The sequence below is a fragment of the Accipiter gentilis genome, chromosome 4, assembly GCF_929443795.1.
Source record: "Accipiter gentilis chromosome 4, bAccGen1.1, whole genome shotgun sequence".
Classification (NCBI taxonomy): domain Eukaryota; kingdom Metazoa; phylum Chordata; class Aves; order Accipitriformes; family Accipitridae; genus Astur; species Astur gentilis.
The window spans coordinates 5314296-5602653 of NC_064883.1; the positions used below are offsets into that span (position 1 = coordinate 5314296).

Below are 288358 nucleotides of genomic sequence, written 5' to 3' on the forward strand. Positions count from 1 at the left end.
GCTCTTCTCCACAACCAAGATCAACACCTTGGTCTGCTCACCTCTTCAGAGTATGATGGATTTCATGCATTTGGCACTTTGGTGCTAGCAAAGCACTTAACACTGGCATGCTTTTACCTAGTAATGTCTTTGTTAGAGTATTTTAAGCCTGTTGCACAATGAAATCATCATTATGGTACTCTGGTTCCACACCACCACCCCCCTCAGGTGGCAACTCTGCACACTTTCCACTTTCTCTTCAAGCCCCTTGGAGACCACTTTTTGAACAGGTTTTTTTTTTAAACAGTATTTTGCACAGATTCCAGAATATTAACGGTGGGATTTTCTCACTCCCACACAATGCAAATATCCTTTTATTAGATACTAGAGCTACTGGATAACCTGGTGACAGTGTCTAACAAAGCTCTGCTGCTAGTTCAGTTAACAGACCCCATATTTACAGTCTTCAGTCTTGGATATATAAATAGGCTAAGGCTCGGGGAATAGAAGATTTCCCCCACCCTGTTGCTGCCGAAGAAAAATCGGTGAAGAAGTTGTCCAGGCAGAAGTGTGGGTGTGACGGTCCCCTCTCCGGCATCCCGGGCTCCGCTCCAGCGAGGAGCGCAGGCACCTCTCTGCTTGAGAGCTCCATGCAGCAGCCCTGCGGAGACGGGCGTCCATCCCATGGGATCACCCTCTGGGGACCACCTTTCACTTTTAATGGTAGAGGGAGATTTCAGTTTTAATTCCCTGGTCACTTTTTCCTCACAAGCTCAGGATAATGAGCTGTGACTCTTCAGCGAGAAAACCAATGCGTTTTAACATTTCTCTGAAAACATTCGGAGAAAGTCCCAAACCCATGGGGTTTTGTTTATAATTGCTGCCAGGCTGATAAATCCTGGAGGCAGAGGAGTCTATATAAACAAAAAGATTTCCAGTAGCACAGGAAAACTGTGCAATACCAAGCTATCATCACCTTCTGATAGACAAAACATTTATAGTTTATTGTCAGGAGGACTCTGGCTGAAAAGCATTTGCCTGAGCCAGAACGGACTGACCTTTTGCAGGAGGCACAATAAGGCAGCGAATACCGCTGAGCTGTCAGACCTTCTGCAATAAACCCAAATCCCTTTTGATAAGGGGAATCAAAAGCACACAGCTCCCCACCACCTCCTAATAATGCCCATGACCTCAATGGTGCCTTACAAATCTGCCACATAGTTTGAGAACTAGATGCAACACCTGCTTCCTGGCAGCAGGATTTTGATTTCCTCTGGATAGGTGCTTAGCGATTTCAAACCACGTTCCCCAAGTGCTGGCTTCAGAGCCACAAGATAGTTTTCATTTCCTATCATGCTATCCTAACGCGACCTGTCCAAGAAGCCTCATCAATATTACAGCAGCAAATAGCTTGTCAACTGCCTTGTAAATAACACACTCCCACTCTGCTTTGTGCTCTGCATTTAATACTGTACTGGATATTTTAGAAATACTGGGAATCTAGTTGAAAGCATGTAGTAATAAGATAAATGTTTTGCCCATCAAGAGTCAAAGTCCAGGTTGCTTACTCCTAGCACCTTGCGAGTCACTGCTTAATAAAGCAGCAACCCAGAGAAGTCTCCAAACAAGCCTGAAATGGGTACAATTACTTCTCCCTTCGTATTGTGTGTGTATATATATATGTATATGTAAATTAAAAAAACCAAAACACCCCCCCCTCCCCCCCATCACATAATGGAGTTTAGTATCTGTTCCTTTGTATTGGCTTTGTGTGGCAAGGTTTTGGTAGCAGGGGGGGTTACAGGGGTGGCTTCTGTGAGAAGCTGCTAGAAGCTTCTCCCATGTCCGACAGAGCCAATGCCAGCCGGCTCTAAGACGGACCCACTGCTGGCCAAGGCCGAGCCCATCAGCAACAGTGGTAGCGCCTCTGGGAGAACAGATAGATATAATAAGGAAAAAAAAGTTGCTGGGACAGACAGAAACGGCAGCCGGAGAGAGGAGTGAGAACATGTAAGAGAAACAGGCACTGAGTTCAGTGAAGAAGGAGGGGGAGGAGATGCTCCAGGCGCCGAAGCAGAGATTCCCCTGCAGCCCGTGGGGAAGACCCTGGTGAGGCAGGCTGTCCCCCTGCAGCCCAGGGAGGTCCACGGTGGAGCAGATCTCCACCTGCAGCCCGTGGAGGACTCCACGCCGGAGCAGGTGGGTGCCCAAAGGAGGCTGTGACCCCGTGGGAAGCCCACGCTGGAGCAGGCTCCTGGCAGGACCTACGGATCTGTGGAGAGGAGCCCACGGAGCGGGTTTTCTGGCAGGACTTGTGACCCCGTGGGGGACCCACGCTGGAGCAGTGTGCTCCTGAAGGACTGCACACCGTGGAAAGGACCCACGCTGGAACGGTTTGTGAAGAACTGCAGCCCGGGGAAAGGGCCCAAATTGGCGAAGTTCGTGGAGGACTGTCTCCCGTGGGTGGGACCCCACGCTGGAGCAGGGGAAGAGTGTGATGAGTTCTGACCCTGAGGAGGATGAAGCGGCAGAAATAACATGTGATGAACTGACCGTAAACCCCATTCCCTGTCCTCCTGCGCTGCTGCGGGGGCTAGGTAGAGAACCCAGGAGTGAAGCTGTGCCTGGGAAGAAGGGAGAGGTGGGGGGAAGGTGTTTTGAGATTTGGTTTTATTTCTCTTTACCCTAATCTGGTTGATTGGTAATAAATTGAGTTAATTTTCCCCAAGCTGAGTCTGTTTTGCCCGTGACAGCAATTGGTGAGTGATCCCTCCCTGTCCTTGTCTTAACCCATGAGCCCTTTGTTATATTTCCTCTCCCCTGTCCAGCTGAGGAGGGGGAGTAATAGAACGGCTTTGGTGGGCACCTGGCGTCCAGCCAGGGTCAACCCTCCACATCCTTGCACATACCTAGCCTACTGTAGCATCAAAAGCAGCAATCCATTCAAATCTCTTGCTTGATTTGCATTAAAAGGAAACAATTACTTTTATTTCATAAAGATTCATTGAAAGAGGGAAGGGAAACCCCCCAGAACTTAGGGGAAAAAATGAAACAAAGCCAAATGATGCCAGCCTGCTGGGAAGTCACCAGCCTTGGGTGGTGAACTTGAAATGCAAGTCCACATTCAGAACCAGGGTCTCAGCACCTAAGCCAGAGCATATGTGTTCAGGTATCAGCTCCGGGGGAATTTGAAATCAAAAGGAGCTTTAAGTTTTTTGAGTTTAACTGCTTTTTCAATTGGTTTAAACAGCTACTTAGATATTAGAGTTTCACAGACACTTAAAAGCCCCTCAGTGTTTAGTAGGTCAGGCTGCTCAGTGTCTTCCTTACACTCAAACCCCTTCCTGTGCTTCAGTCATTCCTTCACCGATGTGGGGGTCCTTTGCAAGGTCACCCTGAGCCCAAATAATTCCGTTGAATAACTGGATATGACTCCTCTCCTTACTGAATAAATACAAACTCTGGATCCAAAGAGGACGGGGGGTGGGGGGGTGGGGGGGTTCTTCCATGTGTCTTTGATTCAGGCATTGAAAACCAAAGTAGAACACAGGCCTCTCCATTTCACATTTTTTGCTGGCAAAGTAGGAAATTCTCCACTCAGCACGCAGATTTGCTGCAGTTTGCTTAGACACCAAACCTCCATCTGCTCTGTCAGGGTCATAAACCTTTTGCCTTGGGTCTGGGTTCTGCTAGTCCTCTGCCTCCCTTGCCTTTTCTTATCTGAGGATAAGAAACGAAGTGAGAATAATAGCATTTTATTGCTGCACAGCGGGACTGCAAAGGTAATTAAAGTTTCTGAGGTTGGAGTAAAAGGAGATGTACCTGTTCCCTGGATAGATTCATTTATTTTCATTTAAAAATGTAACCCCCAAAGATGACCGTAACAGTACGTTTCCCTCTTCCACCCCAAACAACTGAATCCATTTACCTGGAGTTTGATCAAGTTACAGCACAGCAAATCCTGTTTAAAAACAGGGCCCTCCTTTTTCTCTTTTTTACTCTCATTTTACTGCTTTACAAAGCAAAACTCCAAACACTTTGTGAGTCACATATCACTACCAAATAAGTAGCAGTCATTGAATGGTGCCTCATAAAGGAGGCAGGAAACAGGAAAAGCTCAAAATAAAGCTGTTTGTAAATTAAAGAACTAAGGGGAAGAATGGATAGGAAATGAGCCCCTTATTTTTTCTTCAAAATTATTCTGATTAATGAGGAGAAAGATCAATAGTCTATCTGCAGCTGCCATTGGGAAGACAGGGTGAAGAGTGAATCCAGACCCAAGTATCCCTGTGGTGCCAACACATCACATTCTGCACAAGCTCGATATAATGAGCTGCAGAGTGAGATCTCATGCAACTGCACTACTTACCTGTCTGTCCATTCCGTCCTTCATTATAGCTTGATGTGATCAGCTATAGGGTACCAAAAGGAGAAATGTATGGCATATATTTGTGAGCAGTCAGAAGAAGGATTGCTTTCATTCCCGCAACAACAGCTTTCCTCCTACTGTAACAAGAGCCCCAAATACTCTCAAATTTCTCTGTGCAATGCTGCTGCATGCAGCTCTGAAGTCATGTGCATCGTTTCCACAAGACGCAGCAACACCTGGGCCCATGGCCTGATGCAAAACATACTGAAAGCAGCAAAACATTCCCACTGACATTTTTGGATTTTGTTTTTCAATCAGCCCCTAAATGAAGTGCCTCAGATACTGCTGCTTCCTTTATTAATGTTTGGTTTGGGGACTTCATAATTATGTTTAGCAGCTTCTGTGGGCCAGCAGATTCCCAGGGAAAATGACCTGGCAGGCTGCTGAGGCCATTTCCACTGGTTTTGGAGCGCTGCATAAGGAGAGAATGACTGTTATTTGGATGGAGACCCTGGATGAAACAAGACAAGGCATCATGCTCCCATCCTCTTTGGCTTGCCCAGCGATGGGGAGAAAGTACCCAGCACTATTTCATTAAGGTCTTGGCATGTTCCTTAATCGCACTTGTCATAGTTACAGGCACAAAGGAAGCACTTATCCCCAGTCCCTTTTCCCATCTGCGGCCATTCATTTGCAGATCTGCCCAGAGATCAATCCACACTGGCAGGAGAGATAAGAGGGGACCCTGATGCTGGGCTTCAGAGATTACAGCAACCAGGCATGCTCCAAGGGCCAATGCAGAGCCACAGAAGGATATTGTATTTTTGAGCATCCCCTGGTACATGCAGCCCACTACCATGCAGCGACGCTATCGCTGTCGGCCTGCTCCAGGCTCTGCAAAGACCTGATGGACACCAGCACTCAGATGTGGTTAGGGTGCCATTCCTCCTTTCTACGGCAACTGGGAACATACAAAGCACCAGGCAGAGCAAGGCTAGTGGCAAAAAATATTACCGATACACATTTGTAAGAGAAAACTCTGCTTCCATTGCCAGCTCTCCAGAAGACACAGTCTTCTTTCTGGCATTACCCTGCTCCAAATGGGGAGGCAATCAAAGGGCTTTTAGCAGAAACCCATTAGCAAGAGGTACTGCTCCTGCAGCCACAGGAGTGACTAGCAGATAATGGGATACAGTTCTTAAAGACCTGCCTCCTTGGCTATATATACATACATACATACATAGGACATTGAAAAATGCTTCACGTGAGTATTTGTGAAATTAAGAAAAACAGATATACAATGCTCGTATTTAGACTTACTGAGGAAAATGCTTTCATTTGGTAGAGTACTTAACTGTATCCTTACACTTGGGCTTAAGCCGTCCCTAAAATTGGCTCAGGCGGCCACAAAACAACAGCTTAAACCAATTTAATTGCTGTCTGCTGCAATCCCACCCGCCTTCCCACCCCTGGTTGCACATTCCCTGTCTCCTTCCTTACGCCAGCTCTCAGTGCTCGGCTAACCCTGCTCTGAGCCATTTGTGAATGCAAGCCAGACGCACACCCGTGACACCCCAAACCCCATTCTTTTCTACCAATTTAGCATGCTGGAGTGACTCATCACCAGGTCAGATGCACACTAGAGCCAGTGTAAAGAAAGGGGTGGAATTGCTCAGTTGAGGCAGGGTGGGACCATCTGGCAGCTCATCGCTGTGGTCCTGCTCCCTCCACCTCCGCCCATGCCATTTAATCCCATCCCTTGCTGAATTATCCAAATTCGAATTGGTTTCTGCAAGGTCGGTAAATTGAATCAGCTCAGCAAGAGTCCTTGCCAGCATGGAAATGCATGACTGGAGGTGAGAAGGGCTGCTCCCTTTCAACACCATGGAGCCATTAGATCAGCTAAGTGGTGGTGTCAAGCCGTACCCTCAGGCTTCTGCATGCATTTGAGTCCCTGTAACCCTAAGGCCCAGACTACACAAGTGGAGACAAAGCTTTACACTGAAGAGGGCAAGGCACCTGCTACAGCGAGGAGCTGAGCAATAACCATGCTGCTGCAACCCTGGCTGCTCCTCCTTGTAGCAGCTGTCCTACCTGGTCATTCTAATAGCCCTGTTTTAAGATAAGGATACCAAGGACTAAGTCAGATCTTTCAGGAAGAGATGTAGGTTAATTTAAAGGAAATTCAAAGACACTGAAGTAGCCAGAACCTAATAAAAATAAATGAAAGGGGGAAAAAAAAAGAAGCAAAGCCCTACAGCAGGAAGGCAGCTGAAATTTCTGCCAGGTTACCCTTCACTCACTGTCGATTTACCAGTGTTTTGTGATGTAGACAGAATCTTAAATACGAGGATAAACGCTTGTCTGTAATGAAGTTTTCTGCATGCACTATGTAGCACTGTCTCTTCCACACTTCATATATAGCTGTCTGTACCTATAAATAGAAATGATGCCTCATGTGCATTATCATATATTACAACCTCTGACGATGTGGTAAAGGAGAGGAAATGAGCAAAGGAAGTGGTGTGCTCCGCCAGAGCATACGAACTTTGCAGGGCTTTGGTAAATCAGCTTTTGGGCAAACCAGTGCTGTGAAATAGCCCAAAAACATGTGGAAAAGCAAAATGATGATTGAAGAGACAGTAAACCGATGGGTTTATTGCATGACAGAACAAAAGACCAAGTAATCCTGTGGAGAGCCTAAAAGACCAAAAAAGAATCCTTGCACGCTTAAAACTGGAGTATTGCATGAAGTGGCATGGCAGAAGTAGGGAGAAGCAGAATAAACAGGCCAGAGCAGGCCTGCTGGGAGGAAGACGATGGACAGGGGATTCCTGCAATGCTGAGTCCAAAGCCAGAGTCGAGCCCCAAATCTGCAAGAGATGGGGGGGTTGGGGCTGGAACTGCTGATCTCTTCCCTTTTTCAAAATGTATCACCTTTGCATTGTTTGGGGTTTTTTTTTCCTTTTTGTTTTTTCTTCAAAAAAGAAGAAAATTATTCTTCATTCTCACACGTTTTATGCACTGATGAAATATCTTCAGGACATGTTCTCATCAGTTTTTTTCTTGTTTAGTATTTCAGACTGACCACTGTGCCTATGGGGCTAATGAGCTGTGACTGGCAATACAATTAAAGATAGATTCAATGGCATCCTAGCAGACAAAAGTGTTTTAATTAAATTGAAAGAAAATAGTTGTTTATCATAGAGTTAGCCAGGAACCCATACGAATAGAAAGAAGTAAGCCTTTTGATAGGAAAAATCAGTGCCACATCTAAGGGACAGGGAAACTGAAGTTTAATTCTTGTCTCTAGCAGATTTCCAGCAGGGCCTATTACTTTGGGCCAAGAGCGTGTTTTGACTTGCCTTTTGGAAGACGTGGACAGTTCAGTCTCAGCCTCCTGGGAACTTTCTGGCTATTTTTGCTAGGCAGGGCTGAGCAGAGCCCGAAGGAGGCTCTGCGCTGCTTAGCATCAGAGTCAATTCCTAGTTCTCCCCACAACTTCATTTAATAGTAAAACTCAGAGGTCAGTCATTAAAAGGCCAAGCTAGATTTGAGTTAGCCAGGGTTACACTGAAAACCACAAGATTTATAAAAAACAGCTCCCCCTCTCAACCTGGTAATGCTCAAACAAATAGCAAAATTTGCTTTGACTTTACCAAGAGTAAAGTAAAGCCTCCAGGTTTGCTATTTTAATCAACTTCAGTTAATTCTCATCAGCTTTGAAAGTATGGTTTTGAGCAATGCCTGATTCATTGTGGAAGCAGCATATGGAGAGAGAAAGACCGGTAATGAATCAGTTCCTCCAAGATAGAAATATCACATATAGGCATTTCAAGGCCAGGTAGGCAGCATCCCCTATTGAAGTTGTGCAACGCTTTTCATCTTAATACGACATCATCACTTGTTTCACTTTGTCAGCTTTTGCCACTTTGTCTGAAAGCTCTCACTGGATGGCACAAGTTCACTGAGAAGATGCTTCTTCTGGTTTTATGCAAAGCACTTCGGTTTTCTTTAGACTTGTCGGGGAGAAAAAAGAAGAAATACCTTTAATATTTTTATTAATACACCTCCACAGCTGTGTCGGTATACTTTATTTTCAGAGTCCAATAAAACAGGTATGACCTATATGAAAGAGATAAGAAAACTAAAGTTGTTACACAACTGACAGGGTAGCCCATCTGTTAATGAGTTCACCATAATTGAGTGGGAAGTGCCGAGACAGAGGATCATTTACACAAGAACTGGATTTGATTCAAGGCCACCATTATCTCCCGATGGTCATCTCTCTTTTAATTCAGATTCAAAAGTTGCGGCGCTTTACAGGTCTCTCACACTTTCCGGGGGTGTCTTTTAAGCGGCATGTAAATCCCTCCCATTTACCGTCAGCTTTCCCCTGAAACAGAAAAAAAACATCCTATGGTTTTATCGACTGAGGCACCTCCCGAGGCTTCAGTTGCTGCAACAAAACAGCTTTTTGTTTTGCAAAAAAAAAGGATCATTCGCAGCAATATTCGTAATCCTTTCTCTTTTTTTTTCCCCTCCACCACCTGGGAAGTCAGGTCTCCTCCCAGACAGAGTGCAGGAGGAGGCCAAGAGTGGGGCAAACCTGGCTGCCCCTCCCGTGGCCACCTCTCCGAGTGAAGACATCCCCGGCAGCAGTGGGCAGCTGCAGCATCTCCCGAGTGGCAGAAGGGCCCCCTCCTGCAGCACGGTACGCCCGCTGAGGCGGCCCGAGCCACGCAAGCCCACGACCTCTGGTGATGCTGTCGCCTAAGTGCGCATCACGAATGCACGGTTTTAACTGGAGCCGACTCGGGAAGGACAAGCACACGTTAAAGCTCTGAGAGCCAGGCGAAAGCAACTGAAAAAAAAGAATGAAAAAAAAAGAGCGTCTTTACCGCCGAATATCGACAAATAGAAAGGGAACCGTGCCATTAGGCAGCTCTCCTTAAGTAAAAGTCCTACTCACCCCGGCTCTAACTGTTGCTCCAGCACCCAACTTTTTTGGTAGTCTCCTATGCCTGACCTGGCCAGCACAGGATGCCTTCATCCCCTCCCCGCTCCCCCTCCAGCTCCCACCTCGGGGGCTGCTTGTGGTGGCCATCAGCCCTCGAGGACAGGCCACTGAAAATCTCTGCAGCTCACTCCTCTGATGCCAGGTTCTTTCCTCCTGGCAGAGGAGAGCTGCTCTGAGCACCAGAGCCAGGTTGAACTCAGCACATAGTAAATCAAAACCTCTCTTTGCTTATGCTACCGACGACACCTCAGATTACTAGCACTTAATTGAATTTACTTTTCAGTATGCTTTTTATGTTTTGTTTTTCTATCAGCTGAGACAATAAAAATCAATTCCTGTAGGGCAATTTCATTTAGGTTTATACGGTGTTTTTTATTCAGATTTTCAATGCTGCAACATTTGAGTGGCAAATCCGTGGAGGACTGTTTTTTAAGTACTTCTATGAAATTAAAGCAGACCCATATTGAAGGTAGGCACTTTAACGAGCAAAATACTTTAAAAATAAATAAGTATGAAGGAAAAACAACATCCTGGAGAAAAGTTATTTGGCCAACTGAGGCAGATTCATTAGAGAGATCTCATATACGTGCAAGAAATACAGTTACAGATATAAATATTTGGAGGATTGGTGACACAGATAAATAGTTATTTAATCATTCTTTTTTCTGTTGAGCTTTACATTAGATTTGATACAAGATACTGGAGAAATATTCCCCCTGGGCAAAACTACCTACCATATAAAAGGTCTTCGATTCTGAAAAAAGTCTTCACGTGCTCAGCTTTGTGGATCAAGGGCTGTTGTGCAGATCTACAGACTGTGCATAACTTGCAGTGCATGAATTTAACCATGGGACAGGTCAGCTGAGACTCTGCATGAGTCTTGTGGACCGTCCCTCCTGCTCAGGCAGGGTGGAGCAGTGCGAGAGCTGCTGTAGGGAGTAACGGAAGACATCTGAACCACCAGCTAGCACCTTACCACTTCCCTGGAAAATTATTGACATAAATATATTTTACTTTTCCCCAAAGGATTTAATAAAGATTTGGAAATACTTTTTTTTTCCCCCTTGCTGATGGGCTTTGCTGATTTCTGGGAGCAGAAATGCTTCTTTGGAGGAACAGGCCTTTAAAAGACAAGTATTTAGTGTTCAGGAGTTCAGCATGGGGAGTGATTTTCATTTAGCAGTTTTAAATATTTCGAATAATTTTAATAATTCTGATTAGGCTGTGTAATAACACGTATGAATTACCTGTCCATAGGCAACCAACGTTTTAATAGGTCTCCCCGCCACTGGAACAAGGCAAGTCCATAAATTTCAGGGCTGTGTACCATATGTCTAGTGAAAGTGGCTCATCCCTGTTTTGTCAAGGTGTAGTGCAACACTAGACAGGGAAAAGCTGCTCTGTACTTAGGGATCTTCATTTATGCCTGGAAAGTGACATTTTCATCCTTAATTCACCCATTTGGACAAGTTTATTTCTGCTAGACCTGCAGAAGGTTTCCAGTGACATTTGCCCCCTTTTTTTAATTACTAAGTGCCTCACCATCAGTTCCCGTTAGTGTTATTTTCTTTATTTTACCCAGTGCAGTGCTGGAACCACCCTCATGGGCGGCACCACGGGTCGCTGCGCTTCCACCCACCACCATGTTGTTGGGGGCACTTGGAGGTTGAACCAAACCCTCTTCGATCCTGGAGGTGCCAAGCTGGTGTCCAAAGCAGGCATGTGTATATGTATATAAAACATGCATCAATACACATATATCACACACACATATATATATATATATATATATATAATATACATGTATATATGCTCTCAGGTGGGCTGGGGAAGCACCAGGTTAAGCCGGGTCTTGCAATTGTGAGTTTTCTTCTCCTCGGCACCTCTGCCCTGGCCCTCTGTATTGCCTCTCCTCCAGCCCTGTGTTGCTCTGTGTATGTGTCCTGGAGGCAGTGGTGGGATGAAGAAGGGCCTGGGTGAGGGTCTCAGGGCTGTGGCCAGCAGCTGTCCCCTCTCTGGCCATCCCGAGCCTGGCTTAAAATAATATAGGAGAAGGATTTATAAATAAGAACACATGCAGTGCTACCCTTCAAAATACATTCATCCATTGGCTTGATATAACCTAAGAAAAGGCAGGGCCCGTCATCCACAAATACGGTCCAGCCATCTGGGTAAGCGTTGTGTTGCCTCAGCTCTGCACACATTTGGCAGGCTCTGGAGGGGAGAAACTTCCAGCTACTCAGTTTTTTTCTTGCTACTGATTACATCTTTCCCCATTTCTCAAAAAAAAAATAAAAATCACTTCTCGATCCACATGCAGGCGCCCAGGCTCAGCTCCCCTGGGCTCCTGGGGGCATGGCAGGGGAGAGGCAGGGAGGGTGGGAAGAGAAGAGGAAAGGACCCGTGCACAGAGACAGTGTGCACCAGGGGGCTGGGTTTTTTTAAAAGAGAAGAAAACCCTTTGCACGAAAAAACCCACAACGAGTTTCCTAATATTGCATCTCAAGGCTCGCGACTGCTGCAGCTGTGCCATGAACACGCCGACTTCCTGGGTTTACGCGTTCCCATTCACGACCGGGAGCCTGGTACCCAGGGTGGAGGGGTGACAGTCCTGTCCTTGCGTGGAGACCTCGCGTGTCCTTGCCTTGTATGGGAGAGCAGTACCTGCTGGCAGTTTTGGCCCTACGTGTGGCTTCTGAATCCTGGAAAAATCCTTTTGGTTCTGTGTTAGATTGAAGTTGAACATGCCAGAGGCATGGTGGTACCTCTCGGGGGTCTGAGCGGTGGCAGGGGGGCTGGATGCGAGGAGGGGAGGAGGGGCTGGTCCCCTCAGCCCTTGGGAGCAGGGGTTTCTGCACGGGGGACAAGCCAGGGGCTCTACCCTGAGCGAGCTGCAAGCTGGATTTAAAGCAGGTGCCAGGTGCCTCAGCTGCAGAGGGAGAACAGCATCACCTGGCAAGACACAGCCCCGTGTCCTCCTCCTGCTAGTTTTGCATCATTGCAGCACCACTGCTGCTGCCAAATTTGCCCGGGCAGGCTCAGGCCCAATAGCATCTTGATGAGTGGGGTCGGGAGGAGGAGAGGGAAGCCCCCTTGTTAGGGGGTTGCCCTCGTGGGACCAGGAGAAGGCACGAGTCCCTCGGCTTTGCCATTTAACACGCCGACTTCCCGGGTTTACGTGTTCCCGTTCACAGCTGGGAGCCTGGTGCCCAGCGAGAACAGCGTGAAGCTGTCGGCTCTGGATGAGTGCAGCAGTATGTTTGCTCCAACGGCTCGGCCTCCTGCAGCTAGCAGAGCGCGCTTTGACCCAAGGGGGATGCTGCAGCATGTGTACATCACGACACGAAATCTGTAGCGCGTGAGTGCCGTGTTTATTTCTGCAACTATTTTTCTTTTCATTTCTTCTTGGGGTTTGACTGCATCTCTTGTCCTTCTGCCTCCAGAGTTTCAGTGCCACTCTTTGAAAATTAGACAGAATTATTATGCCTAACAGCTCCAGCCAGCACATTAGCAGAGCTCAAGTGACTGCTGTCATTTTTTGTTTGCAGACTTTGCTCAATCTTTTTTACAAATTGAAAGAAAAAAGTTACAAATAGGATTATGTTTTTTAACACAGGTAAGTCCACACAGTACCACACTACTCAAGTTTAACAGAGTCTTCTTCTCCTCCCACTAGAAAACTATTGATTAAAGATATTCAAATCTGTATTTATTTTAAATAGATAAAATTGCAGATGTACCCAGTAATGAAATACAGTATTTAATGATGTATATTATGAAATAGAAGAGAATGAGATTATTTCTTTAAGCCTATCAATTATTAAATGATCATAAAAATGTATGTATATAAATACATAAATACATGAGCCTTTCTGATTAGATTACCTTGATATGACAGAGCATGTTTTGATTATTCTTTGATGCTTTGCAATAAGGATTTAAATTCTAAGTAGATTTCAGGAAGATTTTCCTTTAAAACTGCAGCAAGAACCTGTGGGTGGACAATAATAATGAAGCAGAACGGGAAACAGGAGAGACTTTTTAATTCACACAGTTATTTTCCTGTGTAAAAGATGATGAAGCTCCCACTGCACACAGATTTTTTGGAAAGTTGCATTCTATTTATTAGATACGTAACATTCAGGGCATTTAATACAAACCATTTTGCTACTACTTACAATACTCTTCCTAGAAGACCAACAGAGAGTGCTGTCATGAACTTTGATACCAGGAGACCTGCAGAGAGTATTTATGCCTTAGTGTAAGTGCTGAGCATCAGGAGCATTACGTGCTCTTTCACATAAAGGACAATAAAGCAGGTTTTCATCCCTCTTTTTGCAAAAATGGCAGCAATCTCAGGCGCTGGGGTGGGCTTTCCTTTCCTCGGTGAGATGTCAGCGCACTGTGGTGAGACAGCAATGGGCTGCGAGGAGCCTGGAGCACAGGTGACTTTGGTGTTTGGTGAGTCGGTGGGCTTAGCAAGGGGTTTGGGTCCCTGAAGCCTGAGTGAAGAAGCAGATTTAGGAACTGGAGAGCAGCAGAGAAGGAGCAAGGATAAAGGTCACAAGAAGGAAGCAGGATTTTTGCAGGTCCTTAGTGTTGAGGAGTGATTGCTAGCGAAAGGCTCTTCTAATTGAGAAGAAATGTCCCAGAAATGTAAACGGGAAGAGTTTGAAGATGGGCGAGAGCACAGTTAAGCTTTGCTACGAGCAAGGTGTTTCCAAAGTGCAATGGGCAAAAGCACTTTCTTTGCCTGGTTTATGACAAGTGGAGAAAGGAGCAAGGCTGTATTGAAATCTGCGTGGCTCCATTCATGTGAAGAGACTCCATTCAGGGTCTTACAAAGGGTATGAGTCAACTGCAAAGAAAGGAGGCATTTCACAGAAACCGAAGTGTGACCCTTTGTTTTTCCTGACCCCAAGGTCCTCAGTGACACAAAAGGGGATCCCAGCACTGATTCTGCAGCAACAAATGCCTGTTGTGAGTGAGTGTATTTGAGGAGCAGTGACAATAAGGAATGACCCGAGGTCCTTGTTTCCAGCCCTTGTTTCCTAAGGGATTGCCAAGGGGGGAGTCCTGCGGGCAGCCCAGCACGGAGGTGGAGATGAGGGTGCCAGGAAGCTCTTCCTAGTGGAAGCATTTCCCTAGAAAAGCTCTCTTGAAACGCATGATGTGACCATCCACATTTACTACCGGGACACCTGGATAGCGGGTTTTTTTGATTCAGTTCTGCAAAATCTATAGAAGTAAACACAGCTTTTATTTAGCCATTACGTGAAGTGGGATTTTTCTAATTCAGGACTGGCAAGGGATTAGGATGGTTTAGTAGCCTTGTCTTTATTTTAAACCGTCCGTTAGCCTGTGACTACTTTCTTTCACAACCAAAGTAGACATGAAAGGGATGTTTTGCTTTGCCCTTTTCATTATCCCGAAGTGCTGCAGGTCCCTATTAACGTTCATGATGGAATTAGGGTGCAGAATGATGGATTTAAAGGTATCATAAAAGTCTTCCTGGTAAATAGTAGTCCCCAAATATATTCCAGTTGTGACCTGAGAGAGGCTGCTGGAGGTGTCCCAAGCAGCCATGTGTTGGCTCTGCAGATCGTTTGAGCTGAGGAAATGCATTTGCATATGGATGTCATGCTAAGGAGGCAGGCCAGCCCGGATTTCATTACTGCTAATGACGTGTGTGGGAGAAGTGATTTAGTTTATAGCCAGTGCCAGGCGTGGCACAATGAGGAAGTACTTAATTCATACAAAGCTCTTGCTTGCTTCTAAGACCTAAAAATCAGGGGATTTCAGGAAGCTCCGGGAGGCCCAGTGTTATGTGACATGGTCTTGTTAACACCAAGGGAAGAACAGAGCCCTGACTGAGGTAAAGGAAAGGTGGAGAAGGAAGCTTCAGGATTTAGCATTGATGTTGTGGAGGAAAGGATAGGAGGAGAACCGAAAGGGAATGAAAAGGAGAAGAGAAGAAAGGGCAATTGAGGATGGAAAACCAGCAGGCAGCTCTGGCTCTGCAGGAATCATGGCTGCCCAGGCTGGACCGTCGGACTTTGGAAGCACCAGAATTTTTACTCTGAATCCTTGCTTTAGTCTGCCCAACTCAAAATGCAGGCAAGCGCATTCGGCCTGGGGCAAGATGTCCAACTTCAGAGACAAGAGAAGTTTCTGAGAACGGGCAAGGACAAAAGGGACCCCAGGATAACGCTGGGGGTAGAGTAACTGGGAGTTGCTGTGCTGTGAATCATTGTGTGGCATCTTCGTACTCCAGCGGAGCCGCCGCTGCTTTTCCTGCTGCAGTGGGTACTGCTTTAGGCAAAGGGGAGCAGAGAGGGGCCTGGGGGCCCATTCTGGGCGTGTACTTGGGGGGGGGACGGACAGAGATTACTATGCTCAGGCAACTTCAGGAAGAGCTATTTGAAATGGGATCAGTGTCTTGGGTGGCCTCTCAGCTGCGAGTAATGCATCAGTCAAGCAGAAGGAAGCAGCCAGAGAGAAGGAAAGGGTGAATGAGAAGTAGGAGTAAGTCAGAGGGATTAATGCTGGAGATAAGACAGCCAGCGAGAGGGAGCATGCTCCAACAGCAGCTCGGAGCATGCACGGCACCCAGAGCCTGCGTTGAGCCGGAATTTAAAAGGCTGAGAGGGCCTTGAAGAGAGGCCCAGTTTTGGGGTTTGTGGGGCCCAGCACCTCTGGTGTTTCATACTTACATGGTATGGTTGTACAGGGTAGCAGGGAAGAAGGGCCATGAGCTGCTGCCTATTGCCTGGGCATGGGATATGACTGTGTATCCATCTGCAGCTCACAATATGAAAACCTGAGGAAAGGTCTTTGAAGGGGAATTATTCCTGCCTTATTCATGGCACAGCAGCTGGTTTTAATGGATTTTAACTGTTTGGCTGCAATCACTCACAATGCATATAATCAAAAGGGTTATGAGCTGCTAAAACTCACTCCTGGAGCAGCCTGGAAATGCTGTCTCTGGAAATACAGTATGGGTTTGGGTACCGTAATTTAAGCTACATTGTTCTGCAGTTTTCTGGACAGGGAAATCAGCTGGTCAGTTGGACAGGGGGATATGAAGGACACTTCAATAATTCCTGTTTGGATAGTAATAACAGCTTGGAGAGTTCCCTGTTTTCAGCTTCATCTGAGTTGAACTCAAAGAGTATGGAACATAGAGCTGGGGTTACTGGAAATTAAATATTGTTTACCTGATATTGCAAGTGAATCCAGAAAAGCTGTAAGATGCCTTTAAAGAACAAAACCCAGTCTCAGCATTTGTGTGTCCCTGAGAAAATACAGAGATTTGCTGAAGTGATGGCCTTTACATGCTGTTTTAGGACAACTGTATGCTATTGAAGGTTTTACTATGTGCGAGTCATTTGAAAGACCTTCATACCCACTTGTAGAAGGGCAGCACGTGGGCTTCACCATCTAGAAGAAGTTAGAAAAATGGTTTGTCATAAAAGATGAAGCAGGAATCAGCTAAATTTGCATTGCATCTGAAGAGCAAAAGTGAGACAGAGTAACGTGCAATGTTTTCTAGATGTAGGAAAAAGAAAAGGAGAAAAAGAGGCTATGTCACTATATTGCTGTTCAGTGGGGCTCTGCTGGCAAACTGAATTCTCTTGGGGATGGCTCATTTCTCCTCAGTGACAACAGCAGGTTTCAAATAACGCTTCATATTTCCCAGGTTTAGCAGATGAAGAAAAAGAATTTCTTGGGAGGCAAGAAGAGCAGATTTGCAAATAGAAGAGAATGTTTTATGGCCAGACTTGCAAACATTTGGCTCCTGCAGATGCCAGAAGACTCTGCATCTGCTTTAATCAACATGGGTTGATCCTTTCTGATTATTTCTTTGAGATCCCCATGGTTCTTAAGGCAGTAGTTTTATATTATCTAGGACAAAGTGACTGTTCAGCTTCACACAGAGGGCAACTTACTTACCTGCAAATTCAAACTGCGCAGCTTTTGATTGGTAAGAAAGGCAAGTGAGAGCTGATGAACTGAGAATAGTAATTTATTAAGAATTCTGTGATTCCCCCTCCAAGGTACCGCAGCTGTCTTTCAGTTACGTCTTCATTAGAGATACCATAGGCTCTTCTGTTTATAATGTCTTCTTTAAATTTTGGAAAAAAAAAAAAAAAAAGTAGGAATTAAAGACTTCTTTTTCCAAGCAGGTTTAAAATATACCTGGGAAATTACTGCATTTTGCTCAGATGAGTGTAAATAAAGGCTGCAGAGTGGCAGACACTTAAAGTAATTCATAAGAAATCTAAAATTGCCCATTAATTGCTGTCTCAGGGGATACAGGTCTTTTATGGCAGCAATAGCTTCAGCAGATGGGGTAAGAGGAGAAGTAATGCAGTTACTGTACTGGGCAAGATGCAGTTGTTCTTTTTAATCCTTTTATCCCTTTGTTGTATTTTTACAGCAGGAAGGTTCCCTTCAGATGTGGAGGTACTTCGTGGCAAGTTGCATGGTGGAAGCAACTTCCAAGAGAAGCATGTATAACAGTTGTCCTGAGAAGGTGTTCTGGCTCAGAGAAATCTGGTTTTGGGGTTTTGTTTTGTTTTATTTTTGAACTGTTATTGTTCTTTCGCATTGGTATTTAGGATCTGTTGGCCTCAAAATCTTGTACGGCCAGGCTTGTAAACAGTTGGCTTCTGCAGACACCAAAAGACTCTGTTTGCTTTGATTGAAAGAGACTGACTATTTCTTTGAGATCCCTGTGGTTCTTGGGGCAGTAGTTATATATATACCACCTACAACAAAGTCATCGTTCAGCTTCTCTTCACACACAGAGGACAACTCACCAATAAATTCGAGCTGTACGTGTGTTCAGTTATTAGCAAATGGCTGAGAGAAAAACAAAACAGCCTGGAAACGCTGAGCAGCGCAGTGGTTGGTGTAGAGGCCCTGTGGTGTCACCTTGACTGCTTTAGTTTTCAGGATGGTTGGATTGGGTTGGAGTGTAATGGGATTGGGTGTCCCTGTATGTTTATACTGTCCCTATTGCAATGTATCTTCTTTAAGATAAGATCTTCTTTAAACGTAAGAGGCAAGGAGAGAGGGGAGAGGGCAGGCAAGCACTGTGTATAGCATCTGTAATGTTTAATTATATGAGACAGGGATTTTCCAATATGCCTTGCAACACAAAGAACATTCAGATATCAGCATCACACTATATATTTTCTAAATCACAACACCCACACATTTCCTTAGCCAAGTAGAAGTTCTCCTCCTATGGCTGTGTATCTAAAATTAGCCTGAAGGTCAAATCTGAATAGTAATACTCTTGCCATTGAACGTGCTGGGAATGATTGGTGCAATGGGCTCAATTTTCCCATCAAAAACCTTCATTTATTTTTTAAAATAACAAACAGTTGCTTTTACAATTAAAGAGCTTGGAGAAAGGCAAAATGAGGCCGGCTGTATAAAATCATCATCAATATTCTGCTTTCACTGCAAGGCTATTTTTATAGCCAACTATTTTACATGTAACAAGATGGATATAGTGAAGCCATAGTATAAAAGATGTAGCAAGAGGCTTCTGAATAGCTGACCTGAGCACCGGCATGTGAAATAAAGACCTTAAAATTTGGAAGATGTTTGTATATGAAAGATACACACAATGAAGAAGTCTAAGTTAAGAAACGCATTGCTGAGAAGAAATGAATAGTTTAGGTCTAAAAATAGTTGCTTAACCTGGAGTTATATTATGTGAGGACTATGCAGCCTATACTGCAAAAAGCACTGTCTTGCAAGAAGTGCATTTATCAGCCACAGTGTTTTATTGAGTGCTTTAATAATACAAGTGTACATCAACTGATCCACAGTCAAAAGTGGCAGGTCCCTAAGAAATTTACAAGCACTTTTTTTCTTTTAAGTAAATCAAAATACATATTAATTTGTTCAACGCAATAGCCTTTTGTGTGGGAAACAGAAGGCTAGTGATAAACACAGTCTTAGTAATGCACAGTGATTCTTGATTTTAAGCTTTTATACAAAACTTGTTCCCAGTAGCATGCACCCACCATTAAAGACTTCAGTACAAAAAAATAACCCTAAACACTACATTTAAGTAGAAACGAGATATAATTCTGAATTCATTTGTTTTCCCCAAAACCACATGAAAGAAAAAAAAACCCCACACATTAATACAAAGCTTTGTGACAAAGCTCTATACTATTACAGATCCAACATTCTTTGCACTGATAACCAAAATTCCCTGCCTACATCTGAGGGAAACAACTTTCAAGTTAACAGAACAAAAAACCCCAAAACAAATAAAAATAAAAATAAAACCAAAAGGAAAGGACAACCTTTTGTCACAAAATGGTTCAAAATTTAATAAAAAATAAGAATGAAGGGAAGGGCTATTGATGCACTTAGTGAATGTGCTTGCACAGGTCCAGCAAATCCTAGAGTAGGTGCCTATGTGGCGTATCGCTTGGTCCACTGTCTGGCCATTCTGTCGTGCTCTGCTCTGTTAGTCATATACTGAGTGGCAATACTTCCAACCAGGGGGTCAGCTGGAAAGGAAACACAAACCGTGAAATATTCGTCAGCCTTGGAAGGATGAAAAAGCTATTCTTAGATCCACAGTCATTCGGTTCTCTTAGGTTTAACTGTAAGAACAAGATGCCTACATATACTAGTCCCATTTTGAAAGCATACAGGCAGAAAGGAAGAAGAGGATGGGGAGAAGTTGGCCGGCAATTAGCTATACATTTCTGGTAAACATAAAACTAAAACCATTTTCTAAAATTCTGCATCACAAACAGATGTCCCAATAATTTTATTTTGAGTTAAAAGTCACATTCAGGTGATAAGAATAACCATACTATGCCATTTATTTATGGTATTAGACTCCCACAAATATCTATACTATCACCTAAGAAGGGGATGGGCTCTAACTATTATCAGGTTAATTTTTTTTTTTTTTTAAATACTTTTAGTTTTAACGCATAAAGAAAGATAAGGAATTAGGACAGTAAGTACTATTTTCAAAGCAACAAAAGTTAATTCCAAACTTTGGGAATTGGTATTTAATTTATGAGATGTTTTTGAGCATTCATATGGCCAGAATGCTGCATGATTTGGTCTGAATGTACAAATTACTTCACAAATAATTAATCAAAACCAATCAGCCCTCTAAGAAAAACAAACCAAGACAAAGCTTTCCCAGAATTGACTACATAATCAACATTTTTCTCTTTCAGACAACATTTTTCTCTTCTCAAAGAGATTTTCCCTTTTTCGGGGAAACCCATACTCTTGATATTTCTGCTGCAACAGTGAATTTCCTGAGGTTGTACCATGCAAGTTCAGCAGCACTGATACCATGTTTTTTCCTGACTTAGGACATATGAACATGAATTCTTCTGAAAGCCAATTAATAATCAGCTTTGTAGTTGACTGAAGATGGTGCCATTGAACAATATGAATCTCGGCTTCCCCAGTACAGTCGTAATCTCAGTGTGGCATTTGCATTATTAACCACTGAAATTCCTGGGACTAGATGTCAGGCCTTCCGCAAAGCAGAGTAAATCTGGGCTTGTTTGTTTGTTTGTTGATAAGTTTATGGTAGGAGAAATACATTGGTTTAGCCAAAAATCAACTGGTTGGCTTACTGCCAACATTACTGAATATTAGTGAATAACGTCTAACGAAAAAATCTTTTGCTTTGAAAGTATACCCTCTACTTTCAGGAAGAGCCTGTGATTCGAATCTTAATTTTGCACCTTCTAAATTAGTAAGGCAAGTTATCACTATGACTGTGGTGTACTAAGTCCCCGTAGTCTCAGTCCTGCAAACACTTACTGCATATGCTTACCTTTAATATCTTAATATATCCAGAGGAGGTCACCAAGGCCTGGACTTTGCTATTTTTACATGCATGAGTGTCAAAGAAGCATATCTGATCTAAGATCCATTTAAAAAGTTTCATACTAGAAAGTATATCACCTTTAACTCCTCAGCCAAGGAGAAGAACTATATAGGGGATTACCAGAAGGATTTTGTTCTGTGCAAATAGAAGGCTAACAGTCTATGGGTGTTGAAGCAGCGTTTAAGTTGTTCACGGCTGGAATGAGGTTTGAGAAGCGCTGCTGGGTAAATGGGGAACTTTGGGAATGGGAAAGGGCAAAATGTCTCTCAGCAAAAAATTTAGGGAGTAGCCACAGGGGAACCTTGTCATAGTGTAACGTAGCTTAGGGATGAATAAGCCTGACAGCACTGCTGTGAATTCCCACACCCTCCTTGGATGCAACACCACTGTGCGAAGAAACACTTTCACAGACGCATGGAGAAATGGAGACCAAGGGCTGAAGCTGGAAGGAATCCTTGCAGCAAAATTTGATGAATGCGCTGGTTTTCATGCTGTTGAGGAAGGTGGGGTTTGGCCTCTGAGGCATCTGGCTGTGATGGGTTGCAAGAATACCATGGCATTATCATCTGGAACGCAGCAAGTACTTAATGAGGTTTCGTGTGTATTTAAAGTGCTGCCGCTAAGATCTTTATAAACCCTTATGTGAGTCAGTGAAAAGTGATGTGCCGTAGTAAAGGTTTACCCAGTTCAAATCTGAAAGTCTTTTATGTGTGGGATGAATGTTTCTGTGAAAGCGTGTCTTTCACATTGAGAGCTGTAAATCAATTTCCTTGATATACTGAAAGGGTACTGAGGATCACATCATCATCACCAATCCTGGATGACAGATTACAATGTTTGGTTTCCTAGTGTGGGTTTCCATCTGTATCTCCTTTTGGGAGCAAGGAAGTATTTCAACAACGTACATCTTTGGAAGGATTTGGAAGGTACAAGCTCTTCCTCTCACCTCCTCCCAGCATGGGAGGGTATCTACTTTCTTTTGGGGTGGGGGAATCAGTGAGAGGAGTTCTTGATTAGGAAGTGGGGCAATCTGTTGAAGGCCGGTAATGTAGGGAACTGGGCTGTTTATTTTTCCATACGTTCAAGCCTTTGTCTTTGCCGTATTTTGTTTGGCAGTCGGGGAAAGAGTGGAGGTGACGGCCAGCAAGATGTCTGAGGTCTACATAGCTTTTGTCATAGGTGTGTAAATTCCCACCGAGAGAGTGACCTGTGAATCAACTATCATCTCGGGGTGCTTCCCTCAAGCCACTGCCTCCCTCCATCGGTGTCTGCCTACGCGAAGTAGGACTGCCGAAGCAAAGAGAGGTCCTTGCCTGCTGTAGCATGAGTAGGACCAGCTGCACCCGCAGCCAGCTGCCGAGCTGCCGCTACTAAAAGGTGCTCTCGGTAATAACAGGAGTAACATTGCTCTTTGCAATTTGGCTATACGTTTTATTGGTTATAACAATATTGAATAAAAGAACAAACCCATAGTTTGGCAAAACCACTTGCTCGTTTGAGAGTCCAAACTGAAGAAACCAAAAAACAGTTACTGCCAGAGAGGCCCAGCTATTTCACATCCCTGTCAGAGGGTCTGGAGGTGTGTTACCATTACATGTCATTATTTATGAGGACTTTAACAAGGACTCTTCAACAGGTGTTTGAAGAGCTGGCTTATTTTAGCAGTTCCTGTGAAGCCGTAAAACCATCAGAAGGCACAACTGCTTTGTTTGGGAAGTTGGGGCAGCTGGTGAGGAGGGAAATTTTAACTTCGGATCAGGGCCACCCAACCAGTGGCACACTGGCCAATTCGATGCAGCACACTGCATTTGTGCCGGAGGACATAAGGATGGCATGTCAGCTCCAGAAGTGCAAATGGTCCCTTTCTCCACCTGCATGGGCAGCTTCGAGCCCATGCCGTATTGTCCCCGGTGGAGGAGGGAGCCGGCTGGCAGGCCCAAGGAGACAGATCTCTCAACACTTAATGAGTCATGAATCACCATTGCCATGCAGTTCACGGGGATGGGCCATAAAATGGAGATTTCAAGATAAACTGAAGCACCTTCATTAAAACAATTAAAAGATTTAATTCCCAACATGCACGAGCCCTGGTCGTAGTGTCCAAGCCCTACAAAATATCAAATATGAGGAACAAACAATAGTTCCCATTTACCCACTAAACTAAGTAGCACATGGCTGAGCACCACCTGGTTCTCAGCCAGGCCGCACTATTTAAGGAGTATTGTGAAACCTCCATTATGGCCAAATGTCCAGTAGGGCCAAATACGTATTTATAAAACAACTGCTGTGTAAACTATCTAATTAAGAGATAAAAAGGAATACTGGATCTCAAAATCCATAACGGTACTCTTCCCATGTTTCCGTTTCTCATTACCGTAAAACTGTTTCTTATTTTACATTTGTATGTATCTGTGGTTTTATTCTCAACGTTAGAAATTTGTTTCCATAACTAGCAAACTGCTCTAGCTTTTTCTTTTATTTTTGTCTCAGAAGTAGCGTGATTCATCAGTGAATCAGGGTTCGTTTCAGAAATTCACTCCAAATGGGACTGTGTCCAAACGACAACGAAAACCAGGGGATCAGAATGTAAAGCTACAGCAGAAATGTGTAATCAGGGCAACCTAGTGAAAGAAATGAAAATAAAACCACAATAAATTAATAACAGTAACAACAGAACTCTGTAACTCCTAGCCTGCCAGGAGGTGTGTACTTTGGGACCTCTCACATCACCAGATCCACGCTGCGTAGCTTGAGACGCACGGGTACCCCATCCCTCAGGGCACTGGTGGCTGGAGAAGCTGGGATGAGGCAGAGTGACCGTGCGGGGCACTCGGCAGCACTGAAACCCGGAGGCAGCGTTGCGGGTGGTGCTGGCTGCGATAGCCACGCGTGGGGCGTCGTGCCATGGCGCGTGCTGTCAGCTCACCAGAGAAGCTGCGGCAACTCTGTGGACCTGGAAATCTTTAAAGTCTCATGATTTACTGTTCGTTCTAGTCCCAGACTCTCACTTCTAGAAGTCCGCTCCAGGATGCCTCTATAACCATTTTTATCCAATACTCTGATTAGTTCCATGTAAAATTGGAACACACCAGGAGTTACAGCATCAAATTTCATGTTAAAGGACAGCGCAAGAGTAATGAAGATATATAAAAAAAGCACCAAATTAAGCAAGCATGGACAGAAGCTAAGATTCAGTGAAGTAGCTTTTATGGAAAATGTCAATCAAGAGAACTAAAGTATGAAGAAAAGCTTCTGGATGATTTATAGGAGGACTGCAGCTGCTAAATCCCCCCTCACCTCACCATATGTAATCCTTATGTTATATCAGAATTCATGAAAGTACCCTGTATTTAAATGTGGTTTTGAAAGCTGGGCGAGCGGGAGCTTGTCCCTAGCTTAAAAAGGTCGTATGTGCTGCTCTACAATGCCTTGTCATCTTCTTTTGCAGCCACTTAATACGACTGTATAAGGAAGAACATTTGTGTCTCATGTCTGTTGTAAGGCTAATCAAATTTACAGCCCAATTCTAGGGAGTTAATGCTATTGGGGATTTGGATGAGCTGAGGTTTGGTCATTACAAAATTTCAGCTGTGTTTAATGCTAGTTATACTGCTTTATCATTCAGAAGACAGACTATAATTCTTCTTTAAAACTACTTTACCCCAAATAAATGAAAATATATTGCTATACTGTATTTTTCTCCGCTTGTATTTTTACAGCTATTTCTATGTCAGCAAATAGCAATTTCAGAGCAGAATTCATCTCCTGGGCTTTTCAATGCTCTTTTAAAAATACAGGAAACATACTCCAGTGAAATAAAAAATGGAGATGGTATGTTTAACAGCTTGATTCCAATGTGCCTTCTCCATCAGCCACATCATATGCAATGAAATTCCAATTGATAGTGCCAACATGGTTAAAGAGACACACATTTAGACTTAAAATGTACATTACGGGTGTTTGTATGCATTATATGTATATTTTTTATGAACATTTATAAACTAGAATTATACTTCTATGTGAGTATTTTACAGTTTTAATAGAGAACAGCTGATGGAGCCAGTTACTACACCATCACAAGTGGGTTCTCAGAAAGATTTCTGGAGCACCTTAAAAACTAAAAACCCACAGCCCTACAAAAATCTCACAGTTTCTTTAGCCAAATATTTACAATGTTTGGGTTATTTTTGGGTCCAGGTTTAGATTCAGCTCTGTATTAGGGGGAATTCGGAAGAGCTGGCCTCCAGCTGAAGAAGCAGAATTAAACTGGAAGAATTTCCAAAGGTTAGATGCAACTTGAAAGGTCTTATTTCATCTCCTGAGCTATAAATGACTCCTTTCTCATAGCTGTGAAAGGCATCCCATTGAGAGGCTCTATGGAACTACCTGTACTGAAACATCAGTCTCCAATAATTAAATCTGCTTCCTTTTCTTTGGACAGGCTGTGTGAAATGTAGAAGAAAACAACCAAGTAATTTTTTAGTTATTTGGACTTCAGTTACACATTTAGAAGAGTTTTTGGGTTATGGAATACTAATTGTTTTTTGTTAGGGCTGCCTCTCTTTCCAAATATTCTGCTCTATTTCTTTGTCAATTAAAAAATAGGGAGTGCTTGGGTTTTTGAGCCTTTTTTTAGGAAAAGTCCAGGTGCTCTGTATGTTGTCTCTAGGATAGCTGCCTTGGAGTCATCTTTATACAGCAGTAGAGGCAGGATTGGTTACCCCGAAATTAAACCTCCCCAAAAGGAAAGTTCATATTTTCAGTAGCTACATTTTGTTTGGTGATTTCAGTGCAAATAATAGCACTGTAGGACAGAATATATTCCCATATTGGCTTGTAGTGAAAGCCAAGTTTTCTGAATCCAATTTTTGTGGTTTTTAATATTGTACCAACCTTTAAGAAATAGGTCCCAAAAGGCAAACTAGAAAAAAAAATTAAGATTAGGGAAAAAGCAGAAAATAATAAATCACTGAAACATCAGTTTTCTTAACAGCAAATGCTGACAGCTTGATGCACAGCAAAAATATCCTTACACTTAATTTTAAAAAAATAATTTAATATCTAATTATATTTTCTTATGTTGTTTTCAGTGGCATCTGGGCTAGTGTTATGAGAAGACCAGTCAGTGAAAACTGCAGACAAAAGCAGTGTGAGACATGCTATACCAAATATGTCATAGAACAATTTAATACTCTGAGAGGAAGGGATTAAGAGAAGATTAATTGTTTGTAAGTAATTTTATTTATAGTGTCACTTTGCCTCAGGAAGTTTCCATAGTTAGCCACGTGTCACCTGTTTTAAACTTAATGAACTCCTAGAAGACGACGTCAAGGATACTGTGAATCTTGATGTGGAAAATGAGGTATGTGAAATGCATCATGGTATCCTTCAGTGATCTTACAGCAGCAGCATTGCTCTCTTTTGCTATTGCTAATAATAATGCACGGACTAAGCAATTCTTTGGAGGGAGAGACAGGTGAAGCACACTGACTTACTCCACTAACCTTGCAGCTTTGAAAAGAGTGCTCAAAATCAGGGCACAAGTGAAAATGAGTGCAGTGCAGCACTAATCCCTGTTTGTGCGGCAATAAAACTAGCCTCGCGGTTGGAAGTCTGATCAACACATGCATAGGAACTGGAACAACAGACTGATTCAAGTCAGAACAAAGGGCCGTAGCAGGGCTCTGAATTGTTTTACACACCCTACAAACTGAAATACAATTTATTTCTGACTTTCATAAAAATCACAGTTCCAACTATCCATATAGAATGTATTTAACCATCTACAAGGCTCTTTGAAAACTGTATGGATGAATGATAAAGTGATCAATAAACACTGTATAAAAAAAAGAGAATTAATAAAATTAATTGTTTCAGTAAAATAAAAAGGTAATCCTTAGAGGAGAAAGGAACAAATTCTAGAAAGGTCTAATGTCTACTAGGAAAAAAGTCAGTGAAGCTAATATCAATTTTAGCAATTATAGTTTACAGCAGAATTCATATGATATGGAGTATCATGAAGTCTGCTTCTCATTTCAGGAACTAGTTTTGCAGGTTTGGTTGGTGACATCTCAACACTCAATAGAAAAATTCTAATATATAGGCTACGTCAGTGTGCTAAAACCTCAAAATATTCCTGCTGAAATTGCCTTAGAGCTCATGTACCTCATTAGGCTGGCTACTATGGTTGACATGGCTTTGACAAATTGGACAACCATATGACCTTCAAGGGTTGTTCCCACCAAAGGGAAATAAGAAGAGATGCAGTAAGATATCCCTTGACATAGCATTCTTACATACAAGGGGATCCAGTGTGTTTGAGTTCAGAGAAACAAAGGCTGACTTTGTTATGACACTTCCCAGTTTCAGATAAAAGCCAGGATTGTCTTTCCAGGTATAATATGGGAAATAAGTAAATACAGGGAGATGCATGGGAACTTGAGACACAACCTTTGGAAACCGATCTGAATGTTTACACTAACCACCTCTGCATTTAGAGAACTAAGTGAAAACTGTGCTATACACTGCAGCTTAGAGACTGTGTAACTTGAAAGCCTAAGTTTGCCAAAAGCTTTTTTGTCCCAACATAGGAAAGCTGACTTAACCTAGTGATCACTGTGCTAACACAGCGCTAAAGGACTTGAAGTTTTGCACCAGGCTTCCTATGAAGCTGTGTTCACCGGTACATCCCACAGTCCTGTTCACTCAGTCATGCAGTCCTTGGCTACCTCTCTAGCTAGACACCTAAAGTCTTCTTCCTGGGAGAAATCAGAGCAGGTGCAGGAGGAGAAAGGGAGGGTGAGATAAAGCATGGAAGACCCTGAGGTTTCGTTCTGTTGTATAGCCAAGGTGTAGCCAGGGTGCACATATGGACAAGTAAGCAGCGAAGCGGTCATTTCATACTGTTTGCAAGAGATGAAACTCTAGAGCATGAAGACTTCTTGGTCTTCATGGTTTGCAAGTAGTCATGATGACTCCAAGAAAGTGAAGTGGTCTTACAGTAATGCCTTAGTTTCCCATCTCTAAAACTGGACTAATGCTTCTCTATCACCCAGGATATTCTGAGAACAAATATGCTAAAAATTGCGAGGTATCTGGATACTGTGGTAAATGCAGCTGTGTAGATGTTTATCGTAAAGACGCTGATATCCATGACTTGACTCTAAATTTTGAGCTCTGCAGAACTGTCAGAAACACCTTTGACTTCTATTAGTTTGTACAATGATTGAAGTTACACAAATATTAAGGCATGTTTGACTTGATTCCAATGTCCAAACTATTGTTTGGAGAAAAATGTTACCTATCTTCAAAAATAAAAGAGCTCTGCAAATCCAGTTTAGAACACATCCATTTACTAAAATACCCATTCTGGATACATAGAAGGAGAAATTCATTCCTCTCTCTGGACTTGCATTTGATTGCTGTCAGGCTACCTACCACAGATCTGTGTGAAATATGAGGCTGCCTAAGAAAAAGATGTTTCAGAAATAAGGAGTATTATCTGGCCCAATTTTATTAACAGGGCTCTTAAAGGAAAGCGTTGGCAGTGATTCATCTCTGTATCTTGCCAAGGGAAATCATTCTTGTTTAAAGAGTAAGGTTTTTTTCAGTCTTCAGTTTTTAGCAGGATTTCTGTAAACTTCACTGGCTGACTGGGAGTTAGCTGAAGCAATCATGGATCAACGAGGCACAGTGTACTGATCTTGAAGAGTTGTCTTTAATTAAGGAAGAACGTGCACCTATTAGAAGTGCCAGCATGCTGGAACAATTAAAGTTCTGAAATAACACACTTCACTTTGATGCTTGGATGCGTCTCAAAATTAAAAGCACAGATACATTAGCAATGTATCTGTTCATAATAATGAACTCAGCTGAGAAACAGTCATTGTTACTAGAAAAAAATTAATAAAAAGGTGTTAGTAAATAAGGACTTGATATGAAAGATATTACATGGCACGTGGCTTGATAACATTTGCAGAAAAAGTTACAGCAATATGCATTTACCTTGTGGGCGATGACTGTGAGTGGATAATAAGGAAATCACAGCACTCAGATCTCAAAATGCTGTCAAGCAACCAAAATGCTGAGATCCATAATGTAACTGGCATGTATCCACAGGGTCATAAATGTATTTTCAGAAAAACACCGGATGCTTTTTTTTTGTCTGAAGATTTACTAAGCAAAGAATAGCTATTCTATAGGAATTCCAGTGTACTTAGCATTTCTTTCACTGAAAGAAAAAATAACCAGTTTTCTTCTGGATTTCTTTCTTCTCACTTCCCACTAATCACCATCTCCAGGCAAAGGAGTGACCTATGGGTCTTACACATCCTGAACAAACAGTTTAATCCCAAAGGAACTGGGTGTAAAGGCATTCCCTGTGACCATGCAGTGCAGTGTTAGACATCCTATAATCACATGTACCGAAGGTAGATTACTCTGCAAGAAACCAGGAGGTCCAATACGATCCACTTAGCATGTGGATTCCTGGGGGGGGAGCAAGTGTTACTGCATGGTCTGGTCTTTGGTGGCATTTAGACACAGAGCAAAAGGAGTCCTAAAGGCATCTTCACTTTTAGTAGAGGGTTTCAATGTGAGCCATACCAAAATCTTCAACTTAAACACATCAGGATCATTTTAGGTCAGATGCAGGAGTCATCTGAATCCTGCTCTTGAATCTATCCCTTTGTTCCTTTATTGCAATTAATCCTTGGAGTAACTAGAAAAAGCCTACATACGTAATGAATGCTGCTTATTTTGGTTTAATCTGACTTTCTCCTTCTCGTCCTATTAAATCTCATTATTAATTTGACACATTTAAATCCAAAACTGTTATTAGGAAACCCATACAAAATGTCAAAAGAATACAAGAGGCTTTTATTTACCAAAGGGGGGGCTGGTGATGAATTTCATCCCTACTAAAGGCCAACAGGACTCTTTCTCATAGGCCAGGGCCTCAAACAGGAATAGGAACTTAGGTGTGCCTTGCATTAACGCACCTCTTGCTGTTACCCAATAATAACACAAAAAAATAGTCAGGCCTCTCCATTGCCTCTCTGTACTTCCCTTTCTCCCAGGGAACATGTGGAAGGAAGTCAGGCTGTATCTGGCTCCGACGTGTCTATATGTTTATACCTGCATCAAGAGGCAGTGGAAGGAAAATGCCTGGAAACGAATTTGTTCAGGATTTTTGTTGGTAGGGCCCAGATGCTCTCCTTGATCGGGCTGGCTTCTTAGGGCTTTTCTGGGCTGCAGGCATGGATCGTTTGAGCCAGGTTGTGTGATCACATGTTGGGACTGTGCCTCACATTGCCATCGGCATCTGTGGTCCATACTATCCTGGAGGAGGCGTCCCAAAATGTTACTGTGCTATAAATGTAGGAAATAGGTGCCATCTCAGCAGAGTATGGGGCAGGGACCTCTGAAGTCAGTCTCAGTTCTAACGTGTACCTTGACAGGTTTCTGAAAGTCCAGCATGGTGAACTCTGATCCCTTGAGTGCTGCAGAATTTGCAGCAATACTGCCCTACCAAAAGAGGCATCCAGTGAAGATGCTGGTACCAACACACTGTGGCTCAAGAAAGTATGAAAACCAGAGTGCCATCCCGCCCTGAAGATTGGTACAGGCCAGTTACGGCAATATTTCTGGAGGCTGATCACTGAGGTGACATGGGATATCATATGAAGGGAGCAGGGTGGTGTGAGCTCTGGCAATGACTGAGGAATCAGTGGGTGAGAAAGAAAATAACCTCATTTTAGTAACCACATGGACTATCCACTTCTAAATTAACTTCAGAACATGAATATAATTAGGCTTAATTACGAACAGGTTCTAATAGGACTAGAAGGAAAAACTGGTTAAAGTAAATAATTAGCATTCATCATGTAGGCAGCTTTAGCTCCTGGATTAGTTGCAATGAAGTTACACGGTAATGTTGAATAAAGATTGCATTTATGATACTTACAGCGATAATTTCATATTTATTAACAGGTAAAATAACTTTATTTGGAAATCCTATCTTTCCTGCGTGAGGGGTCACATTGACTCCATTGTCATGCCTGACTAAATGATAATCACTTTGCAAAATGATTTCAGGTGTTGGCATAAAAAGTCCTAAGACTGAGCCGTAGAAAAAAACTATACAAGGTAGAGATGGAAAAGACATGGAAGGTCATGAAGGCATTCCTTCTGCTAGTATAATATTGTGTCTTACAGTAACTTCTACTTTCATGCTGCTTTATCTAATTGGTATTATAAAGACCCAAGCAATGAGGATCCAGCCCTTGAGAATTTTCCAAAATCTAATGGGCCTTTTTCTAAGCCTTGTACAGATGGAAAATTCTACAAACAATTTACTAATCAGAGCTCTATTTCTGTATCCTATATGAATGTGAAATCTTACAGTACAGCCCATCCTCAAATTTGGGACAATTACACCACACATTTTGCTATTTAAGTAACTGTCTGCTACTCCAGTTAATGCACCTGAACTTAATTTGCTGTGAAAATAGGGATTCTGAAACACACACTGCATATAATTTGTTTTATTTGTTGCCTTTAACGGATCTGCAAAACTGTAAAAAACAAACAACCATTTCCTCCTCCCCTGCTGAATAATGTAGAAAATTAGCTATGCAAAATAAAAGAGACACGTCTTGCAGTAGTGTAGATCATCTCTGAAGGTAGAATCTTAACAACTCAGGAATACTAATTTCTGAAATCTTACTCAAGAAAGTGAGACACTAAATGATTTAATAGCTAACATACTTATATCCAGGATTATGAATTTTGCTTTTCAGGACTGACTCTACATTCTTATGAATCTGCTAGAGAACCAAATGTAGCAGGCTTCTTTTCAGGAGCTTAAAGATGGAGCAGTGCGATTTCTACAGTGAAACAAGAATAGTTGTATTTTAAGAACAGGAAGAAGCAGCCTTAAAAATAGTTGTGCTAATCAGTGTCCTGAAGGTGGTTCATAGGCAGTTAGAAACATATGGCAAGAAATTTGAAAAATCTGTCCTTGTCTTCATGTTATAAAAGGTACACAGGAAAAAAACCCAACTCCCCAAACCCCACTTAGTAAAATGGAACAAAGTCTAAATGAAAAATCTGGGGTACAAAAATTGAGCAGGACTGATGCCATTTTATTCCATCTTAGATTTGAGCTATTTGTACTAAACGGGAATAATGAATATTAGATTAAATTATCATGAGATTAGAGAACTAAGTGTAGGAATACAGGTAAAATGTGATGTCTACATTTATTGATTTTCTAGTTTTAATTATTTTTCCCTTGAATACATACAGTTCTATTAGTGAGAAAATATATCCAGTAGAATCCAGAAGTGTTGCATCTACTTCTTTCAAAAGATTCTAATGTAATTAAGGACATGTCTGTATTGGCTAGAGAAAACCTGCATAAACCAAAGAAAATACATGTAATGACTGTAAATGATTGGAGTATATTTTGAAAGTAAAAGGCAGTTTATTTTGTATCTTGGAATTAATTCGAATTAAGCTAGGATTCCTATTTTATACATGAGAAATAACTAACAGCTTTATTTAAATACTTCACATTGTTAAACATTTAACATTGATGGCTTATTTTAGTCTTGGTTCACACAAAGATTTATTATGTGTACGCACTAAATTACCTGTCTTCTCTCTGAGGTAATGGGCATAGGAAACCTCATAGCTGGTACTATTTTAAATTACACAAGTTTATTGGAAGGAAAATGAATTGTAACCTTTTGCATTTGTAGAATCCATCACTCATGCATTTTCTCAAGTACTTTTGATTTAATGACGGGTGAGGTATAGCTCATAGAAACCCTGTGTTTCTTGAGCAGAAATGCACAAACTTTTAAACCCCCTGTATGTATATTTATCATATAGCTTTTTATAAGCTTCACGTAAAAAACAAAAATATCAAAATGGCAGGTGTGTTTTCTTCCAGCTTTACTTCCATTTTGTGATAAGACTGAATTTTGTATGTTCTGGAAGCCCCTTTTGAGGAATAATACAAATTAGGAACAGTTGAGGGTAGTGACAAGACTCTTTTCTCTCATGAGTGCCAATTACATCCCTTTATATTTATTTCTTGACACAGATGTACAAAGCCTCTTTACTGATTTGGATCTTAGTCAATCTCTGATTTAATCAGATGACATTTAATAAACTGATGGTTGGGTATTATTATGTCTAAAGTTCAATTCTTCTCACCTTGTCTTAAATAAAAACAAAATAGAAGTAGATAACTTATTGAAAAGGACAAGAAATCATTAGCGGCACGATCAAACCTTTCCCATTTAGGGAATGGTTGAAATCTAAGCTTATTTCTTCTAGAAAAAAAAAGACAAAATAAGATGTGACAGGTAATTTTGTAAGGAAGATTATTTTAAAAAGTGGTCTTGCTTATCTTTTCCATAGTAAGAAAAGTACACAAACAAAACCCGAACATATTTAGCAAAAATTAAAAGGAAGTAGACGCTTCATACTCCAAATAGTTAAACACATCCAAGAATATAGTGTAGGAATATTAGAAGGCGATTTAGGAAAATTAAAAGAGAATTAGAAAACACACTACTCATGGCACCACCTAAGTTACCATTGCAAGGGCTATTACTGCTCATGCTTCAACACATAATCTGATTGTTAGCTGTGGTTAGGAGGGAATTTCCTCTCCAGTATATTACTGTATGACTAAAGTGCTTTGAGGGAATTTTACACTTTTCACTGAACCACTGAGCAATGAGTAGTTACAGACAACGTACCTGACTGAACCGAGTTCTACTGGTTTTCTGCTAGAGAATGACTATACTCCTAGTGATTATTCTTTGTAGAGTTACAGATACATCAGATAAAAAAAGAATAGGGTAAGTGTGTGTGTGACTGGTATCTGGAGCTATAGCTAGTGGCTGCTTTATGCCTTGGATACCACAAAATCCAGATTGCACATTTTATTTTTAAAAACTAATCTGTACCATTCACTTTCTAAATTACATAAACCCACTAGTATTCTTATGTAAATAACTGCAGACACTTTTCAGAGAAAAAATTACTCAGACTGTATAGTTCTGAAACCATAATGGGGGTTTTAAAACTAAATATTTCTAAACAACCTTACCTCTATAGTTGTGTTATCTTTTTAATGATGTCTTGTGAGCTCTGAATAGCCTAAATCTAAACACATGAAATGCCTCTATGCTCACGCACAACGCTCTTCTACCCATAAGGTGTTGTCAGTGTGCAACTGAAAAGCGCAAAGATTTAGGCCAACATAAATAGTAATCCTGATCCAAGCCTCCTCCCCCTGCACACATAATTAGGAGATATTCCAAGACATATTTTCCTGAGAACTACTAAAGGGATGACAGTTCACAAATGTTTTTCCTGCTGTTAAAATAATCCACACAGTCATGGGTTCATGTTGAGGGGACTTACTCAGTTGATAAGAACAAAATCTTGTAACATTTTCATCAGCTCTTTATGGCAAAGCAAATTAATTCTCTTTCGATGCTTATCTATGCATCATTTTCATAATGTGCTGCTGCACTGCTTGCATCTACATATGTATAATTTCATGTTTATAGATCACATCCACAGAGATTAAGACATATAGGTGTATGTGTCTGCAAATATTTGAAGACCAGACGTATAGAAAGTCTCTTCCTGGCAGTGCAGAGAGACTCCTAGCAGGACTTTGGATGCCTAAATCCCATGGGAAGTACTGAAAACCCTGCTGGCTGGCTGCCGGCATCTTTAAGTGCCTAAATGCCTTTAATATATTGGTACTGTGTGCCCAGCTCAGAATATGAGAAACTAGAGAAACTGTAGTATGGATAGTATAGTACACTACCTTTCAAAAGGAATGGAAAGAGAAACCACTGACAGACTATATCAATAATTTGTAAATATCAGCTCTAGAATATATGATACCATCAGTCTGAATATGTACCTATTACTTCAATAAATATATAGAAGGTTCTACAAAATTGGCAGGGGAACATAAGAGTAAAGATAAATAGGTACTTTCTGGGAAAAAGAACTTTGTTGCAACTGATGGGGTCATTTTGCTCATGTGAATGAAGTTGATGGTGATGGGTTTTTCCCAAAGCAATCCCACCTTTGATGCTGTTGTTCTGCACTCACTGAGAACAAAACAAAACTGATCAGTTTTATGATGCATTTTCCTTTCATGCTTCTTTAGGACAACTTCTTAAGATGGCCTTCATGTAAAACATCCATCCACTCTGCTCCCAGTCCAGCAGCACCAAGACAGCAGAGCAAGCACACACTATATTTTGTATTTGCTAAGCAAAAGCCTGCGGAGTGAGCTCATTTCATTTGGAGACAACCCAAGGCAGAGATTTAAAAAAGGGACAGAAAGGTTATGTTGCAACTTAGAACAAATCAAAAAAACATTACTACATGAATTGATTCCTTGCCACTGTAACTTTTTTACCATCTCTTACTTGCTGCCATGCTTCAGTGACACGGTGTAAAGTATTTTCCTGCTCCAGATACAAAGAGAGCATTTTCCATTGTGCTGAAACAGCCGAGAAACCTGCCCGTTTCCTGACAGAGCACAGTACATAAACTCTGAAGAAAAGGAAAAAACCAGCTCCAAGCTAAAGAATATAAATAATCTCAGACAACAGAGCAATTTCATTGTTTACACGACCCTCTGCTGCTTATAAAAAGGATATATGGCAAAACGAGATTATTTTGTTGTATGTCTGATAGTACTGTGCTGTGACATTGCACCTGGTGGCCTGTGGGTGCCAGGGAAGAATCAAAACAGCAGGGGTTAGCCAGCCTCATAAAATTGGACAAATTAAACATAATTTTGCCAATTTCTATGTATTTAATTCATTTTCCAGAATATTCATCACATTTGACAAATCTACTTAAATATGTTCTGGATTATTACAGAAGGAGTATTTATGATTTTCCTGTCTTCTATATGTCTTCACAAAAATGTTCTAAAAGGAAACAAAATTTCATTACAAACCAGCACAGAATACATTTGGGCACAGGACAGAGTAGGAGTCCTTTTTGATAAACTGAACAAAGCTGTTGAGCTCCTAAATGAGAAAGAAAAACATCAGATTGGATTCTGAAGCAAAGTTTCTGATAGTAGCAAAATGTGCAGATTATGGCTTTAAAGAAAAAAATTACAAGAATGAGGAAAATAAGAAGTGGCTCATCCCTTGAATTTGCTGTCATCCAGAGGTTCTAAATTCACTTCACGACCGGGGGTGAGGGGAAAAGAAGGAATGATAATTGGGAAGTCTAAAAAAATTGCAGAAGGAACATCTGACGTGAACTGGCACTGACAGAAAGCAGCCTCTGCTATGGAGAAGCACCAGATGAGGAGAAACATCATACATGCTTCCTGTTAGATCGAGATGTATAGAAGAACAGAGAGAAAAAAAGATACATCCAGTCTGCTGAGTGGCGAGGGGCAAGGACCTGTTCTTCATTACCCAGGGCTGGGTAGCTATTTTAAAAGTTTGAACATGGAAGCCAAACAGCAGAGCTGTGACCACAAGTCAGCCAAATCCTCACTTGGAGCCAAATGCTCCAGCATGGAACAGATTTTATTTTTACAGCTATATTACATTTTCCTTTATTAAGCTGCCTTAGATTTATTTTTAAACTTTTTTTTTTTTGGACAGGCTAGTGCTTTCAAATCTCTCAGTAATTCTGAAAATAGATCTTTTTCATTGATACAGTGGGCATCTATTAGTGTATTAAAATGCATGCTGGTATGGCTGGACCTTATCAGCTGAAAAAACAGAGCTATTCCTGTGGAATCTAACGTGTCGACACATGCTCGCTTTGCAAGTGGCCATGGCAATTTGGAAAGTTAACACCCCTGTACCAGAGATGATCAGTCCAAAGCAGAGTCAGGAGAATGGAGAGTGTCGGTGGGCATCACATTGAAGGCTGGCAGCCTTGCTCCGACTCCCAGTGGGAGATGGGTTTTCCTGAGAGGGTTCAAGGGCACCTACTTCCCTTTGTCTGGGGTGTGCAGAAGACAATTCCATGGGCTTTGCAGGGGGCAGGAGCTCCTGGCAGCATGGCAAGGGACTTCCTTAACTGGCTGATCTAGATTTACCTGTCAATACCTTACGCAAATTGGCAGAGATTAAGGAATTGCTACAAACAAGCATTTGGATGAAGCTTAAATTTCCCAAATACTAACACAAATTCAAAATGTGGAGGTGCTCAAAACTTTCTAAACACCAGATCTATCCATGTTGCCCTTGCGCCCGTACCCTGGGGCCTCCTGCTAAGCATGTGGGTACGCACCCCAGCCGGAGCGATTCCGACTCCGAGTGTCGGGGAAGGCTGCTGAAGGCAAACTTGCCAAGGGATGGGGCAGTGGCTTTGCAGCAGGACATCAGCTTCCCTCCAAAAACGTATACAGCTGGCTGAAAGGGAAACGGGCTGAGAAATCGAGATAGCATGCTAATTCAGTTCTTCCCCTCGCGGGTTGTCTGACTTAAGTCTCCCCACCTACCACTGTTTTGCAAAGGTCCTGGAAACAGACAGCAGCAATTCTAGCAGCTTAGTAGCAGGGCAAATACCGTTCAGGCTTTTAGAGCTTTTATGCTTATGTGGAAAAGTGACTCTCCAAAGTGCTGTTTCAGATCCCACTGAGGATCAAAGATATGCATTAAATTACACTATTGAATCCTTTTCTGCAAAGGATGACAGAACTGGGATTTTATACTCTCAGCAGTAAGAGTACAGAACCTTACAAACCTTTAGGAAAATATCAAGGACAAAATAAAAAAAAAAAAAAAAAAGAAAAAGGAAAAAAAATAGTGTAGTAACTGCATCTCTTCTCTAAAGTTTCCTAAACACCAGCAGCCTCATGCAGGTAAGTGTGTTAATACTCTTTTTGGCGGAAAATTTAGGCAAACCTAAATCATGCTAAAGCACATGGATAACTTGTAATTGCAATAGAAAAACAACAATAGTATGCTATCCAAAATTGCCAGTTTTATCTACTCTGTGATGAAAACAATGAATTTTCTGGGGAAGATAAAGGCAAAACACAAGAATGACTCATATAAAGAAAGCCTGAAAGCATGTCTTATGTCCCTTAGTGAGACAAGTAAAGATCCCCATAATCTTAGGATCTTGTTTGACTTTGTTTATCTATGCTTAGATGAATGTAAGTCATTAAAATGCAGAGCCACGTTACTTAATGTGGGTTAACAAAGTATGAAACCATCTAGTAAATACATGATTCATGGCAGTACTTGTGAAACACCAGCACATATACTTCTAACCGAGGCACATTATATTTGAAAACCACAATATGCATTGCAAAGTTTTTTAACATAAGCAGTGTACTTTTCAGACATGCTGAGCAACTCTAGCAGTCTCTGTCCAACTCATTTACTCTTATATTTACTGTGAGGACATGTAGACTTCAATCTCAAACTACGTTCACAGCAAACTTTACCTGTAACACTGAACAAACCATCTCACACTTTCTGGTGGGTTTAAAGGACAACAACAGACAAGCAGCTTTATGCTGCTGATATAACATGCCACTGAAGTGTCTGAGAGCAGAGTCAGACCAACTAACCTGGCTAGTGCTGACCCAGGTGAAGTGGGTACTGCTGTCAGTTATTTGTGCATTTCCTTTGCCAGAGGTTAATGCCCTTTTCTAAAAAAAAAAAAAAAAAAAAAGCTTTTTCTTTCTTTCACTCTTCCTTCCTTTTTTTCCTTTTCCCATCATTTCACTAGATTGGGTTGTAAAGCAGACAAAGAATGAAAATGACAGGACTAAGAAAGAAATAACCTTTGGCAGGGCTGCCAGTGAGATAGAGACATCCAACAGGGAGCAGTAAATATTTCGGTGATGAATTATGACGGTGATGATGAGCGGGGTTAGCCTGTCTAGCTGTACCTCATGCCCTGATGAACTCCACACGAGTCAGGCACATTCAGGGAGGATGACTGCAGTGCGATGCTGGGGCACGAGAGGGCTGCGAGGACGAGCAGGGGAATGGAACACCTCTCTTACAGAAGGAGGCCAATGGCCATGGATCTGGTTAGTGTGGAGCAAATAAAGACCAGGAGGGAAGAGGATGGTTCTTCATTAATACATCGGGAATGAAAAACAGGAAAACAGTCCCTCAAGCGATAGGTTAAGAGTTGCTTAAAAACAAGTGGGTGTAAAATTCCCGCGAGTCAGTTCAGGCTAGCGATCAGGCAGAGGTTTCTAAAGAGCAAAGCAAGCGGGGCTCTGTAGAGCCCCTCAGCAGTTACTTTGGTTACGGCTGCCAGCCAAGCATTCAGCCCAACTGGGCACATTTGTGGGAAAGCAGTGCCGTGGCTGCTCCCCGACTCAGGCTGTCCCTCTTACCCCCTGTCTGCACCACCGTGCACATCCCCATCGCCCGAGCTGGCAGCCGGGCACAGCCTGCTGCACGCAGGAGAGGGCCAGGAGCATCGCCGAAGCATTCGGTTTGGGAGCATCAATTGAGGGATAAAATCCCCACTGACTGTGGAACTTGTGTGTGGGAAAAACGGTAAGGAGCTAGAGGCGCAGGATAACACCAAAAGGGAAGAGGCTGGTGTGAGGGAGATGTAGCAGGCTTTGTTCTGATGTCCTAATCAAGGCTTAGCCGCGTGTTATTAAGCAGACACGATTTGACGTTAGACTGTTCAGACATTGGGGATAATGAGGCCAGCCAAGTTCAGACTTTGAACGTGTGAAGAAGGAGGCCACGTGAAGAAAAAGGTTGCAGTGCAGTCTCGTTGGTGTTTCAGTTTATTTTCTCTGAAGCATTTGCAAATGAGAATTTTCCTGGGGCTCGAGAACCTTTGGCAGGGCTGGGGTGGCAATGACCAACTGAGAACAGTAAGCATTTTAACCCAGATCAGCATCACCAGCTCTCTAAATATAAATTAATTTGTTTTTGTAATTCAAGCTCAGTAAAAACACAAAACCTCAGGGGCCATCCACACTTGAAAGCTCCTTTAGATTAAGGCAGTGTGGGAATTTACACTCCCTGGGCTCCGCTTGAATACTTACAAGTACAGTTGACTTTTACTCCAAGTAAGACAGTTTTTCGTGACTTGACTTAATACATTTTCAAAGAGGGGAGCGTCCACATATGGAGTTACTCTGGAATAACTACCCACATAGGCAAGCCTTAGAAGCTAGCACTGGAAGTAAGTATTTTCAGTGCTTGAGCACAGAGCCTATGAGCACTTACTCACATACTCAGTTTCATGCAGATGAATGTGTCTATCAGGTTTCACAGGGCTGCTCACGCACGTGCCAAAATATTTCCAGGATTGGGGCCCTGCTTTGTAGAAAGAGATGCGTGCTGTGCCCCAGAGTGCCACCTTAAAGAAAAATACGAACCCCTGGATTGAGTGCTAGTGTATCCCATCATCTCTCCCATCTCTCTGATACCATTCCAGTTGGCGCTCTCGCACTCCCAGATAATTCACACATGTTTACTCATACACAAATCCTATGGCACCCCTTCCCCCCATGAAAAAGTCAGCCAGCTGTTACAAAATTCAGACATTTCATTAACACAGTTTACTGGCTGATACTGCCAAGCAAAATAGAGACAATTAATAATAATCAGGACTGAAGGGTCTGAGACAGCTTATGAGTAAAGGATTGTATTAGTTGCTTAAAAAGGACAAACTCACTCCTGCCTGGAGTGATAGGGAACAAAGGGCGGTGATGTATAACCGGGGAGGAAAGAGACTCTCTCCGTGGCTTTTGTAGATTACTGTGTGAATGACAGGAGCGGCAGGAGCAAATACCTCTTTTCATTTGCTCAGCCTGCTGGAGAAGAATAGCAGCGCTTGCCAATGAAGCTGCAGCTGTGCTCCAGCTCCGTTTAATCACTGTGTATGACTGAGGGTTAATTAGCTGCCATTCTTACTTCTATTTGTTGTTCTAATGAAGATTTGCATAAATGTAAGACTAGGGGGTAACTGATACTTGATTTTTCCCTTCAGAGAGGCTGGGGGTGGAAAACTCGCCCATCCCGACTGTTTATGTTTGCGGGAGATTCAGTGTTGCCTTTCCATTTGACCTGATCTGCTTCTGGCTGATGAATGGTGAACAAAGAGTTCAAAGTTGCTTATCAAATCGAGACCCCTGTTGGGTTTCTGCCTTTAGAAAGGGGCAGACCAGTTAGATGAAGAGAGGATCGAGGGATTAGAAAACTACTCCCAGCTGACAGAGAGGAAAATACACGTATGCATGTTTCTGTATCCATATGCGTAGATATATATGTGATATATTTCAGTGATAGGTATCTCAGTGATATATATATATATATGTGATGTATATCTCTATTTATCTATCTATCTACCTATCTATCCATCATGTTCAATCTGAATGGCAAGGAACCAATCATTTGTTAATGATAAAATGTCATAAAAAAATAATGGGACAGGCAGTACAACCAGAACAAGCTGTAGCATATTAGGCAATATGCTGAAAAGTAAGAACTTGTAAGTTTTTACAGGCCTTCTGTTGTACGTCACTAACATTCAAAGTTCACTTTTTAATAAGAAAACTATCTAACACAAAACAGGCAATCTCAAAGGAAGTAAAAAATGACTCAGCAGTTCACAGCTACCTGCCATCAGCTCCTCGTAAGAGGGGAATTCACAATTCAAATCACAATTCAAAGCAAGAAATTGCACTCGTTCCTCCAAAAATTATAGAAAGATTTTAACATGAAGCAGGAACAAAATCCAAAACTACTCTGTAATTAAAGAGAACGTTTGAAAATGAAATTTCATAAAATTGTTTTATTTACTATGGTCATGAGAATGCTCACAGCTACTGAAAGGAACTGAAGAGAAGAATAACCTCCCATTTTTAGTATAACTTGTTGCATATGATAATATATTATGGGAAACTGTTTTCAGGGTTCCTCTTACACACTTGGCCAGCTAAAACTGCTGCTTGACAGCATCTGCAAAATAGTCTAAGGGAAAGAAGAAGATCGAGAGGGCAGAGGTAGTAAATTTCTAAATTTCAAATCACTACTGGAAAGTAGCCAGCTTTCAAGTTGACTGTATCCCTCCAAAGAGAGGTGACCACAAGTGAGCACATACTTATTGCCCATTTCTCAATCCCAACACAGCTTTGCAGTGTCTCTAGCTCTTTACCTGGTCTCTAAGACACATGAGCAAATATTAATTTGCTTTTCTTTACACTTCTGTCATCAATCCACGTGACTTCCTACAGGCACCTCTGCATATTTTGGGGTAGACACTACCAGAAGTCAATCTTTCTGAGACGTAAGCAGAGAGCATCCAACACACCTGAAATAAATGTGCCTGAAATGGTAACACAGGGCTCCTCTACCGCTCCAGCTCTTAGATGGAAGGAGCACCATGGGTTTTAATGCTATATACAGTAACAAACCCACATGAAAATAAAAGCAGTCAATTGCATTTTTGCCCACTTTCACCTTACTTTGAGCTTTGAAATAATTCAATCTTCTGTTACAGCTTTTGATTCAGCCCCCGATTACACAAGAATCTCACATTCTGCCCTTTGCAAAGCAATTTTTAGCCCTTTGGTTGCGGAGAAAAATTTAAAAACAGGAAACCTAAAGGTTTAAGAACTATATGGCAAATTAAAAAGATACTGAATTGTGCAATAAAAAAACAAACCAGCAACAACCCTCACGACATGTAAACAGATCACTTAAGTTTTCTTTAATGATTCTTCAGTAATTTCTATATACTACCATTTCCCAAGGCTACAGAGAGAATCATTCATTGGTAAATAGGGTAAGAAAAAGTGGAAATTACAGATCTAGTGGTCAATAGCAGAAAACAAATCTAAAAGAGCTGAGGGAAGAGGTTAAGTGCTATGCTAGTTAATAAGAATGACAGCTTGCTTTGAATACTCATACTGGCTGTCCAGGATATTGAATAAACCTCATTTAAATTAATTTTCATTATTTGTAGAGTCTGTGTTAGACATCTATCATTGCCAGCACTATTAATATTCTTTTCAGAGACCATATTATCAGCATATTTAAATGAAAGCTTTCCTTTTCAATATTTATTAATTCATTAATATTTCTTGCTACTAATATCCTGGTTGTAATACTCAAATTAGTGCCTACTACAAGGTATTTTCTACTGATTCAACTTTCTGAATTAGAAGATTTTTATTCTCAGGGACTAAAAATGCACTTGAGCTCCTGAAATTGTGCTTTCTTTCTATACTAGGTCTTAATTTAAATGAATGGCATCTCAAATTTACATTTTTGTCTTTTTTTGGTAGGTAGCAGTAAAACAGTGCACTGACCACATCCTAGTAGCTGACCAAATATGAACTGTGAATGAACGCAAACGTGAAATTTAATTCCTCTTACCCGGGTTGCAGTCTGTGAGGAGGGAGCAGATGGAGAGGAGAACTTTTGAAATGGTTAACGCTGGACTCCAGTTGTCTTTTAAAATGTCCAGGCAGATGACGCCTTGGCTGTTAATATTACAGTGGTAGATTCTTGTCCGAAATGTTACCTAGAAAAGACAGCGTGTCTAAGTACAATGGTGTTCAAGCCAATAATTACATGATTATTAAGCAATTAAAAAATTACACAAACTAACATTCTACTTTAGTGGTTGAAATGACAGTACCTCTGCTACTGTCAGTTAAAGACTGGGCAAGATAGGGACATTCAAAAGAAAATAAAGAAAATAAAGTCTGTCTCTTCCACTTGTGGCTAGCAGTGGAACTGGTTTGTGCAAGGCGAGAATGGGACATATTTCCTGAGCTTCCTCTTGCCTTGGTGTCATCAATCTCATTATTTTTGTATGGGGCCAAAAAAAACCTATTCCAGCCCCTGATGTGGACAACATTCATAACTCAGGCCCACAGCTACTTCACACTTTGAAGGGACGCAGAAGACAGATTCTTCTGCTGTCTTCATCAGTTCATCATTTGACCCAATAGATTAGGCTGGAAAAAAAAATGTGGAGGCATCACATCAGCGACTCCTGGAAAAAGAAATATCTTTGAGAAAGTGTGCTCAAATAAGATGTTTTTATTTTCACAATTTAAGTAAGTCACAGCTGAATCAGTAGAATTGCTTACAAATACTTTTTGGGGTTTTGTAGTTGATTTTGAGGATTTCTGTATCTATTTTATATTGTCTCATAGGTGATCCCATATGTAACAAACCAAGAAGGAGATCACTTCTTTTAGCCCAGAATGACATGCTTCTGCTTCATGTTGAAGATACAGGCCTTTTATTTTAAAAGATGGTCAGCTATGAAAGTCCACATCATAGTTCAAAATGAATACTGGGGCTACTGGATAGGAAGGGACAGTATAAAAACCCCACATCTCTTGGGGTCATCAAGGACTAATTTCTTCATCAGTTCTACCCAAATGACAAGTCAAACCAGAAGGTTTTAATGACCTGTTCATAACATCTAAAATTAAGATGCACAATTTCAGTGGTCTACACCAGCAATAACCCTGTCAACAGAGGGGCTGAGTAGGCAGGAGACAACAGCAGGCAAAGCACTCCCCAATTTAGGAAAGCCGTGCTCTTCACTAGAGTTGGAGAGTGCTAATAACTGGGAGTGCTTATGCACCTATCCCTGCTCTACCACACAGATAAACCTGCTTCTGGAGTGTAATGGAAACTGATGACGGACATGCTCCTGGTCTGATTTTATTCAATATCAGGAATCTCTGTGATTTCAGTGGGATTGAGATCAGGCCACTTATCAGAAGCAGAAGAGAGGATACAAGCAAAATAACACAGTACCTAGTTTACTTCTATTAACCCCCCCCCACCCCCCACCCCCATACTCTAACACACTGAAAAATTCTGTCCCTTTGGATTAAATCAAGCAGCTTTGACAAAAAAACGGAAAGAAAAGGTAGTGGATTTCTGGTATTAAAACACTACATTCATCAAGAAATACTTATTCTCATGAGTACTTTTGCACATAAATCTGGGAAAGCACTTTCAGAGCCCACTGTCATGCCCCAGTGAGTTTTGTCATCAAGATCCCAACAAAGCAAGTTCATCAGTTTTTAAACACATCTATGTCTAAAGGTATTGCCAATTAATAGGGTAATTTAATTGTTTGCCACTCCATACCCTACATATTTGTAGGTTCTTTCCTCCCCCCCCTATTGTTCGCCTATTGTTTTCCAGCCTAAGTGCTTCACTTCCGGAACTTTTATGAGAATTTAAAATATTTCTGGCACAATGAGCTCAATTCATCCAAACACTATAGACAGATGATCTATTTTTTCCCTCTCATTAGGAGTCCATGCACATTCAGCATTTGTAGTGAAGGAAGTGTTCTGCAAGATCAAGAAAATAGTATTTAGTGATAAAATGAAATGTTTGTCTACAAAGGGAAGCTATTTTGAACAATGAAGGTTACAAATCCACAAAAGTGGTACACTACCTTACACAAAGTGTAAGTGTCAGAAGTGTCCACAAGGGGAGGTGGTGTGGAGGAGCATCTTGAGAATTGTAGGTCAGTGCTCATTAAGCCCCCAGCTAGATTAACTCCAGGCACTCTTACCCTTGAGATATAAGCAAATCAGGGAATGCTTCCTAGCAGGATGTCCCATGACTCAGGCAAACAATTTAGCACCTACTTAATTTTAAGTACTGTACGCTCACTTCTCAGTACATTGTTGGAATAAAGTTTTTGCTTAATTCTTTTTCCTGAACAAAGGTGCTGCTTCCCTATGCTTCCATGATGAAAAATTTGAGGAGTTTATTCAGTGGTATCTGAATACACCGAGTAATAAGATACATGTGGTCTCACTGAATGCGGGGGAAACACGGAATCCATTGCACAGATTAAATTATACCCTCTAAATTATTTATAGACAGGTCAGTCTGAGCTTGTAACCTGCTTAAGAGAAGGCCATCAATTTGAGTCTGTATTTTAACATGTAACTGTTTTGCTGTCAGCTGAGAGGACAGACACTTTGCCACATGTTCCCCTGCCTTAGTTGCTTTTGAAGCATTGAAGCAAGGACACTGGGAATTTGGCAGGATTCAGAGAGCCACTGGGATGAATGGAGGTAGTTCATGTGTTTCCTAAACTGTTCAACGCTCCATTGCCACCTTCGGCTATATGGTGGATAGATGTAGGTAGGACTACACCCCTTTGTAGTTGGAAGGCTATTTTTAGCAAATACTTAGACCTGCAATGTAGCACATCTGTATGAGCACATCTTAAACCCTTGACACTGAAGAAGGCGCCCACTCACAAGATAAAGGCTTGCTGCTTATCACTGATAAGTATGTCACTCATCGCCAAACATGCCAGTGCACTTTAAAATGCCTGCCTAAGTACACTGACACATTTTAATGGCAAAAAAATCAAAGTTTTCAGAATTTCAAAAGAAGCTGTATTAATGACAGCCTTAATACGCTGGGAACTGCGGACTGACAGTGGCAGGTAACAGTGTTCTTATCCCAAAGCATCACAGAGTACAACTGGGATGACATACTGCTTTCCTCATCCAGGTATTGCCTCAAATTGCAGCTAGTGCTGGAAATGCTGACATGTAACTTTCTGGATGTTGTGTTTACCATACCCACATTTTAAAGTTATGCAGGGTCGTTCCTATTATATGTGTAGAGAGAAACTAAGTGATAATACCATTCCAGGGGAACTACATTTTCTTTATTATGGTCATATTTTTACCTCTGATGCCACTTAAATCGTTCCTATAAATGGTGCACTCTAATTCTATTTATCCCCTAATGAAAATACCTGAACAATCCCATGCAGGGGCTCAAGGGAGTGTGTGGGTGTATAGGAGAAGTTATCCTCAGACAATTGAATGGTGCAGGAGTAATTTATCTTTTTTTTGAATGATAAGTGTCCTCCATGGATTTACTCTCTTTGATTCTGCAGTTTTAAGAGGGTATCTCATTTTTGTTGAATAAAACTACAGGTCAGAAAAATGCAAATTACAGGAAACAGGTAAAAATGGGACTACCTCCAGAAAACTGTAGGAGTACTATAAAAAAATCTTTTGAAAGGTAAAGATAAGGAATTTATATTCAATCAGTTTTGGAAGTAAACAACAACAAACCCATCTGTTTATCGACTGCTGAATGCCAAACCATTCTGAATACTGTAAACCAGAATTAAACAAATAAAACCCCCCTTTATACAGTCTCTAAGAAGAAAATGAGGTTATCTATTCAAAAGCGGGAGAAAAAACGATTAGAAGGAAAAGAAGTACACGTAAAGCTATGGCTGGCTGTTACTGAATAAGCTTTAGGACTGAAAAAAGACTGTTTATAAAACCTGGGAAGAGTGAATTAAGATGTATTTCAGTTGAGTGATTGGAGGCACCTGGTTATAGGCAAGATAAATCACTCCTGGATCTCAGAGTGATTTGAAGACCAGTTTTCCAGCATGATGTAGTCCTAAAATCACTCACTATCTCTCTTTTGCACTGAATGTTCCCCCGTTAGGTCTAAACCCAAGTAGCCACTGCAGCGCTGGCATCCACGTGGGTGACTTGCTTAACCTTTGCTGTGAGATTGAGAGACAGGCGCGTAAAGGCACCACCAGCTCTGAAAGGGCTGGTCCCAGAAACACATCTCATGCACTTTCAGACTCCACTGAATTCAGACACAATTCTCTCCAAAAATGTTATCAGGAGGAAGAAATGATTCTCCAGTTTTGCATATTAGCATGCAAGGGGTTACAGTGCGCACTCAGGAATTGCTTTCTTCAGCCTGTTTGGGTTCAAACCCTCACCTCCCGTTCCTCATTCCTCCCACTGAAGCCTGGTGACTGTGCAAGGACAGATGAAAGATTCCCAGAGTCAACAGGAGAATAAACAAAACCTACCCCCTTTTTCTCGGCCAAGACTGGAAGCAGGTCTGAGAGGCCAGGGCTCTCATTCCCGCAGTTTTGGGAAGTTCCTTTCAAGCTCTTGCATTTCTTACAAGGATGCAATCCTGCATGCCTACCTGAGAGGAAACTTCTGTCTTCCTCAAATATTCCCCAGGAGTTCTGTTTTAATAAAACCGCGGTGGCACTACCTGAAGTGGAAGAAGTTGTACTGCATACAGAAAAGGTTATATATATATTAAAAAATATGATGCCCTTTATGATGATGTTCATGTTGCTCAGGAGGGAGTAAGTAGTTCCCATCTCAGTTTGTCAGACTTTATGAGCAATAGATTTGTCTGCTTGAATAGAGAGAATAATAAAAACAAGATCAGGCCTACACTCTTTTAGTCATATTAGAAAAATACTCCAAAACAACCTAAATGAAAAGTATCTATAGCTCTGAGTGACATGATGTTCATGCCACAACTTTTACACTAATTAGCATCCTTAAATTTGTTACAGAGTACACTTAATTTTACCTATACCCAGCACTGAGGCTGCCTTTCTAAGGCAGGGTGGTCCATCTCTGGTTTGTAAGTACAGATTTGCAGCATGCACATGAACAACTGCTGAGATACTTAGTGGATTATCACATAAAGTGCATAATAAATGACCAACCACATGATGCTCATTGTTAAAGAGCATGATTTAAATATGTGCCAAGAAATGAACTTCAGCCAGTTCTTAAAAAAACTTGCTCACACCTAATTTGAGTTGGTAAAGAACAGCTATAGTTTATTTTACTGAAGGAAAATATATGTCATCTGCTTGACTTACAGAGAAGTCTGATATGCAAACTACTCTGGATTTCTGTGGTAAAATGCACCATGTGAGACATAGCTAGCCAAAAGTACTAATAATTTAAAAGGGATATAATAGCATCCACGTGAGTTAACCTTTAATATTACTGAAAATGAAACAGTATGCCATATGAGTAATTATTAATTATGTTCATGGTAATTATGAAGCTGAGTAACTACTAACACTGTGTCATTGAACAGACTGTTGCAGGGAAAAAAATATTGAATAAGCACAGCAATACTAAACATCTACATTATATAAATGAACTCATTTTGCACACAGATTTAATAGCAGAAAAAGTAAAAAGGGACCTTGGTAATCTTTGATATACCTGAGAGGGCAAATAAAAAATTATTCTAAACTGTACAGTTTTCTGAAAATAAAGGAAGAGCAGGAGAGAACAAGGGAAATGGATTACTGTTTGGGTTAGGGACGCTCAGAATAGAAACAATATTGTAAGATGCAAAGCACCAAAAGCTTTCTCTGACAAAGTCAATATGAGTTTTTATAAAATGATTTTCATTTAATCAGCATAATCTTTCTTACAATTAGTAATTCCATATGGAAAGTCAGCAATAAAGTCCTTTTATAGAGAGGAACTTTTTTTAAGATTTACTGGCCATTTAATTTTTATAAAATAAATCCTCCCTTTCATAGTTGAAAGCATGCAGGCTGTACTGTCCTACACACGCACCTCTCTGAGCTTGCCAAAGCGCTCCTTCATGTTTGCTTTAATGCAATCCAACTCTCCTCACCTAAATGTCAGTAAGCCTAGCACATAGCAACTTTTTTATTCTACATGAAGACCATCGTATATCACCATGTGACAGACAATACCCGCTGTTTTACTGTTCTTCCTAACTCTGCTATGCTTCTGTAAGAAGGGAGCTCTGGGCTCTGCTGAGGGAATCGAGGCAGAGGCAAGCACTTCCACGTCCTAAATTTTCTTCTAAAAAACCTGGGCTTTTATTTTTTTTCGTCACCCAATTTTAATAAGCCTTTGGGTATTTAGGTGCTCCCTACATGAGAAACTCTAGGCAGGTTGACCTCGAAATCATAGTTTTCTGTCCTAATCACTTCATCTGCTCTTATTCTATAGTAACAATGTACATAAAATTTTTTCTCTCACATCTGTATATATATCTGTGGGTGTGAAAGAGGACAAGAAAGAACATCGATACGTGATGTATTTTTAGATCATGTGTGGATTTTATGCAGTAGTAAAATGTGCATGATATGGCATAATTACGTAGTTTCTGAAACATCCAATAGACACCAGAAGTCCTCTTTTGAAAATGTATTTGACAGGCAGTATGCAAACCACCGCTGTGAGGCAGAACATATTCCCCACAAGATGCCTCTACAGGCTCTTCTGAAGAGCTTTGTGTACTGGGTATTTATAGGAAATAGAAAGAAATTACGAACCACCTAAGTTTTGGAGAGGGAAAACAGGAGGATTTTAGTTGGATAGGGACATTTTCATCAAGACTAAATAAATCAATACAAACTACTGATATAAATTAGTATATTAAAAACAGAGTGAAAAAGGCTATTCATTAGAAGAAACGGCAATTCAGTTTGGCAATTACTAGAAGAGTTATCAGATAACCGAATTCAAAGGAAACCTCAGAGATTTACATGGTATTGTTCCCATCAGAAGTGACTTTTGTATTTATTCACAATAAAGGTAGTTATTGATCCTTTCCTCAGCCTGATATGTACCTGCTTGCACCTCTGTCCTCCACTTTACGACTCTGTGATTCTGTCATTTTGAGAGACGTTACAGTTTCTAAAGGAGCCACCTGCGTTTGACCTGTCCCGAGCCCTGCACCGCTGCGTGCTGCCCTGTAGGTTCAGTGTTACCTGAAGATACGGGACCTATGGAATGAAGAGTTTCGCTGTGGGTGGGAGCCACACGCTGCGGTTCGTGTGCCTGGGAAGAGTTGCTCTGAGGAGAGCGGGACTCGGGCTGATACCGCTAGCTCCAACACTGCTCCGCTGGTGGGAGGTTGTCCATTTCTCCCTCTCAAAGACTCCCGTGCATCTGATTTCTGCCTGCAGCCACCCAAAGTCTTCGCTCGCTGGGAAAGCCTGCCGGCTCCATTTATTGTCATAGATGGAAGGATCCACGGGCTGCTCTCAGCGAGAAGATGTAAATAGCAAGGCCGGGTGAAGAACAAGGGAGTGCGGGGGCACAGCGAAGGGTCCGGGGAAGGCAGCGGTGTGGGATTGCCCCAGGTGAGGGACCACCAGACAGTCCGTCAGGAGGAGGAGGATGGGGAGGGCAGGAGGCAGCTGAGAAAAGCTGTGAGCAGCACAGCACTGAGAGCTCATGTGATGTGACAGAGGCTACGAGAGAAGTATGAGGAGGCAAATGAACATAAGGGATGACAGGAGACCATCGCATTTGAAGGCTGGTCATACGATGGCAATATCTTGGGGGGGGGAGGGCAAGAGAAGGCAGATTGAAGCCCTACCTGCACCAGGGTTGCGGAGATGGTAAATAGCAATGATCAAATAGGCTTACTTAAGGTTATTCCAAGTTTGAGAGCTTCAAATGTAAATTGTGTTAATAGTGAGATATGCAAGTTAAAGTGTGGGTCTGCCTTGTAAGGTTCATTTTGACAATTTAGGTTAGAAATACCAGGGAATGCTTATTTTTTCTCATCTACTCTTGTAAGCACTGTTTTTCTATTACGCTGCAGATAATAGTGTCCTTAACGGCCAATCACATATAAAATAAGTATGAAAAAGTAGAGTAGAAGCTGGGAACAAAAAGAACTGCCCTTGTACATGAGGCAGAACTTACGAAACAGGTAGAAAGTTTCTACCGCAAGAGAAGGATTCCACATAATGACATTTAGTGCATAGAGATTAGTGCTATATGACAATTACCCATAAAAAAAATTGAAGAGATGCTTAATATTGCCATTAAGACCAGATTCTATAGACACTGCATTATATTTACAAAGGAAAAACACCCTCCCTGCAGTCCAACAGCTGATTTAAAACAGCTCAGCTTTCAAATGCTGAGAATAATTTTTCAGTCAGTTGATAGACATAGCAGATTTACAAAGAGGAAATGGAGTTTTCTGTTATTTTAATTTTGATTTAGGGCTGATTTAGCATGTTGCAGCTTTCAAGTCCTGCAAACCATTTTTCAGTCAGCTGAGATTAAAGTCCCTAGCAAGATTAATTGTAGAGTTGGGATTAAGAGATTTTATAAATCACTTGAATTCAAAAATAAAGCTAGCAGAGTACTAGGATAATGATAGATATATCCATATTGTATCAGCTACAGCTGAATTGAATTGACACTGTAATAGACTGAATGCAGTCAAATATGAGAGTAGAAGTTATTAATAAAGATTATTCTTTATGAAAATGCAGACGCCACCATAGTGACAATTCCTGAGGGGAAAGTTCTCCTGGAGAGCATTCATTTTTCTACAAACACCTGTATGAAAGACCCTGGTATGGCTTCCTGATTTGTCAAGGCTTCCTGCCCTGGAGGGACAGTATGCAGGATAATGAAATTACTCCCCTTCCTTCAATAATGATAGTGAACATAATGATGCAGTGTTAATTTGTTGTTATGGCTAAACTGTAAAGGATCTCAGATCAAAAGTTTGCATGCTTGGGTAACTCACCAATTTCTTGTGTGGACTGAGGACAGAAATTGAGCTGAAATTCTTTCTGTCAGACCAGGCTGACTAAAAGATGTGATACCTCCTAGTCATATACACGTGTATGTGTGTGTATATAAGTATATATACACATGTGCACCCACAGATTACCCCCCCCCCCCCTCCCCCAAGCCAAGAGACATCTATCTATGTGTAGCTATACATCCCATTCAATACCCCAAAGAAAGAGACAGAGCAAGAGAGAGAGCTTTCCTTTGTTAAAGCCAAGGGGCAAAGTGTCTGAATCCATTAAGGATGAAAGGAAGATAGTTAGCAGGAAAAAGAAATCTCAAAGGTATTTCTAAAAATGGTTGAGGGGTCACTGAGGCACTGGAGAAATGTAAGGTTATTTCCTTGGCAGGCCATCTAAGTATTTTTATTCATTTCTTTAAGTGGCTGCTCTGAACAGGGCACGGCTTTCTCTGTTCTTCAGCCCACTGCACCACAAGGGAGATGCTGTATTTTGGGGCTGAAGTGAAACCTCGCCTTGTGACCAAGACTGAAGCCTCAGCAGCATCTGGCCTTTAGCAGAAGGTGAGATCACATCCACATCTACGCCTCGCTTTGTCTGTTCCATACCTTCCTCCTGTCTGGCATCTCATAAAACCAACGTGACACTTAGGATGCAGCTGAAAAGAGCACGGCGATTCTGCAGGCTGCCCGCTTTCTTGCTGACTCAGCCAACTGGGTGCTCAGCTAATTTCCGCAGTGCTACAGAAGCTTCCTCACAGGGGAGGCGAGGAAGTATTTTTAATTGATTAGAGCCTCCCAGGAAGCCAAAGCTAATTTGTCAGTTCTCAGATGAGCTGTTCTAAAAATCACGTTCTCTGGTTGTAGAGATAAACTGGAGTTAGGCAGCGATGGCCCTCCATCACTCCTATTCAGGCTGCATCAGTCACACGTAGATAAACTTTTTTTGGGAAGAACAACTCCCTCCTCTGCATGAGCGTGCTGCAGTTGTGAGTGACGCCAAATGCCATTGATTTAAAAGGAAAGCAGAGCTGAAAGGGTCAGTAACCTCTGGCTCAGAAAATCTGGAGTCCAGTTTCAAGGCATAAGACAAAGTTCGAAAGACTGAAATAGAGTGACTTCAAAGGGGGAAAAAAATGAATATCACGACAGCAAATTATACTCTGACTTACCACATGGTATATTCCGTTTTGGTGAAGAATAACTTAGTTTGATATTACGCTTATGGCTTAACTTTAGAGAGACACTGACAGGTAAGGACAGACAAAAAGAACCAGACAGACAGACCTGTAGGGGAAAGACTGGTTGGTGCAGACTGGAAGGGAAACCTGATGGCAGTGATGCTTGGCTGTACAAAATGAGGAATGTGAACTGGACCACACGGTATAATTAGAGGATGTAAAGAATACAGATAAAACTTTAAAATCTTAAGGGGATGTGATGTTGAAGACTACAAAGGTGTAAAAACTGAAGAAATACATAAAAATGGAAGTTTTGGATAGATACTTTTTCTTTGTTTAAACAAAACCCGAATGAATGAGTGATTCAATTTCTTCCACGTGATAAGGTGGGAAAGCAGGTTAACGATCTAGAAGAAATGAAAATTACTTTATACATTCGTTAAAAAAACCCCAAATATAGGCCAAACATCTTTTCTTCACGTGCGAATGTGCTCTCAGATGTTTAATTTTATTTTAGTTAATGTTTTCCAATATGCAGCAAGGTACCAAATGATCAGAATAGGCATCAACATTGTTTATAGAAGGAATCTGGATCCTTTAGAAAACACAGAGAACTTTGTATAATACAAACCAAACAATGGTTACACCACAAATGTATTTTAATTATAACAATAAAAAGAAAAGATATTTATCCAGAATCCACTTTCAATATATTTTTCTTATTTAAAAATTATTTTACCCTTCCCAACATCCATGTGCAACATACACATGCACGATAACCGAGTCCATAACATCTGAGCATAGATAAGGAAAAGGGATTGTGGAAATCTTTCTGCAGATTTTAATACACTTTGGATTAGGCCCTTTAACAGTAACTATGTTAACTGATATGGGCATTTGCCTTTGGAACCTCAGGCTGGGTCAAGTAATTGCATCTGGGAAATATAGTTTCTGTTTCTTCCCAGGTCTTTTGCGGTCACATTTTTGGAAGATCAATTTTGACAGTACTCATGTAAATGTTTCCTTACTTCATAGTAAAAGAGGGATGAAAATGGCCCACAGAAATCTCAGGAGTAATGTATGAATTCAATCATAGCGAGAAATGTGAATTAGACCCTTTCTGCTATGTACTTACAGGGAGGTAATCTTGCCAACACTCAGGAATACATTTTATGTCTTTCTCAGTACATTCCACAGTCTTGTACTTTATCTCTAGATTTTTTAAGATGATAAGGAGTGGGACTATACTCAGAAAAAAATCTAGGGTGATCTATTCCCATAACCCTAGGACCCATGATTTTGAGAACAGCACCAAGTATCACAAATCTTGTGGTGAAGTAGAAGAGATGTCAACATGCAGTGACACAGCACCGTATTGTGAGGCCATATGTTACATTCCACATACTCACTACCTTTCTTTTGCTAGAAACAAGCGTGTGGAGAACATATTTAACCACCATTTTCCAACACTACCGACTGGCAGCAGCTTCCTTATGACAAGCAGTCATCTTCCCACGCTGCTTTATTCAAGGGATTTCCCAAACTATTTTACCTCTGAATCAGTTTCACAGGGTCTGGAAAATAGGTGTAATGAAATAGCAACCATTTGAGAGATCCTACAGCATGACTGAAAATAGGGGTCATTTACAACAGTGGACAAAGCAAATAGAATAAGAATCCATATGTACAAAATACGCCAGCAACATAGTTGGTCATATCTGACATTAGTCACCTGTGCACATGTACTCATTACTTTCTTTCAGATAACAATTTCCCTCATCATAAATACTGGCCTTTTAGTAATACAATATGGCACCATCAACTCTCTCATCCTTTATCAAGCAGTACATTTTCATGTGATTTATATGCACACATTTCTTACAATGACAACTGGCATCAAGATAAAGGCAGACAAAAAGATCTGTTACAAAGCAGGACAAGAACCACCTCTTTGCTTGATATTTCATTAATAAGCAATGCACAGCTGAATTACTGATATCTCAAAATAATGCAGTCACCAAACATAACTGAGTGTGGATTGAAAAAATCTTTACCTCGTGGTGAAACAGCAAACTGGACCTTCACCTTCTCTTTTAAAAGGATGCCTATTGCATATATTGCCTCAAGACTCAACAGATTCAACAGAGAGAATGACAAAAGACATCCCTCCAACTTGTATTTCACATCTAGTTCTTCACATATTAGGTTTGGATCTCTTAGAGAACTTCAAGCTCCATTTTATACTCAATAAATTCATTCAGTGGATATGCCAATATCCCCTAAGTAATATAATTTTAATTTGCTGGTGGATTGAATGTAACCATTGCATTACAGGTACTACAAAGAGACTAAGCCCAGCAAAGAAGCAAATAAAAGGGTCCTGTTAAGACGGACCTTGTATAGCAAGTAAAGTCTGGACTGGCCTGGGCTGGGCAGGAGGCAGGAAGACTAGGGCATCATCCAGCTCAGGTTGCCCAAAGCTTTAGCTAACTGAAGGAAAAGTTATAGAGTTTCAAATTCTTTCTTCACCGTGTAATCACAGTTACCTAATCAGAAAATGTGCAGTCAGCAAGGTGTACAACCCCTGTAAGACTTGTCATTGACCTCAAAGCTTCCCTAAACTGGAACAATAAAAGTGGGAAACAAAGTGAGACTACCTCTAATACTGCTATACTAACCCACCTTTAGATGACTGGCTGGGAAAGTCCAATTTACAGAATGACAAGTACTTTGCATTCACATCTCTCATTCTTTTATTAAAACTTTTCCTGATAATATCAATGTTAACTACTATAAACATTACTACTGTGGCATTAAAATTCTGTTTATAAAGACCTCTCTTTCAATAGTATACTCATGGTAATCAAATAGGAATCAGCTACTCTCTTTTTCTATTATAGACCAGTGAGGCATACCAACCCTTTCACAAATGTGTCAAAAAGAAGGTAAATATTTTTGCTCCCATAGCTCCTCCTGGGGAACTGTTCTAGACCCTCACTCTCCACACTGGCAAGGTGCACAATTCACCTCTTTTCACTTTGTTTCATAAAAGACAGGCATCAATTTACTTGATTCTATTAATAGCCCTGTGGGGTAAATTTTCCCAGTTTCTGTTCCTGTTAGCGAACACGTACGTTAAGAATTGCATTCAGTCTTCCAGATGAGGTCTTGCAAGTGTCTTTATATGACATTTGTAATTCCTTACCTCTACAGGTGATGCCAGAGGACACATCTTAGGAGTGTATTTGCCTTTTTTATAGATGCATTAGATGGGTGGTTTGTAATAATCCTGTGATCACCCAATAAAGCCTCATTTTGACACCCTCCCTCAATTACTGCTACTGGTTATCGATGCCACTCTGCACTACTGCAATTCATCCCTTTTCTGTTTTTCCAGTCTTAAGAATCACTAGATTTTTCCTGTTTGACATTCTGAGCCTATTCGACCATGGTAATGACTGGCCACCTTCGTGTTGTTAGTACAGTTCTACGTCTGTGGTTAGTGTCATTATTGACAGCATTAGAAAATGAATCTGTAAGGAATTCTGTAAATCTCTGTCTTTCACTCCAGTTTCTTGCCTTTGCTGCTGTATTTCCACATTCTTCCAGAAAACTGATGTAAAGCAATTACTTATAACTTCATGAACAATAGTGTAGCTTGCACCTGCAGAAGTAATTTATACAGGGTACTGCAAAAGGTGCATATTTTTGTCAGACTGCCACAGACCCCTGATGAATGATATGGGTCAATAGGAAAGATTAAATATCTCCAGCTGCTTATAAAGGGGTACAACTCCAATATAAATGCTTTCATATTAGAAACAAATCCAAATCAAACAAATAACTGCTGGAAATTATGCAACCATTTGCTAAATAAATCCGTATCCATCCAGCTATACCAGCAACATGCAGGCAAATTTTAGGCAGTTATTTAAATTCTTCACATCCAAATACTCAGTTTAAATATTCATTATTGCCTTGAAAGTTTTATAGTTCATCCTACAATGATATACCAACATACACATTAAAAAATATCACGAGGACTCCTATCAGACTTTTAATATCCTCCTACTAACCTTAGGTGGTTTAAAAGGATAATCCGGTGAAAAGGTAATGTCAAGGAAGAAAACTCCACCTTCATATACAGACCCTGGAGGCCCCAGTATAGTTGACCTCCATTCATAAATGTTGTCTCCTTTGGGTCCAGCACTAAAATAGAAAACAAAAATATAACATAATAACAACATACAATCAAGGATATACTGCATCAGTTACACTCTACTAGTAGTATCACTGGTTTTGCAGTAACACTACAAGTTAAAATTGTGTATCACATTCATTAAGTTAGTCCTGGATAAAACATGTAACTGGTGTCCTAAGCTCTGTCAGTGAAGTGATATATTCAGCCAGGATGAAGTATTAAAATCACATTATAAATTATTCAAATAAGCACAGAAAAATTCCCGACTGTCTTATGGCAAATATTTTAGTGGGCAGATGTGAAGTATTTACAGTGCAAGGATACAGAGCCTTTGCTGAGATGTCTTGTCACTGTCTTGCCTCACAAGCCATCCTATTTTCACTTATCTCCTCATCCACCTACCTCATCAGTCAGTAGCAGTATAATTACACACATTATTATACAGCACAGACTGTACTAAAGACTGAGCAGGGTACAAACGACCTTGCAGCTGCACTTTCTATGTTACTAACCCAAGGTCTCCAGTCACTAGTACAGAAGGCTGCTTTACTCTGCAATTGTTACCCTACCTTAAAAATATTATAAACAGGAAGTGGGTTAAACCGTTGGATTATGTTAATTCAAAGTCCTCGTTTAAAAACACAGTACTGAAACAATATTTAAAATGTACAAATCATAATCCTGTATGTGAAACAAGAAAAATCTCTCACCCACACAGTCAATTCCTGACAAAATCAAATTAAAAACTAATAAAAGTTCTTGGACATGACTCTTCCAAAAGCCACCACAGCCTCCTTTCATACAACATAATGCTTGTCCATAGAAATACATATTTTACTCAGGGTGGCCTCTTAAGGAATAGGAAGATTTCTTTTTTGGTTCATAGCCTGCTGATACCAGTCACTGATACAGGACCTGAATTTTAATTAGGATCAATTGGGATGGTGACTTCTAGATATCTGATTAATATTTTTCAGAGGAAGGCAGTGCTGGTAGATATTTCAAGTAAGTGACGTGGTATTGTCTTAAGGCATTTCTTGTGAAACAATTCTTGTTATGTTTGCAATAAAGATTTCCACAGCATGCAGGAGTTTGTGAAATAACCCTGTGTGTAGCACAGATGAAAGCTCTTGGCTATGCTCCATGCCTCACAATGTACCCAAGGCATACAATTATTATACGACATCATGTCATGTTCACTGCTCAACTATTCATTTTGTTCACTGAAAGTTAATAAAACCCTCTTTCACCTGAAATTCCTTGGGCTCCCTTCATTAAAACTTCTGACTGCATGATTCCCTGCATATAACTGCGTGACTTAGTACTGCACAGTGTACTTCATTAGTCATGGTACCTACATCAATTTTCTATAATAGCTGTTAATGCTTCTTGGCTTTCCAAACTACATGCTTTCTTAACAAAAATGGGTTGCAGAGACTATAACATTATGGAACATTCATTTTCTATCGGCCATAGTAACAAAACTAGCAATTGTTTTAAAGATAAAAATCTGGCTTTTTAAGTGTCACAATAGCAGAAGTGTTGCCATCCATATTTCACAGTGTCTACAATACATCAGGTTGCTAGCTGCCAAACAAATTTAATTTACCCAGTTCTCAGTTTGCATTAACCTTTGAATAATAAAGCACAGCTGAGACTGCTGTAAGAAACAAACCAGAGAATGAATAATTAAAAACATCTCCACTGCCTTTAGAAAGACCAATCCCGAGTCAACAGGGAAGGTTTAATTGTGACTGAACTAGGCATTAAGGGGCTAATTGAACTCTTTATAAGCCCAAATGAATGTAGTCCTACCTCAGTGCTATGGTATACAAGGTTCACAGAAAGTAAAACCCTTAAAAAAAATCATCAGACAATTAGTTCAAATGGAAAAGGGGCAGTCTAAAACGTACATGAAAAAAAGCCCATAATATGTGAAGGAAATCCTTTCCCATTTTCTGTAGAGAAATGTTCTAATGCTTGGAGAAGCAATGACTCAGGTGATGCCAGCAGGTTAAAATGGAAGTGATATAAACGTCGATCCCACAGAAATGGTTGGAAAAAGCAAGTAACAAAAGCAAGCCCTGTCTTTTTTTAGACCTTATTTAGCCAGGAGGGGATGGTTGGGCCCTTTCTGGGTTTGAGCGAGGCTCGCTTTTTTGATCAGAACTCTCTCTGATAGTGGCATTTTCACAACGTATATTATTTTTATTTGTTTTGCCTATTTATTTAATTGCATTAACATTTGAAATGAGCAGTCATTAATTAGAATAGTTGGAAAATGCTCCATCTGCCAGTTGAACTGTTTCGGCACGTCCAGCTACAAGCCCAGCCTGATCACATTCTGAGGATGCTGATTAACATTAATTGAAGGTTTTCTTTGCAAATGAGAGATGAAGCTTTATTAACTATTATTATTAATTTGAAGAATAGCTTGAATTGTAGGGAGTGTGGGAAGACTGCTGTTATCGATGCTGCCTGTTAGAGTGCTTGCTGGCAGCGAGGATGTTCAGCCGGTGTAAAATACCAATCCATGTGCACTGGCAACAGCTGGTATTAAGGGCAACAGCATGCACAAGCATAACGTTTTTTCACTTGCACATTAATAATACAGAAAGTTTGACAGGTGTATTATCTTTGTTTTCCTTCTTTCCTAATTGTTAAGCCTTTTATTTATCCACATTATTGGCAACAAGAACGACGACTCATCAGGCTTCACCAGAGAAAACTCCCATATGTGCAAGACCTCAGCCAGAGCCTTATTCTATAAGGTTTATAATGCGAGAGGATTTAATTGCCCTTCTCTCTACATGGATATCTGCCCGGCACACTGAAGCCCAAATGTTTTACATTCAGTATGATTTATATTCCAGCTCTATTAATGTTACTGGCAACCAAACCACAGATCTCAAAGAAAGCAAACCAAACATCTCAGTGCCTGAAGTTCTGTTATCTTTGGAAGGACAGATTCAGACGCGCACCCGCTCGGCAAAGGGCAGGCTAAATCTGTCTTGAACTCAACTGACCGAGGGCCGCAGCAGAGGCGCGCTGTCTGCTCCTAACCCACTGCTAAATCGGTCGGCTTCAGGGCAGAAGTTACCGGTGGCGGTGGCAGCTCCGCGTGGAAGTGGCTGAACAATAAGGATAAGGTGGTCAGGAGAAGGACAGGTCTGCTGGCAGACCAGCAGCACAGCCTCCCGGTTTGAGCCCTGGTGCTGAAACCCTAGTGAACCTGCCGGACGAGGCGATGACGGAGCCCAGCAAGAAGCACGCGGTGGGACTCTGGAGCTGGCACTCCCCACGCTGCCAGCATGATCGCCCGGGTGGAATTTGTAGCATGGGACCGAGGGGGTGCGGCTGAGCATAAAGGCCCTGGAGACTTGAAGTTATCAATGGCTTGTCAAGAGCTAGCTCTCTGCTGTCGCTATGCCCCTACAGCTGATGAGACGCCGCACAGAATATTGCCTGGTTTACCCGCTGCGGAGGCCTTGCTCACTGGAAGAGCTGGGGTGGATGGACACGGAGCCGGTCTTCTTCCTCTTCCAGAAGGTGACATCAGTATGGGTGTATGAAATTCAGGACAAAGGAGTCAAGACATGTAAAACCGTCTCCTTTGCATTTCACTCTCCTTTGCCTCTCCTTACGTATTTTAGTTCTGCCACTGCTTCCCACACACATACTTGCAGGTGAAATGTATGCACATCGGTTACAGTTAGTAGCAAAATACTTTAAATGCTACTATAACTGAATTCATTTTACTTTAAATATGCTTAACGCGCTGAGTACTTTCTACTCCCTCATCATGTTTTAGGCAGGCAGTCACTTGAAAGTAGCGCTGCTAAAAACTGCTTGGCCAGTACAATCCATTATAAATACCAAGCCTTCTCTGCATTTAGAATATCCTGAAATATTAAAATTTAAAATGATGTATTAGGAGAGTTGTGTGAGAACAACAGCATCTATGAGACATACTAGATGAAAACCTATCTGAAGAAGTTATGAAAGTACAGTTGATTTTTAGTTTTATCAGAGCTGCAATTTGTATAAAAATTTATTCAACTTCCAGAGAATAACCTAAAAAATAAAAATGCAGAAATTCAAAGAAATAATAGTATCCCATGTTTATCAATGTTTATTCATGTTTATATGGAATAAATTAGTCAAAATAATATTATTATTTTCTAATCTAACTTATGTTTCTTGATGAGGGATCCCCTACTTCCCCAGAGCCTGTAACTGGAGGTAGCATAACCTTATACTGTAGAAAATGAGGGCTAGTTCAATGTCTTCCCTCCCATTCTTGGTCTCTGAATCTTGCTGGTATCCACATTTAAAGTGTAACGGTACTCCCAAGGAAGTAAGAAAAGGAATTGTAACTCAAATTGCCTTCTAGTTCCGACACGCTAATGGTGTGTGTGGGGAAGCGATCAGGCCAAATAAAACAGGAAAGCGAGACAGCTGGGAGGCCTTCCCATTCCTCAGGACTCAGAAAGAAATGGAAAGATTCTTCTGGACTGGGTGAGTTTAAGTTAATTTTTATCCTCATCTTTTATTGCAGGTCAGAATAAAGCAGGACCAGGATATTATACAAACTTTGTCCAGGAAGTTACTTTCCATGGCATTGTCTATGGCAGTTCATTCTTATTACAGCATTACCTAATCTCAATTGCCTTAGCACGCAGAAAACCACATCAGAACTGGGGTACTCCTGCACTAGGTGCAGTCCATGGAGGATGTAGACCCTCTCAACTAACTTCAGTAACACATGACAGCAGAAAGCAGAGGGGTACACCCAAGTCTCTTCCTTTCCTTTTATTACAGAAAGCCTTGACTTTAACTATTTAAGAGATTACCCTCCGAGGAGAGAAGCTCACCGCAGAATTATCTCCATTTATAAGACATGCAACAGTTTTTCTTACAATCCTCTTTCTTGCACATCTAACAGTTATGCTGGAGAAGATCCTGCCTCTAGCTGCCCTCTGTGAATGCTTCTGGGAAGCCAGTTGCCCAGCCAGCAAAGTGGATACAAAAGTATTGGAAGATTGGCAAAATAATTTAAGAGCACAGCTGGTGAGGGAAGAGGATGGATGTGACAAAACAGAAGACTGCAGATTCAGTTTTCAGGAGATACGTCTCTTGAGAAGCTCATACGAATCTCATTAAAATAAACCCAGTACATACCTCCGCTCTCTGTTTTGAACATGGTGCCGGCACCGAAACTGGTCCTATGCAAAAGCATTGCTTTGGTCTGTACCACAGATGGGGGCTGTCCCCGTGCCTGGGGACAGCCGCGAGACCAGCAGTGGGGCTGTGCTGGCAAAGCGGTTGCTGGGTAATCTCAGACTGGAAGAAGTCAGTCAGCAGGAGCTCTGCAGACCCTAACATCACCCGGTGACTCAGACCCACCTGCGCGCCCAGCCCAGCCCTGTCCAACAAAATGCAACAACAGAGCCATGGAGGAGCACTGGCATCACAGCTCCATGAACAACCGGAGTTCTCAGCCCGCCTTTCCCACTGTTGTGTGCCAGTGGCTTTGGAACAGATACAGACAGTGTCAGCAGCACCGGTCATCTGCTGAATTTCTTCTGCTCTTCTCCCAGTTCTCTCCCCTCTCCAACCTGGAAGCCCACCTGATCCACCACCTCTTGAGCCTTCACCCTTTCTCTTCGCTTGTTACTGACAGTTCTTCTTTGTAGAACCTGTATTTTCTATCTTCTGCTTGAGAGTGGTTTCCCTCCCACCCCCTCTCCGTATGGTGATAATTCATTGCTCCTTCTTCACGGTGCACGGCGGATCCTTCCTCCCTTCAGGTACATGCAAAAACCCCTCCCCTCAACGTCCCCTTTCTTTTTCTCTCATCAACAGCCATCAACACGTCCTGCTATTTTTCACCTTTCTCCAGAAAGGAGGAGGGGGTGGAAAATAGTGCAGGGGGATTTTATTACAGTACAGCAGTTGCTCATTTTGTTTCTTTCCTTCCCTTCTGCCCTTCTTCTGAGACGTAGAAAATGAAGAGCAAGCAAGCAGAGCGGGTGCTGCAGCAACAGCGGCATAGGGAAGGGAAAGGGAGTCACAGCTGCCTACCCAGATGCTACAGTGATATCAGTAGGTACTTTTATAAATGTATGTAATAAACAGTTGCCACAGCAGCCAAAGGAATACATTTCTACAAAACAAAACCAAAGAGATAGTAGCTAGCAATGAGACTGCCTGTGGCAATGGGCACAGTTGTACGGTTAATAACACCTCTGCTATGAATAAAATTAGCAGGCTAGCCTCCAAGAAGTAAAATCAAAGAACAATTAAAGAAATAAACCCCTTCAGAATTAGAGATAAGTGCCTAGTTCAGCTATAATATCGATGACTTAAACTCTCATCAAGAAATAAACCCTCCCCAAATTTGTACCTTTGGAATGCATAACCTTTTCTTAATTTCCTTTTTTTCCTGAAGATCTGCTGAAAACTCCTAAAATCTTCTTTCCTTTTTTTTTTTTAACATTTATCCTCATCTCAATTCCTTCATCTAGATGGTGCAAAAAGTGCCATTATCAAAATACTGGAAGATGCTCATGGTTTTTACTTGTTATTATCTAGATCAAAGTTAGAAATTCTTCAGCATTAAATTTGAGGCCCAAGAAATCTGAATTACTCTAAGAAAATTAACAATATATATACATTTTTAAAGAGTTGCTCATTTTACTTTAACTAGACACTATATGTAGTGAAAAAGCCTGGCTTTCCATGATCTAACACTGAAATTTGCGTCTATGCTAGATCCAATATTTTTGGACACCCTGCAATATTACCGGGAATTTATGTTTTACATGTGTTGGAGTATCAGCATAATTAGATGAAATAATCACGATTTTTGGGTAGGTATCTTTCATTAGACTTAATTATTCATAATGGAAACCAGGGTGAAGCAACCGGGCCACTTGTAACCCAGAAAGGCTTTGGCAGAAACTTCAGAAAAATCCCTTACACCACTTAGTTTCCATTACAGTGAGAGAATACAGCTGAAAAATTTGGATCAGACTGTCTTCCAGTTTTCTGATTGAGACCATCTTTCCATAAGAAACTTTTTTAAAAAGAGTACTTTTAGGCAAGCGGTAAGGGAAGGAGGATATTAAGACATTTTTCTAACTCATGCTACAATTCTTTCAAAGTGGTTAAATCCTGCTTTTATCAAGTACTTTTTATTGAAGCCAGTTACCATTTTCATCTACACTTTGGAACCAATATATTTGCGGTAAATGTGATTGTAAAAATATCTAGGAAAACTGATCCCAATGAGCTGTCAAAGGAGCAGCAACATATTACAGGACAACACAAGATATTGCTTCTTATGCTTATTGAGAGCGACTGAATTCAATACGGTATGACATTTTTTCCCTGTGAATTTTCTCTAGTTTCAGCATGGTGTTTCTAGAGGTCCATTTATCACCCAAAGCGATATGCAGTTTAACTCTGGGACCTCTGCTGCTTCCTTGCAGCAAACCTGCAGCACACCAGGTCAGTGTGCTGAAATTCTGTATGAGCCAAATCCTTTTTTTCTTGTGATTAACTTTTTCTGCCCTCCTGTCACTGGAGCCATTAAAAATTATTGGCTGAAGCTGCTGAAGCTGTGTTGTGTTTAAAATGAGTAAGTTTTAGCCACAGTAAATATAACAAAAAGATTAAGACCAATGCAAATATCACTTCTTAGTTGATTTTATTATTCACTTCTAAATAATATCACCAAAAATTATTAAAAGTATCCTAGCACTTTAGCAGACTGGTATTATTCAAAAAGTACTTTGATGCTTTTCTTCTCTGAAGTCCTGTCTTCAGAGCATTCCTGAGATAGAAACCATCATGAAGAGAACTGCTTCTTAATGCACAAAACAGTTATTTATATTATAGTATCTACAGCAATTTATTCATTGCAAACACCATTACACAGTGTATGATCACAGCATGCTGAGTATTCACAATGAGATTTTAAAAATGGCAATTTTGTTAAGTATTCTTCACTTTGTTCAGCTGAACAAAATTACATAAAACCCTTCACAGAAAGCTTTCCTTGTTAAGCGCCGGAAACAATCATTTGCCTCCTATTACACATCTATGGGTTCGATTCCCTTTTGCCACATCTTTTTCTTTCTTTTTCTTTTAAAGTAATACCACTAACTGTAGTTCCAGCTCTTTTATACCACCAGAAATGGACTGTATGGTTTAAATAAGATAAAATATTTATCAGCCTGATTTGCCTCTATGGTAAATTATAGCAAGCATGATTTGTAGCCATATTTTAGCAAAAGAGGAAAACACAAGTAACTAGGAATGAAAAACCCTACCAAAAAAAAAAAAAAAAAAAAAAGAACAGATTGTCCTGGGACCTTGTAATATGACCTCCAACCTTGCAACCTGCCAAGTGATATTATTTCCATGTTACTCCTAATTTGCTTTTCCTTGTTATTTTTTCTTTCCCAGGATTGCCATTTATTTTTCAAAACGTAACTACTTTTTAATTTCACAACATTCCCCTTTACCCACAACAGCTGTAATTTACCATTCTATCTTTTCTGAGTTAAACAGAAAACATGACACGCAACAGTGGGGTGGCACCATCAGGTACTATATTTTTAAATTCTAAATCTAATTTAAAAGGATGAGGTGACTGAGTGCGGACAGATAGCACAGAAACCCCACAGCAGCTGGAAGATTTAAGAGGTGTAGTAGGGAAGAAAGCATGCTTTAAAACAGCATTGACTTTTTAGTTTCTGTGGAAACCTTAGAGGCAATGCAGGAGAGAGAGGTAGACAAGGCTAAAGCAGCCGAGCTCAAACAGACTAGAAAGACTTGTCATGAATGGGTGCAATCTACTTGAAAGCTTTAGATTTGAAAACCATTTGATATGTTGATTTGATCACTTATAAAAAAATGATTCCAAACTCCTGCTCTTCATCACAAATGATGAAAAATGGAAAAAAACCCAACCCAAAACAAAACATGCGCAAAGTATTAGCGATGAATGGATCAGCTGAACTTCAACTAACGTCTCTCTTTCTGATGATGGACTGATGATTTCATGTAAGAAATTTTTTGAAGTCTTACCCCAAAAAGATCTCTACAGTATCTTACTTTAAGAAATATTAGTGTAAAGATAACTCTGCAGTAGTCAGCCATTTCAGTAATTGAGAATGATTTATACAGGATTATTTCTAATATATGTACACACACACACTTTCTGATTATTATGAATACTATAAGCAAGGCAGTAATATTTTTCAATGACTGCATATTCTCTGTTCCTCACAAAGCTGGTTTTCTGTATAACCACTAGTCATTGTATCTTTCCCCGACTTGGAAATGATTTATCCAACTGCCTATAAAGAGGTTTGATTTGCTCAAAACTGTCATCTTTAATAATCCTGTCTAAAGGCAGTTGTCTAAATAGGAGCCTGGAAATTTTGAAACCTTATGCAAAAAGAATAATTTTGTAGCTTTTTTTTTCTGAAGGGGCCCAATTCTGAGATTTCCTTTTGTGACATTTTAGAGACTTTTGTTTCTACTCATAAGCTGCCTGTAAAACTGTCCCAAAATATTAATGAGGGAAAGCAATGAGAAGAAAAGTTAAAGAATTAGTATTTACAGAGAGACATATCTCAAACATACATTACAGCTGTGCAACCAACAAGCCTGCTCTTCTGTCCATCCCGTAAACAGAGGAAAAGGCTTGAATACAGACTCCCCTCATTTCAGTGGGAGATTCACACATGCTTACACGTGAAATGCTTGGTTACACAAGGAAACAACTCTGTATTATGGTACAGATTAACTAACATGATGTTAAACACATTATAAACCAAGTCATTTCCTCCTGAGTAAACAAGCCTATAAAGCCAACAGGCACAGAAAAAGGAAATTTGATTCTGAAATCCATATACTTCAAAAGCAGATTCCTTTTATTTAGTCAATTTAGTTAAGAGGCTGTCTTATTTCTCCAGATCTCTGGTAAACAGAAGAAAACACACTTGGAAATTACTGGCAAATGGACATGTTTTCACAACATTTGTTCTTAATTTGAAATTATTCTCTTCAAATATGGAAACCAGCCATAGGTCCAAGGTAAAAGAAACCTTAAAATGCCTCAACTTTTGATTGAGACTGATTGCCCCCATTGCAGCTCACATTCTGACTTACCAGAGGGAAAACACTATTTATAGACAATTTTCTTTGCAGTGTCTGTGAGGACTGAGCAATTTACACCACTTGACTGACTAGTTGAAATAAACGGGGATCTGGCAGATTCTTGGGGAGCGTTTATGTGAGACTAGGACCCTGTAATGTGGCTTCTTCTACTTCATTAGAATATCTTTAAGACTTTTTAATGTACTCCTTCCCTCGGGTGGGGGACTTATCTGGATCCATGACAGGGTGAACAGAAAATAAAATATACAGAAATTTCTCATTTTTCTATCATCAGGGTAATATTGTCCTAGGATCTTTTGGGAGAGTCTTTGGGGCTGAGGTTAGGAAGGGGCTTATGTAGGACTGAGCTTTCTGTACCGAGGTTGCTGGAAATCCTCTCAAAGTCAGACCTGGAGTTACCAAGTGAACTTGCTAAAACAGTCCTAGAAACTGGTTATGCCACAGACTTCACTATGAGAACGGGGTCATTCCAATGTGTTTTTCAGTAAAGGTGAGCTTATCTGCGACAACCGAGGCTACATTCTTCTCAGTACACAGACCTCCACTGTGTTCCCAGGATCAAGTCTTCTGATTAGAAACCCCTTCCCTATAAAACGGCTTAGTTTCATCCCTTGCTTTATTCAAAAGCATTAGGATGGAAAGATGGAAAGTGGTCCTGGGAAGGATGATGGCAAAATTGGTTCAAGAAAAGAAGGATGCTTACTTGTCATTTGAAAGCCGTAATGAACGCATATGGCTGGAAAGACAAGTGCTCAGCCTGTGTTCTCAGGATGGGAAGGCAAACAACCGGTGTGCAGGTACCTGCTTGTGAAAACAGTCTTCACCTTAGAGCTGGAGTTGGGGAACTCAGAGGTCCGTAAAATCCCTCTCAAAGTTTCAAGTGACACTTTCACTGCTGTATGCCTCACACATGATTCACTCTAGAAATGATGCCTTGTCTAATGAAGAATCAACATTTCTAATTAATAAGGGAGAACCAGCATTTTAATCTGTAAGTTGTAACCAAAAACTTTATCATAAAAGAATAAAACTTCACGTATGTAAGACCTGGGTTTTTTTATAACCACAGTGTATGTTCCCTATACCAAGATATAATACCAGCAACAGTTGAAATTGCCATTATAATTTCCTTGGCAGCGACAACTTGGAATCCTTACTCACACAGATGTTTTTTGCATGATAAAAATTACATTTGAGTTATTTTCTTTCCCATTTTCAGTTCCAGCTCATCTCCTTGGTTCAGCTGCCGGTGATACCTTCTCTCATCATTGTTTATTCACTCGTAGTATGACTGGTTGTGTGCATTAAGTGACAAATGACCAGTCTTTGACTCACAGCTACTACCACAAGGAGAACCACAGAACACTGCACTAGTCATCCTGAAATTCACAACACAAAAATAACATGTAGCTTAACCTACGAACACTAGAGTTATATTACTTATCTTTATCATGTGTTACTGCTTATCTTTATTATCCTAAACACACCTGTGTAAGACTTGTGTATTCAAAGCAAACAGCTGGAGCAAATGGCTATGAGCTACAGAAATGTTCATCTTGTGGTCTTTGGTTCGGCACTCGCCTAGATGGCTTCTGACCAAATTGTTCGTACTTGGAGGCTCTTTGGTGGTCTGCATCTATTGAATAAGTTTTTTACAAATTTATTTCTTAGTGGACCGATGTCCCAAGTCATAAGAATATCATTGCTGATTGCAGCCTCACTGGCAACTCTGAGTGGATGGAGGAGGAAATACTCTTTGGCTGCATGTACTAGCTCTTGGTTGAGGCCCTGAGAATGCTGCGGAAACACGTGCCAGACAGCTGCCTGTCTTTACTGGTTAGTCACAGGTTAATTAGGAATGTATCTGTACTAATCGCTGTAGCGGTCAGTTGTGTACTCTTCCCAAACATCGCATTGGGTGGAAAAGTTTTAACAGAAAAACTTTTTTTCTAACGCAGAGGGAAGGCATGGTGGAGATATTTCAGGTCATATTACTGTTTAAATAACTTGGGTATGATCAAGATCAGCAATGGTTCACCCGTACTGCTTGTGATAATTTAGCAGAAATCTAGCTGCCTGAGAAGGATTTAAATATACCACTTTATGTATTAAGAGGAAAAAGTGTTCCTCTGTCAGATCATATTGAATCACAACAGTGTGCATATGTATTCCTGTCACAGTTGCTGCACTTCTACTGGTTCTGACGCCTTCAAAAGAATCTTTTTTAAAATTAATGTACTTGCCAATTGTATGTTCTGGAAGGGAGAGCAGCTGTTTCCTCACAACTGTACACATAGCCTTTTGAAGAAATTTTGTTTATTAATGGTAATCTGTTTTTCATAGCTTCACAATTTCTTAGATAATAGGGTAAAACACAATCTTCCTTTCATGTTCTCTGTATACTGAGGAGACAGATGCAATTGCAAGAGACTACTTATGCTGAGGGCAAAACTTAGTACTGCTTAATGTGACTTACTTAATGACTAAAAAATGTGTATCATTTATAGATGACATCTAGTACTCAGCTAAGATATTATTATGGTCAATGAGTACTCTTCCCTGCCAGTCAGTGAAAGGATTTGGAATTAAATTTGAAATTAAATCTGTTTTTATTTTACTTGTTCAAGTAGACACACTGAAAGCAACCAAGCTAACCGCATAAGTAACACAAATGGGATTTAATTCTTGCTCTTAATCTTTTTCTAGACAGAAGCTCACATATAACAATATATATTTTAACTTGAAACACAGAACTGAGAGAAAAAGGAAAAAAACCCCTCACGACTGAAGAAAGGCTATTTTACAGCTACATAGACATGTAAACACCTCCAGGAACTTTGCTTAATAAGGCCAGCTACTTTCAGCTATCACTCCACGGCCCGTGACACTCTTTGCATGAAAGCATTTCTTTCTCCCCCAGGCAACACTATCAAGTTAGTGCAGTTCCCTCGAAATACATAAATGCTGTATTTAAAGCTAAATGTATAGCATATGGAGGACTGGAGCTGCGCTCTGGAGAGCATGCCACTCACCCCCGCGACGGCACTCAGCCACGCCAACGTCCCTACGAAATGTGGCAAATATGACAGGGAAAATGTTAGAATGCAGAAATTTCCTAACTCGTGTCAGGAGACACTCTTGTGTAATAGAGATACCACAGGGTCCACAACTGATGTTGAATTACCTCAGGGCACAATGTACACAAAGTAGTCAACTCAGCTGTGTTGAATGCATGGGCACTGTTTCCCTTATGGGATACATTACTTAGCTTTTCCTAAAGATACCGAAGTGATTTACATGTTTCTTTACCAAACTAGGTGCATTCCACCCCAAAGCAGAGAAGCTGTGACTGACAGTCAACCTTCCTGGGAAGCAAAGGCTCAATCTAGTGCACTCAGGAGCTGATCTGGGGTTCAGCGATGCCACTGATAAAACTCCCGCTGACTTCAGTACGTTGAAACGCACAAAAAAGAGCACTTAGGAGCCACTTGTAAGCACATAAAATGTGCATGCAGGTGTGCTTGCCATTTTAAAATCCCCTGGTTTTAGCGAGTCTTGTTTAAAAAAAAAGTCTTGCACGTGCAATTGTACATTCAAATTTATGTTGACCTACTTTAAATTGTTTTCATTCATATCATGTTAGGAAACATATTCTAAAACTGTATCCTCAGATGATCAAAAAACCACCACCCCAAACCTTCCAAATCAAAAAGCAGCGGGTGGTGGTCCAGTCCCCACAACCACCAAGCTTTGATGAAGGTTTTTCCATTACAGCAATGTTTTAGAATCATGCAAAAATATGAACCAAACTTGTTGGTTGACTTCCATTCCTATCACTTCTGTGGAGGTCTGAGATTGTGGAGAAAAATTTAAATACAATTCTCTGACATTCAGAACTGAAATGTCAGTTCCAGTGTGAAATAAGAGAGTGCAGTAATTTGGGAAGTCTATTAACTTATTTGAAAAACTAAATTTACTACAGTTTCGGTGTATGTTCCTTCATAAGCTAATATTCCCTATTTAATGAATATTTCTATTTTCATTTGCATTTTTACACTTATTTTCCAGTAATTTTATCACTAATAGGGATTATTGTTGGTTTCATGACTCAAATCTTACTACAATTTAAAAAATTGGAACACTTTTACATATAAGGTTACCTGGAGCAGCAGTAGACATGAGAAAATGAATTAGCAAACTGAAGGAAAGATAATCAGTCTGGTTTTCAAGGTTAACTTTCTGTTATTTATTGTAGTTTTTTTTTTAAAAAAAAACTTCTAACAGTATGCCAATCCGGTGCCCCGGCTTGCTGTGCTACCAGAGCAGAAACTGCACAAATAGAAACAATGTCTAAAAATCACAACACCTTTCAGAAACCCACCTCTGCTCTGCAGCTACTCCTTCCTAAAAAATCTGGAGCAAAGAAATAACCCTTTTTGTTGAAAATCAGGAAACGGAGGTCCTGGCAAACTGAAAGGTAAAGTAAATTCATCTTCCTCAAAAACATGACTGTGTGAATAAGAGGTGTGCACAAATGTAGAGCGGCCAGCTACCTCTTCGGATGTGACTGTAAATACTGTGTTTAAATACAGAATCATAATATTTACAAATAGAAATTACACACAGCGTGTCTTCCAAAATCTGTCTGTGATTGTCCAGAGGTTTTTGTGGAAAACAAACCAGCATAAACAGTGGGAAGTAAAAGTGGTTTAAAAATAGTTTTATTTTTTGCAGATGAAGCAGTATTAGCAACATCAACAGCTACTACTCTTGTATTGACACTGCTGTCTTATTTTATTCCTCTTACTTTAACTTCATCAAACCAATAAATATATTTTACTTCACAAATAGAGGAAAGCCTGCAAAATACAACTTTTTCTCACTTTGCAAGCTTTGGAGAATTTATCTAAAAAATTGTAACCCTCAGAAGCCCAGAAGTTATGCCTGAACTTTCACCTATTTCCAAAAACTGACAAGAGAGATTTAGTGAAAGGTAGATGGCACTGCCACAAACACAATTTCAATTTATGGTTATCAATTTAGGCAAAATAGGATTTCCCAACATTAATTAAAAGTTTTGTATTGATATATCTCTTGTCCAAAAAATCAGATACTTTTTTCATCCCTTTTCATCTCCGTTTCCTTATTATAGCTACAAGTATTTTTCATTTGTGGGCTATAAAACATTACAGTTATTCATTACATATGGTATTGGCATACTTGTTATAGCTACCTAGTGTACATCTCAATACCAAAATACATTTCTCAGTTTAACACACTACTAATGAATCAAATAAAATACAAGTGGTTTGAGGCTTCAGCTGACACTTTAACTTATTACACCGTAATCACATCATGAGCAGAAGTGGCCTTGTACCTCTTACTCCATGTTCAGGCGGTTGCAGTGAAACTCACCATAATATTCTTGCTCTGTGGTTTATAATTAGTACCATATTTCAGAAAATGTATTTACATGGCCATTAATATTATTTTTTCAGGGGGATTTCTGTTATGCTAGCCACCACAGATGCTCCAAAATAAACATCCAAAAAGTGTATATTCAAATACACATCCAAAAATTTTTTTTAGCATTTTAAACAAAAGACTTTGTTAAAATACTTCACACCACACTTCCTCATCAGAGACTGACCCAGAACCAGAAACTCCTGACCAGGGAGCAGGGGCGGGCAGCCGTTCCCTTGCCAAATAGATTTTCAAACCCTTTCACAACCCACGCTTAAGACGTTCTTCATTCATTCAATAACATTACTTTAACAGGCACAGGGAAGAAAAAAGAGAAGGGTTTGGAGCAATGCTCAGTCCTTTGCTGTGGGCTCCCCACAACTGCGGAGAAGAAGACCTGGACTGTAGGTGTTAGGGAATACTTTTATAAAGTTACTTCTCTGCAGTCACATGTAGCACAGCTTGCAGTCATTGCTCTACAATATTTAAAACTTAATAACATGTTGCTGCAAATACTTTCTACCGGGTGAGGCCTATGAAAATATTCACAGTACTATAAAGAGGAGTCATTAATTATCTTCAGGTCTTACAAAATGTTAGGACCTAGTACCAAAAATACACATGGACATGAACAACAATGTTTTGTGTGCATAAAGCTACTTAAGGACACAAGCTCTTCAGGACTCAACACTTCCCAGCTGCAGCCTGCTGGTTTTGACAGCAAAATGAAAAGCTGCATTCCAGGAATTGAAATACATTTTTTTTATAGTGTTATTTTTCAGCCAGTACATTACCAGGAGGCACTAATAAGCAAGGCCTATTTAGTTCTGTTGGGCAATGAATAAACTCAATTATCCAAGCATGGAATATTTCAGAACAAGTCCTAAGAGTTTCATGTTGGATTTTCAGGGGGTGTTCTAGAGCTTGAGGTGAAGGGACCTAACTGACCTCCTCACCACAATGCTTCGGTGTGCTAGTGGCTGTCTGTCGTAATTGACTCTTTTAACTACAGAAATAGGTTCAGCATCATTGCAATATATATATATTCTGCATGGAGAGGAAAATGAGAAAACAGATTGTGGTACCTCTAATGAGTAGAATTCTTCAGTCCATATTCAGTCAGATTCACTGATTGTGAGGAATCTACTCTAAGCTGGGTGAGCAAAATCTCTGTCAATGGGTAGAATAAACACTATTTAGAGTGGAATAATTTGTAATATGCTTTAATTGGCAATTTTCCCCTAATGACTAATATAACATCTTTCATATGAGGATTCTGCTGCTCTGTGATTTTTTGTCCCTGTATTAAGAGATATGAAAACTGATGCACAGAATAAATTCTCTTAATAACAGTGCTTAGAACAATACATCCATTATCACAGGCAACACACTTGTCTCCTATAACTCCTATATACATGAAGCAACCAGAGCAAGAAAGTAATATAAAACACCCACAAACTTAAAATCAACATCTTTGCTTCAGAACAGAGGGCAGTATAAAATATGAATTAAGAGTAACATCACATAAATTAAGCAATAAACTTATATTGAATAGTAGAAGACACCTGACTGTTTGGGAGCTGTGCTTACACTTAAAATGTTTCTTCTGCATGCAGGTACGGCCAGGAGGTTCAGTCAACAAAGAAGGAATTGCATATGTTTTTTGTAGGCTACTCAGTGGCTTGCAGACTAGACAGATTGACAATGCCAAAATGTCACTGAGGCCATCTTTCAAAGGGACAGCTGAAGGAATTCTGCACAAATGTAATCTGCTCCAGAGAAAAGGTAACCTGAAATAATGAAGTCCAGTCGACTGGGGGCATCCAGGAGCTGGAACATACTCTCACAGAAAATTGCTTAGTGTTGATAAGGTGAGTTTCGTTGGTAGCTATACTATACAGTTTAACTGGAAAGTCTCAACTGAAGAAAGTTTTAATTCTTTATCTTTCAAAAAGGCTTTTACATGCTCTGTTCTTCTCACTTAAATTGGGCAGTACCTATCCCTCAAGGGTCTGTAATGGGACCAATACCATCCAGTATCTTCGTTGATGACAACGACAGTGGGATTGAGTGCACCCTCAGCACGTCTGCGGATGGCACCAACCTGAGTGGTGCAGTTGATATGCTTGAGGGAAGGGATGCCATCCAGAGGGACCTTGACAGGCTCGAGGAGTGGGCCCATGTGAACCTCAATGAAGTTCAACAAGGCCAAGTACAAGGTCATGCACCTAGGTTGTGGCAATCCCCAACAGTAACACAGACTGGGGTATGAATGGATTGAGAGCAGTCCTGTAGAGAAGAACTTGGGGATACTGATGGATGCAGAATTGGACATGAGCTGGAAATGTGTGCTCACAGCCCAGAAGGCCAACCGTCTCCTGGGCTGCATAAAAAGAATCGTGGCCAGCAGGTCGAGGGAGGTGGTCCTGCCCCTCTACTCCGCTCTGGTGAGACCCCACCTGGAGTACTGCATCCAGCTCTGGAGCCTTCAGCACAGGAAAGACATGGACCTATTGGAGCGGGTCCAGAGGAGGGCCATGAAAATGATCAGAGGGCTGGAGCACCTCTCCTATGAAGACAGACTGAGAGAGTTGGGGTTGTTCAGCCTGGAGAAGAGAAGGCTCTGAGGAAACCTTATCATGGTCTTTAAACACTTAAAGGGGGCTTGTCCTGGTTTTGGCTGGGATAGAGTTAATTTTCTTCCTAGTAGCTGGTATAATGCTATGTTTTGGGTTCTGTATGAGAATAATGTTGAGAACACACTGATGTTTTCAGCTGTGGCTAAGTAGTGTTTAGACTAAGTCAAGGATTTTTCAGCTTCTCATGCCCAGCCAGCAAGAAGGCTGGAGGGGCACAAGAAGTTGGGAGGGGACACAGCCAGGGCAGCTGACCCAAACTGGCCAAAGGGGTATTCCATACCATGGGACATCATGCCCAGGGATTGCTGCTTGGGAACTAACTGGGCATCAGTTGGTGAGTGGTGAGCAATTGCATTGTGCATCACTTGTTTTGTATATTCTAACCCTTTTATTATTCTTGTCATTTTATTATTGTTATTATTACCATTATTATTTTCTTCGTTTCTGTTCTATTAAACTGTTCTTATCTCAACCCACGAATTTCACTTTCTTTTTCCGATTCTCTCCCCCATCTCACTGGGTAGGGGGGAAGTGAGTGAGCGGCTGCGTGGTGCTTAGTTGCTGGCTGGGGTTAAACCACAACAGGGCTTATAAGGAAGATGGAGAGATATATTTTACCAGGGCCTGTAGTGACAGGGCAAGGGGCAATGGTTTTAAACTGAAAGACGGTAGATGTGGACTGAATATATGGAAGAATTTTTTTTATGAGGGTGGTGAGGCACTGGAACAGGTTGCCCAGAGAAGTTGTGGATGACCCATCCTTCGAACTGTTTAAGGCCAGGTTGGATGGGGCTTTGAGCAACCTGATCTGGTGAAAGATGTCCCTGTCCATGTCCCCTAGTCCAAGGGTGGGACTAGATGCTATTTAAAGGTCCCTGCTAATCCAAACCACTCTGGTTTTCTATGATTCTATCATGTTGCTCTATATTAAAAAATAAACTGGACTATCATAAAACATCATACTCTGTGAGGATACACACATTTCCAAAATTTCATTTTCACTAGAATAAACACCTACTTTTCTTTATGTTTCCCAATGTGTTCTTATCAGAATATATACTCTTTCAAGAGTTCACCAGTACCAACTAAAGCTGCTTGTAGCAGAATGAAAAAACCTGCTTCTCATACATGAATATGTAAAAAGCCTCTTGTAAATTAAAGTAATGGGGCAAACATTGTCATGATACAATTCACTGACTTCAGTGGAGTTGTACTAGCTTACTTAAGGATTAAACTTGGCTCAGCAAGATCATTAGGAAAATAAAGGACTGCAGAAATAATTTTTTGAAATCATGAAAGTGGATTGTGTAAGACCACAATGGAATAAAAATGTAAATAGCAGGATAAAGATAATTACACAAAACTCTGTATGGGTACCCAGACCAAAAATTGTCAGAACGTGATCTGATATAAAGAAACACACATACACTACCATAAGAACAAGAATACAATAATTTCTCTCAGGTTCAATGCAAAAGACATTTTCCCCTGAAAGAAAACCTTACAAAAGGCTTCCTCCCTTCAGAGAAGGCAATGGAATGGAAGGGAATGAAAAGTGGTAGGTAAAACCTCTGCATCTCCAAACATTCTTCAAAGTTAGAAAATGAAAGTGTTTCATTACAAGATGAGGAAAAAGACATAGCTGATCAAAGTCAGTCAACTCACTTATTTATATCTCAGCAAACACCTCAGGTCTGCACTTTGTCAATCTGCAGAAAGCAAAAGATTTTTCTGACCTCATAAATTGGCAAGAAATGGCTTGTATACTAATCTGTTCAGCTCAGCAGATAGTGGGCACCATTTATCCTGGCTCTTACAGAACCAAATATGCCTACCATGAGGGTGATTACTATGGAGTTTCTCAAAGTCGTTTAAGCAACTGGTACGTCACAGTGGTGTCATGTTGACTCTGCCCTAATTGCCTGACATAGCTGAAGATGGTGACCACTGAATGCTACTGTTGTTGCTATTCTGCAGAAATACTGACTCTGCACACACTTCTAAAAAATTGTCAGCAATGTCATATTAAAAAGTTATGAGGAGATGACACCTTGTTTATGACCTGGAGGTTTCGTTCAGCTTCCCAAATAATTTGCTGTCTAGAGATCACCACTGAAAAGTTGCACTATAATGCTGTATAAGCACAGAAGCATTTAAAGAGAATGCTACATCTAAACATACAGGAGCAGCTGAATTTGTCCTGGTAATATATATTCACGTTCACACTCATCAAGAATAACCTGGTATGTGAATAGGAAGTAAGGTGTTTATTCACTAGCCTAAATGAGATTTCGCAGTATCATATTCATTCCCTCTTAGCTAAGTATGCATGCTGGCAAGATCCATGTATGGATTATATGCTTGGACTAGACTGTGGACAGAATTTACTCTTTTTTAAATAATGTTAACTTTCTTAAAAATATATATCTTGAAGAAAACTCTTTTAAAATTTTCATTCTGTGCTTTAAAACTCCGGAGCCCCTCTCCCATTTGAACGGGGCATTTGAGAAATACAACTGTACTGCCTCCTGTTCTATGTCAAGACTGTCATGCGCATCCACTGATAGCGAGGCAAACATGTCGGACCCGTGGCTATGGAGGGAGCGTTTCTTCCATGTATTGTTTCTAAAATTAGTACAACTATTTTGCGCCTTCTATATGCATCACCTCTGCAGAACAGATGTAACCTCAGACTCCTTTTCAGATAAGTTGGTTTTCTGTATCCTGATGGTTTTCTTTAAAAAAATATCAGCATGGCCAATTAGCTCCACTACATTAATGTAACCTGTATAGTGAGGACTGGCCATCAAGCAGATGCTGTGACAGCTACCCTTTTAAGCAAAAATGAAAGGCTGTAAGAGAAGAATCACCTGTTTTTATTTAAGATTTCACATTACCTCTTCAATGGTTTCTGCATGCTGACAAGCAAACACGACCTAGGCATCAGCAGCTAGAATTACCTATTTGCTGAAAGTGTGTATTTGCTGACTTAATGTGTTTAGCATTTGTCACATGCACAGAGGAGTTGACAAATACAATCTTCTTGTCCTTACTTAATAATTTTGTGGAGCAAAGGATGACTCAGTTCATTCTTCTTCCTTACTTTACTTGCTCCTAACTGTGGTGGTGTGCCAAAAACCAGCTCATAGCCATTTCCCTTCTCTAACACACAAAGTCAAAGTAAATTGCCAGCTGGCGAATGAAATGCAATGTTGATTAGGAATGCAATATATTTGAAACATTTGACCTTTAAAGCACAAAACCCCTTGCATTTGAAATATAGTAAGTTTGTCACATATCCACAAAGCCACATCAAATTAGGAAATGCAGTTGTTAGAGCTAATTAATGCTGACTTTGCAGTTTCATGATTTTTTTATGTATGTGTCATAGTCCTAACTCTGTGGAAGAAACACTGCCAAGTACTTGACTTCCCAAATATGTTCTACTTTTAAACCACTATCCTCTTGTGGAATTATGTTATATATATTCCAATTATATTATGTTTAACTGAGATCTCTGATTTTACCTTCAAACTGACAAAGTGTATCAAAGAAAACATCTGAGAGCTTGACATTGAAATACACTAAATCTTACCAGTTTCATGCTATTGATAATTGCTGTGTCAAAAGTCATCAAACTCTGAACTTTCTTCATACTACTTTCAGCTCATCCACTGAAAGACAAGTTCTAGAAAGAGCTTGACATTTTTTTCCTGTGCCGATACAAACTGATTTCTGTGCTCAGACATTGTCTATCAGGTGTCTAAGAGTAAGAAGCACAAAAAATGAAACACTGAATACGAGAAGTGTTTAGTTATGTACCATTCGATCACTTAAATTCAGGTCATTTCCTCATTCTATGTAAGTGTGGACTTAAATTCTCTCCATATGGAGGAAGGCTTATTCAGACCTTACGCTTCAGAGATTACTGCACCAGTTAGTTCTTCCCAGGACTTTCTGCCTGGATCTGGGGGAAAAAAAAAGTTGGGAAAAAGGGGAAAGAGTTCAGGTATGCACAAGCTCTCCAGCTCTTCGTCTTGTGTTACAGGCTGCAACATGAAACATAGGGCTATGGTGATTAAAAAATAGGAGCACAATTTCTCTTACAAAGACTATTATGCCAGCAATAAGTTGAATATTATTCGTGTTGAATATAGGCAAGTTGGCAGCACAGGCTCCTGGTAAACTGTATGATGTTTGGGATTCAGATTTTCCTCTTAGAGATTAAAAACATTCACCATTTGTACCAATCCTGCTTTAACAAGACTGGTCAGAACTTTGTACCGATTTCAGTAAAAATTAAGGTCTTCACAAATACAGTTTTGTATTTTGTTTACTTGACTGCACAAGCATGTTTGCCAGTAGAGGGGGTATAGCTCGCTCAAGGGTTTCTCTTCCTAGAAGGGGCTGTCCAATGAGGACAATATGAAACAGAAGAGGTAAACAGGAAAGCTGTGCAAATTTACATGCCTTTAGAAAGAGGAGCTGCAAGGGGAGAAGGGCTTCTGGAACACAAAAGAAAAAAGCAGTAGGAAAATAAATATTAATTTCAAGCTTCTAGCAGTTTAATATAAGCCAAACAAAAGCCAGAAAAAAATCACAAGTACCTTCAATTGATTTCAGACTGAAACCTCTTCTGTTAAGTATTTTAGCTCAACAGTGTACATATCCTACTTATTTTACAGAAATTTTGCCTGTTAAAAACTCCAGGAATAAAACCAAGAATCATGTAATTCAATGAGTTTCTGCATTACAGCAAAATAAGGTGTTGATGCATTCTCCTTGAGAAACGATGGGTAAAAAACTTAATACCGTTATGTGAGTCCAATCTAGTTGAACTGGAGCAGCTGTATGACGCTTTGCTGTGTCCCCATTGGTAACAGCAAATTCTGGTGAGGAAAATTCCCTCCAAAAATACGATGCACACCTCAAAGACGGACAGAAGATGCATTTTTATGTTACAGAATTCCTGGCTGCCATCAAACCAACAGCAACTAGCTAAAGGAAATTTTTCAGCTTTCCAAAAATATGCTTCAAGAATGTTGACAAATATATGAGCTGCCGTTAACAAGCAAGTTCAGGCTCAAACTACCAAACCAATCTCTCATTTAAGAGGCCTGGGGTTTTGAGTCACTATATTAGACATTTTTATGTGAAGACCTCATAAATACCTTTGAGGCCAAGGTGTGGTTGCCCAGCACTTCCCAAATTAGACTGTTAGGTCATGATTCAAGAAAGCTCTTTAATAACTGCTTAATTACTAATCCAAATGCATGTGTGTTATCCTGACCTTCAAAGCCAGACTCCGGAAACGGCGGCACCCAACGCAGGAAACCCTTTCTGAGTTTGCTCCAGCCCAGTAAGCGCAGCACGCCTTGCAGACCGTGTCCAGAAGGACTCCTGGTCAGTTTTGAACTCTGCAAAAGCTTTGTAACACTTCACAGAAATACCCATGTATTCTCAGACTCTTAACTGTAGTGTAGTTTAAGATAAAAAAAACCTGCTACAATGTCTTAGAAGGTAAAAATGCTTTGTTATAGACCAAAGCAATTCACGTTTCAGAGGCATAATACCCTGATGCTATATGCCAAGCTACTCCTGTACTGTAAAAGTGAAATAAATTCTAGTGTTGAGTCTTACAGCCCGTGTCTTCAAATGAAGTTAAAGGGGTATAATTCCGGACAGCATTAGCTCAATTGTGGCCACTCGATTTGTATGACTAAAAGCAGTACTAGACGGGCAACCGTGCACATCTGTTCTATTCATGTAAATGGCAGGGGAGGGCATACACATCAATTTCATGCATGTAATACAGGCATCTATCAGTTAAAGAAACAAAGTGTACCTGTGCTACCTAGTTCACTGTATCTCTGTTAATGAAGTTCAAGGTAGTCCCAAGAGGTGCTTCGTTTTACAGGCCACACACACACGGGATGCTTGTCAACCACAGGGATCCAAATATACTTAGAAATAATTTTGTCCATAGGAGGGAGTCTTTGCCCAGTGTACACTGCACAGCCACCTACCCAGCTGAAGGCTTATAAAACTCAAGTCTCCTTTATCCTCTGAGAGGGAGGGAGGGAGGAAGGAAGGAAGGGGAGACTTCACTGCAGTAAAGAACAGAATTATTTATTTTCTCGCACTAGGCTGAACAGACACAAGTCCTGCCTGAGTGACTCTTTAAACTCCCCAGTTGCCCCTTTTTCCCTTTAATCTTTTGTAATTGCAATACTCTCAGACAGTCCTTCTCGCCTCTAGTAAACTGCACCTTGCAGCTCACATGCTACCCAGAAAGAGAGGATGAAGAACAAAGGCAGAAGGCCCCACTCTGCCCAGCAAAAGTTACACAATTTTCTGGACCTAAAATGTATATCCATATTACATTCTTTTCAAGTGCCAGGAGGCTAATTATATAATTAATGGAAGGTCTGACATTAAATGAGTTAATTTTGTTCTCCTCACTGTGGGTAACATCTAAATTTGAAATTTCCTCTCAAATCGTTAATTAATTTTTCTAATACAGACCGTAATTCCCCCAAGTGAAGGAAACCGAAGAGAAGCATGTTTGGAGCCCGGGAGTGCCGCTGCCTAACAAACTGCCGGGGCCAATGCTGAACAGAGGAACATCTACTTCTGCTGTAACTAAAGCAGTGGGGAGAACCATGGCCAGTTTGCTGCAAAAAGTTTAGATGATAGTTTCTGGAAAAAGCTGGGGGTAATCTGTTCAAAGGATGTGTTCTGGCTTTAGGAACCCTGGCTGTATTTGTACCGGTCTGGATTGAAATCTGAGAGATGTGGGTTCAGTTCCTGGCTGTCACAGGCTCCTAGGTCATCAAACAGAGCAGAGGAGTCAATTAATTTCATTATGTCTCATTTCCAGTTGTAAAATGAAGATAAAAAGCTCCTTTATGAGGGGAAGAGAAGAGGTGGACCAATCACCTATGAAAATATTTAAGAATGAATAACTGAAATCCTTCTATAACACCAAGTTAATGAACTTTTAGGAAAAAAAAGCTCTTAATTTTTTAAAGAAAACAGAAGAAATCAGTATATAATTTTTTTTTTGTTTTTTTCCCAGCAAAACTATCTGGTTTATTGAAAAAATATTTTTAGTTTAAAACGACGAATGGCAAATTTCACCCAGTTGTGCTCATTAAGGATTACCTACAAGTTCAAGGATTTGAAAAAATACATCTGTAATCTTGATTTAGACTTTGTCTCACACACAGGCTGCAGTTTCATGAGTAATATCACCTTATTTACTGCTACTGAGAGCAGCAGTCCTGCCCTCCCCGTTGTCTGTGATTGTGTGCTCCAGCGCCCTTGTTTGTGCTGGCATCAGTGCTCAGGCAGCTGTGCAGCTGGACTGAAAATTAATCTGACCACAGGAAAAAAAAAGGGTTTTTTTCAGCTGAAGCAGCTCCCTGAACTGACAAGCCCTGTGCTGACACAGAGAGGGGCAGCAATGAATTACTGAAGGATAAAGCAGAGGGAGGGACAACCTCTTTCAGTGACCCCAGGGATTTAAATAGGCTTAAATCCATCATGAAACCACTTCCTCAGCCTTACCCCCACTGGCCAGAGGATCCTTTTATATCTTTGGTGCAGAAGAGAATCTTTGTACAGACAGAAGGCTAACAAGTTACTGCCCACAGATGCTATCGGTGCATACATAGGAAATGCAAAGCTACTCAAGACAATGTGGCCTGGAATAAACCGGAGGTAAGCGACATTGCATTTACCATGGGACAGACTCTGCCCATGGTCAGTCACCACCACAGCATCGCATGTGCTTGGCTTATGTCCCTTTTGGTAATATGCATTTTTACTTAGCATAAAATATATGGTAACTCAGTATTTTAAGTCCCCAAATAATGTTAGGAAAAGATTTATTTGACTCAAATTAATGCAGTAAAAGGGATCATAAAACTAATTTAATTAGAAAAAAAAATGGGTTTCGTCCACACAAAATAATTTGTCCAGGGAAGTACGGAAACGTTCTAAAAGTAAAAATCTAAATATTCCTACAAAGGGTACCCAGCATTACAATTACAGCACTCCTAACGTTTTTCCTTTCTATGCATCCTTGACAGAATACTGATTTTAATAAATATACTACCATCATCAGGATAATCTCATAATTCGTTTTGAAAAGACTCACTTTCCCTGAAATTCAATTTTGATAATAAATGTTTGGTCCTAGATAAACCTTTTATTTCTCAGACTCTGGTGAGAACTTAGGAAAAGGGTCTCTAGTGACATTAGCTGCATATTCCTTGCAGATTTGTAAAATATTTTGCAACAGAACTGTTGTGTAAAGTAGAGTATCATTTCATTGAAAGTCAAAACATAATTCAGTAATATCCTCAACTTTAATTTTTAATGATGTCAATACCACATTGATACTTCAATGTTGTGTTGATTACATTTCTAATACTCTTTTATGAGCAGCTTAAAAATAAGAGAGTAAGAACACTGTCTTCATGTGATTTAAAAACACCAACAACTGAAACGAGTCTTCTGTGTAGTCATGCTTAAATCAATTAAATAGATCCAGATCTTAGGGAAGTTCTCTAATTATACTTCAATTATTACCCAAGCTTTAAAAAAATACAGAAAGAGAAAGAAAAAAGCTTGAAGTTATCAGGTGCCTCATCTTCCTTGTTATTACTTTGAATACGCAATGTTAAAAGACATCGTATGTTAAAAGACACCAATAATGAGTTCTTCATTTATGCCAAGTGAGCTGATCATTTTCTTATGATGAAAGTATTTCTCTGAGCAGTAACACTTACTTAAATAGAAATATTCACAATCTTCTTCTCCAGCTAATTAAAAGCACTCAGTCTGATTAAACATGAATCTGAACAGTGTTTTCCATCCCTATCCCTCCCTATTCCATTACAAATCAGTGCTCTCGAGTGAGCGGAGGCTCTTGTTTTAAGTACTGTCCCTACACTAATTTTATTTTTGTTATTTTAAGAGTTCTTAAAAATACTAGCTCAGGTGAAACATGAAGGTGTGAAGTCTTTCCATGAAGGCCTAACAGATGTTTGCCAGCTTATTGTTTCTAACACTTTAATAAATGACCACTTCTGCAAAATGAAATAGGTAACATTTTGCGCTGTTGCTGAACGGTCGCACAGGCCATTCGGTAATTGGAAAGAAATTATCTGACTCCCTCCGCAGCACGTGTGCTCTTCTGAGACCTCACACAGCAGCTCGTCCTACGGCTCAGGGACTCGGTGCAAGTTCCAGCCAGCAAACCCTTCATACGTCACGCTTCCCTTGCAGCCCCCGGGACCCCTAGATCAACGGTCTTCCAGTGGCCATGGCTCTGGGACAGCCACCTCGGCTGCCTGGCAACTACGGACCGATGTTAGTTTTCATCTGGTGCTTGTGACTTTCCCCCGACACAACACGGGGTCAGGCGGCGGTGGCGGCGGGGAAGTTGGCCTCGGCCGGTGACCGGACAGCCGGCTCAGCTTCGCCTCCTCCTCCTCCTCCTCCTCCTCCTCCTCCTCCTCCTCCTTCTCTCGTTGCGTCTCTAACTGCCGTGCTTGGCAGCAGCCAGAAGGTTTTAGAAGCCTTTGAATGGCTCTTGTCAGGCAGTCGTTTCTATAGATGGGGCTGGTAACCTGGCAGACCACCAGCAACTTTCCCGGAATTAAGGGTAACGGGAAGACTAGACTATGCTCTAAAAGATAGAACACGAAAGGGTACTAAAACCAAGACACCCCTGCAACCGCTTTGCATCCCGAGTATCAGAATAGGGCTGAGGTGAACACGGCTGAATTAGCATATTACCTACACGTTTCCCATTTTTATTATACGAATTCACGTGGTTAACTTAGCTGTAAAAAAAACCAAACAAGCCCTGCCACAAAGCCCGGTATTGCTACTTGAACTATCAATAAACTGAGCTTTTAAAACAGTTTTGTTTCAGCTAGTAGTGTTTGTAAACATGTCTGAAAGTCGTAATTCATTCTCATGATGTAAAAATAAAAATGTTATAAAAATATTGTTTTAATTTTTTTGAACGTTACCACTGTAAATACTTGAACAGGTTACTAAAAAAAGCCAAAATAAGACTTTGGTGCACCTTTTATTACTTACTATACCATCTGCTGTTAAATTTATAGTACGATGAAAAACCTTTTTGCTAAAAACCGAAGAATTAGGCATGCAGTATATTTTCAAAGGAAGTCCTAGTCCATGTGAACAAAACACCACACCGCCAGTTTAGCTCTCTGCAAAAATAGATGGCTAAAGATCATGGCCTGCTCATGAAATCTTTTTTCATTTTGCCTGTGGAGCCCCCATTCACATCATGCAGCCTGAGAGATGGTTAAGACACACATCCAAGAAATATGATAATTATTACTCTTCATAAAAGACAGAAAGCATAGCTGCAAGATTACCTTCTAAAATGCCTCCAGCTATCTGAATTTGGAGTAACACCCTTACAAGGGTAGAAGGTAACATCTCACAGTATCAGAGGCTGGGAGGGAAAGACAAGAGTTTAAAGGAAAATAGCAGCTCCTCTTTTTTGAATTTGCAGCCTAAAAAGTTTGAGGTAATTGTACAACTAACAGACCATGTTTAATCTTTGAAAGAACATTTGAGAGATCAAACACAGAAGCTGTAAATTACCAGTAATGACAGTAATCTTTTCATTTAACTATCAGTATATCAAACCACAAACTCACTGAACACAGTAATAACTCGAAGATAGGAATCTAAGGAGACTCAGCCTGTGTATTTGTTTGGTTCTCAGGTACACTGTTAAGCTGGAAGAGACAAATATGTTTGGTTTTCTGAGCAATAATAGGGATGTAAAAAGAGGTTTATGTAAGAACTAAACCACTGAGTGCCAAAAAAATTACATTTCCCAAACACTGCAGGTACAGAGCCAGGTGCAAAAGAGCATTTTATGCTGGAACACCCACATGAAGGGAACAGCTGAGGGTTATTCCAGTGCAGCTACCGAAACAAGGGGGAGCAGCCCAAAGGCCGATCTCGCTTGCACTCCCATGAGTTCTGCCTGGCTGATCACAGCCTTGAGGGAAGAATGGGACCATGTGAAATATTGAGATGAGTAGCTCTGGGACACCTGGCTACATCTTCCGTGCCACAGGCAGCACCTGTTGGTCTATTACTGGTATTCAAAACCCAGGATGTGAGCTCGGCATTTTTGAGAAAGTTTGCTGACATCATGTGTAAGCCTGGGAGTCTGGCCTGGGTCATACCTGAGAATTCTTCCCGTGCAATTAATTTACTCACATGTGCATTATTTTGGTACCAAGACATTTCTACTTGGGAAAGGCTTAGTGAGCATATAACTACAGGGCTTAGTACTGATACCTGTAGCAGTCTAGTTACTTCCTTTTCTAAAGCAAAAAAATACACAAACATAAGGAACCTCTGTATCAGTACAAGTGAACTACATGATGGCAACTGTTTAAAACAGATGTATGGATTTAATTAATGTGATAACATTTTATAATGTAAATAATGCAAAACCAATCGATGATAACCAGCCGTAATTTACTCTGTAACAAAATAAAAATAGGCAGTAAAACCATGTGCTATTTCAATTACAACTGCTTCTGTTTTTCCTGACGGTGAAGCACTTCGTACAAAGATTGCACTTTCAGTGCTCAGTGTTAGAGTCTATAAGGGAGGATCAAGACCATACAGCAATCTGATCTGACTTTATTCTTCTCTTTTTTCTCTCCCATGGAGTCTCTTTGTGAAAGCAGTATTCTCTAAAATTGTTTCACATCAATTAGAGCCTATGGTTTGCAATCTATACATCACATCCTTTTTAAGGCATGACTACTGTAACTTTCTTTAGATCTTTAACACTGCACTACACATCCACAAGGTCTACATTATGATCTAACCGAACACCATATCCATTTTTAATGGATGGGCTAACATCTCTCTTGCCTGTTTTTCTTCTTACGACATACACAGTGTCACTTACAGCTTGTGTCCAGTTTATTACTGAGTGACTGGGGATGTTTCCTGCAGCCGCAGGAGATTAGCATGTGTTTGGCATTAAATGTGCGAAGGGATTTGGGTCCAGCAATACTGAGGGTCATTACTTCTCATCCTAAATGCCTGGCATCCAGACCGAGCCGCTCAGGACTGGGTTAGATGCCTGAGGTCTCTGCCTGTGGGAGAATCAGATGCCTCGGAAAGGAATTCAGAGCAGACAGTAAGGCTGAGCTGGGAGCTGTTGAAACTAGCCAAGAGAAACACTAAGGGAAGGGTGTGCCTCAAATTCTTCTCCTTTTGCAGCTTAGGTATCTTTTTTATGGCCTGCAAGGCAGTGCCTATGTCAGATAGGGTTTCAAAGCCCCAAATCCACCCTAACTTGTTCAAGTGCCTCGCTTCCTCCTTTCACAACCAAAACACAATAGATGCCTACTCTTTAAATGCTGCTGTAGGTTCAGGATACAGAGGACGTGGGATTAATTCCTGGTTTAACTCCTTCTCTAGCCTGGCATGGTTCACACCTACACTTCTCACTTCCCAGCAGAATGTTCCAACCCCATTACGCTGGTGAAAAAAACAGAGGTGGGAGAGAGGAAGGGGTTACTGGCCCCTTTCTGTCTACATTGTGCCAGTACTGCAATGAAGGCAATTTACTTAAAGCAAAAGGCAGTTTACAGTAGTCTGTTGCTCTTTGGACAAAAGTCCGAAGTCTATGTTTTTTTAGATTATATCACCCATTACTTTCATACTCTTATTCCCTTGCTATGTGACAGTCTCTTGGGATTCTTCACAATTCTATTTAAATTCCAGGGACACGCTGCTTAGCAGTGACATTCAATTATTTCTCCACTTAATAAATAACTGTAAATAATTGAATATCTTTGTAAGTATTAAACATAGAATATATTCATTGTTAAAATTTAAAATCTTTAGTTATATGCTTGGAGCCAGTGAATGGCATTGTTCACATTAAAATAAAATCAAGGGATTACAACACGAATGCTTACGTTTAGAAATGGATCATTTGCAATTTCAGAAAACAGATAATTTACAAAGTTTAAAATAAAATGCATGATTGCATTGTTCTAAGCATTGAGGGACTGAACAAAAGGCTTCCGCTTTCTTATCAGCATCAATTATGGCATGCGTATGAATAATATGAATTGTGATTGAATCATTACTAACCATTTTTGCATAAATTTCCACTTTCACTTCACCAATATAACATTTTTATAAAAGATAAAATTATAATTCTTCTAAAAGCCATAAGGAAAAAACCACAGAGCTTGATCTGTGACAATTATTAAGAAGCAGATACAGATGATCTGTCTGTCCCCAACAATTACGGCTAATAACACTCCTGCGTCCTATTTCCTAGCCATCGCTCCCCACGCAGATGGCCTTCACCTCAGTTTTGACGAAGCCAGAATTGGGACAAAGTTTTTCTTCTGCAGTCTCTTATGCTTTCAAGACAGTCAGAATCAGGGGACCAGGTCTGCCACACAAACTGGGTGCCAGCAGGATTTGTTCACTCTTTTGAGAAGCCACAGGAGGTGCAGAAAGAGAAGCTGGCTTGCTTTTGGCCTGCATTACAGGGATATACCCAGTTACACAGAAAACTGAACAGCATCTGGTGGGAGGGCAGAAACTGGGGTGTTACGTGCGTGTGAGACATAACCAGGCTGGGCATTGCAGCCTATTAATGTAGGGGATGGGGGAAGAGTGATCAGTCCTGTGTTAATTACGGAGCCAGCAGATCATTCGGCAGCTAACACTTCCTTTGGCTGGAAGGTGACTTGAAACGGTGACAGCAAAAGATGATTACCATATAAACACTATAGATTTCTATACCTTTCAAACGTAAGCCTTAATTTGGACCAGGAAAAAGATGAGATTAAAAGAAACTTGCACTTAAAGCATATGATAACCAATCATCCAGAAAAAAAGTTTGATTATATGTATTGTGTTACTTAAGTGCTCTTTGAAGGTAGATGAGATGATGAAACATATGTTTAAATACGTCAAACATGTTCAAGGAATATTTTAAAGAGCTATTGTAAACCAAGACATCTTAAGGGATAGGCTCATGGGACCATAGACTTGGGCCCTCATTTCAAGTGGGATACACAGAGAGGCTGGACTCTAGGTTGCATAAATCACTCCAGACACGCACATATGGGGACCAGGGACTCTAGCACAGCCTTTCTGCTACATTTTCAAGTAAAATTATTGGTTTTTTTCCAGAACTTATTTAACACACTGAAAGAACCCACAGAATGCAGCAGGAATCAATGTAATACTGTGTTTGGTAATGATTTCTCTCCATGTTTGTGCAGTTATCTCTCTAAGGATCATTTTTTGTGAGGTTTTCTTTAGGAGTGTCTGGATTGGTAAAAAGCTTTTAGTTTTTCTGTTCTCTGATGGTTATAATTTTTGTCATGTATCAAAGGGACTGCTGATGCATATAAATCATTAAACAAAATGTAATGAAGGACAATGCAGATGTTTAACTGTAAACACCTGTTATAAATCTTTCAAGGAACCCTGGGAAGTAGGGGGCACAGAGATTTATCAGGGTCTTAGTTGTGGAGGCATCTTCATTTGAATAAAACTAAGTGAAGCATAAAGGAAAGATTGGTGAGACAAAAAACCTGTGTTATTACTACAAGGAGTTTTTTCTATCACGTAAAACAATGAGCAACAAGTGTAAGCTAGGTTTCCTGCTTTACTCAAATGAAAACAAAAAACTGCACAGTTACTTAATTACCTTCCAAAATAAATTTTATATGAAGGCTCCAAATTTCTTTGTGCCACACAAAGGATAAAGCAGCCTAGGTGAACATTCAGACTTTTGGCACTCCCTGTAAAAATTAACTGTGTTAAGATGAAAACAGAGCCCTGCCCAGTAATAATGCCTGAAGACGCTGCATAGCCAATTCCAACTTACCAAAAGAGAAAAGAAATCAGTGTCTAAGAAACTTGCAGAGGACAAGGAAGAAGCTGATTACGGAGAGGTGTTTTACAGTCCTGTTTTACAACCCAACAAGGACACTAGAAGGAACGCCTGATGATTGGAATAACTGCATAAACAAACACACTGATAATCAGTCAAGTTAACAGATAAATTAGTATGGCTTTCTTAGGGAATTCAGTTGTTTCGAAAGCTCAAATTATGGCAGATGGCTGCAGGATGTTCTCCATTACAGACCTGTGGTACCAAACTTAAAATATAACCTACTTATTCTACACCCTTGATTTAGGTGGATCTACCCCAGAAGTTGGATGGATTGCCCTTGAACATCCGGAGGTAGTGACACAGAGCCTTATCATCCAGAGCGCTGTCCCGATGTATCTGGGTTCTATGGTATTATTCAAAATGAAACAAGCACTTCCTAAGTTTCCTCGTGTTTAGCCATTCTGTATGACATTTGCCTTCTGAGCATGGCTTCCCTGTTGTTTTACCATGCTCGTGTGGTTTTATGCAGACGTGCTCATTTGCACTGCAGCCTTCTTGTAGAGTATCTTTTGTAGGGTAGTATGAACGGCTGCTATGCAAATTGGGAGGCTCTTTATAGAGGACGCCCCTTGTGATATTGCCTTCCGCTACTTTCTGTGCACACTTCCGAAATTACAGCCAATCCCTGTAATTTTGTATTCAGAAGCTACGTGCAGAGCTTTTTCCAACTCTAAGGATTCACTCCTTCCTGGAACTTGTAAGAGTATTAGCTTCTTAAAACCACATTTTCCAAAACAATTATTTAAGAAGGCCATTTTAGATATTGCTGTGGTGATTATCATGCCTTTCCACGAAGGTGCTGGCAACCAGCTTCATCCCATAGCGTATCAGGACCAACCCCACCGGCACATGCAGGCACAAATACTTAACTACACAAAGACACCTACAATCTCAGTAGTATAGCCATCACCCTCAGGGGACCTGGGATGGGGAAGGGGTGTAGGTGCCACAACCCTTCAATCTCCCTCTTGCCAAGCAGGTGGACCAGGTCCATGGGGCCGCAGGGAGGCACCGTACCCTGCCAGTGAGTTAGTGTGGGCCGGTGTCTCAGCACTTGCTATGGTCTCTTCTGCTTTTCTAGGATTTTTTATGGCTTTCTCCATGATGTTCAGCTCAGTACTAAGCAGGGACTGCAATGAAACTTTTGGTGTGAATTTGTGGAATTCATTTCTTAGTTGGAGCGTTCTTCCTTTTGTAAAGGTAGTACAAAAACCATGCCACATGTATGTAATACTTTTTTTGGAATAGTTTTTACTAATCTTAAAAACGACTGCACCAAACTTCCTCATCACTGTTTTCTTTTATGGACACCATGCCATACCAAGACGTAATTTTTTTTTTTTTTTTATATATCCATTTTTTTCCCATAACTTTTTTACTGTAATGCTCAATAAATACTTAAGTGCCAGCATGAAGTGGATTATTGTTAACATGTTGCAAGAAAATTGCACAGTGCTAAAGCTTGCAATAAAACTAAGCAGAACGCCCACTGTTAATACACTGTAGTTAAGTGTATTAGCTGTTTTCAAAAGCATTAACTCCCACACAAATAGCAATGCTATTTTGTCCAATATATTATTATCAGACAGCGAAAATCAGTTGGGGACTATCTAAAGCCTTTATGCCCATACGTATTAAAACAAAATTGTTTCACAAAATTAGGAAATTGTGTGGGGACAGCACTTAAGATTTTACTAGGTGTAAACAAATAATAGTAATAAAAAATTATGAAATTACATACCAGTCGTACAAATGACTCTTCCCTGTTCCCCACCTGATATTCAAAATCATTGAAAAAAAATCTTTTTTTCTCCACCTCTCACTTTTTATTGTATTTTATGTTTCATTAGCTGGTGAGACTTCATAAATTTTGAGCTCTTGTACTTCTCCCTTCACTGGAGTGGGAAAACTAATATTGGATAAAAAAAATGATACATAAGAAGAAGCAATTGTTAATGATCCTAATGCGGCAGTGGAAGCTCTTCATGAATTTACTGATCATCCTTTTGTTTCTACTTCCTGTTCATCTGCCTCGGCAGCGACATCATGAAAATAATAATAATAATTTGCACCCAGATTCTCAAAGTGGTTTGCAAATATTAATTAATTGCAAACCTAATTAAGCCTCTGAGACAGATTTTATGCTCCTATTGCGCTCCAGAGACCTACGTGCATCTCTCCTTAAAGCGTATTTCTTCTCCTTACGGGGCTATTCAAACCCCTCTGAAGTTAAGGGGAAAAAAAAAAGAAGAAAATTAAGGGGCAGGAGAGGGGGAGGGAGAGAAGGGGAGAGCAGCGGGGGGAGAGCGGGAAAGGGAAAGATAGATAGAACAAACCCCTCATATTTTACTAGGTGCTGTACTGGGCTCTACCTTCCTGATAGAGGAAAAATGCTGTGTTTTCATAGCATTTTCTGTTAGCAGTAATATTAAAGATGACTATGTTTTGTCCTGAGGTACTGTTATGTGACAGAAGGTAAAAACATTACTAAAATGGTAAAACCTGTCAAACTGTGTCTTAATTTAACATGTTCTCAGATGACGACCATCATCTGGCACCCAGCAAGCTCTGCTTCACATGTGGCTGTGGTTTTGGGTTTGAGCTGAGCTGCAAGGCTGCGCTGTCACGCAATCGGGCATGCTGTCACATCCCCTTTCTGGTGTCAAACCATCACAAGCTCAAGTAACAACTTTTCAACAACAACAACAACAACAGAGAAACTCTTGAAAATGCATCTTCCGGGGAAGATACTGAGGATTTTCCTTTCTTTTTGGGAAGCATACTTCGGTATGAAGCCAGCATGTGTGTCCCTTGGAATAACAATTATAAGAAATGCTTCTTTTACACCTCTTTTTGTTATGGTGGTCTTGTTTCTCTTTCAGAAAATCCCTCATCCCTTTGAGGGATCAAAATATAGACAATACTGCTGGTTACCTTTTCCTCGCTTTAACATCATAGGTAGTCAGTCAGGTAATTCTGCCCTGCAAGCACTCTTTTTCTGCCTTCAAGAATTAGGAAAGATTTATTTTGGTCCTAAAAAGCTGCCATTTAAGTCTCATCCCCTTACAATAAGAACAAGTAGAAGAACAGGCCAGTCAGAGCCAGCAAAGCAATTAGCTTCAAATCTCAGACTGTCACCAAAATATCTGTTTGTCCTAATGGAAATACACATACTTCCACAACATAGGTGGTTTACCAAAGGGAACAAAGCTATGCAGTCCTCCAGATGTTTTACCAAAATTAAATATTCTCCCTGTAACAGCACACAGGCTGATGAAGAACAACACAAGAACTAGAGCTCAAGCAACATTGAGGACGCTGCAGGAGTGCAGAAAATTCAGGTAAAACTGGGATGACAAGTTTAAGACATTTTCTTCAAAACTGAAGTAATTAAAAGTGTTTGAAATCACTTATCCTGACTAGCAGAATGTGAAAAAGTGAATACTCTTTGAAAACCTCAATCTTATTTTTAAATTTCTTATTTTCTTCCTTTCTTCACCTAATAGCCTTAAAGTGGACTGTGTAGTGGTCAAAAGGATTTACAAATAATCTATTCAATTAACTCTACCGAAAGCACACTCTATAATGAGTATCTGACTTTTAAAATGAAAGCAACTTTTCTTGATATTTTGGTCAAATGCAGTCATTTTGTTTCTGAGAAGAGTAGTTGAACAGCTGACAGTGGTTCTGCTCCTCCTAGCATTTCCACATTTTGGAATACAAAATCATGGATAATGTTTTAGAGGTGAAATTCATATGAGACGAAATAGCTGAATGCATTGAAGGATTTAATAAGATGATCAAAAGATAGAACAAAACAACTTGTAGCTTTTTCACCCAATCATTCCCTAAATCTTTAACCCCATTTTTTTTTAATAAAAAGCAACTTACAGGCTTACAAATCAGAACATAATTCTTTAAGAAATTGAAAGCCTGAGATGTGAAGCTGTATCAGAGTCTTGCAGAAAGGGAGTTGTAATATGCTGGCAATGATCTCTGGAGCAGCAGATGGCAGGAGTAACTCTGTCTCTTACCTTTACTCACCATATGCCATTTGACTGATTAAACTGTATTTATGTAGCAAAAAATAATACAAAACAACACACATAACTACAGCTCTTCAGTGCACATCATCCCACTAATTTTTTTGGTGTTCTGGTAATCCATCTGCAAACCTCACGCATTTTTGTCTAGGTTTCCCCTCCCTGCGTGAACTTGCTTTATGTTTCTGCACCCCTGCAAAATAACACATACTCCAAACTGTTAAAGCTGTGACCTTCCTATCTGTCTGAGTAAACACAGCTGATTCTAGAAGAGGAGGGGAAACCTGTAGAAAGGATCGAGGCACATCAGAAGGTCTTGGTAATTCAACAGGTGGCAACTTTCTTTCTCGGCAAGAATCTGTAGCGCCAAACAGTGTGGGATGAATACCACCGCATCTTTCATTTGAGAATGAGTTCCTTCTATTTTGACTGATTTGATTACCGCAGGGACCAACCAGGTGAGCATCAGATCAGCTCGCCGTGCACCTTACACATCTTTACATGATGGCTTTTCCCCTTCTCCTCCAGCTACCCAACACTTGCACTCCTCTTCCCCTTCTCCTCTGAATACCAGCCTTCGTCCCCCCATCTCCGCCAGCAGTGCTCCTGCTCGCCTCCACGGCTAACGCAGCACTGTCTTGCCCACGACGGGCTCAGTGCTGCCAGGCACCTCCTGCCCCAGCCACCCATGGTACCACCGCGTACGTCAGTAAGAAAACAGCTGTCGGGAGTGAAGAGAGAAGTGGACGTCTGTCACTGCTTTGGGTCAAAACTGTCGGTGACGCGCTCTAACTTGCCCTCATTAACACGCAGTCATCTGTTTAGCCAAACTCTGCCGAGCCCGGCAGGTAGTCCAGCGCATCCCTGTGGCTGCTGCTTTCAAGCTTGGTCCTGGCACATGGGCTAGCCACACCGTCCCCTGTGGAGTTCTCCCTGGCCAGGTCTTTTATTTGTAAAAATGGCAATTTTGGCAACTCTGTAAGAAAACCGTGAATGGCCTGTAGGTATGAGGTGAAGTTTAATATGCTTCGCTCTGACCTGATTGTCTCATTTCCCTGAGTGAGGTGAGGATCATTCCCACCTTGTTGATGAAGGCTCCACTGATGTCAGTTATAGCCTGGAGTCAACTGGGCCAGACTGAAGTGGCTTGGTAGTAAAGAGTGAATATAGGAAGATTAAGCAAAAACTAGAGACCACCAGGACTACTGCAGGGGGAAGGCAGCGGGCCGTAGGAAGCGTGGGAGAAAGACATCAGATATCCACCCAGCCGATTCTATTTAAACCAGGCAAAACCTCATTCTCAAATAAGCGTGCTAAGACTTCTCTGCAAAACTGACAGAATCAGCAAACTGGGAACAACTGGTTCCGGCGACTGTACCGACCGAGAGCTCCTCCGTTTGACTTCAGCAGGGATTTACCATCTGAATCGGCTGACAATTGTAGCCCATTGTTAAAGACCGCTTCTAATAGCTTCGGGCCGTTATTCTTTGTCTTGATATCCTCCCAGACTGGGAATAATTCCTTCCTTCATCTACACAGTTACTCTAAAAGTATTTATAGATGATAATTGGGTCCCTTCCTTCCATCCTACTGAGTTTTCTCTAGGCTGTAGGACTGTCTTATCATTTGTTATATTATCCTATCCTTCAATCACAATGCTATTTAAAAAAAAATGCAGCTTCAGATATAAAGGCAATCAGAACCATGTAATACTTCTGATGCTGCAGGATCCAATAACATGAAATACACATTTATAAACTCTGGAAAACAAAGTCTAAAAAGAGAAAGTGAAATAAAGTAGCTCTCTCTCCACATTCAAAAGATTCTTTGGATGGGGTCTGTGAATATTCATTATACAGGTCAAAATTTTTGTTAGTTAACGCCAATAAAATACACGAAGGAAAACATAACAAAGATTTTAATAACATTCAGCAACCAGCTCAGTGAAGCTTCTGCTAGTTATTAAATCAGTTGTGGACTTTTTATAAAATATTCCAAATTACTTAAACATACAATTGAAATGGTGAATCAGAATGTCTTGCCAAAACCTCTTTAAGGGTACAGATAATTTGAACTACACACAGATCTCGTTTTTTTTAATTTCAATATGTTATTAATTCTCCTTCCTCTGTAAGTAATAAATCAGATTCTTATTTTAGCTAGCTCTGGATTAAATGTGGAGTATTATCATTGAAAAGTAAAATTTTAAAAGATGGCCTGAAGTGCCCTGATTAAAAACCCCAAAGTATTACCATTTTGCATTTTTTTTTGTTTGTTTTGTTTTTGTTTTGGGTTTTTTGGGGCATTTGGTAAATAAAATTCTGACACCATATGTAAAGCTAATACAAATTTGAAAGAGGTGTACTAATCTGAAACAGGTATTTAAAAACTGGATTAATATTTCCTTGGTACACGGAAACCAACACAAACTAGCAAAGCTAATTAAACTGTCACTATAAAAAGTTCCTCATTTCTATTTAACCCTGCCAATTTTCAGGATATTCATGAACTATTTTCAATATTCCCAAAGATGGTTTCATGTTGCCAAGAGTTCGTCATCCTCCCCCTTCCAACAAATGAAATTATACTCCTTTCCATGCTGACTGTCTACCAGTTTATTTGGTGATAGATTATTATTAACTATCTTCAAAAGAAGAAAACACTGTTTTATTTGCATACATCTGGTAATGATATTCCTGGGTCTAGACAGGTGAAACAGGAGTTAGACAAGATATGTTAGTGAACCTAGTTCTGTATTTCCAAAAGAATAAAAAGGTAAAACTTGAGAAAAGTGATGTAGTTCAGTACAGTTAAAAAAAAAATTAAAAATGCTACCAAAATGTTTTATTCAAGCCTTTGGAAATTGAAATAGGGATTCTTGCCATCTATAGTGATTCAGTAAAATAAAGCAATTCATATCAAATTAAGCATTAAACTGAAACAATACACCCACTCTAGTTAAGTGAAGGAATAAATAATGACAAGCCTGTTTTGTTATAAAAACAAATAGAAAAAACTTCGTTAACTTTTATTCAAAGGTCTAGCAAATATAGCATCCTGCATTCAGAAACTTTTCCCTGTCTCCACATTATGAGGCATGAGATTATTTCAGTAAGATTTACCCCTGACAAATCACTGACAAATTCCCAATCCACTTAAACTATTAACTCCATGGATTACATGTGTTATGTGAAAAAATTTAACAAACAAAACTGAGCCCTCCTGAACATAAATATACTTTTTTTTTAAAAAGCCCCTGACAGTTCCATCAAGTGAAAGAACAATTTGTCTCAGAGTAGATCAGTTTTGGACATAAAGCTCTTTATCCCACATAATGTCAAAAATATTAGAGTAAGGTGGCATTATTAGGTATTGTTCTCCTTATTAAAAATCATCAACGGTCTGGTTTTATACCTATTGTAAAACTATAATGATCATACAACTACCTGACTAAGAACTTGCTCTTAGCTATCACTGTTTGGAATCTGTAGTTATCTATTCATTTTTGATGAGCTGTACAACATTTAATTGATATAATTATTTTATATACATATATTATATGGCTTTAGCATACCATACACTAGAAGTCTATTATTTATCTATAGGATTTATTTGTGAATTTAAGAATAATTGTACTAGATCCAGCGCAATTATAATCCAAATTGCCAATTTGATAACAATTGAATTTATATAGCATCCCAACTGCACTGAAGTCAGGTAAATACAACTTACTTATTTCCTCCCATCTGAGCCATGGGTCCAGTGACAGCTCAAGCTGTGCAGAGACTCGTCAGATATAAGTCTATTCCCACCAACTCCAAGTAGGTCACCTGCATAAACCCCATTTCTTAGGATTTGCCAAGGCAACATGGATTTGATCATAATATTTAGAATTAAACTGATTATCTTTAGAAATCTCCCCAAATCCTTCCAGCTAGTTACATGACACTGTCATTACAGTGTCTTTCCTCCATGGAGGACTACGATCTTGTTTCTGTTTTTTCAGTTTAGAAAAACCTACAGTGCTTTATTTCATTTACTTTGCTCCTGTAGTTTTAAATGAAACACTGCCTCGGGCTAAGGAACTTCTGTTAATGATAACACAGGGTTACAAAAATTAGTCCAGATAGTAGAAACCAGATTAAGACTGTGTTAATCTAAATACCAGACTCCAGATTTCCACCATCACACATTTTTATATGTATTTATCTCAATGAAAACAAATTACTATCATATCCATTTTTCCTGGAGAACAGATGATGCTTGGTGTAATCAACCCAAACTTCTTATTTACACAAATCCTCCAAGAACGATAACCCTGTAATTTAAAGTAAAACAGAGACAGTATTATTTATGTGTCCTGAACTGAGTTATAACCACCAGGCAAGTAGAGAGAATATTCCTGCAGAGTCTGGATCACACCGGAGACTGGCTGTGAAAGCAGAACGTGGAGCTCCAGCTTGCGTTATGTTGCTGAGCAGATGTGTGCAGTCACTGAGCGGGGCCAGGATACAGATATGGGATGGGGGAGAAAGGGGCAGGGAATCCCAATGAGGACAGCTATTACTCTGAAAGAATCTTGCTAGGAACTTCTCAAACTCCAAGCAAAGAGTTAGCTAGGACCTTCTCTAACCAAACACACTACAGTGAGGAAAGCCTGCATATTGCATCAGTGGGAACCAGCCTATGTCTTCATCTCCTAGGATGCGTAACACCCACGTGGACATTATTGCAGCTTTTGGAAAATGCACGATGTCTTAGGGAAGCATATATGTATTTTTAATCATCTCTCTATGCATGTTAGTAGGGATCAAAGCCAGCTGCTCGTGAGTGGCGATGTCCATTTGGAACATCGCAAGCATTTCATCATTAGGTCTGGGGGCCTGTTTTCAATTTGGTTAAGTCTTCTGGAGTTTGTTCAGCATGGTGATATTTTTAATAGAATCCTGTAACATTACATATATCGATGTACAAAACTGGGTAAGAAGATCTCAAAGTCAGCCCCTAAAAGTGATGTACCATGAGAGAGCATTTGGAGCGAGGGGCAGAATTAGTTGCTTACTATTTTCTAACCATCAGGCATTACATTCATGAATATGAATGATATTATTCTGTATGGATCATATGAGGCTCAAACGTATCTGGATTCAGTGATCAGCAAACAAAACGGCTGAGCTAAAGAACAAAGATAGCAGTTTGTCTGTGAAATAGAAATTTCAACAGTAAGGCTGTAGACTCTTGCAACTGAAAAGTGTGTAAAAATTAAATTAATATTCCTAAGCCCAGATCGCTGATTTATAACAAATTTTATATGTTTTATATAACTTTTATATAAGATTTTTATATAAGCTTTTATATATTGATCTACTGTTTCTTAAAATTATATTACTATAGAATGATAATTCATTACAGGAAACAAGGTAATTAAAAACTGTACCTAGAAAGTGTCTTATTTACATCTCATTTTGTTTTAAATCTGCCTCTCTCAGTCTACTTGTTAAGCGATTTTTCTATCTTATATCCTTTCTTTCTCCCCAGAATATTTTAAAATGGTCCAGAAATAAACGAACAAACAAAAAAAACCTACATGGCCAAAAAGAAACACATTTTTAAAATTTTTGACTCATCTTCAGCTAAGTTCTGGGGAATTTCAAGCACTCAACAAACAGTATGCAGGAAGAGGCCCATTGCTCACGTTTGGCTGAAGACTGCTCTTTGCCATCAACCACTTGATCTATATCTCTTCCTTTTATCATTTCTTGTCTGAATAAACAAGCTTTTCAGGAATGAAATTATTTCTGCACAAAACAAAATTGCACTCAAGATTTAAGTTATACAGCGGCACTTCCTTCAATGAATCAGCTTTAGTTTCTTCAACTACTTTACCATTTAAAAAACCCACTTCTTGTTGCACAAAGATGTTTTTCATGTAGTACCATGGATATCAGACTAAGTGAAATATTCTGCTGCCTGATAATTACCTATCTTTAAAAGATTAAATTATTTATTTGTACCTTCTATGGTATCCTGCACTTTTTCTCCTAAATACTTTTAAGGTCACTTTAAAAAGCCGTAATTTAAACTTCTTGTGCTCCTTTTCATTTGTGGCACAAACTAACAGCTCTGGTAAAGGTAGCTATGTAAACTTCCTTTGTGGTTATTTCAGTAGTATTATAAAAATAAAAAGCAGCTGACTTCTGTATTATTGTAATTGTGCTCTTCTTCATTTCTTGTAATGCCAAGTTACCAAATTGGTTGTGGTTAGTCTGAACTATTGACACTGCTTGCTTCTGATAACTCTGCACTAGAATTTGTTATGAAATATTTGTATTTTTTCTCTTTTTCACATTCTCAATTTATATAATTGAAAAGGTAACAATTGTAATTAAATTGATCATGGTATCTTCAGTATGCACATATAGAACTGGATTTTCAAGTAAACTGATATTATGTATTTTAGTTTTCGTATTTTTCCCAAGGCATTAAGAAATGGTGATGCTGATATTCAAGTACAGCATCTGTATCAACTGGGGGAACAGAATCTACCATTATTTCAGAAAAGACTGCAATTTTCATTAATAAACTGTATCTCTTTATTAGGTATGCTAATCAGTTTCACATTCACCCATAAAGTAGGCATGAAGAGAAGTACCTTAATTTCTTTAGCGATCATATATCAAAAAAATGTTTTGTAATCTGAAAAATTAAATACGCCATTGAAGGTAAGTTTTCTTAACTAAACATTAGGTTACATGACCCCTGTTTTTGTAAGTATATGGTTTATTAGCTCATGGTATCAAGGCCTGAACAATACAGGTATTGTAAAATGAAGATCTATGTTTAGATAGGTGCTAACTCTTTAATCTCACTTATATATTGCTAAGCATATTTGAACAATTAAAGTAGCATTTGCAAAGTAATACCAAGTACTAATTTGAATATGACGAAATTTGGCACTTGGAGACATTAACACAGTCATTATAATATTGTACAACCTCACATTTGCTTTAAAAAATCATAGAACCCCTCTATTAGCATAAGCTTGCTTTTCACTATAGTGGGGACTAAATGATCCAGCACTCAAAAAGCCTTTCTTAGTGCATCATTCAGTACCTAAGTGTGCATGATCCTTGGGTAGGTCCTTGACTATTTCCCCATCAGACACGGTCAAAGAACTCAAAACATAAATAACAAGGCTGAATATTTAACCCACGTGATACTATGCTAAACATATTCCTAGTGTTTCCCCAAATGGCAGTTATGGTCTTGAAAATATTAAATCAGCATAAAGATTGAAATATGTCAAAATTACTGACAGCTAAAGTTGAAACCATATTAATTTTTATTTTGTTTGCACTTAATTGGGCAATAATTTTGAAGATTGGATTTTATTAAATATCTTGGGAAATGGTCTTTAGCTTTCTCTGTAATGATGAGAAACATCAAACATAGTAAATAAATTTAAGAAGTTTACAAATATTTCTGCAATATCCAACAGGTATAACTGAAATACTTCTGGACTGGGAAACCAAAGGAGTGACTCTCCAAAGAACAAAACACAGAGTTCTAGGTACGTGTTTCTTATTGCATTTAGTGCTTATCGGTAAATACACTCGATTAGACAGAAATGCAGAGCTCAATATCAATTTATTCTCTTGTAAAATTATTTATTTCAGACATTCTCTACATATTTCCTGTTTGCTGCTGTAAACACATCATCTTTACTCTCCTGATACTCAGAGACTTCTTTACATAGTGATCCTCATGAGTAAGCTTAAACACGTTATACTGAAGATTTTTCTGCAAAAAGGAGCTTTATTAAATTAAATTGCTTCAAAATACCATTTTGCCAGAAACTTAAACTCTGTTTTGTGAGATTTAGATAGTTTACATCCTACGGATGAAGCCAATAGCTTCCTAAAGCTTTTAATAGTAGTTGCAATTGAAGCAGAGCCTGCCAAACTCAATTTTCAGGCTATGAAAGCAATAGGGCTTTTTTGTCTGGATTTTTAAAGATATTCAGGCACCAATGGCCAGGATAATTTCAGTACCAAAGTTCTGTTTTCAAAAATGACACACGCAGATATCAAAAAGATGCAAAAAATGACACAGGCCTAACCTCACTGAACGTTATAAACCTTCACTGCTGAAAAACTGTATAAGAAGTTAGCAAGGCTAAAAAAAAGCAGGACTAAATATTTTTTAAAACATGACAGCTTACTTCAGAGATGGGATTACAATATCTGAACAACAGAGTTCAGACTGTATGGCTTAAGAAATTGTGTGCCCATAACAAGGAACAAGACAAACAACTGCACAATAGAAAACTCCTGCATGCATAAACACTGAAGAAAATAATTGTGTTTAAGATGCCTAGACTTAGTGCCTACACTTCCCTGTCCCCCTGACAAATTCTTTTTCTTGCTTTTTTTCAATACTTCTTAATAAATGCAACAGTTATGGAAGTCATAATTGCTATTTGGTTATGTATTTTACCTGCTCACTGCAGGCAAGCACACAAAGCTACAGAGATGGGCAGTGTCTTTATAGTCACTGGAAACCCAGTAGCTTAGTTCCCCTCAGCTTCCAAAATCTGTGCTACTGAGAATGATATTTTTCTCAAGCATCCTCCTAAGTAGACTTGACTGACATCTTTGCAATTCTAACTTTAAATATTTATATGACATATATCCTTTTACTAACACCAACTTATCACAGGGTAGTCAAATAGGTTTAGTGCCTCATCTGTCTAGTAACTAGGGCTAAACACACTGATCTCACCAAATCCACGAGAGCTGCTTATTATTTTTCATGCAGCAATGACAAGAGGTCCAAATCAAAGGTCAACATCCCTTTAGGTAATACAGCCATTGCATTTAATGAAAACATGGTTCCAGTCCAAAAAGATATACAGTATTGTGGTGGGTTGACCCTGGCTGGACACCAGGTGCCCACCAAAGCTGTTGTATCACTCCCCCTCCTCAGCTGGACAGGGGAGAGAAAATATAACAGAGAGCTTGTGGGTCGAGATAAGGACAGGAGAGATCACTCAACCAATTACCGTCACGGGCAAACCAGACTCAACTTGGGGAAAATTTACTCAATTTATTAGGAATCAACCAGAGAAGGGTAATGAGAAATAAAACCAAATCTCAGAACACCTTCCCTCCACCCTTCCCTTCTTCCTGGGCACAACTTCACTCCTGGATTCTCTACCCCCCCCCCCCCCCCCAGTGGCACAGGGGGATGGGGAATGGGGTTTACTGTCAGTTCACACATTATTTTCTGCCACTTCATCCTCCTCAGGGTCAGAACTCGTCACACTCTTCCCCTGCTCCAGCGTGGGGTCCCTCCCACGGGAGACAGTCCTCCACGAACTTCTCCAACGTGGGCCATTCCCACAGGCTGCAGTTCTTCACGAACTGCTCCAGCATGGGTCCAGTCCACGGTGTGCAGTCCTTCAGGCACAGACTGCTCCAGCGTGGGTCCCCCACGGGGTCACAAGTCCTGCCAGAAAAACTGCTCCAGCGTGGGCTCCTCTCTCCACGGGTCCACAGGTCCTGCCAGGAGCCTGCTCCAGCGTGGGGTCCTCCCCAGGCTGCAGGTGGATATCTGCTCCACCGTGGACCTCCCTGGGCTGCAGGGGGACAGCCTGCCTCACCAGGGTCTTCCCCACAGGCTGCAGGGGAATCTCTGCTCTGGCACTTGGAGCATCTCCTCCCCCTCCTTTGTCACTGACCTCGGTGTCTGCAGGGCTGTTTTCTCTTACATGTTCTCACTCCTCTCTCCAGCTGCCGTTTCTGTCTGTCCCAACTTTTTTTTTTCCTTCTTAAAAATGTTATCCCAGAGGCGTTACCACTATCACTGATTGGCTCAGCCTTGGTTGGCAGCGGGTCCGTCTTAGAGCCGGCTGGTGTTGGCTCTGTCAGACACAGGGGAAGCTTCCAGCAGCTTCTTACAGAAGCCACCCCTGTAACGCCCCCAGCTACCAAAACCTTGCTACACAAAGCCTTCTAAACAAAGAAATAGTGAATAATACTAATGTGAATAAAACTTGATGTAAACTATTCAAAGAAGCCAGTGTACGCATAGGCAAATACAATTTCAAGAAAGAAAGAATTTCTTTCATTAGATCAACTGATGCAGGTGGAGAAAAAAGGCATACTTTTAGATATACATGCTCTTCTTTCCTCTACACACACACACGCACACACACACGCTTACCACAGGGCAAGGCAACTGTAAGTTATCAGGCATCTCCTCTACAGACACAGGGCAGGTAGAGCAGGGCACTGTAGGAAGTCAGCCAGTGGAGAAGGTGAGCGGCCATGAGAGTTCAAAGCTCTCCTGGACAGGGTCACCATTCAGCTGCTCACAGCAGACCACGTTTCAGGCAAATTAAGTTGTTTTTTGATTACAGAAACTATATCAAATGTACTTTAAACACTGCCTTACATGTGCCCATTAAACTGAAAGACGTGACACAATAAGAGGTTATAGGACTGCTTTGACAATCTTTAAAAGGTCTTATCCACTACACACGACATCTATAGAGGAAACACAATGATACACAAATCACAAGAACTAGCTTTTTCTGACCATATTGTATTAATCACAAACAACAGTTACTCCAGTGCCTCTAAGGCCCTCATTATGGCAATTTCTTTCCTTTGGTAAAGAGGTGACAGATCTTGGCAACAGATGAAACATCAGACTGTTCATTTGCTACTTTAATTGAAACTATCACATCTGATATAATTATGGTTTCCTTTTCCCAATATATAACTGAAATTCAGGATCATACGCATCAGCATTTTTCTTTCCCAAATTTTAAAGAAACTGGACTTTTTGTGGTTTCCCTTGACCATGTTGGTGGAATTTGATGAGACACAAACACTTACTAGAAGTCATATTTTTATGAGTCTATGAAGCTATGAAAGTATTTGTCAACCTGCTTAATGAATCAACTGTTAACCAGCACAAAGAAGATAGCTGTTCAGATGCAACTGTGGTTGGAAAAATGACTAAGTAAAAACAACAATATTTTTTCCCAGCAGTTTTACTATCTGAATGAGTTCGCAATTGGTTGGGTTTTGCAGCAAAGCTACCATCTTTTTACTGCACTTTATTCATTGGTACGGCAACATCAGCACAGGCGTGAGAGACAGGGAGCAGTAACTATTATCACCTCACATTTTAACAAGGAGGTGGCAACCATTCCCCAATATGTCTTTGAACTAGGAAACATGAAGGTGAGGAGAATACTTTTAAGTGTTACTATCTTCTCTGCTACATCCCACAGAAACACTTAAGATGAAATGAGAATCTCCACAGGAAGGGTGTAGTAAATATAAGAATTGCCTTTTTGTTTATAAACTGACTATGCTATTTTATAAATGAGTAAAAGTTGGCCATTTTGAATTTTTAGAATACTGTTTTTTTATGTTTACAACCACCACTGCAAAACTGACATACTCGGAGAATGTCGCAGCTTTTTTTTAGTGGTGTTTTCACACTATTAATAAATGTTTTGTGGAAAGAGATTGCTCAGCTTTTTTTGGTAGTACTTTTCAAAATATGCCACTTTTATTAAATTGACCATGCGTAATTCAGAGCAGACTAAACAATGCTCAACTACTTCCATTCAAGTTCGCTCATTTTCTAAAGGTATCTTAAATTTCATTTGCAGTATTTTTCATCAGTTTTTCTCCTCCTTGGACTCCCAGTCTAATTTGCTGGCAGGTCAGTGATCTGCTTGTAAATGCTAACTACAATACACATACACCCCTCCTCCCCCCTTTCCTGCCTTTTCAAACTTTATTTTATTAGGCTATCTTCAGCTGTCTTTCTCTCTCTTTTGGCCGTTGCTGAGGCAGACAGGTAGCGTAAATCTGGCAAATGTTCTGGCTGCATGGGTAAGCTTTTAAAGCTGAAGTTCTATAAATAACATAGGAACATTCAATTTAATGAGAAATGACAACATAAAAAATGGTAGATAAATGACACATTCATTTTTTTACACGAGAATTACAGATCTCATTTTTTTAGAGATCAAGGAAGTCTAATGCTTCACAAGCTTAAAAAAATAGATGCATAGAGATGAAGGGAAATCTCATTTGTCTGTTGTTAGTCTTCCTGTGCCTTTTTTCATGCATCTTTCAATGCAAAGCATTGGCTTCCCAGTATGGCTGCTTATGTGCTTTCTAAATATGCATCAGAATTAGATAGCCAGAATAAGTGCCCTTAAAGATTTTAAATAGTACTGTGGTAGTGAGGGGCTCACCAAGTTCATGAATCTGAATTATTTTCACTCAGTTTTTTACTACGTGATAATATCTGCAGATTGACTTGGAAATCCACTGTGGCAGATGTTATGCACACAGACAGGACAAATTGCTTCCTCTTCCAGGGAGTTTATGGTTGCATTTTGAAATTAATGGATGGTCTTTCTGGTCCTTCTGAAAAAAGTAGCAGCTCAAATGAAATAGGCATTAAAATTTCAACAGCTATGAAAATCAAAACATTCCTCCATAATATTTACTGTCATTGCTATATTATTTAAATATTTTGTTTATTATGTGGTTGGACTTTAAGGTTTTACCTTTTCTCCTCAAGGTTAAGAACTACACACATTTCCTCCCAACAGTTTGGGCACAAAGCATCATGTTCCGCTAGTCTGTATGAATATTAAGTATCCACGTGATTCTCTTTCCTTCACTTATATTTCCCTCTGTCCCTTGCGGCTTATAATTTTAAATAAATTTGGATAGAAAGCTGGGAATCAATAATACTATTGTTGACTAGAGTAAGACTTCCTTAAAAAAAAGCAAAACAAACTGCCCCCCATTATTTCATTCCTTTTGCTGCACAGTGCAATTCGGATAAGGTCACCCTGGGATTTCTCCCTCTGCAAAGTGACAGCAATAAGGAAATGACAGGAATAAGGAAAATGTCAGTAAAGCAGGCATCCAGCTTTTTCGTTTTTAGATGACCTGCCTACCCTGGAAGGATGGATCTTTCTCTTTGCTTTTCTGCAGCAACACCAATCAAAAACAAGTATGTGAAGCATATGCCTGTATATGAAAAGGGCAATTGATGTATATAGTCATAAAAAAAAGTTAGCCAAATACCTGTGAAAGCATCCGCTGAAATCAATGTACTTAAAGACGCTATAATATCTGCCATTTACAGCATCGTATAATCCAGTTCCTAATCTATGAAATATTTAGTCTACTAATAAGATCTCAAGGCCATAGTTATCTATTAATTAATCCATTTTAATAACATGATTTCTGCAATAAGAAAAAAAAAAACCCCATTGCTTGCTTGTGTCATGTGATACCAGAAGCTTAATTAAAGCTCTTTAAAAATAAAATCCATTGGATGCCATAAAAGTGCCAGGTGTACAAGTCATTATCTCAGGAGAGAAGAAGACACATTTTACTGGCCATAAAAGATATATTTTTCAAATACCAGCACCAATAAACCCTTCAGTTAATCTGAAAATGCACAGTGCTTGTTAAAGGTAAGCACAATGAAAGTATTATCTAGGACAATTTTTCTTCTAATGAACAAAAATGTAAAATTAACTGCAAGAGAGCTCACAGTATTGACTGAACATGAACAACTGCAGACTGTGGCTACTGCATAAGTACATATATTGTGGAACAGTCGGTTTAAATAACCCATAAGTTTATCAGTTCTTCTAGAGCAATCTTACATACTTAACAAGTATTAAGAAAAAAAAAAAAAAGTAGTGCCCCAGCCCTTTTAGTAAAAGGCAACTTGGGATACCCAGTGAAGAATGATGGTAAGAACTCAAAGTCTGTTAGTATAGGTAATAAGTCTAAAGCAATTACTACCTGCCACGGAAACAGTCTATTGATTTGGCCACTTAAGTTTGATAAATGGGTGTCATATAGCAAAAAGCATAAGAAGGAAGAAGCTCATAATCCTGGCACTGAATCTTAATTTATTGCAAGAATGTCAAAGTCAATATTTAAAAAAAATACTGGTATTTGTGATAATGCAGACTGCTTTTCAGATGACACCCTCTTCCCCTCAGCATGCCAAAATGTTGCAAGCATTAATATTTCATTATAAACTGCTTCTTCCATCAGAGAAGTTGCAATATACACCACACAATTGTCTGCAATCCAGAACACAGAAATAATACTTGCTCTACTTATTAATAAAGATTATTTTAGAATTTTTTGTATCATCTGCTGGCAACAACAACATCCATATGCCATTAGGATTTTCACATCTTCAGTTTACTTCTCCCTCTGTGATTTACTATATACAATTTACATGCCCAAAGCACTGCAGCACAGGACTGATAATGAAAATGCTCTGCATGTATAGAAACTTGTTCTAAACTTTAACAGCCTATTGAAATACCATGCCTTATTATTGGTGTAAGTAGTTAATACCTGTAAGAACCATTTTAAAATGTACATACTCAAATCACTATTGTATACAGTTGCATGCTTTAAGAATTTTTGCAAATTCTGTGGAGAACTTCCAGGACAGCAGTTTGCAAAACCAGAATAAATAATGAATTCATAAACCTTTATGAGAATAGGAGATTTACTCCCTCAAAAGGGACTAGACAGTTTCTAGATCATCAATCGACAAGCTTGGGATGGAAATGGTGGGAAAGTGCACTGAAACAGAACGTTTGAATAAATTAGCTAACGGTAGAGTCCTACATCTTTGTAAACGTCTGGTTCAGCTGTTAAATTAACTACCTCCCAAAACATCCACTAAAGGTTTTGCATTCACATAATGGCCATGAATGAGGAATATCTCATGATTAAACAGGTGTTTCTAACACTCTTTTCCAGGAGTCAGTTCTAGAATCAACACTATTCAATCATTTTCATTAGCGATCTGAAAGGTGATTTCTGATAAAACCACAGTAAAACATTAAGAGGATATTGCAGTCACACAGGGCTTGTCCAAAAGGTGCAGTGATGGTGAGAGAGGAACCCAAACTTCATGAAAACCTAACAGGAATTGGTAAGTATTCCTAGCACATTGCAGTGTGGCAAGGACTGAACAGCTCAGATCTCAGAGCGGCACGGTACGCTGCTGCTGACTCAGCAATGCTACTTCTAGATTGAGGCAGCTCGCAGGACTCCAGCTTGGGGTTGTCTAATGCAGACACAGCTGAAGAGTATTGGGATCTCTGGTGTAGAAGTGACTGCAGAGCAATCTGGATTATATCATAAACTGAGCCCAACCAGACAGAGTGTATTTTAACACACTGAAAACGTTTAGGGACACATCATGCAGGCCAGGTCTTCCAAATGGGAGACTGTAAAGTCATGGTTCTATAAAATTACACTGGATAAGCAATGTTGCATCAATATTCAGCGTTGTGCAGTGGGAAAAAGGACATGTAGTCAACAGAGAAATAACTTTACTTATATAGATGGTGGAATACTATATAGTATTCTGGTGCTCATATTTTCAAGAGATATTGGAAAATCTGGAGAGCGTAATGAAAAGAAACACATATATGAGTCAAGGTCTGGAAAAAATGCCTTATTGTGAAAGATATAAACTGCTGAATACTGGACTCTAAAGAAAGCTTATTTAGCAAAACAAAGTACAATACGTATGTGAAAACTGAAGCCAGATAATTCAAATTGGAAAGAAAACAGGAACTTTTAGTAGTGAAAGTGGTAATTCACTGGAATAAACTGCCAAGGGAAGTGGCAGATTCTTTTGATATCTTCCAATCATGAGAAGATCTCTTTCCGGAGGACCAAGCCTAAGATCAGTCATGCAGTAAAGGTAAATGGTGGAAATGAGGGTCTGTGATAAACAGGAGGTTAACCTGCCTCTTAGTCTTCTCTGTCGTAAGCCCTGTGAATCTAAAAAAGTGAAAAGCAGGTAACAAGAGCGTAGGATTCTCCTGTATCCTTTCATTTAACAGTTATAGTGTGAGGTATTGATCCCACTGTCCTCTGGAGAGAAACAGATCAATAGAACAGGTGCACAAAAAGAAAATGAAGTTTGGCTCCAAAATTGGTAACTACATCTTCTAAAAGTAACAAGCTGGCTTCTGTGTTTTGACTGAGAATACATTCTACAAACAACTGTAAAGTTTGATAGAACGGGAAGAGATATGAAACTTAGGGCTGATATTTTTAGGTAACTTGAGGCACACTGGGGATTTTGAGACCTATCATTGATGCAGTTAAACAGTTGTATACAGAATTTATTTGCTATATCAGGAAAAAGAACATAACTTCAAACTGGTCATTGAGCCAGGGAATTATTTCAGTGATGCATAACGTTGTGAAGGTTGCCTAAGAACTGGTAAACAAGTACTCAAAATGAGAGAGGAAGAATGGGCAGATATAGCAGTGAGATATTTTTTCCACTGATAGCCAGAGGTCAGTAATTACATGGAAAATCTGCAAGCAATGTCACACAGGAGGTGAGAGAGGAAATGAAATATGATTAAGAGTCTTATTTAGGCACGCTGTGTGAAAGGCATGTCTGTTTGCCACCTCAGATAAAGTTGTTGAGGATATCACATTATAGACAGGTCTTTTTAGAAAAATATTCTTCTGATTCATATCTAATTGACTAGTGTTCCACATGCCTGTACTAAGTATATTACGACATTTTGAAATTGGGTCATGTTAACAAGTCTTGTAAACTTACCATCTCATGCGTGTCTTTGTTGACCATTGATTTTACCACTGTTCTTCCATACAGATTAGCAGGAGAGACATCACTGCATGGGAGTTTTCAGATGCAGAGAGCCATTTTGACCAAGCCAGTGGTGGGTACTGGGGCTGCCACCGCTCCGTGGCACCATGTGACAGCCAGAGGAGTAGGTAGACCTCAAGCCTGTGCCCAAACGATTCCATTTCTTCCCAGAAGGACATAAAGCTCTGTATTAAGCTGCTGGAACAGTCAATATAATTATATATATATTCACAGTGAGATGAACAGTGCATGCACCTCACCCTAAATGTATGGACTCTGATTTGCATATCAGAAATATTGATGTTCTCCTAAAAGTACTTTATTCGTAATTCAAGGCAGCAGATTAACATGCCAAAATTTAGACATGACTTATTTATTGAAAGGCAGGCAGATTTCCATACTCATTTCAGGACTTGAAAAATAAATTTCACTTTTTAAAAAGAAAAAAAGCCGCAACACGTTTATGAAATTCCTGTGGATTGTTTTCTTACCAGTGTAACACTTAGTAAGTTCTTCCATTCAAGTGCTTTAGTAAAGGAAAAAACGGACTGAGTTCTGCAGATTTTGGGCCAAGTCTTTTGCCTAAATAGTACATCCATATTTTCAAGTGGTTTTCCTAACAGACTGATCTAAAGCTCACCAAAGTTCATCAGATTCCTTCCTTTTGAGTACCGTGAAGTTTGAATCCAGCCTATGGAGCAATCAGTCCACAGGCTCAGACGCATGCCTGAGAGGAAAGACTGAAGTTTCACTTTAAAACTATAGGAAGAGTCAACTTCTGTCCGTAAGAGTGCTTAAAAAAGAGAAGTAGAACCATTAGACTACAAAGAGGGGTTGAACCCCCAAAAGCCTGGCACTGCTTACTACCCACAAAACTCCTAAAAAGTAACTAAAAAACCGTGCAGAAAGAATACTGGAATCGCTGGTTTCTTTGTCTCATGTCCAGCATTCACCATTGATGGCCAAAATACGGCGTGTATCTTTGACAGTGTCGGCTACAGTCACGCACCTTCAGCCACAATGATCTTCTAAGCGACAAAGCAAGAGCAGGAATGTAAAGGTAAAGCAGCTTTAGGTAAAGCAGCCTTAAACAGAACTTTCAGGCCCTCACCTGGGTCAAACACGTCCATAAAGGAACTGGGAAGGAATTTCCATAAGTAGTCATCAACATCAGGACCCCACTGGGATAACCAGATTTAAGAATATACAATCCTGCCACACACACCACCACCACCCTGGTGTAAAATACACGATGTTAACATTTACAAGTTGATTCATGAGATTCCTCTAAATATTTTTCTTTTTCAGCTATGCAAAATGGAAGGTCAATGAAGACAGATATCTTTTATTAGATCAACTGATGCATCTGGAGAAAAAAGACAAGTTTCCAGTCACTTAGCCCCTTTTCAGTTTTCAGTTAGAAGCAGTCATCTTCAAAATGAAATACAAATTAGGGACAACTGTTCTAACTAGATATATTGATCAGTCAGAGCACCCAAAATGAAAGGGATACAGTATCTGGGCAGTAGATGGGGCATTAGCAAGAAGAGGGCTGATAAGGTGCTTATCTCTATAAGAAGGAAAGAGACAGGTAAATTATCAGGCACATGGTTCATTCTTCACTGTTTGAAGCTTCTCTATTTGGATGAATGGCTAAGACCTTGAGTAAGAGATACTAAGACTGCTTTTTAGTAATATATGCCTTCGTGATGTCTACACATGCACAAAGAATAACTTCGAGAATTAATAGTTTAAAGCAGCCTGGAGATCTAGACAACATAATGAACACAAGCAACAAATCTGAACTTGAATCTGCTACAGCTGCAGTGCTCCATATATCGCTCTAGCAATATACTGTTAATTTCATAGTAGCCTTTTTAGCTTGTTTTTTCAGACTTAGAAAAGGAATGTAGTAAGAATCTTTGGACATTGAGAAACTGTGCCTCACTTTCCTGTATAACTTCTCTGGGGCACAATGTTACTAGAGAAATGCCTCTCTCTGTGTTTCAGGCTGAGAAGTCAATATTTGTACCTTAGAGGACACTAACCATCTAGGTCCTGCACCCAGGCATTAAAAGAACACTCATTTCATCAAGAAATGCATCACTGCAATATAGAGGAATAGGAAAGCTGTGACTTTTTTTTCAGTAAGAATCAATATTAGAATAAGATAGGCCTTTCTTTAATGTTTTTACTCCCAGCAGGAGTAGTAGGCAAGGTAAGAGCAACTATTTAAATCCTGAAAGTTATGGACCTAAATGCTAAATTATCCTAATCCTAAATGATCCTCAACAGTTTAGGATTTGATTATTCCTTTTTATTATCTTTCTCAATTTTATTGGGTATTTTTGTCCTAAAATGTTCTTAATCAGAACACAAAGCATTGTTTAATTCTTATTTAGATTATTTTGATGATAACACTCTACCTTTTCTATTGAACTTACTCTGGTACTTGGTGTAACTGATACACTCCATGATATTTAAAGGATAGCTTTTAAAAGTTTATTAGATGATTTCCTAATTCAGAGGTTTTGCCTAGTATTTTTCTCTTTCTGCAGAACAAAGTAGATCATATCCTCACAGGAATTCCGTTACTTCCATTCCATAATACGTCAGCAGTAGCTTTTAAAAATTATTTTTATATGACTGCAGCTTCTCTTTTTTTAAACATATGATTTTCACTGTCAAATGGGAAAAGTGACTGAAATAGCACAGACTTACTCTCATATCTGTTATGCTGTTTTTTCATGCTTGGAAGTATTTTAATGTTCAAGGGAGCAATTAAAATTGTTCCACTGTGTGGTAATAAAGAATATGATTCTCAAGCCAAGTGCCAGCCAAGAAGGTTTCGTAAACTAAGACAACACTGAATTTCTGGATGTTATAATATGCTATATAGATATTTACTCTGAAATTAACAAACTTCATTATAGTTCCAATTTTTTAACAAAAAAGTGAGAAAATAATTTAAATAGTGTCCACAGCATTACACCAATGCAATGGACCACTTAGAAGGCAAACCATTTGATCAATAAGTTTAAAAATCTATAAATATAAATAATAATTGTTTTATAACTGAGCAAACATTTTCTTTCAGGAATGTTTTAATTTTGTATCACATACCATAAAATATATTTGGTTTCACCATAAAATATATTTGGTTTCAGTGGCTTCACCAACCTCAACATTGCATTTTTGTATTTAGAGCAACAAACTTAATCCTATTTCTCCTTCTATTATATATTAATGTTTACAAAAATATTGCACCCATGAGAGTTATATTTCTAGGATTCAATTTCAGTACTTGAAACAGCACTGGTTCAGAGGCTTTTATAGAAATAATATGTGAAAGCATTTCAATGAAACATAACTGCTTTAGGATTTCCCTTCAGTCCCTTCATGACACACTTAACAGTATTTCTCACACTTTCAAAGAGATCTGATCTCTTAAGGAAAATACAGACAAAAACTGTAAAAAAAAAGGCATTTTGACAGGTATCAAACTTAAAGCAAAGTGCAGTAACATTAACACATGGTGAAGCATACCTCTTTACTATGCACAAATCCTTTTTCAAGAAAAACAGTAAGAGGTTAGTATAACTTGTAACACCAGCCCTTCCTCTCCGCCTTTTAATTATTCCCAAGCTCTCAATTTTATGCAACTCCTGAGCCACACGCTCTCCAGCTTGGCATTACACACACATACCTGAGACTAGGTATTCCAGATAATTACTCTGCGCTGAGCAGGCAGGACTGCACAAGACCTTTATTCCAAACTAAGCAACTTGCACACATTAAAAACAAAAGTTTTTCTAACTGTGCAATTTCAATGGGATGAAAGATGTCAGTGGACACGGATAACAGGGGAGCTAAGGATACATCAAAAGCTCCAGTGCCATTAACTGGTGTAGTGTGTCTAGTGGTGGTAGTGGGGTGGTCTAGTTGCATCATATTTCTTCAGCAAGTCTCCTTCTGTCTCCTATTTTACATATATGTCACGACCATCTGCAAGTTACAGTTTCTTATCCATAAAATTAGGAACGGCTTTTTCTACATGGGATCTTTTGGTTGTCATTTTGTATCTGTATATTTATTATGGACATACTGAGAACATTGCCAGCGTAAGTCAGACTCAACGTAAGAGCTACGCAGGGTACCCTGGAACCATAGAGCCAAATAACACGTATTACATTTTGCACTGAAGAGATGAAGCAGCGCTGTTCAGAGTTATCTCATTCAATTAAATGCTCCACCGTTCTACCTTCGTAAATTTCATAAAAGTAATTTTGTTCTATGTAACTGTGTCTCAGAACGAGCAGACTAGGCACGGAGCACACCGACACTGGTATGGTGGATCATTTTACTTACAGTAGATATCCCTTCAGCAAGATACTCGGAACACACACTTGTGTAGATAAATAAGCAAGGCCTGAACCATATGCTGAACAACTATAGACTTAATCTGTGCATCAGGCTAAAGACTCCCCCTGCCTGGGTCTGGCAGAGAGATCCAAATTTCAGGCACCTCCGCAGAACTGCACATACTTCTACTGCTCTCTCACACTTCAGCAATGGAGAAAAAAAGGGACCGGCCTGAGGAACACAACCAGTTGCTCTGCTCTGTTGTCTTTAAATTTGTGGAGCAAGAACCCCTTGCAGTGAGTGTGAGGTTGGGCAATGAAGTATGCAAAGGGATGGAGAGGTATTACACAGTAAAGAAAAAACTTGAGGAGGTTTTCTTTCTTGTATTTTAGTATTACTATGTTTTGAAATAATGGTACATAAATGAGAGTTGTGGAGAAGTATCTTTCCATATAAATAAAAGGTAATATCCCAAAGAGATTAATTTCTATTTAAAAATTTAAAAAGTAATGATGAGGGCAACAGAAGGATCTAAAGACAGCTATAGTATAGCCATACTAAGAGTACATATAAATTAATACTACAGAGTCAGCACACTGCATTGTAGTTTGGCAAAGAGCTCAGAATTCCTGAACCCTGGCCCAGGGGATCAAAAGGTGAAGATCTGAACATCTGGCTGATGGTGGGAGAGAAGATAGTTTAAGTTTCCAGTCTCTTCAAGCTGGCTAATATGTCAAGCTGCATTTTCGGCACAGTAATCGATCTCTTGATTAAAACAAAGTGTTCTAGATTTCAAGGGAAAAAAAAGCAAACACCCATACATAAAAAAGAGAATATTTTCAAAAAGTTTGGAATCCTCAAAGCTTACAAATCTTTTGTGTCTAACCAAGTTAAACTTGAAAATTAAAATGAAACTTCTTGTGAAGTTGACTGTATAATTTTTTTTATTTAAACATTTGAGGTACATTTAATAGGTATCCTTTGCTTCAGAAACATTAAAGAATAGCAAGTAGTATTTTTGCATACTAAAATAGCTTTGTTTAGTGTTTGTAAAGGGCATAGAGAAAACTCAAACTGAATGTACATTAGGGCAATTTCACACCATCTTTTTATCAATTTTACAGTGGGTCAATATAACAGTGGGTGAGCAAGTAACACCTACAATGAAAAAATCCAGTGGTAATGAAATAACCATAACTTTTCATCTTTTCCTTTATAATATGCTTGTATGCTTACACAGAAAGTGTTACTCTGTGATTTGAGTAATGACTGCAAGACAGAGGTGTCAAAATAGTCACTGCCTAAACCAAAATAGTATCTAATTTTCCTTTGAACAAAACAAACAAGAGTTTCATGAAAGAAAGTATCCTATGCTGTGGATGATGGCTAAAATGGGATGGGAAAACCCAAGCATTTAAATATCTTTGAAGATATCCTAAGAATTAAAAATAGAATCTAGTTGGCATACAAATAAAATTCAAGTGCTAGACTAATCACTAAGAGCACAGCTGAAACAGCAAGGACAACAAAGATCTGGGTCTCTGCCATTCTTCATAAAGTAATGCTTTCCATGCTTTTTTAGCCAAGGATCCCATGCTTTTTGAGAGCTGCCTTACCATTATGCAGAGGGCAACCAATGCAATACAAGATCCTCTGACTTCTCTAGGGTCATGTAACCAACCAGTTAAAGAAAAGAAAAATTCATCCCATATCTCTTCTTGCCTACTCCCGTGCTCTCAGGTTGTGTGCTACTCCACCTTTCAACACACATTTTGGTTTGCTTAAACTCATGTCAGGACAGCTAGAATGAAGTCTTTGGACCATGCTGCTACAAGAACATGAGCTTCACAGCCACAAACACACTTGAGCAATTAAAGACTGTATAAGTAACACAGAAAAGTGAAAACAACAAAATAAATCCTAAATAATGGGCTAGATTAAGTTCTGCTGCTGGAATTTTAAGCCTTTTTGGGCTCTTTCCTCGCTGGCTGTTTCAGAGTAGATGGAGTTCTACCAAAGTCTGCATTAATTTCCCATGCTTACCAAAACCAGGGAAACACAGCGATAGAAGAAAATTGCATTCTTTTAAGACTGAAGTATTCAAATGGCATAGCAAATGCCCAGGGGTTGGCTCTGCACTTCTCAGGCTTACTCAGGCTGGCAGAAAGGAGAGGTTCAAACTGGTGATCAAAGGGATGATTTCATCTGAGATGTGACAAAATGCAGAGAAGGGTGCACCTGCTGAAATGATTTGTTTTGGTTGGTGTGTGCTGTTTTGGTTTTATTTTTATTTAAGAAAGTAAAGCTCTCATTCAAAGAGAGGTTTTCTTAATAAAAATATTTTTTATTAGGGATAACTGTGATAAGAGGGCTTTCTACTTTCTAGATGTAACTAAGATCTCTTTGATTTATTCAGCTCCTTTATTCTAACCTTCAAATGACTCCTGCAGTCTTTTTTGCACAGTCTGAATACAAGAAAAGGAAAGCTTCACAAATAAGAAAAAACTGTCATCAGATGAAACTGGAAATTTGGAACTCAAATTCCTCGGACTGTAAATGGCACAAAAACTCAGCCTCCCTTATCCTTGGAGACTCATTTGTGTAGCTACAAATCATAGGAAAAATCTTTCAAGATGACATATGAAAAATGATAACAGAAAATAATTGCTTAACACATGCATAAAAGTATGACCTGAGCAGTAATGCTGTGATTACATTTACTACCTGAATAAACACTTGGCTTTGAGGAAAAGAGATTCTCTCAAAAGACATATCTATAATTACAACTCCTTTGAAATGAATGTTGTACAAGTCCTTAGAAAACATTACACACCACTAAACAATTTCTGTAGCTAATATATAGCAGAGCCTGAAAACCCTCTGGTACATGTTATATGAAAACACCAAGTTTGTCTCGTTGTGAATTCCTTCTAAAATTCTGTACCTCTCTGGTAATGATCCTTTCTTTACTTCATTCTCTTTACATGCATAAATACTACTAGAAAGAGGAAAAGGTGGGTGGATATCTTTGGAGTATATGAACGTTAACTATCCATAACTTAGCTAAAATTTCTCTAATAAATGACTGAAGCTATGTGAAAAAATTTGCATCGCTTTATGCTGCCTGTGCAAATACATCTTCATAACTGGTCCTTTACTATAAACGGTTATGCTTTTGTTATTTTTAGTTAACTCTAAGCAGGATGCCCTCGGGAGGCACAAACTCCAGTTATAATTGCAGCTACAGTTCTGAATCCATCTTCTCACGTGCACAATGCCTTACGCTGACCATCAAACAGAAGTCATATACAGAGATTTCTCATATGCTTCAACAGAGCAGGGTGACCTCTGCCTGGTAATTAATGTAATTCCACCTTTATTGTAGGCTCTGCTTGTGTGTTTCTTTGTTTAGTCCTGTCTGGCTGACTGCAAGATGCACGCCCTCAAGTAATCCTTCTCCACCTTTGAGTAGTCCACCACCTTTCCCACTGAGTACCTACCTACTTCTTCACTGGACAGCTGCATAGTCTTGATTCCTGGGAAATGTGGCAAGGATTTGTTTCTAAGTTATATAATGATCTAAAAATGTATCTTACTGGTTGCTTCAAGTCAGCTGGTATTTCACAAAATAAATTGTGTGGGGTATGCTGTGAGGAGTCTGGAAGAAAAGAGCAGTAACGCCTGAGAAATGCAGAGAAAAGCTGCAATACTTAAGATTTTTAAGTATTTGGGGAGATTTTCAGTCTCCTCTTCTGTTACACAACATTTTCATGACGTTTTAAGTATTTTCTCAGTTCTTAAAAAATGACCACATTAAGTATGTGCACTTCTATTTTACACAGATGTAAAAATCTCTGATATATTGATATGTAGGTCATTAGCAGTGTTTTGCGGTATCCAGCCTATTGCAAATACTAATCGAGAGGAGAGCTGGTGCTTTCTGAAAAGACGCTGTTGTCTAATCCAGCCGAACCCTTCTGACACTTAGGCAGGATCTGCCACTTTATCTGCACTTGGACAAAATCTCCCACATGCTTTTTTCAGCCTGGCATGTACTCATTAAGAAACCACTCCCATTATGAAATGCAGATGAAATGCAGAATAAACAATATACTAAGTATTAAATACAAAGCCATTTCAAGTAAAATATTCCCAAATCTAACACCAATCCTATGATCGTTCCAAGCTCCTTACAGCAACTACACACACTGCACTCTCTTTTCCACCCTTCATGTGGACCATCCAGAGTATTTCCATCAGAAAGTTCCTGTGTGAACCATACTCCTCCTTCTCTACAGATTTGGGAAAAATCAAGCCTTGGTTACACCTTCAGAGGGAGCATTCCTCATCCCCCTGCAGACCCCATTTCTGCAGCTTCCTCATCTATGCTGGTGTAACTGCTTGATACGGCTGTATGATGAACTGATACAGCTACAAAACAATAAGCAATAATAATGGCAATAACAACATTGAAGAGGAACATAGATAGAGGCTGGAGGTGCCGTTGAAGAAAGACCTGGATAAGTCTGGTCATAGCAGGAGAACTTCTGCAACAGTTACTTGTGCACCCGCCAATGCAGATAAATTACGCGCTCCAGGTGTACACAAGTGTTTGCAAGACAGCAGCAAATGAAGGTACCTAATATATTGGCTTGTAAACTTGACAATTCTGAGTATAACCCCACTCCTAGCTCCTACTACATAGATTTTTTATCCACATTTCCCTACCACAGGATCCCAGCACTTTTCTTCAGAGGGCACAGCTGGGGACAAGGAAAATGCCCATGAAGTGGGACCCAACGTGATTATTTCATTCTAGCTTCATTCCAAGCTGAAGAGTTGTAATTTTACTGATTTTGAGTTAAAGTCAAAATCAGAAGGATCTCTGACCTCTGAAATGTTACATGGGCAATTTCTGCTAAATTAGGACTCAAATCTCTGTGAGTTGGATGCACATATGTTGCGCGACAGGTATGTTTTATGACTGATAAATTACTTAAAACACATACAGTATAAAAAATGGTTAAGTATTTCAGGAAAACTTAAAATAACAACCACAAAGCACCAGAAAAATGCTGTAAAATACCCATATGGGCTTGGTTCAAATAACAGAAAACAAGAAATTAGGGGGTTGAGGCCTGAAACTATCAGAAAATGCCTTAAAACCACATGAATTTCAGGGAATTAAAAGATGGTTCCAGGCTATACTTTGAATTTGGAGGCATCTATCACTATGAAACAGGTCATTAACAGTATTTAAAACTAATCTTCATGTGAATGCGTGGATGTTTTTAGTTGCATAACATTATATAAACAAAAACAACCAAGGGCAAATTTGATGTTTTAATTTATGAAATGGTAGAAATCCTGCTTTGCTTATGCACCTGACCTTGCTATGCTCATGGTGTCTCTTTGCAAAACTGCTGAATGCTAATTTTTAAGCACGTCGTCCTTCAAGTGCTGTTTTAAGCACCCCCTACTACATGAACAGATGAAGCAAACTGCCGACAAGCTGCAATGCATGTAATACACACAGTGTGGTTTAACAAACAGCGTTCTGTAAAACCACAAAGACCAACTAAGTCTCTGATTAAGTCAAATGAAATCAGTATTGTTATGCCAGGATTACATTTATATCTAATTTCTTAAGTTTTAGGCATCTCTATCTATTTAAACACAGATGTCTTGAAAAATTTCTTACCCTCTCTGCGAAAATATTAGACAAAACTAAGCCTGACCTTGGAGAAAATTTGTAGAAGGGGAACAAAGCAGCAATTAACCCCTAAGACTTGCACTTCCATTTTCTACCCTCCCACTGCTGACTATGTCATTCCTTTAATAACATAAGGATTTTCCAAATTTCTAGTCCATTAACCAACAGCTTGTGGACACCAAGAAGCAGACGGGAGAAGGCATATTAAAATTAGGTTTTGTTCAGGAAGGTAAAAATAGAAAATGCTGCACATAACTGTACAGAAAGGAAGATGATATCAGACCAACTCACAATCTGAAGCTTTTAAAAGTATTTAAGGATGTTTCTACAGCTTTATAGGACTCAGGCTTTGGAGTCATGTTGATAACCAGGACTATTTTCTGCAGAATTTCTACCCTTTTTACCATGAAGAGATAAAATATATTATTCAAAATCCTTGAAAAATAATATAGAATCAGTCTTAATATCTGATACCTTAAAGCTAATTAATACAGATGTACTGAATTTTATAAATTAAATGTTACTTTAATACTTTACTGATTCAGTGTGTAATGTGATGTATCTATAGATATTACATTTTACAATCAAATGCACTAGAATAATTAATCTGTAAAAATGCCATCCATTTTCATGGCTTTATTTTATATATTTAACTGAACTTTCTACATTGTAAATTACATTCTTAAGGGACAACGTCTTCCATTTCATCAGATTAATGCTCTGCCAATTTAATATGCTCACTAAGAGTAGTAGTTTTCATAACAATCAACTAGCTCTCTGAATCCTCTTTTGGATGTTAAAAAGACATTATTTCTATTCCTAAGATCTTTGCTATTACTCTCTCCAGACGTAGCCTTGCTCATAATATTAGCTATCAAGAGATTAACATAATGTGCTAAACGCTAATAGAATCTTTTATATGTTTTGTATTTATTATTTGAGAATTTCTACTTTCTTTCTTTATCAACACAGTGCTGTGACGAAGATTTGGACAGCAATTCTATGAATTGTCATAAGTTTGTAATGCAACATTAACCAAGATCTGTGTTCAGGTTATACTTTGACTCCACAGAATGTTCTTCTTGAGCTCCCTGTATGGAAATGAGAATGAAGAAATAGAAATTCCTCCGAGGTTATAAAATTTCTGGTGTCTGACAGAGGAGAGAGGGAGAGAACAAGAACTGTTCTTCTACCCCCCAAGTCATTTCACACACACACACACACACACACACATAAAATCAAAGATAGGCAGCCCTGAAATGCCAAAGCTCCATTTCCTGCTCCAGTCAAGGAGTGATTATTTATACAAATCCAAGCAGCACCCCGGGGATACAGCAAGGGTACACCTCCTTGGAATATGCCACAGCACAGGATTTCCCCAGTCATCTTCACAGGAAAGTCAAGTCTACTCAGGCCATAAAGGAAACTGCTCAAGGCTTTCCTGCATCTGGATGCATTTCTCCCTCCTAAGGGATGGAAATAACACCAATTCTCCTTCTTCCGCTTTTATACATATACTTGTTCATTTTTTTTGTTTTCTTACAATTTCATGAGGGCAATTTTGAAAATATTTGAATTTTTTGAAGAAAAAATGAAAGGAAATAAAAAGAAAATGGAAAGATTCTGAAAACTTTCAAGTTTCTCCCTCTCTGCCTTCCCAAACTCTCTTCTCCTACTCACATTTTGGTTCGCATGTGAAATTACAGATTCCCAATGAGATTTCCCACTCTATTAACTTCAGCATCAAACATTTTTCAGTGGTTGCATTCCCTGCATGTCAGAGTGCAGCACGAACACTATAAGCCTCATCCAAAGGCTCATAGTCCTAGAGTTCAAGTTCAGAACTTTATTTTTCATTTAAATGACCAAATATGTTTTTGTCCCTCATTTACAAGGAAGCTGCATTTTATGCATTTACATTTACACAAATCTACAAAAAGTCCAAGATGACAGCTTTCTGGATGTTAACTACAAAGCCCAATGCTCTAGGGAATCCCACTAGAGCACAGGCAGGGGGCCAGACACTTGCCAGGAGATTAAGTAAAAAAACCCCACTACCTATAGCTGGAGATACATTTCAACTACCAAGTTAGCATTTAGAAGGTTTCTTTTGCAGATGTACCTGCTTAAGGAAATCTGCTTTTTCCAAGGACAGCAGCCTATTGCTCTATCGGATGTTGTTGCCAGTGCCCTCGCCTTCGACATCAAGAGTCTCACAGCAGCTCTTGGATGATTTACAGAGCCATGAAGCAACGGCTGGTCTTAAGATTGCCTTAATTAACCCTGATTCCCCTCACCGCTTCTTTTACCTTTGTGATCCACAGATCTGAGAAAGCACTTCCAATCCCCTTCCACACCTTCAGAAGTCTCTTTAAAAGGTGGCAGCTGGTAGTGTCACTCTCCTCAAATTAATCTAAATAGCTTCATGGGGATATCCATCGCTCGGTCTTGTGACGCCAATGGGCTCATTACTGCAGGACTGAAATTCCCACAGCAAAGTGCAATAATTTTAGGAAGAACCACTCTCAGCCTCTGAAGTATCTCTCACTGTCGCAAGGACACAAAGCTACACAAGACAGAGAGAATAGCCTTCCCCGCCGCCCCAGTCTCTCCGATAGTTGCTCAAACAGGAAAAACCTCACAAATCGCTTCCCCCTCTCTTTATCAAAGCAGAAGAGAGCAGGATACATTTTTTTGCTCCTTGCACATAGTTGAATGGAGAAAAAGCATCAGCTGGATCCACACAGCTCAAACCTGCTGCTGGTTGCTGGTTTCTCAACATGAGACAACTGTAACCTGGCAGATTAATATTCAGACAATACTTAACCAGTGAACCCACAGACCAAGGGGCACTTACCTAACTACTTATCCTCTGCATCAATAAATATCAGAGGCTGTATCTCCCCACAGCAGACAGGTTTTTTCCATGAAAAGATTCATGTTACTCATTTAGTCACATGTTTCTTCTACTTGTTAAATTCTATGAGGCACTTACACAGATGCATACAAATACGCAATTTATATATCAACAAAGGACTAAAGCAATTACAGAGTGTTTTTAAATGTTATAGCACATACTGTATTATGCAAGTTAGGAACAATATATCAGTCTCACTGTTCTCCTAGTTGAATATAAATGTAGTATCTGTATAATCCAACCATTCATATCTCAGACAAATATTGTAATTACTTACTTTGTCTATGTTGCTCTGCAATATCTTACAGCATGATGGTATCACTTAAAACAAATGGCAGGGTTACAGGCATTTATAAACACCAGCCTTGGAATATGTACATATAGCATGGTTTGGGGAACCATTCTTAACATAAACTGCAGGACATGTATGGGAATATCACCTGCCAGATTATCCCAGGGGGAAAGGAGCTGGAGTACTGCAGATCATTAGATATGACATACTCATCACCATTACAGCTGTGAAGAAAATGAGGGGAGAAGAACTGTCACAGAGGATCCTACGGAAAGAACTCAGTAATACAGTATCATATATAGGCAAAAGTAAACAAGAAAGAACCACCCAGTGTTCAAAGAATCCTAATTAAGTTAGAAAATCAAGTGCTTGAAAGTTTGGGAATGTCAGATTTACAGTTTTCTGTGCACTTGTATTTTCTGCTCATTGTGCAGTTGTCTTCTGTACTATGTAAAGACAACCTACCCATCTCGCCACTTTATTTACACAAACACACAGAAGAATTATCTCAAGTACTTCTTTGTTCACATTTTCAGTGCATGGTTATCGGTTCCACTGAATTTATTCTGCATTTACTACTAATTGACATGAATGTCGCATATTCACCAATTTAATGATAATCTAAGGACTTTTAGAGATAAGGACAGGGAAGAAACAAATGTAAAAAATACACGCACAATCTCAGAAGCATTTCTCACTTTCTATTTTCTTTTCTCTCTCAAGTGAATTGGAACTGAAGCAGAGTAAGGATTTACTAAAGACACTCACTGTTCTGCTGAGATGAATCATTTCACCTCACTCTCAAACTTAATTAGCAATATGTTAGCGGGTGGAGAGAACAGATAACAGGCATCTAATCTGCCAAATGCTGTACCCACAGAGGCCTATTTATCTAACCTGCATGGTGTTTGGTGAAAATCTGGACAGATTGCTACGCCCTTAAAGAAGACGGCCTTTGTATCAGACGTGACCTTGCAATTTCTGAAACACCAGGTTTTAAGTTTCAAGTACTGAATATTTGGGTATAAAATACTGAGCTCTGAGGTAACATGAAAAATTGATTCACAGTGATGCATATTATACTGAAAAAAAATCTCATTGGTCATTTAGGAGCCATTACTACTATTACCTCATGAAGGTGATTAATCTCTTCAAAAAATACCGGGTTTATACTTTGGGACCCATTTTATTTCATATTTTAGTTAATGACCTTGGGATGAAAATAAAGATGCATGAATGCAGTTTGTTGAGGATACAAAGTCAGGAGGTAGAGTCTTCCTAGAGAAGGAGAATTTGAACGTCCTGTGGGGGGAAATGCATGATCTTGAAGACCCCAGAAACAGAATTGGGTTGGAAGTAATAGTCCAAAGGGCACATGGGACTAACAACAAGAATTCCTGATATATACTGGGAGCTCATTAGTTGGAAATAGCAACCTATTTTAGTCAGTCACAGGATTACTATGAGCCACTAATTGAATCTGACCATGAAAAGGGCAAGGCAAGGTATTTTCGTAAAGAAGAGGGAGTATTCATACCACTGTATAGCCTGTACTGAGACCTCATCTGACACATTTTGTATAATTTCAGTTATACATGTTCAAAAAAAGAGATGAATTCCAGTTTGAACAGGTGCCAAACAGGACTATTACAGAGATCAAACATAAACCTATCTATGGGAGGAGACTGAAGGGACTTGGGTTTTTTATGCTGAAAAATGAAGCCTGGGAGGAAAGATGATGGCTTGTAGCAAATGCACTGAGGGCAAACGATTTGTTAAATCTATGAGAGAATGTTGGTGTTAGAACAAATGGGTAGAAACTGGTCATGAATAAATTAAGGATAGAAACTGGAAGAAGGTTTGTAATCATCATTACAGGAGTGTGGTCCTACAACAACCTTCCAAACGGAGAGACTGGGGAAGGAAAATCTAATAGGTGGAACCTAACCAGTCTATGAAAAAGACTGTATAATGTTGCATGCCACAGCAGAGGACTGGATTTGGTGACCTCTGAAGTCCCTTAAAATCCAGTGTTTCTATTGGCTTAGCTGAAAGCCCTCATGTCTCTAAAGAGCTGTTTGTAGATACAAGCACCACAGCCACCACAGCCCATACCGTCGTTAAATTCATTTTAAACAGCCTTTTTCATTCTGAACTATATTTATACTTCAGAATAGCCATTTGTAAAACCTTAATGAGGCACAATTGCTCAGTCATACTTTCAGCACTCACAGCAGAATTACGGTCATGCAGTTCAAGATCTCGTTCAGTGTCACAAGCTGTCTACACCTAAAGTGTACAAGTTGGAAGTGCTCTGCATCTAGTGGGCATGTTTGGCTTTTAAATGTGGTATCTTGTTTGAAGCGGCCAGCCCATCTAAGGAAAAATTAAGACCATACAAGAGAAGCCATTTTAACCTGTATAAAGGAGGATGCTAATAGCTAGGACAGTGACCTCTAGGTATTTATTATCTACTTAATCAATTGTTTACTAAATAAAGCCTCTAAATAAACCAAGAGTGAGAGAAAAAAGAAACTCTTCCAGCATGATATATGATAAACAATAATTCCATATTAAATCATTATCATCAATCTCCTCTTGCTTAACCAACTACAGCAGGTGCGCTTACAGGCTTTCATAATCCAAGCTAAGCAATCTATATATAACCAAAATTTGATGAATGCCAATTTCCAGTACTATTCCTTTTTGTCTCACTAACATAGCTTTTTCTGATTTTCTATGCCTCTGCTATATAAAAGTTCTTCCAGATAAAATATGATATCTCAAGATAGAAATAGTTTCACACAATTGTTAAGAGAAGTCAGTCATTTGCTCAGTCATGAGTTATAATATGGAAAGAAGAAGGAAGCTTCACAATGTCCTGTAATATTAAGATTTCTAAATGAGCATTTCCATAATGTTGACTGAACCTTCCAAGTATTTAAAGATGTGAACAGTTAATATCACAATGTCGAAAAGGCATCAGTTTGTCAATGTTCAAATTCAGAGACCATTAGAGAACTGCTTTCTCATGTAGAAGAAGATTCATGGCAGCCTAAGTAATTTCTCAAGACACGAAAGAGTTGTTCGAACTGTTGTGCTGTCTATACAACACTTATATAAACACAATGGGAGAAGATAAGCACTCAATAATTTAGTTCAACAACAATATAATTCCTTCTAAAATAGCTTGTTGGAAACACTCTGATTGTAACTCTATGGAAAGAGCTTGTCATCCCATTATTAAGGCCTGCCAGAATAAAATAAATCTGACACAAAAGCTAGAGTTCTTAATATTTATCCAAATGTAAATTTTCAGCAGAATTATTCTCTACTCAGAGAGTAATTCCTCTTTGTTAGAAGATGATACAGCATTTTTCACACAGCACAAACCACTTTGATTCCTGTTCTAAGTGTAAAGTAAAGCTTTTGAGTCAAAGCCAGTTAGGTACCTCCAGAATGCAAAGTCATGCCACACAGCTTCAGAATACACTTTGAAGGCACATTTGGAGCTTTACCCAAAACAGAACCGCATATACACAACCTGTGACTCTCTTGCTGGGTAGGCTTATGTTTCCATTCATCAGAATAGAGTAAAACATTTTAAAATACTAGATTACTAAACAGATTTTAAAAATCTAGCTAAACAATATGCAATTTCTTCACAGACAAAGCCTTCAAGTACTATCTGAACCAAGGGCTTGTGTCTCTTAAAAAAAGAGAGAAATCATATCAGCCGATTTTTCTATACCATCCAATGCCCAATACAAATATTTTTATATATTAAAAAAATCTGTACATATGGTGAAACTTCATAATACACATAGGAATGTGCCTGTGATTCTGAAGAACTGGGTTTACTTTTACATAATGAGATCAAATTGTTACATTGGAAAATATACAATTAACTTCGCTAGATTTGCTCAACTAAGGAAACTACGGGATCATGTCAAATACATGCCCGTCTATAAAGAAACTGTGAACTGACAGTAGCAGAGGTTCACCCTAAACTCCAAATTATTTTGCAATTGCAAGGGTTGTGTGCTACCCCTATAATCATTACAGTTTTGCCAAACTGTCTCGGCAACTTACTAATAAAGATTTAGAATACATTCACTTGACACAGTGATTGATGGACATACTAATGGTATTCTGCTTACTTATAAAAAAAAATATTACTCTGGCTCTTCAGGCAAGTTGAATTTTATGAAATTGAGGTATCACAATGTTAGTTTACAGTTTACAATTTATATTAAAGGATCCCTTTACAATTGAAGACTACCAAACCCCCAAGTTATTATGTGATCAGTGGATAGAAGGAAAACTTGCCCCTTCCTGATATGTCTTATATCCTCCAAAACTCTTGCTGCAATAATCTAATGTCCTGTCAGATGTCCTCCACAACTGCTCTCTGGTTCAGTGTGATACTGTCACTGTCTCCCCACTCACTACTCCTCAACCCACCCAGCTTACACCTTTCAGCATTTTTCCATTTTCTTCCAAATAATTTTGGGCAGGAATATCTATCTGCATGTGCACAGAATGGCTAGATATTGAATGTGGGCCAAATTAACTTGAATTTCTCAAATTTATACTGCAGACCTTCACCAAGCAGAAGAGTGGGGGGAGAAGTGGTAAGAGAAGCTCATCAGCAGCTCTGCTGAACTGTTGTTTTTCATGAAACTTGTAAAACTGACTGATGAATGTAGAGAGGCAGCAAAATAGTGTACATCTCATTTAATGAGAAAAATAAAGTTTACAATTGTCCAGACCAACTCAAAGAAGCAGAAGAATTTCTAAGAAGAGTATGCTGTATTTATTTTGCCATTTGTGGTCAAAATTACTTAAGCCTGATAACTTAATTTACATTTATTTCTTATCTGTGCTCATTGTTTTTCTTCTCATGCCTGAGCTTTTTTTCCTGTGTTTTAATTTTAAGGCACAGCAGGGTTCCTGGTCTGTTCCTAATAGCTCTCACTGACAAAAGAACACATGCCCATAATAGAATAGTGAAAAAACTTATAAGCAGAAAGCAACCAAACCAAAGCAAACCAGCACCCAAACACGCACACATATCAGTAGGGGAATTCTCGCCAACTTCAGCTGCTGATAGCTTGTTCTTTGGCAGCTTTCTGTTCCCCTGAAAAGCTCCAACCTCATTTAAAACCTGGCCGAGTACGTTCAGCAATAATTCCGCTTTCTATTAGTTTTAAGTGGCTAATAACAGGATGTTTCTATACAGATGCCTGGAAACTCTGCAGTGGCCCAAGGCATGATGTTTGATTCACTTGAGGAATTGGTCCTGGTAGAGTCAAGTCCAAGTCCCTAAGACAGCGGTGCCCCAAACAAATTAAGAAAGGCAAAAGGATAGTCCCTCATTATATCACAGGCAAGCAAGGCCCCTAAAAGAGCTTCTAGGTCAGCTGCCCTTCAGAAGAGAGGATTTTTCTACAGAGGAAGATTCTCCACTAACTTCTCTAGAAACTTTAAGTCCTGTCATCGTGTTTATGCAGTACAATATAGCTACAGTAGATCAAATAGTCTAGTTTCTATACTCTGCCACTCAATAATTGTATATCTACAGTACGCAAAGAGCTGCGAAGTTTATATGGCAGTATTACAGACTGACAAGCAAAACACGAATATATGTTTCCATGTGAAATGCATCTATTCCAGTAACAAATTTTATGGTGCATTGTCTACATCAGCCATTTCTCAGTCAGCCATTATAAAAGCACAAACTTAGATCGACTTGAAACACCTGCACTTGAAATTCTGTGTCAGCAGCAAGCTGATAACATAAGTCTTTCATGTTAATAAACAATGTAATGGAACTGATACAATGTGTGGCTATTGTCCTTTCAAGTTGCTTTGAGAACATCTGCATAAATTAAATGCTCCTTTTTTCATTAGCAAATCTCTGAGGTTATGATGTTCTGTATTTTATTAGTTCAGCAGTCTCATTCAAATAGTAGCTATCTAACACAATCCTTGCAATTAGTACCTTATGTACATTCTTGAACCAAATGCCTCCTCTGGGATTTAAAGAAAACCCAGGGTCTCATTTGAGTCTCTCTTGTAATTCAGCTACACGCTACACTTTTAAAGCTATGCAAATTAGCTTCAAGGAAAACTGTGATGTACAGCAAAGGAAGAGATCTGAAAATTAAAATCCTGCAGGAGAGAAAATATTTAAAATTTCCTTTACATTTTTTCTTTTGTTTAGCTAATCCCTAAAGGCATTAGGGCAGCATGTTCCATCTTGAAAGTCCCTGTAGAATCATGTACTATTGAGCATAACTACAAATGTGATGCTTTGAGCAGCCAGATAATGGTTTTTAATTGGCTCATCATTGCAGCTTCAGCCCAAAAGCACAAAAATGAATTTAGAACCAATATTAACAGGTGATAATTAAATTATGGGGTCTGCATGCTTAATATATTGGAATAAGGCAGATGAGGCAACTAAGACCATTAACTTTAATAATGGAAATCTGTATCTACCTTAAGTAGTATTTTATAGCACATTAGCAATGGTTGATTAGTGTTAAATCATAAAGTAAATTTTGTTTTCTTATTGAAGCTTTTTTTCACTTTTTCTACTCTGTACCCATGTATTTAGCATGCACACTAAACTAAGGATGCCCATTTAAACCATTGGGCAAATGGGCAAAACCCACAAATAAACCAGCTAATTAATTCATCGTGATGACTCAAGTACTTTTATTTGTTACTTGAATAAGTTATTTACTACCCCTTAATATTAAAGCATATGTAGATTGAACAATGAGTACAGTGGGAAACCGTCTGGAATCAAATAGGTTTTATCGAAGTATTCATCATTCAGTCAGCAAGCTCCATAACCCAGGTTTCCTGTTCTCCGTCGGTGAAGCAGAAATACCTGGGTGCACTGTTCTTACCACTGTAAGAAGTGATGCCATGTACAGATTAACCCTGCACTTCCTCAGAGCAACAAAAACAAACTTCGATGATGTGTCAGCATCAGCTGAACTCAACAAAGGAAAGTGCTGTTTTCTCTTTTTTCATGTTTTCTTTTCCATGCCTTTACACCTGAGGAAAGAGGCAGGCTTTGAATTTTCCTGTCGTCTTCAGACAGGCAGTCCACTATGTGTCTTTTTCTCTACCTCCACTCTCTCCTCCATTCAATTTACCTTACCTAATACAGCACTATCTCCTCAATCTTGGAAAACTCTGTATCATCACCTAAACTAAGGCTCCTGTGACTGCTGTCTCCAAATTAAAGGTTTCATCCTGTTTGCTCTTCTGCTGCTACCCACACTCTTTTGTCTTTTCTGCAGTCTATCCTGTCAACTTGTTCTTTCCCGTTACAACAGAGTGCTAGGGTTCCTTTTTCTACTTCTATGTCTGCTTCTTTGGCTTGAGTTCAGCTATCAGCTTCCCCTATTTCCACTCCTACTTAACGAGTGTGAGCTATCAAGTGCTTTAGGAGACAGTTTTTCTGTGAGACTTCTCTCCATTTGCGAAGTCTCATTTCTGCTTCTCTCTTCCTGCTCGAGCTCAGTTTTGAGCAGCACTTGTACCTTCCATGCTATTGAGGATTTTCCACATTCAGCCTCCATCTGAAGTAGTCTTCTTCAAAACCTAGCCATTCATGCTCTGTTACTTCCTTTTCCTGCCTTTTAACTTTTTCTAACATCTTTCATCTGGATGGACACATATGAATTCCCTTCTTCCCTATAAAAAACAACATAAAAATGGTCCATGAATCTATAGAGTGAACCAGGCATAAAGTAACTACAAAGCTACCCATTCCCACTAGTGGATCCAGTAACATAGATAAATTAAGTCATGGAGGAGAAATATGGAGGTGTAACCACGTGTTTAGGCAGCTATGTATGAATACAGAAGCCTGGGTACCTAAATCTTTGAATGAAAGCACCTATTAAGCTTGAAGGATTGAAATAATCTGCGGACCATGAACCACAAGGTTATCACTGGCCCTTAGGGAATATATTCCATAACTCTTTTCAAAGATGCATGGTTTATTAATACATACTCTTAATATCCTAAGTACTGAAGTCAGACTTTATGTAAAATGCAGAAGCCGGAGGTAAGGAGGTGGAAATGGTGCTTCAGAATATGAAAATCAAAATCTTGAAGCAATTACCTAGAAGTCAAATGTGATCCACACAAGTTTCTTATGACATCATTGCCACCCTACGGTTGTTAAGGTCAAATTCCAGTGGAGTGCTATATAAGCAGCTGAACAAAGATTGAGCAAAGATTAAACAACTGAACTAAAGAAACAACAATTCTTCAAAAAACAATAATTCATTTTAAGTTGAATTTTATATCCAAATAACATGAAATTGTTGCAACACCTGTGATTTTCACCAAAACCAAAGTAAAACAAATGCTTAATATGCTTAATGCAGCTGCGGTGAAGGCTAGAGATAGACCAGATCTTGAATGAAAATGGAGCTTGTCAGTTACATAACAAAAGTTTGATACATATATGTGACTGTAAAAAAAAAAGAAAGATTGTTACAATCACCCCAATGAATTGTACAGCTAAGGTTTTACCATAAATGAGCCCAGCAATATTGCCTTATTTTAGTGTAAATCATCCCAAGGGAGTGTTCATAATACCTGTTTTGCACCACCGTTTATCATATTTATAACACATATTTTGCAGACAATCTATTTTAGATCCATGTTAGAGATTTACTTTTTTATTGATAATATTTCTTATATATCTACATGTAAAGCCACTTGATTTTATTATCATGAGTTCAACTTTATAGGCCTTAAAGGGAGAATGAAATGATAATGAATATATTTCAATAACCTATGAAAATTATTAAAATATATTCCCTATAAGTCATGGTACTACAGTTTTAACATCCAATAACTCAGAACCTACCATAAATTGAAAAGAATGTCTTGCAATACCAGAAAATGGAATTTTCAGCTCTATTGATTAAGCTTTTAACAGCTTACAAAATATTGGCTCTTAGACCACTGAGTAAGGCACAATAAGACAAAAGCATTTTAGATTTTTTTCAAAATGCATATGGTGCAGGGGAAAATAAATGTTTCTATTTTACAGGGTGATACTTCCACATAACACTGAGTCCAAATCAAAATGAATAGTGATGAGAATGAAGGTGAGGCAGGCAAACATGCATTGTAAATGAAATTTATCTCATGGTTCCACAGTCTGTCACAAAAATCCCACTGTCAAACATACAATGTATGCACAAAGCATGTCCCATCTGCTGAGTATCCTTCAAAAACACTGCAATACTCAACACTGAGATGGCATTTGCATCCAGCATGCAGAGAAACACAGCAGAGAAAATGAATTCTAAAGAAGTATTTATGTATCTTTCAAAATGAACCAGTAGAAGCTTGGAAACAAAGTTCATTAAAGAACCTCCAGCTACTGCTGAAAAAACTCCTTTGAGCTTCCTGCAGCAGGATTGAAAGGTCTTTCAATGAAACTACTCTGTAGTTGTTGTACCATTCATACACAGAGTACCTTACATGATACCATGGTCTTCTGTGACCTGGTAAGAAATAACAGCATTATGGGGCCAGTAATACTTATGTGAAGTGACAGCAACACAGAACTCACTGAATTCTTCTGCAGTTTTCATTGATTTTGACAGCAGTGTCATCCATGCTACTGAGAGACAGATCTAGCTGTTTTTAAATGCACTTCTATTCTCACTTTGTGGGAGTCTTAAACACATAGTGTTCAACCCAGCATTGCCAACTCCAAGTACTGAAATAAAAATGATAAAATAATAACATGTATTCAGAATTCCATTTATTTAACTTCATTACTAACTTTTAGGAGCATGTTCTTTTGGTTTTCTCCAAAACCGTAGGAATTAGACATACTCTTATTAAACAAAGCCTGAGTTTTTAATGTGTGTGCATATCTCCAAAAGTACGGCACATGCACGCACACACACAAGAAATATGAGAGTCCCAATGAAACTTAAAGATTTGTCAACATTGTGTAAACATACATACATCTTCTCCAAAGGGAAAAGGTATAATGAAGCTAAATAGTAGCAGAGCTTATAAAAAAAGTTAAAAAAAAAAGGTCGGGCACTATAGCAAGCAAGATCAAATCAATAACAAATCACGTGTCAAATAATGTGAAGTGTTGTCACTTCTGAAGTCCAGTAAATGCGTTTCCTCTCAAATGCCGTGGCAATGGAGTCTCAGGTTGTTCACAAATTCCTCTAACTGAATACATTCTTTGGGCTTGCTGTTCAGAAAATACGTTTTTAATTCAGAATGGTGAAATGCCACATTCAGAATTCCTGTTTCATCTATGCCTGGCGCTCACAAAAATGGGAGAACCCAGGGAGACCCCTGTTTACATGGCAGTACGCGTGAGTGGAGGCAGGTTTTGGCCACTCGTGAAAACAGGATGTGGGATATTCCATTTGCCTTTTCTGGGGAACAAGGAGTGCTACTAATTGGCTCCAAAAGCCCTTTATTTTTGACCTCTTTATTGCAGATTCCTCTTCACAGGACCTTCCAAGCAACACTGCAAGGAATCTGGAGAGATCCCAAACCTCCTGCACAGCCCCAAGGCAGCAAATGCTGGAGCAAATGAAACCTAGCAGCGAAGAGTGAGCAGCTAGAAGGAGATCAGAGTAGCAGAGAGAAGAAGAGCTAAAGGATACACTTAGATAAACCGTTCGCAGATAAAGTATCATAGAAGGAAGTCAAGGCTATGAGCCTTACTGGCTTTTGTCGAATCAATGCATCTTGCTGTACACAGCAAATGATTGCCTCTGTGCAGCTTTTCACTTCAGGTCTTAATAATGTGAGACTTGTACTCCTCTTCTATTATTACCTAATATTAACATTATTGATTTATATACCACTGCCAGACAGAAAATTTAACAGACAGAGCTGATTTCAATAAAAGCTTTTATTAAAATGACAGTATATAATTATAAAATAAAATTGAAGTTTTAATTTTAAAACACTAAACAAATGGAAAATGAAGAATTCATATTTATGAAAAAAGGAGATTGCAGTTAAGACACAAAACTTTTACAAATCATTACATTCATAAGTTTAGAAATGGAGAATCCCTGGCAGCAAAATTGTGAAGACAGAATGTTTATTTATTAGTGTTATTTTTAAAAGGATGTTCCAAGTCAAATTCGACAGCTTGTTTACAGTGGGGTCCTGCCCAAGGGTGGCTTAAAAGATATTAAACAGGCATACAACCAGAATATCATGTTACTGTACAAGATACCAGTTCGCCTGTGGCTTGATTTTACCGTGACTGCTTTAGCAATTTCTTATTTATTTTTCAGGAAGCACTAATCTGTTCTAGCTTCCCCTCCCTCTGAAAAGAAAAAGAAATGCAAGACAAAATCCTTCAGGTATATAAATATATATAAAATATATAATTCTAGAATCAATAGAATATATATACACACACTTATATTTCTATATGAACGAACTAATGGGATGATGCATAGAATCCATGCCAAGTGTTACTGCTGTTTCCAGGTGTTGACTTTTTTCACAGAACATTAGCTTTTTCATATCTGTAATAATTTTAAGGAAGAACAAGATTTTTTGCAGATTTCTCAATTTCCAAAAAGGTTCTTAAAAGGATGGTGATTTCATTACAGAATAGTAAGTGTTTGGTAGTCCTTCCCACAATACAGGTTTGAAAAGGAACAGCTTTTGAGAAGGGATGTATTTCCAGCAGGCAGTACTCTTGGTAACATCATAGAGGTGAGAGTTATTTTGGAAATACAGCAGCTGTTTCTGAGGCTGAGAACATCAAGTTGGAAACTGAGAGTGGGCTAATGGGAAACGACCATGCCAAACCTGACAGAATCCCTTTATTTTAGAAAAACTTGTCTTCAGGGAATATTTAAGTCATCACATAAATATTTTTCCTATTTTATAAAAATGGGTTTTCTTAAGAGATCTACCAGTTAAAATTCTCAATAGGAAAAAGAAAAATTATTTTGCAGAAGATACCCCCCTGATTCCAGGATCTCCAATCTAAACTGGCCTCAACTTTAAATTATTTTAGAGCTGCAGCTTCTGAGCAGCGTTTGGCTGAGCAGAGCTTACTAGAGGCTGATTATTAAAATCCCACAATATTTCCCCAGCACTGTGAATGCTTCATCCCAACATCATGCCACATGCTGCTTGCTAAACCTTCAGACAAGACACAGGCAAAATATTATGGCACAAGGGATAAGTTTAATTTTAGTACTTTCTGATTTTTTGAGGTGTGGTTATGCAAAATGAAAATTCAATTCATGTAGATGATGTTACATGTGACATACGCCAGGTAATTTTTGTGTGCACATATAGTGCATATAGCTACAACTTTCAAAACAGGGCTGGTCTACAGAAGAGAGAAAGTGGAAAGGGAATCATGTATCAGAACTTCTAAACCAATACACCAGAATTTCCTCTTCTACTACTGCATTTGTCTATGGAAATAATAGATGTGATGCACAACACAAATCCCTACAGGGTTTGACAATAAAATACTTATATGAAGCCATAGATGGCACATACTATATTAAAAGATAGGCAATAATGAACGCTTTGTATGCAAGGACTAAACTAAAACTTTTCTGACAAAATTTTTGCTCTAAATTACATTTTAATCAGCATCACTAAAGTAAATAGGAATACACAGGTATAACTGAGGCATAATCTGGCCCCTTGTAGCTATGTTTGGGTTTTTCATTTGAAGCAGAATCTAATTTGTAATATTAAAATAGCATTATCAGTCATTTATGAAACATAACAATAAATTTACCACCTCCCTAACCCAATAATAATGTTTACCAAAGAATCAGACAGTCCAAATTTAAAAAATGATCAATTTGCATTCTAGATCAATTTGTCAAGATGGTAATTTCTACTTTGACAATAACAAAGCTTTCCTGAATTACCATTTAATGTTGGTATTTAGATGGAGCAATCATTTACACTGCACTGGAAGTTTACATTGAAAACATGGCCCGTCATGTCTCCACTTCAATAGTATTCTGGCACTAGTTCTCATTTTTTCCCTACTTTTTTTTTGTTGCTGCCTCCAGTTTGACAGTACAGGGAACTGATCTACCGCAAAAATAACCTTATTAATTTTTTTTTTTCTGTAACTTGGCTCAGATGCCTGATCTGGTTCGCTGCATGGCTGCACAAATACTTCTACCAACACACCCAAGGAGCTACATGGGCTGTATAAGCCTGAACTGCAGCCAAAACCAATTACATGTTAAACTATGGTCTACGTTTGAGCAGACAATTTTAATGTACTAGATATAAAGGATGTTGAGAGGTCTGTAAATGTTATGATTACATAGCTAGCTGATAACATTGATTTATGTTGTCTGCTGTCAGAAGAGTGTAAGGGGTTAATTCAAGTGCATTATTTAAAGGGGCTGGGCACAACAGCTTCACAGGGGCCCATTTGAGAAAGCAGATCTCACGGAAATTTAAGTTTTACAACTGTAAATGTTTCATATATGTGAACTTTTCAAGTCTGGGTGAGTTCTAATATAGACCATGCCAGAAGAACCACAGCAGCAAGGACTTTTTGTAAAAAGACTCTGAGAATGAATAAAATGCCCAGCCTTCAGAGACAATACTAGGAGGCTGACAGTGAACAGTGTAACATTAGAGAAGAATGACACCTCTCCCACTACTTTTTTGCCTTTTTTTCCTGATCGCAGTTCCAAATTGCTCTCCTAGACCTTTTTTTGAGCAAGAAGCCAGCGTAGAAAAGTAAACCTTTACTAAACTAACTCAAAAAAAACCCCAAAAGCAAGCTTATGCCTTACTACCAAGTACTGAAGAATCCACACAAAGAAGAGAGTTGGTTAATGTGGCTACCTACTGTCCTTCTGTCACTCACTTCTCTGACATCAAATCCTCATCTGGAAATAAAGAACACAAAGGAAATTACTTGCTCTTCTCCACGCTCGTTCCTCACCAACTCTTCCAGTGTGCACCTACTGTTGGGTCTAAATTGCATTTTATAAAGGTTAACTTTAGCATACGGAGACTAGTTTTCCTTTTCAATTAGTGGTTAAGAACCTCAAGAGAACAATTAATTTAGACACCCGCTCTCTGAAACTGCCTTTTGGATATATGTCTCTTTTCACTTGTTCTAGAGAAAGACCAAAGGATAACCTACGCAAGGAAGGCTATCCACTAGTTCTACCCATCACCATGTTACTATGTGCTCTGTTACAGAGCAAGCTTAGTCCGAAGGCCCAACAGCTTAGCAGTCACAGTTAGCACTTAAAAATAATCTTAGGGCCCAAACTAACAGGAAGGGAATCACAGGCTCCTTCCCCTTGAAACAGAGAACAGCCTGTTCTCTGCAGAGAGAACAATGTACAGCTGCTCTGTGAATCGCAGGACGCCAAGCAAGTCCATGCAGGTGGCTGCGCAGTGAGCTAAGGGTGTGAAATTGCAGCGTGCGTACAATGTGAAGTGTCAGGAAATTTGCAAATTCACAACCTCAGCTACTGTGCCTGGGCCCCAAAGCCCTGAGAACCCACGACAACACGGAGCGGTGCAAGGCATATCGCCTCCCCGACACCGCCCACTCTGGCAGTACAATATAGCACTTCAGCACTATCTACTTGGGTCACAGCTGACCATTTTAGAGTCTAGATATTGTTAGCTGCAATTGCTGTGTTGGCTGCATGTGACAGCAATGGATCTGAACATAGTTTCTTCCTTTTATAAATTCTATCTGTAGTGTGCTTTTGAAAGATAGTACTTCCTTAATCTAAAATGATCACAGGTAGTACATCTCTGTTAGTTTCAAACGTGAAAGCCAAAATTCATGACACCATAGTTGAATGCTGCTCTTATCAGAAACCTGCAGAGATTAGAAACTGTAAGAAAAACATTGATGGACGTTTTCAGGCTTTCTGGATTAGTTTGGAATTAACCACCGGTGGCTTGCTTTCTTTGACAACTCTTTTATAATTGGGCACAGATGGATGAAAACACAGTACAAACACAGTGAGATTTTCTTTAATCATTAATTTTCACTTAATTTGCCAGATGGCTGTGGTTTCTAGTATACACTTTATTTGCTGTTGTGTCATTTGCAGGGTAAGTTTTACTTTTTTTTGGTTAAAGTTTTACGTCGCCTGAAACCCTTATTTTAGTATTGTCTTCCAATCTCTTTCTAAAACCTAAAGAAGATGAATTTGTGTATTTGATTGTTTTACTGTTAATTTCTTGTAAGGACTTCAGTTTTCCCTCTCAGAAACAGAAGACTTTTACACTACCAATAAAGTTTTAATACTGAAAGTTAAAACGTAATATGTTACTTTCCTAAGCTCATGTACAAAATGCGACTCTAAAAGTAGCCTGATTTTTAAAACATACATGCCTTTCCTAATCATACATGTGTATTGTTTGTGAAAATGGGGCATTTTCATTTACACATTTGCATTGCTTTTCCTGGGTACTCTTCTCTCTGCCTTGCCTCACACTGTAATTGTTGAATTCACACCTCTTTGTGAAAGTATTTGAATGGAAAAATTAAATACTCTGTTCAGAAAAAGAGTGTTTCTTAAACCTGCATTTATTCCACAGTTAGGAGTGACTTCAGAAACCATTTGTGTTTCATGTCAATTAATTTTCTGAGGCTTTGCTCATTCCTGACATAAGCCAAAATGCTCCTTTATAAGCTTTTCATTGAAAGTCCTTTTCTTTAACCAGGATGACAAGATGCTGCTGCTGTTTTGGGTTAAAAAGGGAGATAGCTGTTTAAGTAAGTAGAAAACTTTTTCTGATGTTGAACTATGTGTATTGGAGTTTCTTAGTCTTCTTATAGCCCAAGATTTACTCCGAGCTGTATGTTGTCATACTTCCCTGCAGGACAATGTCTGGTTCCATGAGAAATGTGTTGGACACCAGAGAGGGCAGCATGTGGAGCAAAGAGCTTCTCATCGTAGGTGAAAGCAGCAGAATCTTTTAAGAAGTGTCAAGTCTTTGATAAGCAAAAGGACTAAAAGAAATGCTAAATTTGAACCTGCGCATTTTGCTGCAATGGGGTTCTCCTCTGCGTTTATACAACCTTGGTTTGTTCTTAGCCACTCTTCCTTCAATGAGGCACTGATGAGATTATGTCTGAAGGTCTTTGTTATTCTTTCTGCTGATACGTTGGATGTAACATTATTCCAAACTGATGAATGAAGGCAGAAAGAAGAATGGAGAAAGTGTTAAATGGATATGAAATGGAATATTCAGAAAACAGCCCCAGGCAATCAGAACAGAGCAGGGATGAGTGAACAAAAGAACAAGGTTATCTACTCTCATACGTTAAAAATTCTCAGGAGGCTCTGTGTCAACCTTTAAAAAACCAAATCAGAACAATGCAGCAACGGAAACAAGCAAGGAAGAAAGGAAAAATTTCCCATTTCTTTCCTGTCTGCAAATGTTACTTTATCTTCCATTGCAGCAATGGATGCCTTTACAAGAACAAAAGGGAACGAACAGAAGGTATATTTCCAACACTTAAACAGTTACAAAACTCTTTTTTTTTTTTTCCCTAGAGAAAGATGATTCAACTTTCTTAATACATGGTATTTAACTTAAATAATATAGGGAGCGATGCAGCTACAGCACAGGCTGAGAGCTAAGATTCTTTGCACATAAAACTAATGGGCAAAGTCATTCTGCAGAGCAGTCTGCCTGCTTAGGTACTGTCCTGGTTTCAGCTGGGATAGAGTTAATTGTCTTCCTAGTAGTATAGTGCTATGTTTTTGAGTTTGGTATGAGAAGAATGTTGATAACACTGATGTTTTCAGTTGTTGCTAAGTAGTGTTTAGTCTTAAGTCAAGGATTTTTCAGCTTCTCATGCCCAGCCAGCAAGAAGGCTGGAGGGGCACAAGAAGTTGGGAGAGGACACAGCCGGGGCAGCTGACCCAAACTGGCCAAAGGGGTATTCCATACCGTGTGACGTCATGTTTAGTATATAAACTGGGGAGAGTGGGGCTGGGGAGATCGCCACTCGGGGACTAACTGTATGTTGATCGGGGGGTGGTGAGCAATTGCACTGTGTATCACTTGTATATTCCAATCCTTTTATTATTACTATTGTGATTTTATTAGTGTTATCATTATTAGTTTCTTCTTTTCTGTTCTATTAAACTGTTCTTATCTCAACCCATTAGTTTTACTTCTTTTCCTGATTTTCTCCCCCGTCCCACTGGGTGCAGGGGGGAAGTGAGTGAGTGGCTTAGCTGCTGGCTGGAGTTAAACCACAACAGGTATACAGGCAGCTTTCAAAGTGAAGAAGCAATATGAACAATATCAAAATAAAGAGTGTGCATTTCCATTGAGATTCCTAAGGCTTTTACTGGAAATTCCCCTTTGATATGCACTTATATTTATAATATTAAAACAAACTCTCTTCTTTGATGAGTTAGAATTACAACTATGAATGCAAGCTTCCATTGATTTTCACACAATTCCTATTTCTTTCCAGTTTCTTTTTGACAAAAAATAAAATCACAAATTCAAATTATTTCTTCTGTAAAATTTAAACAATATGTCAGAAGTTTCCAAATGGTATAAAGAAAAAAGAAAAGCACTTGTATGCAGAATCCAAATGATACAGGCAGCTGTATCAGTTGTACTAGTCAAAACATGTCCTGCAGAAAGCACCCTGGATCCTGTTGACATCAATGGAAGCTCCAAACGCAGAACTGAGTTTTGGCATCAGACTGCAGTTGATGGCAAATGTTTACATCATTTAGTCACATCTGATTGATATGTTCATGGCAGATATGGATTTCAAGGTATGTATAAATCAAGAATAATGAGTGCTGGGTGTGACACTTCAAAGAAGGGGATTAATAAGTATAAGAAATGCGCAACTGAATTTAAGTAGTTTGGCCTTTCTTTTTACTGAAAAGAGAAAATTTAAGGCTCAGCAAACTAATAGAATTTTTATTTTACTAATATTAGCTTTAAATAGCATGTGTTGTTAGCAATAGCATTTAAGAATAGGGAAAAAACAGAGTTAGTGAGGCTTAAAACCAGCAAGAGAGTAGAATATGTTCCAGTAAGAAAGCATATGAATCACAGAGAACTGCTTTCTGTTATAGCAACAAGATCAATTAGATCTGCAACAGCTGAAAACCATTAACTGCTGTTGGCTGCTGTTAGCGTAATGGGTTTTTTTCTGCTCAGTATTCTGGTGTCAGTTTATCACTTTACTACCCAAACAGTTCTGCCTGAAGCCCTGGTAATCTTAAATATAGAATTGTTAGGAACAGAAGAAAATCTCCCAGCATACAAATTGAAGTATTAAATATTACTAACCTGTTTATAGATTAAACACAGCTTCAGCTGCCAAAATTGTTCAGTATAGTGTCAGAGATGCCTTGGTTTTATGTTTTCATTTTTTATTTTGTGAGAGGCAGAGACGGTTGCCTAATGTTAGTCACGTTAATTAATTTCTAGCCAGACATATAAGGGGGGGAAAAACTGGGGCAAGAAAAGCTTCCTTAGAGCAGCCAGCAACAACACTTCTTCCTTCATCTCCCAGTTTATGGAAAATAATCAAAATTAACTTTGTGAGACTGCTGTTCTTCTCATTGTCCTGGGGTTCCTGCACTGTCCCCAAAGTTCTGTACCTACTGCGCTTGGTCCTTTTCTCTTTCAAATTAACAACACATCGCCTTCTCTAAAACCATGGCATCTTTTTACATAGTTTATCTACGGCACAATTTATTAGTTTCTGATTTTCAGAAGTGAAAAATTGTATGTCTTTTTTTATGTTTTCATTTAAATATTCATAGCATAACATTCGAAGTGACAGGCGGTCTTCTTCTAGATGAGGTTTGTTTTCTTTTGCTCATTAATGGTTCAACCTCAGGCAGCATTATTTCTGTAACTTGTCAACTCGTTTTTCTCAGTTCAGTGCTACTCCCTTTCTTCATCATCTTGGTGGATGCTTTTACAGGCTTTCAAATTGTTGGGTGGGAAATATCAGGAACACCAGTGCTTACTCTAGGCTAGATTAATGCCTCCCATATGAGGAGCAACGTAAGCAAGTGTTGGGGGTTTTTTTTGGTAGCGGGGGGTAGGGGAAATGAAATGCCAACACTGATTTATGTTCACAGGGTTCAATTGAGAGATAAGCCTGTCTGCTTCAAACAATGAGGTGTGGTGAAGAGATCCACAAGATGATAGTACTGAACCAAGAGAAATGTTTGCACAGGACACTCAGACACTACGCTGACCTAGCCAGGGGGTGCGAATTACAACAGACCCCAACTTCGATTAAGAGGCAGCACAGCTAGCGTTAGCATGGTGCCACACTGAAGCTAGTAAGCTGTGTCTTTTAGGACCCCGCAGTTTAGGTACCCACACTGCCTGCAGTTTTGGAGTCAGTCACCAGCAGTTTGTACAGACCTCTGGTGCCCAACATAGGCGTGCTTGGGTGACAGTCCCCGCAGTAGGGATATGCTTAATACTCCTATCTCTGTCCCAGGCACAACTACATTCTGACCCCCTCCAACTAGAGGGGCAATAAAAAGCTGTTTTCTTTATCGTCTTCATCGAAATTCTCTTCACCCTATCCTTGTGTCTCAGACAGAGCTCTCTGTGGTTAGGACAGGACTGAGAAGTACAAATATCTGAGGTGCGCTTTCAAGCCCTCAATACGTAAGTATTTAGAGGAATACCCTGCAGCCTCTCGTCCACCGTACCACTTGGCTGCTTGGCATCATCTCATCAGAGTACCTGAGTACCTATAACTCAGCAGAAATTGTATGAAATTATAGGAAATCATGTTGCCCAGAACCACCTGTAAACACAAAGAGGAAATCGGTAGCAAAAGACTCCAGCCATCCTTTTGTGCACGAATTATGACAGACAAATAATAATAAAAAAAGAAAAATTGCAATATTTCATGATAATTTACATAGCAGCTAACCCACTTTTCTTTACTTGTCCTAACTTACATTCAAACTTACAATGCTACAGCTTCACACTTCAATGCCATTTAGTATCTACGCATGTCTTAGAAGGGAAAACAATTGGGGAAAGTCCTTGTGCAGCTGAGGCAATGGGGTGGAGAGAAGACAAGGTGGAGACAGAGAATAATGCAACCATCTCTCTAAGAATCAATTAAATACCAAATTTTGTTTTCACCTCACACACATAGTTGTGTTAATTAGCGAAGCGTGCATTTACAATAGCCAGCCGGAAGTGTGAACAGTGTTTCATTTTGTTTTTCTGCACAGACATAGATTTTTTTATAAAAAAGGGAGAATATTTTCAAAGCTTTCAAGATCCATCTCTCAAAACTTGTCCTTAGTGCACAAGGCAGTCCCGTAAGAAGGGACCTGTGCTTGCTCCAGTATTAGAAGCACTAGATATGATAATGTGGGCTGAGGCTTGAGCTCTCCCGCATGAAACGCAGGAGCATTCTGCCAGCTACGAGGTCCCCATTATCACAGTCCACACGCCTGAAACTAGATGACTAAATAAATGTTTAATATCCCCCTGAAGTATCCTGACTTTAAAAGGCAGCTCAGGAGCTTAATAAACATGCATCCCAGGGGCATTTGGAATTGCCCCAAATGGGCGATTTTCATCTTTTCTGGGAGGCACTGAACAAGGGCTTTTGTAGATTTTATGTCTCAGAGTTTTAAAGTAACAGCACTTGTACCTATGAAAATAACCACAATTTCGTAGATTCTTAGGTGTTCCAATGTCATGTGTTCAGAGATCTCCTGCCACTGAATTCTGCAAAGAAAAGGGACTATACAAGAGAGACAAAATACTAAGCCAATCTTTTTTCTTTTTTAAACCACTATTAACTGTATAAATTACACAGAAGATAAGCAAGAGGCTGTATAAGCCTTTTGGGGGGCAGCGGCTAAGTCACAATTCCCTCCCACACTCCCAATTTAGGAAAAACTTAAATTCAGCTGGTGTGACCAGGGTCTTGAACAACTGCCTAAGACCCTTTTTAAAAAACAACTCCTTAACTGGGGACAGAAGAAAAGTTAATGTAGAAGATCTGTTCCCCAACAGTGATGTAACATAAAGCACTGCATTTTTGCTGTAAAAAAAAATAATGTATCTGTCTTGTTTAATATTGAAGCCTAAAAGTGAAGAATTTCAAGAAGCAATTACAACCCTTCACGTGCACATTTAAATAAACTTCAATCCATGGTTAAAAACAAACCCCCAAAACTTCTTAATGAAGATGTTACAAAAACGGTTTAATGCCTTCGTTCCTTAACATAACTCAATCTAGTCTATTCTAAATTAATCTTGCTTTTTCTTCATTTAAATCTGAAATCTAGGAGGCATTCTTTAAAATTCTGATGGTGGGCAGGCCTTTGAACAACATGAACTACTGTGAAATGGCTGACAAATAGATGCTTATAAATTACCGTGAAACAGCAGAGAAATCACTCTGTTAGCTAACGCATATTGAGATGTTCCTTTATATTGTATCTGTTAATCAGATACTTGAATGGCACGGCATAAAAACAGAGAAGATATTGCCCATATAAATTGGCTCATGATGGCCTGTTTTTAAATCAAAAATTAAATCTACATTGACAGAATAGTTACAGATAAAAATACAGATCTCTGGCATTCCAATACAAAATGGTGTGTCTCAGTGAAATAATGGGTTCATTTTTATTCTAATTAATAAGAAAATACCAGTTTACTTTAGGAAATGTATGATCACGGTGCAGAAGTATCCTGCTCTGCAGTAAGCAGTATAAACCCAAATCCTTACAACAAGAACTAAACAACTATTCAAATACCAATGACTGAAGTTTTAGTGAAGACTAATGCATTGTATCACATTTAAAATTTTAAAGTGTTGGCTTATTTTAAACCTAGGCAGAACATTTTAAATGAAAATGAGATAAAAATGTTTTTTAATAGGACCAACATAATTTTCACATGCAGAATTCTAGCTAGCTCTCAGTATCTTCTGGTGTAGCAGCATTCTATTAGCCATGCAGTTAAATATTACGGCATTGCCTGAAAAATTTCACAAATCCTTACTCTTTCCTGGAATTATTAATAGCTTGTATACAGACTTTTGTTTGCTATAACAAGACAATTCATCTAGTAAAACAAACAAACATACATCTACTAAACCAAATAATTTCATCTGTTAAAACCATCATAAGCAGAGGCAAAGTATATGCCTATGTTGATTTCTGAAAACATAAAGTGGATGTTGAATACCATTAAGTCCTTGACCTGAGGAAAATTATTATGCTAGACTTTGGCATTGGAAGGCTTGCAATCCTTAAGAAATTTAGATACAGGATGAAAAAAGTAGTCTGTTGTTTTAAATCCCAGCAAATATATCACATTTTCCAAATTTAATCTAAAGAATAAAGTAGGAACCTAGAGCCAAGCTGGAAAATGCCTACAAAACTGCCTAGAGATAGCCAGGTGGATAGACATATACATACGTAATTAGTGTTCTGCTAAACAATTAGGCCTGCATTAATTCTGTTTTAATAGACACATGATAACTGAATTTTTCTTGCAACCCTACTTTTTCTCAAATACACAAATACTGGGAAATCCTGTCTCATCACAAGTAACACACAAACATTTTCTTTTTTTCTTCCTTACTGTTACCAGGAACAGAATAAAAGGAAGACTTTGATTTGATAAAAGCTATTTTAAGATTTGCACCATTTTTAGCAAAATACTTCTTAAGCTGAATACTTATATTTTGAAAGCATCTTGTTTGTGAGGCAATGTGCAAGTAGGAAATAAAGCAGGTGCAAACAAGTACATTTTCTCAGGAGAGAGTGTTCAAATGTGAGTCCTGGCCTCAATCCCCCTGGCAGCTCACAGACTAATGCTGCCCAAGTTAGAGAGTGGTGATGATTCTAGATTGCTCCCAGTACAAAGAAAGAGACGTTACAATGTTTCTTTCCATGGACTTTTTACCCTCCTTCCTGCCTCGAAGAATATCCACTGACTAACTAATCTGGTAAACTATACAACTTCATCAGCTGTTTTTATGTGATCACTAGGTTAGATTAAAATGAGAACTGCTTTGGAACTTGCAGAGTTGGCATCCTTCCACGTGTAGCATTTCAAAGGCTCAAGTAAATTGTTCTGCCAAGATAACAACAGCGTAGACTGAATAATAAGAAAGTATTTCAGACATGAATTTAATTTTCAGTTCATGATTAAGCTTCCATGAAAGTTACTGTTTGGGGAGAAATCCAAGCTTCAGGCCACTACAGTGCTGCCTTACCTGTTTGCAAAGGTTCCTATCACTGTATACTTAGTTTACATTATTGGTACAGGGTTTGATGAGAACCTGTACCATACATAAAAGAAAGAAATCACATTAAGGTCTTTATTAACTGCCAACGTAACCAATAATTTCTGTTAGAAATTTGTATGTGATGCCATTAAGGGAAAATTATCTTGTGTTTGCCACTTTGAAGATCTTCTATCTTCCCCCAAAGCAAGCAGTTTTGACTCTGAATGACATGTCAAATTCTACATTCCCATAGCAAAGAACATATTAAGAAAGCAGTAGAATCAACTATGCAAAACATAATAAAAATAATTTTTGAAAGTAAGGAAGGGAGAATTAGTTCATTTGATGAAAAGGAGCACACAAGACTTGGGGAGATGATACTCAAATTTACCACTCTATGGTGACAGTAGTCTTGCCATCCTATCTAGAACAGCAGAGTAAAGGATCAACACAACAATTTTACATCTCTCTCCTTGTACCCAAAAGATTATAATAAGAAAGGAAAAAGAGACAAGCTTGTTAAGGAAGGGAGAAATTATAACGTAACAAAGAAACAGCCCACGGCTGTCACTGAGGAACCAGTCTGGAAAATGTTCTGGTATATTACCATTTTCTGCAAGGTTTATTTTTATAAAACTGAGGGTAATCTCAATGTCTATAATACCAGATACAGATACCAGGAATAAAGCATTAAACAACAGCTAAAGTATAGCACCTAAATAAATACCATTTTTAGAAGTACATTCACCTTGTTATATTCACCTACTTCTATTTTTTAAATCTGTGCTTCAAATTTAAGTGTAAATAGTTTAAGCACAATGCTGAAGCCCTCCTAAGTGTATATAAAAAAGAAATACTCATCTTGGTTATCAGTCTGTTTATAGGATTTAAAAAAACACCTGCAATCATACAAGATTTTCTAAGCCCTGTTCCGTGACAGTTGTGTGAAATATCTTCATTCATAACAATGGAATTTTTATTTGAAAACTTGATGGTATTACTTAGTTTTAGTATCTGACTTCATGAAGTATCTTGTGTTAAAAACCCTTAGTAGACTTCAGAAAGTGGACTCCTGTAAAAGAAATGCTATGCCAAGAGTGTTCTTATGAATTCCCTCCTTTGCCTGTTAGACAGGCAGGAGGATTTCTTGTCGGTAAGGGTCTGGGGTGGGAGGCACCCCTGTTACGAACACTGTCTTTTGTGTGAGATGAAGCTTTTTTGAAGAGAATGGTTTTGCAGATGTTTCCTAAGACTGTTTACACTCTGGCTTCATGTAATTTCTCAGGGATGTTTATTTTACATGGAGACTGTGTTGGTGGAGGTTCTTCATCCCCACTTCTCGCGTGCTTTGCCTTGGATATTGTCCAAGTAAAAACTAATCATTTCACTGTTGATCACTTTATTAAAGCTGCCATCCGAAATAAAGTATATCCATGCTTGAGAGACTACAGCTTTAAAGGAGAGTAAGCTGTAAGGAGGGAAAGGAAAGTGTTTCCTTGCTCTGGAGCTTTCACCAGTGTCTTGGATGGGATACAGCACTTCATCAGAGAGGGAGCTGCTTTCACGCAGTCTAAATTGAATCTCAACCAAGAGGTTTTGCCATTGGAGCTACGCCTGGTGGTGGCACAGTATTTTCCACCTTATGACTGAAATAATCACAATGGCAGAACTTGAAAGCATAAACCAGCCAGAGTCCTGTGAATGAGATCAAAGCCACATCTTTTTTTTTTTTCCCCTCTCCCTTTTTTTTTTTTGCTCAAAGGCTTTGTTCTAATAGTAATAGTCAGCAGAAAAGCAGAATAGCCTGATGATTACTCTGTTTTTAACAGATGACTCATCTTTTGATGAATCTTGACGGAAAAGAGCACTGGGTTTGCTTATGTCTTTCCTGGAGTAGCTTCAGGCCTGAGTGAGTCAAGCCTCATGCGCTTAGAAGAGCAAGTCTATAGCATTTGCCACTGTGTTAGTAATGAGCACGTTTTGCATCAGCTAGCGTACATTTCCTCTTGAGGCATATATTTAAACCACATTACTTCAGCAAACATTAGATAATTGGCAGCTCTTAATTCTAGTTTCATTTCTTACCTTTTCCTTTAAATTTTAAAATGCTATCAGAAATAAAAGCTGTTTCAGTGCTTCCTGTCAGGAACCCAGTTAAAATGTTTTGCAAGTTCCTCACCGGGCTATAAAAGGGTTAAATAACCAAGCCAAAAAGCCTTTAATGAAAATGCTGCAATGACTTTAATTTAGTTTCACAATAAACCTAGATATTTATAGATTTTCTGTGCACTAAGAACACAAGATACAGTTGGGCCAGGTAACAAGTGCGGTTTAACCTTACAGTTCAGTGTGTTTAGCTCTAACATGTGCGGGCACACAGCATACAATTGTATCGCTGCTCTCTTGACAAAGCCTATGCCAGCTCAGATATGGTTATTAAGTACATGTGGTTTGAATAGGGAACACAGCTTTTTACAGTGAGGAGTTGCTTGTACTAATTAGGCTCTCATATGTTCATGCCACTTTTGTGATTTGGTTACATAATATGAATGTTCCTTTTCAGATGTGTCCTACACATAAGATCACAGCAAAACAGATGCACAAGACAAATGGGTGCGGGGGGCGAAGTGCTTTCTTGATCATTTTAAGTTCCTACCATTGCCTTTGATTTTTCAGCCCCAACACCCTCAAGATTCCAAGATCCTTTTTTAATATGTTGCATTACACCAGTCTATTAAGTAATTTTAATTGCAATTTAATTATATTAGAGTGCATATTTCAGTTGTAGTGGAATTTCTTCTGCACATTTACATGTACTAGTGACCACTAAAGTCTGCTGTTAAGTATTCTTGCAGAATATTTCAGTTGCTGTTCAGTTTGCTTGCCAACTCTCTTCTTAAAGATGGCAAATAAAAACCCCCAAATCTGTGAGGGTCTAATTGTTATCTAGGCTTTAAAAAGCAAACAGGGAAGTATTTGAAAATGTTTTTTATATGAAATATTATTGGAAGATAATGTATTTATATGACTTCCACTGTTCTAGCATCATTCCATATGAAAAGTTTCAGGAAATTTATCTTTACAGCCATGCTGCAGGATAGGAAAACTCATTATTCCCATTTTACACATAGGCAATTAAAACACACCAAGACTAAGCAACGTGCGAAGTTATGAAAGAATGTGGGACTGAACTTTTGTCTTCCAAATCACACACTAGCACTCACATCATACAAGCCTGATTGCTTCTTTTTCTAGAGATAAATAGCAACCAGCTCAACCGAAGGAGTATATTAGAAGGTTCAACTGCAGAAAGCACCTTTCACACAGAATGTATTCCTGACGTATTTTTGAGATTTAAAAATTCTTAACTATCTTTCCCCATCAACTTAACCCATCCCCAACAATTACCCAAACCTACAAATAAGGCCAACCAAAACTATCTCAGCCATGAATCAGTTACAAACTGACCATATAATAACTCGGAATGAGGATGTTAGCCCTTCTAAATGATTGTACTGGGACTTCAAGTTCAGAAGATCTCCTTTGCTTGTTCCCTCAAAAATGATGCACTGTATGTAAATATTTCACTTGCTCACATCCAGTTTATGTTATCTATGTTGTTCTGCAAGAATAACCCATGCCGTTCATTACCACTCCCCCAATCACTTGTGTGAATCACAGTGCAAGTAATTTTATTTCTACCAGCTTATTAATTAAAATGTTATGCAATACAGAGTGAAGAACTGATTCCACAAGATCCCAATAGAAAATGTGCCTTGTTTACAGGTGTATTGACATCCCTTCGTTTGCCAATTTCTAATCCAGTTAGAATGCCAGATTGATCTTGTATCATTACGTTTAAATAGAAATGTTAGACAGTACTATTTCAAGCCTCACAGAATTCTGTATATCTTATAGTAATAATATTAACGTTCATCAGCCAAAGTTTTATTCTAATAAAGACGGATGTACAGTTAAACGAATATTGATTGGCAAATATTACACCTTTCTCCTTTACTTTGTATCAATGGAGACCTGCATCAGCCTTTCCATTACTTCACCTCGGAACAATGTCAAGGACAGGCTATAATCACATCAATAATTTTTGTTAACATTAAATACTTGCTTACAGACAAGAGAATTTCAGCTAAATTAAAAAGAGGGGGAAAAGACCTAAATAAGAGCTTGCTGGACTAAAGACTTCTGAATGTCGGCTTCTAATTTTGAAGTAGTTTCCTCATTTTTCCAGGAACTTATGACATGCCTCACACCAGGAAGACAGGGCAAGATTTTGGTCATTGTTATCAGTCATTTCTGATGCTGCATTTGCCAAAATGGTGCAGGGAATTATCTGGAGAGGGAGGAAAGAAAGAGGAAAGAGGAGAAATACAGGGGAAAGAGGGACAACAACTTATTTTAAGTCCCCTCTTCCCATGGAAGCAGAAATACCTCTAAGGTCAGGCTTCAAGAGATTCAGTTGTAGGCTAGACTGGTCTCCCCATCTGTGAACTTGCTGAGCACTCTCATGGCATTAACGTTAAAGTTTGCTAAAGTGGAGCAATTTCAAATGACCAAAACTCGTATGTGCAGTTACTCGTTTTAAGTGAATACAATGCATTTTCCTTGTCAACCTTGTTAACGCTTAGTCCTGAATCTTATTTCCCTGTCTTTATGAATATGGTTTCTGCATCAAGATTCATGTAGGAAGCAACCCAAAGCAAGTACTGTACCTACGCTGTATTTTAATTCTCCACAGTCTGACATGTACAATTCCCAGTTATGTCTTGCTTGCACCCAGGACATGGAAGGGAGGACCCAGATGCATGTTCTTGAACAACTCTGTAGAATAATAAGGTAACACCTTGAAAAAACTTAAGACTGCCTTCAAATCAACCGTGTATGCGAAACACACATTATCTAGAAACTCCTCTACGTGGGAAAAACAATTAGGCCTAGTTGTGTTAAACAGAAGATAAAGAAAATACTTACAAGGATATTATTATAAGGACTGTGAACAGATTGTCCTCCTTTATTTAGAGTCTTATCATGGAAAAGAGGATATGCTAGATGCAAAGCTATATTTGGCTAGACTCAGACTGGCTGAATGAATCTAAGCCACCATTTCAGTTTATTTAATTTAAAAAGCAGGTCAAAGTGCTGCTTTTAGCTACCTATTAATATTGAAAAGATCTTCTGGTTATTACAGTTATGCTCCAAAATGTCTTCAAAGCATTACAACTATACTAAATTGTATGTCTTGCTGAACAAAAAGAATGATGACTAAACAATTTTTTAAGACTTAAGAGTGCAAAAAGATCATTAGTAACACTAGACTAAAAAGAACCAACTTATCGCTGCCTGATGTTTTCAACAAAATGTATCTCAAAACACCACTTTGGACTAATCGGAAATAAATGTTTTCATTAAAAATAAATTCTCCCTGCTGTTCTGCCTTTTCTCCTCCCCTGGTTGCATTTATTTACTTTGTGAGAATCTCTTTCCTCCATACAGTAAGTCCTAATAAAATTATTAACCAGAGAGTAAAAAAATTCTGGAAACACTATTTAAAATTACATTCTAGCAAAAATAATAACAGCATTAAATTTAACCTTATACAACTAAAAAAGACTGATTGTTTTTTAATTTGAGGGATCAGAGATCAACACGGGGGACAAGTCGAATTTTAGCTAAATTACATCTCCCATATTACACTATCTATCCTGTAATACCTTGAGTTCCTGCTACTCAATTTCATTACATCCTTCTGCTGTTCATTCATACTTTATTCAGAGTGATGTTAAAATGGGTATAAAAAGCTAGAATACTTCCACAGCAGAGCTTGATACACACTTTGTTGCAAATGGTGTAAGACTGAGAGAAGATACTCTTTGCACTACAAGCTGGTATTAGACCCTGGTTTTGAAACTTGTATACACTGTGAAAAGTGAAGAGGGCTACGTAGAGTGGGTGAAGTTAAGCAGGTGCCCAAGTTTTTGTAGGATCACAACCTTAATTCTACATTAAGTGCGGTTTGCTTATTTCCAAGGACTAGAGGGTTACTAAAAGCTCTGTTTTAGCTTTCTCCAGGTCAGATTTGCTACAATGTGATGTCCGTGATGTTCCTCCTAATCACACCATAAACATGAGGTGGGTTTTTTTTAATGAGAGAGAGAGAGAGAGAGAGAACTGAGTATTATTTCAGCTAATTATTAGCTAATCAAAAAGGAAATTCCCAGGCTATTTACCATTAACAGTATAAGCAAATTGCTTTGTGGAGAGAAAACCGGACAATCATTCAATATTCTTGTAATAATACTGTAAGTTCCTGTTTCATAACCGCAATAGTCTCATTTGTTCAATTTATAACTAATCAACAGCAATCATTTAATATTTTGAAGTAAAGAATTCTATTAAGAAAATGCAGTTGTATGCAGGATGATAAAGGCTATCTGTTCACAAATTAATGCTTTGCTTCAGAATTAAATATCAAGAGTTGTCCTCCAAACAAGGACAGATTTGATGGGGAGGCTGAGGGGAGTACAGTACAGCCTGTGTGCTCTAGGCAATTTCCCCATCTGTATCATAGATGCATCCAGCCCTGTCCAACCCCAAACTCTCTATGTCTGAAAAAAAAAAAGACTGATCTAAGTGACTTTGAACTTGTTTGCTTTACACAGTTCCAACAAAACCTCACCTATTTCTACTGTAAAGAAAATTATGCATTTTTGCACAAACTGTTCTACTTAGTAAAAAACCATGTAATAAAAAAAGGGGCCATACCAAAATTGGTACAAATCTGAAATCAGAATTTTACTGGTAAATACAGAAACAAAGGCCAATCCAGATGTGTTTTCATGCACCTTTGGTTTGCCTGGGCAGATTCTGAGATGCCCAAGCAGTCCCAGAGTTCTTATATGAAACTCAAGTGTGACTATCCACAACTTAAAGCAAACCATTCTTTTTTTTTTTTTTTTTTTAAAAAAAAAGGACAGTTAGAAAAAAATAAAATGTTATAGCTTTAAATTGATTTCAACCTCTTTTTGTACTAAGTAGTCTCTGTTTCCAGCAAGCAGGACAAACTTAAGTATTAACCATTCACATGGAAAAAAAAGTTTGCAGAAGCAATCTCTAAACTATGTAACTAAATTCTTCTCAGACAACAGAATGAGTATCAAGCATATTGTTGGACAGCACTGGAGTAAAATCCATCTAATTTAATAACTACAGATTTGTGAGAACTTAGAAGGGGCCTCTAAATATATATTCAGATTTTCATCAGACTGAAAGGTCTTGGTTTGACTGTGTATTGGGTTTGTGTTGAAAGGTTTTGGTATCAGGGGGCTGGGGGGCTACAGGGGTGGCTTCTGTGAGAAACTGCTGGACACTTCCCCTATGTCCGACAGAGCCAACGCCAGCCGGCTCCAAGACGGACCCACCGCTGGCCAAATCTGAGCCCATCAGCGACAGTGGTACTGCCTCTGGGATAACAGATTTAAGAAGGGAAAAAATGCTGCGGAAACAGCAGCCAGAGAGAGGAGTGAGACTATGTGAGAGAAACAGCCCTGCAGACACCCAGGTCAGTGAAGAAGGAAGGGGAGGAGATGCTCCAGGCGCCGGAGCAGAGATTCCCCTCCAGCCCCTGATGAAGACCATGGTGAGGCAGGCTGTCCCCCTGCAGCCCAGGGAGGTCCACAGTGGAGCAAATATCCACCTGCGGCCCGTGGAGGATGCCACGCCAGAGCAGGTGGGTGCCCAAAGGAGGCTGTGACCCCGTGGGAAGCCCATGCTGGAGAAGGCTCCTGGCAGGACCTGCAGACCCATGGAGAGAGGAACCCACGCTGGAGCAGGTTTTCTGGCAGGACTTGTGACCCCGTGGGGGACCCACGCTGGAGCGGTTCATGAAGAACTGCAGCCCGTGGGAAGGACTCATGCTGGAGAAGTTTGTGGAGGACTGTCTCCCATGGGAGGGACCCCACAGTGGAGCAGGGGAAGAGTGAGGAGTCCTCCCCCTGAGGAGGAAGGAGCGGCAGAGACAAGGTGTGATGAACTGACCCCAATCCCCATTCCCCATCCCCCTGCATCACTGGGGGGAGGAGGTAGAGAAAATCGGTAGTAAATTTAAGCCCAGGAAGAAGGGAGGGGTGGAGGGAAGGTGTTTTAAGATTTGGTTTTATTTCTCATTACCCTGCTCTGATCGTATTGGTAATAAATTAAATTAATTTCCCCAAGTCAAGTCTGGTTTGCCCATAATGGTAATTGGTGAGTGATCTCCCTGTCCTTATCTTGACCCATGAGCCTTCTGTTATATTTTTCTCTCCCCTGTCCAGTTGAGAACGGGGAGCGATAGCGTGGCTTTGGTGGGCACCTGGTGTCCAGCCAGGGTTAACCCACCACAGAGTGTTTATACATTGCTGCTTATAGTGCTAATTTTCAATATATCATCACAGCATCTAAGAAACATATAGAAAACCGATTTCCTTCATATATTTGAACTGACAAAACACTGAAACATTAAATACATTATCTGAAGCAAGTTATTACTTAAGCATTAAGCTAATGAGACAGTCAAAATACTGGAAAATTATAATCTTATCACAAATCAGATCACAATGTATCTCTGCTAATTAGCAGCAGAAAAGCAGTAATAAATTACTTGTGTTTCTTGTTGTCCACTAAATCGGCTTTCAACATATTCTATACAGTTCTAAATATGAAACCACTGCTTCTCACTAATAAAGAGTTATTAAAATACCAGATTTCTATTGTTTTAAAGTGTTTAGTCTTGGAGAGCTCTATAGAAAATAACAAAGTTTTTTTCGGGGGGGGGGGGGGGGGGGGGAGCAATGGATGCTTTCAGAACATATGGTAATAGCAGCATTTACCTAACATACCTCAAATATGTGCTGGTCTCTAATAACTAAAAGCATAAAGACACTACAGAAAACACTTCCCAAGCACTTTGAGCCCAAACTCAAGTGCAGGTCCCCAAGGCAGCATGAACATTCATTCAAAGTTCAGGTCTAGGATAAGGCTGGTAGCTCTGCTGTTCCCATTGGAGGCACCGCATTTCTCATACCTCCCTAAACTGGGGGTTCTCAAATCAAATTACGACTCAGCTTCCGCTCAGTCCAATGTTTGGAGATAATCCAGGGGTTCATTTTCACCAGTTGTCCTGTGTAAAAATTTGTTTCATTGCACGGCTGCAGATTGGTGTGATGACCTGATTACCTTCTTGTTATTCCAGAATACTATTTTTCAGACTTCCATTCTCATTTACTGCTTTTTACATGATGGTACAGAAAATGAGGCAGTAGTCTCAAAAAAAAAAACAGAGCAGAAGGACTTTTGCCTTCTGTGATATTTACCCGCTGAAGAGCTGCACTGCTATGGATGAAAGCTCTAAGCAACAGCTTTTGGTGAGTTTGGGGAAGGTGAATGAGTAACAGTTAATGCTGATCCTGATGGGGAAAAAAGTTGTCTATGAATTTTATTCAGACTCTACAGGGTAAATAAGGAGATCAGTGACACATACTTCTTACACAGACAAAATATCATTTAATTGGGGACAGGAATGTTCAGAGGAGGAATGCTAGTGTTAAAAAGCCTAGTGAAAGTGGTTGTGGTAGAGAAACAGTGAGAGAAAACGTTTTCACTCTGTACCACATTTCACTTATTCTGCTGTTCAGCTTCACGTCCTTTTTCATGGAAGCATCTGCCACACAAGGGGAAAGTCCCTAACCCGAGAAGATCCCTGCATCAGGACAGAGAGAGACTGGTGAAAGAGGAACAAAGATGATGACTATTACTTTTCAGCAAAGCGAATGGAAACACTTTATGAGGTTGAGTCAGAGCACTGACACACTTTCCAGTGCATGTGTACTCCCTCCCCTACCGCTTCCTACACACTCACCCCGCCGACAACAACAAATAAGTCAAAATCAAACCCAAAAAACTGCTCGGTTATCAATTCAAAGTTGCAACTGCCTCCTGAAAGCAATTAAAATAGCCAGACTTGCCCACCTTCTGCTTGTTAGTTCAGGGTCTCCCTCTCCTGTACCACAATCTTTCCTCAGTTTGCTTTCTTTTCAGTCACTTCTAGTCCAAGCATCCCCAAGTCCCCCAAGTGGGTTTATTTTCCTTTTCTCCTTGCCATAGAGCTGGTATACCCCAGAAGACTTTATTTGCATCTGTAAATGATAAAGACCCTTCAAAGGGTTAGCAGCGGATGGGGAATGAATGGTGGCTGGGGAACTCTGAAGAGGTGAGCAGTGCTGAAAGCAGAGAAGCAATTGGAACAGACGACTCAACAGTGTAGGAGAAAATACTTATTTTAGGCTTTTAAGCTGTGCTGGAAAGGGTACGGTTGCCCCCTGCAAAGGAGCTCCCTGAGGAATAGCTCATTGTACTAGGAGTGGGAAACATGAAGGCAGGGGAAGTATGAGCTCAGATGCAGAGACAATGAGCACAAGGCTCCTTCCAGAGTGACTCATCCAGCCTCTGGGACAGAGGAAACCAATCACTCCATAAATCAGCATCTTTTACTAACTATCCAAGTAGTGGCACTTGGCAGTGGGGAAAGCAGCTGTTCACTGCTTCTAACAGCACATGGGATGGTGCTGGGAAGTGGCAGTTAAATAGAGGTTTGGGGGAAATGACATTTGGTGACAAGCCGATAAGGAAATAATACAATAAGATACTTAAAGGAATTAATTTGCCTTTGCATAAATAATAGGCAACTGGATCAAAGAAATATTCCAATAACACTAAGGTTCTGCTAGAGCAAAGGAAATTTTCGAATCTGTGGGCCACTGAACATTTTTCTTGTAAGCAAGAGTTCATTTTTACATAATTTATGTGCCAGTAATGTAGTTTTCTCATAACAAAGCCCAGACTAATATCTGATAGAAAGGAGACAGAGATTTTGGAAAAACATGCTTTTTCACATAGTTATTAGATTTTATGTAATAAAATTACATGCAAACTATTTGGGAAAAAAACCCAGTCTTTATTCCTCAGCTTTACTACTTTTAGCATGGTAATACTTAGGAGTCTGCAGGGAGGAGTCCCTTTTCTCATGAGCATTGCTCTCATCTCCTGCCTCGAAAAGCTAAAGAGCTTCTACTCTTACAGAAGGCGAATAACACATCAGAACACTGAATTAAGTGATGCACCAAATATTATGTTAGTTTCACTATCAATTAATGGTTTGAGACCAATGGTTTGAGAATAAGATTTTTTACTAGAAGGGGCTGCTTTTCACAGCTTCTCTTACAGCCTAGCAGTTACGGATGTCTCTTCTGAGCAGTTTCTCTCATCTCCATCTAGCCCCAGAAGGATTGTTAAAAAACCTCAAAACTGATTGTTTTTACTTACTATCTTCTCAAAACTATCAAGGATACAACCTAAAGTATCATGATGTTTTCAATTATATTAACCAAACAAATCTGATGTAGATAACTGAGCCAGGAAAGCTCACCCCAGACGTTAAGAATCAGGCTGGGTCATCTGTAGCTTACCTATCACCTCTGGCTGCATATAGACCCCTACAACCCAGCTACATGTGCAGCAGCTCTCAAGGAGGGCCACGACTACTGATACTTGAAGTTCATTGCTTCTACGACCATCAGGAGGACCCAGGTGCCAGCTGGAACTGTTCAGTCCCCTATGATCTCGTTTCACATGTGGGGAGCTGAAGCAAAGGACAAGTGGGATTCCTACTACATCAAAAGTTTTGAACAACAGAAATCCTCTCCCTCCCATATTCTTACCAGGGAGCCATAAAAATAATTAAAAAACCAAACCAAGCCAAAAAAACAGAAAGAGGTTAGTTTGCAAGGTCCTGAAGAACTGCACTCAGCCATTTCAGAGGTGACTAAATATTCTGAAAACCATTTAAGTGTTTTTGTGCTGGAAAAAGGCAAAGAATGGCAGGCAAGAGAGACAAACGCTCCCTCTCCCCCCCCTTTCTCAGGAAATGCAATTTCCTTTAAAGAACTGGATAATCTACCAAAACTGAAGACTACTCCTTTAGAAACAAAAGCCTGTGGCTAATGAACCCAAGCCATTTTGACTGAAATAGCCATATTTACAGAAAAATAAACAACGGCCCACCAATGTCACATCCCTGAAACCAAGAGAAACACTCCTAATCTGAATACTGAAATATCTAACTTTTTTCAGAAAAGCTTCATAAGGCAGCCTTGTTTGAGAAAGAGAACTCATAACATCATTGAGAAATCTTTCTTGGGCTGGGAAAAATATTTCTTCAGTTTTGACAATCTGGTAAAACTCTAGCCGTGATAGTAAGCGCAAGATGAAAAAACAACCCTGAAACAAACAATCTCACTTTTAGCCTTTCACACATTCTCAGTGCTTGAATTTCTCCTACCAAGAGTAGAACAGCCTTGAGAGGATGAGCAGCAGTGTCTGAAACCATGGAAACTGTAGTTTGCCTGTTTTTCTTAAGATTTGGGCAACAGGCCCTGTCTGAAATCTAGTTTCCACAAGGTTTTGCAATTAGAGAAGTTGAGTATGAATGCAGCAAGTTAGGGAACAAAAATAAACAACATTTCATACTTCATCCTAAGAGTTTCTGAGTTGTTATGAAAGCCTTTGCAGAACCACCCTTTGAAACTGAAATTACTGAGTTACCATCTGATTTTCTGACCAAGAGCGCTTGCAATTTAAAGAAAAGCAGGATAAAGACCTGTACTGGTGTGACACAGGTACTTTGCAAGACAGAATTTACATACCTTCTTTTTCTGGTATTTGACATCTTTCTTGAAATAAAAAAATTATTGAGACATTATAGAGCAAGAATCCAGTTCTGCAGTTTGCCCAGAGAAAGACACATGCAGACCGATGGAAAAGACGATCAATGGACAAAGCCTTTCAAGACAAAATCCTTCATGAATGTTGACTAGAATTTCCCCATCACCCACACAGAAACTGGTTAGATGTTCAGAATGGGCACCACAGAAAAGATATCAACTATCGGACAACTACTGGGGTAACCTACATTTTGCAAAATTGCAAATAAATCCTGCATTACCTTTTGCACTGTCATTCAACTTCTTCCTTTGAATTTTACAGAAAAGAGGACAAAGATAGAAGACATAATTTATGACCTTCAGAGTACTACGGTTTGTTGCAGTTTCTTCTGCACTTCTTTGTATCCTCTAACATGCAGCAGCTAGTAGAGGGTAACCAAGATTCAGCTACAGAAACCAGAGAAGGACTTCCAGTTTCTGCTTCACCCACAGGCCTGAAGTCTTTCTTCAGAGGCGTAAAGACTTTGCTGTGATACATATACAAGACTCACCACTGTAAGTCTGCTGACACTATCAGACTGAACAATTTCATCTCTTTGCCTCTGTTTCTTCGTATTTTGCAGCTTTTTAATAGAAGGACTGTTGTTTTGTTTCTGATTGTACCTGAGACTTATTAGTCCATTGGGGGCCCAGTGAGCACTCTCCTGTAATAAGAATGGATAGCAGGAGAAAAACATCAGCTGGCCACTTCCTAATACCCTATGACTCTGCTAATGTTTTGAAACTTGTGTTCTTGTGGATAGTACTGCAGTTTCTTTCCCTCTCAAGAACAGGAGATGTACAGATGTGTAATTTGCTGACCCATTAGATCCAATGCACGGGTCCATAAAAAGGAAAGTGGTAAATTGGATACGCAAAACTGCAAGGCGGTAGTGTAGCATTGTGGCCTTTCTCTTAATAACTTGACTACTCTGCTCTTCTGTCATGGATATAAGTCACACAAGAAGGTGTTTGTTCCCATTAATTAGCCCCCAGACCAAGTATCATGCCTTGCATTTCCACTACTATGGAAAGTCTTCTATGGATAACTTTTACTAATCCCTAAGTAAATTTATAGCAAAAGAAGGAAACTCTATTTGAGGTTTATGAATATGAAGTTATTGCTTCACTAAAGACAAAAGCCAGAAGAACAAAGCTGGCATTTTGCTGAAGTACAAATGAATTAAGAAGCTCTGCATGAGCGGGATTATAAGCATTACAAATTTGAAGGTTTACTTTGAATCATGGTGAAGTGCAACAGAAAGCAGATCTACTGAAGAGAAAAAAGTGCACAAGCCAAACACAAACATAATCACCATACTTATTCCCAAGACTGTTTATTTTTATAACACATGCACGGCAGTTGTGCTTATCTGGAAAACTGCTTACGTGTAACTTAAAAATTTATGCAAAAGGTATTACTACATCAGTGCTGGATAAAGGAATTCTTGGATTCCCTAACTTGTTCATTAGAGAGGTGCATCTCATCTCTGCTAGAACAGGGACAATAGCCATTAAATCTTAGCACAGACACCCTGCCTTGTCACGTAGAAACAAACTGGAGAAATAGCTGAAGACTAGGAAAACCAAGTCTGAAGTGATGTATGAGAAACTGAGCTTCAAACCATAGGAGTGAAAGCAACAAGGAAAACACCAACCTCCCCTCTTCCAGCATTTTTACTGCTGCCCCTTCAACTCAGAAGTTTTAGAAGACTGAGCAATGCTATAGGGCATTTCACTTCATATATATATACCTTAGAGTCAGCTTAATAGACCTTTTGGTCTGCTGGAATAAATAGGTTGCAATGTAGTAAAGATGTCAATTAAGATTCACAGTTCACTTACATTCCTTAGCTGACCGGACCTTAAGTGCGAAACTTTGGACTTTGCACTTTTACTCCCCAAAAGCTTAACAGACAACGTGAAGAACATGCTTGGTTTCTCTTTTCTTTTGAAAGCAACATCTTCAGGAGGAAAACTGTTCACAGGCTGAAAATATCAGCAAAGATCCAGGAACAACGAGAAAGACTTGCATTCAAACACTGACCTACTTCCTATTATAGCTTTCCTCATAGCTGAAGAACACACAGTGCTTCTTTAGTAAAACTGAAATGCTGTGGCATATGCTTCTGTAGACAAATAAAATGCTGACAGGCAATGCAGTAAACTGAACCATGCCACTTTTTCCTCCTGTGAAAGCCCTTTAAACATCAGTATTACATTATTCACTCGGATAATGACTGAATACTTTATAAATGGGACAGAAAGTCAATTATTCTACACATTCACCATCACAAGCAACAGTGTAAGATCAATGTCCCTATAACCTATTTTATAAATACTTTAACAAAAAACAAACAAGAGAATTAAGTTTGTAGTTTCTTAACATTTTCCAGAGCTGCTAATGTATGCACTGTAACTCACAAAGGCTATTTATAGAGGCGAGCTTCTGCACAGCATTCTTAGAAAATCGTTTTTATTAACCCTCAGATACCATGTTTGTTGAAGCCCTGAGGATGTGTTACAATTAATAATTGGTGTGAAATTTGAATTTCCACAGTGTTTTTTATTACCCAGACATAAAATGCTGGTTGACACTTTGTGATTAAGATGAAACACTACGTATTATTTGATTAAAATTAAAAAAAGAGCAATAAAAGCTACCAGTCCTAAATACCCCAGTGTTAAATGCAACATGTCTCTCACCAGGATGTGCAGCAGGCATACTTGTTGAGAAACCTGCACAGCATGCCTGTGACTTGCAAACATGCAAATTTAAAAGATCAGGATTTATTTTGAAGCAAAGTACTATAGGTTTAATATTAAATACTTTTTTCTTCAGCAGTTTGGAAATGAAGCCATTTGCTAGCATTCATTGCCTCAATTTTCTTTTGCCAAAATAAAATGTTTGGTTTTTTTTGTAGAGCAGAGTGTACCTTAGTTGTGCTATGAAAAATAACACAAATTCTATGGAGATCCATTTGTCGGTTTATCCTAATTATTACAGTAAAACATGTTTATTGTTTTGTTGCCCGTATTCAACACATTAAATCTACTTACAGTTGCTAAATTTAGGATTATCCCTAGATGAGTATATTAAGCCTGAAAATGAAATGATTCTCGAATAGGCTACCAAATCTCTTTAAATAACTGAAATGTATATTCATTAAGTATTATGCTGTTCCAATGGATAACTCCGCTATTTTAAAGAAATTAATTAATAAAATATATGCATAATGTTTAGGAGTGCAATTATTAAGTCTAATTAAAGAGACCTTACCAACAGTTTCTTTCTGCAAATTCAGACCAACCTTTTAAAAGAGCATAGTTAAATGTATTTAGTAAAGAAACATGCCAGAGGGAGGTTTTTTTGTTAGCCTTCTAAAAATATTCTGTGCTAAATATTTTTGCCATATACTTAAATTTCACTGTGAATGCTTTTAAGCAATTTCCTCTCAATGCATTGTCTAAAAATACAATATAGTATAGTAAAAATACTGTCTAAATAATATGGAATATTTAGGAAATTTCGTTGAGTATTTTAACAGTTCATAAAAATCTGCATTAGCATGTTTTGCCATACCTTGCTAAACCTGCACTTAGTCTTGCATATTAAAAAAAAAAGGTAGCACTGAATTCCAATAAACATCCTCAATAATTAAGGAAAGACAGATGAACAAATGCTTCTGAAAATAGTTTAAGTAATAAAAAAGACTTAAAAGAACGTTTATGCAAAAAAAAAAAAAAGAATTAAAATACTATTCAAATTCTTGAATATGAAAGATATTCCAATAATTCTGGGCATAGTACATTTTCTATGAACACTCCTGCCTAATGGTGAGGCTACCAGAGTGGGTTATTGATATATTAACTTCCTCATATGGAAACACAAGTAGAACCCAAGTATGAAAATCTGTCACAAGAGCATATGAAATCCCAGACTATATTAGTGATTCTATGCTCTGATACCAATAATTAAAAGTGAGAATTTGCAGAACCTACTGCTTGATCAGTACAGATATTGAATTATAATTAGAGAAGTATACTTAAAAAGCATTGGTGACAATGACTAGGTAATTTGTAGTTATGCTTTCAAGGCTTAATTAATAATTTGAACTTCAACCATGTCTGCTTCAATACGCGCCAGCTGCAGCCATTATATGATAAGGTTTGGGAAGGAGGAGCAGGCAGTTTGCACCTGTAAATCTAGCCCCCATTGAGACTGTGCCAATGCATGCTGGAGCAAGTGCTGTTTTGCACACTAGGATTTAGACCAGAACAAATAGCCTTGGCTTAGCTGGCTACAAACATGCAAGCTGAATCCCAAAATAGGCAGGCCCAAGTATACCATTAATTTATTTGTCACAATATAGCGGTATTTTGAAAACCTCCACCTAAACATAGCTATATGAAAAGGAGGATAGAATCTGCTTTAGAAATTCAGTGTAGCTGTATAAATCAAAAGTTAATAGAAGCAGATAATTCAGCCCTTTTTACATTCAGAAGCATTTAAGAAGGTGAAAATATAATCTGTTCAGGAAATATTTAGTTTAGTTTAGTTTTAAAAACACCCACAGGGAAACTGATGATAAAAAGCAAGAATAAGTTATAACTGAGTAGACGCATAATTCATTAGAGAAACAGATTCACTATGTGCAAATATTGAAGGTGGTTGTAGATTGGTATTTAGGAGATGTGCCTTTTTAGGTTTTGCCTTCCAAATGTTTTATGTGGGTTTTTTTCAACTAGTCAATACATTTGCTGTAACAACTTAACATCTTACCATTGCTTTTTTACTAACAAATAACAACACTGTGTTGGGGGACAAATAGCACAGGCACATGGTAGTACAATTCATGGGAAGACCAGAGAATAACTCAGAATCATTGGTATCTGTAATTACTCTGGTGCCCCTCATGGGTTTGGAAGCTACTCAGGAAAATTCAAAGTTGGAGGAGTCCATCAGCATCATGCTGTAAAAGAGCTGTAATTTCTATAACAAAATCAGGCAGCGGCCAATTCAAAGTGGAGTAATTCCAATCCAAAATGAGTAAGGAGTCAAGCTGCTGGTGATGTAACTTGTGATGGCCAGAAGACCTGAATTTTCTATGTCTCAATAGAAAAAAATGTTTTCACACTATTTGTTTTCCTTTTATTTTAAGCATGACAATATTATTTATTCAATTTTTAGAAGTATGTAACTTGGACTTGACCCCAGTCTGAAATTAGAAAAGAAAAAAAGAAATCTGTTATCTATCAGTTCACTTTTAAAAGGTAGATACTGCTGATTCTACAACTACCATAGTCAATGTTGTAATGATTATGAATCTCAATGGAATAGTCTGACCATTATTATTGTTTCAAAGGAAATTTAATAGCAGTAGTAGCCATGTAGAAAACCATGACTCCAGGAATAAAGTCAAACAAATGATTCTTATTTTTTATACTTGAATTTTGTTTTTATATACCTGGCTTTAAATATTTTAACTATGTTATAGTCTTTGACACCCTGTGTCATGAAAGCACCTCTCTTTCTGAATTCTGATGACAGGAGATGAGACTGTGTCTAACAGAATCCAACACCACATAAGCTAAGAACTCCACTTCTACAGCTCGCTGTTTTTATGGAGAAGGAGTGAGCGCTTTGTAAACAAGCTTTAAACGTTAAGCATCAGCATCCAAAAATAAATGCTTCTCTATTCAGAAACAACAACCAAAAAAAGCTTTAAAAAGAAAAATAATTTAAGGGTTTATTTTTAAACAGTTATTTTTAAAGTGATCAGCCTTGACATCAGAACATTCTTCTGTCATCATAAGAAAAGGGAGTTTAATTCTGAGGGATCAAGCTGCTTGCTTTACTTTGAGTTCCATAATTCTTCCTTTCCAAACTTAACAAAAGCTACCAGAGTGTAACTGCTCAGCAGTAATTGACTTAAACATCTAGAGAAAATAACAATTAAAAAGGTACAAAGGGTTCCCCGCTGTTCAAATACATTAAAGTAGGTAAATATGAATTCTGAATAAATGAATTTTTAATACATTCACTCTTTGAAAAGAACTCTTTTATTCTGTATACACAAGCATCACAAACTGTTTATGAAAACAACTGTTTTGAAAAGTAAATAAGACACTGGCAAAGAGTGTGCTGTGTCCTACTTCTGTGGCTGATCTAATAGTTGATAATTCACTTCTGTACTTTGTAGTTTCACTCCTTTAGCTCAAGCATTACAGTGGGTGGATTGAAGGGTCACCTTCAGGGAGACATTGTATTCCAATAACTTATTTCAATGTTCATAATATCCAAAGCAGAAATACTGATAGACAATAGCATGCGATGACATATGTCAACCATGGGAGGGAAGTTTAATAAAGCAGGACATGCCATAAGGAAATCTGGCTTCAATTTCTGGCTCTGATACAGCTTTTCTTTATGTGACAAATCATTTCATCTGCCTAAACTGCTTTTCCCACAATTTAAATTGGATAATATTTGTTTACTTTTCCAGATAATGTGAGAATTAATTTTTTCATACTTGGGAAAGCGTTTCAAATTTGTAAAATGGGAGCCTCTACTGGACCTTAGCATAAAGTTGACCTGGGACTGGGAAGACTTCTCGTCAACAGCAAGCAGTCAGGCTCAGATATCTTTATCACAATTTGAAACCCCCTTCATGCAACTTCTGCCACAACTATTAAGAGAAAATGTTTATTCCTGGCACACTGGCATTAGCAGTCTTAATTATACCAGTCTTATATGTGAACACACAAGAACAGTAACCAAATTAAATTTATTGCACTGCAACTGGATTAAATTTATAGCAACTTCGTGGTCTCTAGCACAAATATAACAGTCTTTTTAACATCTGGAGAATTTCTCATTCTACTACCTAGCCCTACTTCATCCCCACAGTCCCAGAGCTCCTTTTTTGCCTACTTGGTAAAGACTTAAGGCTCAGGTATAACTTCCCCAACATGTGGTACCCCCCCGCTAATGGTCTGAGTATAAGCTATGAGTAGTAAAATGTAAAAATACACATAACGTTTTAAAACTCTCCAGATCAAGGCTAAAGATATTAAGGAAAAAATATATAAAGATACATTTGTGGCACACTGTGGAAACAGAACCTCAGAACTGTCCTGAATCATTGTCGGAACAAACTGTCTCAGCAAATTCACTGGAGACTGAGTACACCACCAAGGTTCCCTACATGCACATACCATCAACCAAAAGGAAGATGGATTTGCTCATTAAATTATAAATAAGTTATCAGTAACTGAGCTCTCAAGAAAACACAAATTAAAATGATGACTTTTGAAATTCCAAATATACCTAGTTTAACAGCTGCTAAAGAGTAGGAAACATATAAAGAGGCTTACCATCAAGTGCGCAAAATTACAGAATCTAATAGTGTGAATGGCCGAACAATTCTCCTGATATCACAGTTAGGTGCTGATAAAAGAGACAGTTTAATCCTAGATTAATTTTTATTCCAAATAATTGGAAGAAAGCTCTTGATAACAGTCGTGCATTCCTGGCAAGTATCCAGATGGTCCCAGGTAAAGTATTTATCATTCACACAACACTTCTACTATCTATTTAGAAGAAAGTGTGCCTATTTTAATCAACTGAGATTGTATTTTTATACCAGCAGTATCACATTCACTTAGCTTAGAAGCTGAAACTAATGTAAGTTGGTATGAATTAAGAAGGAACCATATGTTCTCCTTGTAAAAAATAAACTAAAAATTTATAATTACAGTCTTTAAAGAAAACAACTAATTTTGAAAACAAACAAACTTGTATCCCAACCAAAATTTCAGATTCTTTTTTTTTCTCTCCAATCAGGTACTTTTAGAAAAAGTGAGATAATTCAAATCAGTTGACTCGTATTTCATTACCTTGAAAGACCTTGCCTTTGCCACTGGTTAACAGCACATATGTGGACAGATCAACTTGTGTTCTCCATTTGTTTATCTGTCTAAATCCACAAACAAAGACTAAGAAAAAGAAATAGCCATAGCTCCAGTGTGCATGAGTTTTAGCCAGTTTGCCATAAAATATGGGTTCAAAACTGTTGCTGCTATTCCCTATTCTCCCTAAAATAGTAAATGGCAAGAAGTGTCAAAAGAACAAAGTACTCACTGATAAAAAGGCCAGCTCTGGTGCAAATCCAATGCTATTAAATTATGGAGTGGCAGTAATGAAGTACAGATTGTCACCTGCTGCTGTTTTATTCTTAAAAACTGAAAACAACAATTAATTAATTCTAAATTAGAAACGGGTGTTCCAGTCACTGAGGGGTTGCAAATATACACACCACAGAAAAGGCAAAGCAAAAACATCAGCACAAGATGGGATCCTATAGTTGCTGCTGCTTTTGGAAAAAAGTGGTGTTTCTTCAGAAAGAAACAATGGCCATGAGCAGCAGAGGTGTCAGAAGACGTGCACTAACAGATGCTAGTGTAACTGCTGATCAGGACTGAATGACAAAAAAAATAATCAACCCTTTCTACAAACTTCAGAAGAGAGGGAGATACAGAATGCTTAGCAGGACAGTTTGCCTGAAAAGGTCCAGACCATTGAGTCCCAACAGAGACCATGACAGTATATGTACTTATTTATCTTTTTTTGTCTACAATGAAGACCTATAAATCCAACACAGAGCATTCCCTATGCTGTTCTTTGGTTTGTTTGGTTAAAAAGTATGTTGAATTCTGTGTTAGACTAATGGTGATTTGTAATTAGTATTTTATGCTGGAGTAGGAGTATGGTACCTGTATGCTGGTCGAAACCCCATTTCCTGGGCAGCAGCTGGTGGCGCAGAGTCCTTTAGAATTCAGACAACAAAGGAAGCAGACCTCTGTGAGATGTCCTGCTCTGAAATATCACTAAATAACTCTAATACTCCCAAAATGAAAAGATAAATTCATATCTAACTTTCCTCAAAAAATTTTTTAATGTCTCTATATGATTATCTTATCCAGCTAAGAGCTCTAAAATTCTGAAGAAAAGAAGAAATCTTTGGCTGTGTATTTATTATGCTTACAAAATGTGATGGGATAACCTTTATCCAAAGCACGATGTTGGACATCCTACACTCTGCTGTGAAGCAGCAGCAGCAGAGTAGCTCACCACATACCTTGAATTGAACCTGCACACACTCATTCCATATGGAAACACACCTAAGGAATCCATAATAGTGATGGAAGTGGGCCAGGGCCTGATCATAAAAGCTGGGAGAGGATTCAGTTTAAGCAGCACACTCTCATTCACTCTCTGTCCTCCCTTTCCATTATGTTTTCTATGGTTTTTCTCTACCGTCAGTCCAAGTTATTGCTAGGCAATAACAAGAAAAAAGAAGGACCTAAAAATACTTCAGCTGATGTTCTCCTGCCTTGGATTCTGAACAGAGCAAGAGATTCTCATTTTAATTTAGTGAAGTAGAGTTTATATAAAACTTCAAACACTTAGTTTAGAGTTATTTGACCACATCAAATGCCTAATCTGCACCTAGCAGAAAAAGTCCAAAGCACAGTCTTGATGTTACAAAGAAAATAGAGTAATTTAGAGAAAGTACTAGAAGCCTCTTACATTCTGGAGAGCTTTTTAGGATGTGGCAATGCTGGGTAGCAGGGATTAACCTGCAGATTTTCCTCATTAGATCACCTGCTTTTGGAAATTCTGTCATTTACAGAGCTCTGTCACCTAGTAAATCCCCCCCCCCCCCCCAACTCAAAAGAAACCCTAGATGATTTGGGTCATTCTAATTCTTTCTAAAAAATCTCCAGAAATTTATCAACTCATTAATGGATTTAAATTGTCCTTAGTTTTAAGGGCTGTGCATGCTGGCAATTTATGTTTTGTAACATCATTTTGTTACTTTCCTTCTGTAGAGTATAGCCATCCAAAAAAGACTACATTGAGGAATTTTTTCCTTGTTTCTTAATGTAAAATACTTCAGCTGTTTTCTCCCCCCAAAATACCAATACATAGGCAGCCAAACTCTCACGCACAACCTAGATGCGACAAATCCTTATATAGGCAATATAGGGGAAGAAAAAAGATCAGGGAAATATTTCAGTATTAAGCTTTTGTTGATTACAACAGATGACAAAGTTTTGAATGAGTACAAAAATAGTAACTATGTTGTGGTTTGTTAGAACAACAAACTCCTAAACAATGATATGCTTTCCGAGTGCCTGAGCTAGTGATACCATCAGCTGAGAATCTGATGACTCAGAACACTGTCAATTTTGTTTGCCGACATTGTTAAGCTGAGTACCCTATGTCACAACCTCTGAGTAGTTTATCTACAGTAAGCCCAAAGAATGCAAACTTTATTATTCAAAATTAGTTACTGTGCCTAAATATTTAGGAAGAAATGCCAAGTTTCAAACACACTGGAGTATTTCTCATAATTTAAAATTAACCCTACAGCTGGAGGCCATATAAATTCAGTACCTAAAGTAGAATTACTTGCATGAAAGATGCCTTATGTCATACACAATGCAGTGGGTCTGGGCTGACCCATCTGAGCAACTGCTGCCTTGTCCTGAACGCAGCTGCTCAACAGGCTCTGCTGGCCGCAGCGGAGCAAAAAGAGGGAGCCCAGCTGCTCCCCTGCCTCGCAGAGCACCAAGACACTCACTGAAACCACCACTTACGGCATGTGCTTCCCTGCTGTGAGTTGTTTCTTACTTCACCCATATAGCCAGCCTAGCAGAAGGCCAATGCAGAATCTGGGAACCAAAAAGCATTGCCCCCTCCTCCTTTCCAGGTGGGCCATGCAAGAAATTATTCTACCTTAGGTCATCAGAGAGCTGTGGAAAAACCAGATATGCTCTCCTCCCATGCACCCCGGGTTCTGCCTGCTTCTGGGTTTCAGCAGTGTTGGCTCTGCACTGCTGGGCTAGCTATCCTTGTTGGGGTCTTCGGTGTAACTCGCATTCTTTTTATATTTTGTGTAAAAAATAAGGCAAAACATGGGAGAGAAAGTATGTCAAAATATACTTTGTGGTCTCTTAACCTTTTGCTAAGAGGAGCATGTTCAACCCTCAGGCTGCAAACCATGAGCATCACTATAATATATGCTTCACTGATATATGTGATAACATTCTCCCTATGCATCACTTTTTATTGTAGCTAGGGAAGGGAAGAGGAGGAAGCTAAAGAAATCCATTTAAAAGAATTGCATATTTCTTTTAGCTGCTGATTTTCCCGACAATTACTATTGAAATACTTCACGGTCCTGTTCTTTTTATGTAAAATATACTCCCAAATACAATCTCTTTCTTCTTCAGCCTTCTCATTTATTTTATACACATGGACAATTACACACTTACATCTTCCTGGTACCTCACCATTTTCTCTGCCCTACCAATTTATGGTGAAAAGCAAGGTTGTTGAGATAACAGGAATGGGGAAGATGGACAGATGCGTATGAACTGTATATCCACCCTTTCACACTTTCAGCCACACACACCTCCCCAATCTCCCTCTCCATCTTCTAATCTTTGTTTCTCTTGAAAAATAAATGTCACACATTTTTCATTACGTAGTATAGAAAGAAACTTACCCTTCCACATCCACTTGTCTCTCAGAATACTTTCCTCCACAATGATAAACTGACAAATGACGAGTCTTACAAGTAAGGAATCTTCCTGCCACTCTTACAGTATAGATTTGCATTCTGCCTTTCATCACCGCTAGCCTCCACCATTGTCAAAAATGATTGATTGGCTGTTGAAATATTAATACTTTCATCTCCTTTTCCATTTTGGTTGTTTGAACTGATGTAAAATGTGATCACAGCCCAATACTGTAGGCGACACGTGACATAAACTGTCACATCTTCTGATTTCCTACTCCTCCAATCAATCGTTCAAGCATCTCCTTAGGAAGAGCTTCTCCATCTGGACTCAAGAACTACCCTCTTCAGGTAGAGAGGACACATTCTGTAAGTCTTTTTCTAATTAATTCCCTTCACTCTCTGCACATTATATCCAGATAAAGCCAGCACCAAACTCAACTACCACTTTTCAAAGACCACTCAGACATCTGCCATTATTTTAGTTGCACTGCATTCTCTTGACGAAATCCAAATACAGCTGCATCTCACTAAAAATCTGCCAGCTCACATCCAGCCACCAGTCCTGTCTCCTTCCTTTACCTCTCCAAGCACTATCCTCACCCTGCTATTATGCAAGCTGATAGTTAAGGCGATGTTTTTTTTATTTAGGTCTTCTAGTTCTGTTGTATTTGAGTCATATCTAAATGCTTCCTTTGTCACTGCCCCATGACTTACATTTTTCCTACCCTTCACAAAGCATATTCCTATTTGGGATCTGATCATGTCACATTTCTTTATTGCACCTTCTATTTCTCTGGCCTTTTTCTTTCTCATTTCTTTAGCAAATACATTTTACCACATTCACAACTGCTCAGAGTGCACCTGCAAGGATCAGTTTCCTAAGCTCTTTGAATCACCACGTAACACTCTTTATAAGTTCCTCCCACTAACACCTGCTCCTCCTTCTTATTAAATACAAACTATTTGCCTTCACTTCATGCCCTATTTCCACTTCACCCTTTCTCATTTTTATTAGCTCTCACCTCCAACTGGCCAATATTACTTCCCTCTATCATTCACTTTTAAAATTCCTAAGTGCTGTTGTCTAGGGTGCTGGTCCATGCTTACACTGACCTAGTACTGTGGTAAAGTTAATAATGTTAATTCTATGGCATCCATTGAGCACTGTCATGCAGAGGTAGTAGAACAGATCTCAACCTAACTAAAAAAAAAAAAAAAAAGTCACATTTACTGTTCCTTGCCCATTTCCAGGCAAATATGTCCTGCTCTTCTTTTTTAAATCTGGCATTCCGACCACTGCTGACAATCATCATTGATCATTTGAATGTTCCCATTTTCTTTTGCATCGTAGGCAGGTATGCTGTATTTGGTTAGGTGACAGCCTGTGCTTACCTGAGGATGGGTTCATTAAACATTACTCATTCACCCACCTCAGCACTAGTTGCTTTTATTAAAAAGCCTTTTCAACTGAAATAAAGACAAGCTGTTTTCACTTATGTACTGGGTTTGTGTGGTGGGGTTTTGGTAGCAGGGGAGGGGCCGCAGGGTTGGCTCCTGTGAGAAGCTGCTGGAAGCTTCCCCAGCTCCCAGTCGGACCCGCCTCTGGCCCAGGCCGAGCCCATCAGCGACGGTGGTAGCGCCTCTGGGAGAACAGGTTGAAGGAGGGGAACCTGCAGCAGAGAGGGGAGTGGGGTGTGAGAGAAACCCCTGTGCAGATACCGAGGTCAGTGAGGAAGGAGGGGAGGAGGAGCGGGGGAGGAGGAGATGCCCCTGCAGCCCGTGGTGAGACAGCAGGCTGTCCCCCCCCAGCCCGTGGAGGGGAGCGGGGGAGCAGAGGCCCACCTGCAGCCCGGGGAGGACCCCACGCTGGAGCAGGGGGGTGCCCCCCAAGATGGCCGTGACTCCGTGGGGAAGCCCGTGCTGGAGCAGTCTGTGACTGAAGAACTGCAGCCCGTGGAAAGGACCCATGCTGGAGCAGTTCATGAAGAACTGCAGCCTGTGGGAAGGACCCATGTTGGAGAAGTTCGTGGAGGACTGTCTCCCATGGGATGGACCCCGCGGCAGAGCAGAGTTAGAGTGAGGAGTCCTTCCCCTGAGGAGGAAGGAGCGGCAGAGACAAGGTGTGGCGAGCTGACCCCAACCCCCATTCCCTGTCCCCTTGCACCACTGGTGAGAGGAGGTAGAGAAACTGGGAGAGGAGTTGAGCCGGGAAGGAGGGAGGGGTGGGGCGAAGGTGTTCTAAGGTTTTGTTTTACTTCTCATTATCCTACTCTGATTTGATTAATAACAAATTAAATTGGCTTTTGGGGTTTTTTTCCCCAAGTCAAGTCTGGTTTTTGCCCATAACCGTAATTGGTGAGTGATCCCTCCCTGTCCTTGTGCTGACCCACAAGTTTTTTGCTATATTTTCTCCTCCCCGAGAAGTGAGCGAGCGGCCTCATGGTGCTTTGTTGCTGGCTGGTCTCAAACCACAACAACTTAAGAACTTGAAAGTCACATTGTAAATGACAGCAAATATTTTAAAACACTTTCATATCTTCTTATATACAACACCCTATAACCCTATGGAGGGTTTTGTTTACAATAAACTATTAGTGTATCTGTACTCAATTACTTTTAAACATTTTAAAAGATTTTCATAACATATTCTACTGCATTCCCTGCAGCAATATCTCAAAATCTTTCAGTCTTAACTTTCTTTCTCCATTATAATCTCCACTCAAACTTACATCTTTGCAGAAGAAAATGGTTCCAATGATCTTTTCATTTGTTACCTCCAAATAGCCTGGACTATTGCAATTCACACAAGCAAAGGCAGCAGAAGGCCTGCATGGATGAATAAGTAGCTCCTGCCAAAACGCAAGCACGAAAAGAAGTGTACAAGAGGTGGAAGCTGGGTCAAGGTGACCAAGGAGAAATACAGGGATACTCTAAGCTTGCAGGGATGGGGTTAGAAAAGCCAAAGCAACCCAGAGTTGAGTCTGGTGAAGGTACATGGAAGGCGAAAAGGGCTTCTACATGAGCCGCAAAAGGAAGACAAGGGAAAATGTGGGCCTGCTACTGAGTGGACATGGGCCCTGGTCGCAAAGATACGGAAAAGGCTGAGGTACTCAATGTCTTCTTTGCCTCAGTAAAGAAGGTAAGACCTACCTTCAGGAATATGAAGCTCCTGAACCAGGGGGGGAATGTGGAGAAATGAATATTTTCTCTTAGCGGAGAATGATCAGGTTAAGGGACACTTAAACTGGACACACACAAGTCCATGGGACCAGAAGGGATGCAACAAAGAGTGCTGAGGGAGCTGGCTGATGTCATTGCAAAGCCACTCTCAAAATTGTCTTTAAAAAGTCATGGCAACTGGGAGAGGTTCCTGATGACTGGAAGAAAACAAACTGCACTCCTATCTTCCTTCAGGAAGGGCACGAAGGAGGATCTAGGGAACTACAAGCAGGTCAGCCTCACCTTGATTGCATCTGAACACAAGAAAACACTTTTTTTTACTGTGAGGGTGGTTGAACACTGCAACAGGCTGCACAGAGACATTACAGAGTCTCTATCTTTGGAGATATTCATCTAACTGGACACAGTCCTGGGCAAGCTGCTCTCGCTGATCCTGCTTTGAGTGGAAAAGTTGGACTAGATGATTTTCAGAGGTGCCTTCCCAACCCAGGCAGGCTGTGATACTGTGAAATACTCACCTTATTTAAGAGTGAATACTGAGTCCCAAATACGAGCGCTTTTCCATACCGCCTTTCTATATAATAATCCAGAACTATGCTATCTTCCATTAGATGCTACTGGTTTTCATTTACCAAATCTTAGGCCAAGTGTCCCTGCTTTCAAAGCCCTCAGTGGACCTAACACTAGCTACAAAGGCATCTACTGCTACCAGAACAAAACACTGTAGTTTTCTTCAGCAAACACAGCTAAGAAAACTGGCACAAAACATGGGACAGCAAGTGAAGACATTCACAGTGGAGGGAGCCTGGAACAAACTTGCAAATCTAACCAGATTAAAAATGCCTCGTTAGTTTTAAAACATAACAGAAAATTGCTCCTCTGGCTACAGCTTTCCTAACATTATGAAGAAATTATACAAAAGAGAACCCTATTTAATTTTTACTTACCAAAAATACATCAAAAAGATATTCAGAATTGGAAAAGGCACCATTCCATGAGAAAACCTGCTGGTATTCCAAACTACTCAAACCACAGTATGAAAGCAGCCCAGAAGGTACTTTAAGGGATTTGATGCTGCCTGCTGGCAAACAGCTATCATGGTGGAACAGAAGCTGGTATGGCCTCCACAGCCGGCAGCTCTGAAATTATCACTGCAAGATTTTATCTTCTTCATCAGGGCAGATTTTGCCTGAGTCAGAAATCTGGGTTTGTTTTCAATTAAAGCATTAAAAAATGAGGGCAAAAATTTTAATCAAGAAAGTTATTTATCCCATAGCCAAAGAATACTATGTGGATTAATCATTTCTGTTCACATGCTTTTTTTGTTTTTGTCAGGGGCAGGAGAGTTAATAGCATGTTTGGGCATAAACAGTGAGCACATGGCAGTTGAGATGCTCTAAAAGACAACTCAACCTTATATTAGACTAAGACTTGGATCCATTTAGCAGATTTAACAGTGCTACAACAAACATCATGGGTAATTTCCTGCTTTGTCTTAGGTAGGAGAAGCTGGCAGCTATCTACAGAATGAATCAGAGATTTTTCAGCCTTACAATTTGGGGCATAACAAGGGCAGCAAGTATGACTGAGCTTGCTTTCCCCCTTTATAAAGACTTAAAAAATTACTGTAAATATTTTTCAGTAAATAGATAACTAATGCTATTGTTTAATAGGCCTGTTTTTCAGACACAGTTATTTTTATTTTGTATACCTACACAAAAGAAATCATTATTGAAATCATGTAACATAATAAGCCAATGAAAACAGATACTGTGAATTTATACTTCAGCTGAGGACAAACTAACAGCATCCAGAAGAATGATTTAGCAGTCTAAAAGGATGTGATCTTTCTTAAAAACAAAGCCCCCATACCCTGACAGAAAAACCTATCAATATGTAATGCAATATTCTCTGGGCTTCTTTTTTGTCAAACTGCTAAACTTTAATAAAACCAAATTAATATTTTCAGTGAAATAAAAATTATCTGATATTACTGTAGTAGACAGTTAAAAATAGCCTAAATGAAATTGGCAGCTGGGTATAAAAACTCATTTAATTTTCATGAAAGCTTTTAAGTACTGTTGCAGTGAGAAATCAATATTACCTAGCTGACATAACAGTGAAATAGTTGGGTGCAAAGCAAAAAAAAAAGTGCAATCAAAGTAAATGAACTGTGATCATACCAGCAGGCTTAGCAAAATTAGCTTTAATCTTGGGAATATTTATGAAGTCTATGTGTAATTTTTCATGATAAAATTTCACCTATGGTTCAAAGCATACCAATAAAACACTTTTTGATAGGTACACAAAACAGTTTGATTGGAACTACTTACCTACCAAGTGCACTTACACTAGAAAATAGACAAATTTCACAACCAAACAGAATGTTTTTGTCTCAGATTCTGGTTTCACATCTGCTTATGAGGACTGTCTCCTCAATGAATTAATTATCATTGAGGAACCACACACATTGTATCCAGTACCATTAATAATATCTTTTAAAATAACCCTTCAGGTATCTTGGCAGGCATGGCAAAATTAGTATTTAATATTTCTCCATTGAACTAATTAGGATGAACATAAAATATGAGATACAGGATTTGTAAAAATATTTTCTTATGAAATTACACATAATTATAGTCTTTTTCAGCTATGTGTGCCTTTTAATATGGTACTTAATCTCTCTTCTCTTCTATGAAAAATGTGAAATAATAGCAGGACCTATAAAGCGTTTCTTGTATCAATGAGCTGAAGAAAACTCATCTGTACTTAATGCAATATTCCCTTGTATTTGTTATTATGAACATATAGTATAGAAGTTGCACTAGATTAGAGGTTGCATAAATAATTTCTATACATTATTCACTACAGTTTCTGTGTGTCAGTAATTTCAGCCTCACCAAATAATTTTGTGTGTTAGAATAAATTTGACCTTTTTGATTCCCTCTTTCCCTGATTTACATCATAAATAATATAATCATATTGGCTAACTACACTGCCATTATATTAACTTTTTAAATAAAAATATTTCTTTGCTGAAGACTAGTGATAGACATTCATTCTGCAACAAAGTAAAATGGCCATCACAGGAATAAAAAAAGCACCATAGCCCTGTGCATCTTCTTTGCTTTTTCTAGTCTTCTTTTCATTCACCTGACAAGCCAGCTGCCAGTGGAGCTTTGTAGTGGAGTACCTACAACCCTCATGACCATTAGACAAGCAACCATTTTTCTCCTATATAAACGTTCCTACTTCAGTAAGAACCATACAAGTACTCAAGAAAGCATTTGTTGAGAGCAAGATTCACTTCAGGGAGAGATTTTGGCAGTGGAAGTAGAAAATACACTACCACATATAATAAAGAACAATGCAGGGAGTAAACTGATGAGATAGACAAACAGACAAAAGTAGGAAAGATCTGGCATTTCCTTGGAAAAGAGGGTTCTGCCTTACTAACAAGGTGACATACACCTTGGAATAAGCATCTGCTAGTTATAAGTGCCAGTAAAGAGAAAATTGAGTGATTAAAGTATCCACAAACAGAATGTAGAATAAATGTGGGAGAAGAAACCACGACTTTTTCTGGTGCGGTACTACACTATTTAAATTTACAGTTTCGGAAGTACCTGTTCCAGTGTCTGGCTTTTGGTGTGTTAAGTGGCCATGCAAAGGAGGCCCTCTGCATCCCATGGGAGGCACAAGCCAGGGCAGCTTGGCTGGAAGAAGAACTGAAGCCCTCAAAAGAAAGGTCTGGGCCAAAGCAACTCATTTCACAAGATGGAATGAGAGAGACTCTGGTAATGATTATTTGCTGACACTCGGTTCTGATTTTTTTATTTTTTTTTTAAAATGATACAAAAGAGCTTATAATGCTGTCACCATGGTAAGTCTACAATTGTTCCCGTGGTATTGCTGAATCACCTTGTTTGCTCCTTCTGAAAACCTAAAAATGATATGTGATTCTCACTTCAGACAGCAATCCCTTCTCTTCTTGCAAACTTCTCATACGTTTGGTGGCCTTTTCTCTGCCAAAACCATACTATCTCCATACATGTAAATATTTTTCCCCCGACTTTGAAAATATCATATTACCAGATAATCAATTTAAGTGGGAAGATATATTGTTAAAACTGCATCTGGTTGTAAATTCTTGGTGTTCTTTAAATACAAAATTCCACCTAAATTAAATGTAAAGTGGCAAGTGGAAAGATACGTTATGTGAAGAAGAAATGTTGCCTTACAGAGCAGAGGAGGAGATAAAAATCTACTGTATATGTAGAAGGTGATGTTCTGGTGCTAATGTAATCTAATGTAACTGAGAAGCAGAAAGCAGGGGGAAGGATGAAAATTCCAAACTCTCCAAAAATTTCCTCTGTTCTGATTCCTGTTGCCTGCTCTAATTTCAGTAAAGCTTTCATTTTGAGAAGGTGGGGGTAGGGAGGAAAAGGAAGGCAAAAAAAGCAACACAGCAAAAGAAGAATTTAACTTTCAAAAATTGCAAAATCATCTACTTTTCATTTTTGCAACATATTCTGTACACCTAGCCAAATTCTGTGCTTAGTTAAAAACAGAACAAGTAAAAATAGATGCTAGAAACCAGGCAAGATACTACAAAAGTGAAGCCAAACAATGAATTTGTATAAAATCATGGGATATGCTTTGTGAACGATAACACAGTGGACTAACTCAGGATGATTTATCACCAAAATAAAGTTGGTCTTCCTAGAATGCATCAAATAATAGTGGTTGCTGGTACTGAGGCAATGGAGTTGAACTTCCTCAATGGTTATTTTTTGTGGTTAAGGGAAAATGTTTGCATACCCTATCAGTAACTCATGCAGGCTATCAAGTACCTCACTGTATTCCAATATTTCATGACAGCAGATTTTAAACTAATCCTCGTGAGTGTGCTTGATGTTAAATTTTATTACTGCTATCAACCTGACATTAACATTGCCACTAGGCTTTTTAAGATTTTGCAAACTATGCTTTCATGGCAATAAATTATAACAGAAAAGAAATTCAAATGGTCAAAGCAAGCTTAAGGTACAAGCTGCTTTCTGTGTTTTACTTACCTTCTATTTTGCCAGTTTTTCTATGCTAACTTCCTTACAGATTATTCTTTCTTTTGGCAGGTAAACTGAGCTTGCTTCTCAAAAATAATGAAAAGCAAAACTAAAAAGATATCCCTCTTTCATACAAATGTCTAGAAGCTGTGCACTATTGGTAACCACAGAAGGCCCATTTAGATACACAGTTGTGAAGAGCTCTGCGCAGCACTAGGTCATTCCACCCGGATGATGGAAACCTGCTTCAGCTGCTGTGGCTGTTTGCAGGTGGGTAAGAAGGGAGCTTGCAAGCCTCCAGAAATACGGCAGAGAAGGAAACCTCCAATGTTAAGTGCTGTACGAGACAGTCTAAACATGCTCCTGTATTCATATACACATAATGCCTTCTGGTCAATTTTAGCATTTGTTGTGTCACCGGGATTTAAATAGGATACTTAGTGAGGACTGTCAGGATTTTGCTCTACTCCCACTCATGCCAACAAAAGGCAAGGCTTAGGCCTCAATTAAGCAAATACTTACCACAACTTCTATTTTAACTACGTCTCCTAAGTTAACAATTTGTTCCATATTAAATGACAGGTTACATGCTACTATGCAAGACAACATGATAAAGGTTTGCTGTATCAGAAACCACACAGGATAAGCTCATAAAAGTTTCTGCCCCCCACCCTCCCCCCCCAACATGAATATAAAAAACCCCAGAACTATGGGTTTGATTTCATCCACCGAAGTTAGTATTTTCTAGCAAAAAGCAATCTACCAAATGCATTCAAAAATGGAACATGGCTCTCAAGTTGTAGAGACTACTATGGTCAGCAGTGTCCTTTCTTCCCAGTTAATCCACAGAATTTCCACTGGTGTTAATGTGAGCAGAAAAATATTGAACGTACTCTCATCTCTACCTATGAGCATAAAGGCAGCCAGCCTAGGATTGAATCTTGTTTCTGACAGTGGCCAAAAGGGATGTGCACATAAGAGATCACAGCAGGGTCGCTATGTAAAATACATTTTCCAGTGCTTCCCATTCTGCAAGCAAGGGACCTTCTGCAGCTAAGGCAAACATGGTTTCTATATGCATCATGGATGTAGCAAGAGTTTCTCTTCTGGGCACTTTTCCACTCTCTCCTTGATTCCATGTGAAGTTTTAGCATCCATAGCAACTGCCAGAAAGGACTTCCCTAGCTTAAATAAGTGTTCTGTGAAACCCCCCATAAATGAGTCAGCCGTTAATTTCATTTGTTGTTAATTCCTGTATCTGAAAATGTGGAGAACTACTACCTCCTTGTGAAATGTGTGATTTTACACAACCCCATAATATCAGCTCTTTGGTAGTCATTATTTCACACTGAAGAACCTTATTCAGGTTTTGTTTAATTGGGAGAAACTGTTCTGTACTTTTCCAGAATACATTAGGAGAACTTAGAAGTCTGACCTTAATTCACAAACATCACAGCACATATTCACTTGAGCATCTGCAGAGTTGGAAAGATGAAGTTTAAAATAATAGTTAAAAGTTATATTTTAACAGTTGGTATGTTCGAAGTTTTGAATCCCTTAAATCCTCCAAAAAATCAAGTCCAATTTATATTAGTGCCAAAGAAATTAAACTGAATTCCAAAATGGGTGATGGTTATTCATAGCAATGCAAGTTACTGGTCGTGGCATCACAGATATCTCTTGACATGACTAAAATAGAATTCTGTACTACACAGAAAATGGTAAGTAAGGGAGTGTTAATTTTCTTGGTGTATGAAACTGAACTGAAACTAAATGATACTTTCATTATTTTTTCAGTTTCATTCTTGCACCAATAATAATAAAATTAAATAAAATAGTTATTGTTGCTATTTCACAAGTTAGTATGACAGCCTGTCTCTAATTTAATTTTGGAGGACAGAAGATAATAAGCTTTTTCAGTTCTGACCACAGTTCTGATTATGAAACCCACTTCAAATGGCCTTATAAACCCAAATATTAATATGAACAAATCATTTCACTTCTCTTGGGTCACAATCTCTGATGTGGATCTGTTAAAAATGACTAGCACTTTCATGAAATTTTTTTCATGCAAGCTGTAACCCAAGACAAATTGAAATCTTGAAAACTTCTCAAAATACACAGTAAACCAGATATATTTCTCCATCTGATGAAAACGAAAAACATGAAGCAAAGTTTAAATCTGGAGACTGATATAAAAAGAAGAATAAATAGGGTTAATACTGGTGTAGACAGCAGCTAGTAGGTGAATAGTCTTGTAACAAACTCAGAATATACCCAAACCGTGAGTAATTGCTTAATGGCTTCACTATTTACCTCATTCAATTATTTATTCACTTCGCACCGAAAGCATGGATGTTGCCTAATTACTAAGAAAGCAGAGACAAGCAGCACACAACATCAGCTGATTATATTTTATATATCCAGTTGCATTCTTTACATAAATATAAATTGCTTAATTGGCTAATTCAGTAGACCTTAATGTGCCTTTGTGCTGCAAAGGCGATCAACAGCAACCTTCTTGGCAATTATATGACAGAAAAACAGAACAGGCTGCAGATGAAGCATTAATCATTTCAGTTTATCCTTTTGTCCTGTCTGTGTTTGGGGGAAACCACTAGAAAGTTAAATACGATATTCTGAACTTATTTTAATAATACCATCTATAATTTAACATGATAAGCAGTCGTCGCTTTTCCAACTCAAAACTGCCTTCCTTGAAACGAGGCTTTGAAATGTTCATGTATTTTCTTGCTGCACACTCTGCACAACCACCTCTCCGCCTCTCTCTTCTGTAAGGTTGCACTTACTCACATATGCAGAAGACTATGTATATTAGAGAAACAATATTAGCAAGAGTATCTTATGTATTAAAACAATCAATTGTGAAATAAGTTTTTTTAAAAAAGCTAATAACATTTTATGACAGCAGATGATCTGATGACATGTTGGCTTGGCTGCAGGAACCTTATCAAGTGTAGCAAGGGAACAAGAGCTGAACATAGTAGAGAAATGATGCACTTCCCCATCAGTGGCAAAATGAGAAAGCCAGTTGTCCATAAAGCAGTAGTAGACTGTCTGAACCATACTAGCCTTGCGTTAGTAGTTTTTCTAAATTTGTTTGCTTGCTTATCATTATAGATGAAGGAACAGTGCTATGATGCAGCCAACCAGGAGTAGTGAAGCTGAGAAAATCTATGCCTGAACATACATCAATGCCACAGTATGACAGCAAAATTTTCAGAGCAAATGAAATGACTGGAATTATACAATCTATCCTCTTCTTTCTTTTCCTATTTTGATTAGTAACCTTCTGCCATGTTTATTGTGAACCAGAAGACTTCTATAAGCTCTGAGGGATACAGATATTCTCTTTATTTGAATAGATTTTCTCTTGGAAAAAAGTCAGTATTCCAGCAAAGGTGCATAAATTTCTTAACTTGTTTTCCTGCAAATACAAAGTTTGGGTTTTGGACTAATGATACAAAACAGCTAAATGCCAGAAAATTAGATAGGTCATTTTGTGTGAATGAATGTTGTCACTTCTAACAGAAAACCAGAGGTAAATCCCTAGTGAAGGTCTAGCTGTGTATCTGTTAACAAAAAGCTTAGGTATATTTAGTAGAAAGAGTGTGAGACAAACTCATCTTCAGCTCTCTGCCCACCAATCGATGCCACAGGAAAACAGGGCATGTGTCTACATACTGAGTCTTGCATTTTACACCATGGCATCACGGTGAAAAAATAATTTTTATCAAAGGGTGGCCCTCTCCCAGGTAGTAAGTGCCAGCAGAAAGATCAGAAGCATCTGGGGATGGTAACACCTTAAGCTGTTGCGCTACAATCTGCCAGAACTCATTTGTCAAGAGTCCGGAGGCAGCAGGAAGCTGCTGTCATCTCTCCAGATGTGGGTCAGACGAAATGTGTATAATCCCACAGGCCTGAGGGATGCAGCATCCTTTTCCAGGCTGTTTTTCCCCCTCAACCTCTTGGCTTCCAATGTCAGTTGTAACTAAAGGCAAAAGCTAAAGATTAAGTCCCAGTAAAAGGGTTTCTCTCAGCCAGATTCCTACCTCCACCCCTAAAATAGAAAAGGCAATCTAATGCAGTCCATAATAGGTCATTCACCTCTTCCCTCAGAGCTATTTTAATTAATTTTCATGAAGCAGAGCTGGTTTTAGAGGACCAGCTGGGAACACTGTGGCCCGGCAGCAGGGCACCTCCTCCCCATTGCCAGCCCTGTGCTCCGGAGCGGCGAGGGAAGCAGCTGGGGAAGGGGGCCAAGACCTGCAGCCCTGCCAGAGCCCAGGGGCAGGCAGTGCAGCAGGCAGCCCCAGCAGAGCTGCCTGAGGAGCAGAGAGTGAATGGGACCATCCAGAAAACACCCACCACCACCCTCTAACAGTCCGCTTCACCAAACTGTCTAAACCAGCATCCTGAAGTCCCCAAACACAGATTTATGAACACGTAGTGTGAAGGTGTGAATTTTTCAGAGGAACTGAAGTAAAAATCTCCATAAATGGTCTCTTCTTTTGATAGATTGCATGTATTTATTTTTTTAAATCAACACCTGTTAAGAGTTCTCTGAGAAAAGCAGGGGGATTATAGCAGATTTATTGTCAGAAATCAGAGGATGTCCACTTCAGATTCAGAATGATTGTCTATCATGCTACTGGGCAAGTAGGATAGATTTGCTTTCTTACAATAAATAGAACAGTAAATTAATATTACAGCATTTTAAATGTGAATTTTGTAAAACACACTTTAAATTATAAGAAGCATTCACAAGCTCTATTCTGAAGTTATACCCACATAAGCAAAGATTAAAAGAAGAGAAAATTAAGTACTTCCACCCTAAGCTGTCTTTTTGAGAAACTATTTACCTTGTAAATCCATACACTTAAATCACTTGAATTTACACATTAGAGATTTAAGAAGTACTAGATGTTTAAAAGTCTGTTTCAGTAGCGCTACTAGATACATACACAAAGAGGTTCCCTGGTTTTGTTACCCTAACACCTTAATGACAAACAGAGGAAGAGACTGAATGACTGGTCACAGGTCTGGCAAAAATACATCATCTTTAAATTACACCACTTCACATCATTGTATTTTTATTTGCCAAAGGGCACCTACTGCACAAATAGCACCTTTGAAGATGATTGTGCAGAGAAGGTAACTGAACAAATACTTGACAACTGATAAGAAATTAGGTTGTTTGATTCAATAAAGCTTCCAACTACAGTTTTGTAATACAAAGCCAAACAATTGAAGCCTGAAACTTGCAACAGAGCAGGTTAATACAAAGGTAAATTAGCAAAGCAGATTTTGTAACAAACTATACCTAATAGCTAGAGTTAACTAATATACTAACTAAAGCTAATGCATTTATTACCTGTGTGCAATAAATACATCAGCAAATGAGCTGCTGAGATATGCGTATATATGTATACGCATATACATGTGCATGCCATTATCAACAGAATGGAGCCTTGAGAGGGAGCTTACCATTCTTAGTTCCCTAATCCAATGAATGCCTTTAATACCACCCGGGGCTGATGGCATTTACCAGTGTACAGGCTCTCTAATGCACCTGTTCAGAGTAGCAGAGTAGTAGCACACAGACTGGAACAGTACCTTCTTTACATCTCTCCAGCTCAAAAAACATATCTGGAAACTATTCTGACCTACAACAGATGACAAGCCCCTGCCCTTTTCTTCCAGCCCTTCTTTTTGTACCAGGCAGCTGAAGTCAGAGGTCAAAAGCACTATAGATTCATTTCCACCACAGGGACCATGGGGTAGGGGAGCAGCTTTATAGTCAATATGAAGTTTTCTTCCTCTAACAGCATAGGCAGAATTTTCAGCCAGCCAAAACAAGCCAGATCTTGTATGTCAGGGGCAATAATCCTGCCTTAAATTATTAAAAAAAAAATGTTAATAGGAAGAAAAATAAATGTCTGGACTGGAAAATGATAAAACCAAGGAACCTTCAGTGTAGAATTTGTAAAAGCGTATTTGAAGGCTTAAAGCGAAAGGCCCAGTTATTTTTTTAAGAATAAATTCAATAATGTGGGGATTGAGGAATTGTTACAAATCCACACTTATACAGACACACTACTGCAGAACTATGCATATATATCACTGTAAGTAGAAATAGTTATACTGGAGTTGCCTGTACTGAGAAATTTTGCAAACATACAGCAATTCATGTGCAGTCATTTTTTGTTTGTTACTTGAGGAGTGATTCAAATCAGAGTTAAAATTCAGTGCATTATCTGACATTCGTGATTGGTACTAAAAAAAGTAAAATCTTCATGGATTGGTTAAGCAAAAAGCCAGCAGCCTGGAGGAGCAAACAGTGTCACACAGAAACTGAGGGAATATGTGTTTTATCAGGTGAGCCATCTCTTTTGTATTTACAATCCAATGCAACTGCAATTTTGCTTGCGAAGTACAGGTGAAGTTAGAAAGGCCTGCTTAATCATCTAGAGAGGTGCCATAAGCCAAAAAATTGCAAAAAATTCAGTAGCGATAGCTAATTTCACAAAGCAATGAGGGAAAGAGCACAGACAACTACAAAGCAGACTAGGTCCACTGTTGGAAACTCTCCTGATCCGTGTTACTCATCTGCTTGGTGGCCTTTGTTTCGATTGACTGCTTCCACGTTTCAGCCCGGTCTTGTGAAGGCTCCGTGAGAAGGGGTGACATAAGGTACTACTGCACTGAGAATGCTTTCATTGCACGCAGTCTTCTTTCAGGTAAGAAAGAAGGAACTACTTCACACCAGTGTTATGAAAATTCCTTTCCCTAACTATTATATCAGTCAGTCTTTATAGTATGAAAATGTATTAACTTTGTTAATATATATATATTAGTTCACATTATACACTGTCATGTAATGAAATAGTGGAAGTTTACTGGAGACTTTGGTATTGTTCATGCTAAAGTGAAACAAACTAAGGAACAGCCTGGCCCTGGAAATAAGGACTTTGCTTCTTGGAAGCTTAGAGCTGTCCATGAAGGATAAAGGATACCTCTGGACAACCAAGATAATGCCACCATCCTAGCCCCTCTAACACATCTTTGAAACCCTCCCAGCATCATCTGGTGTCACAGATAAGTAACTCTAGCAAGACTGACTCCAGGGATGTCTGAATCAATAGACAAATAGCAAGAATGCTGCAGAAACACAGTTGCTTTGCAAAGTTTTACTACTATTAGTAATCACTAGTGTGAGTGCTAGTAATTAGTCTTCACATTTGAATGTGTAAAACCACATTTGGGGTGCCCCAGTTTGGCTGGCACACCTCATGCACATGAATAAATATTTACCCTTATAATTTTCTACTTTGTGCCCTAGCCTCTCTCCTCAGTTGGCACTGGCCAGTTGTGAATTTTTGTAACACCAGCCATTGCTGTAGCTACTCCATAAGGAGGGAAAAACCCCCACGGGGATGGGATGCTTCCCATTTTCTGTCCTTGAAGGCTGCTAATGGGCTTCCTCCCAGGTATTATGCAAGTCCACAATATCACGGTTATCAGTATAAAGGGAAAGTATAAAGCTAACATATAAAGGAAGAACAGGTGATTTTATAGATCCAAGTGTTTGTCCATGATTCATGAACTTCATGTGTGAAAGACACGATTCCTATTTCCTCTCACAGGACAAAGTACTTAGAGAATATTCATGCAGACTGAAAAGAACCAGTGTTAAAAAGCTTATTATTAGTTCACACTACCCGTGTTCATTTTTCACTTTATATTTACAGAAGAAGAATAAAAGGGCCGGTAAATACTTGCTTAGAGTTCATGAAAGTTGTTTTATTGGGCCAGTTAACCACAGCTAACCTAGTTTGTTTACTCTAGCCATCTACTTTATTTACATAATAACAAAGCTTTTTTTAAATTCTTGGAATACGTTAAGTAATTTTGTTAGAAAAAGTCCTTAGAGAGAATTGCAGAAGCTGTTTTTGAAAACAGGATATTTCTTTTCTGTGTTACTTTCCTGGAGATACTAAGCAAGAGAAATTCACAGTATCAACACGTAAAATACCATGTATGCTTTTAAATCACAGTACCAAAAAAAAAAAAAAAATCAATCATAATTGAAAAAAGATTTATGCTTTTTTAACCCAGCCTAAAGCAAGGTTAACAGCTGAACTGCAAGCCAGTGTCAAAATGCAACAGAAGTGTACAATACTATGTATTAACTATTTTAAAAATAAATATGGTAAGATTTTAACAATATGGTACATTTAAGGACTATGGTTTTTTATTGGAGACTAAAAAAAAATAAAAATCCACCTATGTAGAATTATAGAATAGTTTGGGTTCGAAGGGACATTTAAAGCTCATCTAGTCCAACCTCCTGCAGTGAGCAGGGACATCTTCAACTAGATCAGGTTGCTCAGAGCCCCGTCCAACCTGACCTTGAATGTTTCCAGGGATGGGGCATCTACTACCTCTCTGGGCAACATCTTCCAATGTTTCACCACTCTCATCATAAAAATTTCTTCCTTATAGCTAGTCTGAATCTATCCTCCTTTAGTTTAAAACCATTACCCCTTGTCCTACTGCAAGAGGCCCTACTAAAAAGTCTGACCCCATCTTTCTTATAAGCCCCCTTTAAGTACTGAAAGGCCACAAGAAGGTCTCCCTGAAGCCTTCTCTTCTCCAGGCTGAACAACCCCAACTCTCTCAGCCTGTCTTCATAGGAGAGGTGCTCCAGCCCTCTGATCATTTTCATGGCCCTCCTCTGGATCCATTCCAACAGGTCCATGTCTTTCCTGTGCTGAGGGCTCCAGAGCTGGATGCAGTACTCCAGGTGGGATCTCATGAGGGTGGAGCAGAGGGGCAGGACCACCTCCCTCAACCTGCTGGCCACGCTTCTTGTTATGAAGCCCATACCTACATACATTTTTCCATTTTTGTTAGGTAGTAGTAACACGTAGTACTACTGAGTATTTCAAAATTACATTCCTGCTGGTCTGAGTCAGTTCTTACCAAATGAAATCTAAGTGCTATTATAAATAGACAATTATGCTGTTAATATTGTCTCAGAAAGTATGACTGAATCCAGTTACCTAAGTATGGGAGCAGGAGCTTTAGTCCTTTGGTTAGATCATTTCTCTCAAATGCACTAATTCTGTAACCCCCATTTGTTCAGGCAGTCATTTCTCAATCCATCCGTTCAGAGAATATATATATGTATAGGTTGAGTTTGGCATAAAGATTGCATTTGGCACAAAGCATGCAATTGCTGCATCACATTTCAAAGCTCAAGTGCATAAACGCTACCTTTGACACCACGTAACTGTGTATTCAGAGTTTGAACAATCCTTTGCAAAACTGGCACTGCAATTTTAATATCTACATTTGTCCCCTATACCTTGTTTCATTTTTGCGATACACTTAATTTAAGATGGAGTCATAAAATGCATGCTACTTTACAAGGGTGTTTAAACCCCTACCTGAGTCTAAGCTTAACAAGAAGCAAGAAAAATAATGGCATACTCAATAGAATAACTCCAACTATTGATTGCAAGAACATAGCTTTTTAAAATGGCATGTTTAGCTTATTAACTAGGATGCCATTACTGTTTTGTTGTGTTGAAATCCAGTTGAATCATCAGCTGTATGACCTGCAGAAGGATTAAGCTTAACATTTCATTTTTGAAACATCTGATTTTAGTGTGCTTAGCCTATGTTAGAAAACAAGTTAATGGCAGTAAGCAGGAACTTCTTCCATCTGAAGGCATTGCCGCATCACTAGACAAATAGATTACTTTGTTGCCTTCAACTATAATGCCTATGTTAATTATTCCACTCTAAAGACATCCTGGCATGATGAAAATCGGGTAAAATCTTGTATGAGGTGGTGTGCAAGGCATACTCTCTTTATCTGGAATAAATATAAGAGATAATTAGGCTTCTTGAAGTGAGCAATTCGAGAACAATAGGAACCACTGGCTCAACCACAGCCTGTGAAAAGCTGACTAGAAGTGGAGCTGCATAGGCTTTTTCTGGAGGTTGAATGCCACCTTAAGGATCCAGGCGTGGTTTGACATTCCTCTGACACTGTGGTCATTCGCAGACAAAAAAGTCGGGGTGCTAAGGATACTCTCAGGAAAGCATAAACAGTGTGCTTCGCATAGCCCTAATAAAATTTCTTTGCTTGCAGCTAGGACCATGCGCTCCGGCCTACAGTATTGATTCATCCTCTCTGGCATGCTTCCTGGAGACACAGGCTCTATCTGAAAATCATTCAAGAAAAGACGACCTTAGATGCTGGCTCACAGATGCTTCAGCAGTCTAATCACACTTTTCCTAAGATTCATCCTTGAGGACACTGCATTTATAGCTCATGTCTCTTGAGACACGCACGCACAAAAGTTAAGCAAATGGACATTTTGGGCACTATACAGAGCCTTCTAGAAATCATTCTGCCTGTATTTTAAGCAGTACGGGATATGCACAGTTCTAGACAAAGCAGTTAAATGCCCATTTCGCCACTTCCCTGCAGGTTTCACTATTTCCCAGTTGAATAATTTTAAGGTTCAGAAAACAGGATCCCATTCTATACACATTGCTTTTTCTCTCACCCTTTCTTCTCAGCTGCCAGTTTTTGTTGTGATTTGTTATGCAATTACAAGCACTGATCTGCAAAGAAAACATTCCTATCTGCTCCTTTCTTTTGTCCATGCTTTTTCTGCCTGCTGTTTCTTCCAAGATCTATTTTCGTAGCCGAGTCCCCTGACTAGCCTAACTGAGTAATCAATACTTGCTTTTGTTACTCTCCCTAAGGATGAAACTTGAAAAGTTGATTTGTACAAGATAATTGACATCCTTTTGTCCACTGATATTCCATCTGAAACAGGATCAAAGTTTAAAAATTAAACTAAAGCAACTCCACCCTCCCCCGAAACTTTGTAACAGTATCCATCACAAAAACTTATCCTGACACTGTCTTGCAGTTTGTATCTGAACAGAGAGACAAAATGCAGCAGGGGATGCAATCTGCCCTCTTAATGAATCTGCTAGTGAAATTTGCATGCTAACCCAGGGAGACCTGGGCAATCCTCAGTACTGAGCAGAATAACAATTCTTAGGATTGCCACAGTACCCTAGAAAGTCAAAGTAGAACAATTCTGTGGAAAATAATTAAATAGAGAGAAACTTGTAATTATTGAAAATGTTTTCCTCATTGTTGAAATGCTTATTTACAAGATTCATAAATAAAGTGGTATCAAAGAAACATGAATTTTTCTGAAAAGACATCTTGGCAACGCTGAATACTACCAATGGTTTGAGTCAAAAAAAAAAAGGGGGGGGGGGAATCAATGTGATTGATAAAAGACTCTTAATAGTCAAAGCCTCAAACAATACAGTATCAGTACTTAGAACTTTTAATTGAAAAAAGTACTTGAATCTGGCTAAAACATATTTTTAGAAGCTGTAACTATCTGAAACACTGTTTAAGCTACTTAGATCTGCATCTGTAGATGTTACTTTTTGGTTTTATTAGTGAGTCTTTCAGTGTATGAAAAAAAAAATCAATGTCTTAACATTTTCAGATGATTATTTAAATCTTTGTTTATTTTCTTCAGTACTTAAAGTAACAGCATATAAAAGCCAAGCGCTGTAGTTTTGAAAGTTAAATAAATAGCTGCAATATAAAATTACATAATAACTATGTTACATGTAGTAAGCTACTTACAATTGTCCAAGAATGAATATGCTCATTTAAGATAAATGGTTCATTAAAATATGATCCTGATCAAGAATTCTAGAACTCTGACCTGGAACTTCACAGAGCTGCAGGGAAGCCAGCTGAGATTTGCATTAAAAAGGGATACACAAAAACCCCAGAAGTGATACATATATTAGACATACTACAGTTTTCATTTCTTACTATGGTTTTCATTCTCTTAAAGCACTTTTATTGGTGTAAATTTGGAGCAACCACCCATGCCTATCTCTCCCTGAATCCTTGTCTAACTCCATCATTTTACATAAAAATGGTGATTGCTTCCTGGATGGACACAGTTTTAGTTAGTTTTAGTTCTACAAGAACCCTCAGGAAGTCCAAGGTTGTTAATAAAAACATGTAATGAGAAGTCCTCAATGTTGTTGCAATCATCTTGCCCACATGGTTCTCCTATTAGCTGTTTATTTTGCCACAGTTGCAATCTTTCAAAACATAACTCTGTACAATGCTGAGATCAGATCAGCTTACCCTCGCTTAGAGCCAGCTTCCTAGCCACTGAAGGGAGGAATCAATTATTTAGTTGAGGTAAAATGCCACCAAATTCTTGATACATTTTCCCAAGAGAGGAACAATTCAGCACTTTTTATGATAATACAATATAATTTCAATGTCCTTCCTGAAAAGTTAATGGATATAGCGCACCTTGACTGACATTGCAAGCCATTTTCTCTCTCCTTTTTTTAATAAAGCTTGAAGAATACAGATTTTTTTTACATCCCATGACAGAACTCTTCTAATCTGTGGTGACATTCTTCCAAAGATCAGTAAACATGTGAACAGATGCATAATCGATTTTGCTCTCCCGTACATTAATGGATTTTCAATAGTATTCTAGAAAACAATTAACAGCTGCTTTATTCCAAATAAAAATTAGCATTTGAGCTTCAAGACTGCCACACTATCAAAACAAAAGCAATCCTCTCCCCCTCCAAACAGCAGAAACCTTTTTCACTTTTGTTCAATGCCCAAACTTGAGGAACGGTGTTTGACACATTAACGATTGCTCCATTGTTTCACAACTTTAATGTGGATTAAAAGTATTTCTAAAAGGATATTAAAATTAATAATTCCAGTGCAATGACCTGACCCAAATTGCTAGAAATTATTTCTAGTTATTTTAGAGATATAATTCATAGCAAAAAGAAAACCTTTTCTTTTGATGCAAGACCTACTCCCATAAGAAGTAGATTGTCAATGTATCTCTTATTGTATTTCCTTCAATATTGGAGTGAAAATGCCACTTTCATTAGAGGAAAGATGATCTATTCTACACATCTACCAGCATGCTGAGTTCACTATAACACATCTATTGATGAGAGCTGTTTGCTCTCATTCTTTGTCCTTTCATATTCAGTTATTTTTTCCCTGGATTTTATACAAGAGACTACTGTTGCTTTCTCTGACAATTACAAGCTTTGTCATCAGATATAAAGTTCTGCTATTTTTAAGACACTACATAAATTGAGCCTTCCATCCTACTAGAAAGTGTATGATCTTTTATTTGGGATTACATTTCCAGGATTTATTTGCCCTATCTTTGAGTCCCAACTCAACCGCCTAGAACAAAATTTGATGGTCCATGGCAATAGGGCTGTAAAACCCCAGTCTTCTGAATACTAGTGACAAGTGGAAAATGGTTTATAACCACCTTGTCATCTAACTCAATAATTGTTTTTATGAAAAATAATTACATTTTGCAGCAAAAATAGCTTCCTCTTTTTTTAGGGTCAAAATGTAATTTTCCAATTATGAACTTAATAACCAACTGTAAACCAGTAAGGCTGTATTCCCAGGACTAAAGAAAATTCTATCTGGCTGCACAGAGGAGCAGAATGAAGATTAACTTTTTTTTTTTTTTTTTTTTTTTTTTTTTTTTAGTGAATCCCTTCTTCAGTCATATGCCAAAACCAAACTAGCAATAAGTATGTGAATCACACTCTACCAGTGAAAAAAAAAACAACAAAAAAACCTTATCATGAGTAGTAGCAATGACTCATTGGAAAGAGAGATAACTCCAGATAACCCTGATAACCCTGGGGAATGGTGTGAAAGACTTCAAAAATCCCCTTTTAAAGCAACAGCAGGCAGGCTGCAAAAGAAGCAAGCGATCTAATCCTAGCATTCAGCCTCACAGGCTCCAAAATACTTTGGACAGCCTGTTCCTTCCAGCTGCTAGAGGCAAGTGGAGCTTCAAAATTGTAAGGTACTGTGTATTCAGAGACTGATAGAAAAGGCAAAAATCCTTTATAAAAATCTAAGAGGCAAGGGAGGAAAGTCTCTAGCTGGGCATTTCCCTAAAATCTGTTTTAAGTACAGATAATACATTATCTTCCAGTGATTTTAAGGAGCTGTTTAGTTATTTGGCTGGTCTGATGCATACATGAAATTCTTTTTTCAATAACTGAATTCATTGTTTTATTACTGACTTGTTTTTTTAATTTATCATGGTAATGCAATTTATTTTATTCTCTCCAGAGCAGGTGCTAGTCATGGGGACATGGTGCAAAACACCTACCAGCAAGTAGAGAACATGACTAATCCATCTTTGCGTCCCATATGTTACGCTATGAAGTAAGAAGTGAATCTTACCTGTTCTCTCAGAGAATCTGATCTTTGTTCTGCCTTACTGATGACAATTGAATCCATGTTACACCACACTGGATTATCTGAACCCCTTCAATGTAGCCTCCTGTACTAAATTAAGTAAGTTTGACCTAATAAAAATACCATAAAGATACGAGTGAGGAGACTCTAAACAGTCAGGCCCATTCAAGTCTACCATGAACAAGTCAAAATAGTAACTAAAAAAACTGGAAATACCAATTTAGGTATAGCAATTACATAACACTGTGTGAAATATGTCTGTAAAAGGTTTGTTTGAATCGCCACTGTTATTTGTATTTTTATTTTTCTTTAGTCTGGGGACTCAGCCTGATCCACAAGCCAATTTAATTAGGCCTTAAGTAAAATTGAGAATTAAGACATGAAACAACAAATGAGAATTGTAAATAATACACTTTCTCTAGTTCACAGTAAATACATATAAGCACTCCCTATAGGGCTCCCAGAACAGATTGGTAACAAATTTATCTATCATGCCATGGAACTATATTTTTCTGTCATATGCAAGGAAAGTAATCTGTAAAACAATGTCATCCAAAAGCAGTTTCAAAACACCTTCATGATCTGCAAGGCAGGCCCAGAGGTACTAAACTGGCAAGCAAGGGTGGATGTGAAATGAAAAAAACCACAACAACAAAAGCACAAGAATAATAATAAATAAAAAAAAACATTTTTATGCACGTTTTTATAATCTGCTGCCTTCCTGGGCAAATGCTACTTAAATATACATTGTCATAAATTACATGACTGCCAGATGCCAATGTCTACTGCAATGTTAGTAACATTCTGCTTAAATATTTGCTTGTTTTCAGAAGCATTTCCTCTTTGTATCTGACATATTCATCAACTTACTGTCTTTCCCACCTCCCTCCCCCTCAAGCATGTAGAAATACTGGAGAACTATCAGCATTTCTGATGGTTCTTACTACATCTTATTGCAATCACAATATTTATTAACTCCTTAAATGCTAGTTTAATTTGTCTGCATGTATGTTAATACTGATTCTCTTTCACCTCTGCTATAGTGATCAATACTCATCTATTTCATAGGTCTCTGACAGCACTCTCCTGCGTAACTACAAATATATTCAAAACAATTTCTCTTTGCTTGCTTACACTACAAAAATGGAATTTCTCTGTGATATATAATGAAGCACACACAGTTGTTATTGTCTAAGATGCTTCTATTATAAACTCAGCAAAGCAGCAGTATGATTGCAGTAGTTGTAATATCACTTCAGTAATCATCACTACCATTTGGAGCGAGAAATTTGGTATTCTGGAAAAAAAAACCTAAATTAGATTTCCATAAAGTAATTCACATATTCCATCACAATTTTATTATTTATGAGCACTTTTAATAATTTCCTCACCTAACTTAAAACCACTGATTTTGTTGTTTCAGCAATGATAGTCCAAGTAGACATGAACCTCTCTGAATATGAAGATTTGCCAGATCATTGAAACATAAATAAGGATTTGTCCAAGCAACAGTTAACTGCCTCATTCCCTCTTCCGTAAAGCTCACTCATGTAGCACCTATTACCAAGAATGTGAGACAGGAACAAAAAAACAGATAGGACACTGAAGACTCTACAAATTAGAGACTAACTTATTCTTCCAATTATGTATTTAGAAATGTGAAGGCTATTTATAAATAATTTTCCACAAAATTTGAAAAAAATATTCTAATGAGGAAATGATTCTTTAAGCACAGCTCAGTCTAGCATATCAGCTATGGGATGTTAATCATCTAAGACTCGCAATCCGGAAGACGTTATGAGGAGAGGAAGGAAGAGGGAAGAGTCCATACTCTTCCAACCCTCTTGCAACATAAGAAGTGTAGAAAATATGATGGCAGGGCTTTTTGCTCAGTCAGAAAAGGAGGAATTGAAACAATCTAGGAGCAACCAGTAAGATCAGGTCTTGGTGCTCTGTGGTTTTGCATTTATATTCATGACCTGAATTGAACTAAATCATCACTGATAAAAATTACAGTTTCAACAGAGATGGAGGAAATGGAAAACACTGAAGATACAAAAAATGCAGGTCGTACTTTCAGAATAACAAAAAAATCTGATTTGGGAAGGAAGACTCATAAATGTGCCACAACAACCAGCTGAACACAAGCACCTTACATGATAATAGTTAAAACCTAAAAAGCTTACTTTAGAACAAGAACGCTCCAGGAACTTGAATTATTTTGCTTTCAAAGAGAAGGTTAATGGAGAAACACAAAGCATGGAAAGTTAATAGAAAACACAAAGTACCAACAGCAGAATCAGCATTTAACTATACTTTAAAGAAACTTTAACTATAAAATAACAAACAGTAGCATATTTCTACTGTATTTTAACTATGTTAGGAAGGTAGAACAAAGTGTAGTATCTGGAAGTTAAACAAATCCAGACTGCAATTCACCTGAAGAATAACTGATTACTGAGACAAAGAGCCAAGGACTGTGGTTGTCCCCTTCATTAATTTGTTTCAAGAAGTCAATCTTTTCAAGAAGAGATGCTTTAGTTCAAACAGGAATGAACTCAGAAAAGTCTTAATGTCACGCAATAGGCAGAAGGTCACACTTGATGATCACAGTTGTCCCTCCTGACCTATTGATCTATGAATAAATGTTAAATTAACATCTTTGAGGCCTGCATTTTATTTATTAATACTGTGAGTATTCTGCATCAAATGAAACTAAAGCAATGTGTCAAAATATGGCATTTGACTTGAAAAGGACAAAGCAGAAAACCCAACTATCATTACTTTGTCACATACACACATGCTTAAATCTGTAGCTACAAAATGTTTCTATTATTTTTCTGCTTAAGTCATTGAGTCCCAAATGATTTATTGGTCTTTGAATCTTAAAAGAAATAGCTATATTTAAAATACACTCCTGTTAACTACCAAAGCAGAATCTGAAGAAGGTCAGTATTTGGAACTGATGACAACAGAAAATTTGGGAAAGCATGATCGAAAAGAGACCTGAGATTGTGTGAGAAATGTGCAGGTTTCACTTCTCATTGCATTAGTAGTAGAAATAATTATAATTTTTATGGTACATTTTTGAGTTTCATGTTTAATACAGCTTATAAAAGAAGTTCAATATTACTCCCTGATGTATTACTATTCTGCCAGTGTACAGCTGCCAACAGTAGTTAAATCTGATTAAAGCCCCCTGCCGAGTTAATCAATCTGATAATGTCAGACATTATTAAGGAAGCATACATGATACGGTCACACTGTCTATTATCAGTGGCATGTACACCAGTGCCTTTGTCTTCACAGAGCACTGAAGCTACTTAAAATAGATAAGCATAAAAAGGATAAAAGGCATTATAAACTTTCAGTCTCAAACATTTGTATGCTAATTCCTGCTAAAATAGAGCTATTTAATACAAGATACCTGCATTTATTTTCAGGGTTTGGGGAATAACAAAAAAACCTTAAAATTTTAGAGCAACAAAGTGCAGCTTAAGAATACATCATTCTGATCAATGTAAATTTGTTTCTAAATAAGAAAGTCTTTTCGTTTTAGAATAAATTAATTTTACAGAAGCTATGTCTCACTTTGAGCCATACTCATGCACAAAACCCAGAGGTCTTCAAAACACTTACATACTACTTGACCTACTCAGAAGTCAGCAGACATTGCTGCTACACTACCATTTCACTAATACATCTTAATGCTGAAATAATTTGCGTTTTCAAAGGGAGCTGCTTCTTTTCTGTTTACATTATATTAAAAAGCAAAGTCGTATCTATTTACACTGAGCTGTATTTAGTCTTCCGAGTTCAGCACTATCAGCAAAAATATCTATCATTAGCCCTAATGCTAATCAGCCCCTCAACAGATGAAGGCTTTGTAACACCTGACCCAGTACAGTTCCTTTGCAAAACGTGTGAAAAATGGCAGAGGACAGAAGGACACACCATGTTATTTCAGAACAACAGACAGCATACGTTCATGGGATGCGGGAGCAGAGCATGGGGAAATGAGGGCAAAAGCAAGGTGGTCAATGAAACACAAGCTGCAACTCTTAAGTATTCAGCAATTACATTTAGCATAAAAGAGAGGTTGAGACAAATTCCTCTCCTAGAACTGGTGGAAAGGCAATTCCTGCAGTGGCTTACAATCCACGAAAACTTGGAGGCGGATCCCTATTCTACCTATAGAAAATTTCCTAGGTACCTAGCTGAAGTGCTAGAGTCCCAGATAAATACCTGTAATGAAATCTATTCCACTGTTCCTGACTTGGTTCAGTACTGTAAGTAACATCAGTTATCCCCTCTATATAGCTATCTATTTTATTGATATCACCTGTCAATCTACTGTTCAATCCAGAATGAAATAATCAGTAGCTTGCAGGTCACCTACACCTGAGAATCATAATTGTAGGCCAGATCTTGATCTTCTAGTCAAGAAACAGACTGCCTAAACCGTTATTGAGGAGGGGACGACACATATGACATGACAGACTATTGCATCACAAACTTGAAGACTGAGCATATACAGTTTGGTAACAATTCTACACAGCATCTTCCTATGCTCCACTAGAAGCAGAAATTATTTAAACAGTGTTATGTAACATACATACAGTGGTACGTGTCTTTGGTAGGGTTTTGGGGTTGTGTGGCAGGGTTTTTGGTGGCAGGGGAGGGGCCGCAGGGGTGGCTCCTGTGAGAAGCTGCCAGAAGCTTCCCCAGGTCCAAGTCAGTCCCGCCTCTGGCCCAGGCCGAGCCCATCAGCGACGGTGGTAGCGCCTCTGGGAGAACAGGTTGAAGGAGGGGAACTGGCAGTGAGTAGGGGGATATTGGAATGTGAGAGAAACCCCTGTGTAGGCAGCAAGGTCAGTGAAGAAGGAGGGGAGGAGGGGATGCCCCTGCAGCCCCTGAGATGCCCTGAGGCGGCAGGCTGTCCCCCCCAGCCCGTGGAGGGGAGCGGGGGAGCAGAGGCCCACCTGCACCCTGGGGAGAGAGGAGCCCACGCCGGAGCAGGGGGTGCCGCCCAACATGGCCACGACTCCGTGGGAAAGCCCGTGCTGGAGCAGTCTGTGCCCGAAGGACTGCAGCCTGCAGAAAGGACCCATGCTGGAGAAGTTCATGAGGGACTGCAGCCTGTGGGAAGGACTCATGTTGGAGAAGTTCGTGGAGGACTGTCTCCTGTGGGAGGGACCCCACGCTGGAGCAGGGGAAGAGTGTGAGGAGTCCTCCCCCTGAGGAGGAAGGAGCGGCAGAGACAAGGTGTGGTGAGCTGACCCCAAGCCCCATTCCCTGTCCCCCTGCACCACTGGGGGGGCAGGTAGAGAGAACCAGGCGTGAAGTTGAGCCAGGAAGGAGGGGGGGGGGGGGGGGGGGGGGGGAAGGTGTGTTAAGATTTGGTTTTACTTCTCATTATCCTTGATTTGATTTGATTAGTAGTAAATTAAATTGACTTTTGTTTTTGTCCCCAAGCCGAGTCTGTCTTTTGCCCGTGATGATAAGTGGTGAGTGATCCCTCCCTGTCCTTGTCTCGACACATGAGCCTGCCTTTACATTTTCTCCTCCTCATCCCACCAGGGCTGGGGGTAGGAATGAGCGAGCGTCTTCGAGGTGCTTTGTTACCAGCTGGGCTTAAACCATGACAGGTACATTCAAGATTCCTGTGCATTAAGTCAATACCTTGACTAGGAAGAAGCTCTCAGTTTTGGTGCAGGGCAAGATAGTTATTACAGACCAATCTGAAATATATCCCTATGTTTATATGGATATAACCAGCACTTTCCATAATTGCAAATCACAAACATAGGATTTAGCAGCACAGTATTTCTTTCTCCACCATTTTTTGCTTTAGAAGGTTTTTCTGCCCCATGTTTGTTTCCTAATATTCAGCTGCACTTTAATTGCAATATTTAATTTTTTTTTCCCCATTAAAGAATAAAGGAGAAATAAACCACAATCCTGCTTAACTACTGGATTAACTCTAGTTCAAGAACTGAGGTGCAACAGGTATTTCCAGTTACAACTGTCAGAGAAAGGCTAAACCATAAGATTTTTCAAAGGAAAGACCACAACCTATGTTTAATCAGGGACATCCAATCCTTATCATATAGCCTTTTAGAAGAAAAGGCAGATTTAGTCATGTTAGTTCTTTAAAGAACAGCAATAACATTTTCAAAACTTGCTACAATTTTAAAAGAAACAGAAGTGCAACAGTTTCTTATTTTTACAGAGCATCTTCTTTTCCTCATTTTTTTCCCCTGCCCTCAAAAAAAACCCCAAACTGGAGATCAACTGGTAAAAATAGAAAACAAGCAAGATAGTGCCAGTAAGCAAGAGTTTATTATGGGTTTGTGCCTCACGGCTGAGTTCCCATGTGGATTCTCCAATGTCTAACATGGTTTGTATTTGTATATTAATATTTCCACAGGGCAAAAGTCTCTTCTTTATCAGTCATCTTATTTTCAGTAACCTCATATGACTTTAATATACCTTAAACCTCTTTCACTCTGTCAAGTTTGGTTGAAATTTGGCCAGTGACTGGGGGAGGGGACAATACTGAGAAGAAAGGAGCAGCTGACAGGATTGACAGGCATATGTAGGCAAACTAAGTGTGTAAGTTGCTTTTCACAAGAACACTTACCCAAAATCACATCATTTGAGCAAGACATTACAAATTCACACCTCTACACAGACCAAAGGTAAGAAAAGAAAAGCAGAATTGAGGACTTCCTTAGTTTAACACCAGTAAAATTGATCCCCTCACAACAGGTAGACTATCTAGGAAGCATATTCTGAAATTCCAACTTCCTTTATAATAATAAGCACCTTGTTGGCTCTTCTTCCTTCTCTGGAATGCATGAACCACTGCAACATAATACAATTTTTTTTTTTTATTCTCTGTTCTACCATTAAATGTGGTCTATGCTAAAGTGATATAGCTGTATGACTTGGAAGGTGAATATTCATTCCACACACCTGACAGCTAAATTAGTAACAAATGTGGTTTTGCACATATGCTCAAATACAGGGAGAGTATGCTATTAATTCCAGTCAAGCTTTTTGGGAAGTATGAAAATTGTAATGGAGGGCACTTTTACCTCACTGGCTACATGCATACCAGAATGTATTTCACTATCTGTCAATCCACAAAAATACTGCAAACTCTTTTTGTCCAAAAAAAATACTTAGAGAACTTACAGAGTGATGACAGTTCTGCAAGAACAAATATCTTCCCATCCCTGTTGACCAAAGGAATCATGAATCTCACCTGAATCAGGCACTTCATTGACAGTCAACTGCATTACCAGAAACCACCCCAGAGACCACAGCCCCTCACAAAAGCACACCTTTTCTTAAAATTATTGCCTGCATAATAACAGCCCTATCATACCTCTGAAGGCTGAAGTTCAAGTAAGAACTTCATAACACCGAAAGAACGTCAGCTTACTGTCCTCCCACAATACCTGCGTTTGGCAGCCTGAGGCACAGAGAAAGAGAGAGAAGGTACTGGGAAAATTGTCTGCTCTAGCTCTCTCCAAAACAGCAGATCCCTCTTAATATTATGTGTGGTGAGCACAGATGGAGGTACTTCCAAAACCCAGCTCCCTCTTAATATTAAACATGTCCCTAAACAGGAACTTCTGCCTATCCAAATAAAGTTGAGAAGCGTGTTTCGACCCTTTGTGTTGCTTCTGAGCTTATTTCACTAGAGAAGCTGTTGGAAGAAATTGGCTCTCTTGTTTTCCGGACAATCCGTTGAATATGTGATGAGAGGGAACATGTTGCCCCCTGGCCACTGGCACACAAAAGTAATAGCTGCAAGGATTACGTGTGGGCTCTGGGCCATATGGTGTGTAGGCTTATTGTAGGAATTTAGCATTTTTTAGACTCCTACCTTCCTGTCAAATTGGTTGAAATTAGCCACTGAGCTTCCTCTCTAAAAACTTCAGAAACAACACTGTGATTGTATAATCTTTTGCCATTGAAGACCAGATTAAAAGGTAAATAAAAATAACATATAAACTGTATTTCTGTTCTTCAGAAAGGCAAGAAGGAGAAGTTATAGGAGATGCGTTCACAAACAGGGATATTTACTGGAAGCTGGAGCTTTAATAAATGTAAGCTTAGCGTTACAGAAATGAGCATATATTACAGCATACAAGCTTATTGCTATGAAGGTTAAAATAAGAGTTCAGAAGCTAAGCCAGTTTAAGCCACAGAGTAGTATTCTATTATCCTTCCAGAGAATAGTACAGAGTATATATGACTGACATACAAAACCATAATCTTATTTGCTATTTAGCTATTTCTAGAAACTCAGTATGCTTGGATGTCTGCAAATAATACAAATGCTGTTTTGTGAATGAAACAATACATCAAGTAAAATAATACAGTATTGAGGTCTATACCTGATGAAATGCTTCTAGCCTCCAGATGGTCTTGTTAGAAATGAATTTTTTTTTAAATGTGACTACATCTTTTCAAGATATTTATGCTTTATTGATACTCAGTCTGGAGAGAATATACACTGTCAATTGGGATTGTAGACAAAGTTGAATGAGCGTAGATAGGCATGGGGGGAAGGTTGTTTTAAACAGGACACACTTCCTTATCCACTGATGCAAACAGCACATGCTTGGCATTTCATTTTAGTTGAAAAAGTTTCATCATGTGGCAATCAACTTAACAGTATTGTCTATTCATCTCTGCCAGTGTTCTGAATTATCTTAAAGGACCTTCAATTGTCTACCAAAATGCCTTCCCATCCTGTTCCCCATCAAAAGGTGAAGTTCAACTCCACAGATTTTTTTATTAATAAAATCCAAAACCTAATCCTAAAGTCAAGCTTGTTTTGGCTTTAACAAAAGTTTTGCAGTATGCCCTCATACTTCGCACCCCTCAAGGTGAAGGGAGGTGATCAAGCCACCAACCCACTCAGACTACAAAAAATTTATGTACTACCTGTGCACTAACCTTCTGGCCTCTACTGGAACACACATAGGCACAACAAATTTAAAACTATGAACAGGAATAATTTCTGGAGCATGGTATGGCATTATACAATCATTTAAGACCAACTTGGCAATTGAAGATTTCTCAGTTAATGTATGATGTGTAACATGTATAGCAAGTATGCACCTGTTGCAGGCAGCTTATAGATGCCAGGGATAAAAATACTCTCCTTTGAAGACAGATTGGCCAAATGGAAAAAAAAACTTACAAACCAACCAAGCAAAAAACCCACAAACCACAAAAACCAAAACCACCCCCAAAACAAACACACAAAGACAGAAAGATACATCAACAGGAGGGTTACAGGGACAGCACAGAGGAATTGACGTCCAGGATATTACTCCCCATTGCTGATGCTCAGGAGAGAAAAGGTCCTGCAGTGGGAAGGAAAGGGGACGGGGGACTAATTATCAAACACACAGCTAGCTTAAGGATGCCAGGGAAGACCATATGATGACCAGCCTTCTAAGCACCAAAGTAGCAGACCTGACTTGGTATCTGTGTGGTATGCCAGACAGTGTTTGGGGTGAAGTAGTCCCCACTGCTCCTAAGAGTATCAACAATGCAGGAAGGGCTGGGAGAGATGTGGAAGCAAGATTTAGGAGTTAGGCCGAAGCCCGGGGCTCAAAGTGCAGAGCTGTATGCTCTGGAGTGTTCCTAGCCCTATACCCTGGGCTACAGACACACAGCACAGTGGAATAACTGGTGTACAGAAGAGTTCAGATTTCTTTTTGAGAGGGAGAACTTTTGTGATACAGAAAGAGGAGTCTGGGGATGGAGAGGGGGGTGGTGAGTGGGAACCACTCCATGTGCAATCTTTTGGAACATGGAAGAAGTCAAGCTTTCCACTCCATGTCTTCAGGCAGAGCTTCTCTTTTATGGGAAAATAGCTAAAAGTATGTCAAGCTTCTACTATACTCCCTGATCAAATCAGTTCCCAAAAGTAATAATAATATTCTGTCTCAAAGGAGAAAAAGGTTGTTCAACTTGCAATTACATGACATTATCACTGGCTGATCTATTTTAGGTTAGGGGAAAGGCTGGTAGGGCAGAGATAATACTTACCATGCTCCAACCCTATTCAGGGCTCAGTGAACCCTGAAAGGAAAGTGATATAAAAAAAAAAAAAAAATCTCCAAGGAAAAACAAGCAAGAAATATGGTGGATAGAAATGGTTTCTTGCTCTCCCTGCACACACCCAAATAAAGAAACATCCAACAATATTTTGATTGCTGGACATCACCATATACAAAGGTATGTCTAGGAATCAAGCAGAGTCAATCAGAATTCCTATTAACACTGAAGATGAATAGAGAGTGGAAAAGACTCCAAGCTGATGAATCATGAATTACAACTGAGGCAAAAAAGAGAGAAATAAAAAAAAAAAAGGTACTTAGGCAGAATCAGCCAAATTTAGCCAAAGATATTTATTCTTATGTCAAGCAAAGACACACAGAAGAATAAATGCTATTATCTTAATTTATTGACCATGTCATTTTACTACAAAGCATTCATCATAATTATTAGAGTCAAATAAGCTCTTTTTCACCACGCGAAATGATCAAATACAGTTTGACTTCAGAACAGTAAATACAAGTGTAAATTTCTTTTAAAGCTAAACTACAAGAAAATTAAATTCAGAATTAAACAAGTGAGTTTCACACTCTCCATGTAGTAAATAAATAAATAAAATCAGTAAAGGCAACACTGGAGCTATGTAACTTGCAATGGTTATTTCAGCCACACAAAGTTTAATAATTACCTTCTAAGCATGTTTTTGGTTCACACACAGCGAGAGGACAAATATGCTGTGGGATGGTCAATAACTCAAATTCAATTTTTACACATGGTAAAAAGTGACAAGATTGATAGCAATATGCCATCCATTCTCATCAGTCACACTTAGTCCTCAGACCTCTATTATCCACAAATCCTGCTATACAATCAAAGAGAAAGAACTACTGAATTATTTATTAAAACTGACACCATCAATTATACTCCCATGTAAAAAGTCACTGAGCAGCCATTTAAAGAATTAGAATGTACCTTTTGGTAACTTTTGACCAGGTTAACAACTGCTCTGCTTTGGGAGAGAATGGAAGCTCTTCTCAGGCATTTTACATCCGAGAAGTTAACTTGCAAAAGTATAATTTTCTGCCATTGCAAATTGAAGTCTTATATTTCTGGCCAACAAAAGCTGAAAGTGTGACAGCAATACTCTTTTTCTTCCCTCCCTCATATCACCTTTTGACATAATCTGAAAAGTCAACAGAAGCATACCTGAAGTGACAGCCTTGAAATAGTCTTCCCACATTGCAAGGCCAGCAACAGCGACCATCATCAATGCCAACAGCCCCAAATAATGAAATGGGGTATGGGTGATATTTCTTGGCAGTCAGCTGGACTCACACACCAAACTTCTGATCTTTCGGTACAAGCCAGGCATGCAGTTGCCTTGTTCCCTTTTGGCACGTGGGGTCCTTTTTAATTCACACATGATTTTAATGACATTTCTATCACCTTTTAATATCAGTGTCATTACATTCATGTTTTAAGTGACATGAATAACTGTATTATTGCTGCATAGCAATACCAAAACACTAACACAACATTGCATTCAGAAGAGTGGGTTACATTCCCAAAACATCCTGTCTAGACAATTATGCAAAACCACGGCCCGAGGTATTTCCCAGCATCACCTAGTGGCCCTTGTTCTGAGTAAATACAGCCCAATCATAGCTATGAAAGTCACTCTTTCAACACCACCCCGCAGTAAGGGGGAAACCTATAAGTAATCTAACAGACAATTTGTATATAACCCCTCATATATATGCCCTCAGCATGGAAACGTGCCCAGATTCGCACAGTTTCTGTTTGTGGTGGTGTGTAAGACAAAGACTGTGCTTATAACAGTAAATTAAACATGCCAGGACTGTCTGCTGGCACTAAGGCCAGCTGGCACAGAACAGACTGTGTCCATACTCCCTTACCCTTCAAAGTATGCAACTGCCGGATGGGAATGTCTTTTAGCCTTCGTTCTCCCTAGCCATGCTCAGGATTTGTTCAGGAGAATACTGGTTGATGCTGTCCAAAGCGTTGCCAGATTGTTCTAATAACTTAAAACTGAGTTCCATAGTCCAAGGACACACTCTGGTATTGTTCATTTTACCTGTATATACCTAAGTGACAAGTCCAGAGGGCTTGCCTCCCCTTTGTAACAAGAAGTAGCAGAACATAAATAAACAAATAAAGGGAGGTAACTGAAGTGGCTAGAATAAACCATGAAACGCCACAAGGGATGGACATCTTGTTACCAAAAACATTAAACAGCTAGTTTTCCAGGTACTTCAGAAGAAAGAATGGAAGCTATCAGAATAAGAAAGATGCTCCAAGCTTTGGGTACCCAAGGTATTTTTCAATTGTCTTAATACCATTGGTATTTTGGGGAATTACCATTACAAGGAGTATTTTTCCCAAATTCTGCTGCAGACAATCTACAGTCTAAACACAACTACAATTCAGTGGTTGATCTAGATATAAATTCTTGCCATTTCCATGGAACCCAGTGAAGTCCCAATGAATACCCTCAGTTTTCCTCCTAATTTCAACTCCTATCCGGATTACTTGGTTAATATAGTTTCTTCCAGTTCCTGTGATATGAAAAGGCTACTGCTATGTCACACGCACTAGCATTTTTAATGATGAACAGGTTCACTAACTACAAGGTCTAAATAGAGTTCTTGCTTAAACATATGACTATTTACAATATGAATGTTTATACAAGAACAAATTGGCAGCAAAGGTATTCTTGTTAAATCTATCCTCTGGATCGGCTACTTCAAATTGGATAGCAATTTAAAAGCTATTTTCAAAAGGTTTTTCAGGAATCTTTACTTCTTACATGAAGAACCATGTGGCTCTTTAGACGGGGTTCTTCAGGAAAATATATCTTTTAAGGAATACTTGGACTGTCAGCAACAGCACATTCCTCTCCCAGTGTTACCCTTATATAAAATAATGCTGAAGTTACTCTGTCTGTTCTCCATTAAACTGTAATTAAATAATAAGATTTCAACTTTAATAATAAAATTACTGGGAGCATGACACAAGTGTTAACTGTTAAACCTTGAAAATTAAAGAACCAAAGCTTTGCAGTAACAAGAATGGACCAAATTGTCCACAAATGAAATTCAAGTGGTTTATACAGTTAATGGACTGTAAGGAACAACTGATTTTTTGTTTTTATTTGGTTAAATTAAGTTGAAGGAAGAAAAAAAAAAAAGAACACCGAAATGATGCAAACACTGCATTCCAGACTGATCAATATACCTAGGCTTAATGTGCAGCCCTTCAAAGGGACCCTTTAAAAGATTTAGAGTTTGGTTTGGTTTTGGTGGGTTTTTTTTAAACAAAAAGTGCTGAAACAGAAGAAACATTGTTTTTAAAAAAATACATGGCCATCATTTTTTTAAACTTTATTCTTAGACTTTGTGAACTTTTATATAAATTTCAAGCCCAAATCACATGCATGTTATATCAATCTGAAAGAGTCTTTCAAATGAATGTATGCATATTATTTGTCAAAGAAAAAATCATTGCATATGTGTATTTTTTTAATGTAGTCTGCATGCTAAATTAGTGTCTCCCAACCTTACAGAAGGTGAACCAGTAGTGTTCCACACATCCCTCAGATCATTTCTTCTTCCTCATCTCTGGTGAAAGATGCTTCTATTTGCCATCTCAGGAACGGCACTCCTGCCTCAAGAATCACATTCAGAAACTCAGTACAGTGGCACATGACATAACTCTGTACAGAGCCAGTACAGGTCCAGACTTTTTATTTGCTTATTCAATGCTAGTTCTTCATCTAACCTACAAGATGCTCAATGTCTCATCAACAAGGACTTTTTTGCTGATTGAACACCATTGTAAGGCAATTAAAGTTTATAATTTACTCCTTTTTTGCTGAGCTAAACTAGAATGCTTACTGTTCTGATATAAAAGAACATTTTGAGTAATATGAGTGGGGGTTTTTTTAAACCACTTACTACCATTCTGGCATGCTAGCAAGACAGTGTTAGGGCAGACAGGGATCCTCCGTCATGCGGACCAGGAGCCACACCACTGCTGGTAACAGAGGGTTGGCAATTCTGCAGGATCCCTCTGAGGTTAGCTGCTGATTGATCTCTTCCTGGGGGAAGATGTGTCTGAGTATATATGAAACTGGTTATGTGTTTAAGAGGGATTTCAGCTGCATGGATTTAGAAAGCCTTAAGGAACTGGCTGGCTCTTGGTTTTTGATTCAAAAGGAAATGCAATAAATGCAAAGGAGTCCAGTAACTTTCAAGTGTGGAAAAAAAAAATTGCTCAGGATAAAGAACAGAGTTCTTCATGACTGCATATATACTTCATTGAAACAAGCAAGCGAAAGCACTTAACAGCATTAAACTTTGCTGTTACAAGACAACAGTTGGCCAATTTCATTTACTAGAATCCTAAATATAAAATAGTACAATCCACATGAGTAAAGTAGTTGCATGGTACTCAAACAAAATAGTTCTGCAAAATTTTCAAAGATTTAATTAGTGAATTTAAATGTCAGGCAAAAACATTAACAGTCAATTCGAAAAGGGCAAAAGTTTTGCACATCCATTCCATGGCTTCTCTAAGTTCATCCTTTAGTTATCTGCAAACACAAGCTATACTCAGCTGTAACAAGAAACTGCACAGGATTTCTTAAGGTACAACAAAAGCAAAATTTGCAATGAACATGTTTATATATGGAGTAAAGCTAAACTCACAGAATGAAAGCCAACCACCATGCACAGTCTATTTTTAAACCCCATCTCACCCTCATTGTTTCAGTAAAAAAAAAAAGAACACCAAACACCAAAAACCTGACCCTAGTGTTTGTAATGACCTGTCAACTAAAAAATGCTGGAATATTCATGCTTTTCAACAAGAAAAAACCCAAACAATGTAATTATCACAGAATCACAGAACGGCTGAGGTTGGGAGGGACATCTGGAGGTCGTCTGGTGTCCAGACAGCATTTGAATATCTCCAAGGATGGAGACTCCAGAACTACCCTGGGCAACCTGTGCCAGTGCTTGGTCACCCTCAAAGTGAAAAAGTGTTTTCTGATGTTCAGATGTGGAACCTCCTGTGTTGCAGTTTGTGCCCATTATCTCTTGTCCTGTCACTGGGCACCACTGAAAAGGGCCTGGCTCCATCTTCTTTACACGCGCTAAGTATTTATACTCTTCGATGAGATCCCCCTGAGCCTTCTCTTCTCTACAGAATTTCATTTTAATGAAAATTGTACAGCAGATGCCATTAAAAATGATGTTGTACAACGTATGTTGACCCTTCCTCCAAAAAGTATCTTTTGTGTTAAAATAAGGCTCCTGTCAAATAGAATCATTGAAACCAATAAAATATGTAAAGGTGAAGAAGTTAGTTATGGTTAGTTGACATTTCTCCAACACACTACTTAGTTCCTGGACTTTCTGTTTTTTCTTCAGAAAGAATTAATGAAGAAAGAAGCAAAATGGACACCTAAGCTGAAGGCTTGCCTATGCATAAACTGGCACTGTTCAAGAAAAACACATGACTTAAGACTATTTCTAGCTAAACCAGTCAAAAAGCTACAGAAACATTCAGAAACAAGGTTTACATTGATTCAGTTTAAAATCAATAGCCTTAATATAACCCTAAATAAGACAGAAACTAAAGATTTCAAAAATCTGTCTGGACACTTTTTAATTAAAATCAGTTTAAAACTAATTCAACCAATTCATCAGCTTTCATAGCCTGCATATTTAGATAAAGCTGATTCAAGGCACTGTATCAAGGGGATGAAAGAACACGTAGCAGAAGCTGGAAGAAAAGAACATGAGGCTTGCAAGCCAATTGTTTTGCTAAAGGGTGAGTGAAATGGTGAGCAAAATTAATCTGTAAGCTCAATGGAAATTTTAGGATTGAATGGCATTTACTCTTGAAAAACAGACACTAATATATTGTCTCTCCACAGATAACAGCAAATATACCTTTTTCTATTCACTGTACAAGCATTCTATATTTGATACCAAATTCTCAAGAGAATGACCACTTTCTAGGACCTAGATGAAGCCAGGAATAACAGTGGAATGCCACTTTGAAACCTGCCACAGAAAGACACAGAATGATATCTGAAATAGTTAGGGAGAATTAAAATTCTAAAGTGAAATAAAAGAAGTTTTCTATTTATTCAACTGACCAAGCAACAGCAGTGTTATGAATCAAATACATTCGGATTCTTGCATAAACTCAGTAATAGTTTGGGGTTTTGTTTTGTTTTTTTCTTCCTGCTTGTGTTTTGGGTTTTTGTTTCGTTTTGTTTTAAAGCTTGCTTCCAACAAATTCAGCAAAATAGACTGAAAAGCAATAAAAACAACTATTATGCAATTGAGTCTTCCCTTCATTACTTATCACACTGCATTGCTATTTCTGATTCCATTTCTTTAGTTCAATCAATACACTGTCAGAAAGGATGCTCATTTGGCAGCCTTTGTAATTGCTACAATACAAATCCTGAAGTTACTTATCTTTGATAAACTTCTGATAAACATTTTATTCTTTAGAAGTAACTGTCTTCCTGCCAGATATTTTTCACCTTCTCATATTTGCATAAAGTAAGCTCTAATCGGTTTGGTAGTTTGTACAACATATAGCATGAGCTACACTTCTACAACACATCCATTTACCCAAGCAAAAAACCCTCTCATTTTTCTTCTTAGTAACTCAATGTAAATGGCTACTAAAATTAGACATTATCAGTGCCCCTTAAGCATTTATATGAATAACCCAGCTAGACTGCTTCTGTAGTTGGACAGTCTCACATCACTGTGGTACTTACTAATCATCTCCGCGTGTTTTCTCTTTGAAACATTGTTCTATTGCTGAGCTATAACAAACAAACCGTGTATGCCTGATTATGCTACTGCACTAACAATTACAAGTTGGCCCTCTTCCATTTTGTTTGTTAAAATCTTCATTAGTCATGTGGAAAGCTACTAAGCAATACAGAATCTAAAAATGTTACAAAAACGTATGGAACTGTTTAGGAGTGAAACAATCCATTTAAGAATTTATGCTTCTCAGCCACAGGACTATAATGCATATTAAATAACAGAATTAAATTAACAAGTAAGTGGTCTCTTACCAGTAAGTAATGAACTGTCCTCATACAAAATAATAATAATATGCAAACACCTTCACCAGGAATTTATGGATGGTCATGGCAAAAATCATTCCCTTTACATAAACCACTAAGGTAAGTTCATTTTATCTTTATTTCCTGAAGTCTTAAAAGTAACTATTCTATCATTTTACTGTGCTTTGTGCAATTTTTTTTTCATATCTACAGTGTAGTCTGTCTAGTAGAGTTATACCAGTTATTAATTTAGCCCAAAAATTGCATCAAATTAACATTCTAAATAATAAAAAACCCTAAACAAACAGAACCCACTTCACTGAAAGATTAGCAACAAACAAATCACGAAACATAAACCAGAAGTTTTCATGTGAATCAGGAAAAAGTCAGTTCGGCAGTGCGGAAAAGAACGGCAGTACAAGTATCAAGATAAAGCTACTGCTGCACCAAAACAAATTAAAAATTCTCAAGGCTAGGAGACCCCTGCAGCTCATAATTTTTAAACAGCACAGGGGGGGGAAAAAAATCCTCCAGGGTAGCAGCAGGTGGAACAAAGCACATGCATTCTATTCAATTAAAATATTTCAAAAAGAGGGAAAGGTACACAGTAAAGCCTTAATTTTGAATACCCTAAGGTAAAAGAGGTTATGTAAATTGAACAAAGCCAGTCCCAGATTTTGGGACAGCCTTATGGCTCTCTGCGATACAGGACTACACTGTTGCATACAGCTGACCAGCTCTCTTAAAAAGTTGTGCAGCTACTAAGAAAACCCAACCTGGCAATTTATAGTCATATTTGCATGTTTCTGCATTATTTCTCTGGCCACTGGGCTGCTTACAATTCCCCAAATCTAGAGGAAAAAATGTAAGTTATCTTTAGAATCAATGTGAGATATGTGGAGCATGGAGTAACCCTAAAAACTTGCAAGGCATAATACAAATTGTAAACCTCTCAGATGAGTCAGTAAGGTCAGGTCATAGTGCATAAGGAGTCATACATAAGGTAACAGAACAACTGCTAAAAGCAACCACAGACATAAAAGAATTAGGATGTGTTGACAAGAGGAACTCAAGCTTAAAGTATTTCCCCACAGCCCACACAGGGGGAAACCCACTCCTCGTAAGTTCTGTAAATACTCAGCGTGTTTTTACTACAGCGTCCATTAGTGATATTATACACAGTGATGACCTCATTCTTTAGCACAGTGAATGAACATGAGAGAAAAAAATAAAATATTTTGGTTGTATATTTATCAGCATTTGGGCTCATTTAAATACTACTTGAATAGCAATTATCTTTCTCAGCTGAGCAAAGCATCAGGTTGGCAGACTGTGCTTCACTTCTTCTCAAAGTGACAATTAACCTTGATATCAGTCTGCAAAGTGCTCTGTACTGGCAGCAGAATAAAATTATCATTATCATATAAATCATAAAGATTCTACTGAAACTGAGATAGCTGTCATCCCTCAGCTATTTGTATTCAGTAAGGAGCAAAGCAGGTTGCTGCAGAACATCTTAATAATGCGTCACCCTACAGCCACCACGTTGTGGGCTTTTGAGGCTGTATTTGTGGCTACCTGAAAATGTATGCCACACATACGTGCCAAAACACTCACAGTTAATATACATTATTAATTAAATGTCTCTCAGGGAGGTTTGCAATGCAGGAGGTCATGATACTTGAATCATGAATTTAAATCTGATTTACACTACAGTAATTCCAGACTCAAATGAGATTTTTGAGTTGATTATGTGGTGCCTATCAGCTAGACAGTTCCCCATCCCAATGGCACTTGTGATCACCTGATCTTATTCTTTGAAGACTACAGTTTACAAGTTTAAAAAAAACAACAAAATCACAACAAAAAAACCCAAAACTATAATTCAGTTAATGCTGGATCAAAATTTGAAATAGTCCTCTTGCGTTGATGCCTAATCGCTGTGTTGCTAGACTGTTGAGGAACATACTCGGACAACCAGGATTATAGTAGTTGTGCCCACAATAGCCCATTGAAATGCCATATTAAGTAGATGCTTCTTCCCTTCTAGGCAGCCCAGACAATGCAGGGAAGGAAGCAAATTGAGTCATCTTCTCTAAAAATTTCCCACCTTCAAACGTGCAATGACAAGTGACTGTGAAAATGTTTACAGCCATTTTTGATATGACACTTCATTTTTGTAATGTGCACACTGTGTGTCAAAGTGTTTTACTGTTCTTGCTGCTACCAACAGGACATTGCTGTGAATAAGACATGGCAGTGAAGCAAGCCCTCTTTTGGAAACATTTTTATAGATCGACAGGTCTTATTTCATCTAGAACAGAACACAAATAAGCAAACAGCTAATTGGGGGGAGGGAGGAATTGGGTGTTGGGGTTTTCCCCCCGTTAGAGCTGGCTATTTTCTCTGAGCCAAACTACGGCAGATCTTACACAAGTACCTCAGGAAAGGGAGAGGCAACACAAAGAACCTGCTCTTCGTACCCTAGTCACAAAGTGATTTCCAGAGGACTTTTTTTGGCAGGCAATGTGGCAGACCGTATACAGGAGATACAAGAAGCCATGACTGTGTTTCTGACCCAGCCAGCAAAATCAGTTCTTTGGGATGGGAGAGGTACTGTGCCGAGAAGTGCACTCCTACAGAGTATTCTGAATGAGCAAGCCCGAGTGTCTCCTATGATGCCGGCTGCAGAAAAATGAATTTTCTCCAATGTAACCTGGATCAAGGCTAACGCTTATACAGCAATCAAAAGCCAGATGCTCTGCCGTAAGAAGTACAGTCAAGAATGCCCTCTTTTCAAGCTGTCCAACAAAATCTGAAATAACGGGAATGGTCCATTTTCATGCTAGACACTCAGTCAAAATTCCTGTGAAACATTCAAGCCCAGTTAACTGCAGCCAACCAGCTAAACTCCAGTTTAACCCAGAACACTTAACAGATCCCATCCACGATTACTTTATGTTACTGCAAAAGCTAGCACTGCATTTACCATAGTGGTTCTGAAACTGGTTTTCCTGTGAACCCACCCTGGCTGCAAGTCCCAAATTTGAAACTATTTTTTATCCCTGGTTTTCAACCTTAAATGCCACAGCTATGAGCTTAGCAATCAATTATTTATATTAACAAATCTGAAATTGCATGCTAGGCAGACATCTAATTTTTCAATCACAGACTTATCTGAAAATTAAATGCATTCCATTCCATCCATCCTCTTTTGAAGGGTTATAACATGCCTAATTTTATAGGTAATACACATATTTATCCTATTTAGGCTACCTAAGATACCAAATAGTGAGGCTGTACAGCATTTTTAAACTCTCTGGATCACATCTTTGGTAAAATGACCTTACAGTTGACACCATATATTTATTCTAAGCATACTGTAATTATCTTAGGAAAAAAAACAACCTATTTAGCTCTGAAGTATAAATTCTTTTATACTGCCTTCTTATGTGTAAACAGACTAATCATAAATTAGTGTAATAAAACACTTATTTGCCATTTTAGAATTAGATCACCTTAAAATGTAAAATAAATCCAATTTGTTACTACAGGTTTCTACACATTACCCATATTGTTATGACTGATGCAGAAGATACTGCGCTGGTGTCACAGAATGAAAAGAATTTCCTTTGACAATTTTGAAGTTATAATAATAAGAATAATAATCTCTGTTAGATTTATGATATATATTTTTGGCAGTGATTACTGTCAATACTTCCCAAACAAAGATTAAATTGAACATCAGCTAATCTTGCAGAAATAAAAAGCCCTCCACCCTCAAAAACCATCCTGCACTAAAAATGAGGCAATTGTTTTGAAAGAATGAAATTATTCACTATTTCTCTACTGAACAACAATATTATTTTCTGATAAAGAAATTTCATTATGAAGAGTCACTACTGAATTTATACAAAAAGACTGCCTACAGCCAGACAATACAGAACAAATGCCTTCAGAAGCTCTAAATTTCATAAAGGCTATACTAAGTTCCAAATTTCATAAAGGTTATACTAAGTTTTAAATAAATAAAAAAAAACCAAACAAAAAACAAACAACACCCAAACCAGAAAAAACCTTGAGAAATTTAAGCTTTAAGTTGTCAGCTGTGTCAACTGTTACTCAAAGAGTAATTGTTGTAACTGTGTACTGCTTATTCTTGAAAAATAACTCCATCTCCTAAACTAAGTGCAAACCCTTATATTACAGTCTTAGCTACCGAGTCACCATCATGGCCTCTACAATATTTACAACATTGAAAGGCTAGAAGTGTCAAGAAAGCATATTATCACTCACCTATAGCCTTCTCTAGGCACAGTATGCATCACAAGTTAATAAAGGCCACATAAATATGGCTTTTGTGCAGAGCAGACAGTAAATCATGTATTTAATTACATATTTCTCCCTAAAAAACAGAAACAGTTGGCTCTCTGCTATTTTTGTTAACATTAATCAGAGGAAACTTCAGATTCTGGCATAAATTTGACTATCGTATAAAAGGTAATATTTAAAATACATAATGCCTTACCACACAAACACGAGCTGCCATATGTGAGGCACTGCTAAGCATGGTTTCTATTAAGCCCATACACAGTAACTGGCTTCTTTCCAAGCAACATGGAAGTGTTTAAAAAACCCTGTTTAATCCAATTCCACAGCTTTGAAACAAAAATAAATTAAAGTGCTGCAAGAACTGTTAAAATGAAAAATTAAAGGCATGTAAATATGTGAAAAAAATAAATTGTCAGAGAAAATGAAAACAAAGATTATTTCAAGTAGATATCTTAATAGTAATTAGCAACATTTGGCATGTATTATGATATGATTCAAAGCTGCAGCCAATTAGATACCCCAAAAAGCTTGTAACAAAGCTGCAAATGTGTAACTACAGCATAAATAAGTTTTATTGCACACCAAGAAAACAGCACCCAGATCAATTTCATAGTTTGTTTCTGAAACACTGTAAAGCATGCTCTGTTATTAGTTCGTAACTTTTTAGTCTTAAACTGCAGCTTTTCTGCCAGGAGATTTTGGAAAACAATTTAATTAAATTCAGACTATTAACTGTAAATCTGTACACATTCTGTGTATACCAAGAATAAAAGATAAATTACAGCATTGCCTTAGACTGTCATGCCTATGTAAATCCAAAACAAAACCAGCAACAACAAAAAGCCCCCCAAAAAAGTGTATAAGTTAACTGTTAGCTGTTAAAAAGCCATAGAATTGTGGTATTGGAACTGAGAAAGATTTTTTTTTTTCAATAGATTTCCAAGGAGAGAGGAAAACACTATTTTTTTCTATGGAAGGAATAAGAGGTACACAATGGCATTCAGGAAATAACATGAATTCATCAGATGCTTTTTAAAATTTTTCTTAAAAATGAAATAATTTCTAAGTATTACATAGACGATCAGAGTTCAAATTATGATCAAATATGGATGTACTGAAGACAACAGCATTAGGCACTTCTGAGATTGTGCCATTTATTTAAGGAAACAAATACTTCATTATCAGTAATGCTGTCAGTCCCAACCAACAGACAAAGTACCTTCCATTTCCCCCATTTATTCAATAATGAATAATTTACTAAAGGGTAATGACTTGCTAATAAAAGCATGTTTCTTACATGATTATCATGAAATGGCAGTGATTGCTTTTTCAGTGCAATAGTACCTACTACAGTCACACTTTCAAATAACTCTGCTCTATCAAATTTCTGTAAAGAAATTGTTCCTTATGTAGATTTTATACAAGACATTAGTCTACATTTAGAGAAAAAAAAAAAAAAAAAAAAAAAGGACAAAACTCCCCCAGAACTAGCTAACTAAATTTAAAAGCTACACATTTAGATATTTCTTTGCAAAGTCTCCCAACAATGATGTGAAGTCTCAGCCAGCGTGGTTTTGCTTCCCTCACTGGCAAACAATGACTGTTTATTTAACACACTTATTTTAGGGTTTGGTGGGGGAAAGGTTTTTTTTTGGTGTTTTACGAGGGCTGTATTGAGGAGATTACCAAAACATGCATACATAATATCAGTTTTATGTTATAAACCAAATTCAGGCTCACAGGTGAAAAAAAACCAAAACAGCTTTGTTTAGCTATGTAGATGAGGGCAAAATAAATGTCTATGGAAGGTAGTCCTAAAAATTCTGGAGCTGAAAGCATTGTGGATTGCCCTTGTACTTCCTAGGAGACCGACTTACAAAGAACAGCCGCAACTCAAGGAAACCACTGGAAGAAAATTTATCTGTTCAGAATTCCCCACACTAAAAGCATCAAAGTGTTTCTTTTTACCCTTGTTACAGTCCTCCACTCTACCTTGCCCACACTTGCAATTTAAACTAGAGCTTTACTAATCTTAGCACTAAGCACATTGCAAATATCAATGATCCCTTCCATGTCCTGTACAGGCTCCTTTTTGGGCACTTCTCTGCCCTTTCCTGCTTCAAGGAATGTGTGATCGTCAGGACTCCTCCTTATGTCCCCATCTCCACTCATTTCCCTGCTTCAGCTGTCCCATGGGATGTGCTCTGGCATCCCCCTGACCTTCCAAATCTGCACTCACTAAATGCTTGCTGAAGTACTCTTATTCTTCTCTAATACTATTTTCTCTTTTCTTCTGCACCTGGGAGAGGAGTTGTCATCATTGAAAAACTGGGAGAACTGGAGAAATCATGTGGAAGTATTGTTATGCTGGGAGGTATTAATGGGTGTTGTCAGCCAGTTCCTTACTTCATCATCAGCAAGTGAAGTTGCCAGTCCTGGCAAGCAGCCAGTGCCAGGCTCCCTTTACCTCCCCCCCCCCCCCAAAACTTCATGAAAGTTGCTAAGGTTTCTAGCCACCAATGTCTGCAATACAACTTGAAGCTTTTGAGTGCTGCATCTAATCAATGATCCCACGACCACAAGCAGAAATGGAATCAAGTAGATAGTCCGAATTCAGTTTATTCAATAATAATAAAAAAACCCTCAGTGCTTTCATAATAATCTTTCATATCAAACATACATTTTCAAAGATATCGTATCACTAAAGAAACATTAGCTATATTTTAGATGGCCTACCACGTACACTGCATCTTGACACATGGAAGACCCATGAAAAGAAATATCTGTGTGTTATTTTTTAAAAACAGATGCTTTGTGAACAATATGACATTGAAAGGTCATTTTTACAGTGAAAATAAACAGATATTTAAAAAAAAAAAGTTCTAGTACAGTTACATGCTTCAGACCTTAAAGCCCAAGTGACACCGTCCTGCACTGTCCTAAAAGAAAATAGCAGAAGGAATTAAAAGATTACACATTAAAAAGTAACCTGACACTTTTCATCTGAGGTACTTCAAGGTACCAAGCTAATAAATCTAAAAAACCCACCAGTTATAAAAAACAGGCAAGCTAACTCAAGTGATAAAATATAGCATAGTTGCTATTATAAAATATAATCCCAGTGCAATTGTTAACTTGCATGTTTTGGGGGCATGTTTCTTGCTGCTTTTCAAGCAGAAAGGGAATCAAAATTAAAAAATAAAGAAGTTGCAATGAGCACTCAAATACATTTGACATTCATTCTTATCCTCAAACGAATATTGATACATCATAGATTTAAAACCAACAGGATTCTGCACATTAATATCAACCTCTTCTATGCATACCTTTTTGATTAAGTTTTGCTGTTTGCTGTAAATTCTTAACAAGGCCTAGCCAGGCAAAGTTCTATACAATTTTCTGTGTCACATTTTCTCTAGAAGGTTATAGAAAACTAGCAGCAGATCAAAGGAAGCCTATACAGGCAGAAGGTAAACTCCATGGGTAACATAATGTAACGGGAATAGAGCCCAGATTCATACCAAGGAAGCTGGAAATGTTTGTGAGGAAAAACGTTCAAAGAAAGCATTCCTTATTCTGATTTTCATCCCGCTCACACATTAGCATCGCATGCATTGCAGTCATGTGCCTATGGCAACAGATTGATGCATCCCTAACTCAAGCAATCAAAATCACTGATCACAGTTCCTTTTAAAATAAAAATATAAGCTGTAGACCTTGGGGATTTTTTTCCAATTGAATTTTGTGCCTAGGTCCTCCTTTGGTGAAATCCCTATCAGAAGAAATAGGATTAAGCCTTTCTTCAGCCAGAGGAGCCACTATACACCTATACTCCTAAGTGATACAACAACCATGAGCATGATGCCCATCACCTTTTGTGCTTCCAGAGTTTTATAAAGGAACCAGCAAATAAAGACACACTGTTCTGTGCCTATGCTGCCTTCAAGTTTCTTCTTTGGTTTCAGGTCAAGGAAGCACCTCACTGAAGTAGCCTGTGTGTTCTGCACAAGGGCAAAAAGAACGCAACAAGCATATAAAGGCAGTGAAATAGGTAGTGGACACTATCTAAGAGGATGCAGTGTTACTGAGCAAGTGCTTAATGCTACCAAAATCATTATGTAAATTCTCTGTGCAAGCTAAAGGAGATTACCCAAAAGATAAGCAAATTTAAGTTGAGCAAATTGCTTTAAAAACAGAATCCTTCCAGCTCCCAAGAGGAATTGTTTTTGCATTTGGAGAAGGCATCGCTCTGCTCTTTCCAAATATTTTCGCATTTATTCAAATATTTTAAGGAAACATACATAGCCAAATTATCCAGACCCCCCCCCCTACTCACAAGTCAAACTGATGCTGTGAGCATATCATCTAAAAAATGGCAAGGCATCTCCTTGCTCACATTGGAAAGCTATGTGAGCGTTCCTGTGCTTGTGTGTGCACACACACAGGGAAGAGGGAAAGACTCCTTAACAAGTTCCTCGAGCAAGAGGGAAGGAAGGCGACTCGAGCACACCAGGGCAGCACGATAAATACCTGCTGCAGCTGCTGCTCTAGGTCCCTACACTTCCATCGCTCTGCATCCTAGAGCAAGGCTGACGGTCTTCTCCCTCCCAGTCTTCCCATGAAATTGTGCTAACATTTGTTTTCTGCGCCTGACACTTGTGCCAGCTTCTTAGCTTTAAAGTAGCACTAGGCAAGAGTTTAAACAAATGGCCCAGAGAACAATAACTTAAATTGATGGAATTCACATAATCCCTTAGAGTTGAGAAGATTCTGGCCTCACCATTTCAGCAAAAACAGAGTCAGAGCAATATTGGACAGGAATGTCAGACTCCATACAGTCGTTAATAGCGCAAGAGGCATCCATGAGGCACACTGACCTCTCTACCTAAGCCAAGTTGAATAATTTGCCATTTGACTTGGCTCTTCTCTACATCACCCTAAAGAGAACTGGTTTTAAGTCTTTTCAGTGTAATTACACAAGCAAAATACTAGGATCAGGTATGTTGGTTGTTTATCAATTTTGCAGACAGTATAAGAAGCAAGGAATCAATGTAGTGATTCCAAACTAATAGAAGAGATAAGACTACATGCAGGGTTTTAAATGGATTGTTTTGGAACGAGAACCAGTCAATTTGCCCACTAAGCTGTACAGCCCTTTAAAGTATATTTCTGAGCCTCAAGCATCACCCATATTGCTACAGGGAAAAAGAAACAAAATGTATAACACATAAAAGGAATTGCAGTAAATACACAGAAAAGAAAAGAATGGTGACAAATATGCTACAGAACATCAAAAGAAAACATGAAGAAGAAGATAGGTAACAACAGTGACTTAATAGGAAAATTTTAAGCAGTTGCTCCAAGCGGTGTCCACAGAGAGCTGCTATTCGCTTTGTGCTGGCTCTCCTTGTTTCCAGCTGCTAAGTTCACATTGAAAGAAGCTAAAAATACATTAAATACTTTCCAAATATTTTTTTCCCATGTAAGCAATTGGTATAAGTTGCCACAGAGATGTTGTTCTCTTGCCAGTGAGAAGGGAAATAGTATACAACACTGACAATAGAAGTTGTACTCTAAGAAATCTATTGTCTTGGACAAGACGCAGTTCAAAATATGGGAAAATTTGAAAAGGCATCATTTTAGCTACAAGAATTCCCAACTACTACCCTCTTCCAGTAAGGCAACATATGAAAATGATACTTAAAGATGAGGTTTTTATCACCCATGAGAAAAGGTAAACTCTGCACCACTCAAAGGTGTAGTATGTGTGATATTTCTAGCAATCGAACTTTGGTATTTCAATGAGGAGGGGAAAAAGAGAAGAGTGGCAAATGTCTACAATTTAAGTATACTGTCTCCTGACAAACTAAAATTTCACAACGCTGTAGGCTTAAAATACAAATGTACCTGCTTAGCATTCAGGACTCTGACAGTAAATTCAGCTCTATACAACAGTAAAGGCGGGGGGGGGGGGGGGGGGGGAAGACACAGCACACACCAAAACCTATGCAGTTTTTTCTGTTAAATGTGAAGTATAACAGGCTTTTTTATGGCATGCCTTCCTCCAAAAATAGCCATGATTACACTGCTCAACTCCCACATGCCCCCCAGATTTGACATTTTGACACTTAGAACATTATACATCTCAGTCCTGAGGAATGATCCCAAGTTTGTGGAGTCAAAAGGACTCTTTCCATTGCCCAAAACCCAAACTACAGAATATGAATACCTAGAGAGGCAGGCAACTCTGATTTCTTATAACATTAAATCTTCTTCTAAAGCCAAACATGACAGATTTTTTTAGGAACTCTGAAATCCACAGCTTTCTACAGTTTTGGAAAGATGCTGCAAGTCGCAGCAGTGATAATCTGCCAATTACAAGGCACATGTGTGAGCAAGACTTTTTTTGTCTTCCAGACAAATAAGAAGATTATACAGCCTATTCTCTTAGTGGGGATGAGGCGGGGGAAGCGTTAAGATTGCAGCTGCTGTAGAAGTAGAAGCTGCAACTCCCTTGGAGCTTGTACTGTGTAGCCTAGCATGCCATTAAGGGATGCTACTGTACTACAGATACAGTTCCATTTGGGTTCTTTCCTGAATGAGACAAACCTGAAGCTTTGGCCTGCTGTAGTTAACAGAAAGTCTTGCAACACATCTGGCAATATTCCACCCAAGTTCCAATTCAGCTCAATATCCTACCTATCAGAATTTCCTAAATAACCACTTAGAGAGTATTCTTGAATAATACAGCTTTCCTTCACATCTTCTGTGATGTTTAGTTTTGAGATTTATTACATTCCTACTGCCCATACATGATTTATTTTTTATATAAAAGAGCACACATAGTGAAGGTAAGCTGGAATCACAACCATTTCAAGTAGCCTACATTCGTAAGGAACTTATCTTTATGAAATATGCCTTTTAATAGAAAATCTAAGACCTCTTATAACAATGGTCTAAATTTCACTAAAACCAAGAAAGGACATATCAATACTTTAGGGTAAGATATGCTGTAGTATAGCTTGGCTTTCTTCATTATGCTGAAGAATCATGTCTGGCTGATGTATTTATTTTGTAATGTTTAACTATAATAGAAAATAGATGAAGTTCAAATGAAAACACTGTTTAGACTATGTCAACAGAGCATAAAACTAAATGAAGTGATTCCGTATTGACTATAAAAACATATTTGCTAATAGTAAAGTTACTAATGGTTATCTATCAAGATCACAACATGAAATAATTCTGCATCTTAAGAAATGTGTTAAAGCAGCAGACACACGAAGTTAATGTAATTTTTTGACTTTGCAAAACAGCATCATGCAGTGTACTTTATTGCTATTTTATCATTAGTGTAAATAATTAAAAAAAACAGGAAATCTCCAACTCTTTTTTTTTAAATTGCAAGTCAACAAAGGGCCTTCCACTAAGACAGTCAATGCTCCCTTTACACTTGCTAGCAAAAGAAAATCAAATTAACAGTATCTTGTATACAAAAACAACTGCTTTGTTACAAAGGATTCAGAAAACAAGAACAAATGACACTGCTGTAAAAACTATAAGCCTTTTAGACTCAGTTCAAAGACTCATGCATTCTTCTACAACAGACCGAAGTTTTATATTCATCTCAGCAAATCAATCCACTAATAGGCATCAGTCATCAACACCTAAGTAAAATCTGCCATACGAAACAGCTTTGATGTGATTGAAGACTCACACACAGTCGTAAGTATGACAGAACAGCTTAGCTATTAAAATGTTTTATCTAGCAAAGAATTGTTCATCCTAATTGACTGAAATACTCTTTGAACACTATTATTGCAAGGCTACTTCACTACGCAGCGCTTTAGTACACAGCCACTTGACTTACATCGTGAGATCCAGCACAACCACATCAAATCTTGTTAGAATATTTTCTCACACATACTTTTGTCAAGAGACCAAAACAATAAAGCTGACTGTCATTTTTACTACCAGTTGCTTAGTTAATTCGATACTGAAACGTACTGGGATTCATTATAAAAGCTGCATGCAATCAGCCATTTCTATCAATCTTTCTTTTTACTGCACTAATAGAATGAATCCTACTAACCACATCAGTTGAAATGGGTTGGCAGGACTGGATGGAAGCTATTCGTCTGCACCGAGCCTGACCTCTCACTGCGAGAGGTGCAGTGGCAGAGGCTCCTTTAAGCAGCACTGTGCAGCCCTGGCCCAGCTCCAACACTGACCATATGTCAAGCTGACAGATAAGAAGCCCGAGACAGCCATCTGAAAACAACTGTATACTGCCCCAGCCACCAGGCAGCGAGGGTTTCTAGGCCTACCTCATTACTCATTTCAAAGCCAATTTTAAACACACCAAAAGTAAATGTACCTGACAAAAAACCCAAAACAAACAAGCGCAAAGTCATTATTAGAAAGCCTATGCGATGATACACTCTATTGCAGGAAGTTTCCCCTGAATATCATAACTGATCACCAGAAACACAGTCGGAAGATGAATAATAGTTTGTGCCTATAACATTTTTCCTTCTCCATTATATTTACAGTGTGTCAACAATTTGCAAGAAAAAAGGAATCAAACATACCAGCAACTGCCACCAAGATTACATTTTACAGAATCAAACAAAATGCTATTGATTTAATAACTCAAGTTAAGGGTGATTTGATTTTTACCCTGTATCTGTTAACACATCATAGGGTTCATCAGTTTTTACCATGACTTTTGTTACCAGGAAGTATGTCATATCGATTACTTGCATGTGGGCAAACATGTTATCTATCGGCTTTTATTCCAAAATTACGAAGTGATCACACAAAGGAATAGCTAAAATTTACTCCAGTCCCCTATGCAATTTCCACAATTCCATACATTCCATTTCCATATTCCAAATTAATAAAATCCAGGTGAACTTACCTACAGTTTGGAGGAGGGTCTAATGTAATTTCTGCAAGTTCTTTCTGAATTCTTAAGAGGGGAGAAAAAAAAAAAAATTATCAGGACTTTTTTCAAATATCTTTCAACTTTACAAACATTTCTACAGCAATCAATAATAAAAAAATATAATTCTTATAATTTCTGATGGAAAGCTGATGCTATAAGGTTCCATGAAACCGCCCAAAAAAATGTGGAACTAAAAATCCAATCTTTGCAATCTTTTCTGAAAAATGAGCCTCCAATCTGGGACAAGTTATGCCATGAGCAGCCACCTAGAAAATCCAACTTCTTCTATACATCGAGGTTCTCAGCTCTTTTGCTCACTTACAGAAAAATTAAATGTCTCGTATACCCTCCTTCTCTATTTCCCCTCTGCCTATATGTCTCATAGCCTTTGTTCTCCAGAATATTTAGCTTCTTAATGTATCTCGTACTAGCAGGGGAAAAAAACCCAACTTCATAGGATAGTTGTCTCCCACCCTGCTGGAAAGAGCTCATGCCGGTCTTCTCCATAACCTCCTCCTCTAGGTACTGGGGGGCTGCTATCAGGTGCCCCAAAGCCTATCCTCAAAGTGAAGTGCTCCAGCTCCCTGGCCAGGCTGGGGACCTGCCGCTGGACTTGCTCCAATGCATGCCTTCTTTGTACTGGGGGGCCCAAAACCGGGTACGTGTTATTCCAGATGCAGTCTAATGAGAGCTGAGTAAAGGGAGATAAATCACTTTCTTCTACGTATACTGACTATGCTCCTGTGAACGCATCCCAGGAGGCAGTTAGCCTTTGTTGCTGCCCCCTGTTGAGCTTGCTGTCTGCCAGGGCCCCCACGTCCTTCTGAGCAGAGCTTCTCCCCAGCCTGTATCATTACAACGGATTAGCCTTTCCCCATGCATGATGTTATATTTGTCCTGGTTGAATTTCACTAGTTCCCTGTCAACGCTCTCTTGCAGCTTGCTGAGGTCCCTCTGAGCAGTAGCCCTGCCCCTGGATGTACCAGCTGCTCCCCCCAACTTGCTGTCATCCACCAACTTGAGAGTGCGCTCTGCCACGTCCTCCAGGTCACTGATAAAGAGGTGAAGCTGGGCAGGTCCACTCCAGATCCCAGCAGTACTGCACTCGTTACAGGAATCCTGCTGGAGGTCCTCCTCCAGGCAGAGCAACTTCGTTGTTAAGGATTTCTGGACATTCCCAGGCCGCCGTTTCTATGCCAAGTCCTTGAATTCCTGATCTCTGCCACATCTGGCAATATGGGCTCTTTTCCGTTACACCAGCATCTGATTGAGAGCCAGTATCATCCCCTCTGAAGAAATTTAAACATGCAGAGTAGGAGTTTACAGAGTTCCCAAAGGAACTTGTAGGAGTTTACAGTTCCCAAAGACTTGCCAGAGTATGATGCCATAAGCAGGACTGCCATGGCCACCTTCCCTATAAACTACGCCCAGGGCTTTTTTATAGGCTACTTCAGTGCAAAAACATGCACATTTAGAAGGAGGAAGGAAAAAAAAAAACTAAAACAAAACCAAAACAATTCAATGTACCTTCAGTATTTTCTTCTTCCTTTCTCCTTCACAAGATTTCATGTGCAGGAGCAGATTGCTATTCCTGTTATTCCCTACACTAAAAAAGAAAACCGGCCATGATAATACCACTCAAATGCCTGAGAAACATGCTCAAGCCACAACCCAAAAGTTCAGGGTTATCTTGTTAAAAATGACTGCCATGTCTTGTTAAAAATTACTGCCACCCATTTTGCACATAAATACAGGCAAAGAAAATGGTTTATCAAAATAAACATTCACGTATATTGGCATACATAACAAAAATGAGCAGTTTAATTCTCTATGTAATGTTAAGATCCAAATACAATCTTACATGCTAAGGAGTCTCACAGCCACTATCAAAATTCCCCTTATGCCACTATGAGTTGATTTTGTGGCTATAATGAATAAATGAACCAAAGGCAGTAGAACTGGCCTGAACCAGAAACTCCAATCCTTTATCATTCACATTCTGAAATAACTAGGAAGTATGTGGGGAAGATTTGTAGGTAGAGGCAATAATCATTTATTAGACCAGCCGATATAGCTGAAAAGATAAAAACACTCTTTCAGATGCTTAGCTTTCCTTCTAAACTCTATGCACCCCCACCCTACATACATACAAACTAATTACCCCTGTAGAGGGGGAGAAATTCGATGCTTATTTGCTTTATCTACTCATTGAAATATTTACATCTCCAGTACATAGAATTTGCCCAATAAATATCATTCCTTTTTTGCAAAAATACAGGCACAGGCTGCTTAATCAATATTTGCAGCAAGTCATTGTAGTAACACTGAAAATCAACCACATTTTTTAAAAGGGAAAATCTGATTAGTGAAGTCTAAGCACAATAAACATGTTGCTTTTTAAAAGTTACTCAATTCTAACAATTTTAACAGTTCACACCTTTTAGAAGGGAGATGATACAAGTGTAGGAAATGCTTAAAATATTTCTTCTGTATATGTCAGATTTCTATTGTGTTTTAATAATTTATACTATCACAAATTCAAATCACGGAAAACCTAGGTAGCATGGAATCTCCTTCAATTTCATGTTTTATGGCGTTTTTTTGCTTTTTCTGCCTTTTGGGAAGTTACAGAATGATGGCATTGCTACAGAGTCAGGGATTATTCCTTTGCTTTACATATAGTAGTGACAGCAGTTAATATTTCACTGCATGACAATGAGTCCAAGACATATCAAGAATGGATTGACAAGTGTAGCTTAAGTCCTAGATCAAAAACCTTCCGTTCTTCCTCCTAAATCCTAACCCAAGTCCCTTTCATTCTGAAAACAAAAGGATACAGAGCTCTCTCCTTTTCTCCCTCTGTTCTAGTTCAACTCAAAATTTCTAACTTCTAATGCCAAAAGCACTAAAATTGTCCTTTATCAAGCTTTTCCTGTGACTGCGCAAACAGGAACAAAATACCTTTCTGCCTCAAGCGATAATTGATCAGATAGTACTTTCTATTTATGTTCAAAAGTCCTAATTGCTTTTGCAAGCATCTAAGATAAAAGAGATGTTTCATTCATGATTATTTTTACACAAACAAAATACAACATATGAATACCATACTGTCCATCAATTGCTCCTCAGCAAGCTGTCCATATTTATTTTCCTACTCTGTGGCATCCCAAACTAAAATTAATATATACACCTTACACCTCTTTTGTTACAACCTTAATTTACCTTGCATTCATGCTGAGAGCACATTCATAAACAGTTTCTGTAGAGCAGCTGACACGCAAGAGCTTGTACACGTGTCACAGCATTCAAAGTTACAATTAAATCGTCAGACAACATCCCAGAGAGCCTTGCGCTGATAGATACCTCCAGTGTGCAAGCTGGCCTTTGTCTGCACGAGTTATTCCACTGCTCTGGCACTTGTTTCATATCTCCATTGAGTTGCCCTGAGAATCTGGCACGGGAAAGGATGTGCCTCATTTCCTTCACTGACCACAGAGAGTTCACCGCGAGAATATGTGGCCTCTGGCAACAAAACATTTTTTGCAGGGTCCTTTCTGGCATCTCTTTCTTTGGATTTTCTGCCTCAGTACAGTTATGTTTAGCTATGTCAGAGAGTAAAAGGACTAAATTAAAATCATTGTATATATCCAGTTTATATTTAAATTAATGACATACTGGTTTACTATATATTGGGGAGTGGAGTGATGACATGGGGGGAAGCCCCTGCTAGTAATCAAAGCCTTGGGCTGTACACATAGGATATTTAATTTGCAACATCTGATCTGATACTCTTTGTTTGGTCTTAAAGAAGTCATTTGACCCCTCACTCTGTCATACACACACACACACACATAAAAGTATTTTTCCCCTCCACTTTACTAACAGAAAAGAACAAACATAGTTGCCTTCCAGTAATAGTGCAAAGGTTAATCTACCCCTAAATTCAGAAGCATGAAAGTACATTGTGGATTTCAAATATTATTAATTCTCAGAGACACATATTTACTACTGTTCCAAGCCTAGGGGGACTCTGTGTTGTTTCCTTCATGAAACAGCTGAAGTTCTCTAAAGCTAAGAAAGAAATGAACATGTCAGAGGATTTCCCAGGAAGATTAATAGGAAAAGAATTAAAATAAAGGACTACATGACAATGAGCTATTTTTACCATGTCTACTTTTCTAAAATATATGCGTCTTTACTCATAAAAGCCAGATGAACCTATACTCCATACTGAAGAATACGCTATTTAGAAAATACTAAGAAATGCAATCACTGGTATGTATTTCAATCTTACATAAACTGTGACTGAGCAGGAAATTGATCTAAAGATGGTTAGATTCATGCTGGAGGAAAAGAAATATTCTCGCCTCCATACTAGATACTCAATAAATGACAAGGATATTTCTTATAAGAAAAAACACTCCATATTTTGCCATCATATTCAACATGCTAAATATAATTCCCAAATTCCTTGAAAATAGTGCTGTGATAAACTTCTCTGAAAAAAAAAAAAGAGGGGAAAAAAGCTCATTTTTATTTTGTTGATTTTCAAACAAATTTAATCTATTACCCATTTGCTACTCCTTAAGTTTTTAACTTCTTTCAATGAAGAAAAGATTACGACTAAAGTTTTAAAGTTCACAATTCATTGTAGGCACAGATATTTATAAAAAAATTCCAGGACTGGACACAAAGGTTGACAGATTTTCAACTACCAACTTCAGAAGCCAAGCAAAACAATACATTTTTTTGTTGAGCTACTATGTCAGCCAAGAATGGTTACACTTCTCTCAATCCAAAGGTCATGCTAAGATTTGCTACTTAAGAGGTAACAAGATGCCTGCTGTTTTCAAGGACAGCAATTCAATTCCATGTCTGAACTGTAATTGTGATGTGCAGCGAGTTTCTCAATCTTGACATGTTAGGTAAGAAAGGTTGCTATTTAAGGTGATGCCCTCTGGGCGAGGAAAATTGAAGGACCGTTACGCTGTATGACATACTGTAAGCTATTACACCTGTATAGCAGCTAGCCCTAAAAGTATTAACAGAGAAGGACGGCGTGTGATGGCATTCTGCCTTCTTGATGCCATCTACAGCAATGCTAAGAGAAGAAACTCCATATCTCAAAACCAAAAATCTTACTCAAAAATTAATTCAAGTGGTTTCATATAGCCTCCGTAATCAGATCATTTTGGAACGCAGTAAGCTGTGGGAGTAGTATACTCATACATAAGACATGCTAGCAGTTTACTTTTACACAAGCAAAAGTCAGCATACTGCTAAATCGCAATTTATATAAAAACCTAATGCTACTGAAAATTCTTTAAATCTGACTACATAAACATACAAATAAAAAGCAAAACAGAAGTATTCCAAATACAGATGCACAAACCTTCATTCTAATCCAAGATATACAGTAGGTATCATAATGTAATCCAAAAATACTGTGACTACAATTCCATATGCATGAAAAAGCTTTCCAAGTGAGAAAACATGACTTCCAGACTCAGGTGAGAATCAAGTCTGCAGTCTGTGACCTTAGCTCCAATGCTATGTTAACTTGCTGGGATTCTCTGCTTTAAACAGGAATTAAGGAATCTTGACCAAAGCCACACTCTGTTGTTTGGGGTTTTTACTGATTTTAGCTGACTCCTTTAACTATAATGGAGTTATTAGAGGGAATTGCATAGTAAAACACTTAAGATTATTGTGACTTTAGAGTACTGCCATACAAACCCACAGAATTAAAAAACTAGAAAAGGAAAAAGTTGCTAAACATATATTCAGTCTTTTTTCACTAGGACAGCTTAATTACTTCAATTTATTTCAGTTTTTAAAAGATCACTATTTTAACCTGGTCAATAACAACATTCCCATTGAAGGAGTATAGTCTTATTCCTGCACCATTTTTCATTTCTAATGAACAAAAATAATAAGATTACTATGAAGATATTTTATGTAGACAGTTTCTGTAATACTTATCACATATTGAGGACTCTATGCCATTTTGTTTCCTTCGTGTTACTCCTCTCCATTTTATCCTCTACTTTAATATCTGATTTTCCTTTCTTGAGGCATTACTGATTTTAATTAAAAAGCAAAGAAACAAAACCTGTGATATGAAAACCTGGTCAGATTAAGAAAGTTTATAGAAATGTAATCCCAATTCTAACACAGTGACAAACTACTGAATACTAAATAAAAAAAAAAAAGAAAGAAAAATTACTATGATACTATTAAAAAACCCTGTTACTATAAAATCTGCGTTGCTGTGAGCCTTCCACAAAGTGCTATGACAACTACCACTCCTAAAATACATTTTTTTCAAAAATATTATTTATTGTGCACATACCTACAGAACTCTTATAAATCATCACAGCTTTTAAAATGCATAATCAAAGACTTTCCTTCAATATTAGTACACATGTGAAACGGCCTTTAGAGTCTAACTGGCAAACGTACTGATGTCAGCAACTGGCATAATTAGGTTCAGCAGAACCATAAGCAGATATAATTAAACTTTAAAAGGTTTAAGTAATTTTATCACTGTGAAATGCATGTTGATAAAAGCTCTAAGCTTTGAAGATACAAAGCTAAGATTAATAGACCAATTTCTGACATATCATTATTAATTTTTTAATAGGAAACTGTCCACAGGCTCTTGTCAGAATTGTGGCATCATTACATCAGGCATTGTACAAAGTTCAGAACACGTAAGACTCTTTTCTAATGATGTTAAAACCTGTTTTTTATGACCTTAAAAGTCATGACTAGTCCAATATTCCTAATATTTAAAAAATAACAATAGCAGGAAGCAGACGAAAGAGAAGAAGGCCAGAAACCATAACAGCTATGAGAATTAACTACATGAATAACATCATGGTTTGAAGTGAAAGTTGTTTTGGGTTTTTTTTTTCCCTTTTAGTCATAAAAGGAAACATGGGCAAGCTTTGCTCACCATCCTCTAAGTGATATGACTAGGTTATCTCCTAACAGTGTCACAGTAGGAATGGGTCTCCAGAAAGCATTTCACCAGGGAAGGAAAAAAAGAAGAAAGGCTAGCTGTAAGGAAGGTGTCTATGGCAGAAGAAAAGCATGACAATACTTCAGTGGAAAGACAGAAGAGACTTCAGTTCAGAAAAGTATGTATATGGTAAGGAACAGATTAAGCCAAGACAAAGACTTGAATCCTGAAGGGATGTATACACACATTTATATACCGGTATTTATTGACTCCATGCATACGTTATAAATTATGGCAATTGGGCCTTGATTCTTCTCCTTTACCGCAGCACCATAGTGGCACAACTCCAATGGTTTTTCTTGTAGTTTACATGGCCTTGAATTAGCAAAGAAACAGGATCTGGGAATTCTGCATCAGGACAGTCTGTAGAACTGGTCTCTTGTCAGATTATTTTAAAAGTGTTTTTTAACTTCAGTCACTATAATCCCATTTGAATTCTGTTGCCTAGACTAGCACCCCTACATGTACTAATGGAGCAACACTAAACTGTAAATTCCTTCTGTCTGGTCCAAGCAAGAGAATCATTAGCTGGAGATTGACACGATAGCATAGAATAATTTAAATAGCTATTCTACAAACCCACCTTTCCTCTCAAGCAGAAAAGAGAACGGACCACAGTTTAAAGTAATGAAACCAACGTGCATTTGTTGTTCACTTAAATATTTCTGACCTGACCATCTGGGAAAAGGAAACGCAGTACTTTACAGCAATAGGTATTATGGTAGTCCTAACATGCTGAGTTACTGAACTGTCTGAAATGTTTATGGGTAATTAACTATAAGTTACACTGACAAGTTTCAACATCAGTCATACATACACATACAGAGATATATTTTATAAGGCTACAAAACTGTCTGAGTTTTACTAGCAATAAAAAAATGTCAGCTTTTATCATGCAAGCTACTATTAAAACCATGTGAAAGAGCCAATCTGTCAAAGAAAGGAAAAAAGTATACAAGTCTCATTATTGTGACCAGTCTCAAAAGGCTATTACACTGACATAGTAGTGTTATAATAAAACAATAAGAAAATTAATATACTGAGTCAATACATACATCTGATAGTCAGCTGAAAAAAAGAGGAAGATAAGCAGCCAGAAAGAACACTGTACCTTTTAGCACTAGTTGACAGTTTAGCAGCTGTTTTGCTTGATATTTTGCCCTCTTTTTTCTTGGGTTGAACTTGCTCCCTTTCTTGTTCCTGCTGAACACCTTCACGCTGATCTCCATCAGAGCTGCCTCCACTAGTGCTTGGACTATCATCAACTCTCTGCCCCTCTGTAGACATGGCAGATGCTGCACTGAACAAAAAACAAACAGCAAAAGTTAGCTTTTTCAGAAGAAACTGTCCAATAGTATTTCTTACATGCCTTAAGGAAACAACACATGAGATTTATGTCTTTGTCTTAATACATAATACTTGTGTTACAGTACTTCAGTAATCTTAGTAATGAAGAGTTTTGCAATAAGCATCTTAACAGTAATTCAGGAGTTGGTAATTTTAAACCCCATACCAAATAAATAAACCCTTATATATATGAAAAGCGTAAGTTATTGTAGTGAAGCTGGAACCATAATTCTGTAAGTGTAATACCATTCACTGTGAATTATATTTTTCAACCACTCGGCAATACCATGAGTTAGCTATCTCATCACTACGCCACCGGTTGAAATCTAGAATAGTTTGTTAAAAACTGAGAGTTATTACTATCTTAAGACTCTCTGTTATCCCATATGAAATGAATCTGTAGGCTTATTCCAAGTCTATAATGTGGGTTTCCACATTACAAAATCCACATCTTGGCATGCTTGTTGGAAACATTACAGAACCAAAAGGCACTAACACAGGACTGTTTGTATTTACTAAAACAGTATGCTTCTAGAGCAGTAAGCACGCTGGTAGAGGATATAAGGAAGTTTTTTTCTGACAAATTCTGTTCAGGTAACGTGAGGCAACAAAGCTGTCAGAGAACATGAGCAACAAGAAATTTCAGTATATTTCAGAAGTCAAGTTAATGCTTTATTTGCATGCTTCTGATACTAGTTAGCTATTTTCATTTCTTTCTTCATTTTAAATAGTATAACAATATGCCAACAGATGAGGAATTACAAGCCCACTGTTAACAGCTGTCATGACTTCTCAAACGGTTCTAATGAAGGGCAGATGTCCATGAAAAACTCTTACTGAATTAGCCTATGTGGTGGCAATGACTGTTAGAAAATTTTACAAAAAAAAAACCCAAATGGTCTTTAACTCCAAACCTGTAATTTATATACGCATTTTATATATTGTCCTCTAGGTATTTTAATAAAAGAACTGCCTTCAAAGCGCACAGGCCCAAATGTTACTTGCTTACACCCACGCAATCCCCTTATATCTCGGTGGTTTTCTGATCGAATCTGTCTGAATCAAGAATTTGCTCTTTCATACACAAAGAGTTTTAAAATGCTGTGAACTTCAACTTGCTTTTCCTCTTACCTATGTACAGACACCATCACAATTAAGAACAAAACTATTCACCTTGACTATTATATGTTTTAATACTCTCTCAAGGGAGAATAATGAGATTGCAGGCTCAGATTCAACTATGCTCATTCAGTGGATTAAAAAAAGTTCATCTCCCTGTACATATTTATGGAAAGAGATAGCAAAGGAAAAGTAAAGTAACAACAATGCCAACAGGGTTAATGTTGACAAAAGGACAATTTTAAAAAGGCCATAAGTGTTCTAGCTATAGCTGCATGTAAGAAAATAAATTTACTCCTGTTCTGCAATTTGATTCTATCAAATAGTGCACACTGTGGAGTGGAAGAACTAAGCTTTTCAGGCCTTACTGACACAATCCAACTAACTTCAGGAGGAATTGGGTCTTTTTTGTCTAATTTAGGAAGCTATACTGAAAGGAAATCTGGAAGTATGGCATCCCATCAAAATGTTCAGATGCTAAAAGAAATAGCAAGTAATAGCAAGTGCTGGATGTGGGACTAGGTTTCCCTTAATCAGCTTAAGCTACATTTTGGATTTTATTATGGAAAAGAATATTTTATAAATATATATTCATATATAAATTTATATAAAAACATAACACCTAGCCTGCTCATTGAAGTAACTGAAATAATGCGTAGTTTGCATCCTAAAATTAAAAACCAAAAATTATTCATTCTTAAAGAATGATCTTTCCTACAGTACAGCTAGAATACTATATTTAACATAATTCATATATTTACACAGGTTAATGTTTAGATATTTACATCCTGGTTGACAGATTTTAAGATAAAAGCAACAGAAGATTTAGAGGTAATAAAACAAAAAGCATTGCATTCTGACAAGTCAAAATATGCATTTAATAACAGTAATGCAATTTTGATAGTAGGTACCCATTTTCTTTGCTGCTACATACAGCTAAAATACAATCTCATCTTTTTCTGTAACACTTCTGACGGCTTTTATTTACTCTAGATTTTAGTTCTGATCTTAATACATTTAATTTTAAAGAGAAAAATCCTCTTCACAACGTACATAGGTTTTAACACTGCAGGCCACAAAGTTACAAGCATATTTAATAAAGCCTATATGCATAGGACATCTGCTGTGAATAACCTTGGCTATAAATATTATTATTATCCAAAACCAACTGTATTCACTTTGTAAGTTCAGGTTACTATCCAGCAAACAAACACTGCAACAGTAGCCCAGAGCATGTAATTACTGTAACATGTAATGCCAGCATTTACAACAGGAAAATACTTAAATCTGTCATTTGATGTCTGGCTAGTTTCTTGGGTTTTTTTCCTCCCTCCTTCCCTCTCTATCCCCTTTTCTGACATCTGGGCAGTTCTTTCCATTGCCTTTCCTCATGATATCTGCAATTTTAGGGATTTTGCATAGTTCAAGGGATGCCCAATACTGCAGTAAAAGTGTGTTTTAAAGGGCCCCAAGTTAGATACTTTGAACATGGTCAAACTTAAAAGACAAACAAGCACATGAACAAATAAGAGAAGGGATTAAAAAAAAAAAAAAATCAACCGAGAGGGTGACACTGTTAGGAAAACATTTCACTGCCACGAACACAGACAGAGAAATACAAGATACTCCTTGAATCTGGACAGCCATGAGTGTTTGCAACTGTCACACGGAGTGAGGGGAAAGACGCACGACGCCCGGGTCCCTGGCTGCCAGGCTCTTCTACATTCAGACGAGGGTTGCTAACCTCCCTGCTGTTTTGCTGAGAAAAATGAGCAGAGGGGACAGAGGAAGGAGTGAAAGGGGACTTAAAAGTCTCTCCCTTGACGTGAGATGATTCAGCAGACACACAGATTACAAGCCTAACTACAACTATCAATTCTAAGTGAAGAGTGTCCAAAAGATCCTGCTTCTGTCATATATATCCACTGGCACCTTGCCCTCCCTCCTCAAAAGGGGAAAAACCAAAACCAAACCACAACAAAAAACCCAACCACCACCGGCCCCCCGCCCGCCCCCCTGCCCCAACCCCCCCCCCCCCCCAAAAAAAAAAAAACCAACAAAAAAACAACCAAACAATCCAGCAGTCAGGGACAGAGAGATCCTGGCAACGTGCAGATGGGTCCCTAGGGCCGCAGAGCTAGTGATGATGTCTTTCTAAAGCGGTCTTAATTTCCTATAAGCCAAGATAAATTGAATATTTCTGCAGGGTCCACGACGAGCAGCAACAGCAGCAGCCGCCTTACTTCATCTTCGTTAGAAACCGTAAAGGGCAAACGACCAAAACACCACCGGTGGGGACGCAGAAGGAGCCCGGTTTCTGTCCGGGCACCGTCCGCCTCTGAGAGGGGCACCCGGAGGGACGGGACGGCAGCCCCCGGCTCCCACGGCCCCACCGCCGCGGGTGGGCACACACGCGACTCGCCCGTCTGCCCCCGCCCGCCGGGGAGACCCAGCGTGCAGCATCGGGCCGTACCGGGGGGCGGGGGGGGGTGGGGTGGGCAGGGGCACCCCCAAACGCCACAGGCACCCCGCAAACCCCGCCCGGGCAGGCGGCGGCCGGGCCGGGGTGAGAAGTAGGAGACAGCCGGGGAGAGGAGGAGGAGGAGGAGGAGACTGCGAGAGGAAGACGTCGGGGGCACATGAGGGAAGGGAGGGGGTTGGGCTGCGGGGCTCCTCGGGGCACCCCGGGGGGGGCGAGTACTGCTCCTCCCGAGGGGCTCCAGCCCCCGTCGCCCACAGCTGCGGCAGGGGTGTGTGGGGATGGCGTACCCCAGGAGGCTCGGACATGGCGGGGGGGTGGGGGGAGGGCAGGGGGTCCGCCGGAGCGACCCAGGGGCGCAGCGAGTGCCGCGGGGACCACGCGATCGGCGCGGAGCGGGGCCGGGGGTGGGGGGGGGGGTGGAGCGGGGGTGGCCGCTGCTCCCGCCCGCAGCGGGGCAAGCAGGACAAATGGACACGGAAGAGTTGTTGAAGGGGTGTGGGGGTGCTGAGGAGCAATGGAGTCTGGAGCGATGACCGGAGGATGGATGGATGGAGCCGGGGGGAGCGGGGAGCGGTGGCAGAGATGCCGAGGTGGCAGGGGGCGGCGGGGGGGCGGACGGGACTGTTGCTAAGAAAGGGCACGGCCGGGGATGACGGGGGGGGGGGGGGGGGGAAGGGGGTACCAGGCAGCGCCGGGGGGATGCGGAGGGGGAGGGGAGATGAAGGATAAAGGTAGAGACCGGGGGTCGCAGTTAAAAGGGGGGGGGGGGGGGGGGGCTGCCGGGAGGGAGGGATAGCGAGGGGGGTAGAAGCCTGGCGGGGGGAGGGGAGGCAGACGGGGACCTAATCCGGGGCAGAGGTGTACCTCGGGAGGGACGGGGCGGGCGGGGGGGGGGGGGGGGACCCACACGACGGACGCGACCTCTGCTACCTGCAGGCGAGCGCAGGTCTCTCTCTCCCCCTCTCCTTCTTTCTCGCTGGTGCCGGGCACAGGCTGCGGGACAATCCGACGCGGTCGCCCCGATTCCGGCCGGGCGCGGGGCTGGAAAGGGGCTGCAGCCGCTCACGGAGTCATGAGCCCGCTCCCCCGCGCTCCTCGCCCTCTTCTTTCTTCCCCCTTTTCCCCTCTCTCCCGAGCAGCAGCGACGGCCGCTGCTGCTGCTGCTGCTGCTGCTGCTTCTCCCACCGCCGCCGCCGCCGCCGCTCCTGCCCCCGCTGCCCGAAGAGAAGTGAAGCCGCTGCCGCGCGCGCCCGCGCGCCCCCGCCGCCGCCGCCTCCGCGCGCGCCCCCGCCCGCCCGGCCAGCGCCGCGCGCGCGCGCGCCGCCAGCCAATTAGCCCGGGCGCTCGCCGTCCGCCAAGGGAGGGCAGGGGAGGGGCGGGGTGGGCGGGCGCGCGCGCGCGCGCTTTCGGCGAGGGGGCGGGCGGGGGGGAAGGCGAAACTGACAGGCAGGCGGGCCGGGGGGGGCGGGGGGGGGAGAGAGAGGCGGGACGGTGCGCGGGCGCGCGCCTGCGGGGGCCACTGGAGGCCGCGCGCGCCGCCGGCGCGGGGGGAGGGGGAAGAGCCTCCGGCGGGAGCGCGCGTTAAAGGGAAGCACGGGGGCGGGGCCAGCGGGGCCGAGTAGGAAGGAGGCGTGAGGGGATGGGGGGAGCGGGGGAGCCCCAGCCAGGGGGTCGGGGGTGTCGGGGTGTGTGTGCGCGCGCTGCGCAGGGGGGTGGAGGTTAGGGTACCCGGCCCTCTTGCCTCCCGCGGCCAGGTCAGCGCGGCCCCACGCCGCCGCGTGTGCCCGGCTGCGCCGCCGGCCCCCCGCGAACGTCCCGGCGGCGGGCGGGAGCGGGGCGGCCGGGCGGGCCGGGACAGGGCAGGACAGGGCAGGGGAGCGGCGGGGGCCGGTATCAACTTTCTTTGCTCTTCTCGTCTTTTTCTGCCTCTTTGTTCCCTCCGCCGGCCGCCCCCCGCCTCCGGTCCTGCCGGCCCGCTGCCCGCAGCTCCCCGCGGCCTTTGTCTCCGCGGAGGCACCGCGCCTCTCCCTCCGCCTGCCGGAGCAGCCGGAGACCCGCCGGGTGGCCCTGGGGGGGGCGAAGGGTGCGTAGCGGCGGCCGGCGGCGGCCGGGCGGGGAGGACGAGTTACCTGGCAAGGGGTGGTGGGAGGGCAGGCGGAGAGGGGGGCCGCGGCCGGTGCTTGGCGCTCATCCTGTCGTGTCTGTCGCGGTAGTTCCGACCACAAGGCTGCTGGGTCGCGTTAGCACGGCTTGGTGGCACGAACAGCCCCCCGGCCACTAACGACGCCGGGTGACCTGCCGCGTCCCAGCTAGAGGTAGGCGCTGTAGCGCGGTTGTAGCCCGGCAAACGAACCTCGCCGCCCACGCGAGTGGGCATTCCCTCCGTGGCAAGCATCGCAGTGAGGAACGGGCGAGGCCAAGGCAGAGCCGCGCTCGAATGCGGGATTTTTAGCATGAGTGATATTAACCTGGAACGAAACAAACCTCTGACAGAACTGGCTGTCAGGTAACCGGCTGTGTTGGCCTGAGATACTTGGGTCCCTGCCCTGACCCTGCTGCATCTTAATCTTTACATAACCTGCCGTTTACGCTTAGCTACATTATGTAAACTTTTGCCACCTCAAACCTTTCTTCCTCTAACAGGGAAATAGACCAGACGAGGGTGAAGAGGTCATGGCAAGTCAAAATATTTCCCCCCTTTTAGCAACTAACAGGAATTAAAAAATAAAATGTACGAGGAAAAGTTTCTCCCTGCTTGAGCTGTGAAGTATCGTACTTTTTCTGACTCATGGTTACGGTGTAGGTGGAGTCCGCGCTACCGAACATGCAGAAATTGAGAACTCGAAGCACTGTTGAGATATTTAAGGATTAGAAGCATTGTTGGCACCTGCTCTCATGTTATATCCAGACAACAGAAGTGATTTTTGCAGTTTCCCTGTACGTAAAATTAATCTTTGTTGAGTAGTTGTTTTGAAATAACTTGGTTTATTGTCTCTTCCTATTTCTTTGTTAAATAATCCCAGTGACATTTTCACCTAAACTTAAAAATACTGCAGTCAGCTAGTTCTTCCTATTTCGTGTGCATTTACAAGATACTTTCCTACTTCTGACGAACTCGGGGAAAGAAGCTCCTAATGTCAGCTAGGTGGGTTTCTGTCTGCTAGCATGCATTGACTTTTCGCAAGGACTAATAACTAAGTAATTAGCAGAATATGATGCGGTAAAATCCTTTAAAGAATGCAAATCTGCAAGTAAAGCTTCTCATCGCACTGAAAGGCTGCTGGCTGCATTGCGTGCTCTTGACATCACGGCCCCCTTTTCTAAGATCTCTTAAATCATGCCTTCTCCTTTCAGTCATTCCAAAACAGACCTCCTGAAAACCACTCAGGAAGTGATGAAATTTACTTATAAATGAGTCTTCTACTGTATTTTCTTAATGTTGCTCTGATTGCTTAAAAGTGCCTTAAAGGAGGCATAAATTTTCCTGTTCGGATACCCCATCTATTGAAACTCCTCAGCCTGTGTCAGGACTGCACTTCAGTGACAGTTCGGTGTGCTTCATTATAGTTCTTCTTTTCTGCTAGGATCTGCAGGAAGCACAGAGAGAGAAGCTCAGTGAATAGCCTAATTCAGACAGGGGTAGGACGGGGCCATACAGTGTCCCAGAATCTGGGTCATAAATTCCCAGTGCCAAAAAAATCAAGGGAGCTCTGAAGTGTTTGAGCAAAGGGTTTGAGTCATCAAGAGTCAGGCCCTGATTTTTCTTTCGGTGTATAACTTCGGGCCCAAAGCCCTAAGTGGTAGGGCTTAAATTAAGAACTCCCCAACTAAACTAAGGAGAAGGTTTGTACTGCCTTATGAATAGAAGATGCACACTGAGGTGTGCCCTGTGCAGTGTAAAGAGAATAGGGCAGGGTAGTCTACTGCTCCCAGTGTTACCCTTTTGACCTTTCAAGATAACATGTTTGGCGCCCGGATGTTAAAGGTTGCATAATATTGTATTATTCAAAATCCTTTGGAAGACTTTTGTTAGTTTGGATCATATAGAGTGAAATCCTGGCCCTTTTGAAGTGAGTGGCAATACTCCAGTGTTAGATTTCCCCACGCTGGAGTGCTAAGGCACACACGTTACACTTCCTCTTCCCCCCTGCCCTGCTTAGTTTTATGTGGTTTCTAAAAGCTGACACTATTTACAACACCGGACGCATCCAAAACAACCCGAGTTCTTTACTCTCTCAGAAGCTTGCTGCTTCCTTGGAGAGACACACTGGAGTTCAGCTCACCTGGCACAGACAGTCACGATTTAAGACTGTTACAGTTAAGGACACTTTTGTTAAGGCCTCTTGATTTAGAGTGTCTGTTGTAAGGACAGATATGTCAATCAAAATCCATGGAGTTGAAGAAACCTGAGCCAAGTTTTCATTTAAGAGTGTTTAATTTAAAGAAGTATTGGATCAATTTAGACTATTAGACTTAGTTGTACTGAGATCTCATTTATGGCAAGTTTTATCCATTTCTGTTCAGTTAAAAAAACAGGGAAATTAAATTATGTTATTATTACATGTCAAAATAAGAAATAGGAAAATGCAACTTTGAGGTTTCTTCTGCATTTCTATTTATGAAGTATTGTTCGTTCCCATTTAAAAGGACACTTCATTTTAATACTTAAGTTGTTAACTGTCATCAAGTTATAACTGATAAAAAGGGATCAGTTCTGTGAGGTGGAGAAAAGATGAGGAATTCTCTCAACTGTGATACAGCTGAAAATGTAACAGCATTTCTCTTGTGATAGCATATCTCTCTTTCAAACTTTAATATTTTATATTAAAAAGTGAGATGGAAATATTCAGTTTTCCATGGCACACCCAGTTGTTCTATCAGTCTCTTTCAACCAAATCCTAATGAACCAGATCATTTCATCCATCTGAACTATTATCAGCAGAGGATTGGAGGAATAGGGACAAAGGTGCCTTTATTCATTCTTTACCTGATTCCACTTTTCAGCTCCACAGGAGCTATCCCAGCTTGTGTCATCCCCCCCATTTCTTCCCTGCTGAGTCTGGGGCCCCATGGGGCTGTTCAGAGAGCAGACAGCAAGCAGCTCTCAGCAGCAGGCCCTGCCTTTCCCAGGCTTGTCCTCCATCCTGAGCTGAGGTGGTATCCTGGTTTCGGCTGGGATAGAGTTAATTTTCTTCCTAGTAGCTGGTATAGTGTTATGTTTTGGATTTAGTATGAGAATAATGTTGAGAACACACTGATGTTTTCAGCTGTTGCTAAGTAGTGTTTAGACTAAGTCAAGGATTTTTCAGCTTCTCATGCCCAGCCAGCGAGAAAGCTGGAGGGGCACAAGAAGCTGGCACAGGACACAGCCAGGGCAGCTGACCCAAATTGGCCAAAAGGGTATTCCATACCATGGGACGTCATGCCTACTATATAAACTGGGGGGAGCTAGCCTGGGGGGGGGGGGGGGGAAGGGGGATCGGTGCCTGGGAACTGACTGGGCATTGGTCGGTGGGTGGTGAGCAATTGCATTGTGCATCACTTGTTTTGTATATTGCAATTATTTTATTATTATTATTGTCATTTTGTTATTATTATTATCATTATTAGTTTCTTCCTTTCTGTTCTATTAAACAGTTCTTATCTCAACCCACAAGTTTCACTTCCCCCCCCCCCCCCCCCCCCCCCCCCCGATTCCCTCCCTCATCCCACTGGGTGGGGGGGAAGTGAGTGAGCGGCATGGTGCTTAGTCGGGGGCTGGCATTAACAGACAGACACAGAATGGCATGAGTCTCTGCAGTAGCTTTACGCCGTTACAGAATTCTTTTCCTATAGCTGGCTTTCCTTACTGTGATGGCACACAGCCATAAGGATAGTCCAGAGGATCTGGCCTGTTCTTTATTCTTTCTCCCTCTCTGATAATTCTCTTTCTTCCATTTGTAGATTGTTTATTCTCACACTAAATCTATTTTTTTTCTACAATCTTGCTTTGCTTTTGTTGCCACTTGGATGAATCCCACTCTGTATGTTGGCAAATGTAAACTGAAATTCACAGGTACCCTGATCTCTGAAGTACCAGCTGCGTCTGAAAATACAGCATTTAAGTGATTCAGAGATCAGGATTCTTCATTTTGTTTTCCCACTATCTGCATGTAGAGTGGAGTAGCAAGGAAGGTATGTGCAGCAGAAATTTCATTAGAGTTTCCAGCTAATTGTGTATGTCCTCATTGCTTAAAAACCAACATCCTATATCAAGGAAAGCATGATTGAATCCTGAACACCAGGTAAGGCTATTGTTCAAATACTGCCTTGACAGAAATCTTTTTAGAGTGTGTTCATGGCATTCTGAAGTAAAATGATTGTGCAGGCACAGAGACAAGTTATCACCAGCCTGACTTCTTTATTTGTTCTACAATAGTGTAAACCCCCAAATCATTAGAATTTATTCACCCTAATCTTTTCAAGCCATTAAATATGAAAAGAGCTGCAAGTTGTGAGGTGAACAACTTTTAAGATCTCTTTCACTCTGCTCTAACCTAAAAAGCTAAGAATTTGCAGCTCCTCCTCCCCTTTGCTCAGAAGCAGAACAGTTCCCACTATCATTCAGCTGGAACCAGAAGAAACAACTGGGACAATAACCATGTCGCATCAGAGATCCTGATGGCTCTCGGCTGCTTTGCTATCCAGGATTGTAAAGAATAAAGATAAAACATATTAGGGATGGGTGGGAGGGAGGTAATAACTTGCTTCCATGTCCTTAATGAAAGCCTGGCTTTTTCTTTAAGATAGGGAATAAATCACTGTTTAGTGTCTGGAATAGAGGTTTGTTTCTATGTGCTGGTTTAGAGCCCAACTTAAGATAATTGCACAGGATAATTCTCTGATAGTTTCTAGACAGAAATCGTTGACAACTGAATCCTAGAATAAACCACTGCTTTAAAAATCTCATCTTGTATGTACTGAAGGGAAAAATCTTCATTTCCAAAGCTATTGTAATGCAGTGACCTGTAACTGGAAGAATTCCCTGCATTGCCTGTCTTAATTCATCACCATACGTGGGAGAGAACGTTGAAAAGCGAAGATAGGATAGAAAAGAAAATCGGGGGGGGGGGGGGGGGGGTTAGGTGTTATTTCCACACGCTCTTCAGTACCTCCGCATTCCTATTATTTTGTGTTGGTTTCATAACATCTTAATTCACAGGATCAGAGCTTGGTTTTCTGATTAAAGATGGGTAAAATTCTGAGGATCTCTTGTGGTTCTGTAGGGAAAGTTACATCTTTACACAGAAAGAGAAGCCGTGGGCACTCAAGTTCCTTTCAATAAAGTTAAGGTTCCTGAAGAATGTGGGCTAATGTCCTCTACGGTTAATGCATGATTAATGCATGCTTAAGGAGTAGGCTAGTGCATCCACCACAGCAAACTAAACCCCATACAGCAGGCTTGTTCAGTCCTTTCAATATGAATGACCAAATATATTTCAGGAGCCCAAGGGACCACAATCAGTCTGAAGCAGATTGTCTGCCTTGTACAGAGTGGAAATTACCCACATGTTCTCTGCAGGGGATTCCCCCAGTGAAATGGAAGTCCCCTGTAGCAGTAAGTCAGACTAGTCATGTTTTGCACTTCTTTTCTGAAGATCCTGGCCAACCAGCCTGATTTGGGCTGTACTTGAAATGGATAAAGGGGAATGTCTGCAGTTTGATAAACCTAAATTATCCCTTCTGCTTTATGGAACCTTATACCGAACTAGTGCCAATACAGCAGCTGCCAGTGGCTAAGTCCAAGGACAAACAGAGGAAGAAAAAACCCAAACATCTTTTGTCTTGTCCTTGGTGGTAACTGTTGCAGGGAATAAATGACATTTTTTGCCTATAGGTCTAGGCAGAGCCTGACAAACTCCTGCCTGCTCTTCCCTAATCATCTTCTGCAGAGCCTCAGGGAGCAGGAAACAGAACAGCTAATGCTCATTTTCCTCACCTAACCCAAATGAAGCAGGCAAGCAGTGGAAGCAGCAACTTCAGGGAAGGGACATACTCTCTTAATCACACTGGAACTGTTCCTGAGGCTGCAAAGTCATGGGAAGGCAGTGGGGAGGGCACAGGTAAGGCATACACTTCATTTAAAAAAGCTGCAAGGCACGGCATGGGAAAACGCGTCTACTTCTTAAGTAAGCAGATTTTTTTTCCTGAGTATCCTTACCGCAGTTCAGAGCCCTGAGCAGGACCAGTGGGCTCTTGGACCTCTTAATCTTATCATAATGAGTATTTTAAGGAATTTTGCTTAACCTTATACCTAAGTTCAGAGCCTACCTAGCCATATTTATTACTGTTTTTTAATCCAAGTAGACCCTTATTTTGACCAGCTTTGCATCTTACATAGCCATTTCTGCTTCTGAAAAGTGGATGCTTCTTGTATTTTACAGTTAATTTGGTAAAGTGGAAAGTAATTGGAGAATCCAGCGCACAGTTTCTCTTTGAAATGTTTGTCTCAATTTCCTGTGTTCGGCAGAGTTCTCTGAATGGGAACCCATGGCATAGCTGAGGACTAGGCCCACAAAGGCAATTTGGTATCTTTGTTGCAATTTCTAACTATTGATGCTGCCTTGGCTAGTGAAGTTCACAGTTCTCAGGGAAGGCCATACTTTTCAAGTGAAATACATTAGCAGAGCTAGATATTTAGACAATGGAAGTCCTCAAATATTTGGCTGAGTAGTGAGCCACATAACCTAGTCATTAGGAAGTGAAAAGGAGAGAGATGATACCGGCACAGTGTCTTTCACAAATGTATGTACCTATCTCCAGCTGGGACTTCTAGCTACAGGTTCCTAGATCCAGCTGGATCTAGCAGAAGACCCTTGCCTGTTCAATCTTCTGGTGATGGAGGCATCACTGATAATGTGGGAAATAGAAATTTAATTCTATCTACTGAATGAAAGGACAGAACTACGCAGTTTCTAATTCCCAGAAGCGTGTCCTAACCACTACAGCATTTTGGTGCTTGGCTTATTTGTTTTCTCTCATTGCATCTCTTCTTCTCTCTAAAAAATACCTATGTCTACACTGGATTGGAACTGCAAATGCGAGAGGTCTAACAAGAAGGCTAAAAGTCATTCTCTATCTTTTGATCTTTCACTCTTTCAATATTTAATGATCCCATTCAAAATGGAACAGCATTAGCAAAAGAGATTAAGAAGTCCCCCATCCCTTTCCCATGCCATTGCCTGTTTTCAAGACAGCAACCCAAGATAACATGTCCCTTCAGGAAAACAAGTGGTTTGTGCCCATGTCTCTGACATCCTGAGTGAAAGGTCTAACTGCTTCACATTTCGATGAAGTGCTTCTGCCTGTGCTTTGGTGAAGGTGAGAGTGCTTGCTCTGCTAGGCCAACGTCCGCAGGCAAGATAGCAGGATCCTCAGCTTGTGAATCATCATTGTTGGGATCACAAATAGGTGTTAAATTGCTCGGCGACATCAAGACTTTGGGTTTCTACTTGTGAGACCCAAGACGTGACTTACTTAAAACCAGAAAACACCACAATCCACCATTACCTGGAAAAATACACTGAAGTAACAAAATGCATGTTACTGATTCAAACATGTTGTGCAGCCGACTGTGTGCTGATGCAGTGGTGAGATTTTCAAGCACCCAGTTCAGACCGAGCGGGGCTGACGGACCTGACACGACAGGTGAGTCGTCAGTCTCAGTGAAGACATCTTTGTCTGAAAATCCTCGCGGTGCCCTGCCCTGCCCTGCCCTGGGCATCGGGCACCTCCCTGGGAGGGGGACAGGCCAAAGCTGCGGGCCAGGCTCGCAGGTGGGCCTTGCTTGGCAGGGCCCATGGCCAGCCTGGGCACGGCTGCGGCGAGCTGGAGACCGGCCCTGCTGTGGCACGGCCAGGGCAGGGGCTGAGTCCCGGGGGCCTGGCATGGGGCCCTGGGCCCTGGGCCCTGGGCCCTGGGCAGGGTGGGGTGGGCTGGGGTGGGGGAACCCCCAGGGGAGGCCAGACAAGGACAGTCGGGCTGGGGAGTGCCCTCGGGGCCCTGACGCTGTGTCAGTGGAAACCGCTTTCAACAGCCGTGTATTTTTGCTAAAGAGCATTTTATTTTTACTATAAACATATAAGGAGTCTAATTCTGAATATCACCTCTTCTGAATCTCTCAACTTTAGCTTTCATGGAGTTATGTATAGATAAATCCTGTTTTTCAGGTAAGAAGAACTATTGTCTTGGAAAAAAAAACGCTGTTTGGGAAAAGCAGAGATCAGTCACTCCCAGGAATGCCCACTAATTCAGCTAGATGATTATTATATTCCACAATCAGCCAGCCAGGGTTTATTATTCCTCTGAGACAATGGAAGATATGATTTGGTTTTGGAAGAGTTTCAACGATTGCTTTTCACTCCTGCACGCCAGCAACTTGGATCACACTGTGTTACCGGACCAGAGTTCCCAGTTGCGGGGGACGCCAGCTAAAGGGTTTGCTGTGCTGCATCTCCCGTGAGGTGAAATGCCACGGAAGCTGTGAGCTGCCCAGCTGCCTCGGCATCTGCTCGCAGAGCCCACAGATCTGAAACAATGGACCAGAAATTGGCTGGCAATTTAAATATAATGGTCTGGCCATTACTGGTAATTAAAAATCCATTGGTGAGGGACGCCTGTGAAACATACACAGGTTTTCTCTCACCTGGGTGGACTAGGATAGGCCTAGAAATGAGCTTACATCTTTTTTTATGTGGACCTACTTCCAACTCCTTTGAAATCAATGGAAACATTCCCACCAACATTAATGGATTTTGGATTAAATCCTAATTGCCACTATAAAACATTTTATTGATGCCATACATTATTTGCCATGTATGTATTTTAATAAAGTGGTCCTGAATGTACCATAGGGAATGTGCTTCTTAAAATGGATGTCTTTTTTGAAACACTAACAAGGGTAAGCCCTCTGACAGGAGAATTTAGTTTTACTTTATTTTTGAAGGAAGGCTTAAAGCATGGTTTAATTTTGTAGGAAAAATAGAGAACTGTGCAGAAGTCTGCGGGTTTCTTTAGGAAGAACCTCACAAAAGCATTTTCTTTATTCTGATTCATAACAGTTCATTCCCTCAACTATGGCTTTGGTCTGAAACTCAAAATGCAAACCAAAGCTGACTAAGAAGCATCAAAGCTTGGGTGGTCTGGTTTCATGTTCTTTGCATAGTTTGGTCACCAAACCAGATCTATAAGCAAGTTTGCTCAAAACAGTATCTAGATTAATTCAAGAGTTCATAAATGTCATAGTAAGGCTTCTTCTAAAAATGGGCTAAATTTTAAACTTACACTGAAACTTTAAACCAGCCTGGATTCATGTGATTTCAGATTTTGCTATGAGTGTCTTGGAGGAAGAATGGTCTTTCCTGGTAAAACATAGGATATAAAGTGAGGAGAGCTAAGATAACTTGTGTAGCTACACAAACTAAGTAACTTTTCCTCAGTTTCCCTTCCACAAAATATACATAATATACACGGATGTCAAAAAGCTCGGACCGCCTGATATTTGTATAGAATTATGAGTCCTTCAGGTCAAGATGCAAAATATTAATATAACTCTTGAAAGCATCCGTGAATACTACAAGAGATTTCATTTTCCACAACATAGCTGTAAAGGTGAATTGTGATACCATTTTTCACTCCAGGAACAGAAGGAAACATACATCCGAGATCTCAGATTGCAGCTGTATTTTTGATAGCAACAATAATGTACAGTTTTAAAAATGATATGGGAAGACAGGGATCCTAAGTAAGCTACAAATGATTATTATCACAGTTTCAGACTAAGCTGTAACTTTCTGTTTGGTTGGTTTTCTTGTGGTCTTCTCCACAGGGAACTCCCCATAAACGTGTTGGCACACAGCTAATGGTAGTTTAAAATTCAGCGGCTGATGCAATTAATGCCCCCAACCCCCAACCCCAGCCCTGTGGCAGGGGTGGCTGAACGGCTCGTGAATCAGCTCCTGAACCTTACAGTTTAGCATAAACCAAAATCAATGTTGGTTTACCTTAATAGGCCAAGCTGTAAGCTGCAGTGGTTTACAGCTGATTCATGAGCTGTTCAGCTCCCCCCTGTTAAGAGGTGGCAACCTCTGGGAGAAGTTTAGTAACCTCTGTAAGGATTCCTGGGAGAAGAGCAGCCAACACTTCAACCTCTTCAGTTTAGTTTGGCACCATTTACCACAAGCTGTAGATCTTTAGCTATCATATTCTTTCAGGTGCGATCAAGATTAGGACCTGTGTTCCCTGCTGCTCATAGCAAAGATTTATGGCTGCGTGCCCTGATGTGTTATCCCAGGGGGTCTCAGTTTAGATCAGCATCTAGCCTTGAATCTGAGGGTCAAAGATAGAATTAATCAACTACCAACCAACTTTACTGTTTGCTGATGGAAAAAATTATTATGGAAAAGATGTATTTCAAAACAATAACCAGTCAACAGACATGTTTCACTTGCCAGATACTGCCCTTCTGCATGAGTGCCTGGCAGGTCCCATGTACAGGTCTGTCACCTTTGTCCATAATGGATCCCTCAGTGTTTCAGATGAAGCCTATTTATGTTTTCTTTTTATTGCCAGTCTTTCATATTAATCCAAGAGTTTTTGAAATCTCTCTGTGTCCAAACTTCATTTCTACTGCAGTTTATGTTCTAAAGCCACATAGTATTGTAGAGCCTCATGGTACCAGGTGCACCCTGGGAGGGCATAGGCCTCAGCAAAACCTTCCTTTTCTTTTGCCCACAGTCTCTTTTAGATTTTCCAGGTACAAAAAGCACCAGGTAGCCTGCTGTCTGCTTCAGAGGACTCTTTGCATAGTTACCCCAGTAGCACAGCCACAGGCCCATCTCACTCCCCTGTGCTTTCTCGCAATGCTTCACATTTCATCATTTGAAGACAGGGATTGCTTTCATAGCTGGCCTTCTGCAGCCAATGTGACTGTTATGGCAACTCTGTATAATGCCTGCTTTCCACATGATGTTGCTTTAAAAGGTTGTGAGCCAAGGCAAAATGTGTCTTTGCACGAATAAACTGTTTTATCCCTTCTATCCCTTCCGTGAACAGATGATAATGTATTATAAATTTGACTTGTCTGTCAGCTTATGGCCTTATTCATTTATTTATTTAGTAGCAAACAGATTTTGGCATCTGGAATTAAGTTCTCTTTCATTAACTACCTAGAGAAAACTGACGGAGCTGAGTATTTTAAGCTTTAAACCCCCACAAAACTAAAGCAAAAAAAAAAAAAAAAAAAAAGCGCTCCTACAGCATGTGGAGAAGAGTTGTACTAGGGAGAAAAAAAGCTATGGTGAGTAATAACAGCATCTCACAGTCTAATTCTGTTTGAGTAAGCCTCCCGTTGTCTTTTCACACATTTCTGTACCTTTGTCTTTGCTTTCATTTCACCTTTTTTGTCACTTACTTTTACCTTCTATTTTCCCTGTTTTTCTTTGAATAAGGCTTTTGTACCTGAACTGCTTGTTATTTTTCTCCCTCCCTTCTTCCCTTTCCTTTTCCAGCCACTCTATTTTTCTCTGTTGTCTCTTTGCACGTGTTCTTCTTGTTGACTTTGTCCCTGGATGATCTTCCCTGCCCCAATCCATTTGTTGTACCTTTTTTCCTTCCAGATGTGTAAGTGCATGCCTTAGTCCCTCACTTCACAAACTGTAACTCACAAACTGTTGGTTGATGATTAATTGGGAGGCTGTTGATCAGAGAAAACTGTTCTTTTCCAGATATTGAGTATCTAAACCACCTTCAAAGACAAAGCACATCAGATACCTAGCTGGTATTATTTCCTGCATAACTGTAGATGTTGTTATAACATCATGAGGGTACAGGTCTATGCAGTTCTGAGTAGAAGCAGGTATTCAAGCTCCTTGCGTGAACTCTGCTAAGATGCCACCCACACTAAAAGTTGGAGTTGCTAAAAATCCGAGGCAGTAGTTGAAATTTCAGCCTTCCCTCTATTGGGCCATTTAATAATCTAGTGATATAGTGCCTCCCAACCTCTCAAAATATGGCATTTATGATTAGGTGGTCTTCCTTTTTAGTCTGAAGACCTCGTGGTGGCCTTGGTTCATACTTTTAACATATCTGCAAACCTATAGATGGGATTCTAACGTACAGTAGTAGCAGTCTCATTAATGACCGATTTCAGAAGTGGGAAACATTTCTAGATTAGCAGCAACTCCCAATGATATTAGAAGTATTGTAAGGGGGAGAGTTTGATTAAAATAGGAATAGTAATGTCAGAAGAGGATCTTTTGTAACTAATTATAATATTATGGGGTTACAGGAGTAATGAGCCTGACGTAAACTATACATTAGATCTGAGCTGTGTCGATCTGAAAGGCCAAAGCAAAGGTAACTGCCTTACCTTTTCATTACTTTTCTTGGACACTGCCCAAGACAAGAAGAGCGTCAGCTCTTGGGAGACTCTCTACTCCCTTCAATGTACTGGTCAGCAAACTGAACAGGTCAGCAGTATTAGAGCAAAGAAAATAACAAGGATACTTCTACTTTACTGGCCTCCAAGCGGTTTAGCACAAATGCTTTGGTCCAAGGCACTGTTTAAGTGCTGAACTGGAATGCTTTGATAAATCAGTCTTACTAAGGAGGGAGACATTGTGAAATACCGAAAAAGAGTTTCCTTTAACTTTGAGCCATAATAAAGTGATTTCTTAAAGTCAGTTTACGTGCAAAACAAACCCAATCATAAACACAAAACACCAACCATATTTCCAGAATCAGTGCTTTGAAATATTCTTTAATCAAATTTCAGTGAGACTTACAGAGTAAGCATAGGTCAAGAGGAGAATTGTTTGAACAAGCTAACCCCAAGTATCTTATTGCTAATTGATTTATCACATCTCCTTCAACACACTTTTGGGGGGGATCCTTCCTGTTCTGTAAAAGAAATATTTTTAGGTTTAGAAATGAGATATACAAACAAAAGGCACATAACTCATTTCAAGCTGAAGTAGACCGGTTTTGGAAATGTGATATTATGGCAAGCCTTAACCATGCTTGATTCAGCTGGGTAGTATGCCATTCCTTGGGGAATACTTCAAAGAATGACGCAGAGCAGCAGCAACTGGGAGGATACAGACAATTCACACAGACTGCATGCTTTCACACCCTTGTCTCAGATCAGCAATCCCAGATGGTGATCACCCAGAAGAGTCTCAATCTTTTTATAGTCAATACTCTGCAATCACAAAGTGATTTAACACATAAACTCAGTAAACTCAGATGGGATTGACATTACCTTCAGAAGGCTGAGCACTCTTCTACATCCACTTACTGAAGGAAATTAACATGATCACTCAGGGACAGTTCATACCTCTGTAACTAATGGTAGTACGAAGTGGGTACAAGGACACATTCTTAAACACTGTTGCTGGAGGGATCTGGGCATAGGAAAGTAATACACATCTCAGCATCAGTAAGGCTAGCAGAATATAACAGTTGATTACACCAGTGTAAATCCAGATTAATTTAGCTGACTCCATGAGATACACATCATCGTAGTTAAGACCAGAATGGTACTCTCAGTAAAGAAAATAGCAGAGTGATTTTGGCATCTTCTCCAACAGAGTGAAGCACTCAGCTTCTTTTCCAGTGGGCATCAGTTACCGATATTTATTCCTTCATGTAGGTTAAGCCTTAGCTTTTTTCCCCCTTTCTTATCTCAAGTCTCTTGAGAACATGTTAAGACAGCAGAAATAGCTGCAAACTAGTGTCTAGTGTGACTATTTTCTGAGGTCAGAGTAGAAAGGGTATGAAAAAGAAAACGGTAGTATTTCTTATTTTCTAAACTTTTTATACAAACAAAAAATTCAACAGCTTTTTACTCTTAGTTGCTACCCAGTTCAACCTGGCTATTGTGGATTTGGTCATCTATATTACTGTGCAAGATGATTCCAAATTATTTTCTACTCTGATAGAAAATGGGTTTGTCCATAACTTATAGTGGGTAATGTTTGCCTGGCATCGGCGATCCCATTGGTGTAGAGACTCTATCTCCAAGCTAAACCACTCCTTGGCAGAAAGTCGTTGTTCACAGCACCATGATAATATGAATCTGTTCCTCCCAGCTGTGGAACCAGTGTGGCTTCCTATACCTCAAACATCTTTACACCACCCTCCACTGAGTGTTTACTTCCACTGGGAGGTCTCTGAAGCACAATAATTCCTGATAATGGAATGCACATGTTAAACAGGTTATTAATTAAGACAAATTTCATTATCAAAGAAGACTATTACTAAAGCACCAGGTTTTTCACGTGAAAACAATGGAATTCCTACACCACTCTCTGGTTCTTCTAGAATGCCTCTCAGTCCCGTATCCTGTCATTTAAAAATAATTCTACAGTAAAAATACATTTTCTTTAATAACTTGTAAGCTTTTTTATGAACTGGTTCCATTTAAAATTCTATTTTAATCACTTTTTCACAGCAAAGAGAAGATATAAAACCACATAATTCGTATTCATGACAGCAGCCATCATTGCATCCAGACAATGCTGGGGAAATTTTGTGAGACAGAGATAGGCAAATCAGTTATAATGAAACTTTTGTTTACTGAATTCTTCTTGTTGGATTTTTAGTGTCTGGACATATATATCACACATGTATAAGCTATTTTGGAATTATTTAAAATTATTTGTGAGACTCATCAAAAAATAAATTACTCTGAAATTTGTACTTTTGGGATTAGATTTAGCTGTCTGCTCTGTCCCCTTTGTGAAGTGCAAAAGGGGACATATTGGCTAGAAATGCGCCGTGTTTACAGAAAGCCCACATGAAAGAGTTGTGGACAGATCCACTTTGAAATTTCAACACATGTCATAAGTGTTCTTTTATTCAGACTCTAAAATGCTTTGGAGCCAAAAAATTACAAGCATTACAAAAAAGCAGCAAGGAAAACAGAAGTAATTTCCAACTTTTCACAAGGCAGTTATTATTGTGGCTGCTAGATATTACACTATTTAGACCTCCATTCTCCTCTTGGGTGCTCACATTGGATTTGTTTTATTCCACCCATGCAAATAATGTTGGGATCATCAGAGCTTATATTTGCATGCTACAGAAGTTAACTGCACTCTTTAAAACAAAGATCTCTAATCAGCCAGGCCAGGTAAGGTTGTAGCAGGGAATCCTGTACGGCTTATTTAAGCAGATCCAATTTTTTTTCTATTATAAAGACTGTATTCGCTTGTGTGTTCTGGGAGGAAAGAGAGTTAAAGGCATAGATGTAAAAGATACTGGGCCAAATCAGATATCTTTACTAACTCAATAGTTGGACAAACACACTTTGCCAGTCGTAAAGATTTGAAGATCTGGCCCCTAACAATCCTTACAATAGTAGACAGTATTTTGTTCTGGCGGAGAACCAAATCTAATTTACTCTGAATTTACAGGAGGGAAAAAAAAGCGCGCTCTGCCTCCCATTTGTTACAGCAGCAATCTCGAGCAGTGAACTGCCGACCTGAGCGGCAGCAAAAGAACCAGAAGAAGAACGCTCTGCTCTGCCTGTGTTGGTGCCGGTGACGTCAGGAAATCAGTCTCCTGAGGACAAACAGCCAGCACAGCAACCAGCCTTTGTTCTACTTTTTTCCCCCTCTCCTCTGGCACTTTAGCTTTAGCAGACAGATTTAAATGTTAACAAAACACTAGTATTTACACGTGTTTTCCACTTGATCTTCAGAACTAGACAACAAGAACCGTGAGCCCCTTGCTGCCTTGGCTTGTGTGCGGAGGACTGCGGAGCCATATCACAAGTGACTTCACATAAAAAGTGCCTGCAGATGCCATGCGGCAGGAGAGAGGGCTATGATGTGAAACCGTGTGACAGCAACAGTTCCTCGTACCTGGGGCTCGCAGGCAGGGAAGAAGGGCTGTGTGGTCAGTACAGAAACGCAAGGAGCCAAAGTCAGTATAATGCCCCTGAAAAGCTGCCCAGCCCTCCATGGGGAGGCACAGGAAGCTACTGCTCTTCCAAGCAGTAATAATTTGCATGTAGCAGCCTAGGCACCTAGGTATCTCTCAGGACCAGGGGAGCAGTGGCTGGCTGACTGCTGGCATAAAACTCATGGGGCTGGTGTGAGAGTGCAGGCATCATATATATATATATATATATATGCAGATGCCCGAAGTTTGAAGAGAGTGGTATGCCTTGCCTTCATTCCTTTATTCTCAATAACACTGAAGTGCCATTTTTGAAGGCAGACTGGCTTCTGGAGGAGTGCCTGCAGGAGCTCAGCCGGGAGGCAGGATGCGGCTGATCAGCTGCTCCCAGCAAGGCAATGGCTGCAGCTCCTGCTAGGTTCCTGCAGGCAGTGCAGTGCAGCCTGGTTTGACAGCCACCGTGTAGGTCCAGAACCCTATCCCTGTTGAAGCACCATCCCTTCACTTTACTTTCTCTAAAAAGAAAGTAAAAACCCTACGGAATTCAGCCATGTTTCTCTAGTTTTATGTCAGCATCATCGATTCCAAAATCTAGCCCACCACCCTTTTGCTCTTACGCATTTGATGATGGTTGGGTACATGTATTTTTAATATGAGGGTCTCTATACTTTCCCCACTGATTTCCAGCATTGGCTAGCATAAGTCTTCCTGTATATCCAGCTACTCGCCTCAAAGGATAAATTACTGTGGAATCAAAAAATGTTGGAGGAATGCACATCCCAAATTGACTTGAGGAGGCAAGAGTTTAAAAAGAAAGTAACGGAGAAGGAGCTCCCTCACAGACAAAACCAAGGAGGTGATGAAGGGTCTCATCATCTGGGGCTCTTCCTGCAGGAGTTTTCTTCAACTCCCCCACAGACGCATTGGTATCTTTAAAAAAAAGAAACAATTCTTTCCTGGCCCACTGTGTTCAAGTCAGGTTACCTCAGTTGTGGTTTGGAGGCTTGTGAATTTCTTTGCCATTGGTATGGGATATAGACATTTTTAGCCCAGGATAAAGACATCTAATACAGAAGAGATGAAGATTTATTTGAGCACCCGCTAAACGATAACAGATTTGCAATTCCCTGCTGTAGAGCTCTCTTTTCCTTTTCGGCCTTGTACTATATAATTTTGGCTGGGCAGATTTTTAAGTCTGTATTTGCTATCAAAGAGACAGCAGCTCCCACTGAAGCAACTCTGACTGTGTGTTCAGAATCTTTATGTCTGGTTGCAGACTGGAAGCTGCTGGTGGCCTTTGAAGAACCACTATCAGCTGTAGAAGTTCAAACTGGTTGGGGGTTCTTGGACCTAAGTTTTCCCTCCACCCCCTTTTTTTTTTTTTTTGCCAGAAGTTGTGGGAAAAGCACTGTTTTTCTTAGCTCTCAGATGGAACAAAACTTCAGTCTTATAAACTACCTTGATAAAGAATTCTGAACACCTAAATTGTCAAATTTTATTCCTTAGTACTTCACATTATCGGATGTGGATTGAATAGTTCCCACAGTTACATTTGCACGACATAAGGTTCTCATTTGGCACCATTCATATATTTATACTAATGTGATCTTGCTGTGTGACTTTGTGTATCTTTGTATTTTGAAGCCTTGAGATGAAATGGAAAAAAATGTTATTCACTCATTTTATTAGCACTGCAATCAGATTTTCACAGAGTTCCACAATAACAGGAGAAGCTTGAAAAGTAATTAAGAGATTCTCCAACACAGCAGGAGTTTTTGTTAAAGGAGAAAACTAATTCAGACTGTAGTTTGCAGATACAAGAGGAGTTAGGGCTTGAGTCCAAGAGACTCCTAATCTTCAGGAAAAGTAGATGCTCTGAAAGCCATGGGGAGGGAGAGGTCATTCATATACTTTTGTTTTCCTTTCAAAAAAGGCAAACTTTTAGGAGCTTATCTAACAATTAAAACATCTGCTTCACAAAGGAAAGCACATGTCAGCTTGCATTACCTTGATTGAAAGGATTCATTTTATTACATAACTTAATTTGGAAATGTAAAAAGTAGTATATTAATTTGTGTTTGTAAGAAACACAGTTATTTCCAAAGATTAATAACAGACTATACATGTGCCTTTGAGAAAGCACCCAACCACATAAATGACGGTTTCCAAATGCACTTTTATTTAGATTTAACCAGATCCCATATACCCTGCTCTATGTAATACGCTTGTAAGTCATGCCAAGGATTTTGGTGTTTAGTGTTGATATTATCATAATGCACTGACATTTTCAAAACTGCGAATCTTCTAAATGACATTTTTCCCTGATGCAGATATAGATGGTAACGGATGGCAACAAGTAACTTATTTGTAAATCTTTGCTATCTCTGACTATCTCATGCCTTCCTTGTTACTGCTTTCCCTATCTCATCTGCCCTTTTCTGTGGCTAGCTGCCACCTCTACTACTGCTTTGATTCTGCTACACAGACACAGGTTTCATTAATGCCTTTCAGCAGCTGTGCTTGGCTTTAAGCTTTTATTTTCTAACAAAAAAGAATTGTGAAGAACTGCTTTAATAGAAAAAAAATGGTGCAGTCTCTTGTGCTAAATAAGCTACTGAGATAATTCAGAATGTGGTTTCATTTCTTTAAATGTAATAATTACCTTTTAAAATGTGCACGTGGCTTAATCTTTTTTATGGTGTATGATAATGGAGGAGTTTTATATGATTCACTTACGAGTGATGATAAGGATGTACATTGTAGATTATTGCTCTATCACCATACATTTGAAGAGAACTCCCTTATGGTAGTAAAAAAAATAATGGGTCTGATTGCCTTGTCCTAAAACCTACCAGAAAGCTTTGCCCTGGGTTATTTTAGGGCATAACATGAAAATTTGTTCTCCTGTGCTTATTGCTCTTAGGAGGTAAGAAGATTCCCCTGCCCTGTGGAAGGCACTGTGCTCAGCAGTTTGTCTAGGTCTCCTAGTCCACACCAGAATCCCCCTGCCCAAAAGCTGTGCATTGGCTCTTACTTTCTCACCGCTATCTAGGACTGGATGGAAGGAGAAACATATGGAAGGAAGCAGAAATTTAAAATATAATGTAGGAGGTCAATGGGAAACCAGTGTGCACCCAGTTGCTGCTTTTGTTCCCTCCCATCTCTCTCTAGTGTTAGAGAGGACTGCTCTTCAGGCATGTCGCATTTCCTACAGGAATGAGTGTGGCTGAGCCAACACCACTGGAGTCATATGGACTGAAATATGTAGATTTAAAACAGCTTTTCACACTCACCAAATGCCGTGTCATTTTTAACTTGCAATACCCAAGAAATCTGTATTCAGGAAGTACATTATAAAGCGCTAATAGAAACTGAAGAATGGGCAATGATTTTATCAGAAAGGTTTATTTTAAAAGCAGAACAAATCAGACTGTTGAGGGTTGCCAAACATCTTTCAGGAGACGCTTATCGCAGATGCTGGACCACAGCAGGAATCAGTCACAAGGACCAGGGCAGAGAATATGGCCAAATGTGATACAGCGCATCAGTACCGTGTTTGCACATGTAATCCTCTTAAAATCCGCTTCAGGTACCACTGTAAAACCACACCCAACCCATCTTTATCTCACCTGCCTCACCCTTCTTGGCACCTTTGTCCAGTGATATCCACTTGGGTTGTAAATCAGAAAAGAAACATTGCTGCCACCTAAATTTTATAGGGCAATCAATTTAGCTGGATTTGAAACATTGAAGCTTTTCAAGCCAGAACCGAATATTGATGCAAAAAGCATGAAGGGAGGACAGGCAGTAGTGTAACCATCCTTTGTCACAGAGGCAATGATGTGTGTGCTTTGCCAGGAGATGCTAAGAGGAGCTCCATCTCCATTCACTGCTCCTCTTCCCCTCTTGCCTGCAGGAATTCCTGCCATGCTGCTTTGCTGCTGAACCAAATTCCCTGCAGCCCCAAAAGAAGATTTCTGCTGGTAGTGCTGCAGAGCCAAGCTGGCAGTTTGAGTATTAATATTTTTAGTGATGTTCAGTGCTTTCCTGAAGTCATCACTTCCGGATGTTCTGGAATTCTCCCTGTCTCTGTGGGGAGAATCTCAGATTTATATCAACTGCAAAGAAAAGTTTGAAAAAGTGAATCCTATAGTTTCAAAATCATTAGTAAAAGCACCCACTCCCCACCTGCCGGTGTCAGGTTTTTTGAGCCAAAGTAGTGATTTTTGCCTCACTGTGTTTGAATGCTCGGGGGTAGCAAGTTGTGTCACTATAGCTGCTGCCTTAGGCCTCTTTAGGAGGATTTAGGTCTAAGGTTAAATCAAAGTTTGTATGCACAAACCTGTTTCTTCTTTTGCAGCATCTTTTATCTTGCTCTGTTTTGCATCTGTTCAGTTAACCCCTAATTGCAGAGGTGATTTAGGGTGAATCCTCACTAGAGGCTGTTTTACATGACATGGGGAAATGCTGGAAAGAAGCCAGGGTTTCACTGACATAATCCTATCTTACAGTTTGCAGAAATTTACCTTTGCTGGAGTTGAGTCAGTATCCACGACTTTGATTTGAGGAGGCTGCTGTTCCAACACAGTGATTCATAAAAAAATTCCATGAAAATGTGAACTTGCCAGGAGTTCAGAGTATCTTTTGCGTTCCCAGGGTTCACTTTAGATTTTCAACTGGCTGGTTCAGAGGTTTTCACCTTCTCTACCTTCTGGTGTGTACTATTTCTTCCAGGAAGACCTTGAAGTTTTGTAATAATGATTGTCCCATGCTTTTGAAAACTACATACCAAGATGAGGGATCGTGATATGCTTTATTCCAATTATTGTAAAAATATACATATTTCTTACATGAAAAAGGTAGAGTCATGCAAAGGATTGCTTTCAGTTGACTGATTTTTATTTCCTGCCTATACATTTGTGACATAGCTCAGAGCTGACATAAGTCAATAGCTGGTAACATAGTTATACTATGGAAAGGGACCAGGCAGGGAATAGTCCTATGCTGCTATTACTGCTGGAATGAAACTACGTTGTGCAGAAATGACTACCACATGTGAGGGACATGAGTCTTGGAGGAAAGCTGTCTGTATTTCTGCATCCTACAGTGATGGTTTGTGGAAACAGCACAGTGGTCTTTAAAATATCCTGTTAATTTGTCATGCTCTCTGGCATTAGCAGAACACTTGGTGCATAGCGAAGTTATATTGGAACTGAGACTGGCAAATCTTCCTATTCTCCTGTTTCTTTTGTTTATCCTGTAACCGGTTTACGCAGTATCGCCGTCATCTGCTGTCCTGTCCTTCAGTCTCCAGGGCCACATTTGTGATCTGCATATGGGGAGCAGAAGACGAGGAGTTGCGCTGTATCTGTTGTAGTCTTCCTGCTGGTGATGGGGGCAGCAAACACCTAACACAAACCTCTGTTGGTGACAGCTGGATGGTAGCTCACTTAGGGAAAATGCATATGTCCTTTATCTTTTTATATAAAAGTGTTGCAGTCTCATTCATGCTAACCCTTCAGCTTTTGTGTTGACACAGTCATTTGTAGTCAACTTCATATAGAACCACAGTCAGTGAATCATATTTTAAACTCCTGTATCTATCCAGCTTTGCACTGCAACTCAGTTATATTTGATCAGTGCAGTATTGTTGAGAATCATTCAGAAATCAAGTCAGTGAATGGTAGTGTTCAGATTCATTAAGAAATCATATTTTCTCCTATTGCTTCAATACTTTAATATTAAACCTTATCACATGCATAACAGCATGGTACATATTAAACAAATAAGTTCATACTGAGTCAAATAACTTACATAATTATTAGCAGGTCTCTTTGCTAGTTGTGCAACCTTGTTTTAAAAAAACCCGAAGAGTATAATCTCTTTTTTAAATGCTGCAGCGGCCTTTTTGTATTTCTGAGAGACTTGGGAAATCTCACTGTCTCTTTATGAGATATATCTAGGGATAATCTAAAACTGGAGTTAATTAGTGGAATGTTTATCATTCTGATGATAATATTATTTTTCTACTCAGAGCCCTTGGTTGGGTAAATCTATTAAAGTGTGACGTGTTACTACATTCTGTGTCAGCTTAGGTCTAATCCACCATGTTGTTATGTATCCTTTTACTTTCTGCATGTGAGTAGCTTCCTTGGTTTAAATAGGCGTAGGTTTAATCAAGTGTGTAAGTGTTTACAGGGTATAATGAAGATATAAAACATTAATACTGTTTTTGCTAAAATGTACCTCTAACATTGTCCCTTTTCCACAGCTGTCAACCACATACTTGGTTTTCTTATCACTTTGCCTCAAGTTATTTAAGCATAGCTGTACTGAATATTTTACAGTTCATATGTAAATAAAAACATGCTTTAAATAACCTTCTTAAGTTGCTGAGCAAACACATGACTAAATGGAGAATAAAAAAAAAGGGAAAACCAGTCAAGCACACTTATATGGAACTCAACCAATGAACCGGATCTCCAGCATGGATAAAAGGTGTAGGAGGGAGTTGGGGAGGTGGATAGAGAAGGACTGAATGGCCTCTGTCCCTGTCTTTGTGCTTCTGAGGATGGTTTCACCATAGTGCACCCCTGAGTGTGTTTCAGTGGCCACAGGAAGGATGTGGACACTGGTTTCTCAACAACTCCAGAAGCCAGGCAGTGAGCTATTGGAAAGCTCTTTTGCCCCATTCCCTCGGATCTTGGTTTAAAATAACTTTTATTTACAAGTTTATATTACCTCCTGGTCAGTCCCTGATCTGGTTCACCATACAGCCAGACAAACCATTGCATCAACCCAACTGAGGCATTGCTACAGCAACAAGAAGCAGGAATGATCTAAGTCGGCATCGCTGTCAAAAGTAATGGGCTTCAGTTACAAAATAACGTGGCAGACGTCCATCCTGTGGCCTTGCTCCCGACTGGAGTGCCAGTGGCAAGGGCGTCCCTCTTCCCTTTTGTGGGGCAGGAGTATCAAGAGGCTCCTTTCACAGCCCCCGCAGGATTGATAGTAGGGCTCTTTGCTGTAGTAACAGTCTTCTCCCTGCGGAAGAGCACCTGGAAGGAGGGGAGTTTGTAGATAAGCCTCCCAGTCCTTACCCTCTCCAGGGCAACTGGCTCAGACCTGCCGCGGTGCTCGTCACATACATACTCCTCCCGAGGGGCTGTTGACAGGATCCCGAGAGCACTTTGTTAACACACTATTGAGATTCATGGCACACTTCACATTTCCCAAAGTTAATGATCCAGACTCTCTGCAGATGCAGGCAGACATCACTTCTCAGACCTATGGCGCTGATGAGCTCTTTACAAAAAAATCTTGTTTTATCTGAAGTGACTAAATACATTTAAGTTTTATGAACATTGACCTTTCTCGTCGGATAAGTTTCAGGAAACAGTTCTTCACGTAATGACTGTTTGAATACAGGCCAAATTGGTAAGTCTGTAAGTCTGGACTGAGCAAATAATTGTGAACAAATAATTTATTCAGTGAAGATAGCTGCTTTTCCTCACTAGTACATAGTTCATGGACAGACTGTGAAACTCTTTAACTTACTTGTAATTCAAAGTTATTCATACATTTCCTCACATCATAATTCTTGGACTAAAACTATTTATGAAAAGATTATCAGTGCCTGCCGTGAAGAGACATGAAGGAATGGAAATTATGTCTGGTTCAGAATCAGCTTGGAAATTTAGATGGATATGCTCTAATGTGAAGAAACTCTTCACTGTTCAGTGAATGTGGCTGGTTTCCCTCAAATCATTTTTTTGACACACCAGTTTTTCTGGTGTTTGACCAGCTCTATAATTCATAGAGAATTTCCTTCCCTCCTGCCCATCATTTTCCCAGCTCCGCTGAAAGCCTTGCAGCCAGACAGCTGTTCTGAATGAAATGTATTTATGGTCTCGTATTGGTTCCTAGTAAATAGGTACACTGGTGACGAAACCCCAGGTACTACCTTAGGGCCATCTTTGCAAAGAGGAGAAAAGGACGTGGACACTTGCCTGCTCACTTTGTACTAGAACTGGCCCCTCTGGTATGAGCTGCAGTTAATAGACATTAATAGAGCAGCATGAACTTTCCGGTGTGAAGGGGCAACACCTGTACCTGCTGTGCTGTCGGAACAAAGCTAGCACACAGTATGTTTTAGCATTCCCTAACTGCTCACAAAGAGAAAGCTGGGGAGGAGACCCACTGTTTCCATCCCTAATTCTCTCCTGCACCTGGGCAGTGCTCCTTTGGGCATCGCTCACTGAATCCTTCAACTCTTTTGCAGAGAAGCTGCTGCCGCCTGGGGTTTCTGCCTGGTCTCCCAACTCAGGACATTTATTTAAACCTTCAACTCCCTTTCCTCCGGTGCTAACATAATCCCTTTAGTTAACCCTTTAGTTAACCCCAAACCAAAGAGAGTAATTCCTTTCAACTCTATCATCTTTCCTGCCTTCCCTCTCCACTATTCCCCTGCTGCAGCCCTCACCTTGTTCTTTTACCTGCTTTGCTTTCTTCTTTTTTTTTTTTGCTTTTCATGATTGATATCCTTTCTCTTTAGCCTTTCCTATTTTGGGGAGGAGGTTGCTTCTCCTGGCCCCAGGCAGTGCTCTTTCAAGGTCTGGCTTATTCTACCCTCCTGTTCTTATTCTTTATTTTATATTATGACAGAGCCTCCAGCTGGTATTGATAATCACTGAAAAGAGAGTTCCTACCCAAAGAATATAGAATGTAGGTGAATTAATTCCACAGGTTACACAGACCAATCCTCTTCTGTACATTGTTTAAAAGCAGTAATTAAAAATATTAAAAATCTGATGTGGTTGTATCAGGATTATAAGTAATAATACAAATACTCATTTAGGCAATGGGCCATTTTAAAGATCCTTACTTGCCTATAGGCTATTTTTATTCTTGCTTTGCAAGATTTTTTAACCTATCTTATCTTCAGTGTTACAGAGTGGCAATAAAGTCAGTTATCCTGGATCTCATCTTTATTTTAAAATACTTTCTTCTTTCTCACTCACTTCTGCTTTCTTGGTTCTGGTAGCCCTCTGCAAAATAGAATAAATATTTTCATTCAGTTCTGCAGGTGGTGAAAGACATAAAACACTAGAATGGGTCCTTTAAAACAGCTGTAAACTAAAATGATGCTTGTAAACTGAAATACTGCAGTTTTGTTCGCCCTGAATTTTAAAATAGTTTCATGAGGTAATTGAGCCTTAAAGGATCTGGATTTTTTTAACTATATTATGTTATTATGCAGTTGCCACAGGGGGAGCATATGCTTGCTGCCAAAAATCTAAAACTGGATTCTTGGATGTTAAACAGATAAGATTAAGTCATAGACTTCAGCTCTACTAGAAGCAAGCACAACATTCATCTGAAGCATGTGACAGCTATCTCCTGGAAAACTGTTTCTAGACAGACGTTCTTGGCTGCTTACATAGACTAAAATAGGCAGTTCACATTCATTCAATCTACTGAGTTTTAAGCACCTCTGTAGAGCTATTCAGCTGAATATTTTTCCAATTTTCCTGAAGTGTGCCGTTGCTTCTTTTGGGAGACATGTAAATTAAGCCTTTCACTTAAGATGGTTATACTCTTATGGATTTCTGCTATTCTTATTGGTCACTGAACACATACTGTGACATTTGGGTTTTAAGACTACTTTTTCTTAATTGTATTAACGGGTTTGAGTCTGCATTAGATTACAGGTATCAGTTTGTGTACATTCTGTATTACATTTTATTGTGCCCTAAACCATGACAGGCACTACACTGAACAAAAAGAAAGTTATAATCACTTCCCTGAAGAATTTACCATCTAACTTTAGATTAGAAAGAGAGTAATAAACAGCAGGAGGAGATGGAGTGAGGAACTACCTCACACATTACAGCAGTAAGATCAAGCTGTTAAGCTGTTGGGGCTTGTAAACACCTCGATTGCTTAACTAAATGGTTTATTTAAAATAATTATGATCAGTGAGCCACTAATTGTAGGCACCACCAAAATGAACGTAAAAGGAGGGATTTGAATGAAAAGTTCAAATCCAGTGAACCAGAATCAGCACTGCATCTCACGAACTGGGCCGAATGACACAGAAGAGCTTGCAGGAGAGGTAGATAAGTGGGACATCAAGACTGATGTCAATGGTAAGTGGAGAGAGCAAAACTGTATACACAGAAAGCGTGCAGCTATGCGGGGCACTGAAGGTGAGAGCGGAAGGTCTAAATCTAATGCGGTAGGTAAAGAAGAGCTAGTGGAGTGATTTAAAATGGACTTAAATGACTGAAGTGTTTCAGCTGACTTGGTGAGGTCAGCACCAGTGTGTTAGGGAGAGCGGGGACCATTGCCAGTTGGACCAGACTGACAGGAGGCATGTAGCTTTCAGGGATAAAGCCTGGGATGAGTGTTTAACCACTGGAGCAGAATAAAAGGCTGGAAGATTACTCCGTAAGCACTGCAGAAGGTTTCTTACCTAGTCGCAAGTTGCCTGTCCCTCACCACTACAGTAGCCCACCTCTTTTCCTATCATGGGTCCACAATAATAGCCTCCCTGAGTTTCCTTCCTACAGTGTCTATCTTGAAATATCTATCGGAGTGGTGTATAGGTGCTGTCTTCTAGGTTATGTATAGTTTGGTGGCACTAGTTCCGGTCATACTGGGTAAATGAGCATTGCAGCAAGTGCCATGTTTGCTCAACAGTGAGGTCAAAGACTGCCTGAAAAAGATGGCTTAAAATTATCTGACTTCTGGAGTGATTGTTTCACATAAAGATAAGGCCCAGTGACAGGACTGCACCTGGAAATCTTTGCCGTTCCTGTCCACAGTCTGTTATGATACAAGCAGCATGAAAATGCAAACTTGCAATTGCCCCATCTAAAACACAGTCCAAACTGTGTTTAACTGTTAAAGAAGAAACTTGGACATCCCAGATGACCCAGTTTTTTGTGCTATTGCAAATCCCCAAAGCTCTCTACCTCCCTCTTTGATGGTGTCAAATGGTTAACATCTAGATTTTATTATGCTGCTGAATCTTGTATGTTGTCAGGCAGCACCACGTCGATTAAATCGCACTCAAGAGAGAGTTAACCACAAAGCCATAAGTATTCTTGACAGGTCATTCTTGCTTGAGCCTGGTTCCTTGTGTATAAAGATTAAAAATCTTGTCACAGATGGTAGTGAATGAAGTACATGCAAAACAATGGAGCATCAATAACTCATAAAAAGCACTTAACAGAAGTGGCAGAATTTGAATGAGGCGGTGTATATGTTAAACAAAATAAGACCAGTAGTAATGTTGAAGATAGAGTACTGTAAAATAATTTCTTTAAGTATTGAATGCAAGTAGTAATTGACAGTGATTGTTCATTTCAGTGATGAATGAATGTAAGAATTTTATCTTTATTCAGCACTGTACCGAACCCAGGAAAATAACTCCTTTACATTTTGCATCATTTGCTTTTCTGAATATTCCACATTAATGATATTTGAAATAAGTGGTTCTCGTTCCTTGCTCTGTTGGGTCTGGTTTTGCTCTGCTCCTTTAGGAGAAAGCAACCCTAAAATAGGCAGATGCAGCCATTGACACCTAGTAGATTCTTGAGTTACATGGTGGCAGCTACTTTATTCCTTTATCCTGGTTACCAGTGTAGGAGTTTTGGCTTCAGAAAAAAGGGTATGACCAAAACACCTTTGCATTAGGGTTTGTTTCTACCTGCTGGTCTGCTATTGGCAGCTGGGGTAAATTATAGCAGCATTCTCAAGCAATGAACAGGCCAACTGGCAAAGTTATGACTTGTTCAGAGGCCCAGCCTGGTAGCCAGGTAACCCTGGGTAAAGAGAGTAGAAACAGCCCAATGCTTTTTGCCTGCCTGCCGTCTCTCCAGATTTCCATCAGGTGAACGGAAGCTTGAATAGGGTAGCCATCTGAGATCTGCATTTTTTCCTCTTTCTAGTGCTTTTGATTCTGAACTCTCAAAAAAGGTAGGCAGCCCTGATGATTGAAATGCAGCCTATGCTGGGAATCTATGTTGGGAAATAAATGGCAGTGGTTTAATCAGACTTAACAGTGTTATCCTATTCCATAACACACACACAGAGGGCAAAGAACACAGCATTTTATTGACAGCTCTTGAAGTTTATGATTTCAAAATGTAGTTTTCAGCAGCTAGATTTGACTCGGATGCCAAGATTGAGAACACTGACAACCATAAGTGGCTTGAAATGGTGATTTTTGGGGGTAACTTTCAGTCCATAGACACCTTTGTTTTTATGGAATACTAAGAGATCTATAAAAGCTGATGTAGGCTTCCCTTCATTACACGGAGCGGTACACCTCCATAGGAAAAAAATAAATTTGGAGCCACAAAATTGAAAAACATTGGCCTACAGCTTCTTTGATAATCTTTATCTGAGAGGCAGGGCTGTCTCCCAAGATATGTGGAAGAACTCTTACAAATACAAAGAGAAAAGTGTTCTTTCCATAACTGGGTAATCTAAATGACTGCTATGGCTTCCCTGTGGATTTCCTATCCAAATACCAACTCAACCTGTTCATGATTACCCTGTGAGAGCCAATGAGTTCACAACCTGCAGCGGGAAGACTGCAGACTATGGTAAAAAGGAGCCTAGAAAAACTGAGACTGTTTTACTACATTATTATTATTTTATACATTATTAAATTGCTGCAGTCTGAGTGAAGGTGCTCATAAGGCTATGTTTTTCCTGTTCTTTTTAAATTGTTAAAGGATTTGAGTCACTGTAAAAAAAAATTGGGTGGAACAAAGTGTGCTACAGAAGACTCACCACTACACTTAAACAGTCTCGTTGTACTTAAAACAGGCCGCCCCTCAGGCAGATTTGTGTAATCTACACAACATGCCATTTCCATAGGTGTGGACATCTTGTAGGGCAGGATTAAGATGAAGATTTACACTGCTGGAGAACAGTCAGGCTGCTACTTCTAGGGATGCGTTCTGGAGCTGCTTGGTGTACTCAGTATTTTTGGAGGACCGAGTAACAGTTTTAAACTGTGTTTAGCCTAAAGTTTAGAGTAACAGAGGGTGCTAACTAGTCCCAGGTGGTCTCAGCTTTTTGTTGCTGTAGGCAGGATGGCAGTTTCAGGGAATGCTTGTGGGCTGATGCAGGAATACAGGATGTGAAGGGGCATGAAGTGCTCCAGTCCCTCTGAGTTTGCAAGCCAGGGAAGGAAGGCGAAATGCCACAGGCCCTTCAGGGGGATTTGCAAACCCTCCCGTAGAGGATGTTTGATTTTTGTCTCATCCTTGGCAGAAGAGTACACAGGCCCATACTACTGTTTGATCTGCTATGGGTTGCTCTTTCACTGCTGCTAACTCTCCCTGCTCTGCACCTCTGGTGTTTACAGCTGCAGCAACAATTGTCTCAGGGGCACAGTCAGTAGGGCTGTAGACCAAAGCAGCAGCTGCTGCTGCTGCAGATGAGGCTGAACAGGATGGATGAGGATGACCAGGCAAGGAGCTGCCGCCGCCTGCTCTTTCTTAGGCTGCAGTGGGTCCCTCATCCCTGCTGCCAGCCCAGCAGGTAGGGCAATACTGCCTGCCCCAGCTGTGCAATGGGAACAATCTGTGTGCTAGATGTGGCCCAGCTGGACCAGACCCAGCTCGCTCAGCTTAAACTGTGGTGGTTTGAAGCTCTAATTAAAACAAAGTGAGGATAATAAACTTCTGAAGCCATAGGGTGGAATCAAAGCTTCACACGAGCCATTTCAATAACTGGTAAAATTTGACTTTTACTTTTGTCCAAGATTTAAGAAGGTGTTTGTTAGATCAAGATAGCTAATATGACCTAGTATTGTGCCTTAAAATCCCCATCCAAAAAAATCCTAGGTGAATTATAAGGTCAGGAAAGACTTTTGAAACTGTGAAGGAATAGATCTGTTCCAGTTCCTATTTCAAAGAAATGCCTTGAAGTCAGAAAAGCAGTGAATTTTGTGCCCCTTAAAGAAAAAATGGTTATGTTTGACATTTTATCTGGGGATGGCTATTTGGGACAGGCACATCTGACCTAAACGTGGGTGGGAAGAGAGGACTTGCAAACACAACTGAGTCACATGTGTTGAGTGTTTGCATTGTGCTAACTAACAAAGAAACTGAAGCTATCATACCCATAGCTATTTCTGCTCCCCTCTGACTGGCGTGCTTGCGCATTTGGTGTTTTAGCAAGTGACAGGGTGCAGAAGGGTTGGCTGCATAGGTTTGAGCAGGTGCTAGAAAAAAATGGTCCAACAATGTATGCTGGTTCATGTCTGCATTGATATGCAAATAAAGCACAGCTAGTAATGAAATGTATGTGTTGTTTCACACTGAGCCAGGTAAATCCAGTTTGAAAAAAAAAAGAGTCTGGTGGCATATTAGATTGCTTATAGAAATAAAGTACCTGCTTTGTACTCTCATTTTCACACTGGTAATTAGCATAAAATTCCTGTTTTGGAGGATGGTTGGATTCTGCTGAGGTTTTTTGGAAACAAAATGGAAAGTTCCTGTACTCCTGAGTGCTGACTTCTTCTGTTCTCTGCATAGGATAACTGTTGAAGGCTTTCTGCTTCATGCTGGATTTGACTCAGGTTTAAATATACTTTGCATATTTCCTTATCCTGTAACTGTAATTGCTTTCAGTGAGCCTTGATTACTGTCACCTACTGTCATGCCCTACTGCATCTGACCAGTTACGATTGCACAGTAAAAATAGCAGATTTTTATCTATGTCTACAATTTTTATTTTGCAGTTGTATAATACTCTGTACCTCTGATAGTTTAATACTTACTCCCTTAAGTGGGTCTTGAAAAGATTCACTGAAGTCCTGTTCCTTAGTAAATTACATGGAACGGATAAGCAAGTAGAGCACACTTACAGACCCTCTTTTGTTTTCCTGCTTGTGCTAAATCCACTTCTTTTTTTCTTGGCCAGCTGTCTGAGATGTAATTATCCAGAATTGTAACTATCAGACTTAGGTGAAGCTTTTATGTGGAGATCAAATGCCTTATATCTCATAGAAAAGCTTACACTAAAGCACAGAAGAGCTCACTGAGAAGCTTTGAGTTACCATCTCTGCTCCCTTGCAGGTAGGGTGATGGTCTCCCAGCTGCAGAGGGCCCTCCTCGGGCTCTACCTTCACACTATTTTGCAAACAATTTTGTTGTTGTTATGGTTACCAGAGAGCAACCACTCACCACAGCCCCCGTCTCAATCACAACTTTAAACTGCCTTATCTCTGCTTCTGTGCCTGTTTCCAGATCTATTTTGCTTCCTCTTTGATGGTTCAGTACGCTTCTTTTCCCTCCACTTCCCAGTCTCTTCTATCTCCGCTAGGACAACTTTGGATCCTGCACACACCATGATTTGTTCCTCCTCCTTCTGACCTCCACAGACACCTGTCCCTGCTACTGCCATCATCCCTAACCCAGTACCCACCATCTATTCTCCCTCTTTCTCTTGTGGCCTCTCTCACACCTGAAGTTTCTAAGAAGTTTGCAGCCTTCCACCCTCTCATCACATCTCCCACACTCCAGCTCTCTGGTCCCTTTTTTATATGACATAGGTATATATATGTTTATATAAATGGTTTCAACATGATGGTTGGTCCCTTGAAGGATCCTCTGCTACCTATGGCCTATTTAGCTTACGTCCCAAGGGGGATGCAATGAACCAAGACACATAATGGAGTAGGTCATGTAGCTGAAGCAAGCCTGGAGATGCAGGCCCGAATATGGGAGGCTCCAGGCAGGAGGCCTCTGAATTAACACTTTTTGTGGGGAGGTTCAAAGGAGCAGAATGGTTCTATGAGCTGTTATATCCAAATGAATTCTTCTCTACTGCTAGGTAAAGGATCTAATGATTTAAGGCTGGAGTGTGAAGGCCAATTGTGTTAGCAGAAGCTCAACTATAGAATCTTACAAAACCTGCGCTCAGTGTTGCTTGGCTTCAGCTGGAATATTTGTGTCTCCCTAAGCCATGTCTCCTCCTTGATGTTTCTTTTCTGCTTTTTTTCACTTTCATTTGTTTTGTCCTTCAAATTTAAAAGAATGCTTCATTGTAAAGCGGTAACTACCTGCCCTTACAAACGCGTCTATTTCTAAATGAATTACATTATTTAATTAGCAATTATTCTGTAAATAATTGAACTGAGTCATACATAAATTCAAAGTCTGAGGTGCTATTCAACTTGATGTTAATTAGTATGACTAATAAAATAGATAAGAAAAATACAAATAATGAAGTTAGTCTCTCTACCACATCATCCATGCCACTTTCATGGCCTTGGTTATCTGGAGATGTAAAATGACACGTTCTTTTTCTCAGTCAAAGGAATCTCTGACTATGTTTTCCCTGGATCCGTATTTTAAGCTATCCAGGACACACTGATCCACATTTGCATTGTGCTACTGAGAGCAATTAGTTTCACTTAACTTTCCTTTTATTTGAGAGAAACTAGAATATAACTGTGTGGTTTGTTAATGAACTTCTAAGCATTATTTCAATCAAGCTTGTATAAGCAAGGGGTTTGTTTATTTTAGGTTTTCTTTTTTTTTAATGTGAGAAAGAACTGTTAGTTTCTGAAACTTTTTTTACATGTTTCACATCAACTTCTAAAATTCTGTTTGTTTGAAAGGAACTGCCAAATGCTTGAAAGCTTGCTCATCATTGCTTTCTAGTTATCCTGGCATAATACCAGGTATAAGTCTCAGATGCTGATTAAATCTCAAAGAGAATGAAGATCCAGAATTAGTTGCTTGCAGGATGTCATACCTTATAAACACCAGGGGAGAAATAAATTAACACATCTCAAGATAGATTATGGTAAAGGTCTAGAATACATAAATAATTGTTTAATGATGTGACATCTACATTTCCTGTATTAAACTATATTAGCTGAATCATTAACAGAATAATTAGCTGAACCAATACAGATAGTAACAAGCTGTTGCCCTGGTGAGGCAGGAACAACATATACAGCAATAGGTCAGGCAAAAAGAAAAAAATTTAAAGATCGCTTTACTTTCCAGTGGTAGACCTTGAAAGCTCTGGAAAAGAGACATTGAGCCTGCTTCCAAGCTTGGCATCTGTAGCAGCACCCCAGACGTGGGAGAAGGCTTTATCAAGAGCTGATCTTAACAGTTTTTACTACTCTGTCACAGACTGTCTCTACCCACAACTGAAAACTCATATCTGAAAACAGGCCTCGCTCGCTGCTTGAATGGGCAGGTTGGCACATCTCTTCTCCTGAATCCTTGGCTGAGAATATACCACTGTGCCCATGGTCTCTCTGCTTCATAAGGTACGGACCAAGTATTCCTTAGCTAGAGCTTACGGGTTCATCAGAGTTCACCATCCAAAAGGCCAGAGTTCATCATCCAAAAGGCCATGGCACAGGCTGACAGATTTAAAATCTTGTGAGCTGCAGGTCATGCTAAGAACAGGATGACAGGAGACAAAACAAATTCATCAATTGCCATATATTTTATTCCTGAGAAGTCTAATGCTTTGATGACTAAAAAAGAACAAACACCCCCCCCCCCCCAAACAAACAAACCAACCACTCCTCCTACCAAAACCCACCTCATTGATACAGGTCATGGTGTGTGGGAGAAGGCTTTCTCATGGTCTGATACTCCTCCAGAAGCTGCTCAAAGCTCCCGACTGAAGTGTGATCTTCTGGCTATATTTGGGGTCACCTAGCACTTAAAGAAGAGCTAAAGCTTCTCTGCCTGGTCCTTGAACTAAAATAGTGCATGAACGCAGACTCAAGCAAAGGCATTAGAAACCCCTCTGTTGGGTGTCCCCAGTATTACTCGTACCTCTACTCCAACAGCATTTCATTTTAAACAGCTCTGAATCCTGTCAAAAGGGGCAATAGGTCATTGTGTCTTTCTAGGTTAACCTTCAGACTAGATACAGGGTTGTGTGCTGAGCCACTTTTTACCTAGAAGGAACTACATCAGCTCACTCACCTCTTCAGATGAGACCACAAAAGAAAAGCTAGACATGAAACACTGATCAAAGCACCTAAATTGTTTATAGCTTCCATCCTTGCTCAGCAGGTTTCCAGTGCTGCAGTCTGGTATGAGTCCGTAGCTGGCTTTGGAAACGATCCCAGGCAGGTCTGGGAAGACCTTTTCCAGACATATTTCTGGAATAAATACAACAAATAGTTGTATCAGTCATGCCCAAAGCCTCTGAACTCTCCTGATTCCTGGCTGAAGAAGTGCAGCAGCCAGGTTCTTCTCTGAATACTTCCTAGAGCTCCTACTTCTCCTTGAAGGCCTCCATTCTTCCTGGCCGACAAAGCCCTGCTCTTTTCTTCACAGTATGGCAAGTTTGGAGAGATTATGGAGTTTCAGCTCGGCATTACGGACGGTGGTTAAGGCAGGTGGTTACTCTTCAAGATGTGGGAGAGGGAGGAATTGGGAGTTAAAGTCGGCAGGCAGACCATATTGGCCACTGGCAGAGCCTGTAGTCAGGTGGAGAGCCCTCTGCTTGCTTTTCTCTGTAGTACCAACCAGCTGCAACAGCAGGGGAAGGGAGAAAGAGGAGTTCTCATGAAGCACTGGCACTTACAGCGGGCTAGGCTTGCCTGGCATCACTCCTGGCTCTGAGTCAGCTGATAGCTGGGTAAAATTAGGTCACCTGCCAACATGTTCTTGAGTCAACATGCTCTTGGCTTTTAGCGTAAAATTTGAGGTTAGGTAAATAGATTAGTCAGAGAAAACTGTCTCTGAGAACTGAGTGCTTGATGGAAGAAGGCATGGGTGCCTTAATTTGGTTTTATACCAGTCCTAATGGTCCTGAGGAAGTCCTGGCTATGATCACAGTGGCACATTTAGTCCTTTTGCTGGGGGAGAGGCTGCCACGAAATTGCTGCAGACTGGAAGCTGCCACCTCAGGAAGTGAGGGGGCAGACATGCTGCCTCCACGGGGGAGACGACTGGCAGGGCTGGGTTTTCCGGTGCGATGTCGCTCCGACCACGCCACGGCGTGCTCTGTGAGGAGTGAGGTTTTCCTGCTCCCACGGCTCCCTGAGCCTTCCCCAACAGCCAGGCAGGGAGGGTGCTCGGGGAGGCAGGTGGGTGCCCCCCACCGCCCCGAGCTGCGGGTACGGCTTTTTTTACCAAACGTGAATGTTGTCCAAATAGGGACTAGCTGCTCTGCGAGGAAAACAGAGGTGAGGTTTCAAGTAAGAAGTGGGATTTTAATTCAGAACAAATGCAGAAGACCACAATATGTGTGGTATGTTCAGTACAGCTTTGAGGCTTAGCTGTCTTGTTTTTAATTATATCCTAATATGATAGCATGCCACATTATTCATGTTCTTAATAATGGCTTGTATTGTTTAAGGAGATGCAAGCAGAGAGACCCTGGGGATATACAAAGCTCAGACATTTTAAAACTAGTAAGATTCGACTATTTCAAATGTTTGTTTCTTTTAAGGTGGTATGTCTTTATCTGCAGCACACCCAGTACTTCATGGCCCAGGCCAAAAGGGATTTCAATGGGACTGCAGGAAGGATGAACAAGACTCTAAGCTAAAAATCAGGGATCCAGCACCGACATGTCCAATGTAGGCTGCTACAAGATGTTTTGCAAAATGTTTCTGGACCATCATTAAGCAGAAAACTTGCTTGAGTGTTAGTCGCTATGAATAAAAATTATTCACCCCTGGCAGATTGCATATGATTACTTTACAAATCAACCAAGGGACTGACAGTCATGTTTATGTGAGAAATATATCTGGGGCTAGAACACAATACTCTTAATGGCATTTGCTGAGGAAAGTTTTGTCTGCAAACTGCTTTTTCTTTTTTTTAAACACCCTTATTTAATTTCACTGTTAACATGAATGAATTCCTAGAGGCCCTAGTGTCGTACCTCCAAACTGCATGCCCTGGTGAACAGGGCCGGCTCTGTGATGCTGTAGGATGGGGAGAGTCTCAAGTAACTTATCTGGCAACAGCATGGAAATTAATCTGAAAAAAGATTATATTGTGTCAGGATTTAGAAAAGGAGAACAGATGAGAAAAGATTGGAAGAAAAGTCAGGAAACAGTTAGCTGACCTAAGTGATCACAGAAGGAAATGTTCAATAGGAGGTGGAGATGACTGGATGAAAAAAACAATACTAGTGGGAGACAACATACAGTAAACTGGAAAAAGAAAGACAGAGGGTCAAGGGAGAATGCTGTTAGCATGTACATCCAGTGATAGCAAACAGTGATCTATTTTCATACCTCATTGCTCCGTCTGAGCTCTTATAAGTGACTGCATACAGAAGACAGCCTGTTAAGATATGCACAATCCAGGATCAATACTGCACTTACAGCTAGGGCCAAATCCTGTTTGCCTTACTTTCCTGAATAGTGCCATTGTTTAAGTAGAATATGGCTGCAATATGTTATATAATTTTATGGATCGCTGATTCCTCTTGAACAAGGAGGCTGAACACCCAAGTGAAGAGTGGGAAAATATTAGTGGGAATTAGAAAATAATCAACAGCTTGAGCTCCTCCTCTATGGTACGGCTCAGTTTTCAGACCCACCTTAAACCATAATTCCATACCTGTATGTAGTGATTACCAGTGATACCTGTTTCTTCATCCAGTTTGGAGGAAAGCATCATGTATCTGCTTAACAATGCAGATGCAGACTGGGGTAACAGTGTGTATAGTCTAGATCTAACTTTAAAACAAAACCCATTATTTTTTTTTATGATTGGCATCTTAGCATAGCTGCAGGATCTAGTTTCCTGAAAATCACAAGAATTGACCCTAGTCAAAGTATAGGGTTGGGTACAATGATTATTTTTTATATGAATGATTTTATTGATATATGAATGATTATTTACAGGAAACAGTTTTAAAATAATAAAATGACTTACACCAAAACTTATATCTAGTAGCAGTTCAATATTTCTTCCCAAGTCTGGATGTTAGTTTGGCTATCAAGAAAGAGATCTTACAAAATACCCCGACAGATGATACCAGTTATCTGTAATTATTTTTCCCTTCTAATTTAAACACTGAAGTACCTGACTGTACCCATAAAGGACTTAGACCTGCAATGACCTGATTTTGTAGAGCAGGCTTGCTTCTACCTTTTTTTGTATAAGGAATGCAAATGAAAGTAGGCTTGTGTTTTAAAATTTTGCCTGAAATAGTATACAAGTTATTTCATCTGCTAGTAATGGAAAATATTACAATGCCACGATAGTCACATATGAAGTATCAACCCTGCATATTGGTATGATGCTCACACAGGGCTCCAAAATTGTTTCTAGCCCCTTGCAATACATCTTGGAAGGGTGGAAAGGCATATCTCTTCCAGTTGGTCCTGGCATGAAATTGGAGAACAAGAGAGAAATTGGGAATGAATCACAGTTTATGTTATAAATATGAGACTGATAATGACTCAACCAGCAAATTTCAGAGCTCAGTTTTATGCTGAACAAAGAATGAGTATTGCTGAGTAGACCACTTGTGCATCTGCTTAGTCAGTTTACAGAAGAGTTGTGGTGTGACCATGGTCTTGGCTTAAGACAGGGAGCATCACCAGTATTGTGAAAATGGGTCCATTTTGCAAGACAGGAGGCTCTAATCCTCTGGTATCATCTTTTGGAGGCTGATCCAGCCTTTTATGCAGATACTAGGTATTTATTTCTTCCTTGGCTTTTAAGGAAATAAGACTGTTTCTTTGGCATGTGATGGGGACAAAAGTCTCCACTTTCAGAGATCCCTGTGATTAAAGTGGGATGAGGTGCTCAAAACCCCCTTTTTTTTGGTTCTAATTTGGTCTAAGAAAGCCTCTGTGATTCTGTTAGAGGTCTAGGAGTTGCAGAAATGAAAATGTATGCAGGCTAAAGGGGAACTGAAGGGAAAACCCACCTTTGATTCAAGTGCAATTATTATTGCTAAAATGTCAGACATTTGTATTATGCAATACTTCCATAGTACTTTAGTAAATAGCATTTCATGTGAAGACAGGGAATGCCCTCTGCCTGGTAAGTTTGCAGCCCTAACTGAATGATTAATGAAATCAGAGTCTGGGTATTTAACTGTGTATAAAAATGATAATGTGCCAGCTTGTGTCTTGGGATAATGGAGGCAGACTAGTACTGACAGTCATCCAAAGGGATTTCATTTCCAAAATATTTAATCCAAGCCGTTTTGTGCCCTGGTCTGCACATCATTATATTTCAATGCAATGTTATATCGCAAAGACATTAACTTCTTAGAAGGTACATCATATGTGATATGTTTTTCATTCACAAGAGCCACAGGACAGCGCCAAAATGCCATGTTGTAGGTTTTGGCTGTCATGATCAATTTGTAGAATGAAATAAGTATCTACTTTATTTCTTCTAAATCAAAATCAGCAGTGAAACCTATTTATTGCCATAGGGACCATGTTTAAAATTCCAGAAGCTGCTCAGTTGATTAATTTGATCTGGGAAGTTTACAGATCTCTTGAATAGTAAATATCATCTTAGCTACAAAAAATATAACTTTGATAAGGAAATGTGATATAAAAACCTCCAACAAATCAGGTTTCTGAGAGATGATCAAATCACATCAGAGAGAAGCTGAATGAAATGAAGATCTTACACTGAAAATAACAGTACTATCTATAGCTCTTCACTGTGAGTTTCTACCTAGCTAAGGACTCTAAATAGCACATAATTATAATGTATAAGCATTTCTCTAGATTATTATTCTGTATAGCATTTGAAAGATAATGTATTCACCCATTTTTACAACACATTCCTGGATTCAGTGTAAGCCCCAGAAGCATGAGAAGACACTCATAGTCTCCATACAAATTGGCTAGCATATTAAAAATAGCTCATTTAATATGTTTCTAACTTAATATAGAAAAGCTGTTCTTTATTTTAAAATATGTTTTTTGATAAAGGAGCTCAATAATGTGTAATTTCATTCTAGTAAAGTTTTACAAGAATAGACATTTTCTGTTTTAAATTATATTAGTCAAGATAGCTGGCTGAAGCTGCCAGTGGGAGTTGGAGAAGAGGGTGGAACAGGCTGCTGATGGTTACCAGCTCAGCAAAACTATGGAAAAGGCCAACAGCATTATAGTTAGGAACCACAGCCCCCTCCAAAAAAGATGTGATTTTACCAAAGCATCAGGCTTCCACAGCTTGTGTTTTGCTTGCTTCTCTTATTTCCCGTTGGGAAGGACATGCGTCCCAAATTCTTTCATTTGTGTGGCTCTTACCTTTTTCTTTATGTCTCAGTGAGATGTGGAAGACAGGAAGGAGACCCAAACTTCCCCTTCTTAAACAAAAGACGCCTCTTCCCCTTCCAAATATCTACCACAACTGTCATGGGTTGACCTTGGCTGGATGCCAGGTGCCCACCAAACCACTCTATCACTCCCTTCCTCAACTGGACAGGGGGAGAAAAAATATAACAGAAGGCTCATGGGTCAAGATATGGACAGGGAGATCACTCAGCAATTACTGTCATGAGCAAACCAGACTTGACTTGGGGAAATTAATTTAATTTATTACCAATCCAATCAGAGCAGGGTAATGAGAAATAAAACCAAATCTTAAAACACCTTCACCTTCCCCCCACCCCTCCTTTCTTCCTGGGCACAACTTCTCTCCCAATATCTCTACCTCCTCCCCTCCAGCGGTGCAGGGGGATGGGGAATGGGGGTTGCGGTCAGTTCATCAAACATTGTCTCTGCTGCTCAGGGGCAGGACTCCTCACTCTTCCCCTGCTCCAGCGTGGGGTTCCTTCCACAGGAGACAGTCCTCCATGAACTTCTCCAACATGAGTTCTTCCCATGGGCTGCAGTTCTTCATGAACTGCTCCAGCATGGGTCCCTTCCACGGGCTGCAGTCATTCAGGCACAAACTGCTCCAGCGTGGGTCCTCCACGGAGTCACAAGTCCTGCCAGCAAACCTGCTCCAGCATGGGCTCCTCTCTCCACAGATCCGCAGGTCCCGCCAGGAGCCTGCTCCAGCGTGGGCTTCCCACGGGATCACAGCCTCCTTTGGGCACCCACCTGCTCCGGCGTGGGGTCCTCCACGGGCTGCAGGTGGAGATCTGCTCCACCGTGGACCTCCCTGGGCTGCAGGGGGACAGCCTGCCTCACCAGGGTCTTCCCCACCAGGGGCTGGAGGGGAATCTCTGCTCCGGCACCTGGAGCATCTCCTCCCCCTCCTTCTTCACTGACCTTGGTGTCTGCAGGGTTGTTTCACATATTCTCACTCATCTCTCCAGCTGCAGTTTCTATGCCCACAGCAACTTTCTTCCCCTTAAATATTTTGTCCCAGAGGTGGTACCACTGTCACTGATGGGCTTGGCCGTGGCCAGCGGTGGGGCCAGCTTGGAGCTGGCTGGCATTGGCTCTGTCAGACACAAGGGAAGCTTCCAGCAGCTTCTCACAGAAGCCACCCCTGTAACGCCGCCTGCTACCAAAACCCTGCCACACAAACTCAACATAGCAGCTCATTCCTCCCTCCTTCCTGATCCCTGTCATTTCCCATCCAAGGTGAGAAGCTTGAGTCTAGGGCACCTCTCGCTTCTGCACAAGCTTCATATATGAGGGCAAATAAAAGCAGAGCTATGTCAGCTTTCCCTTGAAAAGAAAAAGAAAATACAAAACCCAAGGCCAATTCTTTCCCCTTTTGGTGGGTAACTGAGTTTGGTATAAACCTCCCCTTTTCTGACTGAAGGTGGGATGAAGGCTGGCAGGCTGGGCTCTTCCCTGTGCCGCAAAAGCAGGACCTCTCAGCAGGACCTCTCAGCAGTGAGAGGGCCACAACTGATCCAGATAAAATCAAGTACTTCATGTCTGAGAACAGGAAGGCAAGGTAGAAAAATGGTCATTAGTTTGTAGATGAGCCAGTGCTTTTCACAAGTGTATTGAAGTACTCCGTCTTACACGTGCTGTGCTTTTTCGAGAACTTGGTCTTCTGTGTAAACTGAAATGATTTTAATATTTTTTTCACTGAAGTTAATTGAAGGTCAGAATAAATGATTGTATTGGATTTTCCTGGATTTATTTGTATGTAAGTCCATATGTGTGTGTATACATGCGTGTTTTAAGCCAAGAGAAAATCTCAAGCTATCAGTAATCAAGTTTTATTTATTTACGTACAGCCTCACTCTATTCATTGCTCCAGCTGTACGTTGCTAGAAACTAGGGAAGTATTTTCAGCTCTCTTTCATGAAATAGCAAGGGCCTGGCATGCCACCCACGGACACTGCGGTTAGAGCTCTGTATGCTGGAGTGGCTCTGGTGCCCTTTATGGCCTGGCATGGCACCTAGCACAAGCACAACAGCAGTGATTGTTCTCGACATATTTAAAAGAAGTAACAACACTCTCAAATATTGTTCGGTATTATGGAATAAAGGTGTGAATAGTGTGTAAATGTTGGGATTTTGTCTTCTGCATATCAGATCTTTAAATTTCAGGGTGCTTACTGTCTATAGGGATAGGTACCATTTTGTGAATGAGGTTGTGTTGCTGTGTGTTATGAAGGCAACACAGAATGATTTACTTTTTCCCTACTCTCATCTTTTTCCCCTTCATCCAAAATAAATCATTCAGGATGCAAGTGTAAATCTGCTGTTTGCATACAGAAGCATGTGCGTGCACTATCATGTTATTATTTAAGCACATGGCAGCCCACGCCAGGAAATGTGATAATTGACGGGTGTGATACATTAACCTCCACTGGTGGGAAATGGCTCAGAACCAGTTCAGCTGCTGGCTGAAGTGAAATCCCAGCCCCGGTAGCAGTAGATACTCTGTTACTGTCTGAAGAAGAAAAAAAACCTGTTGCTGTTTCCAAGGGAAAGGGGAAAGAAAAGCTCTACGAGCTGGTTCATTCTCTCCTCATTTGAAAAGAAGGAAAACAGGTAATTGTTTAAGAAATTTAAGCCTTATTTCTGATACTTCTTGCTAGAATTGCTGGATGGAGCTAAGGGCTGTAATCGGCCCTCATTTGTTTTCCCTTTGTGCTGGTTTTGGCTGGGATAGGGTTAATTTTCTTCACAGTAGTTAGTATGGGGCCGTGTTTTGGATCTGTGCTGAAAACGGTGTTGATAACACAGGGATGTTTTCGTTGCTGCTGAGCAGGGCTCACACAGAGCCAAGGCCTTTTCTGCTCCTCACCCCACCCCACCAGCGAGGGGGCTGGGGGGGGCACAAGGAGTTGGGAGGGGACACAGCCGGGACAGCTGACCCCAACTGACCACAGGGGTATTCCGGACCATACGGCGTCATGCTCAGCATAGAAAGCTGGGGGAAGAAGAAGGAATCGGGGGACATTGGGACTGATGGCCTTTGTCTTCCCAAGTCACCGTTAGGCGTGATGGAGCCCTGCTTTCCTGGAGATGGCTGAACACCTGCCTGCCCGTGGGCAGTGCTGAATGAATTCCTCGTTCTGCTTCGCTTGTGTACACGGCTTTTGCTTTACCTGTTAAACTCTCTTTAGCTCAGCCCATGAATGTTCTCACTTTTACCCTTCTGATTCTCTCCCCCATCCCACTGGGGGGGAGCGAGTGAATGGCTGCGTGGTGCTTAGCTGCTGGCTGGGGTTAAACCATGACACCCTTTTATGCGGAGTCTGTGCTTTATCATTTCTGTGGGTTCCCAAAGACTTGTCACACTTTGTAAAGTGAAGATATGTTTATTTTCATGTTGGCAGTGTAGGAACAATTAAAAAACCCTTTTAATGTACTAGCAAGATACTCTGATTAATAACTACAAACAGAATATTCTCCAGGCATTTTGATCAGTTTCCAGAATTTTGTTTCTCTTTATGTATTTTTAGGACTTCATGCACATACAATGGTGTTGGAAGGGGTCTAGGTAAAGTGATAAATCTGGCAGTTCCCCATGTGGCTGTGTCCCACAGTATGCTACGTCCATGTCTGTTGGGTGAGTTAATCTGTCATACAAATGGTTACATATTTGTGTGTATTGCAAGAAATTTAGCTGAGCAACTTTTTCTCTAAAAAGCAGAACCATCCAGAAAGCTTTAAGTTAGAGGTGGGAAATTAGAATGAATCAGATGGTGATAGAGAAATTAATGATCTTGGTGTTCTAGCACTCACATGTCTTCTAAGTCAGCATGGAAATAAAGTGCCAGGAAGGTTTTGAAATGTCTGAAATCTGACAGAACTGAGAATGAGATGAAAAATACTTGATTTATAAGTTCTTTCTTCCTCCCTCCCTCATATTTTTAAATTGCTGCTTCATAGCGTATGTGTGTGTGTTTGTTTGTTTTGTTATGTTGTTTTTTTAATTATTTTTTTTTTTAAATAAGTGATAATAGAGCACCATATATAGCTTGGGGTAAATGTTGTGCTATTAGGGTCTCTCCCTTCACTTAGAGGGACACCTTGCACCAGTGTAATTTCCTCTGCCTGGGTTGCAATAGAGCAATTCATCATAGCTATCATACTGATTTTTGTGCAAGTTTTGAACACCTAGGAACAGGTTTAAAACCAATAGGCTACTTTGCATACTTAGGTTGTTCAAGCAGCCACAGCCTGCAAAAAATTTCAATAGATATAACGTGGGTCGAAGTTGAACTAACAACTTAATGATGTCATCACTTATTGTTACCGAACTGAGCTACTCAGCCTTTCCTTCTGTTAGCAAAATTACTGAATGCCTGAATTAAGATGTGGATTTTTTTTTAAAGTAGGCTTTTTTCCTCACTAAGTCTAATTTTATTCTTCTAAGCAAACTAAAGCATGGATCTGGTTTGCTTTTGTTCAGGCATTCATTATATTCCAGGCTATGAAAAAGCTTCAGCGAGTGTGACAAAAATATTGCCTAAAAATTAATTGCAATGTACTTCTAATTATTGTAGTGTTACAGTTCTTTTCGCAGATATTTATATGAAATGGTTATCAAATCCTAGATACTTGCAATAAATGATGGGCTGAAACTTATTAACTGTAAATATATAGCAAAGCTGTGACTGAGAGTCGTTAATGAGAGTCAAGACTGAGTAGTGTGCTATTTACTAAAAGATAAGAAAATAATCTATGTACATAGTGTAATATGTAACTGAACCGTCCTACAATAATGAGCCCAATCAGTTCCTCATTTTTTCTCAGTTCAGTTTCTGAGTTTGGACTACTTGCATTTCTGAAGAGAAGTAAACAAGTTAGATCTTTTTTTTTTTCTTTTCTTTGTTATGAGGTAAGAAAGGATGTGTTTTAGATAAATAAAATTAGAGAACATTGCAGACTTGAAACTTCATCTCTGTTGCAAAGTCTGTGAACTTTAATCATGTCAGTTTTAAAATATTGCTATACTCTCTAGTGCAGATTACCTGTTAGTAATTAGAGAAATTTCTTTTTTACGTCTGTGAAATTGGCAATAGTCAAAACTGAGTTAGGATTCCCTCCTCCTTTTTTATTCTGCAAACCAAAGTACTATGCATGATGAGTTTCTAAAGGCTGAGCTCTGTTTTAGGATCAGCCATCCCCTTAAATGCCTACAGTCCATTTACTAAGTGAAATAACAGAGTAAAAATAAACTCATGACCCTGAAAGCATTGGTGGCTGCAGAAAGACTTTTAGCCCTTTAAATTACATGTTGCAGAAACATTACACTGAATCATTTGATCCTTAAATTGCTGTCTAAATTCTGGATGCCTTGCATCAAACTCTAACTCCCAGCTACCAAAGCGATCTTGATGTAAAGCATGACAGCTAGCTAGTAACAACTGAGTTTGGTATGAAATAATAGAAAAGCTTGCCTTTGAGAGAGCAGGAAGAAACCTGACTGCAAGAAAAAATTTGTGAAGTATCTCTTCTTCTGTAATTGGTAGTTTAGCTTCTACTTTGTATATTGTTTTGCTGAATCTCTGACTTTGTACAGACAGTGTCAGATCTGGTACACACATCTACCTACTAGCACACTTCATAAATATAATCCTAGCTTCCTCAAAAGCGAATTTCCTCACTCACCCCATAATATGTACTGCACTTGGTAGTGCGTGAAATCCAGGGGTCACAGTAGTCAGCTGTGCCTTGACTGGACCAGATCAGTGTTTTGGGTGGGGAAACTGCCTTTTGCGTATTTAGTCAGAAGCATTAGAATAGCTTAGGAACCAGGGATATGTCATGTAAATGAACTCGAGCAGCTCTACTACCTATTATGCTCACAGTTTCCTTCTATTCTGAGGGGCCTCCTTGGGTCTTGGAATTAGTACAGCCTTAGGGCTTCTCTATTTGATTAACTAGAGCCTGGATTTGTTAAACTCCCAGACATGCTGCAAAGTCCTTTTTCCTTCCTGGAAGCTTTTGAGTAAGGATTCAAAGGTGAAAGGGTTGGAGGTTAAAGTTCTGACCCTCCTCTCCTCCAAACCCCTTCCCTTCAAGAAGGGAACAAAACAAATCACTTAAGCATGTGCCTGTCTAACTCAGTATTGCCATCTCTCATATGTTTTATGTTGATCTTAAGGCTTTAGCTGTGGGAACTGAGATTCAGATGCTCAGCTTTAAATGAAAACCCAGTTTTGTAGTGCTTGTGGTTCTGGACTACAAGTTTGAAAATGAGTCCAAGGAAAAATAATATCTTAGAGAAAATACTGCCCTATTACTTTGGAACGTAGTGCTTGAATCAAGATTTTTGAATACCTGTGCAATATCGCTAACTGAAAGCACGGGATTACTTCCAGTAAAATAAATGGGACTTAACATATGTTTTATAAACCTTGCTGAGTTGGGGTTTGAGAATGACTTATGGACAATTTTACAAAAATGTGACATACTACTTACAGGAAAGTTGGCTAACTGGAAAAACTAACTGCATTTTTGTATTGTGAGCATAATCCTTTAAACTGTATTCTGCTATTGCGGGGCTGTGATGATTTGGAGACTTTACTACACAGAAGATCAAATTTCTGATTGCCTTCATGAAATTGCTGTGTGATGGAGTGTCCTCTGGTCAGTGGTGGTCACAGGGAATGTGTCGCATGTTTGTTTGCCAGGAACAACGTAATTTGCAAAAACGTTACATAGCTACCTATTTCAGCAAAGAAAATCTTGGAAAATGACTCAGACTTAAGCTGTGGATTTTAATATTCCTCCTAGGATTTTTCTATCTCCTCTGCTAATGGGGGGGGGGGGGGGGGGGGAGGTTAGGGAATTGAACAAGGTGGAGTAATGGATGAGTGGAGTACTTTGTACTTGGCAGGGTTTACAGTCTGGGGTTGTATTTTTCCTTTCTGCAGCATACCCCCTAGGGAAGATGCCTGTATGCAGACTGTTCAATTATCTAAGCTGTCAGGAACATGCGTGTTGTAAAAATGTAGGCTTGCAGCAGATTCCTGGTGATCTTTACAGACGGCCCAGGTCTCCTTCTCATACCTTCAGCTTAAGCACTGGATTAATCATTTCAATCATTCACCCTAAATGGGGTGAATAGTGAGTGTGTGTAAGACAGAGAGGTAAACCACACAGGAAAAAGCCAAACTATCATGGAGGTAGGGTTGTTCTTTTGGCTTTGGTTTGTTTGTTGTTGGTTTTTTTTTTTTTTTTTTTTTTTTTTGTCTGCCAGCTAATTAGGTACACTTACAGCCACAAAATGTAGATCCCTTACCTCATTCCAGAAGATGCCAAGGACATTAAGGACATAAATGTCATGGTGTTCAGAAAGAGAGAAATTAAGATATTCTGAATGAAAGAGCAAGAAGTGTCTTAGATAGTTGGGCTGAAGGAATTTGGTAGGAAATCTCCTGACCAGGAAAGATGACCATGTGCTCAGCTTGAGTTATCACTGTCAGTTTGAGACAAAGGTGAAGCAACGTATTCTGTAGCTTCAGTAGGAGGTCACAGGCAGGCTCTGAGAAAATATGTGATTTGAATTAGATAGCTGTGAGTTTGCTCGGCAGGGGCGTCTGGCTCATAGAAACTAGGTTACTTAGTGGTCCACTTTATTTTAGTGTGAATAAAAATAAGCAATGTAAGTAATGGGACTACTGTTGGGGAGAAGAGTGGATATTTGCTATACTCCCTACTTGTTTCCATCCAGAAGTTCCTATTATCAGCCTCCACTATTCCTTGGAGGAAAATGCTGAAAGAGATAGGCAGCACAGAGAGCAATTTGTTCTAAGCTTTCAGGAAAATTGGCAACACTCAAACCACATCAGCATTCAAAACTGTGAAGCTGGGGATGACCTCTATCTGAGAATAGAGTTCATAGCTGAGAGAGAGAGTCTAAATCTGACCACTTTCAGGTAGTTACTATAGCGAACAGCAAACTTTGCGGAAGGATTGTGTATCTGTGTGCCACCCTTTACTGTCCCCCACCAGACATTAAATGAGACAGCAAATTCTTACTGTAGGCTCTGACTTGGCAAAACAGGTTACATTGCATTGTTTTCAATTACTCCCATGCTGGAAGCTAATCTCTTGCTTAAGTACTTTGTAGACTTGAGCCTGTATTTCTTTTTGAGATTTGGTTGTAACTTTCTTGTAATATTTTGCAAGCCATCCATCAACTACACAGATAAAAAAACTTAGCTGCACAACCCACACACAAGGTAGAGAAATTCACACAGCTTTTACACTGGTGAGCTTGATTCCCCTGACAGGGTGAGCTTTCCTTCCTGACCCTGTGTTACAGCTCTGCTTGTGACATGCCTCTCTCCTTCTTCTTTCCAGGAGCATTGTGTAATGTGAAGTCCAGGACAGAGAGCCCTGGCAGGAACTCACAGTCTTTTGACTTGTAAATGCCTCCTTTTTCAGTAATATGAAGGTATGCTAGCTACAGACATAATAATCTTTCCCCATCTTCCCCAATGATTTTGGAGGCTGTTAAATATTTGGTTACATTTGGAAAACATTTTGACATTCTTTGCAGAAAGGCACCATAGAGAAGCAAAGTATCCATATTATTGCTTTATAAAAGACCCCTTTAAACTAATGAGGCATTAATGAATGGACTGGTATGTTGAATCTTTCTCATGTAGGAAGGGTGCAAAGTCATTTCACATAAATTGCAGCCCATTATTATAAATAGTTTGACATGGGTTTCCTTAGAGGTGGAACTTCAAGCCAAATATACAGCAGCAGCTGTGGTGACATGTTATGCAGAAATTGTTCCAGGCGCTGTGCTGGAGGAGTTGGTGTTGCAGGATAACAGGACAACGGCACGTATTTAAAACCATCTTACAGCAGCAATTCTGGTTTAT

General features: G+C 39.6%; 1 protein-coding gene across 5 annotated transcripts; it reads right to left on the reverse strand.

Moving 5' to 3' along the window:
- Positions 1–19149: 19149 nt before the first annotated feature.
- Positions 19150–240977, reverse strand: LOC126038001 (ubiquitin-conjugating enzyme E2 E2). Of its 5 annotated transcripts, none has more exons than XM_049799011.1 (6): positions 240328–240977; positions 234362–234550; positions 226200–226250; positions 57913–58045; positions 43671–43818; positions 19150–19909 (listed from the first exon to the last, which is right to left on the reverse strand). In XM_049799011.1, the coding sequence occupies exons 1-6, from the start codon at positions 240651–240653 to the stop codon at positions 19812–19814; spliced, it is 945 nt and encodes a 314-aa protein (XP_049654968.1). In that variant the 5' UTR covers positions 240654–240977; the 3' UTR covers positions 19150–19811. The 5 variants fall into 5 exon arrangements, with proteins under 5 accessions (XP_049654968.1, XP_049654970.1, XP_049654969.1 ...); XM_049799013.1 differs by lacking the exon at positions 240328–240977 and adding an exon at positions 239129–239434 and having other exon boundaries at positions 234362–234545; XM_049799012.1 differs by lacking the exon at positions 240328–240977 and adding an exon at positions 239129–239434.
- Positions 240978–288358: the final 47381 nt, after the last annotated feature.

Bases quoted from the DNA above. Each gene is read 5' to 3' on its own strand.
- LOC126038001 (XM_049799011.1), bottom strand. From the start codon at position 240,653: ATGCTAAAAATCCCGCATTCGAGCGCGGCTCTGCCTTGGCCTCGCCCG. The intron at 226,251-234,361 runs GTACAGTGTTCT...TCCCCTCTTAAG, and splicing joins CTGTCAACTAGTGCTAAAAG to AATTCAGAAAGAACTTGCAG. The intron at 43,819-57,912 runs GTTAGTAGGAGG...TGTCTTTTCTAG, and splicing joins ATCCTTTTAAACCACCTAAG to GTAACATTTCGGACAAGAAT.